Here is a 288,358-nt window from a genome sequence, read left to right as displayed (position 1 = left end):
CATTGGTCAAACAGGTAAGAGATTTGCAATTACGTGTTAAAACCAATTTTCTAGCTGTCTCCCTTTACCTGCAAATGGAAAGTTAAATAACCTTTTAAATATAGAAGTGGTGAGTATAAGAGAGGATTTAGAGACAAAGAGCTGAAAGTCAGAAGCAGTGTAAAATGCTAAACCACTGCCTCCTCTTCTTAAGCGGAGTCTCAAAGGAGAAATGCTGAGAAAGTAAGGGATACATGAGATGGCCCTACATGAAGTCTGGGGCTATCGCAAAAACAGAGACACTGCCTTAACATTTTCCAGTTTCTGTCTCACTAAGGCGATCTCCTAAACGTCTCTTATCAGACCGAAGTGCATTGGCAGATTTAGTCATGAATTTCCAAATTCAGTCTTCTCCTAAAACCTAAATTGTGCAAAGACCAAAGAGTGACATGGAAATAAATTCATGAGATGATCAGAACATGAGTAAACCCTATAACATAAAATAATGCCGGAAAAAAGGGAATATAAATTAAAAAGATGCTATTAAGTGGAAATAAGTCATTTCTCCATGGATTTATCTGTGATGATAAACTGTCTAGAAAATGAAGCCACATGTTAAGAGTCAGTATCAGACACCATTTTTGCATGAAGCATATGTCCTAGAAAGGTGATAAGCCACCCTACCACTGAAATGAGTGGATATTCATTAATAACATTTTATCTAGCAGGCAATCAGAAACTTGAAGTTTCAAAGTACTGACTCACGAGAGTAAGTAGTGGAAGAAAGTCAAAGAATTTTGAATTTGTAACTGTTTTAACAAATCTAAATCAATGAAATAGAAAGAGAGGAGTTAAAGAGGGCAATAAATTAAGTTACTTACAAAGGTAGAGAAGGGGCTAAAAGAAATGTTCCAACAACTGAGCCTTATATAATAAATTTCTATAATACAAATAGATATGTTTAATTACTCCTCCTTAAGAAAGAGAACATTTTTCAGAGATGTCAGATCAACCCTTGGGTTGTAAAACCTCTTAAAATTGGTAACTGAATTATTTATCCATATGTGTCTAATGGACAGCTCTCTGAAATGGGCAACACAGAGCGACGCAAAATGATTAGGTTTTGAAAGCAGGTGTTGAGGGGAGATTGGGAAGAAGATATCTTAGCTGCAAAAATGAGACAAACACACAGATAAAGACCAACAAGAATACAGAGTTCAGCAAACAGAGAGAGATCTAAAGATTGTTGGGAAATTCACTGAAGGAGTGAAACAAAGACAAAAATTTGAAAGTGTGAGGCAGAAACATGGCTTCACACTATCTAATAACAGGCAGGCAGAATGTTTCTAACCTACTGAGTAGAATACAAGGAACATTCCCTCCTTATTAAACTCACTAGCACTTAGGATTGAAGATGGATATTTGGATGTCTCCATTCTCTTCGTACTCAAAGGGCCCCACCTAGGAGCTGCTGCTCAGTAACTGTTTCTGAAAGACAGGGGACTTCCAAGTCATTGGTAAAAAAAGGTAATTCATCCTCAAATCTCAGTGATGGCTGGAAAGAAGCTTTATGCTGCCTTGTAATTTCCTCAGTGAATCCAGAACAGCAGCACGATTTATTAATAATTGGAAGGCCAAGTTTTAAATGTTAAACAATTACGCTAAGGTGGATTGAGAGTGATTCTAATGAAAAGTGTCCTCCATCTAAATTCACAAGTATTGCAACATAATTATATATCTATGTTGTTCATGATCTCTGATTAATATGGATTTATTGTCGCCAGATGGTGATTTATTAAAGTTTAATATATCATCATATTTTTCAAAATATGCATGCTCTGCCGTGTATGCCGTAGACCTTGTGAAGTCCTTAAATTAATCACCTAAAATATATTAAATTCTCACTCCGTAATACATAGGTAAATTCCAATGAAAATGGAAGTTTGGGGATGTCAGTATTTAGGAAAAGAGCTGGTTGTAACATCTGCATTCACTTATATTATTAGATTAACAATCATCAAATTGAGATGAAATATGAGTTTGGTAATATGGGGAAGAAAGTAAACTTAGAAAAATGCCTGACACATCCATGCAATCAACACTTATTTACAGAGAACCAAATAGTTGCCAGGCACTGTGCTAGGTATTGCAAATAAAATGGTGACTACAACAGAGCTTCAAATATGATCAATCTATGTTTAGGTCGATTCCAACACTTGTTTGATAAGTGAATGTGTTTAAATATCTAAGTTTTATTCATGCCTACATCACTAAATTGTTATGTTAATCCTGCTAGACTCATAATTTATCAGTATTTTCTACTATAAAATGGATTAATGGTATTTACCTTTCAGAGTGGATGTGAGGTTTATAGATAATGAGACTGTACACAAAGTGAAAAAGAGTGCTTTATAAATGTAATTAAACACTTAAAAAGTGACTTTTTCTCATTGTTTCTTGGAGTATTGGAAGAGTTGTGGCTAACTAATGGGCTTTTTGAAATCCTTCCAATAGTGACTGACTCACTTGACGAAGTTTTGTTCATTTTTAATTTATTGCCATGCTGTCTACCTGATTGTTTTATTTATTAATGATTGTGGTCTGAGTTTGAATACGCAGAGCTAAGGATAGGAAAAAGACAGAGCGACAATTTGAATATTGTATATTAACTACGATATAATTTATATCATTTCATCGCATATATTACTTTATTTGCCAATAAAGATCACAAATACAATAAAATGACATCATCTTTATTTAGTCATTTATTTCCAAATCCTGTCACATAGGATTCGACACAGAACGTGTAATATTATACTTAAAAACCATTAGAATAGCAGGGGCAGGTAGAAGAACGTGAAACAAATGCAGGATTATTTTCATATTCCAGGTATTTTCCAGTTTGTATATTATGCTTCCTCACAGACCTGTAACTCATTGAATCTAATCTGTAGGTTTATCTTTGTCTCCAGAACACATTTCACAATGGCTTTGGGGAAATTTTAAAAAATTTAACTTATCACCTTATGTTACCACTATGCAATTTTGTTACTACTCTAGTTTGGATTGTGTGCACTAGTTTGGATAACTGATTTTCTGCCTATGCCCTTGTGGCTGAGAGTTTATCGTGATATTTTGGCTCTTTTGTTAATTTATCTGAGTTAATGGCTATGCTTTGCAATTATTAATCTCCTTTGTAGTTTGTTACCTGTTTTCAAACTTTAAGGAGAAAATAACCTGACTATGAGCATTTCCTCATTGGCTATCCCATTTGAATCTTTTCAGAATCTGTCATCCAATTTAATATATCTTAGCAATTTCTCTGTTAGATTATATTTTCTGTAAATTGAACTTCCTCCTGGCATGTGAATCTGGGTCTGCTTTGATCTTACCATCATCATCACAGATTCTGTAAGACAACATCTAACTACATCTAATAACTCTCCAGCTGTCTTTTAAATGCTCACAACAAACTAGTTCTTGGTATTCCTACTCAAATTTATGTCTGTAGTCTGACACATTTCTTTCTGGTTCTCTGAAATCTTTGTATATGATTTTATTAGCTGGAGTTTTTCTATGATCTTTCTAGAACTTGAATTTTATTGCCTCTAATTTGCCTACTTCTTTGACTAACTCAAGCAAGAAATAGCAAATCCAGTCAAAACTTTCAAATCACAACCTCTTAAAAGTAGCAAGTTGACTAACATTGTGGTTCTCTCAATACCGGGGTCACTTAGATTTGAAGAATCAGACTTTTACAGTAAAATTATAATTTTATTCATCTTGCTAACTCATCTTGCTAAAGTTAATTAGTCCACTCTTGGCTTAATTGGTTCACTTCATTTAAGTTATAAAAATTTTTAACATAGAGTCACTTGTAGTATTTCTTTATTATTCATTTAATGTCCACATTTTCATTACTAATGAATCTGCTTTTATTTTTTATACTGGCAATCTGCTTCTTCCCTATTTTTCTCAATTAATGTATATATAGTTTTACTGGCTTTATTGATTTTTTCAGAAAACAAGCTTTTGAATTTATTCATTGATTTTTCTCTATTGTCTTATTTTAATTTCATTGATTTTTGCTCTAGTTTATGACTTCTTTTCTTCTGCCTACTTTAGACTTAGATTGTTCTTTTTTCTCTAGTTTACCATGATAAAAGCTTAAGTAATTGATTTAAGAAATTTATTCTTTTATAATGTGTGCACTTAATGCTATATATTTTATCTTAACAATGCTATCACAGGACACAACAAATTTGACTAAGTTTATGTAAATTTTTACTTAGTTCACAATATTTTGAATTCCACTTGGGCTTTTTCATAACTTAAATTGATTCTAAATAATGAATGTGTTATTTAGAAGTTTGTTGTTTAATCTTTGAATATCTGGTGATTCTCCAGCTATCCTTCTGTTATTGATTTTGTAGTTTAATTCCACTGTGATTTGAGAATATACTTTGCATAATTTCTATTCTTTTTAAGTTATGTTTTATATCTTAGAATATGGTTTAACTTAGTGAATACTCCATTTGGCCTTAAGAAGAACACGCATTCTGCTGTTTGGTGTTTTAGTATTTCTTACACGTCAAGTAGATCAAGTTAACTGGCAGCACTGTTCAGGTGAACTATATCCTTATTGCATTCTTCTCTCCCTGATTTGTCAATTTGAAAAAGGAATATTCATATCCCCAGTTATAACAGTAAACTTGTTTATTTTTCCTGCTGGTTCTAACACTCGGTCTTTGACTCAAGCTTTTTGGGGATCATTTGTTAGGTATATACATGTTTAGGACTTTTTATTGTTTTTTGAAAATTGATGTATTTATCTTCATATAATATACCTCTTTGTCCCTGATAATATTCCCTGTTCTGAAGTTGGCTTTGTCTGAAGTCAGTATAACTATTCTGGCTTTTTTTTTTTTTAATTAGCGCTAACATGGTATATATTTCTCATTCCTTTACTTTTAATATACCAGTATGTTTATATTCAAAGTGAGTTTCTTGTAAATAATATAGTTGGGTAGTTTTTACCCTTTTTGACGACTTATTTTTAGTTGGTTTATTTATTCCATTATCATTTAAAGAGGTGATTCATGTAGTTGGATTAGTACCCAGCATGTTTGAAACTATTTTCTGAAGATTCAATTTTTTTCTTCTCTACCCCTAATAATTTCCCGCCTTTTTGGTTTTAACTGATCTCTTTCTTTATAATTCTATTTATTTCTTCCATGAGAATATCAATTATGTTTCTCTAAAAAATAGTAATTTTCCTAGTGGTTCCAATATACATTTTGAACTATTCTAAAACCACATTCAAATAACACTATATTGGTTCATATATTGTACATATACATTATAATAAAGAACTCAAATTCTTCCTATCCATTCTTATGACATTTTGGTCATTCTTTTCAGTTATACATACAGTATAACCATTAAAAGCATTATTACCATCTTAGTTCAGGCTGCTACAATATGATACCATAGATTTGTTGGCTTAAACAACATACATTTATTTCTCTCTCTCAGCTCTAGAGGCTGGAAAGTCCAAGGTTAATGTACCAGCATAGTAGATGTCTGGTGAGAGCCCACTTACTGGTTTCCAGATAGTCACTTTCTTGCCATAGCCTCATGGCTGAGAGATTTTTTGTCTCTTTTTACAAGGGCATTTATGCCATCACGAGGTCCCCACTCCCATGACCTCATCTGATTACCTCTCAAAAGCCCCGCCTCAAAGCACCATCACACTGGGGATTAGGATTTCTACATAGTAATTTGAGGGGGTCATAAACATTCAGCAAATATCAATTACTGCTATTTATTCAAACAGTTACATATTAGACTAATTAAAAATAAGAATAAAATATTTTATTTTACTTTCATTTATTCCTTCTCAGACACTCTTTTTTCGTTTATGTAGTTAATGTTTCTAACCTAAACCTCCTTTGCCTGAAGAACTTCTTTCTTCTAGAGAACACCTGCATTTTTTGGCTCATAAATCATTTTCTCTATCTTCAATAACAGCAAATTCGATCTCTGTGCTCTTGCATAGTTAGATCTTTCTCTTGGGTTCTCACCACAGGGAAATTTCTCTGCTTTTAGGGACTCATGTGTTTAATGAAAACCTACATGGATTATTTTTCATCTCAATGTACTTAACCTTAATCATATCTTCAATGTTTTCTTTTTCCCTATAAGTTAACATAGTCACAAGTTCCAGTGAATTTGGACTTCTTTTGGGTTCTATTACTATAATACTTTGTAAAGTTTAACATAAATTCAAAAAGAAATTGTAGTTATATTTCTGTTGCCGAAAGTTTTATACTGAAAGAAATGTAACAATCACAAGGTATATAAAAATGATAAAAACTTTTTTTCATGAAATGTAAAATGCTGTTTATCTAAGACAACTGTAAAGGATTTTACACATATAAACTATTAAAAATTATTTTACAAACTATTTCTAAACTATGAGTTTGAATAAAGAACCCATTGACATTTTAAAGACATATTTTATCAACCTCAGTAATAATTGGTCAATATATATCATAGCATTGTAAAAAATGTACCTCATAGCAAACAAAATTTTAAAAATGCATTATTGTTTCTAGTTTTAGAGCAGCCACAGTGAAACAAAAATGAATAGAACAGAATAACAATTGTATATATAGAACATTTAGTATATTAATTATGTCAATTTTGGAAAAACTTTGGTGTAGATAGAATCCATACAATTTTGTTCAACATCCCTATGTAAAATTGATGTGGATGGGGGGTATGGGAAGAACCATACAGATGAATAACAAGAAATTAAATAAATAATGAAATTACAAAATCATCATTTTGCTGCCATCAAAGTTGAATTAGAAAAGAATCATTCATGAATGCTCAATGTATTCCATAAAGGCTTAATAACAAGATATTTTTATAGTTCAAAATATCTCTACAAAATTATTTATTATAGTTATAAATTTACAACCAAAAAACTGACATTGTATTGAACATAATTAATGTAATTGAAGACTACATCATCAATAATGGAACAAACAAATGTCATGTATCTTCTGATATAATGCACTGAGAATGACACACCATTACTTTTTTCGGGGAATGAGGAAAACCAAACCTACTATCTGCTCGTAAGGCAGAGTTCAGAGGTATTTAATACAAGTGTTAATGATAGCAAATAAGTCAAAGAATAATCTTTACTATGGTTTGTGATAATAAAGAGCGATGAGAGAATAGAAAATGATCTAGGCTAAATTTAAGAGATCTCTCTTAGAAATATTAGACGTCAAGGTTGTATAAGTTAGCTCACTAAAGGAGGTGAGGATTTAATGAGGTGGGTGGGGACTTAATGAGGTGATAGAAGGTTCATTATCTGATAGAATCATTTATTCCAAACTTCTAGATCAAGGAGAATTTAATTTCATGAGGGAATTTCAAACCCAGGTGGATATTAGCAATCGATATTTTAAAAACAAAAGCTCTTCAAAAATTGTGTCAAAAGAAGTTGCTTTTCATTACAAAGGAGGTAATAGATACTTGTTTGGCCCTTAGAGCTTGTACAAGAATGTTATAACCATTTTATATACCTTTGCAAAACAGATGAAGAATGTTGAATTAAAACATATATATGGCAACAGAATAAAATAGTAGCAGTGATGATTAAAATATATTTAATAGTGATTCTCTCAATTGTATAAAGACATGGTTTGTTTGCACCAGTATTAAAGACATGAATTATATCATTAGCTCATACAATACAATGGTTTCAGCCTCATCACTCTCTCACCAAGACCATATTGTGCAGATAAACAGGATTAGTCAGATAAACCAAATGTAAGTGGAATATCAACCATATTAATAGCTAGAGTGATATCAGAAAATGTTGAGTATAGCAGTGGAAATAAAACTGTGAACCATCCTGGATCATATCCCTTAGGAAAAAGAAAGGAAAATAACTTTGGTTAAAACTTTACGAAGTATGCCAGAGGGTGCCATGCACCAATTTGTGTGTGTTGTATGTGCATGTGCATGTGCGTGTACGTGTGTATGTGTGTGTGTGGGGGGGGGGGGGGAGGGGGTATATTCTCGACTATCCCTAGTGACCATATCATGAATTTAGACAGAAAGGGTGAATGGTTTCCCTTATCATTTATTTTACAAGATAGAATAAAAAAACATTTTTACTAAAGGAATATTTTAACAGATAATCTGTGATGAAGAATACATTATGAGTTCAAAATGTGGATGTGGAGCTTAAGTATATTTGTTCTCTCTCTCTCTCCCTCTCTCTCTCTCTTAGATATTGAAAATCTGCTCATAAGAGGAAGAAATAACAACAGCTTACCAAGTGTCCTTTAATATGTCTCTATAAATCTCCCCACTATTTTCTCCCTAATTGTTTATTTTAGAAACAATGTGTTATTTTTAATGTTTCCTGGTTTTAAGAAAAACTAAAGCATGAAATAAACGCATTACTACTAATTTCATTATGTGCACATTAAATATTTTGAACAGACATTTCTCCAAAGAAAACATATAAATGGCCAATGGGCCCATAAAAAGGTCTTTAACATCACAAATCATCACGGAAATGCAAATCAAAACCATTAAGCACTATCACCTCACAATGGTGAGCTTAGCTATTATCAAAACACAGAAGACAAGTGTTGATGAGGATATGGAGAAAGGGAACCCTCCTACACTGTAAGAGGGAAAGTAAATTGGTGCAGCCACAGTGGAAAACAGTATGACGATTTTCCAAGATATTTTTAAAAAGCAACTATCATATGACCCAGCCATTCCACATATGGGTATATAACCAAAAGAACTGAAATCAGGTGTTCAAAGGCATATTTACACTCCCGTGTTCACTGTAACATTATTCACAATAGGCAAGGAATGGAAATAACCTAAATGCCCACTGACAGATGAATGGATATAGAGATGTAATCTCTTTCAATCTCTCTCAATCTCTCTCTCTCTCTCTCTCTCTCTCTCACACACACACACACACACACACACACACACGCTCACGCACACGCACACGCACATGCTCGTACACAGTGACATACTATTCAGCCATAAAAAGGAAGGAAATCTGCCATTTGCAACAACATGCATGAACCTTGAGGACATTGTACTAAGTGAAGTTAGATGGAGAAAGACAAATACTGTAAGTTCTCATATATATGTGGAATCTATATAAAACAAAACCAAACAAAACAACTCATAGGAAAAGAATAGACTGCTGGTTGCCAGAGGATGGGTGAAGGCTGTCAAAGGTACGAGTTTCAGTTATAATTAAGTTCTGAGGATGTAATGTATAGCATGGTGACTGTAATGAACAATGCCATATTGTGTATCTGTAAGTTGCTAAGGAGTAAATCTTAAAAGTTGCCACCAGAAGAAAAAAGTTTTTACTATGTGATGTGATGGGTATAATCTTATTGTGGTGACCATTTCAGAATACATAGATCTATCAAATCATTAAGCTTAAAACAATGTTATATGCCAATTGTATCTCCGTAAACCTGGACAGAAAATAAAGAAAACGTGGTATATACATGCACTGGAATATAATTCATCCTTAAAAAAGAAGTCCTTCCATAAATGATAACATGGATTAACATAGAAGACATTATACAAAGCTAAATAAGCAAATCACAGAAGGACAAATACCATATAGTTTCACTTAGTGTCAAACTCATGGAGACAGGGAGTTAAATGGTGGTTGCCAGAGGTTGGGGAGAGTGGGAAATTGGAAACTGTTATTCAACTTAAAGTTTCACTTATGTGAGATGAATAAGTTACAGAGATCTGCTGTACAATAACGTGCCTTTATTTATTGCTGTATTGTGCACAGAAAGATTTGTGAAAAGGGCAAATCTCATGTTAAGTGTTCTTACTGCAATAGAAAACATCATTTAATAAGGTATATTTTAAGCATTTGTATTTTCCATGCTACTTTCTTTGGTCATTTGCCTTATTTCCAAGATATATTACCAGATGTAAATTAACATTTGAAAATTTGTTTGTAAAATTCTAGCTCTTTTTGGAAAATAGAATGAAGATGAGTAGTTTTCAACATTTAGTAATGCTTTGGACAACACTAAAGGAACAAAACACTTAAACTGACTAAGCCAAAGCTAAAGTGATATATATTTTTATCTGTTTAGTGTTCAGAGTTCTGAAAAAGAAAATTTAATTATCAAGATTTGTACCCAGAATAATTGTGAAAATATGAAAGAAGAGTTGATGGGATATTATGCTAAGCATTGTTGGTAGAGTCATATATATGTTATGAAATGGTGTTAGATTTTGTCAAATGATTTTTTCTGTATCCTTGCATTCTAGGGATAAATCTAACCTGATCAAAATGTATAATGCTTTTAATAATGCTGTTGGATTAGGTTTGATAGTATTTTGTTCAGGAGTTTTACATACATATCCATAAGATATTAGCCTGTAGTTTTTATTTCTCTGGTGTCTTTCTCTGGCTTTGATAAGGCAATATAAGCACATAGAACAAGTTAAGAAGTATTTTCCCTTCCGTCTGCCTGGAACTTGAAATACTCTATAAACCAGAGTTCTCTACTCAGTTTCAATCATTTTGGACTGTACTATGATTATAAAATAAAATTTCACCTCAATAAAATTATTTTATTTTGGGTTTTCTGTTAAGGTGGCTCAGCCTGTACCAGAAATAATGCAAGATTCATGAGATTTGTCAGTATATAATTATAATTAAAAATGTGGCAGAGTAAAGTCAAATAATGACTATGTTTAAATGGAGGAAACACAAATTAGAACATGGCCTTTAGTTTTTCTATTATTTAGAATTAGATGATAAGAGAAAGAATAAATATAATTTCCTAAAAGATAAAAAATACTGGTGAGATATCAAGAAATACAAAGAAAGAGAAGTAAAAAAAAAATCTAAATTGGTGGTCCTCAACTAAGGCCTCAATCCCCAGGGATTATTTGAATATATAAGAAGTTTCATTTTTTTGTTGTTCTTGTCCTAAAAACTAGAAGTGAAATTGACAAAATGCTCACAGTTATATAAGTGTTAAATATAGTTCTTTTCTCCTACCCTCTATTTTGAAATAGAGTCATCCATGATTTTTCTGTTTAATGAAGTTAAAAAAAAATCTTATGATGAATTTATACCAAAAAGGATTTCATACCAGTGACTGGACCAATTTATATAAAATATGATTTTATATCAATGATCAACTGTTTTCCCTCACAGCTATAAGTTAGATTTGAAATATATAGCAAATTTCCATCAATTTTGTGATTTGAAGTTATTAATTGTTCATTTTTGCTTGTGAACACTCAAAAAAAGGTACTGACTGAACAAGTATCTGTATTAATTCACATGTGGCCATATATAATTAGTTTAATTTCAAAGCATTTATTAATTTAAAGAGTCACTAAGAGACATTTACTTCTATGATACAATAAATATTTGCTGAGCTTTAACAATATCATCATCATTATCTTAATAATTATATTGCAAAATCTGTGGATTTAATCTATAATTATGATAATGAGCAGAATCAGGGACTAGGCTAGCGATCATGCTTAGCTATGGATCTTGTCTTGATAATGTCAATCACAACATGTAAAGGGTGTGATAAACTCATGTTCAATGTGGATAGCTTTAAAACCTTAAGGGAGTCTATGTAATCACATTGGAGATAAAAAGTAAAAGAAAAGATGTATCTAAAAAGTGCTGATGCCATAGGTTGTGTCCATTTCTTTTGAAACATGTCTTTTTATTAGTGACTATGTCATAGAACCCTAAATAAATACAGTGTATCCTCATTATTTGTGAATTGCATATTTATTTGCTTACTCACTATAATATTTATTTGTAACCTCAAAATCATTATTCACTGTGCTTTGGTAGTGATTTGCACAAAGAGCAAAAAATATGAATCATGTAATGCACATGTACCTGGCTGAGGTTAAACAAATCCAAGCTCTGCATTCTTGTTTTAGCTTTCACACAGAGGAGACAAAAAGTTGGAAGACTTATGGGGCAGTGAAGTTTAGTGCAAGAAGCTTTGTCTTTAGGGCGATTGGGCAAGGTTTAATTGACACCTGTTAAAAGAGTGGTCTCAAGCAAGTCACTTAACTTGTGAATCTCATTTCTGTTTAAAAAAAAAAAAAAAGAACAAAAAATAGACTCTAGAAAGATGAGTTGTTTTATGATTTAAGGTTATACTCTATGTGAGATACACATATATATATATATGTACATATTTCCTAGGAGCAATAGTTCAATATTCACTAATTCAGTGTTCATGATGATTTTATAGAACATAACTACTGGAAATAACATGAATCAATTGTCTTTTTTTAATGCATATTTAGTCAATGAATGAATGCTGCATACTAGGTTGATTTTCCTAGCAGAAGGGTTTGAGACTCAATACAACTTAAAGAAATATTTAACATTATTTAGGTGTTATATTTAGGTATTTAGGGTAGAGAACAAATGATATTTTTAAGAATATTAGGGAAAAACAAATATAAATCCTAGATTTGGAGAATAATGAATATATATTTTACCTTGCTTATGGTGATAATTTTAGTTGTATACATATGTCAACACACGCAAAAAATTGTACACTTACAGTTCAAAAATACTTCATAAAAAGTGATCATAAGTAAAAGAGAAAAGGAGAAAACAAGAGGCAAGACAGGAGACACATCAGAAGCAAAATCAAATTAATTTCTAGTGGCTGGTTGACAATAGCAATTCAAAGCTAAGACCATAAAAATGAATCGCACCACTCTATTCTTGTTTACATAAAGAGCTTCTACTTCAATACCAACCATGGAGCAATACCCTAGTAACGTTTTTTGGTTTCACTCACCAATCTGCTCATTAAGAGATACTTAACAAAACAGAAGCAACAAATCTGACTGATGAAACTGATGAGAATATGTTATCAATTTATCCACATTTCTACAAGTATTGGTTTTTTAATTGTTGTTGCTATTTGTTTATTTTAAGATAAACTATACTTCTCCATTGTTCTTTTTCTTAACACCACCAAATTCTCTTACCTGCTTGATCATTAATTGTACTTGTTGATAATGATGACAATAAAGTGGTTTTATTAGTCTTTTTCTGCCATCATATATTGAGGTGCTTGAATAGGTTCTCTGACGTTGTAAAAGACCTTTCAATTTCTAAACTTTTCAGATATGCATGGCTAGGAAGTGAATGTGCTTATGATTTCAATCCTAGGTTTAGTAAGGATTTAGGAGGTTATACCATTTACCGTAATCTAGAACTCAATAGGCATAAAGTTGACATAAAGAAAAATTGGCCAACAATATCACACTGCACCTCCATTAACTGTGACTGGAAAACGTCTCCTGACTGTAAAATGCAAGTTAACTGGGATAACTGCCAGACTGAGATAGATCACACATACCAAAATAGTGCCTCCTTTTTTTAAACACAGAATTTATTTTTTTAATGACCCAAAGTGGTTGCTTTCTTTTTCTATCCCTCCCTTCTCTCTTGCTTACATAGCTCCAAATTTCTTTGAAACTTCATCATCATTGTCCATGTTTTCAAGGAATGAGACCCTCTCTAGCTTCAAGGGCACAAAATAACTTTTCAGGACAACAGTGATTATCTCATTTCCTTGCTATTGTTTTGGCTGTTCCAGCAGAAGTAATCCAATTCTGGTTGATGAGAACTAAAAAAAAGTCCTCTAGGAAGGTTCTGGCAAATTACTTATTTCCTTGCTAATAAAAGGTAGTGTTTTTTTGCTTTTTCTTTTTTCCCTTCTTCTTTTTTTGAATATTTTCATATTTTTACTGTTTATGCCGAGAATACACATGCTACAATACTAAAAACAGAATATATGAATGTGCTGAGGATTGCACAGCAAAATGATGAAAATAATGAGTTGCAGAGATATTGATGTGCCTCTAAATTACTCTACCTTGATCTGACCCTATTTCCTTACAACTTGTTATTTGAGATAATGACCATTTTATTGGGTAAGCTACATTTCAGTTGGTTTTAAGTAATTTTCAATTTTTATAATTGCAATTGATATAACTATGTGTGGCTAAATGAGTCTACTGATGTAATGTTTAAGTATCTGCAGCTGAATAACTGACACAATCATCATTACCTAAAAAGCATTTGATCTGTATCCAGGCATGCATAGCTAATGCTAAGAAATAAAAAAGGGAAATAACTATAAATGATCAACGTGTAACTGAATCAGCATACAAAACATAGACAAATGTGTAAAAAGTATAGAAATAGAGAAGTTAAATATCTTTGAAACTTCAATAAATTATCTATAAAATATTATAGACTACTAGATAACAATTCATAAGTTAATTTCTTGAGAAATTATTCAAACCTATGAAGTAGAATTGGAGAAAGAATAATATGATCGTCTTTATTTGGGATGACTTTAATTGGCACGAATTATGTGAATTATTGAAGAAAAAAGGGTACTACTGAACATGTTATAGATATAGACCAATCATATTTTCCAAATCAAATCAAATATTTCTTCATTATTTTATTTATCCATTTGATACATATGTGTTAAATCCCTAATGTTGAAATCATTCTCTCCTTGGGGGCATGAGGTATAACACAATGAGAACACAGTTTGATTTTACACCTATCTTTTTGGATTGAAATTAGGAGGTCCTAGCAATAGTTAACTGTGCTGTAGGCAGAGTAAAATCTCAGAATATAAAGCTGAACCTGAATACATAAATCAAATCCCCAAATTTATATTCTAAAAAAGAACAAGGAAGAAATATGGGAGGAAAGATAGGAAAGAAAGACACGTTTTTGGCTAAATAAACAATTTTTAAATTATTTTTCTGGACATATTTAACTTTGAAATACATTTATCCTTTCCTTGATATGTTCTAATTCTTAATTCCTTTTAAAACTGAATGTCTTTCAGATTGAAAATTTATTTGTATTAAAAAGGCAAGCCAACCTTTTTTCCACTTTTTATTTTTATTATATAAGTTATACAAAGATAATAATTAATATTTATGACCCAAATCACATACTTACTGCGTAGGCTCATTTTGATATTAACATTTAACACATTATATAATTTGTTCTACGGTGATATTTCTTAATTAGTTAAGTGGCTTTCATGACCTCTAATCTTAATCTGTATGCCTTTTGAATCTGATTCATAAATATTTTATCAAGTTCATTAACATTTAAGCGTTTTTGCAATTATAGTCTTAATGATTAATTTCCCCTTTTTTCACTAGGATTTTTTTTGTTGTAATCTCTTTTTCTCAATTCATATAAGAAAAAAGATGGGCTGCTAGTTACCATTCTTTTTTAAATTTAATTAGAAAATTAAATTGATAGAACTTTTATTTTTACATTTTTCTAGTTCTATCACATTTGTTAGAGCCAAAGAGGTTAAATTAATAATTTGTCCAAACCTCCAGAAAATTACACACATATTCCATACAGCCAAACACACACACACACACAAACATGCTCTTTGCACTATTCTCTCACAGATATTTCTAGACAACCCTGCACCCCATGCCATATTCCTATTTTCATATTTCCAATTGATTACAATGCCTCTATTTAGAGGGTAAATACGGTACTCTCATAATGCACAGCATGTTCATTTTGGGACATCTTAAAATCCCAGTCTCCCAAATATAATACCCCAAATACAGGCAACAAAAGTAAAAATGAATGAGAACTACATCAAAGTAATAAAGCTTCTAAAGAGAATGATTAACGCAGTGTAAAGGTAACCTATGGAATGAGAGAAAATATTTACACACACTATATACATACATATATATGTGTGTATATATATATATATATAGTAGAAGCTAAAATACAAAACATATAAATAATTGTCACTTGCCACTCAAGAGCAAAGAAACAAATAACTATATTTTATAAAATGAGCAAAGGACTTGAATACACATTTCTCCAAAGAAGACATATGAATGGCCAATAAGCGTATGAAAAGATGCTTAACATCATTAATCATCAGGAAAATGAAAATCAAAGACACAACATCACTTCACACCTGTTAGGATGGCTATTATAAACAAACAAACAAATAAATAAAAGATAAGTGTCGGTGAAGATGGGGAAAAATTGGAATGTTGTATACTGCTGTTGGGAATAAAAAATGGTGCAGCTGGTATGGAAAACAGTTTGGAAGTTTTCCAAAAAATTGTTTTTCCAAAATTTAAAACGGAGCTTCCATGTAATCCAGTAATCAAACATCTGGGTATTTAGCCAAAAAAATTTAAGTCGGCATCTCAAAAAGGGATTTGCACTTTCATGTTCATTGCAGCATTGTTCACAATAGCCAAAATATGGAAACAAACTAAACATTCATCAATGAATGAATGCATAAACAAAGGTGGTATATACAGCCTTATAAAAGAAGGAAATCCTGCCATATACAACAACACAGATGAACGTTAAGGACATACTAAATTAAATAAACCCATCACAGGACAAATACTGTATAATTCTATTTACATAAAGTATCTAAAATAGCCAAACTTATAAAAGCAGAGAGTAGAATGGTGGTTGCTAGGGGCTGTGGCCAGATAGGGAATGGGGAGTTGCAACTCAAAAGGTATAAAGTTTCAGTTACGAACCATAGTTAAGTTCTAGAATACATTATATAATGTTGTGCCTATAGTTAAAAACCCTGTATTGTACGCTTGAAAACAAATGAACAAAACCCAGGCCTCCTGTTGCTACCTCTTATAACCAAGGTTTTCCAAAGCTATAACCAATGCTAGTATTGTGTAATTCCTAATCTAACCAGATCCCCCAATTCCTCTCAGCTCTGTATAATACCACTCTAACTGAGGCGGCTATATGTGATACAGTGTTTTCTTGAATAACTTGGTTAAAACTAAAGCAAAAACTGAAGGGACATTAGGGAAATGGTTTAAGATGTGAGAAATCCTGACACATAACTGGTAGCACAGATAGAACTATGCTTTATTTACAGAGAGAAGAAACAGCAAGATCAGCTTCATTACTGTGCATTGGTCCTTGGTGGCCTGTGGACCTTTTCCAGCTGCTTAAAGCAGGACAATCTTCTCAACACATCCTTCTTGTGTGGTAGTGGAAGGAACCAGCAGTGGAGTTGACCAGGTACTATATGATGCACACCCTTTAAGCAGAGACAAAAGAACACTCATGTCTGGAACAGGGAAAGATATTTCCACATAAGGCAATAGCCCGGCACAGGCTGTTTGGGCTCTTCATCTCTTGATAAGAATATGATGCAGGCTCAAGGTCCATTCTTATGTGGCCAAGTGAAGGCCAAAAGTCTGTGCACATAAAATGTGTGTATTTTCCAAAAAGCATGGAACTAACATTTACCTAGGAGTCATATTTAAATTTTTTCTCTTCCTCTTGAACTGGGTATGATGCCATGCTATTTAAATATCAAAATATTTTCCATTTCCTATTTCAGTTATGATTTCCATAACTAAGTGTGTTGTTCATGGTCAATTATTCACTATCATGCAACTATGCAATTATAATAGCCTTTTAATTAGTTGAATGTATCCCATTCACTTCTCCATAAATTTTACACATTTTAATCAGAATTATCCTTATGAAATAAAACTTTAATACCATTTTACTCAATTTTGTAGTTTATTCAAGAAACTAATACATATATACATACATAAATGTGTCTGTGTATACACATTACACACACACACACACACACACACATTTCTAGGCATTATTCAGTCAACCAACTCATTCCTCCACTGTTAATCCCTTCTACTCAACACTGGGATTGTTATTTAGTAGATCTGGGTTAGTGCCAGGGAATCTGTAATTCTAAATATTATCCTAAGTGATTTTGATAATCTCATTTTAGAAACATTTTCTAGACAAGATCAGTTACTAAAACCCTTTTTGAACTCTCCTGGCTCCCTCATTTGCAGTAACTTTCTTATATAAATATACCCATTTTTCAAAACAGCTCAAATCTTAACTTATTCCAAATGTCTTTTTAAATAAAACCCTTACTTAAAATCAGTTTTTAACTTTTACATCTTTCTATTATATTTTATTATTATATCTTAGAGCTTATTAATTTGTCAAATTGTTAGGTAGCCAGTCAGACATCGATGACAGGGGAACAAAGGAATAGGGGCCCAACCTAGAGACTGCCCAAAAAATACCCCAGAGGTAGTTAGAGAATCCCTCCTGCATCCCAAGAGACTAAGCACAGGAGGGTCATAGTCATAGCTGGTCTAATCTGGCCCCAAACACATGCACAGAAAATACTGCTCATAACTTCAGCCTCATTATACCATCATTATAATACCATGGCTATGCCTGGAAGGTCATGAATCTAATTATAACAGACCGAATGCTGGGTGAGCACATACACACTAGGCAAAGTTATATAGCAGCCAGGTGTCAATCAAAGTGACCTTACTTGCCAAATCACGTAGAATGTCTTTGGGACCAGCCCATCACAGCCTCCAAATATAATGCAGACCTCTCCTTCCCCCGGGATTACAAAATAATAAACTTATTGTTTATAGGTACATTATACTTCTGTACAAATTATTATCTATATGACAGAGTCCATGTTTTCTCATTGTCATTGAGAATGGGATACCTACATCTTTCCGCTGATTTTTTTCATAATGTTTTGTTTTATTTCACACTTAATATTAGTTTAACAGATATTAATCATACAACAAAAAATTTTTGTTGGTCTCGATATGGTTTTTTAATTTGTACCTCATATACAGTGTGCAACAAATATAAAAAGATTCAGAAATATTTTTGGCTTATTTTATTAATGGTTCTGTGGAATAATCACACTACCTTTATTGTTTTAATAATTTATTATATAAGTGACCAACCAAAGTGTTATCAATTTGCATTTGAGTATTTGAGGTAGATGGTCAAATCATTTCCTAGTCTATTCCTCTAGAAGATTCAAGAATTTTACTATTTCAAATGACAGAGATCAACAACAACAAAAGTATAATACCATTGTAAAATTAATTTCCTTTTTCCTATCATGTATATTTATGGAATGAGAGCATTTGGCTCTGGTAATAGTTGTATAATTAAGAATATGGACAGAACATCTAAATTAATAAAATTGTTACTCTGAAATAATAGCCTACTTATTATTTAAAGGTCAATATTATTTACTATATTAAACTACTGGTGGTTATTAATTGAACCCATGCTGTATTAGTAAAATGGAATTATGCTTTAAATATTTATATATTTACAGGCATTGAATAGAAAGTTGATTTAAATATTACATATTTTATATAAATTTTATATAAATTAAGATAGATTTGATTATCTGCAAAACCACATTTTGTCTTGTAGGCCAGATAAGCACTAAATATTTATCGTGTGCTTTCCATTTGCCTGATACTAATCTGCTATAATCTTATAACTAAAGCATACAGCTTTGCTTGCTTGTCAAATGCACTCCAGAGAACAATGCTATTTTATTCATTTTCTTAGGGAGAACTGTTTTTTCTTCACTTCTTAGTTAATTGTCATTTTACTTTTAGGGATGGTATTCAAGGAGAGAGGAGAAGATATCAATATGTCAATTCTAAATGTGGTATATTATTGGTTATATACACTGACAGTTTGTAATGAAAATAAAGCAAATAAAAAACTAAATAAAATATATTACTAATACCTTCAATGTTATACTATTTTACAACTAGATATTATGTCATACTGCATTTATTGATAGGTATATTCTAGTATTTGCTGAACATACATCCACAAACAAAAACCAGTATTTCCTAACCATAAAATCCATCATCCTACACCCCAAACACAACTTATTTACTAGCAGTGTCCAGGCAACTGGACTCAAAATTCAGTCATCTCTGAATTTTATTCAAGTCCCCTTTATACCAAGTCTCCTTCTTTTACCCACATTAAATGAGTACCCAAACACTATGAATTCTGCCCCATCTTTATTTCTTACATTTATCTCTTCTTCATTTCTTTTTCCACTGTCCTATTTCAACTCTTAACCAAGTCTCACTTGAATGATTCTGCATCTTTATCACTAGTTGTAGGTTCTTCAGGCCATTGCTCAAATGTGCTGTCTTTACTTAAGTTCTAATCATACAAATCAGTTGCACTGAACTATCACTGACTCCTGTTCACTTAATGAATGTAGGTTACACATGGATATAAAATTAAAGAAAGCCTCTCCTGATTCTAAGCATTTTTTATTGAAAATATCTGTAATTCTGTGTTCCATTTTGATTTTTATTTGTACCTTCCTCATTTCTAACATTTGAAATCCTAGACTTAATTCGGATGGTTTTTCATCCTGTAATATATTTCTAGACAAGAGAATTAAGATTAAAAATGTTTGATCTAATTGGTTCCAGTATCTCGCTTTACCAATGATTATTTTTTTTATCAATTGTGACTTTAGAAGGATAAAAAAGGTATTACAGGCTATAATTCTCTCTCCTCTCTATTTGCAAGCGATGATTTTATTATGTAAATACATGTGCTTACAGCAAAATAAAAAATATTTTGTATGGCTAAAATAGTTATGTAATTGACTCCTATGCCCTCCTAAGATTGGTATTAATAAGTTTTTTAAAATTTATTTTGAATTACAGTTGACATACAATATTATATTAGTTTTAGGTGCATAACATAGTAATTCAACATTTATATACCTTACCAAGTGATCACAAAGTCTAGTAACCATCTGCCATGGTACATAGTTTTTACAATATTACTGATTCTATTCTCTGTGTTGCACATTATATCTCATGACTTATTTTATAAATAGAAGTTTGTACCACTTAATCCCTTTCCCCTGTTTGTATCTTTTAATTCCCAAATTATCAGAGCTTTGTTATGCCTGTTCCTGGACACCAATTCATGTCTTCCTTTGCTACTTTGTTTATACAATATTTTCTGCTTTCTTGCTGGCTTTAGGCTTCATTTACTTTAAGCTCATTTGATTATTCTTTGGAATCATAAAGTTTATATGCTGAGTAGAGAAGACAACGACTTGCTGGAAATTATTTGAATTCAATCCTTAAAGTGCAGAGTGAATCATTTTTCACTCTTCCTAATCCAAGTATTGTACTTACACTGTTATGTTGCACATTTATGTTAAAAAAATAAATCTGTGTAAAGCAGAACTTCTTAGACTAAAGCCTCTACGGGCTTTCTTAGAAGGAGAAAAAATCAAATGCCCTTTACTTATGAAGGCCAAGATGTTATTTCTGTAGCTGTGAAGTAAAGTATTTCATAGGCCTCCATGGATTTAGAGATAAAAAGAATGTTTTCTAACCAGTGTTGCCTGAAAGATGGCCCCATTTCCCAAAAGCCCTACTTTGTGAAGTTGCTTTCTTTCTCTCACCTTCAAATGTCAACTCTCTGATGTGCAGTTGAGGGTAAGGAAAAAAAAATCACCCGTTTAAACAGTGCTGCTTCCCTGGAGTAGGTGAGTGACCGAGAAGCAATTCAACTAATCATATTTGTATCTGAATTCCATCCAAATCATATTTTTAAATCTCAGCAGATACCGTGGAGTAAAATATTTATTTTTACTCTTAAATAATTGTTAATGTCTAACCAGTTATTAGAAGGCCACTGACTTAATGGTGACCATTCTAGCTTAACTATTAATCACCCGGCGATGTGTTATTCAACTCACATCCAACCTTAAAGTCTACCTCAATACAACCATTAAGTTGCAACATTTAGTTTATCTAATGTTCACTATTTAAAATTTTAAAAAATTGTTATCTCAAATTACATTTTTTTTCTTTTGGTAGTTTATATATTCCTATCTAAATATTATAGATATAGGTGTCTTACAATCTGCTCCCTTTTAATTTTTTGTATTCTGCAATATTACTAAAACATCCCTAAAATTTACCCAAACTTCTCAAAGTATGGTGATACTCCATTCTGTAGAATAAATGAATCCCACATATACAATTTTGGTCATAAAATCAAATTTACTAGAATTCATTCATATTCTGGTAGAAACGTATGATGCTATGACTTGCATGGCACCATCAAGAAAGACTACAGATAGCTAGCTTTTTTTAACTGAATAGAAAATTAACAAATTAAACACACAGCATTTCATTATTTTATAAAGAAGTCATAAAATATATACATATTTTCAATATAAAGTGGAAAATGAATTAGTAGTGGAGTCACTAGATATGCAACTTGATTAATTTTGAAAGCAATTTTAAAAATCATGTAATTAGTGACCAAATTGGCTTTTATTAAACTTGTATATTTCTTCATTCAGTGTTTAGGCAATCCTTGGTACCAATAATTACAACAAAACACAAAATGAGAAATTTGTGTTTAAAAATGACCAATTTGAAATATTTTATTTTTACTTGATTTAAATAAAATGGAATAATTTCCTTGATTTAAGTCTTTAAATTTGTATTACTTTAATTAGTTGTAAAAACCTGAAATTTATCTATAGTTATTAAGCTCATTGTCAATATCAGTATTTCAGGCATTACTGTTTTTTTTCAGAATTTCATAGTACAATAGAGTTAATGTTAAATCAATAACTATAGTAGCACCTTATAAGTGATCTTGTATAGTTGTCCAAAGGAGCAAGAGAAATAAACTTTATCTAGAAGTAATATTTAAGCAATCCATCAGTCAAATTAGAATGATTGGGGAGTCTAAGTGAAGAAGGATAAGAGAGGATGGTGTCCTGATTCTGAAGACAAGTTTTAATTTTGCTATAGGTGGTATAATAACAAAATGGAAGGTAATATTCTGGTTTATTAAACTGATATATTCATATAGGTTTGGTATTTAAAATTCATACTCAAGAGATACCTCTTAGATATTACAAAATGCTAGATAAATTCAATATCAATGCACTTTCCAATAAAACTTGGAGTAATAATTTTGCAATATATTAGTTTCTAACAAACAAATGTTCGTATGTTATTCTTTAGAACTATTTTGCTAATACTTAAACTTCAATTAAAAGTAGAAATCTAGATAAATTGCACATGAAATTTCTCTTCTCTTTTCGACCTCATTTTTCTCTAGCTATATCACAAGACCAGGAACATATATTTCCAATTCTACTCTTGGAGCATGTCCTAGTAAGCTCTGGCTGCTGTAACAAAATACTCTGAACTAGTGTGAAGTCTGAGATCAGACGGCCTGCATGGTTCAGTTCTAATGAGGGCTTCCTGGCTTGTTTGACAGAGACTTCCTCACTGTATTCTCACAAGGGCCAGAGAGAACTCTGGTCTTTTCATCCACTTATATGAGCACCAGTCCCATCATGGAGGACCCACTCTTTTGATCTCATCTAAGTCAAATACCCTCCTCCTAAAGGCCCCATATGCAAACACCACATTAAGATTTATGGCCCCAAAAGATGAATTTTAGGGATACACGAACATTCAGTCCATAGAAGTATATGTAATTAGGAGTTGAAACACAATGATTTATTAAAATTTTCAATTTAAAATGACTACTTAGCAAGACAAAAAATTTAAAAATGTGTAAAGGAAAATAATAATTCCTTCTACTCTCCTTACTAGTTTTCTTTCGTAACTCATCAATTTGCTGTGCATTTTTTCATACAATTCTGTGATTTTACAAATAAAATCTTACATAAAATAAATTAATTCTGTACCCTTGTACATAGTATTATATACTGACATATTTTATATTGAGTTAAAATACATAAAAAGGCTGAGAAAACACTAGGTTAAATAGCATAAGCCAATCGTTCTTGTTATTTCTATTTACAACACATGATCATGTCTGTATTACAGTTTTTACTTCTCTTATGATCTTTATCTGATGCTCACTCTTTCCATAGCTGTCCTCCTTCCTTACTACAAAAAGGAAAGATTATTTGGTGACATTTAAATATATTTATGTTGAAGTCACACCAATCATTTAAAGTGTCAGTTGACCAGGCTCTAGTCACACTGGTCCTCTCTCCAGGCATCCACTATGTTATGTACCTTTATCTTTTTATAATGGCTTCCATTTTTTTTCCCCTATCTTTACATATGTCATGAGATTTTGGAGCTCATTTCATTTCTTTACTCTTGAATCTCTACAGCCTAGTCCACTGCCTGATTATTATAGGTTCTCACATTTATTTTTAAATAGATAGCATTTAAGTATCCATTAGAATAGACTGATTTGGCTTAACAGTCAAAATCCTTGCACTTCAAATACTATCCAAAATCTACTTTGGTGCTTAATTCTTAGGAATTGGTGTCTCATAGGAACTTAGTTTCCTGTTTACAGGGAAGTTAAACATTCAAGAAGGGACTATAATAAATAACCAAACAGCCTGTAGCTATTCTGTGTTCACTTTTTGTCTTTGATCAGACAATCATCCCATGTGACATATTTCTCTTCTGTCAAGCTCGTCTTGAATTATTATTTTTTTTATTTTTTAAACACTTATTATTGATTGTATCATTTTGCCAAAATGAAGTATGTATGTATTACTAGGTAGATGTTAATCAGATACCAAGTTCAGCTATTTTAAGCACAGAGTAGCAACAGGATGATTCCTACTCTAATAGTTGAGTCTTTAAAGTTGTACCTATCGTTTCCATCTTTGAAAAACTCTAACATTTGGGAAGGGGAAGAAAATACATAAATATTCAGTGTCTACTTATATTAAGTTCTTCAATATAAATTTTATTTATACACATAGAGACACACAATGATATGTGAATATATAGAGAGGCACATGTATGTGAATGGACAGTCATGTATGGATACAAGGGAAAGTGCATGCTTTCCATATTTATTATTTTTAAACAATAATTTATTTTATCTGGAACCTTTCTGGAATATTGGAACACAGAAGCTTGAGATTACTTGCTTAAAGCTATAGCAATATATTTCTTACAGATTACTCAAATATTGTTATTCATCCTAAAAGATATATCTGCAGGGAAAAATTTATCGTTTCAATTCCGTGTATCTTTAAGCTTCTAAATTTTGTTCTTGCCAAAAGAGATTTTTCTGTCAAACACATAATTTGATGTTTGATCTTACCCTGTTAATGACTTATAACACATTTAGGGTACATTAGGCAAACTGAGATCAATTTACTAAAATCTGGGACTTGTGCATTAAATGGATATTAAAAGAATGATGGTTATTATATTTTTAATAGTTATATTGAAGGTGCTAACAGTGTATTGGAACAAAGTTTAAATATAATACTTTTGGGAAAAAGTTGTCAAAATGATGTGTGGAGACACACACACACACCTACACACACACACACACACACACACACACACACACACACACGATTTGCCAGCAGAACTATGCCAAGTTTTACTTTAATTATTAGAAAATAAAAATATAACAAAAGTCTGTCAGAATTTGCCACATATGCAGAGACCACTAATGTTAAATTGGTCACGTACTGTTCTTGCACCCCTGACCAGTATGACCGACCTTCTCCTTGTAATGATCATATACAATAAAAAGAAATTACAAGAACAAAAGTAAATGATAATTGAAATGACGATCCCAACTCAATTTTGGGATAAACTGAGTTGGGATAAATCATCAGATGATATGTCTTATGCTTCAGACAAGGGAAGAGACTATACTGAAAATAATTTGAATTTATTTAAAAATCTTAAATTGAATCTATGTTTTAAAAAGTTTTGATGTTATGCTTTTCCCCACTGAATTTTGGTCACATCAGTGTAAATAATAAGGTATGAAGGGTATAGTAATGCTGCCTCACCTTGTAAGAATACTTATCTCCCCTGGCTGTATTTGAAAGTTGGCTTTGGTTCACAACAATTAGAAAATTCTGCTGCTTAAATTTGTTTAAAAGATGAAAAGGTAATATGAAAGATAGTTAATAACTTTACTGTTAACCCTAAAGCTAGAACTTGCCCTTTACATTTCACTGGGTGAGTGGGCACCTGTGTCCACGGCCACAACTATACAAAATCACATCCAGTAGTTCAGCTGCCCTGGATTTGTTAAAGGTATACCATATTCATTGTGATAATATGCTTGCATTTATTTCATAAAATTTATATTTTAAAGATAACATAGCGATATCATTTATATATATGTGTGTATATATATATATATATATGTATATGTGTGTATACACACATACACACACATATGCACATTATGCCTTATATGTAATTTGCTAAGCTAATATGGAAGCAATAATCTGGGAGAAAATATCTGTAATTCATGTCAGGCAACAAATTTGTATTCATAATATATTTCAAAAAGTTCTACATATCAAAAAGGAAAAAGATGAATTGTTACTAAAAAAACGAGCAATTTGTTAAGAAAAGCCAAGAGGCCAATGAAAATATATGAGAATTTCCTACTTTTAACCAAATAAATGTGGAAAAAAATTAAAATTCATATTTATTTCTGGAGTAGAAGAGAAAAATTAGAAACTTTTATATATTGCTCATTGATAAGTATTATAGTTCCTTTGAAACAAAGCCTGTAAATATCTAATGAAATTAAAATTTCAGCTATCAGGACTCAGTAACATGTTCATAGAGAAGCAGATTATGAATATGTTCACCTTGGCACAGTTTTTTCTTGTAATGTAAAATATGAGAAAACATTGCAATGTTCATCAATAAGAAACTACTTAAAGAGAATATGGTATGAATACTCTATTCAACAGTGTCACAAATCTAGGTATACAGAAACAGAGATAGATTTTTCTAGATACAAATATAAATATACCAAAATTATATCTCTAAAACAATGCTGAATTTTTAAAAACTTTTGACAAATTGTGTTAGTATCAATTTTATAAAATAAGTCTGTTTTAAGAGACAAAAATTATGTTCCTTTATATAAATGATTTTGAAGGATCCTCACCATTTTCATAGTAATGACTGCCACACAAGAAAAAAAATATAATTGGTCTAAAATGATGTTTAAAAGGTATTTTAATTATATTTGTAAAATGATAGGAAGGAAATGTAAAAAACATTAAGTTAATGAGGAATGTGTTTTTCCATTTAATTTTCATTTTTTACATGCCTAACAATAAAATTAAACAAAATTTGAGAAACAAAAATTAAAAATGAGCTTGTTATTGCAAACAACTCACTAATGCTCTCTTCAGTGGAATAATGAAGCACATTATAAGTACTTGTACACATGTCCTCCCACCTTTGTCTGTGTATTCATTAGTGGCATTGATGATGGCTGTGTATATCCAAATGTCTAGTCCATGACAATAATAATAGCTATCACCTAGCAACTCTTTGCTTTGTTCAAATGCTATACATCACATGTTATATATCACACAATTCCCATAAAATTCTTAAAATAGTTAGGGTTAGATAGATGATATGCTTCAACCAATACTTCTGAAAAATAAAATTTCCTTTAAGCTCTATAAGAATTGTGAAGGGGTTCAGAACAGGCCTCTCCAAGATGTGTTATTTTGGTATTTTGAGCTGAAGGCTATTGAGCTGCCTTTGCAGGTCCAAGGGAGACTTCTGCTCCTCCTTTAACTACCCAGAAGAATCCAAGTTGGAGACTTTCCTCATAATGAGAGTTATTACCAGAAATAATCTTTAATGACACAGAAGGGCGAACTTCAAATTAGTGAACATCTGCTCATTTTTTCATCCTATAAATAATCTCCTTCTCTCTGAAGCCAAGGTACCTTACTTCGTCTTTAGCTCAGGATGCCATATATACCTGATTTTACCTTTCTGTCTCTGGACCTTTCATGTATATGGGAATCCTATATGTACAGATGTAATTAAACTTGGTTATTTTCTCTTGTTAATCTGTCTCGTGTAAATTATTAAATCAGCTGAAAGAACCTAGAAGGGAAGACAGAAATTTCTTCTCCCACAGTTGAAATGAGTACTTATATATAATACTCAGCTAATGAATGGAGGCAGCAGAATTTCTCAAGTGATTATGGTGGTGGAGATGTAGGGAACAAGATTGCTGTATTATCCAACTACGAAATAAATAATATAACTATGTGTGTAATAAAAGTGGCAATTATTTATGACTTCTACCTTTTATTAACAAATTATATTAAAGAATTGTGAATAACATTAAAAATATATTTCTCAAATTATGTAAAAACTCAATTAATATAAAACATCAGTTTGACCTACTTATATGCATTTCATTTTGAACATGGGATTAATGCCCAATTCTGTAATCTTATAATAGGCATATTTCCTTTAGAAAATGAATTTAAATATTGTCCAGATTTTTAGATAAGATGCAATATCTTGTTACATTTAATTCAAGTCTGATAGAGAAGGAATGGGTATAAGAAGATAATTTTCTCCCATCAACAAGGAATTAATGCTATTCTGATTTAATTATTGTAAAATAATACAATATCAGGTCATGAAATTCCTCTAATTTTTTAAAGGGGTATTTTGACTAGTTTGTGACCTCTCTGTTTCATTTATATATACATACACACATATATATACACACACATACACATATGTACATACATATACATATATACATACATATACATATATACACACAACAAGCTTATCAATTACTATACAAGCTTTCTAGAATTATGATAATTGTACTCAATATATAGGTCAATTTAAGGAAAAACTGACATCTCATCAATAATGTGTCTACCCATTTACACAGGCTTTCTTTACTCATTCTCTGCAAAGATCTCTACTTGTATGAACTTTAAAAATATTTTAATATTTTTCCTAAGTATCATATTTATATTATAATTGGGATGTTAAATAAAATTTTCCAATTGTTCCGTGTTACTACTATATAAAAATGCAATGTTTTATATATTGACTATTTATTCTCCTTCTTTGTTAAATTCCATTTAATTAGGTCTTGTATTTGGGGGAGATTTCTTCAGATTTTTAACAGAAAAATAATATGTTTATAAACAGAGGTTTCATTTTGTTTTTATTTTATTATTTTATATTCTTTATTCCACTTGTTTCTTTTCTTTCTCTGTTGTACTTAGATTTCAACTACAACATTAAGAATGACAGACGAGAGCAGAAACTGTAAACTTGTTCTTGCATTTAAATTACATATTCTAAATTTAATAGATATAGGGTTATTCAAATTTTCTATTTCTCCTTGTCTTTATCTTTGTAAGTAGTACCTTTAATGGATCTGGCCATCTCATCTAACTTGTAGAATGCACTGGGCAATGAAATAGCACACAAATCACAATGACCAGCTTAAAACTGGTTCTGCTCTCTTAAAGCAGATCAGTGAGTAAAACAATCCTTGAGTCATCTTACAAAGACAATACCGTACTTGTAGCATCCCTGTCCTCCGTTTGAACCCGGAACCAAAGTCTAGCCCCTCCCCATGGACCAAAGGATGGGAACTTGAACAGGGGAACCCTTTCAGAAGCAAAGGGTCTGTTGTCCAGGAAAATCTGGTGCTGAAGCCTCTTACCACAAACTGCTAAGTTCCAAAACTTTCCAATCAAACTCGCCTTGCCAGCGTGTCTGCATACCTGTTCCCCCTAACTCCTTAAAACCCTCCGATTGTAAGCCATCGGGGAGTTCAAGCTTTTGAGCAATGGCTTTCCAGTTTTCCTTATGTAGCACTTGCAATAAAGTGACCCTAATTTCTCTACTGCAAATTCTCAATGTTTAGTGTTTGGTTCTGCTTGTGCCAGGTGGAGGAACTCTTTCTATTTGGTAACAACAATACATTGTGTATGGCATGGTTTTAATAAATTTTTAATGACTTTAAGATGTCTGTTTTCCCAACAAAGAATAAATGGTGTTTGCCAACTTGGTTATCATTTTCAAAAACAACAAACATTGGCATTGTTAATTTTCCATTTTTTCTTTCTTTTTTATTATACTTACATTATTTTCATTTTTTCTTATTTTGAATTAACTTTGCTTTTACTTCAAATTGATTAAAAAATAAACCTATATCATTGATTTTAAACCTTTCTTATTTTTAAATATAAGCAAACAAAGCTATACATTTCCCTCTAATAATGCTTTAGCAATTAGTATGTATTGGTCTTACTAATATTCTGTTTGGTATATTTTCTAATGCCCCTTGAAATTACTATTTAAATGCATGATTTATTTAAAGGTATGTAGCATATTTCATTATTTAGGAGTATTTCTGGGTAAATTTTATTGTTTTTCAATTTAATCAACTTTTGTTCAAAGAATAATATTCATAATAATTCCATTAAAAAATTTTTAAGTTTAGTTTATGGCCCAGAGTATTATTTATTTTCATCAATATTCTATGTGTACTGAAAATAACATATATTTTAGAGATATTTGATAAAGTTCTAGAAATATCATGAGATTAAGTTGATTTATAGACTCATTTGAGTCTTCTATATCCTTACCGATTTTTTTTTCACTGTTATTCTTTATCATTCATTGAGAAAGGAACATTCATTTCCTTGCCTATGATTCTGGATTTTTTCTCATCAGTTCTACCACTTGTAGTTTATGTACTTTGGAACTCTATTATGTTGTGCATAAAATTTATGTTTATTACACTCTCTTGATGGAATTTTTTTATTATGAGAAATTTTGTTTTTAGATGTTGATGCTCTGTATCCCAAGATCTGCACTGTCCGTTTTTGATATTGATATTGTAATGTCAGATTTCTTGTGTTAATGTCATTTTATATTTTTAAAAAAATCAAGCTGCCTTTATGGTTATAGCTCTTCTATCACAAAAAGAATGTAGCTGCTCCTCCCAGAGTACACAGGAGCGTGCCCTCATTTCTCCTCCAGTGCTTTTTTCAAATGTTATACATCCTCCAGTTTTTGGATGTTTTGGGTTGCTCACCAATGTCACCCTAGCAGAGTTTATAATTTTTATATGTAGGATGTTAAATCTAATGTAAGTGATTTTGCCATTAGTGAATGAAAAACTTTTTAGTTTCTATCTTTGAGAATTAATATACTATACTTAGAGCCTTGCTTATTACTCTTCCATAGGCATACACATAGAATATAGAGAATCTCTCAATACTTCAGGTATATGTTGAGTGCATCTGTAAACATTCTACTTTTTATATTCCTTTCAAATAGAGTTAATTATTAAAATATGATCAAGTAGCATGGTATCCTCAGATCAAGTTTTCTATATATAACATAATATTGGCAAAATACATCTTAGTTCTACAATGTTAGATGTGATATTTTCTCAAATAATTAGCAATTTATCACATTTCATTTTCTCAGGAACCGTTGCAAAAATGCACTTAAAGATAACATTAACATCATTAGTTTAACTCAAATAGACAAATATATAAATTATATTAGTGTGCAACTATAAGTTACTGGTCACCCTAAAAAACAGTTTGTAAGTTTTTCGAAAAGATAAAAATAATACAAATATATGACCCAATAATTCCAGTCATCAGTATGTATCCAAGAGGAATGAAAACATATATCCACACAAAGAAATGCATGTGAATGTTCACAGTAATTTAATTTATAATAGTCAAAAACTAGAAACAATCTAAATATCCATCAACTGGTAAACAGATGTACATAACATAACATATTAATAAAATGGAACATTATTTAGCATTGAAAAGGAGCAAACTGCTGACATGCTACATCCTGGAAGAATGTCAATATTATGTTAAATCAAAGAAGCCAGATGCAAGCGACAACATATTTTGTGATTCCATATATATCACAGTTAGGAAAGGCAACTTTATAGAAACAGAAAGCAAACTAGTGGATGCTGAGGGCTAGGGGTGAGATTGGAGAAGAAACAGCATACTGGTGGTTCTGCTTCCTTAAAACATATGGTGAGTAATATAATCCTTGAGTTGTTTTATAGGGACAGTACTGCATATGTGCCACCCCTGTCCTCAAGATGACCCCAGAACCAAGAATCTTCATCTATGGAACTCACATAACAGAAATGTGGCCACAGGAGACCTTTATGAAATAATAAGTCCTTTAATAAGGAGGATCCAGTCCCTAGATAAATACAGAACTGACTAGTCAAACCCTGTTACATTTGAATTCCTTTGTGCTTTCTCTTGCCCCTCAACCCTCTACCACAACTGACTAAATTCCAAAGCCCTCCAAAAAAAACTTGCCTGACCAGCACTACTGCATGCCTACATGTTTACCCTAAAGTAAGGTAGCTAGTCAGACATGAGTAACAGAGGAACAAAGAATAGAGGCCCCACCTAGAGACCACCCAAAGAAGAAGACCCTTTTAGTAGTTAGAGACTCTCTCCTGCATCTTCAGAGACAAAGGGCAGGAGGGCCATAAACCTATAGCTGGTTTAATCCGGCTACAGACACATTCGCTAAAGGTACTACTTTAACCTGCCCACAACCTTGGACTCATAATACCATCATTATAATACTATGTTTACATTGGAAAGTTCATGAATCTAACTATAACGGACTAGATTCTGTGTAAGTACATGCACACTAGGCAAAGAGTTATATAGCAACCAAGTGTCAACCAAAATGACCTCATGTGCCAATCACCTAGGAATGCCTTTGTAATCACCCTTCATGGCCCAAATATAATACAGAAGACCTTCCCACTTCTGAGTGGTTATGGCTCTCTTCGTTAAAAACCTGTGGAGCACACTCTGTCTTTCTAAAATAGACTTCTAATAAATCTTTTCTAAATCTCACTGACCTGTGATTCTTCACTGCGCCAGTGGGGAAGAACCGAGGAAAAATGCTAATTACACTTCTGTGTCGTTATCCACCCCTATGCTCCTGGGATGGCACCGAAGTTCAAATCACCCCCAACCATAATACTAATGCTTAAAACTTGTCCAGACCTCTGATCAGGAAGATAGATTTGAGCGGTGTCTCCTATCTCCTGTAGGTAGACTCAGCAATAAATAAATGGTTCTTTCTTTTTTTCAAAAGCCATTGTCATGGTTTCCGCTCCTATGCACATCAGGTAGTGGGCCCTCACTTGATAACAGAGACTTACAGTAAATGGGCGCATGGAATCTAATGGAGGAATGAGATTGCTTTTAAACTGATTTATGTTAAGAGTTATACCTCTCAGGAGGGTTACTAAAAATCAATTGAAATGATTCAATGGAAATGGGTGTACTTTATGATATGTGAAATAACTTTCAACAAAACTTTAATGAAACTGTGAAATCAAAACATAATGAAATAAAATACACTAAAATTAATTAGACAATCGATAAACTTAGTATATTATTGAAACTTGCAAACACTTCAAAAAGGTAGATTTTGTATTATCAAGTAAGTTCATTTGGATTTACACATTCTTATTTCCTGATGGGCAAAAGAATAATGCTAAATATAGTGTGACCTTTTGGATGAATAGGTGAGATAACCAAACTACATCCCACACCCCTAAAGGAAGATTTAAAAATTGCTAAGCCTATTGGGAAATTAAACAGCCTCATTTAGTTTTCATCTTTTTTTCTTTTTTCATGCCAAATCTCTAATGAAAGTGCCAAAGAGCAATGAAATGGCCAAAGGCAGGAAGCCAGAGAGAAGGGGAGAGAAGAAAGAGCCAAATAAGCAACCTTTAAATAACTAAGAGTTGATTGATCGATTCAACCCATTTAGACAATTATCTTAATAGCTCTGTTTGTTAAAATTTCCTGGTGGTTTTGCCAGATACTCCAGAATAGCTGCGATTCAGAAACAATGTGAGTAGTGTTTTGAGTGCAAAGATGGAAAGTCAGACAGCTTTGATTTAAAGAGAGGATCCATAAATTCTGATCTGTGCAACTTCTCCGAGATTCAGGTCCAATTCATACTTATGTGTGTATTTAATACAGCTGCATATGTAAAACACTTACCACAGTACCCAGTGCATTTTATTTGGTCCATAAACAATCACAGAATTAATCAATATATAATAGCTATCACTAATATTTTTGAAAGCCGTTCTGAAAGAGATCTGAAAGAGATCAGAGTAGAGCACATATACTGAAGGTCAATATAATGGTAGAAAAGCAGTTAACATCATCTATTTGAAAAAACTTTTCAATTTTGTGGGGAAAGGCTTAGTGATCGATTGACTGTTTGGTTCACATAACAGACCAATATGGCCAAAATAATTGATTAGATTATTCCTATTGCACAGTCTCAGTTTTTTCATGATGTTTTCTGTTTAATAAGATATTAAATAATATAGTATTATATGATTAATGAACACAGATAAAAACTGAGCAATAAACTCTTAGCAGGGAGAAGAATGTGTACATACTTTACATATATACCTTTATAATGATTCTCCCTATCTTAGAAATCAAAGTTACTCATTAAGCAATTGTATATCTTCCAAACAGGTAGCATGTATCAACTTTTATGCTAAGGAACACAAATAAATACTTAAGAGGATTTAGAGACAGTATGATGTCTTCTTTGATAAAGAAATGGATAGCAAAGGCAGGAATAAAGGAAGACTAAATAATAGCTTTACGTTGATAAACTTTATCAGATAATACTCTGACAGGAAATGTTTTAGGCTTTACAAACCAGAGAGTATCTATCAGAAATACTCAGTTCTGCTGTTGTAGCACCAAAGCAGTCATAGACAGTTATGTTAATAAAATAAATGAAATAAAAAAAAAATAAAATAAAATAAAAAGTAAAATAAAATAAAATAAATAGGAAGAAAAGCAAAGAAAAAGTCTTCAAATAAATTGATATTTTTAAAAAGTAGGCCTCATTTGGCCTGAATGCAATACTTAGCTGACCCTGCTCTACTGGAAGTTACTTGAAGGATAAACCAAATATGGAAGAATTAAAGTTGGAAAAATGATATAACTAAATAGTTTAAACTCTGTTCACAGATGTGTTTGAAGTTAAATATTATTATTTATATTATATTATATTATATTATATTTATATTTATATTATAAACATTGAATACATTTAAGTACAGAGGAAAATAATTTGATTACATTTCAGAAAGACTACTGTTAATTAATTTGGGGTCAGTTATCTTGCAACTAACTCTGCCTAGTAAAATCTTCTAGCTTTTCTTGCTTGCTATTAGCTTTTTTTTTTAAAGTTCTGTAAGCTACAAAATCTCCCTTATCAAATAGGTATTATCAAAAAAATAATATAAAAGGTATAATTATCTTAAAGTGCCAAAATTCTGATTCAGAATTTTAGGAGCTGAGTTGAATAGGTTAAAATATTCAGTAATCTCTGGTGCTCATATTTCCTTGGAAATTTAGAATTTTAAATACTCAATGTTCAGGTTTAGCAACTGCTTTTCTTAAAAGTTTCTGGATCCGTGATTTGTTTAAACTATGTAGTTTCAAAGTAAACAGTGATCCATGTACATAATCAATCAGTATTTACTTTTGCAGTTAGGCATTATCCAAAATTAAACTTATATATATATCACAATTTATAAATGTGTAGAGAATGAAATTTCAGAAACAAAATTAACTACCCTAATGTTAGTGAACATGTCCTGAGGAATCGAATGAAGTCTTTGTAACAGGCAGCAGCTTTAACAGATAAAATCAAAATAGACATGTGTCTGGATTTCTGTTTATATTTAGACACCTTTTCTCCATTCTGTAGTACAAAGATAATAGTCTTGGCCTATATTAGGCGATAATAAGTGAATCAAATTAATTATTCATATAATTGTATTTAAGTGATAATGAGCCACACCTTACAAATAAGAAGACATAATTGCAAGGAGGTAGTCCCCCTTGGAAAGGTTGAGTGTTCAGAGATTGCCCTGTCCAATAGAAATATAATGAAAGCCACACAACAATTCTAAAATTTCTAAAAAAAAAAAATAAAATAAAATTCTAGTAGCCACATTTAAGAACATCAGCAAAACCATGATAAATAGGAAAATGTAGCATGAAAGAAACAGTAAAATATCGCAATCATTTTCTATTAATTATATGTTGAAATCATTTTTGGATGTGCTAGGTAATTAGAATATATTATGAAATATCATATATTGTTCCTCTTTTAATATTTGAACTAGCTATATTTCATGTGCTCAACATCCATGCATAGCTAATGATTACTGCATTGAACAATAAAAGCTTAAAGTCCAGCTCTGCATCTTACTAGGCAAATTAACTACAGTAATTTGCATACATTCTCTATGACTTAATTTCTTTTGCTGAGACTGAGCATTAACTCAGTAACTATTTTGTTGAGTATATATGAAGACAAAGTATAACCTATATAAAATGCTTATACACAAAAATTTTAGCTAATATTCTAATTATTACTGATGGTAACGTTTACATACTATGATTCATACATGGAAGAAATATAACTTTCAAAACATTCCATCTCTGACCTTTACTTAATGGGATGGTTAACTGTATATATAAACTTTGCTATGTTATAACGCAGAGTTGTTTGGTAAAATACTAGGCTAGATGTTACTATAAAAGTACTTTTTAGATGTGATTAACATTTAAATCAGTAGACTTTGAGGAAAAGCAAATGACCACCAATAATGCAATTGGGCTTCATTTAAACAGTTGTCAGTCTTACGAGAAAAGACAGAGGTTTTCAAAAAAAAATAGTTCTGATTCCAGACTGCCTTCGGATTCAAGACTGCAACATCAGCTCTTGCTGGAATTTCCAGTCACCTGGCTGCTTGCCTATCTTGCAGATTTTAGATTTGCTAAGCTGACTTTTATGTCAGGTGACTGACTTTTGGACTTGTCATCTGAAATTCAGATCAAATATTAACAGAGATTATTTTAGGAAATCCAAGATTAATTGCCTTATTTTTATTAAGCACAGCATTCTTATAGTGAATATTCAGTATTTTAACATTTCTTTCACATCAATCTCTTCCATCCCCTAATCTTTTGTAACTTTGCAAGGAAAGCTACCAACCATCCTATGGCATTGAGGTAGGTTTCTGGTAAAAGGGCTCTCCTCACACTGAAGTGTTTGATTTACTTAACTCTGAATGTCAACTACTATTATTAATTACTCTGATCCTCTAGTGTCTACAGGTGATAAAATTCATGACCACTGCTCTGAGCATGAACAAAGCACGATAAATATTCCTGAGTCAAATGTCCATCTCCTCCTCATAATTATGTTCATTACCTCTACTCTATTTGTGGTATCACAAAAAAAAAAAAAAAGAAAAAAGAAAAAAGAAAAAAAAAGAAAAACAAACAAAAAACTGCACCTGATAAATTTAACCAAACAAGAAAGTCTTGCTCAAGGCTTTTTGTAATAGGGAAGAAGGAAGAGAACTCACCTGAACTCAATTCCATTAAGACAAAGGGCATGAGACTTTTTTTTTTTTTTTTCTCTCTGCTGGGATGAGCTACTAGCAAAGTATTGGAAAATGCTGGGGAGAGGTTAATCAACAGGATATGTCAATCACATCAATTCCTGAGCTTATAAATATTTTTCCCTATGCTTGTAAATTTGTGCTTAAGGAAATTAAACCCCTAACTTTCCACGAAGACTGTGAGATAGGGACACTACCTTCTTTGTTTATATTTTGAAAGGATGGCTCCCAAGTCCTATAGAAAAAATATGCCTGAGTTATAAAACTGGCAAGGGACTTTTTAAAAGATTTCTATTTTGAAGAGGCAGAAAAGAAGTTGCAATTACGCATTTTCTACATAAGTATTCTAAAAAAAAGTTCAGGGGCTTAGAGACTGGATGAAGCCTGTCTAAAGTTTAGTCAAGCTGAACAAGTATAAGCCTGCAAGAAAACCAAGAACCCAAACACATCCAGCTGCCACAATGAGAGTGTGAAAGGCAGACAACTGGAGAAGCTGTGGAAAATTGAGACTACTGTGTGATATGCAGCCAAGAATCTGTTTGTGGGCCAGGACTGTTATTTCGCCTTATTAAAAGACAGCAGTGGGATGAAGTGCAGAGAAGAGTGAAGATAAGCTTGAAACCACTGATCAATGTGGCATGTGCTTTTAACCACATATAACAGAGATGACCTTCCAAGACTAATGATTGCTGTTTCATTACTTTTCAAAAATTTTAGACTCTTTGTGATGTGGCAACCTGGACCATTCTATTAGATTTTTTGAAAGGAAGTCTCCAGTTTAACAAAGTTCACATAGTACAGTCTAAATATTGTTATCTTGGCATCCATACACACATATTTTAGACATTTTTCTCTTAGACATTGAAGGTAATGACAAAATCATTCTAAACGATGCAACAATCGTTTATATAATCAAAATTATGCTACTTCTTTCCCCAAAATTGGATATATAATATCACCTGCTATCCCTACTGGGTGATGGTCATTGCTTTCCTACCTTAGTCACATTCATCCTGTAGTAACATGTAACTTAAATACTGAGATATATGTTTAACCACTGTTACCCTATCTTATTGTAAGCAGTAGAAAAATGAGAGGAAAAAAGAAAGGAGGGACTGACATCCAAACAAATACGTGAATGCATACATACACACATATTCACATCGAAGCAAAAAGGAAAGCATGACAAATATTATTTCTACAACTGTTCATATGGTCATAGTTGATATATATAATCGTCTTTTTTCATATCCTGTTCTATGCCTTCAGTAAGCATCTCTAGTTATAGCTCTTTGCTAATGAGTGATATTCAATTTTATTCCTAAAGAATCTGTGCTATTAGAAGTTGCATGTACCTTGAGGTTTTGTAGTTTTCCATTAAGTTAGCAAAGTATATGCGAGTATTAAGGATCACAGACGTATGCCTCCTTGACCCAATGCTGTAGTAGCAACCAAATTTGCCCTTTATAATTAGCATCACTCATTCTCACCAGAACAGTAACTCACTTTTCTGGCTGTTGGTTGAATGGCATGAGATCAAAGTGATTTAGTGACCATCCCAGCTTTATTCTACTGGGTCCATTATCAAGGCTCCTGATAACAATATTCTTCACTTTAACATGAAGATCTCTAAAACAGCAGAACCCAAAATTGATGGGAGAAGGAAAGTTTTTGCTAATGGATCATTAGGTACAATAATGATAGGAGAAGCTGCCATTTCCACATCTTGATTCCTAGATGCATGGATTCTGGAATTTTGAGAAAAAAACATTTTACACCAGTCACTAATTCAGAGTATGTATTGTTTCCTGAAGATCAATATTCCAACACTGCAATGTGCCACCTGGCTTACAATGTAATTTACTGTTCAAAAGAACATTCCAACATTCTATCAGGCTAATTACTTTAGAATGGTTAGGTGAGAGGTTCAACTGTGAATTCCATGAGAATGAGCCGAATTCCATACTTTATTATTTAAAAGTTTTTCCCTTGTCAGAAGAAGTATTGTGTGAAATACTGTGAGGGTGAAGACATACTTATGCATATGGATGGTAATACTGGAGGAAACATTTCAAGCAGGTATGAAAAGGCATAAGCAGAATAAGCATCCATTCCAGAGAGAATAAAACATTTTTCCTTTCTTAAAGGAAGTTTTCAAATAGATTCACTCTGTCTCCAGATAGCAAGCAGAGTATTGAGGTATTGTACTATTTCAAGGACTCAATGTTTGTCTCTTTTTTTGGCAGGACTCAATGTTTGTCTCTTTTTTTGGCAGGCTGGGGAAACAGCAGTTGCTATAATCGATAAGCCTGTATGTTTCAAGGTCCATGCTCTATCATGCATGACTTCCTTAGCCATATCCCTGCTTCCACAGACACATTTTTACTGAGCTATTTGCAAAAGCTATTTGGGAAAGGAGAGTCCAACTGCTTATTAAAATCCTTCTCTTCTGAGGCTGTTTTTTATTATGCCTTTACAGGGTAAACAAATCCCTTAATTACTTAAACAAATTAATAAATATTTAAATTAATATCTAAATTACTTAAACAAATTAAGTAATTCTTTGAGGATGTTCAGAGATGTCAATCCACATTACCTTTTAGTCCTTTCTTGTCATTTTTCTAATCAAATTATTCTAAGATCCTGACCATACAGCAAAGCCATTAGCTATTATCTAACAGTGTAGATGCATATCTCAGTCTTCTCATCTTCCAGGCAAAATAAATAGCTAGATATTCAATCTCTAGAGGATTTCCCCTTATTCCTATTCTCAGGGGTACCTGCTGAGTGTGGATGTAGTGTTATAGCTGTCCATTTTATGCTAGTAAAATATACAGAACTATATTTATGTTTAAAGCAACTCTAAATTATTTTATTCCTCTAGTTATAATAATCTCAAGAGAGTACTGGGATAGAATGAGAAATAGGAATTAATGGAAAAGAAGAGGGAAATATGTATTCTTTACCTCTTGTTTGTGAAAATTACTTGTTCCTTCAGGAAATGCTTACAGCTTATTTGATATGAACGAGTTCCACGTGATGATGGCTACTGCTGTGTAAGTCCAACTTTACGGTGTGGAAGATAAGAGAAGTTCCAGTTCATGATGTCGCCCAGGGTCATACATTATGTTGCTATTATGGCTCACTAGCAAGCCTGAAGGTGTTTCTCAGAAGGCAACTTTTTATTTGCTAAGGGTGCCATATATGTAGTACAAAACCCTTAAGTTCTATACTGGATTAATTTTCAGTGATCTGCTAAAGACTCTATATTATTAACCTTATGACTCTACATTTCAAGAACCATTCTGTTTCCTTGGTCATATGGTCTAAGTGGTAAAATAGCTCGTATGACATCACCAATCTGATTCAGATTCTTCTCTTGCTCTGAACTCCATTCAAAACTGAAAGCCCTACAATAAGGTAGATGTGAACTCTGAAAACCAAAAAAGCCGACTAGGAGATCTGTCTTTTTCTAAGTGATAAAGAGTGCCAGAGACAGAAATTTGTCCCCTTATGATATGAGGTTTCAACATGCCATAGACCACTGCATGCACAAAAAGTTTATGGAGGTGGGGGAGAGGGTGGTTATGAATTTTTATGACATTTATTTTCCACCTTCTACCACATATGCGTCTCATCAATAAAATAATAGTTTCACTTCCTGCTCACCAGCTCCAATTAATTTCATGGACTAGCATCATGTCCATTGTGACCGAGAGGCCCTTGAGTTTCTACAGAACATACTATTGAGTCTGAGGACTAGAGAATAAATATCCCCCTGAGGTAAGAAGTTGAGGTTTATAGTTGGCCCTGACCATTAAGCACAAACTGTCTTTGGTGGTCTTTGCTATCAGGTTTAGATAAGTAGCTGCACATCAGGTACCATGGATTTTGTTTTGTATTCTTATTTTTATTCTTTTATTCTTATCCTTATTTATTGTTATTTGTTCCAAGTAAATAAGGCACAAACAATTTGGTTTCCTTACTTTATTAAATATATTAAAGACATCGCGATCATCCACTTTCTTTTTTTTTTTTTTTTTTTTTTTTTGCTCTTTTTCCATGAAAGAATGGGAGCAAGTAAAGGTTTGTTAAAGTTAAAGTCAGGTGTGATCAGTTTATATTCTGCTTTCCTCATTGTACTGGTTGAGTGCAGAAAAGGAGGAGGGTCAAGGGAGCCAAAGATGGACCTCTTATTCATATAGAAACAGAAGGCAACCTATAAAAAGGTCTTTAGATACTTTTGGTCTATATTTTGCATAAGAGTAGCTGATACACCTAGAGATTATCCTTTCCTCCTGACCATCATGCAGCATCAAATTACATAGACTAAGGAAACGGAACTGAAATGACACCACTCATGCAATTTTCCTTAACTTCTTCAACCACAGTTAAATTTAAAACTGTTATCACTACCACTAAGGTATGTGGCACAGTAAAGTGGACATTTTAAAATAAAGAAAAGAACATATTCCTTTAGAAATTCCAAATAATATAAATTTAATGGGAATACTGCACCTTTATGTAATCATTTATTTCTTCATATGACAAGTATTAGTGAGTTAGTACTATGTATCAGACCATACTCCAAAACCTGAGAATACAGATGCTAAAAAACCCAAAAAAGATATTATTCTCTCTCTTATGGAGTAAAATGAGTGCACACGCGCGCACACACACACACAGAGGTCATTTCATAAACCAGATAATTTCATGTTGTTTAAAGTGAAATGACAAATATTAGATACAATAACATGACAGAAAGGTGAGGGTTATGTGACTAGGTGAGGGTTATGTGACTAGGTGAGGATTATATGAAATGGGCATGTTGAGGAAGACTTCCAAGATGGGAATTTTTCAGCTGAGAGCAGAGATGTGAAAAGGGCCAATCATAAAGGAATGGCCTTAGAGTAAGTATTAATAATAGGAGTAGAAAATGAGTATAGAATGGTAGAAGCACACAGAGAAGACTGGTGTGCCTCAGCTTTACCTGGTGAGACTGAGCCTTGTATAAGATCAGAGAGCTAGGCATGGGCTAGAAATGCAGTACTGTATAGGTCATTTAAGAAAGTTTAGATTTTATTTTACATGTGAAGGGAAGCTGGTGTAGGGTTATAAACAAGGAAGAAACCAGATCTTATATTTGACATAAAACATTTTTTTTTTAATTTAAATAAAATCAATTTTATTAAATAAGCACTGAAATCCACTTGGAGCAGATAGGTGTGGAGATTTTCCTGTGACTTTTTAAATTTTTTTTTATCACAAGTTAGTTAATTGCATTTCTGTAACTTGTATGTCTTTAATTATTTATCTTAGACAGTATTATCATTATACATAGTCACCTATAATTTTCGATAATTGTCTCTTAAACTTGACAGCTAAATATAATAATTAAAGCTAAAGAATTTGTAATCTCTTTCTGCTCCATTGAAGAAAAGATAACACCATTTGGCTTTTTTTTACTTGATCATTCAGGAATCAAAAATGGAATCCAAACTCTTTAATGTTATAAAAAAAAGAACATTAGTATGAATTTAACATTGGTATGGCACACTGGAAGATGATTTCTATGATTTTCTTAGAATTACAGATAACTTTACCAATAAAAAATAATAAAAGCTAAAATAATTAATTCTAATAAAACTAGAATTTATAATACGCAACATATACTTAATATAAAGTATATTATATTTACTAATGAGAGGGCATCTGTACTTAAAGTTTACTCTGTTCACTAGCCAGTTAATACAGTGACAATATGCAATAATATTGTTGAAACACACCTCAATTTATATACAATCAATATAGCATAAGGTCATTCAAAGCAGAGATTCTTTTTCCAGGTAAAGGTTTGGAGATTTTCAAACTAAAAATATAACTCTGAAAGCAGAGTAGTTTATTAGGATAATTTGAAGAAAGTACATATGCTTATTCACATATTCCTTTCATCTGATTCTGTATTAATAAGAAATATCCAGGATATATATATATATATTTTTTATTAATCATGTAGATGTCAGAAAGGAGGAACCTTATACATACGACTGCTTTCAGATCTTGTATTAGGTACATATCCTACTTTCAATTGATGAATTGAATTTAATATATATATTCAATCTCATTTGAGTTTTAACAATGCAAGCAATTTTTTTTCAGTTGCTTGAGATGCAAAAAGATACATAAGCTAAGCATCTGGATAGTTAATGACTTTAGATAAAACCAGTGTTGCTTCAATATATATCTCTCTTGAGATCGCTATTAAGACAGTCTTCAAAATTATTTTTATTCTTTCAATTATCTAAATATGTTTTTTAAAGGTTTATTTAAAATGTGGGAAGTATAAAACTACTCAACTCTAATGGGTTTCAAATATCTGAAAAAACACAATACCTTGATTTACTTAAGTTATTGTTCTTTGGCATGTAGATACATGAAGGATAAAGAAATGGTTTAGCATATCTAAATGTTGTTTTTGGTTGTGGAAATTTTAATTTAAGAAAACTTTTAAATTAGTAGCAATAAACTAATGGGTAATTTTACTACATTTTAGATTTGTATGGTTTTAGAAGTGTTATTTTAATAGAGATATAACGATAGCTATTCTAGCCCTGTCAGAAGTATAGAGTTGAATTTTATAGAAAATATCATTCTATAATATCTATGAATTTGATATTGTATGTGTAGCTCTCAAGATAGTATGTGTATGCTTTTCTTTAAAATAAGCAAATACAGGTATAACTTAGCATTCAGTTTAATTATAAAATTAGATTAACCCTAACACTAGGAAATTCCATCATTCCAATGTACTAGATTTATCTAAACATAATTTTATATCAGTGCAGAACAGAGACATTTTCTTTGCTCATTTCTAGTAGAAGAGTATGTCAGTACCATCACCAATATATTACCTCCTACACATGACATACGTAAATGTCTTCCCATTCCATATCTGCATGCCATATAATCTCTCTACTATTGGTGATGCAGCAATGAACAAAACAGACAACTTATTCGTTTTTATAGTGTAAAGGCTAAGAGAATTTTATATTCCATTCTTAGAGATGAGTATTTAAAGATGAAATAATAAAGAGATATCACAACTTGCCTTAGAAAACGGGACCCCCAAAATTGTACTGATGTGGTAGTGTGTGATTATCATGTAGAGACAGAATGTTCTCCCACCTAAGATTGAGTTCAGATGTCTGAATTACACTGAGGATGCCACCATACACACACAAGAGGATATGAAAAGCATATCCCATCACCATTTCTACATAATGAGGCTTTCTGAGGAAACAAGGGATACTCCAAAGCAGGTCTCAAAATGGTTTGAGAGACCAAAAAGGGAAGACTTGCTTTGGGATTTCAGGGTGGTTGGAGGTAAGTCTCCAGTGAGAATCCATCATGTGGTTTAAAATTCTTACTGACAGCAAAAGAGGGAGAATGTGACTTTCTTCACAGTTTGTCTATATTTGCAGCAGAAGGGGAAGAGGATGGAATGAGGCTTTAAAGCTATCATCAGTCAAACATCAGAAAATGGAGACAAACTCCATCTATCACATGTAGTAAGTCACTGAATCTTCATAGATTCATTTTTATCTTACACAATCTGAAACACAATCTCCCCAATGCATTTGCCATTTCTTGCTCATTAAGTGGAGTTAGCAATATATCATCCAGACCAAGGAGATGTCCAGATGTCCATATAATGTCCATATGATCTATGTCCCTCCCAACTATAATTATAATAGAAAGTAGGAGATTTAACATAGCCCTAGGGTAAGACTGTAAATGTAGACTCTTATCTATTCCACTTAAAATTTTAAATCTCTGGTCCTCATTTCTGATGGGAAGAGGAAATAAAGCATTTGATATATCAAAGGCAGTGTGCATTATATCAGAGGTTCTGTTAATCTGCTTCTTCAAATATACCAAGTTGCACATTCGCACATGAGGTTTCTACTTAGTTGAATATGCGGTAGTCTACTGTCATCATCTAGTATATGTCTAGATTTTTGTGGTGGTTACAGTCATGAATTACACAGGAGAAATAAAGAGACCGCTAACTCTTGATGTTTTAGGTTATTAAGATAGGTACCAAAATCAGCCAGATTTCTGAAACGTGATCGTCTTTATTTTATATTTTCTTTTTTTTCTTATAATGGTTATGAAAAGGACTAGTTCAGAGTTTTACACCTAATTATTCCCACTATCACAGTCCTCAATCTATTATCTATGGAAACAGTGTATGTGTGCTTTGCAGGGGTGGGATGGGATGGGGCGGAGAATTTTGTCAACTAACAAGAATGTTCATTCTAATCATTTATTCAGGAGTTGAGAAATGAAAAGTCTTGGTCTAGAAATTTATTGCCTCATCTAATTATGTTCCTACTCTTACAGTGATTATGATCACATTTTGATAGTCATCCTTAAAATGTCTGGCTCTTCACCCATTCCAGTATATGGTTACTAAAATAAATAACCCTAGGTCTCTTTAAGATTGATGTGACTGCTCTTCTTGGAGTCCTGATTTTTTTTTTAGTCAGCAGGTTCCCAATCTGAATGTGGACTGAAATCCAGAAATAGGCAAAGCATTATTATATTCGATCTTAACTGATTTTGATTCTATAACAACATCTCCTACTGTCAGCCTTATTCTATAAAAGCCATCAAGTGACACTCTCAATTAGAATCACCCTCATCACATTTTTTATTGCTCTCATAAATAGTATCATTCAAGTCCTCCCGCATAACACATAGGTAGGGAGTTTTTTCCTACTCTACCATGTCCAATTTTTGAACCTTTTTGGTTCTTCTTTCTACAATCTTCCATAATCATTCTGGAATTTCTGTCATAGCCCATCACATTATCCAAGGTTCCAAGAGTTATTCTGGCAACAATTAACACCATCTCCTTAGTTTCTGGCCAGGATGTTAAATCTTGTATTCTGGAAATATGCTCATATGTGGATAAATTCTTTGCCATTGAATTTTGTTCTATATCTCTTGATCCAGTACCTCAAGATATAATCTCATAATACTGGCACATGCTAGGTATAGTTTCCTTCATTTCTTAGGAGGCATAACGCCTTTCCTGCTATTTTGTGACTAACCCCAGGTACGGTCTGGTGAGAAGGAAAGAAGATGAATAGAATCAATGTCACTTTGAAATTACTTTCAATAAAAATGGAACTAGATTTTAAAAGGGAAGCATGAGACACTTTCGAAGACTTAAGGGACTTAGGGAAATTCAGAAATCCAACGTTTTCCTGTGTATGACTCAAGTACCTGTTCCCCAAGTCTCTGTATCTCACTCCTTCCAAATCATTAATATTAAGAGACAGGTGCGAATTATATCAATTAAAAATCATCATTGATACAATAAATTTATTATTTATATATAAAATAGTAAATAGCAAATTAAAAATTAGTAGTATGAATATATTATTTAGTTGAACAGAAGAAATTACCATATCTTAAAACACGACGTTTAAAAAATATTACTTCTTGGAAATGAAACTAGAGATAGCAACACTGTTTTTGTGTAATAAGCTCTGTGTATTATATTATTTTTACAATGTTTATGCATTATTAAATACAAGGGAAAGGATTGTAATACCTATCAAAAATTATAAAAATTGCCACAAACTTTGATACGCAATTGAGAATTTGCCTTAAGGAAATTATTCAGCTTAATAAAAAAGCTATATGCATGAAAAATTTTATTGCAGAATATGTACAATATTGAAGTGTGGAAACAACCAATAATGAAAGGATTATATGGTCAAGTATTAAAATAAGAGTGAAGGAATTTGAATCCTACTATATATTATATTCAAGAAACAATATAATTCTATATATTCTACTATAACTAGGGGTTTAGAAATAATTAGCCTAAAAATATAGCTGCTAAGATGAGATGGTAGGTAATATGTTATTTTGTTGTTGTTGTTCATTTTTTTATTGTTTCTTGGCTTTCTAAAACATTCAAGGAATAAGGGCTCTAAACTGGGAGACTCTAGTGACAGAATCAGGTTGGAAAACATGAGAAAGAAACTGAAGGTCAAGGAGGTGGACCATGTTTGGAGTGGAGAATCAGAATTCCTGAGTGAAAAAGTAGAAAGACATAGCCCCAAAGATGTAACATTTGGTCATAATGAAGGACAACAAGCCATTACACTTCTTCAAGATTGTGTCAATCACCAATCTAAGAAACAGAGTAAACACCCTTAGTTCTGAGACAAGAAACAACCCTATACAAAAGTAGCTGTTCTACTAAGAGGTTTTCCTTGCTAGGCTTGGTCACAAATTCCTGAAACTGACAGTAATTTCTATTTCTACCTGAAAATTAGGCAGCATTGTTTCAGGGTCTTGCAGGGCAGGTGAAGCGCAAGTTGAGCTAACCTGCATCAATAGCGAAGGAAGCTCACCACTCAATAGTGATCTTATCCTTCCGTACTTGTTGTTGACCATGACTTGGGAAATATCCATTATTATTTTATTTTTACAATTGAATATGTAGGCGAATGACATTAAAAAATGAAATAAAAATAATAAACCCTACAGGTGCGTATAGGCATCTAACAGGAATAAGATATCAAATTACCAGAGAAGAGAGACAATGGTTGTGGTAGGATATAGTTAACCAAATTATGCACTTCCTTCCTTGAAACCTGAAATAAAGGCAGGAATCTGAACTTTCTCACATAGATAGCAGAATAGGACACATGACTGCATATTCCCTGGTGAAGTCAACTTTTCCTTCCACTGCTGCTATTTTATAAAAATAAACAATCCTCCCACCACCAAACCAAAACAAACAAAACACATGAGTGCATGCACACGCACATGCGTGCACACTCACACACACACTACACTTCAAAATTTTCTCTCATTTTTCTCATAATCATGATAATCTGTGATGAGTTAAGGACTTGATCTTTGAAGTATTTTCAAAATCCATCTTTATTTTGTTAAATTTAGCTTTTCTTAACACCCAGAAACCTGATCAAACTGAACATTTTGCCTGATTTTGAAGAAAGGAAAGAAATGATAGAATTTAGCTGAAAATAAGGTTGCATTTTAAGGCCAAAGGTTGATAATTATAACATCAATGGACAACACATTTAACTCATAAATACGAATAACCTTGAAGACAAGTAGAAAGGCATAATACTTCCATCTCTTGTAATGTCTGTCTGTGTTTCAGAGACAGCAATGGGAAGGCTAAAATTCTCAAATGCTTCACTCCACCACTGGTGACTGATACCTAGCTGGTGATAAAGGTGGTTTGCTTGATTTAAGCAGGGTTACAGTACCAATTTTTTTAATAAAATGAATTAACTCATTATAGTCAAAGCATAAAAGAGTAATTTTACTTGCTCTTTACAAAAAATAAAAACCTAACATTCATAACTAGTAGAGCAAATTTTCAAAGAAAAATTTTTATGGCTCATAATAATTTACTGTCATTTTAAAAGCCTCCATTTCTTTTCTCTAAATATTACTTTTATTAATCATCACCTACAAACTACTCCAGGCATGTTTCACAGATTCTGGCTCTCTATCTGTTTTGGTTTACTATCTATCTGCTGGATAGTTCATAGAAGCAAAACACCCTACTACACTTCTCCCAATTATCAAATTATTAAAATTTTCTAATTCTCTCAAACAATGAAAATCTTTCCCTATATATACCGACCGTTATCATACCATTCTTTTCCAAATACTTTTCCAAATACAGGTTCTGTTCTGCCTTTTTCTTTCTCATGACAAGATGTGATTTGAATGAGAGATCTCACATAATTTGCAATTTTACAGTCAGTGCTTACTGTGACATCTCTTAAACAATCTAAAAGCAAACAAAATAAAAACATCTTTTATCCTGCATAATATGACCAAAATAAGATGTGGACTTCAAGAGTTAAACAAATCTATTATTTATTTATTTATTTTTTAGATGAGGCATCCTTTGGTTGACTTCGCAGATTGCAAGGACCTTGTCAGTTTACAATCCCTTATTTTTTTTATTTTTTACACCTACAGCACCTGGTCTTCCTAGGTGGTCTGCCATCCAAATACTAACCAGGTCTGACCCTGCTTAGCTTCCAAGATCTGACAGGACTGGACTTGTTCAGGGTTGTATGGCTATAGACCAAATTTATTTTTGTAAAAAGCTCTAATATCCCTGAATATGATTATTTCACCATTTATAAGATCAAAAAGTACAAGGAGAACACAGAAAAAAATCACCCATACAGCATGAATCTATATGTTTATCAGAATCTTTCTATTTAGAAATACATAGTAAACTGTTCACCACAAGTTGCATGAAACATGTTACTGGTCCACATTCAAAGCTTTTAAAAAAAATAAATCTTACCAAAATAATCTCCCTTCTTCCTAAAACACAATGACAGACAGGACTGATTGAAAAATTACAGTAGACAAAATCTATCTCAACTTTAGAAGACTACTGATTCTGTCCTGCAAATTATGAGATTAAACAACTGAAAAAAAGTATGACTGACTACGAAATTATTGAGGAGGGTGAACAACTCGTTGTTGATGTTCACTGGATTATGTCATATGGGCTAGGGGGATAAAGAAAAGATGCCTTTAGTGATTGCTTTTTGACTCAGCGATATTTATTACTGCCATCCATAACCTAGAGCAATACTTGTTATCAGGAAAAAAACAACAACAAAAAAGGCCTTGTACTCACTTGGAGACCTGAGGACAGATAATCTGCCATTCAGCATTTCATCTTTGTACCCCATATCTCATTCAAACCACATATATATCATTCTATTTCCTTTATGGCCATTCTTATTTCCATTATTTACTGACTTTAATAAGAATCAAAGCAGGTATTATTATTATTCATTCATTAATGTCTTTAAAGTGCTACAATGTCACACTGTACTGTTTATAAATAATAAATAAAATAATGTGCCTGATTTCTAAAAATCTCTGTTCTTAAGGCTTGCATGGGTTCATATTTGCAATTCGGCTTTTGAGACATGCATCCCTTTGTCACTCCCAGGAATTAGTGATTCAGAGTCTGAGTCGCAACCCTGGATTCCACACTAGTACCTTTAACTAGGTGTGTTTGGGAAACACTGACTTAAGTAACATAACCTAACATGCCCTTCAAGTTTTCAAATCAAGAAGTAGTTGAAATTCAATTTACAACACGATCTGCATCTGGGTTATAACCAGTAAAACAGAACTTTTAAGGAATGTTTACGTATGAGTGTTACATTATCATTAAAAGTTACATATTTTTAAAAAATCTTAACATAACTTTCAAAGGGCTGGCACTAGCTACATTTTATTATAAAATGAGAGCCTCAGTCATAGACACTATCTATCCCAGAGTTTCTTTGGCAAATGATCTAAAGGCTGATTCAAGGTTACTAAGAAAGTATATAAAAAGAAAGAATAAATTTTAAGAATATTTCTGATTAGCATATTTGTTCTCTAGAGAATACTAAGAACCATGCTAAACAAAACATTAATATAAGCTCTCCCACTTTTGATCTGAAAATGTAATTCCTATGAAGTTAAAGAAATAGAAGAAAAATAGATAATATGTTGTCTAGTATATACTAGATATGAAGAGTTAGTAGAAAAGAGCACCCTGGACTGACCACATGCTGTGAGTGTCCAAGTTCCTGCTACAGCAAGAGTCTAAGAGGCTGACTTATGAGGATGATGCAACCTGTGCTCATTTTCAAGTTACACTTGGCTAGAATCATTCTCTTTATCAGAGGGCTATTCTTCCTTCCTATTTATCTTAGTCTCTTCCTTTACTTCCTACTGTTGATCTTTTCCTAGCAAGGACTGAAAGTGAGATATGTAATTATGTCTCTAACCTCCTCAAAATCTTCAATGGCTATATAATTCTAACACAATAAAAATTAAACTCTTTTTCACTGAATGTTCATAGCATGGCCTCTGCTCATGTTAAAATCCTTCTTGGCTCTTTCTTAACTCTTACTTTATGTTTGAATAACTCTAAGCTACTTGTAGTTCCCTGACATGCCAGACTTTAAAACCCTTATGCCTATGTAAATATCGTCTGTGATGCTTTGGCCTTGTTTGTCCTCAAGGCATATGTTTGATCATCATTCAAGTCTCATCTCTATTTTAATTCCTAAATTTTCTACAATGCACAGTTCAAACATAAATATTACCAACTACATTGCATGTTACATTATCACTATTTACTTGTATTTGTTCTAAAATCAGCTATAAATGCATCATGATTCTTCATTAAAACAATGTTATAATTGGTAATTAAGGCCTTGAATTCATCATAGATTGCTACTGCTGGACATGACCTTGGATTCATTTTGATACAGCTTCTTTCCATTATACACAATGAGTATAAACACATTTCCTGGGGTTGCTTCAGGGAGTTCAGATGTCTTGTTTCAGTTTTCCTCTAAGATCCTTGCAGCTTCCAAAATGTTAGGAAAACAGAATGATTAAATTTTAATTCGAAATCATATGTGAGAAACCTTAGTTTCACCCTCTGACTGAAAACAGACAAAAGTTAAATATTCTGCTCTTATGTTTTATCTGACTTTAATCAAAAGTCAATGAATGTTTTTTTTTAAACCAACCTGTTCTAAGACTTGTTTGTATCTCTTTTAAAAATCCATAGTTCTTCCAACTGTCCAAAAAAAAAAAAAAAGCCTGAAATTCAAATAGGGAATATAAGTCAGTGAGAGATGTAGGTAGAATCTAATGTCATAATTGTATGCACTATACAAATACCAGGTTGGTCAAGAGACTTGTAATAATGTGCAAAAAGCAATGTCTAAGTTCATGTGGCTGAGAGTCTACTCAATTATTTCATACTCTGTCAGGAATGGCGATGAGAGTTTTAGAGTTAAAATATGACAAACAAAAAACTTTCACCCCAAACCGAGCATTTCTGTATACATTTTTAATAAATTTAAAATTCCTTTTTGCATGCAATTTTTTAATAAAATCTGTGATGAATCACATCCACGTTGCAAGATCTCAATAAACAAAAGAATCTGACTCTGATCATCAAAGTTCTAATGATATCTGAAGACGTTATGTTCATTCTATATTACCCTTTATTAATTATGTTTCTGTGCATGTGATATTAGCATAATCTCTGGAATCTTTTTACATACATTTTTGTTAGACAAGATACATTCCTCCCACACATGTGTGCACACATACACTTATTATTTATTTGTTTGTTTAGAGGTTCCTTATGAAGATCTGTGAAGGATCTGATATTTTTACCTTATTTCATCATTTAGTTATTACTTCAGTAATAACTAAATGATGAAATAAGAATAGAGGGGAACTTCCTCAGCTTGATAATGAATATCTACATAAAAACTACAGAAGACATCATATTGCATGGTGATAAATTTAAAGCTTTCCCACTAATATCAGTACAACACAAGAAAAGCCCCTCTCATTACTCTTTTCAACATTGTACTCAAACTTCTAGCTAATGAAACAAGACAAGAAACAGAAACAAAGGTATACATATAGGGAAGGAACACATAAAACAGTCTTTGTTCACACATGACATGATCATCTATGTAGGAAACATGAAATTATCAAAAAATAAACTCTGCAACTACTAAACAATTATAACAAAGTTATAAAAAAAGGTTAATATATAAAAATCAATCGCTTCCTATATACCAATAATAAACAAGTGGAATTTGAAATTAAAACACAATCCCATTTATATTAGCATCCAAAAAATTAAATACTAGTATATAAATCTAACAAACCATGTACAAGATCTATAAGAGAAAAAACACAAAATTCTGATGAATAAAATCAAATAAATACATAAATGGAGTGATGTCAGGGGAAGGAACACTCAGTATTGTAAAGATGTCAGTTCTTCCCAACTTGACCTACAGATCCAATGCAATCCTAATTAAAATCCTGGCAAGTTATATGTGTATAGCGACTAACGGTTTATATAGTTTAAATGGAGAGGTGGAACGGCCAACGCTAAGGGGAACAAAGTTGGAGGGCAGACACTACCCAACTTCAAGACTTACTGTAGACTACAGTAATCAAGAAAGGGTGGTATTGGCAAAAGAATACATGAATAGGTCAATGGAACAGAAGGGAGAGCCCCAAAACAGATCCATATAAATATAGTCAACTGATCTTTGACAAAAGGTCAAAAGCAATACTATGGCACAAAGATAGTCTCTTCAAGAAATAATGCTAGAATAATTGGATATCCACATGCAAGAAAATATAATAGTGATGTACAGAACTTATACCCTTCACAGAAATTAGCAAAACAAATCACAGAACTACATGCAAAATGCAAAACTATAAAACTTCTAAAAGATAACAGACAAAAATGGATGACCTTGAATATGACAATGATGTTTTAGATATAGCATCAAAAGCATGATTCATGAAAGAAAAAACTGATAAGCTGAACATAATTAAAATTAAAAATTTCTGCTTTGTGATAGACGATATCAAGAAAATGAGAAGACAAGCTACAGAATCGAAAAAAAAATTGAATGCATTTAATAAAGGCTGTTATCCAAAATATAAACAAAAGAACCCTTAAAACTCCATAATAATAAAAAAAACTGATTAGGAAAATAGGCTAAGAAACTTTACAGATACTTTATTCAAGAAAATATTCAGATGGCAAGTAAGCATGTAAAAAAGGTGTTAAATCATATGTCGTCAGAGAAATGCAAATGATCACAACGCTGAAATACCACTATACACCAATTAGAGTAGCGAAAACCTAGAACCGTGATGACACTAAATGCAGATGAAGATGTGGAGCAATGGGAATTCTCATTCATTATTGGTGCAAACGCAAAATGGTACAAGCACTCTGGAAAATAGTTTGGCAGTTTATTACAAAACCAAACATACTTTTCCTATATGATCTAGCAATCATGCTCCTTGGTATCTACCCGAAAGACGTGAAAATTTATATCTACACAAATTCTGCACATGGATATTTACAACAGCTGTATTCATAGCTGTCAAAACCTGGACACAACAAACATGTGCTTCAGTAGGAGAACGGATAAGCAAACTGTGGCACAGTCCAAACAATGAAATATTATTCAGTACTAACTTGGAGGAATCTTAAATGCGTATTAGCAAGTGAAACAAGATAGTCTGAAAAGGCTACATATTGTGTGATTCTGGCAGAGGATGTTGATAAACATGGAGGCAGTGCATGTGCGGAGGGAGGGAGAATATGGGAAATCTCTGTATATTTATTTCCATTCTGTTGTGAAACTAAAACTGTTTTAAGCAAATACAATCTTAATAATAATAATAAAAGATAGTCCAGAACAAAAGTAGATTCAAGACATATAGAAATATGAGACATTTATGGGGAACGTTCTCTCAAGTTTTCTATAATCTTAAACTTCTGTAGGACCTTTTCAGACCATAAAGTTCATAACTAAACAAAACTGTACAAACACTGACTTCTCAAAACATTCAAATTTGGCTGTAATCTCATTGCACACAGTGGTAGCTTGATTTTGCTTCCAGGTTCAAGTTCCTTTTAAGCAAAGAATAAAGGAAGGATTATTGTGCAAATGATGTAGTGATGAATTCTCTCAGTAAAACATTTAAGGATGTGAGAGAAGCAGGATTAAGTAGAAAAAAAAAAGCTTGATAAAGATTTGATTTCAGTTGATCTACAGCTTTAGCCTAATCCAACAGGGAGCATGACCAGCAATACAAAGTTATCCAACCTTGAAAGAAGATGGCTAGCTTTCTGTACCTGCAGATCTGCCAGTCTTTGGTTTGATGCATGCTCATGGAAACAAAAAACTGTGAGATATTTCTGGTTGGTTTAGATGACTCAATTTAGCCATGCTCATTTCTCAGGATAAGAATGCAGTGTTGAGCTATGATCAACCAACATGCACAGTAGCTGAGAGATGGGCACTCCAGCTCCATAAATGAGATATGGTAGGGCACCAACATTATTTACTATATAATATATGGGTTTAAATAAAGTTTTCATAAGTTGCCTTAGAAATTTATTAAATAAGTAGCTTTAGCAAATATATATATGTCAAATGTATATATGTGTTCACCCATAAACACACATGTACACACAAACATGTCCATATAGTTCTACTATAATAGGTATGGAATATGAAACATATTTGATATAAATTTGTCTTTATATTTTATGAAGCATTTGGAATTAGAAAGGTGACTGATTTATCTTTATTATTGTTCTAGGGATATTAGAGCTAATGCCTGATTTTTTTTTTTCTTCACACATTCCCTGCAGCATGTTCTGGCAATAAAAACAATTTAAGATACATTAACACTATACCTAAGGTTGTGATAATTATTTCTCAGAAGACTCTTGTAGCATATAAATATTTAAATTTCATACTAAGTATTTTAGTTCTGTGGCTTTCAACAGTCTCTTTAAATTGGTGCTCAAATAGTCTTATTTGATTTGTCTTCCATTTCAAAAACAAAATAGCTAATAATAGCATCTATAAAATAATTCTGCTCTTTGAGTTTTCTTCAAGAGTCCAGAATCCTAACAGTTGTTGGTGAGTCTTTATAAAAGAAACAGAACTATAAATTAAGAAAAAACAACTGTCTCCATATTTAAGGTACACTAATTCTGTTTTAGTAAACAGCTACTTTTCTTTTTAAGAACTTAGGCTTCATTTTGTCAAAATTAGGTACTATTTTATATTTTTTTATACTGGAGCACCTGTCAACACGTAAATTTAGAATGTCAATATACATGTGCTATAACTATGTTGGTCATGGGAAAGAGTTCTCTGGTGATGTGTAGGATGCTGATGATCACAAGATGCAAAACATTCCATAGCCAAAAATTTAATGGATGCTCAGCAGACAAATTCTTTATACAGTGATGGTCACCAAAAATGCCCTCCACTTATGCTAAATTTGTCAGACTTCCTTTATATTAAATGATAATTATGTTTTTAATGTGGGATGCAAGCTTGAATTACTAAATTAAAAAAATGTGTGTTGTGACCTAAATGAGATTTTGAAGACTTTATCACTAGCTACCCTCTGGGGTCAACAGAACCTTACGTATCAATTCATGCTATTCTGATTTGTCTTCATTATGTCTAGTGACAGAAAGATATCAACTTCTGTTACCGCTTCAAGACAAGTCAGCTTTTACTCTTTACAAATGTAATTTTGTGTGATCCTCATAATAATCCCTTGAGAAAGGTTATTATTATAGCTATTATTCAGAAGAAGGTATTCTTTAACAGAAATAAATATTACACAATAGACAGAATAATCCTATGACTGGCATGAGAGGATGGAGATGATGAGCTAATAAGAGGATGAATTTTTCAAGCTAGGCAGTAAGGGAAAGTCACCTCTTCCCACTTTAAAATAAATTGTATAATACCACTGTAAGAGGTCCAAAAGCCATGCAAAAATAAAGTAAAGGTATAAGAAGAAACATAAGTTCTATTTCAAGTGCTGTAAACTGTAAAACATGGTAAAAGATGAGGGAAAAATGTTATAAGTATCTTAATGCAGTAAACTATTGTTCCACTGACATTCCAAAGTAGAATGCCAAATAACTATTTATACATAGAATTTCAAACACATACACATATTAATATTTATAGTAATGACCTGGAGATATTGTAAAATGTTAGGTGTCACCTACATAAATCAAATATAGAAAATGGTCAAGTATTTTTAATACTTAGCCTTTATTACATTTCATTTAATAAAAATTAATGATTCGTGAAGTTGTAATATGTGTAACGGGAGATGTATTTGAAAGGAAGATAAAATATCTGGCTATCTGTGAATTTTTCATGACCTTTCTGGATGTCAGTTTCTTCGTATGTTAAAAGAAGAGGCTACATCAAATTATCTGTAAGGTCTTTTTCAGATGAACATATGATTTTATGTATAACACTCTGTTAACCAAAATATTTATCTAAACAAGTATATCAAAATTCTTTGTAAGGATAAGGCCAGAATAGTTAAACAAATTTTCATTAATATTTAAAATTATATTTTCTATTTAAAAAATCTAAGTAATTTTATTTCATTAAAACATTTCTCAGATGCATAATTAAATATTAATCCCAAAATACAACTAATTTAGATAACTGTTTTACATCTAAAGGACTACTGAGATTCCACTCATACTAAATAAGAATAATTACTAAATAACTAATATTGATTTTTTTAAAGGAATTTAGCCAATGCTTATTTTAAAAAACTCTATGATATTTTTACAAACTAAAATTTTGTAGTGGAAACAGAAAATTAAGATTACATTACTTTAAATTATATTTACTGATGGTAATTTTTAAAGGTAATATATAGGTACTTAAGAAAAAAGTAAAAGTTTTGTTCATAATTCTAGATTATTATATTATTTTCTCTCCTATTCACGGTATATTGTAGCTGTTTGAAAGAGTGACTGAACAAGTATTTGTATGCTTCCTTCTTCACAATTTGAGTTTGTACTAAGAGATTGCAAAGAATTTTAAACTGTGTAACGATATTTAATGTTGCTGTAATTATGAGTTTAGTAATTCTATAGACTGAGCCTAAAACCAGAGTTTCACATTTCACATTTTCAAAATTCTAGAATTCTGTAATTAATAAAGATTAAAATATTAGTAAATTATTAACACATTAGCAATACCATTTTGCATCTCCTTGCCTATATTGTCAATCGAGGACATAAAGATGCACACAATTAATTTGATTAAATATCATAAAATATTGGAAACTAATATTTAATGGAAGGGGGGAATTCATAGCCATTATAAATATGGTAAATGTTATTAGATGTACATTTTTTAAAGGAAAATATTTTTTTTCTTAGTTGCCACTCTACCTTTGCATCTAGCTCCCACAAAATGGGTACTCAAAAATATTTGTTAAATAAATAACTGAATCAATCATTAGGATTATCATCAAGTATAAAAGAGACCACTATGCCCCTTGTAAAACACCAGACATTTCATAATTAGTGATAATGGAACTACCCAGGACTCCCACTCCAATTCAGCAGTAGTGTCTTAAAATCCATCTTTCAAAATGGTATTGTCCACATTCATTCAACAATTCTTAGCACTTAATTATTTGATGTTTTTTGAAGTCACAATATTTTACAATAATTTTCAGTTTTTAATGACTATATAACATTTCTTCAAGAATATACCGATTACATAAAACAAGGCATGTCAAGAAAGTCAAACAGGTAGTCAGATCTATTTATCTACGCTAAACTTTGAGAACCTTAATAGCCTAAGTTGCAAAATAAAAAGCAACACTTATTAATCATTTTTTATCTTGATTTCTTAGCTTAATTCTTGGAAAATCATTTTTTAATGCTACAGGATGGAAATATAGTTCTAAAAATTAATATTAAAATGATCAAATCATTACCTACTTAGGAATTTTTACTTGTCACTATTATCAAATAATTTATTATTCCTAAAAAGAGATTCTAAAATAAATCTGAAAACACTTGGTGAGAAACCTGCTACTCACTGAAATGTGACCTTAAGGACCTGTTATTTCTGCTTTCTCTAATAAAATAATAGATCTAAATTTTCATTTAAAGAAAGTAAAATAAGAAAGAAAACTAAGCTATAAGACCGTTAATAAAATCTATAAAGAAGTTATACAAAACTATTTTTAAATTGTCAAAGAAACTGACAAAAAATTTCAAATCATTAAAAAATAGTTGTAGAAAATTCATTTCCCTGTTTTGTACTTCTTGATTAGTTGGAGGTGTATAAATGAAAGATCTGTCTGGAATGTCATGAGAGTAACTTTGAAATTTTATCATCTTCCAGGTAGGAATACTTTATTCGAATGTATATATAACAGAATAGTGTTAAAATTGTTATTTTCACTCAAAAGCACAGCAATTATGAATATAAGCAACAGATTCACTCTTCTTGACATCACTTACTGTACACACAAAACAACTGACCACTTCCAGTTTTTAGTCCTTGATATCACCAACCTCCTTGCTTCTGAACTCAGGTCCGACTACTAACATCAGGGACCACCACGGCCATCAACATAATCAAGGTTCAAGCTTCTCAACAGAGCTGTCTCACTTCATACTGTATAATCTCTTTGATCATAAAATAGCCTTAATTTTATCAATCAAATATATTCCAATGTTCTGACAATGAAGATAATATCTACTAATGCTCTTTAATGAAAAGTAAATATTTACTTAATGACATATTTTTGGCTTGTCTACACAGTTCCCAATGTTCCTCTTTCACTGTTTAAAGTGCTGTCGTCCCCAAGGATAGACCCACACCAACTGGATTATATTTGCATGACTCTAACTCTCCTGCATATAAGAAATCAGAATGGAATGGTGATATGCCCACTGCTGAAGCCATGAATTTCTCTGGTACTTGGAATGAGCACTTAGAGAAAATAAACTCTTTCTCTGCTGGTATTTTGCATGGTGAAGACAGAAACTTCAAAGTTAAATAGCTATCCTTTAAGCTTACCAAATGTATTAAAAAGTATGCATGATGGGATACATAATAGAGACTGTGTTTTTATATTTTGCAGATTAAAATCTATTTTGGCTGTTTCAAATAATTTCTCTGCTTCGAATTTTTTAACTAAAATTACTGATTTTGTTGAACCAATGTAGAGTGGGAAAGTGATTTTCAAAAGTCAATTCCTTTGAGTAACAGAAAAATAACTGAATTAAAAATGCATGTTTTATATTGTCTAACATGTTTCAAATTACAAACTAGCTTATATGTATCAGAGAACAAAGATTGTTTGCTAAACCATTTCTATCCCTAAGTTATTTTTCTGTGTAGTCCCCTATCGATATCTTCACTCTCATATGCTATCTCAGCCAAGAGGAATGGTTATCTAGATACAATCAATTAATAGTTTTTCATTATAGATATATCTGACTGTATTATTGGAGTTGCTAACATATGGATGAAAACTGTGTATAAAACATATGCTATCCTAAATGTGGCGTTTTAGGAATTTATAAATTTCTAGCTCGAGTTGGTTATGCCCATAACCTGAGCTAATCAGCACTTTAAAGTTATTTCCAACTAAATTAAACACAGGCATTTGTGACAGCTTAACCAGTATGTGTGGAATTATTCCTGGATTACATTTCCTTGTGCATGGTTTAAATCTAAAAGCTGTTATACAAGTATTCTCTACACCAAAATGATTCTGATCAACTCTCAGCACTTATAAATCCCACTCATTTGGGAGAAAAAAATGGATGTTGTACAAAAGATTCAAATGACAACAGCTGCAGACAAGCTGTGCATCTGGCACATTCTGACTCTTGTTAGAACCACACAGTGCAAGTGACAATTGCTTTCCCTAATCCCGTGATTGTGTTCTGTACAATTTGAATAATTTTTCCATAACTTTTGGACCTCCTGTAGACATGTCCCAAATTTCATCTTTCATTGCATTATACTGTATTGTAGCAGTATGCCATGGCACTATAAATTGATATTTTATGTGCTACCTTTATATGCACTTAATATTGATAGAAAAAAATTACTTATAACAGTAATAGTGAAAGACAGGCCAATAAGAATTATTTGGAGGTATAACTGCCACACTCAATTTTATGTGGCAATATTTTTCCTTGTTAGTTTCAATTTAACAAATATATATCATGGACTACATTCAAGGAGACAAAAACTGCACATGAAACATTTAAATATAGTTCAGACAGTATTTGCAGGGTAAGGTATTTGGTGTAAATTTTAAGTTTCGCAGATGTTCTGAAATGATGTAACTAAGAGTATTTCTGAGGTAAATTCACCAGCCTTTATAATGGCATTATCTTAGCCAATCACAACAGCTACCATTATTATTTATCATTTACCAGATACTACACATGAACTCATTTAATTTTCCTGACTACTGTGTTTCATTCAGTATTTATTATTAGACCATCAGGTCATAGATGAAAACAGAATTTGGGAAGGTTAATATGTCTCATTATTTCTGCACTAAATGCAGATAGGACTCAAACGCATGGCTCTGTGATTCTAGAGTTCATTGTCTTAAGCTTTTCACCATCCTGCCTAATTAGGTACTACTATGTTTTTTCTAACTTTTTTATCATTGACATATAAAATTGTGTAAACTGTAGGGTGTGCAATGTGTTGATTTGGTACACTTCTATATTGCAATATGATTGTCACCACAGTGTTAGCTAATACCATCAGCATGTCACATAATTACTATTTCTTTTTTGTACTGAATACACTTAGGATTAACAATCTTAGCAATTTTCAAGTATATGCTGCAGTATTGTTATTTATACTCACAATACTGTGCATTATCCCCTGAACTTACAACTGAAAATCTGTACTCTTTGACCAATATCTCTATTTTCCCCATCCCTAGCTCTTTTACTTTGTGCCTACAAGTTAGGCTTTGTCAAACTATGTTTTTGTTTTTGTTTTTTTTAATTTCTCAACATTAAAAGACAAAATTTGAAGCTCAGGGGACATTTGCAATGTCTGAAGAAAGTCTTAGTTTTTATGACTGGAGAAGGAGATATTATTGGCATCTCAGGGGTAGAGGCTGATATGCTACTAATAATCCTACTCTGTATAGAAGAGTTCCCTACAACAAAGAATTACCCTTCCTACAATATCAAAAGTGATAAGGAGACCTAGGTAATTCTATGTTGTAGAGGGCTGTCTTGTGCACCATAGCTTGGCTAGCCACATCCTGGTCTCTACACATTAGGTTGCATTAGAATTCCCTCCAAAAATATCGTCCTATATTTTATTCTGAGTGTGACTGTGAGAGCGTTTCTGAGTAAGAATAACATTTGAATCAGTAGGTTGAGTAAAGCAGATTGCCCTCCCTAATGTGCGCAGGCCTCATCCAATCAGTCGAAGATGTGAATAGAACAAAAAGGCTAAATAAGAGGTAACTTTTACCTGATTGCTTGAGGTGAGACTTCACTCTAGTCTGAGCTTCAAATTCCTACTGAAACACTGGATTTTCTGTGTCTTAAACCTGCAGGCTTTCGAAATGGAGTTTATATCATTAGCCCTCCTGGTTCTCAGACATTGAGATTTAGACTATTAATACACATTGGCTGAGCCATAATGTGAGCCAATTCCTTATAATAATTTTTTTAAATATATATTTCTTTCTTTTCCTCCACCTGTCCCTCTCTCTCTCTCTCTCTCTCTCTCTCTCTCTCTCACACACACACACACACACACTTATATACATATGTAATATGTATATAATATGCATGTATGTAGTTGATCCTTGAAAAATACAGGGTTAGGGGTGACTCATCTAGTCGAAATTCTGCATATAACTTTTGACTCTCCAAAATCTTAACTACTAATAGCCTACTACTGCCCAGAAGCCTTACTGATAACATAAACAGTTAACATATATTTTTATGGTATATGTATATATTATGTATTATATTCTTATAATAAAGTAAGCTAGACAAAAGAAAATATTAAGAGAATCATATGAAAGAGAAAATACATTTATTTAATTTATTGAGATAAATCCACATATAAGTGGACCCATGTTGTTCAAGGGTCAATTGCATGAATAGATGGATAGATAGAAGATAAATAGATGGATAGATATAGATAGAGGGATGATAGATAGATAGATGGATAAAGAGATGATAGATAGATAGGATGGATGGATAGATAGATAGATAGATAGACAGACAGACAGACAGACAGGTATCTCTTTGTGTGTGCGCCTGTGTGATATATACACATACTACAGATTTTATTTCTCTAGAGAATCATGACTAATAAAGCCTGTAAATGGTGATGGAGGGTAAAGAAAAGGCTGGAGAGTGAGGCTGGTGTCAGTATACTAAAGGTCTTGTATAATAAGCTGAGACATTTTAACTTAAATCCCGAAGGAAAAATAAGCTAACATAGTTTTTTATTTATTTTTCATGTGCTGTTTGCCAAAATGAAAAATACCACTCTCAGATTATATATGCTTGTTCATGAGTTTACTGGTTTGAGAAAAAGGGTTTTCTTGACAGTGTGGGAGTACAGCCAGGTTGGAATAGTCTGGGGGCGGAATGAAAGATCCTACTGCTGTAGACTAGATAAGAGATACTAAGGATGGGTACATGTTTCCTTAGAATTAAGGAAAGATCGTTTAGGCAGAATGAACAGCACACAGTGGGATATGATAAAGATAAATAAACATAAATATTGTGGGTACAGAAACTCTTCTCTATTGAACAATGTATTATTTAATTTACTCTTTGTATTATAACTTGCCTTCTTTATTCGAAGAGGGCATATTTTAAATTTTTTTCAATTCCCCAAAAGCAAAGAAAATTCTTAAAGTTAATAGTACATCCATTGTATGCACTTATACCCTTCTAGACAGTTTCTGAACCATACAAGTAACAGATTATATAAATACATAAAATAATTCACCCCTCTCACTTTTTTGTGTTTATGTAATGCCAAATATGAGTTTAAAAGGTCTCCTACCCCAACTGAATGCACAGAGAAACCAGCTCCAGTTAATTTAAATATTCAGAAGAACACTTATTAGGAAGACAAATTTTTTCCCCTGAAAAAATAAATTATGTTATTTTGATAACTAGACAAATGATTAGGCTAATTTCATTTACATTTCTCTCCAAAAACTGCATAACAAGTGTCTAGGCAGAAAACAAACACAAAGAGTCAGCCAGTGAGCAATAAAGGTTTCTTTTTCTCTGTATTTTATCAGAATTAACTGAGTGAGTCCAATAAAATCTTTGAGGCAATCATTCATGAATTATTATATGCTTCTGACTACACCCTGGAGACACATACAATGACAGAAATACAGTTGGCTGTGGAGCACTTAACTTAATTGGACCAATGTTATGAGCCAATGTTAAGCTCTGGTATCACAGAGATTGTTTTGGCAATTCAGAAAATCTAAGATTTTCATTAACAGGTAAGTAACTGTTTGAATCACATTCTTCAAGATCTTTAGGATGGCTCTAGGAAAAACTGCACATTAAAAGTCTGTTTTACTAGTTCTCACCTAGCTACCTATCAAAATCCTCTTAGTAGAGAAGACTTGAAATGCTTTATTAACAAATGCGCATGACTGGAACTCGGTGTGTTACTTCTCTGAATATAATGTTTTTTAACCTTATTTGTAGTTATATAATAAAAGGTTCTGTTCAGTTGAAAAGACTCATGCTTTAAAAGGAGGTAGGTTAAACATTTAGTTTGCATGATGTCTTTCATCCTTCCCCATTACCCAGCTTCTGCCCGTCATTGGGCACATCGGAGAATAGCAGTTGATCACATAAGATAAAGGTGGAAAATGACAGAATGCTGCAAAGGTATTAAAGAAAAGATATAGAAAATAAGGAAAAGAGGTTAACTATACATTGCAGAGCTGTTAGTGCTTCTGGAAGTTAGGTAGAAACATAACTCCTTCTGGATCGATGCACTGACCCTACTTCATTTCAGAGCAGGTAAAGTATGTTACTAAAATATGTATTTTTCATTTTATACTTTCTTCTAATTATAAATTCTCATAAATCACATTTATAAAGGCAGATTGCTTATAAAAAAAACCAAAATGATATCTATACAGGTTTTTTTCCTGAAATCACGTGAGAGTATGTTTAATACAAATTTAACAATATAAATAACTTATTTTAATATACAATACAACCTGAAAAAAAGATGTCATCTGAGGCCAGATTTGAGAATCAAATATCAAAATATTTAAGGCTGATCCATAGCCTGTCTCTGACCAGGAAGAAGAAGATATTCTCTATAATGCATTGAAGTTCTATACTTATGCATGGTTTTTAAAAACTGAGACATCAACTAAAGTTCAATCAGAAAATGGAATTAATGAATTTCACTTTTATAGGGAATTTGAGACCTTCAACATTGCCCCATTTCCCAGGCTAAACTATTTTAAATGGTTAGCTAATTTAAAAGTTAACACTATTACCCAATGAAAGAAACCAGGGCTCCATTGAGAAAGAGCTCAAAGTATGACTGCACAGGAAATATAAACGGTGAGCAGTGAACATTATGTGGTACCAGGAGCAAAAAATGTGTTAAAAAAAGCAAATGTTGGGACTGTGTCGATGGGATAAACAGAGGTTAGCCAAAGAGCTTCAAATGTCCAAAGAAAAAAACAAAGGTTAGCAACAAAATAAATAACATATTATTCGGTTATAACCCACAGTATAAAATAAATGTCCATAGATCCATGCTGATAGAAATAAGACTGAATAAATATGTAAATTTGGGACAACAGACAAATCTACCAACAAGAAAAATTCCAAATAATTTCTGCAGGTAATTACCCACTTAAGGAGTTGGAATGTACATCTTAAGTTCTTAAATGAGTGTTGCACATAGTGACATCCTTCCAAAGAGAGCGGTATAGAAATGGGAAAAAAGAGTAACTTCACAGTGGAGAAATTTGACAAATACTACTTCAGCCAAGTGAACAAATTTAATATGAACAGTTTTATGTTATTTTGATGTATGTACCCTTGATATGATCAGAATAGTACTTTCTTCCCAAAATTCATAGTCCCAGTCAAACCAGTAAAACATCAGACAAATCCAATTGAAAAACATTCTACAAAATACTCTTCGAACTATCCAGGTTATCAAAACCCTAGAAAGAAAAGCCTGAAAAACTGACATAGTCACATGGAACCTAGAGTAACATATGATACAATGTGGTACCCTGCAGATACTGGACGTGGAAACGGATATTAGGTAAACGCCAAGGAAATTTTAATAAGTTGTGAACTTTATTTAAGAATAATGTATCGATATTAATTCATTGATTCTTAACAAATGTACCTTACTAATTAATATAAGAAAGGTACAGGTACATACTAGGGAAAACTGTGAAGAATTTGGGAACTCTAGGTTTTTTATGAAAATCTAAAATTATTCTAAAATAAAGTTTATTAAAAATTGAAATGCAACTAAAATTTCACTTTCTCCATCATAATAACCACAATCCGACTGCTCAGTATCCCTACATAGTTGTGGCTATTGAAGTGAACGACGTAGACATGGCACATGTTCTTTGTATAACTGCACAAAGTCCTTTGGTGATCTTGCCCAAGACCATTTTTCTGCTTATGTTTTCATTTTTTCACTAATCTAACCTCTATATTAGGGTTTAAAGTTCTAGATCTAGAAATGAAAGTAATAGAAGATACATGCTTAGTGTTCCTTTGCTCTCTCCACATTTCAAATATTCACAGTTTATCGTCTAATGTAAATTTTAAAGTGTTTTGTCTTATTGTCCCAACACTTTTTAAATGGTATTTGGTATCCAACAAATGCAATAAGCAGAAAAATCTCAAAATCCAATTAAATAACTTTCTATTGGTCTCTTAGGAATTTGCTAACTACTGTACTTTTTCAAACATTGGGAAGTCTCTGGAAATTTTACTTATTGGCAGAGAACTGCTGATCATCATTCAGCAGATTTTGTACAAAAATCTCATTTTTATTACAACATTGCTCATCATATTAATTACAGAAACATTTCCTGTATCATCTTGAAATAAAATCAGGAACCATATATGACACAAACACGAGTGGTCAGAAGCATCCCACAAACTGATGTCATATTCCCAGTGCAATTAAAACCCAGAGCACCTATCGTTTCTTACTATGTATTTTTGGAGGAAAATACATTTCATCCTTAAGACAGGAACAAACAAAAAAAAAGATTATAAAAAACATTGCAAAAGTTTATAGATTTATTTACTACATTTCAAAATCGGTGTAAATCAGAGGAAGAGTTTAATTTAGAATAAATTTAATGAAAAAATAAAACACTCTGCAGAAAATACAGCATTCTTCATTAAAATACTTTTGGTAGTGATAAGCTGCTCAGTGATACTATGACTTATTTTTAAGATAAAAATTTTTTTTCAAGAATAATTCTAAAATTTTCTTATTTTGTTTCACAGAAATTCACACTATCATACAACAGTTTCCGAATAATTCTGAGAGTACACACTGGTAGTATCCACAAAATTAGAGCAATTGAGTCTAAAATTAAGTAACCATCATTTCTATATATTTAAATAAACTTCTGAGTAAAATGCAGGTATTTTAATGATTTATTTGAATGTTTTGGCTCATAACATAAAATTTGGTACATCATCACAATATCACATGTGGTTATTTTATATTTATTTTATATTTGTTCTGAGCACCCAATACTTGGTGAAGAATATAAGATACTTGTGTATCCTAGGAATTAATGATTTAACCTTAACTGAGTCATTACTATGGCACAGACTAATGTCCCTTTCTGGTGAAACTGAAAGGTTTGCTTCTTAATGTATGTGGGATTTACTAAAGAGTTTCGTAGTAGAAAACAAACAAACAAACAAACTATGCTAAAGAAAAAAAAAATGAGCATATGTAATCTGATCCAGTAACAATATCTTAGACCTCACACAGAACACCGGTCTGCACATAAAATGTTATCTATCCCTCAGAAATATGCCTGGCTTACCTCCTGAGAAACATGAACAGATTCTAGAGAAAATATAAATTATATCAGAAATAAACATTTCAAGTCCATCAAAAATTGTTAGAATAACCAATTCAGTAAAGCTGCAGGATACAAAATCAGTATTCAAAAATCTGCTGTGTTTCTGTATACTAATAATGAACTAGCAGAAAAATAAATTAAGAAAACAACCTCATTTATGACTTCATCAAAAAGAATAAAATATCTAGAATAAATTTTGTGACAGACTAAAAGACCTATGCTCTGAAAACTGTAAGATATTGTAGAAAGTAACTAAAGACAACACAGTAGATGAAAAGATATTCTGTGCTTATGTACTGCAAGAATAAATATTGTTAAAATGTACATTAGCAAAAGCAATCTACAGGTTCAATGAAATCCCTATCAAAATTCTAATGGGCAATTTTCAAATAAAACAAATAATCCTAAAATTTGTATGGAACTCCAAAAATCCTTGGATATCTTAAGGAATCTTGAGAAAGAACAAAGCTGGAGGTATCATGAGCCCTGATTTTAAATTATATTACAAAGCTATAGTTGTTAAAACAGTATGGTACTGGCATAAAAACAGACACACAGATCAACAGAACAGAAAAGAGCTCAGAAATGAACCCACACATTTATGGTCAATCAATTTATGACAAAGGAGCCAGGGATATACAACAAGGAGAGGACAGTCTCTTCAATAAATAGTGCTGGGAAAACTTGTCAGCCACACATAAAAGAAATAAACTCAATCACTATTTTACATATACACAAAAATTCACTCAAAATGAATTAAAGACTTGACTATAAGACCTGAAAGTATAAAACTCCTAGAAGACATAGACAGGAAGTTCCTTGACATAGGACTTGGCAATTTTTTTTTTTTTTTGAATCTCACACCAAAGCAAAAGAAACAAAAGCAAAAATAAATAAGTGAGACTGTATCATACAAAAAAGCTTTAGCGTAGCAAAGGAAACCATTAACCAAATAAAAAGGTAACCTACAGATTGAGAGAAAAGATTTGAAAATCGTGTATCCAATAAGTAGTTAATAATATCCAAAATATATAAGAAAATTCATACAACTGAATAGCAATTCCACCCTCAAAACAAAACAAAGATACAATTTAAAAAGCTGGCATATCTGAATAGACATTTTCCCAAAGAAGATATACTAATGGCCAACAGGTATATAGAAAATGCTCAGCATGACATTGACAGACAATTGGATAAAGAAGTTATGGTTCATATATACAATGAGATATTAATCAGCCATTAAAAAAATGAAATTCTACCATTTGCAATGACATGGATGAATGTAGAAACTATTATGCTGAGAACAATATAAATGCCATATGATTTCATTTATATGCAGAAGCTAAGAAAGAAAAAAGAATAAAGTAATTAAAAACAGTCTCGCAAATACAGAGGACAATCTAGTGATGGCCAGAGGCAAGGAGTTTGGGGGGCTGGAAGAAAGGAGTGAAGGGTTAAGGAAGTACAAATTAGTAGCTGATAAATAATCACTGGGATGGGGTCATGGCATAGGGAATGAAGTCAGCATTAATGTAATGTGGAGAGCCAGAGGAGAGAGTGTAATTAGGGCGATTGTTTTATAAACTATATAAATGTCTAACTAATGTACTATATACTTGAAACTAAAAATGAAATAAAAGTTTAAAAAATGCTCAACATCATTACCAGGGAAATTCAATGAGATATCACAATGAGATATCACCTCACGCCTGTTAGAATGGCTATTATCAAATAGACCAGAAATAACAAGTGCTGGTAGGGATGTGGAGAAAAGGGAACACTTGTGCTCTGTTGGCGAGAATGTATAAATTGTACGGCCGCTATGAAAACATTATGGAGGTTTCTCAAAAAAATTTTAAAAAGATAAAGCTACCATATGATCCATTAATTCCACTTCTGGGTATTTATCTGAAGGAAATGAAAACACTAACTCAAATGCATATACTCACCCTCATGTTCACTGTAGTGTCATTTACAATAGCCAACATATGGAAACAACCTAAGTGTCCACTGATGGATTAATGGATAAAGAAATCATGATACACATAAATATATAATTCAGCTATATAAAAGAATGAAATCTCGCCATTTGGGACAACATGAACAGACCTCAAGGGTATTATGCTAAGTGAAAAAAGAAACATAAAGAAAAATACCATATGACCTCTTTTATATGTAGAATATAAAAAATATATACACGTTTTCTTTAGAAAAACTTATCTGAAGTAAAAATGGGAAAATATTAAGATTTTTATGGGAGCACAAAGGTAATGGTTATATTATTACCATTCCTTTTTGTATATTTGCAATGCAGGAAGAGAAGGAATGATGAACTGAATGCCGTCTTGACAGTTATTAGGAGAAGGCATAATTATCTGGACAGATGATCAAACATCCATCCGAGTGAGAAGAAAGAACTCTCAATAATGCAAAAACATACATAACAAGATATTTTATGTTCTTCGAGAGGTAAAGAAAACAGGTGACTGAGATGTACTGTAAAGAAGTCAGAAGAAAATTGGCATTTATTGAATGGTTATTATGTGGTTGATATTACCTCACACAATATCTTATTCAATCCTCAAAACAACCCAGTGAAGTATATAACATATAGTTTTGACATAAAAATACAAATTAGCAAATGAGAGCTCAGAGAGGTAGTCTAGAGTAAGTACATGAAGGAATCAGACAGTTAGTCCACGTTTTCTTGATCCAGACTAGATATCTTTGCACAGTGTGTGCTTCCCACTGAGGAGGGAACACAAAGTGAAGAGGCTGGAGGATACAGTATTTTTCTTTAATAACACACTTTATATTTACCGAAAGTAGTAACTGAGAGATTCAAAGAATTCTAGCACTAGCATGAATTAATTCTAACACATATAATTCTGACCATATATCAGAGACTTTAAGAAATAAAGTCACACGATGGTTAAGTAATTTCTCCTGGATGAGAACATTAACTATAATGTCTGAAATATAATACTGCTTTTTATTTTAGAACAAAAAAATTATACTGATCACGTCTGCCTTTCAAGAGAATCTTAATTTTTTTGAATTGTAATTTATTTCATTTTGAACAAATATTTTTTTTTTAAAGGAACAGCTATTTTACTAAAGCTAAGACATTGGTTAGATGAGGACTTGCTTTGATATTTATTTAAAGAATATTAGGCAGTGAATATAAGGAAAATGCCATTCTTCGTGGACATTAAAATTCACCTCCACTGATCATGGCAGTCAGGAGTGATAGAAAGCAGTGACACCGGCATATATGAGGGTGGAGGGCTCGGGAAGGTAAAAAATATATATGTAGCGAGGGTATCTCTGCTTCCACCCAGGATGATGAAAGCTGGGAAATGCTGTCCCACCATAACAATGAGGAAAAAAAATGATAAATTTTACATTTTTTTTTTAAACAAATGATCTGAGAGCTGAAGTTTCAGGGTAACTAAGAGACGTGAAATCCAAGATGGGACAAATATGCCAAAGCAGAGACTGAAAGTGGTAAAAGACTGGGGAAAAAAGTGGCTATCAAATAAGTGTGTTGTTTAAAAAGAAAAAAAAGTATGCATGATTAGATAAAAGATTTTGGCACAGATGGAAACTATAAAAAAGCCAAAAGAAAGACTACACATTAAATATATATATATATGTACATATGTATAAATATTAAGTATGAAGAATTCTTTCAATGGAGTCATCAATTGAAGAAATGCACATCCATGGAAAGAATCTGTGAATGATATGTCAGTAAAATATTACCCAAAAAAAATTAAAAAGGAAAAGGCAAGTCAAACAAAAACTGAATATCCAAGGATTGTAGAATAAAATCAAAAGTACTAATATATATGTAACCAAAGTTTAAAATAAAAGTAGAATAAGGGGAAAAAAACATATATATATACATATATACATATATATAACATTTGAAGAGATAGATGTTGGGTAGTCAATTATTTTCTGAAAGTATAGAAAGATTTTAACCACAGATAAAAAAATTAGAGAATCCCAAATAAGACTAAAAGAAATTCAAAAACAAAAGCAAAACCTGCAGGTGTCCACACACACATCTGAACACATTATGTTCAAATTATCATATTAAAACTAGTGAGAACTAAAGATAAACAACATTTTAAAGGTAGTCATGGAGAAAATAAAATGGCACATGTAGAGAAAAGACAAATTACAGCATAAACTATGCAAGCCAGGAGGCAATAGAGATATTTTTAAAGCACTAACAGAGAAAAGTCAACTAAGAAATCTATACCTAGAGACTTTATTTTTTCAAAAATATAAAGCATTTTTAGACAAATAATGTTGAACAAACTAATTACCTGAAGAATTGTGCATAAGAAATAGAAAAGGGAATTCTTTACAAAGAAGATATATATTGAACAGAAACTTGAATCTACACAAATTAACAACGAGATTTGAATAAAGTTAGTTAAATATAATAGCCACCTACTATACCCACTGATATTATTAACTGCATAAAATCTATTATTGGTAAATGAGATTAAAATGCTGACAAAATATCACAGTAAGATCTACTGGGTATGAGGAACTGAATCATGTAAATAGGATTTACTTTAGATTATACATTCAATTTTATTCCTGAGTTATCTATACTTTCTTTTATTATTGTAGGTTTAAATGTTTATGTGAATTTTCAAAAGTCTACATTGATAGATCTACATTAATGTTTCTGTACTGTAATTTAATTTCATAAAATCTAAAAACCAAGGTTTTACTCAAAGTAATGTGAGAAATATATCTGATCCAGTCTTGCATGCATGAGATAAATCTCACATAGTTGGGTATATAATTCTTTTTATACATTATTGGATTCAATTTGCTAAGATTTTGTTGAGGATTTTTGCACGTATTTTTGCATGAGAGACACTGGTCTATAGTTTTCTTGTAATATCTTTGTATCTTTGTCTGGTTTGGGTACTAGGGTAATACTGGGCTAAGAGAATAAGTTGGGAAGTGTTCTCCTGCTTCTATTACTTCGAAAGAGTTTCCAGAGAATCGATATAATCTTCCTTGGTAGAAGTTATCAGTGAACCCATCTAGGTCTGGTATATATTTTTATATGCAGTTTGAGTGTATAAGATGAGCTTCCAAAAGGTTTAAATGTTATTGAAGAAAATAGTGCAGAAAGAAGAATTCACCTTTTTAAGACTGACTCCCTGAGCCCTTCCTTCCTCTATTCACCACCCACATTCAAGTCTTAATACCCTCTTGTGTGGTTCAGTAACAATTACTTTATAGTTTATGTATTAATTCCATTTTTTTTTACTTTGAGTACATTTGTAACTTATGGAAATAGTTTTCATTTTTCAAATACTATGTTTTATTTTTCTGTGATAATTGGCATTTGGGGTAAAGGTGAAATACTTTTGGTTTTAAATTATTTACCGATATTCATATAGCTGCAATTTTTTCAGTATAAAATAAGATTCCAGTTGATACTCTCTCTACATATGTTTTATTTTGAAGACTGATCAATAACTGGAAAGGGTTTAATGATTTAAATAATCAAATATTGAAAAAAATAGCAAACATTTTCCTGTAGCTTCATATTTTCAACAAATGAAAAAGAATTACTTTCAAATTTATTCTCCAACTTTAAGAATTAAAAATGTGAAATAATACCTAAATTAAATGGAATATATATTCCATGAAATTATGAAGAGCCAAAACACTTAGCATCCACTTCTAAAAAAGTAGTGACACCATGGCCTCCACAGCGCATCTATTCTTACGCTCCTAAGAACAGTAATCTCCCAACATTTTTATTAAGTGTCTACAGTAAATTAATTGCAACACGCACCTCCAATATTTATGCATTTATGTATTTATTTATTCATTCATTTATTTATATTAATTTACTTCTTTATTAATATAATATTAAAAAGTAACAATTACTAAGAGGAGAGTCACAAGTGATATTTATACCTTGAGTATTTTTTTATACTCCCAATGATATAAATTGCATTGTATACCCTTAGCATGCCCTAAATCCACTTTAGAGACCACTTTCCCAAGAAACACTATTACTTATGAAACTATGGGAATCATCTGTGCTTAAAGGAAAAAGATAGATAGTAACCTCCTGCAACATTATTTACTTTGCAATAATGCACTGCATTTGTAAGCACTTTCATTTCTTTTAAATGAGTGAATATAATATTTGTAATTCGTCTATTGATAATGAAGAACTCGATTGCTTGCTTTTGATTCTAATTTTGCACAAATGGGAAAATAATAAAATTTTGAGGATTTTTAGTGTGAACCATGATCTCAATATAATGGAATGCTACAAATTTAAAACAAGACATACAAATCTTTTGAGCCATAAGAAATACTCTATTAAAATTTGTAGATTATTCTTTGACCTAGATCAATTTGGTATTTTAATCATTAATTTACTGACACCAAAAGCTCCATAATTTATAATTTTCTTTCTTTCTTTCAATAAAAAATCCAACATGCAGAATTTTATTTGAAATAAGAAAAATTCATTATTTTTTTGGTAGGGAAGAAAACTTGTTTTTTCCCTGAAGCACTGTTTCATTGTATTTTCAATAAATATGATACAGCTTTTAAAGGCTTTGGGAATCACTAAAGTACTCTTTAATTGTTTCATTTTCATATGCGTATTATAATAGTACCTAAAACAATAGATTTGTTCGGAGTATTGAGAAACAAATATATGTATTTTCATAAACAATTTCGATGCACATACTTATATAAGTACTGCACTGTGTTTTAAATTATTGAATTTGACTATGTTTGAAATTGCTTGACAATTCACAATTCTATTACAATTAACCAATCTTTTGTTTTTATCTGAGACAGTGTTGACTTGCCTCTATTCAATATCTCTTCCTTTCATTTCCATATATCAATGAATTTCAAAGCTACCTTCTCTTTTCTTAACTGGTATCTACCTCCAAAGTGTACCTACAGAGCACTATTCAATATTCTTCTTCATTAAGTCCTCAAACCCAAACATTTTTTCCTTTTTTAAAAATGAGGTCCTAATTTTAGGTAGTTAGGAAAATATTCTCATGATTCTATGAAGTTCAAGAGTAACGTAGATTCGGAATTCTGTAGAACTGCCTGTCTAAACAAGAAGATACATAGGAAGGAATGGTAACAGAGAGTAGAGATGGCCGAGCAAATTCTGTCAGCTTAGTGTTAGAAGCTAGATTCCATTGATTTTTAGTATGTCTGCTTTTTGCTTACCCTGAAATTGATTAAGAGAAAGTGGTGGCCTTCTGATTTTTTGTGTTGGAACACCAGAACTTGATTCATTAAGATATATTCCATGATAATTTGATATCAAGCAAAGGGAAAAAGAGTCTAGATATGAGACTATGTTAATATTTATGGGAAATCAGACCTGACCATTACATGATAATAAAACAATGATGTACACACATAAAGAACAGTAATGACCATACTACCCAAAGCAATACTAGATTTAATGTAATCCCCATTAAAATCCCAATGGCATTTTTTAAAGAAATAGAACAAAATCAGATTTGTACGAAATCAAAAGAGACTGTGAATAGCCAAAGCAATTCTAAGAAAGAAGAACAAGGCCAGGGGTATCACACTGTCAGACTTCAAATTATACTACAAAGCAGCAAAAATCAAAACAGCATGTTATTGGAAGAATAATGGACATGCAGTCCAATAAAACAGAATTGAGCACTCAGAAATAAACCCACATATATATGGATAAATAATTTTTGACAAAGGAACCAAAAACATACAATGAAGAAAAGGAAGCATCTTCATAAATGGCGCTGGAAAAATTGGAAAGCTACCTGCAAAAGAATGAAACTAGACTGTGATCTGCCATCATACACCCAAATTAACTCAGAATCGATCAAGACCTATTAAGATCTGAAACAATAAATTGCATAGAAGAAAACATAGATACAAAAGTCATAGATTTAGAATAGGATTTTATCAATTTGACTTTGTAGGCAAGGGAATTAAAAATGAAAAGAAATGAATGGGACTATATATTACCAACATTCTCTAAGATATTTTTCATATTATGTGTGATTGCTCCTTTTCTTTATTTCTAAGGTGAGGCTGATTGTAATCAGAATTCACACTCAGTGGGTCATATTTATAAATTGGTAATCTGAGAAGTATAAGGGGAGGTCTCCACCTCACTACAACTCTACCTCCATTCTTTTAGCCCCAAGTTTTTTCCTAAAGTAGCCCAAATCATTTTATCTCCATCTTTATTCCATAGCTGTTTCCTACTTATTTTCATTTCATTATTTGATTTCATTATTATAGACTAATACTATCTATGGCATGTATGGTGGGAGACAAAAACGCAAAGCAGTGGTTCTTTGTAACTGACTACTACGTGTATGTATTACAACAAAGTTACTAAACTTGGTATATTCTGAAGGTTATTATATTTTACTTGTTCTCAGGAAAGAGAAAACTGTAAATACTATTATAATATTTATGATAAACTACAGACTTCCATGTAAGAAGATCAAACACTGAGATCAAAGAACTCTACACAGATCTGCACAACTATAATAAATGTGTATTAGTAAAAATTCAAATTTAGATAAAGTTTGTATGTATCAATCTGTCCTACAGATTAGAGTTTAAAAGGAGATATTGATATTAAAAAGTTTGAAAATGTGAGGAAGCTATAACAATCTGTAGATGTGCACAAGACAAAATACATCTGTAATCATTCAAAATATATCAACAATCAAAATCAGCAGATGATGAAAAATGTATTTAACTTCAAAAAATGACAACTGAACATGTACGACACAAGACAAACAAGCTTTAAAAATCTCCACTATAAATTGAGATTTACATAGCAAACTGAACTTAGATAACACTTGTTCCCATTCTAAAGATAAGTTTAACAATTCAATGTAATTAAAAAAAAAATAAAACAGCAAAAAATTCATTTCTAACATCCACATTGCAGAGGCATTTGCCAGCCTCATGTCAGGTAATTTGAGGGGAAAATAAAAATTAAGATGGGTGCCAACGAAGATGAGAATATAAAACTAATAAAACAGAGAAAAAGAAAGATGAATGTAAAAAAAAAAAAAACCTGCTCAAATGGTAGCACATGAAAAACACTAGCATCCTCCCTAAAGATAAAGGGGCTAGAAGAAAAGATGGATTGTTTGTTAGTGGATAACATATCTCACTACTACTATTAGTGGAACAGAATAAGTAAAATGAGTGACTGACCATTGTTTGATGGTATTCTAGAGTAATAAATAATCTTAAAATCCTATGGCTTAGCATTACAAAAGTTTATTTCTCATTCACACTATGAGTTTACAATATTGGCAGCATGTTTAGCTCATTTTGGTTATTCTGGTGTCCCAGCTGATAGTAGCTTTATCTTAATATTTGCTTTCGAGATCATCTTGGCAGAAAAAAGAAAATGTGACAAATTATTCTCAGGCTTTGAAAAACTCCAGTTGAAATGATACATGCCACATCTGCTCACACTTCCCTGAACAAAGTAAGTTTTACTACTGTACTCTATTCTATATCCTATGCTATTCCATTTTTCTATATTCTACCTTAATTTGGAGTTATGTTTCCAAATAAACTTGTAGAGCAAACACTTTAACAATAGTGATAGTGTTTCTTGTACATAAACGTACTTAGTTTACGTGTTTTCTGATGACTGCATTTCTAAAAAGCATGGCAAATGGTGTCGATGTAGGTGGGCTGGATATTAAATTCTGAACAACAAAAAAAAGAGTGTCTAACCTTTAATGAGATTGCTAGCATCCCATCCTTTCTTTCTCCTCTCTTATTCTACTCTCAGGAAAAAGCCAGATACGAATCAAGGTAGAAAATTTCTACATGGTAACATAATTGAAGCTTTTGCAGGAAGGTGCTAAGAGGCAAAACGTTTTTGTCACTGAGACTCTTAAAACCTTTGTGTGTATTACTGGATGTCTTTCTCCCTTTCTCAAAATTTTCTTCTCCTTTTGCTCTGAAATGCTTTCAAGAAAATGGCTAAGCCATGAGATTTTAAGATTGTTTATTACTATAGAGTACCATGAGACAATGACAAGTTATTCATTTTTATTAACTCTTTTGCTCTAGTAGGATTGAGATGCATTATCAACTGCCAAACAAAAGTAGCTCCCTCTTCTACTAGTGAAGTCTGCATGCTAACAGGATGGAACATGGGATGAAGGAACTACTAGAAAGGCCATTTAGAATGATTCAAGTATAGGCAAAAGATGTTTTTAAAACTTCTTGATTTTCTACTTTATCTCAACGAGGTAAGATATTTTTAAGGGGTTAGGATCTAATTGCAAGTTTAGCATATATAGCATCCATTCCCTGACTTTTTTTTCTTAAACCAAATAATACAAACAACCTCAGAAGCCTAAACTGGTGTATTAGTCTTCTCAGGCTGCTACAAACAAAACACCATAGACTGGTTGCCTTATAGAGAACAGAAATGTATTTATCACAGTTATATATCACAGTTCTAGAGGTAGGGAAGTATATAAGGACAACGCACAGGCAGATTTATTGTCTGCTGAGAGCCTGCTTCCTGATTTGTAGACAGCTATCTTTTTGCTATGTCTTCACACTGAGCAAGCGGCAAGGGAGCTTTCTGGATTCTCTTCTTCATAAGGGCATTAATTCCATTTTTAAAGGGCTCTGCCTTCATGATCTATCACTTGCCAAAGGCCTTATCTTCTGACACTGTCTTACTGGAATTAGAAATTAACACATGAATTTTCAGAGAACAGAAACCTTCTGTCTATAGCAACTAGTAAGGCTATAGCCATACTAGTTTTGTGAATGGATATTTTAGACTTCAAAATTCTAGCCATATCCATTTTAACTAATATATCCTTTTATTGATCTTTAATTTAATGAGCTCTGCTATATTCTGCTTGTGTTTCTTCCCTTCTAAAAAAATCATTTATTTAAATTTTTCTGTAAGAGTGTTATTTCTGTTCATTCCTTAGCTACTTAGCTTTCTAATACATTATTAAATAAACTGTTTTTACAGATTTTCTTTCAATATCTTCCTACAGCAGCGATCTATGGTTCTATTTTTCTTAAGTTTATATCAATCTCTTTTTCCTCAGTTGGTTATTTTTTCTACTGAATTATTTGTTTCCTCTTTTTAAGGCATTTAAAACATTCTCATTGTACTATCATAATCAGTGCTTCTGAATTTTTGCATAGGCATATTTTACACTAAACATATAAAATTACATTTACATTAAAATCATTCTATATTGAATAAATCCATGATGCATATTTTACTCTGAAATATTGCAAGAAATTAGTCATCTCAAAATATCTATTGTTTTCATGCAAGTGAAAAGAAACTTGATCTATTTGTTCCTTCATCCATTCTTATTTAATCCACTTTATTTATACACTTATTTGTCTAATGATCATTCATTGATCGTTCATAATGCTAGGTGCTGAATACAGAGTAAAATGATTTATCATGCCAGTAGTTCAAAATTACTAAAGTTTAACTTTGGATACTATTTACAGTAATGTGTAAGTATGAACAGAACATAGGGTTTAGGAGATGAAACGATAAGTGACTGAAAAGTATTTACAGTCCAGAATAAAAATATTTTTAATTTCTCAGTAATGAGCTTAACTATTGTCCTAAAAGTATTTTAAAATTGAACTTTTTCAAACAGAGATATCATGATCATATCTGAATTTTAATAAAAATATTTCTGGTAATTATGAAAAATAGGTTTAAGAGGATAAAATCATTACTAGGAAGTCGTTTTAATTAACTATGACAGAAATTATGAGCTCTTGAACAAAGGAGAAGTTGAAATGATTCAAATACATTGATAAATATCAAGAGAGCTAGAAATAACTAGGCTTGGTAACAAATTCTATAGTGATGAAGAAAAAATAGTCATAGTGGTATATCTCCCAATTCTCCAGTTCTTTAGACTGGAAAGTTTGTTAAGTCCTAAATGCGAATTAAAAAAAAAAAAAAAAAAAAGGAGAGAGAAAGATGATTGAAATGCAGACACTTCAGCTGGTGTTAGAAAATATACTAGAGATTTTGTGTGTATGTGCATGTAGATATATGTATGGCATCTTATATATTACTTCTAGGGCTACAATAGCTACCTAAAGGGCACCTCTTCCCCAATGACCAAAGGCTAGGGGTGGGGGCATATTTGTGGCTCACTGTATGGTGGGAAATGTTACTGAGATGCTTCTGAAAATATACTCTCTATGGTTTTGTGAGAAGCTAGCCGCAGAGAAGGTTTTCTTCTTAAAATATGCTACAAAGTCACCTGAGAGAGAACCAGAAGAGGCCATTCTAATGTGAAGCCATTAGAGAAAGTCCTAGGGGTATTGCAGAAAACCAAGTGCTTCTAGAAGCAGGAGCTGGAGAGTCCACACTTTGTGGGAGCTAGGCTAGAAGAATCCACATTATATAGTAGGCTAGCAGATCAAGCACGGAATTAATGGTATGACGGATAATATTAGCAACGGAAGAAGCTTTGCCTTGAAGGAGACTTGTGATCCAGATAAAATGGGGAGAAGGGAAAAACCCTTTCTCCTCTAGTGTCCTTTCTGTTCTCTAGTGTCCTTCCCTTCCTTCTTTCATTTCCACAGAGTATCTTACCATGCATCCTTCTGAGATACTGTATTACAAATTTTAGTCTCCTCAATATAGGACTCCATGCATTTGGTTTTGCATACCTTATTTATTTGCATACTTTTCTTATTGATTTGCAAAGCGATTATTTCATGTGGAATCAACCATAAGTCAAATTTTTTGTTACATGTTAGGGAGCAATGATTGAACATTCCTATAGAGCCCAACTATTTGATGGCAAGAACACAAAAACTAGCATCACAGAAACATTAATTTTAAGGATAATCATAAAAAAAAAAATACAAGAGAATCGCGGGGTGGGCCTTGCTTTGATAGAGTAGGAGAAAGCATCAACCAAATACAAGTTACCAGAAGAGAACATTTCACACACACAAAACGTATGAGCAAAGATGCTAATTTGGAAAGAGCTGGGTCTATGGTCAGGTAATTGAAAACATCGGTGTGTTCAAACTGTGGCAAATAAAGAGTAGATGGTCATACTATAAAGTTGGTCAGCCGATCAGGGACAATGGCTAGCCACTGAAGATACTTAGTAAGGACTTCTGTCTGATAACTCTATTTTGGGCCATTTTCATTGACACAATCTGTTTAAGCTAGATTACCTACCATAAACCTGCTTAATAAGAGATTGTACAAGTTCTATTGACTTAGGAGAATTCTATATAGATAGTAACATTCATTAAGCTGAACTAGAATCCTAGAGAATTTAGAGATAACTAATTTGACCCACAGAAAAGTTTTACAATAGTAGTAGCCATCATTCAGAATTTTGGCTGCAACCCTGGTGTCTTTGATTTCAAGGTCTGTAGTTTTTACACTATTTTATTTAGGAATTGCCAGTAGAATAGTGGGTGAGAAATTTCTAAAATTTATTAATATTTTTTTCTAAGAAGCGGCAGAAAAGGGGAATAAGGGGATACAGATAAACTTGAAAATAGATGTATTTGGAGAGCATCCATCATGTGTACTCACAGAGTACAGTCAGTCAGTCCTTGAAAGCCCAAGACTGAGTCAGACAGATTTATACTAAACAAGATTGTCTAGCTATGGGACATAGAGAATGTTACTTCTTTAAACAAACTTCCTAAAATTCTTTCAGCTCAAATTAATTTTAAATGAGGAAAATAACAGTAACTACTTAATAAGGCCTTTATGAGAATTATATCACTGCTTCTAACTTTCAATTTACTGCACATAGAGAACATGATAATATATTTACATTCCAATGGGTAAACCTGCTCTGGCTTCTTCAGGTTCCAACCAGTAATTCTAAAAGCTGAATTAACATGAATAACATTAACATGAATACCTAGAACTTTCTGTAACATTGTTACTAAGAAAGTGTTCCTTAAAGAATGTATAAGATATATATTGAAGAACAGTAGGTTATCAGTGAACAGTAGCTATTATTATGGAAGATTTTTCTCTATGATTAAGTGGGTCAAAAAGTCTGCTTCAAATTAGTGTTTGTATATCCCAAAGAATACATAATATAGTAAAGAATCTCTCTCCCTTTGGAGCATCACATAGAACCCCATATTTACTGAGTTTAAGTTAAGACAAACATTCCCCAGGTACATTCATTTTTAGCGATAAATCTAAGTCCCAATAATGCAGGCATTGGCAATGATGCCTGAATTCATTTTGAGGACATGTGATCATAGCACACATTTTTTCTATATAAAATTTCTCATCTTATATGTTTATTTTGCGTCTTCTAATGATTTTTGATAATGTAACAAGCAGAACAGCAATATCTATCTTTTCTTCTCTTAAATAAACATTTTCAATATCTTTTTCCCACAAGATTTCAGGATTTATCCATGTTTTTAAAATTCTCATTTGCAACAGAATCCTGACACTCCCCCAAAATCTCACTGAAGCTGTGTGTATCTGTGTGTGTGTGTGTGTGTGTGCGTGTGTGTGTGTGTGTCCTCTTCAATTTCCCTTTTCTTTATAAAATGCTAAATGCATTAAGCAGACACCATGGTAACATAGTTCTCTGAAACTTCTTGTTCTGCCAATTTAAGGAGCTTCCCTTAGCGAATCTTCCCTTAGTAAATCATTACTTCTTCTTTACGTTCATCATTTATTCTAAAATGATATTTATTATGACTCTATGATTCTAGTTATTACACATGAGATGATTACGGTAGATAAAATTGGCATAGTAGATAAGGAAACTGAGTGTTATGTGGGTAATATGCTTTTTCTAAGATCATTAAATATTACACATGTTCAATCCTTGGATAAATAACCTCTGAATTTACACATCATCCTAAATTAAATGTTCCATTTAATTGAAGTTTGTCTCTATACTATATTATATTCATGTAATTTTCTTAAATACTTTTTATGATGTGGATTTATCTCAAATATTACTTTTCTATTTACTTGTCAACATATATTTAATGTTCTATTTCCTCCAAAAAAGACACTTAAATAATGATAGTCTAAAATGGCATCCTCAATTTATTACACCAATTATAATGAGTCACAGATAATTACTCATTTATCTTCAACAATAATGATTAATGAATTTGTAAATCTTTTTTCCTTCATTAATAAGAAATTCCTAATTATTGAGATTGCATTTGCTTCCTTTTTCAACAGTGGCAGGCTCCCTCCCGGGCATTTAAAAGATGTGTTTATAAAATCAAAACTGTTCATGGCATGAAAACAAATTAAAAAAAAAAATAGAATACAGTGCAGTAAATTAAAAAAAACTGTAAGGTAAATTCACATTTTGGAGAAATTAGTAAACACTTGTATTTATCTTAAAATTAAAGAAAATAAGAAAATGAAATGTTGGCATATAAGCGTAGACTTTTACCACAGGAAAATTATTTTTTCTCTCCTCTAACTTGTGTACCTTTAAAGCATCAGAAAACATAAAACTCTACATGTTAAGACTACTGACTAAATAATGCTTCTAGCTCTCTTTCTTAGAAAATACCAAAAACAGACATATTTCCTATGGGTTATGCTGTGATATATGAATAATTTCTATAAGGATATCTCTACAAAGGGATGCATTTTTAAAAAATTTCTTTCTTGCCTAATGTTTGCATATTTCAAAAAGTGTAGTTGCCTTAGTAAATTAAATAATTTGAAACTTAAAAGTCCAAAAGCACTAAATTTGTTTTCATAGTTGTAAATATATCAAATCCTTTTTTATTTATCGGTCTTTGTAGATATTAGCTGTTGTGAAAGCTGGAGAGACTGCTCCTTTTCCGGGGAATATCTGAAAAAAAGCTCTCTTTGTACCTGATGTGCACATTTGGTTTAACAGATGTTCTTTGTTGACTGAGCCACAAGTGACTATATCCTAGCATTGTTTAAAATTCTTGTTTCCTTCAGTTACTCTTTTCACAGCCTGGGTTAATCTAATTTACTAATAAATGCTTCAAAAGGAGTTAAAAAAAAGGAAGAAAAGTGATTAACATTTAAAAATAGAAATATTTGGTGTTCCTGTTATTTTATGTATAAAGTAAAATATTTGCAAATGTATTTAAAATAAAAGATATATCACAACCAGTTTAAGATTAAAGATTAAAATTTCAAAAAAAATTAATTCGAATCATTTTTGTTATTTAGCTGTTAGAGACTTTAGTTATATAATTTTTATGATATGAGCTCATAAGGAGGAATTAGCCATTTCCAGAGGACAGAGAAATATTTCAAATTTTCAAAATAAAGAATGAAAAGAACAGTATAACACCAAATGTAAACTATACATAGAATAAATATTCAGTAAGAGTCAACACATTACTATTTCAGTAGTTAACTGCTCAATAATGACTACTATTAACTGAATTGCATCCTTTCAAATTAATATGTTAAAGTTCTAACCCCCAATGTGACACTATCTGGAGATTAGGTGTTTAGGAGGTAATTAAGGTTAAATGAGGTCCTTAAGTGTCAGGCCCTAATCTGACAGAACTATGACCTTATAAAAAAAAGGGAAAGAGAGATCTTGCTCTCCCTTTCTCTCTGACATGGGAGGACACAGTGAGAAGTTAGCCATCTGCAAACAACAAAGCAGGCCCTTACCAGAACTTTGCTGACATCCTGGTCTCAGACTTACACCCTCCATAACTTAGAGAAAATACATTTCTGCTGTCTAAATCACCTAGATTATGTATTTTGTTATGGCGGTCTGAGCTAATAAAATCAATAAGTTATTTAAATAATCTCCAAATATTGTATATATTAAAATCTTATGTAATATAAATATCGCTTTAGTCCAATTAACATTTTAATATACTGTATCATGTAAAAATATATCACCCTTTTTATAATTTTTGCATGTTATCTTTAAAATTTTACTTACATGGTGATCATTCAGAAACATATACAAGCATTGTTATTAATCTATGGGTATCAAGAAAAAGTTGCTATTTGTGACAACACAGATGGTTTTTGTCATAAAATATGGGAAAGGAGTAAAGGAAGTTGAATTTCTCTACATAATAAAAAGAGAAAATTTGAATCCCTAGGAAGGAAATTAAAGGTTCATTACAAAACTAACTTGAGAAACGAGAGAGACCAAAATATTAGTGGGCTTTATGCCAAAATCATATGTATAGTTGGCTTCATAAAAATAATTTCAACTTTGTTCTATTGGTAACACCAATATTAATATATGCTTAAATAAAATAGTAAATCATTTATATGTATAATGTTAAGATTTATTTATAATTATGATTGTTTCCACAGACAAAATAATATCCATAGACATTCACAAGCAAATAACAATGAATTTTAAGAAATAATAAAATATATGGGTACTGATTCATAAGACCATTTGAAGGAATATAGCATAAAATATAAAAAAGTGCCAAGATGTTCTTTAATACAAAAATCTAAATGACAGTGATTTTCTCTTTTTTCAAAGTAAAGTCATTGTATCCAAGTATATAATTTGATTATTTAGGAAAAAATATTTTGATGCCTCTTTTTGATAAAGCCAAGTATTGCTTGGTAAACCTGACTGTCAAGAGTAACTAAATGGAGGTGGATTTCTCCACATAATGCTATCGAATGAAATTTGACTGGAACACAAGTGAATTCAGAAAGGAAATAAAGTATCTACAAATGTATAGAAGATAGGGGAAAAAAAAAAGCAAAATTCAGTGGAATTCTGAAAGCAAGTAAATGGAGAAAAATTAAATATCTTCCTGGTTCTGGAAGATTAAAGCCGTTGAAGACTTCAAGTTGAGATTGGTAAACCAATGAACGGAATAAATTATTTAGATGTGACAGAAGGAATGTAAACATTCTGAGATTTTATATGTAGGAGATATATATGTTCTAAGAAAAGTCAACTTTAGATTGAAGTAAAGATATTTAACTAGAAAAAGAAATGAGGTTATCTGTGTTACAGATTCAAATATTCATGACCATAAATTAAGTAACAATGCAGAGAAGCAGTAAGATGAAATGATAATTATGCTAGAATTTAAATACATGCATTCATAGTGAATAATTTCAACACATGTGGGGGAAAAAAACTACTATATATATGTATATGAGAAGGCACATCACTCATAAAATTCTTAATCTTTTAGCAGGAAATGAAATGGTACATCTCTTGCAGAGTTAATCTTTTTAGTAAACCTAGTTAAGCTTTCTTCCCTCTTTTCTTTGGAAAAAGGCCCTCTCCCTCAAATCCTGATAATTGCCCTGGCCCTCAGCTTCTCTGACTACTGATAAGGGTCATCAGCCCATTGTTAATCAGAAATAGTGTTAAACCAGGCAGGGCCTTAGGGTCTGGGGTGAAGGGAGGGAACTTTAAGCCAAAGGTCTTTCTTTTTACTCTTTAAGAAACATATTAAACAAGTCTGTTTCCCTTTACTCACTTAATAGGCAAATCAATAATAGAAATTAATAGACGTATCATTTAAATAATGAGTTTGTATTTTCTTTTCCTTGTCTAGGGACTGAGGTGGCACTTCGGCAGAAAATCCAAGACCCCACCCTGACTGAGGCAGAAAGGGAAAGAGCTCCATGAAACCGCTGTAGGCAGGGACTATGGTCATTCTCAGCAGGAAGCAGATACTGAAGAAGAGACCTCCTGTCCCTCAACATCCATACTAATAATTAAGGGGTTCATGGCTTTTGGAAAAGAGGTAGACAGGAAAGTTAGTTAGGGGGTTTCAGGTTATCCTATCTTAGAAGGGGTCCGTCCTAATCAGCCCACAATTAAATAAGCCAGAGGCATTTTTTTTACTCACACAAAGAAACCAGTAGGCAGAGATTCAGGTACCAGTTTAAGCCAGTCACTGGCACCTGGGCAATGAAGACCCCTCAACGACCTTCAACTCACCTGATTCTTATTTATACCATCATTATAATATGATGCATATGCCTGGAAGTTCATTAATATCATTATAACAGACTGAATTCTGGGAACAAACATGAGCAGAAAGCGAAATGATGAATCATTGAGTCCTGTCAATCTTAGTTGTCAATCAAGGAAGCCCACTCCTCTAAGAAAAGTAACCACCCACAAGAAAAAAAAAAGGGGGGGGGGGGATAAAAACCCTGAATTCTTTGTTACCAGGCCTTTTTTGAGCCACGGTTCTCTTGCTCAGGCCCACTTCCACTTCTAGAAGTGTTCTTTCCCATCTAATAAAACTTTTCTTTTTACTGTATTTTAGTGTCTTGCTCAATTCTTTGTTGGAGACATCAAGGACCTGAACAACATGCCAGGAGAGGACCCCACTCTCTGGTAACGTATATATACATATGTATGTATGCGTATGTACAAACACACACATACACATACATACATATATATATATATATAGAGAGAGAGAGAGAGAGAGAGAGACATCTCTTTCACACTTAGTATAGTACAATATGCCAAAAACAGCTTGATAATGGTCTATTTCTTCTATAAAATTTACTCGGATTACTTATGAACAATTGGTCTATGTACATTTAATTTTAAGGAGAACCATTTAGATTCATCAGCAAAACCTCTCTTTCTGAAAGACCATTAAGTATATTTTCAATATTTCTTATCAGTACTAGCCAAGAGAGATCTGGACACCAACTATTACTTAGCAAAGGCAAGAGAACAATTTAGATTATCCCTTAAATATTTGTTGTCTAAGTTATAGAGCCAACAATGTTACCAAACTGAGAAATAATGTTTCTATTGGTTCAGAATTGATTATAGTTCAAGTTTACGTCAACATTGAATTGAAAGAAGTTATATTAAAAGTCTATCCTATGAGTCTTTGTTCCTTTGTCGTTTTTCCATAAATGCTAACATTACTGTCATATTGACCTTATCTAGTATCTAAGAAGGTATTCTTCTAGAGGCATCTTGGAATAGCAGTTTCTGCTTGCAGTCTGAGTATTTAATGTTACACATTAAGTTTTAGAAAACTTTTCTTGCAAATATATTTACCTTTCATTTTTGGATAATAAATTAAATTTTTTTTTCCCTCTGCTCAGTCAGATATTAAGTTTAAGTGTGAAGTCCAAATATTGAGTGATGTAAATCAGAAATTAAAGTAAGCTTCAAAACCAACTTGCACATGTGAACTGAAAATATTTCTAATGAGTTCTAACAATAACCGAGCCCTGTGCCTATAACCTGCCTTAGATTATTTCTTTTCCAAAGTAGCTCTGGAAATTTTATTTGTGTGTCTAAGCTTTTCTGTCTTTATTGTAAATTGTCTTTTCTATTTTATTATTTATATTGGAAATACTTTTGAATTAGTTCATAACCTTCTTGCAAAAATACATTGTATATTTATGCTTCTTTATACATTATACATAACAATAAGCAAAATTTACAGCAGTGTAAGCAAAGGAATAGTTAGCTTTATTGCAATATACACAATTCAGCCAATTCAGCAAAAGCCTTGAAACTCTCGTGGAAACATTTTTACAGGCTGCGTATGTGTTAAAATAAGCTCTTCAAATATATGTATATATACATTTTTTTCTTCCTTCAGAGAAAACTGAATGGTTTAGTAAATTGAAAGTGGCAAGTAGAAACACAGTACTATCTGTTTTGCAGTAATGGTGTTTAGCATGGTGGCTCCAAGCCTAAACTTCTCCACAGAATTTGTTAAAAGAAAAACACTACTAATTTCAAGTGACCCTGTAAGGACTACAAGTGCTTCAATTTAGTGTATAATTGTCATGTAAGGAAAGTATTGAACAAAAGAGACTAAGACAGCCTTATGATCCCCTCAGATTGACTAAACTTTAGATAGGTTTCTTCCTGATATAGACCCTGAACTTGCTTTTCTTAGAGCATTTACTTTAGAAAACCTGTAATTGTAAATTCTTTCTCTGCTCTTTTGAGATGTGAAACTGCCTCTGGCCAGTTTTACAAACCCAGGGATGTCCTTCTCAGGGATCTGGAAGCCATCCCTTTGAAATGTAAGCAACAACAGAGAGCCTCTATCTTGTGTCTCTGAAGGAGGGTAGGAGCCAAACCTAGGTAAGTACAAATTAGCAAACCCAGATGGCCTAAGAACAGTAACCAACCTCCCTCACCCTTAATATCATCTAGTAATTTTCCTTTAGCTCATCCCAGTGTTTAAAAATCTTCCTGCCTTTTGTGCCAGTGGAGTTTTCAATCTCTCTCCTTTATTGGAATAGTGTTGACCCCTATCAAAATAGTCTTAATTTTCACCGCCTATTTTGTTATGCCCCGACTCGTATCTCCACGAACCACCTAGACGCCAACACCAATGCAAGAGCAAGAGGGAGTTTATTTCAGACTCGAGTCCGGACCGCAGTCCGCATACTGACACAGCAGTGAGTAGGAGGCGGTCCCGAACATAGAGCTTCAGGGGTATTTGAAGGGAAAAATTGTCAGCATGGGGAGTGATGTTTTGGCGTTACAGGATTGGTACAACGAGCTTGTCGCTTAGCAGGATTGGCTGGGTGATGGCGCCAAGGAACAAGGCGGGGAATTTGGAGAGTTACTTTCCATAGTTGCTCTGATTGGCTGAGTCTAGGGTGGGGTGATCGTCTCGCTATCTGCGGCTTTTCTGGGAACTGGCCTGTGCTTAAGATGGAGTCTTATGGCTAAGATGGAGTCACTTTGGTTGTTCAATTTAACTCTATTCACTGCATCTTTCTTTAACAAATCTTTGTCTGAAATCATTATGTGCATTAATTTCCGGGGAGTCCATTACTATAAAACCTTAACTTCAGGAATAGTTGTCACACTATATTTCACTGTGATAATAATGGAGCTTTCACGATTGCCAAAACAATTACTAATAATTAGGATTTTTTTTTTCATTTAAACATTTTATTTTCAACTGCTATTGCCAGTCATTCCTTGGTTTTTATTTTCTGACCCACAACAAGAACAACAAAAGACATCTATACAAGAGAGTCAGCACTTGTATAGTGAAACATCATCCCACATGTAAAAATTGTCCTGGGATTCTTCCTTGGCAAATATATGACAAAGGTTGTGCTTCTGTTAGTCCTTAGCACATAAGCCCCGTTCGCATGTTCTTGGTTCTCTTTGCTCTTCAAGGGAGAATTCTCTCAAAAAAGTAATTTAGTTTTAACAGGGTTTTAGATCTTAAACTTATTTTGGGTCATCTATTTCAATAAGAATCACATGCAAACCATAAAAATTATTCTGCAAAAACACACCTATACATAGACAAATAAAATTTTGTTTAAATTTCAGAAGGTTGATGGAAACCTTGGGTTGGGAGATACAAATTATCTAACACAATTCTCTTTCTAACAGCAACTCCTCTCTATCCTGAATGAATAGAATGGCGTAGCTGCTCTCTGCCCCAATACTGCCTCCTATTCCCTCTGCTGTCACTGCTTATGTAACTCAACTTCTCATGGAACAAAAGCTGATATTTCTACACTAATCTTGTTTTACGACTTACAACTTCTCCCATAAATTCAGAGATACTTTACTTATATTTCCCAAGCAATGAGATTTTCAATAAAAATTCAATTAAATTACACTTGAAATTATAACTTGCTTTTAATAAGATGTGATCACTTCAGTAAGATTTCCTGTTGCAACTATTGTTCTACAAAACCTTCTGCAGATTTTTATCTCTGCTTTAGCTGATTTCATTCTTAAATGGTTACTAAGTATTTTCTAATAGCTTTTTTATAATTATCTTTTCTATTGTGCCATTTTTGCTCATGTCTTTTAAAATTGACCCATATTTGTACATGCATATAATTTTCTTTACTCATTCACTCATTTATGGAGTCTGTGTTATTTACAGTTTTAACTAATATAAAGTTTCTTTAAACATTCGTTTATGTCTTTTGTTGGCATGTGTTATCATTACTCTTAGCACTGTATCTAGGAATAAAATAGATGACTTATAGGCTAAGGGTATGCTTAGCATTATAAAAAACTGACAAAGTCTTTTCCAAAGATGGTATATTTTACACAATAAAATAATAAAAGTTCCAGTTACAACTAACTGATCATTGTCAGAACCTGATATTGTTTGATTTGTTTTTAACCATTCTGGTGGGATATACAGATAGATTTCATTTTGACAGTCATATATAAACTTTTAGTAAATCTACATTGCATATCTTTCTAGGCCTCCTTCTACTAGTCAGATACATGCATTCATGGTCTAACCACACATTCCAAATATGATTTCAATGTTCTGTTTTATTTATGTCTTTGATTTATTTACTTTTATTTTACTTTCATATTAAAAGCTAAAACTATTTTTTTTCCATGTAATTGTCTAATTTCTCATCTTCCTGTCAAATTTGATGAATGAATTATCAAAAAAATTATTTGTGTCTCTTGGGAATTCTTCCTTTGTTGATCAAGTAAAAATAAATCTCTCTCTTTACCATAGTCTTAAGGCAGTAATTTTTAAAGTATCATTGCAAGATCAGCAGCATAGGCATAACTCGGATCCATATTAGAGATTCCAATTACCTGTCTCCACACTGTACCTACTAAATCCAAAACTCTGAGGACAGAAATAGTCAATCTATATTTTAACAATTCCTCCAGGTAATTCTGATGTCTGTTAAAGTTTCAGAGCCTTGCTCCTTTTTTATAAAATTACTATTTGATATTTTGTATGGCAGTTAATGAATGTTTTATTCAATAAACTATGAGCTTAGTGAAGCTAGGGACTGCAGGTTATTCATTTTTGTACCTCTCATAACACCAGAGACCAAACTTTGCGCAGAGTAGAAAATCAATGATAGCTTGCCAAATAAAATCATATTAAAAGCTGAAACTATTTTTTTATCTTTATCAACTACTGAATAAATGATATTTGTTTTAAAATATGTGCCCCAAGCTTCAATCTCATTCTTAATCACTCAAAATAAACAAATCAGCAACATCAAAAGACATGTGTTGACTTCAAATATTTAACTAGTTTATTTCAAATAGAGAGACACAAGAAATTTTCTCTTTGTCTCCTTTACACATTAAATCTTTCTCTCTTGGGAAGAAAGGCATTATATTCAGAAACGGTAGAGATTATTTTTAAAAAATGCTTTCTGAAAAATAATTTTATGTGCTTTACTTTTGGAAGCAATTGTTTACTCTTCCCACCTTAGAATTTTATGGTTAATTAGGGGTTTGCTGTTGTAATGGCCATCCTCTTCATTGCTGTTGATTAGCTGGTTGGTTTGCATAAAGAATCCATTTTATTTGATTATTTACAGAGTAGGTACAATTGGTATACCTTGACTCTAGTGAATACTCAAGTATATACTCTTTAACAACTCTCTTTTTTCCCTACTACTATTTGAAATGGCACTAAAATTTGGTGTGTATCAGAGGCACAGAGATGTACTGAGTCAAGACCTACCCAGATAATTCTGCTACAAATAAAATTTTATAACAAAGTCGATATGTTCTGTATTTAAAAAAAAAAAATCTGATCCAAATAAATCAATCAGCAAAGTGTTTGCACTGCATTTGGCACTGTTGCAATCAGACTATTTATGATATATCATAATTACTGTGGTGGACTAATTTTTTAAAGTTTGACACAACTACATTTCATACACACACACACTCTTTAGCTTAATCCTGATGTTAACAAGTCACTGATTAAATAAATCTGAAATAAGGTTCTTTGTAATTAGTACCTACCAAATATGAAAGGCAATATTTTAATAATATGTTCACATGTCAATAATTCAATAGTGTGCAAATCACTAAAAAATGTTTGGTCATTTTATTATTTTATTTTTAAAGTACTACATCCCATCCACTTCTTATGGGAGCCAGGTGCACTAGGGAAGCATTATTTGTTGTTCTAAACCTCAAACATTTATACCTTGACTTGGAGGTTCTAACAGAAACAGTAAAAGTAATAATGGTAAATATATTTTCAATTGCTAAAGCAATTGATTCAGAATTTAAAATGTAATGGGAATAAATATATTTGATTTATTTTCTAGTTTCAATAAAACTTTAAACATGTTTTAACTATTTTAATAAAGTACATAACTTTAATGTTTTAGAAAGAACCTGGAAGTTTTAATTTTTTAAAAAAGTACCTTTCAACTTCTGTTTGTATCAAGCTACCACTTTGACAAAGCATATAACAAGGTGGGTGAGCTTTTTGCATGTTCCTAATTCATATTTTCTAGAGTTCTGTTTAGAACATACACAGTGATAATTATAGCCAGTTGTGTGATTTTTTACTCTGGATCAGAGTAAGAGAAGCAAAAGCTCTCAAACTTGTAGGCTTCACATAATATAGTTACCAAATCAATGAATTCCTACAGATATGAATAAAAATTATTTTCCTTTGTTCATACTGTCAGCTCTGCCCAGGTTAATACTTAGTGACCACTCAAGCCCTGTGCTTTGAATCTCTTCATTATCAAACCATTCAGAAGTGGTTAAAGGCATAGCTTTTTAAAATTATCTTACTGAAGAACATCACTGTTTGGCATTACTCTTTTCTTTTTTATTGTTCATGCCATGAACCTTGGTTGGTTAGTTGTCTTTATTTTGTTGTTGATATTGTTTGTTTCGAACAAGAGTTCCTTTTAAAAATAAACATAATTATTTATCAAACTCCCTTAGTTTAATGTTTATATTTTATTATATCTAATATGCAATTATCAAAGTTTCAAGGCCCTTTCAGTGACCTTGGGAGGATAGATATTGGAACTTATGCTGAAACATGGTTAAAATGAGATGAAAGAAAAAGAGACTAATTAAATTTACCTATTTACATAGAGAAATCAATATTTCCTTTTAAGGAAAGTATTTTTAAATAGCTGGACTGTTTAAGTTTTTATGTCAATATATGTTATGTAGTTGCTAATGTTGGGTTTGTGAAAATCACTATTGTTATGATTTAAAAAATTATTTTAGTCCCATTATAAAATATGGTATCCTACATCTCAAGGAATTTGTATGTATTGATTATATAATGCAGAAATGTCATTTTTAATGTATTTTTATACTATTTAGTATGCTGTAAATATCTACTTTAAAAATTTTAACATATAGAATTTTTAGAAACAAAATATTTGTAGAGTTTATCAGTGTTATATATATAATTTGGATTCGTTACATAAACAAATATTTATTGAGTAGGTTCTTGTGCCAAACAGTTGTCTTGTGGACTTTAAATGTGGATATTGGGGTTTTGTGGCAGAGATACAGGCAGTAAATTTATGAATATATTTTCATTTAGGATAGTCATAAGTATTCGAAAGAAAATAAAGCAGAAGTGATAAAAATTGGAAGAATGTGTATTTATTCCAAATTCGACACTGAGACATGGACAAAAGAAAGTAGTTATACAGAGAACCTTGAGATCATCCAAATTAAAAGCCTTCAGTGGGGGGAGAGCTTGATGTGTTCAAGAAATTGAACATGGACTAAATGAGTAAGGAACACAGAGACCAGGTTGTAGTGCAAGCTGAGGTGGAAAGAGCTAAGCAATGAAAAAGAATCAAGTTTTCTTCTATATACAATGGGAACCCTTTTGAGGGCTTAAGTGATGATAATTTTTAATTTGAATTGTAAAAAGAAAACTTATTGTTCCCATATGGATAAATTTGGCCTGGTCAAATTTATAATTCAGGGGAGACCATTAGAGGTCCTTCAGGTCAAACAGTGTTAACAAACTCAGACAGGGGTGGAAGAGCTACTTCTACTGGCAAAGGAAATTCTGCACAATTTAGAGTTCAACGTCCCCAGTTTCATCAGAATCTGCCCATGTCCATATTCTGATTTTCAAGATCCTATTTCTTGCCAATAAATGCCTTCAAGTTAACAGAATATATATCCTATATGGTTGGGGATTCAATCAGATTGTATTTCAGTCACTTGCATGTGGTCCTGGATTTGGTTTTCAGAAACCTTAGCTCTGTGACTACAAGAAATAAAGGTTTCTTTTAGAACAGATACAGAAAATTTTAGGTCATATATGCAGAACTTGAGGTGGGAATTTAAATCTCTGAGGTCATTCTTTTCTTTCCCAACTTATTCCAGCACAGTTATGAGCGACCAGCCAATCTTATATTAGTTAGTCTGACAAACTTGTTCTAAATATTGTTAACCAAAGAAGAGGTCCAACATATAACAAAGTAACAAAAAGCAGAGATACAGAATCAAGTATCAACCCAAACTGCACCCAGGAGAGAACAAAGAAAGGCAGAGTTTATAAAAGCAAGAAACACAAAATGTAATTCTCTCATGAAAATGAAAAACTGCAGGGTAGGTTAACAGGGATTGGTCAGTTCCAATATGCAAATGTGAGACAAAAACTTCAAAGAGGAGGAAAAGTTCACAGGTGTCCATACAGCAGTACTTGTTTCATGATGTTTACGGCTCACACCTAAACAGTTTAGCAACGAGTTTAGCAACTTAATAGCAGCTCTGAGAACTGAGGCACAAATTGTGCACAGGCCCCACTTCTAGATGTTTAAAAAGTACATGCTACATTATTTCTTTTGTATATAATTCAAAACAGTTATCAGAGGTCGAGATAGTGATTATTTTCCGAGAAGAGGGAGGTAGTAGTGATCTGGAAGGGCATGGAAAGACATGTTTGAGACACTGTAATGTTATCAGCGTAGATAATATTTATATTTTTGGTAATTCAATGAGCTATACACATATATGCCTTTAATCTTTTATGTGTGGAGGTGTGCTGTACGATATAAAAGGTTAAATGAAAATACTCATACTAACTATGGAAAAAATAGGTCTTTTAAAGGATAGTTCATGTAAAAAAATAGATTTAAATTTGCATGTATTCAAAAGCAAAAATATTTTGAAGGATACCTCATTAAAACTGTAATAGAAAAAAAGGGTATTAAATAATGATATTTTGCCTGTCTTTACTGCTGCATCGCACCATGAACTTTCAGTGCCAATTTTACCACTGGAAAGAGTCATGAATGTCTTTAAATTTAACCAGAATAAGAAACCAATTCCAGAACTTTGAAACCAATTCAGAAAATTTATCCCAACATTCCATTTTCCAGAACCACTTTTAGTATCAAAATATTTGTCATTCAGTGTTGTCCAGAGAAACAGAACGAGCAGGGCGTGCGTATATGTGTATACGTATACGTACAATATATATTAATTATGTATTTTATACAAAATACAATTAATATAGAGATGTAAATTTATATATACGTAAATATTGTTGAGAAACGTACCCTTCAAGGATGACCCGCACACGCTGGTGAACTGTGGCTGGGCAACAGGGTTGGCGGTAGCTGCACAGCTGAATCCACGCTCAATCAGCGGAGTCCGTCTCTCAATCAGCAGAATCAATCGCTCAATTAAGTGGAAGCCATCGCTCTGTGAGCCAAAGCTGTCGTAAACGCTGCACGACGTGGAAGCCACGGTCCAGTGGCCGCTGCCGCACGAGGCCGAAGCCTTGGATGTGCCTGGAGCGGCTATGGCAGTGTTAAGTCCGGCCCGAGCTCCTGGCCCTCTGCCCGTGGCAGTTAGTCCCGGAGCCGCCCTCACCCCTCGCCAGATTCTGAGTGAGAAGCCAGCCGGACTGCAGGTAGGCCTCCCCCATCAGATGCCAGGGTCACGGGGTCCCACGCCGATAAGGGAACCATAGCACAAGGCGGGGCGTCGGAGTTTAGCCTGCACTTGCCCGGTTCGCTAAATTTGGTAACTGTTTCTAAGCATGTTTCTATTCATAATCAAAAAACTAAGTGAAATGCAAGAATAAAAAATACTTATTCAAAAAAAGGAAATACACACACACATGCACAAATATAAGCATATTTTTATATACGAATGTTTGCTTATACTTTCATTTTAGATAAAACGCATGATAAAATTTTATGTTATAGACATTGTACCAAGCACAGTGAAAAAGTTAGGCAAAGACTCTGCACTTTAAATGCTTGCCTAAGGGTTGAGAAAACAGTCATCCAGCATATGACTACATGAAGTGTTACCAGTTTATAAAATAGGGGAACAGTATTGCTGTACAAACTTTGAGTAGAGTCATATAAAACAGACCAAAAATGTCAGGATAGTGAGTAATAATACTTTCACCTCTGCTTTTTCTAAACCACTACAACTACTTTTACTTAAACATATCTATTACTTTGGCTGTTTATCTTGGAAACTGCTTCCTCTAAGTAATTGTGTAGTTCACTCCTTTAGTTCTTATAGGTCTCTGCTCAGATATCCATCTCATAAGAGTGGTTTTCCTGGCCACTTCATCTCCCCATGATACTTTATTCATCTTATCCTAATTTATTTTTCTTTGTAAATAGAATGCTTTTGTGTAAGACCTAGTAGAGCATGAAATGTATCTGTATTCACTGATGCATTTATTTTTAGTAGCTGCAATAAATTTGGGCACAGAGGTGGCGCTCAAAACTATTTTGTTGAACAGATTAGTAAATGTATATAATTTAACATTTGAAATATAAGGATAAATTAACCTGAGGTGGAAAAATGGGGGAAGTTAATTTTAGGTGGTTAAAAAGCTTCGTCCCATAGCCAGACATTTTAGAAAATGTGGTACATTCAAGCAATTGAACAATGTTGAGTAGCTAAAGTACCATATATGAAGCTAGGAGTGGGGGCAGTGAGGGCAAAAGTAGAAGCCAAATAATAATTGGTTGTTAGATCAGTCAGAATGAATCGGAAGGGAAGAATGGGTCAGATAAGCCAGTTGGAGAATGGAGAAGTTTAGTAAGGAGAGGAGCTTCTGTTAATTAATAATGGGTACACTATCCATCCTGTTACCATTATGAGTGTCTGGAATTCAGTTTCAAGGATGAAATTCTGGAAAATGGTATAAAACATGCCTCAAAGTTATCCTATCTTAGGGGGCTATTCTATGTACATAAAAACTCCAATTAGACAATAGCTGATGGATGCTTTTGGAGGTGTTAATTTCTTAATAGCACCACCAGTTTCCAGTACTTTTGGGCAGAGATTTAAAGCTTTGGAGAATGCCGTCAGGCAGAGATGCTGATGCTGACACAGCTCAAGCAAGTGACAAGATGGCAATCCTGAGGACAAACGATGGTAGCTTACAGTCAGGGAGATATGATAAAGTGGAAATCAAACATATAACAGTGTTAAGAAAATCAAATTACATACTTTTAAATTAACTTGACACAGATATAAGGTAAAGAATCAGATCAATAATAAAATTTAAGTTTCTTGTTTGGAAAATGGTGTTACACAGAAGAGAAGAAACAGGGCAGGTGATGTAGATCGTGAAAAAGTGGATATTTTGAGTTTGAGGTTCCCAAAGAATATGTAATTGGACAAGTCCAGTAAGAAATTAGCAGTATGGATTTGAAGATAGGGTGAGACTTAACTTGAGATAGACATCTGAAAACCTCCAAGTGATCATCGATGGCATAGAAATGAATGAGATAAATCAGACAGAATATATGGAATACAGTGGCCCTTAAAATAGGCTGTTCAGTATGAGTGAATATTGATCTTGTCTTACGATGAGGAATGCCACGATTGTCATAGGATTTGAGGATGTTTTTATCAGATGACTTCTTTTTTTTTTAAAATATTGGAACTATCGTATAAAGTTATATTGATGTATACTAGTCTCAACAAACTTTTCCTTTCATCATAATGCATTCATATACACCCCACAGATGTTTAAAATAGACTGATTATGAAAGTTATGTGATGAGAACAGGCATATTTATAGTGCTTGTGAGAAGGAAAATGCATGAAAGTGAGGGACACCAATATGAGAGTGGAGAAGTTAGTAAGGAGAGGAGCTTCTGTTGATAATAGGCACCTATCCATCTTGCTACCATTGTGAGTGTCTGGAACTCAGTTTCAAGGATGAAATTCTGGAAAATGGTATAAAACATGCCTCAAAGTTATCCTATCTTAGGGAGCTATTGTATGTACATAAAAACTCCCATTAGACAATAGCCCACCCATTTCCAGTACTTATGGGCAGAGACTTAAAGCTTTGGAGAATGCCTCCAGGCAGAGATGCTGATGCTGACACAGCCCAAGTAAGTGAGACTTGAACTGTCTGGATAGGGCACTAAAGGGCTACAGATTGTTTCAGACTGTTCTGGTATTGTCTGATTCATAAGCAAAACCACTCTATTGTTCTATCACAAATATTTGTATATATAATGGATTCGATTATTTAGAAATTAATTTTTATTTGGTATATTAAAGCCAACTTTATGCTTTTCTTACAGTCTTTAAGCATCCAGGAGTGACTGTATTGCATAAGCAAAACACTCTTCACAATGCATATAACTTTTAAAATATAGTTGAAATGTTAATTAAATAATTGTAATGCCAAAACTTAGACTAATTATTTAAAGAATACTGATTTTATAGTAATAACCATATTGAGTGACTTTTTTGAGTTGATCTGTTTATAAATTTCCTTATAATGAAAATGTTTTGACTATTTTTAAATGACTAAAATGGAATAGAATTTAAAAGAAAATTGCTGTTTCTACGGTTACTTTATTCAGAAGGTGCTCCATGAGCCTACTTTTCAGTCCCCAAACCTTCTACGGATTTGACTAATCACAAATATAATTATTAAATGCATTTTTACTTAATTACATAAACGAGATCTTATGCAATGCCTCATATTTTTATATCTGGATTATTCTGCTGTATTGATTTATTTCTATTTTTAGCATACATTTTTATCATAATTCATTATATTTAGTTTGTTTTCTATAATGCATTGTGCGACATGGTTCAGTTTGTTTATTTTGTTATATCTGATTTGATTGACCTCGTTTTCTGTATGAAATATAAAAACTTGGAAAAATGAAAATCTTTAAGTAGCAAGTTTATAATAACCAGTTTTTTCATCTACAATCAATATGGAACTAATCATTTTATATTTTACATACTTTAATGTATATTTCTATTTAATAAATACACATTTAAACATAGCCCTGAAAAAGATCTACCTCTGAAAATCTGGAGTTATTTTTGTTTATTATTTTACCTAATATACAATAAAATTTTGTAAAACATTTATTACAATGACGATCAAAATTTTTCTATTCATTTAGATGCCAAGTGCTAAAGATAATTGTCTTTAAATTATTTGTACTTGGAGTCTTTAGCTCTGTATGAGTCAGACAAAAAGATTATTATTTTAAGTTTATAAATTTTTCTGTTCACAACCAGTACTCTGGTAAGGGATCATTAAATTTTTTAAAAAGAATATTGAAGTATAATTGGTATAGCAAAAACTGCAAATATTTAATGCATAAAATTTGATGTGTTTGGACACACAGATATATTTGTGTGACTACCATCAAAATCAAAGCAATATATCTATCACCTCCAAATGTTTTCTGTTGCCCTTTGTTTATGGGCATGTGTGCACGTGTGTGCATGTGTGTTTATTGAGAACACCTACCATGAGATCTAGCCTATTGACAAAATCTTTAAATGTACAATGCAGTGCTGTTAACTATAGGCACTATGTTGCATGGCAGATGTCCAAAACGTGTTCATTGACATAACTGAAGCTTTATACCCATTGAATACCCATTGAACGCAACTCCTTGTTTCTCCCTTTCCCCAGTCCCTGGAAATCACCACTCTACTTTTTGCTTCTAATGTTTGACTACCTTAGATACCCCATATAAATGGAATTATGAAGCATTTGTGACTGGCTTATTTCATTTAACATAACATAGTCGCAAATGTCAGGGTTTTCTCTTTTAAGGCTAAATGATATACCATTGTATGTGTTTACCATATTTTCTTTATCCATTCACCCATCAATGGGTATTTAGGTTGTTTCATAAATTTGGCCATTGTGAATAATGCTGCAGTGAACATGGGAGTACAAATATCTCTTCGCGATTCTAATTTCTATTCTTTAGGCTAAACACTCAGAAATGGGATTTCTGGATCATATGGTAGTTCTATTTTTAATTTTTTGAGGAACCTCCATGCCATTTTCCATGCCAGCTGCACAAATTTACATTCCCACCAACAGTATACAAGAGTTCCAATTTCTTCACATCCTTGCCAATACTTGCTATCTTTTGTCCTTTTGATAATAGTCATCCTGATAGGTGCGAGGTGATATTTCATTGTGGTTTTTATTTGCATTTCCCTAATGATTACTGATGTTCAGTACCTTTTTACACACTTTTGTATCATTCTTTGTATCATTCTTTGGTGAAATATCTGTTCAAGTCCTTTTTCCAATTTTTCAATTAGGTTATATTTTTTTCTATTGAGTTGTCTGAGTCCTTTATATATTTTGAATATTAACTTCCCGTCAGATAATATGGTTTGCAAATATTGTCTCCCGTCCATAAATTTTCAATCTGATCGATTGTTTCCTTTGTGGTACAGAAGCTTTTTAGTTGATGTAGTCCAGCTTCTTAATTTTTGCTTTTGTTGCCTGTGCTTTTAATGTCATATCCAAAAAAATCATTGCCAAGAACAATGTCAAGAAGCTATTCCTCTATTTTCCTCTCATGAGTTTTATAGTTTTGGTTTTTACCTGAAAGTCTTTAATCTAAATTGAGTTGGTTTTGTGTATGGTGTAAAGTAAGGGTCCAGTGTAATTATTTTGCATGTAGATATCCGGTTTTCCCAACACATTTTTTTGGAGAGACTATCCTTTTCCCATTAGATACTCCTGGAGCTCTTACTGAAGATCCTTTGACTATATATATGTGTGGGTTTATATGTGGCATCTCATTTCTGTTCCATTGATCTATATGTCTGTCTTTATGACAGTAACATGCTTTTTAAGTTACTATAGAATTGTAATATATCTTGAAATCAGGGAGTGTGATGCCTCTAGCTTTGCTCTTTTTTCTCAACATCAATTTGGCTATTTGAAGTCTTTTGTGATTCCATATGAATTTTAAACTTGTTTTTCTATTTCTGTTAAAAATGCTATTGATATTTTGACAGTATAGCATTGACTGTGGATCAATCATCTTGGTTAATATGAACATTATAACAATATTGTCTTCTAGTCCATTAATATGGACATCTTTTCATTTTTTTGTGTCTTAATTTATTTCATCAATGTTTTATAGTGTTCAGTGTACAATTCTTTCACTTCTTTGTTTAAGTTTACTGGTAAGAATTATACTCTTTTTAATTCTATTGTAAAGGAAATTGTGAATAGACCAGTGAGTTAGAAAATTGAATCTGTAATCAAAATCCTGCCAACAAAGAAAAGCTACTGGATGGCTTCATTGCTGGATTCTATCAAACATTGAAAGAAGAATTAATATCAATTTTTCTATACTCTTCCATAATATTTGAAAGAAGGAAGTAGTTCCACAGTAATTTCTGGAGATCAGCATCACCCTCAAATCAAAGCCAGACAAACCCTACAAGGAAAAACATCATCAGTAACAACAAACTATTGACCAGTATCCTTGATTAATATGGATGCATAAATCCTCAGCAAAATATTTGCAAATCATATTTAATAGCACATTAGATGGACCATACACTGTGACTGAGTGGAAGTTATTCCTGAGATGCAAGGATGGTTTAATATATGCAAATAAATTTATGTGATATCTACATTAACAGAGCATGAAGGATAAAAATTACATGATCATAAAAGTGCAGAAAAAACATCTGACAAAAATCAATATCCATTCATGATGAAAACTCTCAAAAAATTGGGTATGGAAGGAATTTTTCTCAATATAATAAAAGCAATATTTGAGAAGTCCATAGCTAACAGAATATTGTGGAGGAACTCCTGGATACACACTCTCATAGCTTTCTAAAAAAAACCATTTCACAGGGCTAATACGTCACTTCAATTGTTTTTTGGTTGAATGTACATTACTGTAACTTTACAAATGTAATTGAGTACATCATCTAAAAAGAGTATTCTCACTAAAAAGAACAATGAAATCAGAGGACCCCATTGTAGCCACACTGGCAATTAGCTGTATGTGTGCCTTATTTGACTTTGTGCCTTCTCACAGGGCATTACCTGTCCAGGTGTTCAATAAAATGCTTCCTAAATTGATTTGCTGTTTGATATTCCAATTAAGTTGTCAACACTGCTCCTATTTCTTTATCCTAGCATCTCCAGATTCCTCAGAATGAAATAACAAACCCGATACTAATAGGAAGGGAGGTTACTCGCCTTGCTTTAAGTTGTTTCTTCTAATGTCACTTCATCTGTTCCTCATGAAACAGCTTGATGTTCCATGTTACTAGTATTCAACATCAGTGTCCTAAGAGAAGTAGAATTAAGTAAAAATACAGTTATTAAATAATGATAATTATAATGGGGATTACTGGAGGCACTTTGTATATGTTTGCATATTGTAAAATTTTTATTTTATTTATAATCTCACTGGTACTCTCCATTAATCTGCTTTTGACTGACTGATTCATTTATTCTACACAGTATTTACTCTTTATTCATTAGTAGGTAATCAGATTGGGTACTGGGGATTAGTGATGAACAGGAGAGACTTAGTCTTTGACTTTAAGAACCTGGGAGTCTCACAGACATTTTAAAATAAGGACTTATATTAAAATGTGTGTCATTCAATTGTAGCTATGGCAAGGAGACTTACCCTTGTGTGGAGTTTATGGAAGATTTTCTAGGAAAATTATTTTAAGGAGTAAAAATGAGGAGGAATTAGCTCATGAAAAGAAGAGGAGAAAGCATGCCCGGGCAGAGGAGGATTTGAAGTCCTGGAAATGTGGAGAAGCTTCTATTTGTTAGGAAATGAAAGCAGCTGGCTGTGGGAAGAGTGAAGTAAGTTTGGAGATGAAGTTCAGAGCCAGTTGTTAACCAAGAGAAAAAGAAAAAGAATAAAAAGCATTTTTTTTTTGTTTATTTGCACAAGAAAAAAATAAGGGGGGGGGGGGCGGGGCAGGAAGGATTACCAGTCAGGGAGACACAGATGCTGGTAGCAACCCAAATTGTGCTGTGGAAAGAACAAAGAAAAACAGTGTTTCTAAAGGCAAAACCACAGGAACGGTTCTCATTTAAGTCTTTTATTAAAATTAAGTACGCTGGCTAGGTTAACAGGGATTGAGTCTTTTTGAGGTGAAATATATAAATGGACTGGTTACCATGGTAAGGAGGAAGTAAAGTCCTTATATGTCCTTGTACACTCTTTGAGGCAGGATGTTTACATTTAGGCCTTCATTTGAGTTTAGCAAGAAGTTAGCAACTTAGTAGCTGTCTGAGAACATGAGATATGCATAGGCCCTGCTTTCTCAGTGGCCTCTTGGCTCCATTTTAAGTGACTGCCTTAGCAGTGCTTATTTAATTTCTATATTATTACAATTTATGCAAAGTTTTGTAGTCTAAAGAAAAAGCCATTATAAAGTTTTAAAAGGAGAGTGCCTTTATCCAAATCATATTTTAAAAGATTGCTCTGATATTTAGTGATGAATTATTGCAAGAGAATGAAAGATTGCAAGAAAGGAAGAAGAGAATATTGCAGTGCATTTTTTTTTCTTGTAGAAACATTTCATATATAACACTAAGTTCAAGATGTACAATATGTCGATTTAATGCATTTATATATTGCAGTATGATTGTCATTGTACTATTAGCTAGCACCTCTGTTGTTATATAATTATTTCTTTTTTTGCATGTGTGTGGTAAGAATAATTAAGATTTAGTGTCTTAGCAAGTTTGATGTTTATACAATTTTGTTGTCTTTAACCACTATGCTGTGCATTATATCTTAACTACTAGTTGCAAGATTGTTCCCTTACATCAGGGTCTCCAGCCCCTGGGCTGTGGACTGGTACTGGTCTATGACCAGTTAGTGACTGGGCTGCGCAGCAGGAGGAGATGAGGGGCTGGTGAAGCTTCATCTGTATTTGTAGCTGTTCCCCAGCGCCAGCATCGCTGCCTCCTCCTCAGATCAGGCTTTGGATTCTCATAGGAGCACCAGTCCCTGGTGCCAAACAGGTTGGGGACTGCTGCCTTAAATAACATCTCTCCTATTCCACCATGGCTCCCCACCCCTCCCAGCCCCTGGTAACCACTATTCTGTTCTGTTTTATGAGATTGTCTTTTTAAAGATTTCACGTGTAAGTGATATCATATAATATTTTCCTTTCTCTTCTTTGTCTGACTTATCTCACAGTGTAATGTTCTCAGTGCCCATCCATGTCATAAATGGCAGGAGTTTTTTTTTCTTTCTCATGGCTGAATAATATTTCACTGTGTATCTACACACACACACACACACACACCCCTATACGTATATATCACTATTCTTTATCCATTCATTCATTGATTGACACTTAGATTGTTTGCATGTCTTGGCTCTTCTGAACAATACTGCAGTAAACATGGGAGTACATATACTCTTTAATATTATTTTTATTTCCTTTGGGAATGTACTCAAAGGATTGTATGGTACCTCTATTTTTAATTTTTAAGAAACCTCCATATTGTTTACCATAGTAGCTGAGATTTAAGTGGGAGAGAATTGTCTCTCACTACTGTTTTTGCATTCTAGATGAATAGAATAGAAGATTTGGGAAGTACTTTAGAGATGTCAAATAATAGGCCATTGGTTTTGAGAAAAGAGGGGTAGGAGAGCCTGGTTTTTGGTATGAGCACCTGGGTGGAAAGTACTCTGCAGTATTTGGACTGTTTAGCAGATATATGTGTGTTTGTGTGTGGCGAGGGATGGGCAGGAGAAAAATCGAGGGTGCCCATGAATTAATTTAAACATTCTGCCTTTATATTTCATTGAAAACCAAAGGGCTTATAGTAAGTAAATAATCATATATATGAAAAAGACATTTAGAATATTAGGCAGGATAGATCACAATTTGAGAATTGTTGAAGAAAATCAGTCAATGTAAACTCCAGATAATCCGAAAATGTAAAGCACTTAATGTATTGCTATAAAGATATTGATGAATCTCAATCTATAGAAAATCTAATAAATTCATCCTTTTATATTTAATGTGTAGGATTCAAATGAAAGAAATTGTGTGGCCTTATTTCCGCTGCAAAGCCTTAATATATTCTGTGATATAGCTTATTGCTTTGAAATTGGTTATAAAAAGAAGTACCCAAGTTGTTTTTAAAAAGCCATTTTTACTCTATGTGCTCTTTTGACCAAAAAAAAAAAAAAAAAAAAAAGCAAAAGAAAGCAATTTAAACCTTTTAAATGATGCATCTATTGCAATATGTAGGTGGCATCATACTGTTAAGAGTAGCATCAAATCCCATATCAGGTCAGCTATTACCTTTTCATTTAGTTCAAAATGACCTTACAGAATGGGCTACCATACTGTGAAGAGTTACGTACAGTAATTTAGCTTTTAAAATACTGTCTATATATTGTATTATATTTTCATTTAGAAATGTCAATTGTGTACCACTAAGCTGACAAATAAATGTGATTGCTGCCAAGAATATTCATAACTTTATCTTTACACATTAATAATAAGAATATATTATAATTTAGGTCTGGGATAAGTTTTTTATTACCATGCAATATATGTCTCATGTCCTCACAGTACTTTATACACAGTGTTTTTATAAATATCATGCCATTTTTGGTTTCTAAAATTGACTTTTTTAAGTAACCATTTTAAATCTCTTTAAAGTCTTCAGCCTTTAGGCGATACTATGGAGTTCAATCATTAAATTTTCTCAAGGAAGAAAAATAAAACAGATTTTAAATGTTCTATGTAGTATAAATAAAGGGAAAATGGAGAATATAAAACCCTAAAAGAAGGTATCAATCCTGCTTGCCATTGTGCATCACAAACAGTTTTTAGAATTGTGCTATCACTTATGCAGGTGCTATATCCTGTATGTCACAAAGAAATTTTGTTTTAGTTTTAGATATTTTAATTTTGTTTGTTTAGAATTGCCTACAGTTTGTTACTAGCCTTTATATTTTATGTTATACTTTTATGGGTTGGCTGACATTAGTTATATACACAATCATATTTTGTTTCTTGAATAGTACTACAAAGAGGTCTTTGGAACCACTTCCCAGTAGAACAAATATTATTGAAGGACATTATATTAAAACAAGTAAAATTAATAGGAGAGGGTCAAGATGGCACTGGAGAACCATCCGAAGATTAGATAAACAGCAGCCACATAACTAAGGATATAAAGAAGAAGCCCCCTCGAGACTGGTAGGAGGGGTGGAGACGCGAAACAGGCTGGTCTTATATCCATATGTGGCAGTTAAGAATCGAGAGGGATATCTTGGCTACAGAGGTCCCCGCTGAACAGAGCAGTACCCAGCTCCACACCAGCATTTCCAGCTTAGAGCACCAGTGCTAGGAAGAGAAGCCCCCACAACATTTGGCTCTGAAAATCAGTGGGAATTCTGGCTAGCCAGGTCAGATGGAAAGTGGCTGGAAATCCTGGCGTCCTCCTAAAGAGCCTATACACAGATTTTCTCACTCCTAGGCACTCACCCTGGGCTCCAGGGGAGGGACTGAGGCTGGGTAGGTGCCAGAGACATACAGAGAGAGACTGAGTTGTGTGGCTTTAGGGTGAAGGCTGGAGGGAAACCTGTCATTGTTCTTGCGTTGAGTCCTCCGCCTGTGTAGCCAGCAGGTGGACATCATCTTTTCTGTGTTGACTCCTTCCACCACATAGCTTAATCTAAATTTTCACTGGCCTGGTGAATTGTGCTAACTCTACCCTGGTGACACCCTGGATCTCTGCGCTCTTCAACTTGCTCATCACCAGAGGCTTTTTTTGTAGACAGAAGGCAGGTGTTATTGGCCTGCATTGCAGATTTTCTTAGACAACTCTGGGGGTTCCTTGAGCCCAGGCAGGTGGCATCTGGCCTTTGTGGGCTCTGAGACTTTTGTAGAGCAGCCCAAGGCTCATCACTTGGCACTAAACCTGAATCTCCATTTACTTATTTAATACCAATAGTACTATGCTGATGATTTCTTGAGATCCCACCCCACTCAACTCTTGTAATCCCTGTACCACTGAAGGCTCTTTCAGCAGTTCAGCGTTATGGACAGCTGGCAAGTAGTGGCAGGCTTAGGAGTTTCCTGGGCCTTTTCCTGAGCTTCCCCAAGCCCAGTACTATTGACCGCAGGCCTCAATTTGCAGCATAGCCTCTACCACACACCTCCAGGTCCAGCACAGGCATTGAGTGACCAAGAACAGACTGCTTTGTAGCTCCTACCAGATAATTCCAAACCAGTTACAGGCAGAAGCTGACCTTGCCTGAACAGGAGCCCTGTCCAAGAGGCCTCAGGACAGGCACACACAGTAGCCAGCTTCATATCATCATAGAACATTGCCTGAGTAGCCCCATAAGTGCCACACCCAAAGGTGGTCTTCTGAGGCACCAGAGCCCTCTAGGGTGAATTCAGTCATGGGATTAACCCCCTCACAGCAGCTCAATGCTATGGTCATGGCCTGAAGGTCAGTCCTACCCACTGATGAGCCAAGAGCAATCGAGGCTCAATTAAAACAGGAGGGCACACAAAAGGGACACTACTACAGCTTAGGTGACCAAGGAAAATGTACCCCTGGGCTCCCAAGGACCCCTGTTATAGAAGGCCACCCTATCAATGTTGATAGAGAAAGTCTACCTCATACATAGAAACAAACAGGCAGTCATGAGGAAACATCAACAACAACAACAACAACAACAACAACAACAAAACAGGTATCAAATGAAAGAAAGGAGAAAACTCCAGAGAAAGAACTAAATGAAGTAGAGGCAAGCAATCTACCAGATACAGAGTTCAAAACAATGGTCATAAGGATACTTAAGGAACTTAGAAGTTCAATGAAGAGATAGCAAGCATAAAGAAAGGCATAGAAACCCTAAAAAGAACCAGTCAGAAATGGAGAAAACAATAACTGAAATGAAAAATACACCAAAAGGAATCAACAGCAAATTAGATTAAGAAGAGGATTAAAACCAATTTAGAAACCATTTTAGAAAACACAACTAAAAGGAAAAAAAAATGAGGATGGTTTATGGGACCTCTGGAAAAACATCAGGCAGAACAACATCTATATCATAGGGGTACCAGAAGGAGAAAAAACTAAGATTTGAGAACGTATTTGAAGAAATAATGACTGAAACTGTCCATAACCTGATGAAGGAAATATACAAATTCAGGAAGCACAGAAAGCCCCAAATAAGATGAACCCAAAGAGGCCCAAATCAAGGTACATCATAAGTAAAACGCCAAAGGTTAAAGACGAAGAGAGATTTTTCAAAGCAGTGAGAGAAGGCAGTTATCAACAAGGGAAGTCCCATAAGACAGTCAGCTTATTTCTCAACAGAAACTTTGCAAGCCAGAAGATATTGGCAGGAGAACTCAAAGTTATGAAAAGCAAGGAAATAAAACCAAGACTGCTTTACCAGCAAGGCTGCCATTTAAAATTGAAGGAGAGATAAAGAGCTTCCCAGATAAGAAAAAGCTAAAGAAATTGATCACCACCAAAAAGTATTATGAGAAATATTAAAGTGACTGCTTTAAGCAGACATAGGGAAAACAAAACAAAACAACAGTATGTTAATATGAATAATAAAACAGCAATAACTACATACCTATCAATAATCATTTTAAATGTAAATAGATTAAATGCTCCAATTGAAAGACATAGGGTGGCAGAATGGATAAGGAAACAAGAAACTTATACATGCTACCTTAAAGAAACTCACTTCAGATGAAAAGACACACAGGTTGAAGGTGAAGGGATGGAAAAAGATATTTCATGAAAATGGAAATAAATAAAAACCTTGCAGTAATAGTACTTATGCCAGATAAAACAGGCTTTAAAACAAAGACTATAGCAAGAGACAAAGAAGAACCCAGTAATTCTGCTTCCAAACATTTATCTGAAGAAACACAAAACACTAATTTGAAAGACATATGCATCTGTATGTTCATTGCAGCATTATTTACAATAGCCAAGACCTATACATATGCTGTCTATCAGAGACTCAGTTCATACTGAAAAATACATACAGCCTGAAAGTAAAGGGATGGAAAAGGTATTTCATGAAAATGGAAATGAAAAAAAAGCTAGGATTGAAACACTTATATCAGACCAAATAGGCTATATCAAGAGATAAAAAAGGGCACTACATAATGATACAGAGATCAACCCAACAAGAAGATATAACCCTAATAAACATTTATGCATTCAACATAGAAGCACCTAAATACATAAAGAAATAATATAACTAATATAATGGGAAAGATTGACAGCAATGCAATCATGGGGGATTTAATACTCCATTGACTTCAAATAGTAGATTTTCCAGAAAGAAAATTAAAAAAGGAAACAGTGACACATTAGTTCAGATGGAATTAATTGATATTTTTAGAGCATTTCACTCCAAAGCAGCAGAATATAGATTATTTTCAAATGCATATGGAACATTTCCCAAGATAGACTATGTGTTAGGCCACAAAACAAGTCTCAATAAGTTTAAGAAGGTTGAAATCATATTAAGCATTTTCTAAGACCACAATAGTATGAAACTAGAAATCAGTTTCAAGAAAAAAATCTGAAAAACACACAAACAAATGGAGGCTAAATAACATGCTACTGAACAGTGAATGGGTTAACAATAAGATCAAGGAAGAAATCAGAAGATACCTTGAGACAAATGAAAAAACACAACGGACCCTAATCTATGGGACGCAAAAAACAAGAAAAATGTCAAACAATCTAACCTTACTCAGAAAAGAATTAGAAAAAGAACAGCAAACAAAACCCAAAGTGAATAGAAATAAATAAAAATCAGAGAGGAAATAACGTCTAAAAAAAACCAAAAACAAAACGATGCAAAAGATCAATGGAACTAAGAGCTGGTTCTTTGAAAAGATAGACAATATTGATAATCCTTTAACCAGATTCATCAAGAAAAAAAAGAAAGAGGACCGAAATAAATAAAAAGTGAAAGAGGAGAAGTGACAACTCACTCCACAGAAACAAAAGAGATTATAAGAAAATGCTATGAACAATTACATGCCAACGAATTCCACAATCTGGAAGAAATGGAAGAAATTCCCAGAAATGTACAATCTTCCAAGACTGAATCAAGAACAGAAAATTTGAACTGACTAGTTACTGCTACCAAAATTAAATAAGTAATCAGAAAACTCCCCACAAAGAAAAATCCTGGACCACATGGCTGCACAGGTGAATTTTACCAAACATTCAAAGAGGAGTTAACACATGTCCTTCTCAAACTATTCCCCAAAATTAAAGAGGATAGAAGGCTCCCAACCTCATTTTGCAAGGCTACCATTACCCAGACTCCAAAGGTAGGCAAAGACATTACAACAAAATAAAATTATAGGCTGATATTTCTGATGAACATAGATGTAAAAATCCTCAACAAAATATTAGCAAACTCAATTCAGCGATACATTAAAATGATCATAAACCATGATCAAGTATTTTTTCCTGGATGCAAGGTTGATTCAATATCTGCAAATCAGTGTGATAAACCACATTAACAATTTAAAAGACAAAAATCATGATCATATCAATAGATGCAGAAAAATTGTTTGACAAAATCCAGCATCCATTTATGATAAAAACTCTCAGTAAAATGGAAATAGAGGAAACATTCCTCAACATAGTCAAGGCCATATACCACTGGTCCCCAACCTTTTTGGCACCAGGGACCGGTTTTGTGGGTGACAATTTTTCCATGGACCAGAGTAGGGGTTGGTTTTGGGATGACCCAAATGCATTGCATTTATTGTATATTTCATATATATATATATATATATATATATATATATATATATATATATAATGAAGTAATTATTCAACTTACCATAATGCAGAATCAGATGCTCCCAGGTGCAGTTGTACAATTGAAGTACATCGACTCACTTGCCTTTATAAAGCCTGCCACCAGATAGCTTAATTGTCTTTGCCACTCACTGATTCTGTTTTAATAGGAGTCTGCAAGCAGTTGATTTATGATCTCTGTGCAGTCGAACCTCTCTGCTAATGTTAATCATAATTTGCAGCCATTCCTCAGTGCTAGCATTACCATCTCAGCTTCACCTCAGATCATCAGGCATTTGTTTCTCATAAGGAGGATGCAACCTAGATCCCTGGCATGTATAGTTCAAAGTAGGGTTCATGCTCCTATGAAAATCTTATGCCTGATGATCTGAGGTGGAGCCAAGGTGGAATGCTAATGCTGGGGAGTGTCTGCAAATACAGATGAAGCTTTGTCACTAGCCAGCCACTCACCTCCTTCGGTGTAGCCTGGTTTCTGTACAGCAGGAGTTTATGGGTTGGGGACTCCCGCCATATACAACATACCCACAGCTAACATTATACTCAAAGAGGAAAAGCTAAAAGCATTTTCCATATAATCAGGAACAAGACAAGAATGATCACTTTCACCACTTTTATTCAACATAGTATTGGAAGTTCTAGCCACAGGAATCAGACAAGAAATATAAATAAAAGACATCGAAATTGTAAAGGAAGAAGTAAAACTCATAATTTGCAGATGACATGATACTGTATATAGAGAACCCTAAAGATTTCACCTAAAAACTATTAGAACTGATAAACAAATTCAATAAAGTAGTAGGATACAAAATTAATATTCAGAAATTGGTTGCATTTCTATATACCCATAATAAATTATCATAAAGAGAAATTAAGAAAACAATTTGATTTGCAATTGCATCAAAAAAATGCCTAGGAATGAATTTAACCAAAGAGGTAAAGACTTGTACTTGAAAAATTTAAAGACATTAAAGAAAGAAAGAAAGAAAGAAAGAAAGAAAGAAAGAAAGAAAGAAAGAAAGAAAAGAAGATACAACTAAATGGAAGCATATACCATATTCATGGATATGAAGAATTAATATTATTAAAATGTCCATACTACCCAAAGCAATCTGTGGCTTTAATGTGATTCCTATCAAAATATCAATGGCATTTTCACAAAACTCAAGCAAAAAACCCCTAAACTTTATATGAAACCACAAAAGACTCAATAGCTATAGCAGTCCTGAAAAGAACAGAGTTGGAGGTATCACAATACCTGATATCAACTGTATGTTGCGGAAAAGATCCAAAATCAGACTGGCAAGAAACAAGGCAGCTCCCAGAGAGTTGGAAAACTCAGTTGTATTGTGCCAGTGGTCCCAGAAGAGCTAGTGCTTTGAAGATCTGGACCTGGAGCTCAGTTGTAACATTCCTTATATAGACCCTTTTTAGCATGGCCTGATTGGGTAATTTGAACTCAGGCTACTACAAAGCAGCAGGAGTTGCTATGGTTGTAGTTACTTTGCATACAATGGGAGGAGTTGTTATGGGTTACCAGCACTTACAAAGTGTTAAAAAGCCCAGGAGTAGCTTAGATCAAACAAAAAGGGAGGGTGAGACTTTAGTCAATTTCGAGTTATAGTCCAAGCAGCAAGCATATTTACAGAAGCAGAACATAGAGCTGATTAGCCTTTTGAATGAAAATTCCTCTTCAGCTATAGTAATCAAAATAGCATGGTACCAACATTAAAATAGACATAGATCAGTAGAAAAAATAGAGAGCTCAGAAATAAAATCTCATTTATATGGTCAGTTAATTTATGACAAAGGAGGCAAGAATATACGATGGGGTAAAGACAGCCTCTTCAGTAAATGGTGTTGGGAAAACTAGACAGATACGTGCAAAAAATAAAACTAGACCACCTTCTTATACCATATATAAAAATAAGCTTAAAATGGATAAAAGACATATTTAAGACCCGAAACTATACAACTCCTAGAAGAAAACAGGCAGTAAACTCCCTGACATGGCTCTTAATAATATTTTTTCTGATATGTCACCTCGGGCAAGGGAAACAAAAGAAATAATAAACAAATGAGATTACATCAAACTAATTTTTTGCACAACAAAGGAAACCTTCAAGAAAATGGAAAGAAAACCTAATGACTAGGAGAAAATATTCGCCAATGATATATTATTCACTAAGAGGTTAATATAAAAAATATATAAAGAATTCATAGAACTTATCACCAAAAAAACAATTCAATTTAAAAATGGGCAGAGGACCTGAATATGCATATTGCCAAAGGGAATATACAGATGGCCAATAAACACATGAAAATACATTCAACGTCACTAATCATCAGAGACATACAAATTAAAACCACAGTGAGATATCACCTCACAACTGTCAGAATGGCTATCATCAATCGTCAAAAAACAAGTGTTGGCAAGGATGTGGAAAAAGAACCTTCATTTACTGTTGGTGGGATTGCAAATTGGTGTAGCTGCTATGGAAAACACTATGGAGATTTCTCAGAAAATTAAAAATAGAACTACCTTATGACCCAGGAGTTTCACTTCTGGGTGTTTATCTGAAGAAATCAAAACCACTAATTCAAAAAGATATGTACCCCTGTGTTCATTGCAGTATTATTTACAATAGCCCAGATATGGAAGCAATATAAGTGCCCATCAATAGCTGATTGGATAAAGAAGAGTAGTACATTTATACAATGTAATTTTACTCAGCTATAATAAAAAGTGAAATCTTAACCATTTACATCATCATGAATGGATCTGGAAGGTATTATGCTAAGTGAGTTAGATCAGACAGAGAAAGACATATACCGTGTGATCTCACATATATGTGGAATCTAAATAACAAAATAAACACAAAGAAAATAAACAGAAACCCATAGATGAAGAGAACAGCTGATGGTTGCCAGCTGGGTGTGGGGTTGGATGGTAGGGTGAAAATGGTGAAGGAATTAAGAAGTACAAATATGAATTGGTCATTGGGATGTAAAGTAATGTATAGGGAATATAGTCAATAATATGGTAACAACTATATATAGTGCCAGGTGGGTACTAGAACCGTCAGGGGAATCACTCTGTAAATTGTATAAATGTCTACTATTCTGTACACCTCAAACTAATATAATATAATGTTAAATGTTAACTGTAATTGAAAAATCAAAAAGAGGAGGGAAAGGTAAAGGAGAATAAGAAGTTCAAACTTCCAGGTATAAAAGAAATGTCATAAGGATGTGGTGTGCATTATAGGGAATGTAGTCAATAATATTGTGATAGCGTTGTTTGGTGTCAGATGTTTTTTGGACTTATGGTGATCACTTCTTTAGGTATATAAATGTTGAATAACTATGGTGCACACTTGAAACTAATATATTGTAAGTGATATATTTTTAATAATAATCTTTAAAAATATCAAGACTTATCCTAAAGGCATAAAGCAAATTAAGAAACATTTATTTAAAAAAGTCTACAGAAATATCAGGTAGAAAAAGGAGACTTTAGGTCTTGAGGCCAACCCTGCCATTCCAGTCTGCTTTCTGCCATTCTGCATGAGAGAAGATTCACTCTGAGCATCTGTAACCAAAAAAGAGGGTCTCTCTCTCCATCCAGCTCCCAGTTAAGGGCTGTAGTCTCTCCAGAAATAGGTTATCACAAGCATTTTTCATTATCTCAAGTTTCTTGTTGCCCATTCAGCTCTACCTGAGTGCAGAAACCTGCCACTGGACCGCAGGTGTGAGAAAGGCTGAGAGTACTTCTCCAATTGCCCTGACTTCAGCTTACTTACAGGGTGGAGGTGCCACACCAGGAAAGTCAAGCGGAAAAGACCAGAGGCTACTGCCTCTTTCCAGAATCCCATTAATATCCCAGATATGTTATTATCAGAGAAGTAAGCAAACATTTCTGACCCCCTTTCCAGAGCAGTGGCTCAAAAGTTTTCCCTAGTGAAATATTTAGACCATAAGAGCAGAGAGCATCAACATCCTCCTCAAAAGAACTGTCTTTATTCTGAAGAGATTGTAGCAAAGTATTAGCCTAGGATCTTCTCAAAATCAAGAGATATTTTAATGGTAAGCAACTAAGGAGAGGGTGATATCTTCATGACAATGAGCTAAGCTTTAGATCTACTTAGTTTACCAGAGACAACAAGGTAAAGGGACAGCTATATTGATCCTTCCTAGAGTCAAAAGAAGTTTCAAAGTTGGCCTTAAAACCTAGATCTTCAAAGGAATCCAAGTAGAATTGAATCAGACTTGGATAATTTGTGTTCCAGAGCATTGTCAATAACAATAGAACAATCTGCAGCAATTAGTGGAGCCTAACCTCTGGGTGTGATGCCAACAGAGGCAGATAGCTTAACAAAGATCAAGAAAAGAGACTTTGAAATAGAGCTCTGTCTTTGTAAATGTTCAGCGTTGTGTCCACTGAGGAGCAACAGTTGAGGCTTCATAAGGTAATTCTTTAAGCGAGTGAACAAATAAACGATAGCCAAATTGAGTAAGCATCATATAAGAATATTCAAGAAAACTTTTTAGGCTGAAATTAGTACACACGGGGAAATTTAAATCCACATCAAAGGATGAACACCAGTAAAGGTAATTATATAATCCAAAATACAATGTTAATGCATTTCTTCTTTCTTTTCCTAGCTTATTTAAAAACAGTTATGTACAATAATTTGTATATATTGTTGGACCAATAATATATAGAAAAATTTAATATATTTAACAATAATAGCACCAAGGCAATTCATAGAAACAAAGCTGTATTGGAATAATAAAGAAATGATACCAATGGTACCTCAAATTTGCAGACAGAAATTTAAAGTATTATGCATAAATAATTTAATATAATAAACTATAAATATGTACTTTCAATTTTCTACATAAGCATTTGTAAATGAAATACAATTATATAAAATAATAACTATTATATGGCAGAAAAATCTAATTATATCAATAATAACATTAAATTTTGAATGTGTTAAACATTTATTTAAGATACCCTACTGAATATCAGCCTGATGGAAGATCCACTCTGGGGGTGAGGGGGTGTCTCTTTTTCGACCCCACTAAGGGCTATACAATCTAATTAAAGACAGATTTTCAGACTGAATAGAAGACAGACAATATCCAACTATAAGCTCTCTATGGGAGATACAGTTTAGATTTAAATGCACAATTATGTTGGACGTTAAAGAATATAAGAAGATATCATACAAACAGAAACTATAAGAAAGCTAGAGTGTCTATACTACTATCAGGTAACAGAGACTTTAAAAATAAATATTCAGTCTGTGTAAAGTATTTACCTTTTAAAATTAAGTATGAAAGACTGCATTACATTAGAAAGAATACTGAAGCAAAAGTCTCATTGTGAGGATTATTTAAACCTCAGAGATTCAATACATGGAGTTTTTTTTTTTTTTTTACTGATTCACTGTAGGTGATCATTTAATTTCTTTCATTTATTTTTTACTCTCTTTATGTAACATGTTGGTAACATAAAAGATCAGGCTGACAAAAGAAGCAATCTGATACACTATGTAGAATGCAATATTCAATAGCATTTCCAACAAAACTTTTTTTTAAATCAAGAGCAAAAGATTTAAGCAATGTTTATAGTTGACATAAATCTTATACATTTCAAAAAGCAGTGTTTTTCAGATTACAGAGTATAAAATAGAAAATGTATATGCAGGCAAGTCTGTTTGTCCTTCCTCCCTCCCTCCCTCCTCCCTCCCTCCCTCTCTCCCTCCTCCCTCCCTCCCTCCCTTCCTTCCTTCCTTCCTTTTTTATTCCTTCTGCCTTAAATTTTCATACTTAAAACTATAAATCTAAAATTCAAAAATTTGGACCTCAGTTTTGCAAAATATATGTATTTTATCATGTGTATAAAGACTTTAATAAATTATTTATATATCTTTATTAATTATATTGATTTGGACATCAAATGTATATTTAACCACCTTTCATATCAAAGTCTAATTTAGTATTTTCTACATATATGTCGAACGTCAGTTAATTGATATATTCAACATATGTGGAAACCTTTAATGCATATATGTTAATTTGAAAAAAATCAAAAATAAGAACACTCAATACTGTATTTTAGTATTCTCACAATAATTTAATATTAACACATTTAATCTTTACAAAAATCTTATGTGTTAATATACTTTTACAAATGAGGAACCTGAGGTATAGTGAAGTTAAATATATATACTCATGGTCACAAAATTAGCAGCTGGTAGAACTGAAATTTGAACTCAGAAAGTTTGTTTTCAAAATCTGGGACCTAATTAAATAGTTTTCTCAATAAGTAGTCACAGTATTTTAGGAGTCATTATGTTTCTCTAGGCCTTCTTGATCTATTAGAGGAAAAGTATCAGACGGTTTAAATAATTTTTAGGTCAGAAGGCTTGTTTTTCACCATGTCAAACTAATCTATCTAAGTGGTTTCTCTTTTACAAGCATTAAATTACATTAAACTGCATCTTTTTTTTTAATTTAATTCTGCAATGTGATTTTGACAGATCATACTGTCATAGGGAATTAATGATAGTAAATGTGTGTTGAATACCTACTATCCTAAAGGCACGAATATTTTTTTGAAACAAGACACCAAATTTTGCCATGAAATCGAAGGCATCATATCCCAATAAAGCCATGGGTTCATTTAGATAAAAGAATTGGGAAGTATTACATGTCTATACCAAGGAGATTATTTTCGAATTAGTTATCACAGAATTTAAATTGTCACTCTTTTTACTTGTTAGAAATAAATACCTGATTTCAAAACATCAGTATTCTATGCTTCACAAAAAGACAGAAAAAATGTATTGTCATTTTTGGATGAGATGAGGTATGCAGTGACTATTGCATAAAAGCACTCAGTCATGAAATAGAAGTTTTGCTTCTTATTCTGGCATCAAATAACTTCTTTTGATGAATATCAAATTCAAGTTAGAAGAAAATATTACACTTCTTTTAGAAGATGAGATAGAATTAAATCAACTTAATGATTTTATAGTTTCTAATTTTTTTAATTTCCTTTTATAATTATATACATGCAAGGAGTGTTATAAAATATATAAGATGAATTTCACGTTAATAAAAATAAAAAAAAATTTAACTTCATATTTAAATTTTAAATGAATTTTTTTTTTAAACTATGCGTTTGACTAATTCATCGGAGGTCTTATTTTAAAAGTGATGTTTAAATTTTTGGATTACACTGTTGAAGAATTTTACAGAATGAATTTTACTCCACCAGAGAACATGTTTTACCAAACATGAACATTAGTTTATGTGAATCAATTTTTGAACAGGTTCATTTACCAGTTCTTAAGAAGGCTGATAAATTAACATATTTGCACTGTGGGGGAAAAAAGTTCCAAGGTAACTAAGAACAACAACAACAGCAGCAGCAGTAACAACAATAACGAAAAACAAAGAATACAAATGATGACAAACTACATATTTCAGTGGCTGAGAAAATATAAGTAATATATTAATCTCCTGTAAAAATGATCAAAATCAAGTCTTTGAGCAATCATAAATATTGAGGTGAAAGATGCTGGTGTATAATGGTATGAGTTTTACATTAAATCTAAGGGACTATAATATTGTTTAAAAGCAAATTGTGTTAAGTTAAAGTTATATATTGTAAATCCTAAGGACTAACATACACTCATGCATGCACACACATGCAAACATGCATGTGAACACACACACAAACAGGTTTAGCCAGTAAACACATTTAACCCAAAACAAAGCAGAGGAAGAATACAAGAACAAAGAAGTAATTGGATAAATAGAAAACAATTGGCAAGATGGCATGTTTAAAACCTAATATATAAATGAATCAATTAAAAACAAATTGTCTAAACATACCCATTTAAAAGTATGTATTGTCAACTATATGCTATATACAAGAAATTCATTTTAAAAGAAATACATATAGTTTTCAAAAAAGATGAAAAAAAAGATTTATCATCTAAATCCTAATCAAGAATATTCCAGAATGATTATATTTTTGAAAATAAACTTTAGGAAAAGAAATATTACTACAGAAAAGAAGGATATTTCATAATTATAAAAAGGTCATTTCTCCAAGAAGATATAAAAAGTCATAAATATATGTGTATCTAACACTACAGCTTCAAAAATATACAAAGCAAGAATTGACAAAATAGAAATTAATTTCAACTAGAATATCTCAATAATTCTTAGTATAAGTTTATATAATATAACTTAATATAATATAAGGTTATATTTAACCTTCCAAACAAGAAAACTCCTGACTCAAATGGCTTCTTTGGTAAACCTTTTAAAAGTTTAGGAAAAAAAGTAATTTCTTTTTTATCATTTATTTATTTATTATCAATTTTTATTATGGTGGCATCGGTTAACAAAATCCAGTAAGTTTCAGGTGTACGATTTAACAGTAAGGTGCATATATATACATATACATATACATATATTGCATTGTGTGTTCACTGCCCATTGTTAAATTTTTTTTCTGTCACCACATATTTGACCACTTTTACTCTATCTACCTTCCCCCTCTCTCCCATTCCCCTACCTTCTGGTAACCACTAGGCTATTGTCCATGTCCATGAGTCTCTGTTTGTTTGTCCTGTTTGTTTGTTGTTTTTAGGTTTATATCCCACATATAAGTGATATCATGTAGTTTTCAACTTTTTCTGTCTGGCTTATTTTGCTTAGCATGATTATCTCAAGGTCCATCCATGTTATCGCAAATGGCAGGAAATAAAGGATAGAAGAAGGCATGTTTTGAGGTCAACAACATCCTGATAACAGAACCAGACAAGAGCATTGTGGGAAAAGCAAAACAATATACTACTATTACCCATGGACCTAGACTCAAAATTAAATAACTATGTAAAAAACCACACGCGCACACACACACACACACACACACACACACACACACACGCACATTGTGTATACAAAGAGAATATAAAAAGTGTATTTAAAAGATGATTTAAAATATATTTAAAACATGTTTTATAACATGACTATATGGGAATCCAATAACATATCATTCAGCATTCAAAATTCTATCAATATAATTCAGAAATATATAGAATACAAGAGAAAAAATGATTATCAGAGCCAGAAAAGCATTTGAATAAATTTACCACCTGTTTATGATGAAAACTCTCACATAACCAGCAATTAAAGGAAATTTCTCAATCCAATAATATCACAAAAAAGAAAGAGAAAAGTGGAAGAGAGGAAGGGAGGGAGGAAGGAAGAAAAGGAGGGAGGGAGAGAAAGTTGGATACAAGGCAAGGATGCATTCTTTCACCGCTCCTGTTCAACATTGTATTGGAGGTCCTCCCTAGAGTGATAAGGCAATCAAATAAGTGAAATACACATTTTATAAAAAGTAAGACATAAACATCTCTTTATCTGCATATGGTAAATTCTGTATAAAGAAAATTCTGAGTAATCTGAAAAAGTTAACTAATAACTGATTAGGAAAGTCAGTTATAAATTATTTGTTTTTTTTTTATGTACTAGCAAATAGCTATTGGAAACAATTGGGAAATAAAATAAAGAATCATTGAAAATAGCATCTCAAAATACTAAATACCTAGGGATGGGTTTTAATAAAATGCATGCATGAACATTACACTGTTACCTATAAATCATAGACATTTAAAAAGTCCTAAATTAATATTTGAAATATATGAGTTATTCATAGGTTGGCCAGCTTGATATTAAGATACCAAGTTATGCCAAATTGCTAAATGAATTATGTATAACCCCAATTAAAATCCCGTTAGACTTTTGTGTGTGTATGTGGAAATATGCAAGCTGATTCTAAAATACATATGAAATTGCAAAACGACTTAGAATAGCCAAAACAATTTAGAAAAAGAACATGGTTGGAGGATTTACACCATGTGATTAAAACTTAACAATAAAGCTACAGTAATTAAGACATTGTGATATGGCTTGAGGATATACAAGTAGATCAATAGAACAGATTGGAATGTCCACAGATGAACTCAACATGTATTAATGAAATTTAGCCTTTTTGCCATGGTAATTCAATGAAGAGGATGGTTAATTTTTTTGCTGTACTTATGGAACAACTTGATATCCATATGGAGGGGGGGAAACTTTGTTACCTCACGTTATGAACAAAAATTTAATTGAAGTGGTTTACAGCCTGAAAATTTACAGTAAAATCTATGATATTTCTAGATTAGTATGGAGGAAAAATATTTTTGTGATTCTGGGATAGGCAAAACACATGACTGGTTAAGGAAAAAATGATAAATTGGGCTTTAACAAAATTAAAATTCTCTCCCTCTTTTTTTTTTTTTTTTTTTTTGGTAAATGAGAGAATTTTGCAGAACTAGTTGGTATCTGACAAATGACTTATATCCATAATATATAAGGAATTCTTATAACTTTATAATAAAAAGACAAACTACCCAATTAAAAATTGGCAACGAATTTGTACACCAAAGAGCATATGTTAATAACAAGTCAGCACTAGCATACTGCCTCCCATAATTAGTCATTAGGGAAATGCAAATTAAAATAACAATTAGACTGCTACTCACTGCCAGAAAAGCTAAAATGTAAAAGAAAACCAAGTATTGGTAAGCACGTAGATTAAACTCTCACACATTACTGATGGAAATCTAAAATTGTATAACCATTCTAAAAAATATTTTGGTGATTTTTTTAATAAAATTAAGTGTACTTATCATAAGTTTAGCAGTTCTCTCAAATATTTACCTAAAATAAATGAGTATGTATTCTTACAAATACAAAATGACGATCTATTTTTATAATACAAAAATGTTATTGCAGCTTTATAATAGACTCAAAATAGAGACAGAAATGTCTGTCAACGAGGATGGTCAAGAAAATTTTGATCTTTCTATATAATATAATAATACTAATAAAATGATTTATTGATGCATGACAAAAAATATGATTCTCATAACATGCAGACAAACACAAAAGGATATGTATTATGTCTTTCTATGGAACACTTTAAAAGGCAAATCTTATTTATTGTAACACAAAGCAACTTTTGTCATGGGTGGTATGGGAGAGATAATCACCAAAGGTAACAGATGACTATCATCTGTATCTTGGTTGTGGTAATAATTTGTGTGTGTGTGTGTGTGTGTGTGTGTGTGTGTGTGTGTGTATAAATTCATTGATCTATACTTTTAAAGGGATACATTTAATTGTATTCATAGTAATATTTCAATAAAAAGTGATTAGACAAATGACAAAAAATAGTGAAGTTTTTTAAGTCTGCTTATCTGAGCTTCATTAACAATGGTTTCTCCAGATGAACAAACCAACAAGCAAATTAAACAAAGGTAAGAACATTTAAGAGAAAAGAATTCACGATGCTCTGGCCTAAGTACAAGTATAACAGGTTTGTTGAAGGGACTCTATGTTGACACATAAAGAATAAAACTTTGCTTTAAACTCACTCCCTGAGGCATTTTTTTTTCCTTGCCACTAGATAGAATTCTAGAATCTCTTCCACTATCTCATAATCAATGGAATGACTTCTAGACATTTGAGTTCCAATCACGAGGTCATTTAAGCAATTACATTGACCACTCACTCCAGTGTCATAATCATAGACAAAGAGTAGCTTTTCCTCTCTCAGGTTAAACTGGAAAGTCTGCATTGAGTAATAGAGTGGGAGGAAAGGAAATGGACTTCAATAGTGAATTTAACTATTTTTCCCCAAGTTAATGCAGTTTTCTTTCCTTTCATGAGGCTACTCCTGGTCGCTCTAGATACGGAACATAAAGAACAGAGATGTAAGTATAGAAAATGTCTTTGTGCAAGGACACATGTGATGATTCCTTTTGAGTTCCATTTCAATTACCCCTACTCATATAGAAAACTTGTGGATTTCTCAAATGTCCCACATTAGGTCCTCCCAGCTCCAGATTTATATGGGCAATGCCTCTCCTTCATTCAACTTCTAGACATCTAGTGGTCTATTTTCTGCTGGAGTCACAAACACAATTTTGTCTGATGTTTTAATAAGACCCAAAGAAACTTCAGTTTTATTTTTTTGTAGACTCCTCAGTTTTACCCAGTTGGAAGTGAAGATATACTTTAAGTCTTACCTATTAAACCTTCATGGGTCACTTATCTGCCTTTCACCTATATGCTCACTAAAACTGTAAGGCTTATATGTGTTTTCCAGTTGTCTCCTAAAAGTCCTCTCATCCGGTTGACAATAAGGAGAAAAGAGCTATATTAACTATGGTCATACAGATATCGATATAGGATCAATATATCGATATAGACATAGAAAGAGATTTATTATGAGGGATCAAATCTTGCATTTACAGAGAACGAGAAGTGGCTTGATCTCTTGTCTTTTAGCTAGTGGCTCAGGAAAGCAAGTGATGTAGATGCAGTCCAAACTCTAAGGCCTAAGAACCAGGGTAGTCAATGATGTAAGTTCTGGACTGAGTCCAAAGGCCCAGGAATGCTGAAGTCTGAGGGCAGTGGAAAATGGATGTCCAGTGCAAGCAGAGAGCAAATTCTCCCTGCTTATGCCTATTTCTCTCTTGAGGCCCTGAACAGATTAGATGATACCTATCTGCATTGATAAGAGCAATCTTCATTCACTCTACCTGAATGACCAACAGGTTCATGAAGTTGCTCAACATCACTAATCATCAGGGCAAAGTAAATAAAAACCACAATGATATATCTCCTCACGGCTGTTAGAATGGTTGTCATAAAAAGATGAAATAACAAGTGTTGGCAAATATGTGGAAAGAGGGAACCCTTGTGTACTAATGGTAGGAATGTAAATTGGTACAGTCACTATGGAAAACAGTATGAAATGTCTCAAAAAAATAAAAATAGAACTAACGTGATCCAGCAATTCTACTTCGGGGTATATATATCCAAAGGAAATAAAATTACTATGTCAAAAAACTATCTGCACTCTCATGCTCATTGTAGCATTATTTCAATAGCCAAGACATGAAAACATCCTAAGTGTTCGTTGACAGATGATGAAGAAAATGTAGTGTTTATGTGTGGGTATATATATACATATATATGTATATATATACACATACATACATTCATATACACACGCACACATATATATACACAAACATACATACATACATACATGCATACATACATACACACACACACAACAATATTATTCAGCCATAAAATAGAAAATCCTGCTATTTGCAACAACGCAGACTAGACTTTGAGGGCATTATGCTAAATGAACTAAGTCAGACACAAAAGACAAATCTTGTATGATCTCACTTAAAAAAACATAGAAACAGAACAGATTGGAAGTCACTAAAGGTGGGAGATGGGGAAATGGGAGAAATGGGTGAAGGTAGTTTAAAGGTACAAACTTTTAGTTACAAGATAAGTCATCTAGATGTAATGTCCAGCCTGGTGACTATGCAGTCTGGTGACTATAGCTAACAATACTATATTGTATATTTGAAAACTGTTAAGAAAGTAAATCTTAACAGTTTCCATTATAAGAAAAAAAACATTTGTAACTGTGTGAGGTGATGGGTGTTAATTAACCATATCGTGGTAATCATTTTTCAGTATATACATATATAAAATTGTGTTGCATACCTTAAACTGCTACAATATTAAATGTTAATTATAGCTCAATAAAACTGGGATGAAAATGCCTCATAGGATTAAAAAAAACATTATAAAAAGAAAAAAATGATATTCACAGTTATACAGCATTTATAAAAGCCACAAAACAGGTTTTCCAGTTCTTCTTTGTAAGTCTTCAGCTGGTCATCAAACACCACACTTTGAAACTAAAGGTGTACTTACTTTTTTTTTCTTTGCAATTTTTGATATCACACATAAAATAGAATAAAAGTGCATTTCAGTAGCTCAGTTTTTGGAGAGAGAGCCTCATGAAGAGTTTATGCTACTACCACTCAAGTTATTCTGAATAAAGGACCTATTGCTATAAGACTAGTCATTGATGCATATCATGACCTGCTGTTATCATTTTAAAATGGTGACTGGTCTGAAAAGGCAAACTATTTAAGTCTGGGAAATATTAGGCGAAGAAGGAACTTATCCTAGAACATTTAACAACAAAATAATAAAAGTGATGCAAAACTCTTTATCATATCAATAGAATGTTTATTGTTCCTTTTAAATAATTAAAAATATTTTACTCACTCTCAAGTATAGACTTTATCAACTATCATCCAGTATATCTAGTGCCATTAAGTGTCCTTTGGGGACAGTTAGGGTATTTTCCAGATGAATAAAAGGCCTCAAAGATAGTAAATGACTTACTTGTTTCTAGCTATAAATCTCTTAAGTGTAAGGTGAGCATAAATCTCAACTCCAATGGCTATTTGTCCAATTTCTTATTCACTAGCTTATAGACATGTGTTTAATTAGTACAATTTCTTTAAAGGTGAACTTTTTAAATAGAAAACAAATTACAAATATTGAATACAATTTTTCAAAGGCCATTAAATTTTTCAGATACTAAAATGATAAAATTTATAATATGAAATTTTAATAAATGTTATATGACCTAGAAGTTAGTATCAATTTAACAATTTAGTGAGGAAGAAGAAAGGTATTAGGTCATTTAAGAAGATATGAATTTTATTAAGATATATGTAATTTAGAATTATGAAAGCCCTTTCAGTTTTGAGATTAAAAAATTGTTGTTACCATTGCAAATATTTTTTTCCTAGTTAATATTTTGAGAGATTATTCTCTCAATTTAAAATTGGTATGTACTTTTTTTTTATTTACAAAGTGCTCTTAATTTGTAAACCCTTAAAATCTAAATTCAACTGAGTTTATTCTCCATTTGGCAATTTTACAAAATAAATTTTATATAAATTTCTCCATAACTCAACATAAACTTAAGTAATGAGATTTTACATTAATAAGAAAAGCACTGTATTATATCTAATGTGGAATTAGAAAATGTTTCTCATGCCATTTTTAATTGACTTAAAATGATAGTAATTAAACAATATAGATTTTGTTATATATTTTTGTTAAAGAAAATAATATTAATGTTCACCCAAGCCAAATTGCAAAGAATATATTGTTTTGACAGTTGTATTAGTTTAACAGTTGTCTGATAATAAGTACCTCAGACTGAGTGAGTTAAAAACCAGAAATACATTTTCTCACAGTTTTATAGACCGGAAGTCCAGGATCAAGGTGCTGGCATGTTTGGTTTCTTCTGAGCCTTCTTTCCTGAGCTTACTGATGACAGTCTTCTTGTTATGTCCATGTGCAGCCTTTTGTCTGTTCTTGAGTATCCCTGGTAACTCTTCTTGTAACAATGCCAGTCCTATTGGTTAGGGCCCCATCCTTAGGGCTTCATTTAACCCAATGACTTCTGTAAAGGTCCCATCTCCAAATGTATTCTCATTTGAAGCGTTAGGCATTAGTACTTCAATATATGAGTTTTTTTGGGGGGGAGACAAATTTTGGACTATCACAATAGTAAACCTTACTATATATTTGACTGTCTTCACTTTTGATTGTGATATACTCAAATTAATAGGTTATTTTATCTTCTATTATAATCCCAACATGAATCACAAAAGGTGCTTGTTGTCAAATTGATTCATTTTTTAAAATTTATTCATCAGAATCTTTATTTAACATGTATTTGGTGCCTAACTCAATGTTATCATTATGACAATATAAATCGTAGATCACGTCCAGTGAAATAATTGCCTAAACAATGATAAAAAAATACAAATTGTTAAGAATGATTTGAGGAAAGATATGATGTATAGAATATTGATGATATCATTTTACTCTCTAAAGAATTCAAAGAATTTAAGGGCCATCCTGAAAAATAAATCATGTCAGATATGATCATTGAACTGTACTTCAAATCTAACATAGCGTTTGGCTTGACAAAGACTGGAATCCCATGAAATTTGCGAGATTTTCCACTTTCTGCTATCTTACACTGTTAAAAAGTTCATGTAAGAATAGATGATATTCTACTGAAGAAACGTAGAATCGAATTGTTGGAAAATTATTGGAAAGCAAAAGATTAGAAAAGGTTGGATTACACATATTAATTACTTGAAGTGCATCGAGGTTCAAATTTAGGACCAGTCATATTGGAAAGAAGAATCAAGATGAAATATCTATAGTAATTCTTAATTATAGCTTTGGGTTTGGCTGAAATGAATATCGGAATCTATAGGAGAGAGGACCAGAATAGAATATCATCTTAAGTAGACATATGTGGTTTTGTTTTTTCTTTTAACAAGTCTTAGGTATTGATACAATATTACTCAAAGAAATTTAAATTTATATATTTGTTCAAAATTTTGTAATGGAATTTTTTCCTAAAATTGTAAAAAAAATATTTTTGTATTCGGCTGAGATCTGCTATGCTGGTAGGTACATAGATATTTAAGGTGAAAATCTTTAAAATTAAACTGATTTTTTCTTTCAGAATATTGACAACCTGGATCCAACTTTAAACAGTAACTAGGATCTTATTCTTAACATGTTTGCATATAAATAATCGTGCAGAGCTTGTAGTATCACTGTGCACTTAGATATATGCAGTAAAAATATGCTGAGTATATGAATAACACAAAGTGGAAGAAAGTAATTCAACCTGATATTGTATGAGTAATCAGTAAATTTAATTTCATCAGTACAGATCCTTAAAGACAGTTGTTAAACAATTTATCACAATATTCAATAATAATTTAAAAATGATAAATAATATTTAGCAAATCTGTCAGGTTTTTGTCAGTTTTGGCTCAGTAGCATATGAAAAATATATCTAATAACACTGTTAGTAAATCTAAAAAGTAATGTAGTATAAACTAATGTAAAATTGACAGAATTACTGGTAAAATATACATACTAATTTAATAAAATTTAAATATGTTTTCTTTGGTAACATAGAAAACCCACAACCCTACTTTACATTCTCTTTAGGGTTATATTTGGGGAGAGATAATACAAGAACTGAAAGACACCTTTCAATCTTTGAAAAATTGTATTTGAACAATTTCATCATATATGTTATGGGCATCCTAATCATTAAATGTAGACTTGTGACAATTCTCCTGTAACCTTTAGTGGACCCCTTGCTATATTCTGAAAATATTCATATATGACACGGGAAAGTGCAAAAAGAGCAATGATAGAATTAGACAATTATTTTTTACCACTTACAGAAATAGTATGTGGTATATTGTATATTAGCATTTAAATATTTCCAATGTTGATATGCTGTTAAAAATGATATTTTATTAAATATATTAGAAGAGCTGGTTAATAGTTATATTTTCTTTTGTAGGATTAAAATAAATTTTGATAAATTACATTTTTTGTAATTCGTATCTGACTACAATGTATTATTATAGTACATAAAGAAGTATTTCATAAAAATACAGTAAAAAGCAAAATACGTAAAAAAATAAGAACCAAGATTTTTTAATTTCATGTGTCTTCAGATAAGTTGATAATAATAAGCATGATTTTCTATTAAAAGTACTAAACAAAATCAAAAATGTTTCAAACTGTATATTATTTGCACAATGAAGAGTTAAATCTCTAGTATTTTAAAGAAGACAATATGAATAAATCAATTATAGATAATTGTGTTATAACAGTAAGAAAAATAAAAAACAAACACTTCGCAGCCCTTAGAAAAATGCTGATCTTGGATAAATATTAGTATGATCAGTCACAGGACACCATGCCATAGCAAAATAAAATCGATAAAAGAATTTCAGATGAATGTTAGTAGAAAGTGATTTGTATTCAAGACTTTGAAATTTTAATATCATAGCTGTGTTGTGGGGGTGAGAAAGTATATTTTAATTCATTTTATGGAACTTGGTGATTTTTTTTTAAATTTATTTTTCTCAATGTAACCTTAAACTGGTTTTAATAATATGCCATTTAAAAATAGCTTTACCTTTTTAAGTTACAGTGATTATTAAAAATATATATTCTAAACAAATCAAATATTTTTCCACTTGTTTATAACTGTTGACCTTTCTATGTGTATCTATAAATTGATCTTTCAATAGCAGAATATTCATTGGTGCCTTTTGAACTTAATATTTTAATATACATGCATATAAAAATTGTTTTTATTGACCTAATTATGGGCAATTTAGAGTCAGAATTCACCACAGATCATGACATATGTCAAGTTAAAGAGAAGTATGTATTTCCAGTCTGACATTTAGTTAACCACTGTACACACTTAAGTAGTACACTGCATAGTCACAGCCATAAATTCAGAACTGTGAAGACATGTAAATAATTGAGATCATGTTAAACTTTTGTATGTAGAATAGATCTTTGTAAATACTATTATTAATGAGTGAACTTCTGTTTATAATTTAATAAAGACCATTTTAAGTATAATTAGGTATTATATAATGGTCAAAACAATCCCTAGTAGGATTGTGTTATTCATTTATTTATTTGTTTATTTGTTTATTTTTATGGAAGGAAAAGATGAGGCATGGAGATATTATACAACTTGCATAGAAATGTGTAACATGTTACATGTGCAACCCAGTTTAAGACCCAGATTTTAATTTTCTGATTTTTATACTGACCCCTAAACTGTAATGACACATGGCATCATGTGGTAATCAATGACAAGTAAGTATCAATATTACCATTTTAGAAAATTGTAGATGAGAGGAAAAAATATGGCATCCTAAAACCTTTATGCTGGAGTTAAGATTATTCTCAACTCTTGGACAAAGGAAATAAATAGTGCTCGATCAACTGGTGTAGACTATTTTAAGTGTAGAATGTTCCTTGAAGAAAGATTTGAAAATAATATCTATCAAAAAAAATACAGTAGAGTTCCCTAGGCCAAGTAGAGGTTATGGGTAAGGTGAAGGCAATAAGGAAATAAGCCACAGAGACATCCTCAAGGTAGAAAGTGAAAATAGTTTCTAATTATCAAAGTCTGGCACTATCCTAATATGAATTGTATTTGGGGTATCTTATGTGAGCCATGTGAACCATGATGGTGAAGTTCAGGTCACTTGAATAACAGGCTTGACAACAAGGTTAAAGCAAATGAGGAATTCCAAAATCATGGGTAGAATGGTTATTTTTAAAAGCATTTGGTTAAACTAAGAGAAAGTTGTTTTTAAATTTAAAAGGCTTTATCTTCATTAAATTGAAACTTAGGTATTTTATGTAACTATGTTTGACAAAATATATTTTAATGTCGGTGGAAATAGGGCTGTGATGGCTAAAACATTATTCCTTAGATAGATCTTTGATAGCCAAATAAGAATTATATGTGAATTCAGATTTTGCTCCAAATGAAGTGCTAGAGATGCATTAAATAATACATACTAGTACAATGCCATTAGTCTATGTATTAATTTTTGTTAGATTTATTCATTTATATGATATATATGTATGTATATTTAACATACAATGTGAATAAACATTGACATATATCAACACCTATAATTTATAATCAAACAAATATTTTCTTGGAACTCATAGATATGAAAATTAATGCTTAAAATGTCTAAATATGCACATATTACATGTATAATACATCTACTCACATATATTTCTGATTTTAAATGAATATTTATTTTCTCCTATTCTGTTAGAAAAATTTTTTTCAACTAAAATGAATTTTCTCTCTTACCACTTGGCAACAAAAGCAAATAGTTTGTCTGAAATTTAACAACAAACTATTATAGACAGCATTTGGATAATTGATTGAAATAATGTCAGATGAGTAATCGTTCCAGTGCTTAAAAATTATAGTGAAGATTCTGCCAGCACATCAGTGTTTGTTTCTCTTAAGAGATATAAATATAGGGAGGACAATGCCCATACAAAATGATTTGAGATATACCAAAGGTCTACATAGTAAATTTGACACTGAAATGTTTTAGATAGAAAACTGAAAAAGAGTGTGAAAATTATTAGTTACATTTGAACCTAGTGGGAAACCCAATTTCAAGTAGAGTTGTTACCAGATTTTATTTGTCTGATTTTTGATTTAAGAATTTAACTGAGTTTTCCTGAACTGGGTAGAAAGAGAGGTGCAGAGAGACAGACAGAGACAGAGAGACAAACAGAGATAAACAGACAGAGACAGACAACTATTTTATTATAATAGGTAAACCACTGAAATAAGAACAAGTGTCAGTGTTTTCAGGTTATTGCTATTTTGTTAGTTAAACAAATTCCAAAATATTTTGCAGTGGAATAAATGTTGTAAGATGTTCAGTCATGGTACATGAGAAACTTTGTTTTGGTTTAGGAGTTTTTCCCCCAAATATGTTTTTGCATTTTTATTTTTTTAATAATATTTTTCAATTACAGTTGGCATACAGTACTATATTAGTTTCAGGTGTACGGCATAGTGATTAGAAGTTTATATAATTTATGCAGTGATAACCTTGATAAATCTAGTACCCATTTGACACCATACATAGTTATTATAATATTATTTACTATATTTCTTATGCACTCTCATGACTACTTTGTAACTACCAATTTGTTCTTGTTAATTCCTTCCCTTTTTTCACTTACTCCCCTCCCGACAACCCACTCTCATCTAGCAATCATCAAAATGTTCTCTGTCTCTATGAGTTTGTTTCTGTTTTGATTCTTTATTTTGTTCTTTAGATTCCACATGTAAATGAAATCATATTATATTTGTCTGTCTCTGTTTAACTTACTCCACTCAGCCCAGTACCCTCTAGGTCCATCTATGTTGTTGCAGATGACAAGATTTCATTCTTTTGTGTGTGTGTGTGGATGAGAAATAGTTCATTGTATATATGTACCACCTCTTTATCCATTCACCTATTGATGGACGTCCAGGTCGCTTCTATATCTTGGCTATTCTACGTGATGCTGCAAAGAACATATAGATTCACATGTCCCTTTGAAGTGGTGTTTTGGGTCTTTTTGGATAAATACCCAAAAATGGGATTACTGGGTCTTTTTCTCCCCATGTTTTAAAATCTGTTTTGTCTGGTGTAATTATTGCTATTTCAGCTTTTTTCGTTTGTTTGTTTCCATTTTCACAAAATATCTTTTCCCATCTCTTTGGATCTGTGTTTGTCTTTTCATCTGAGGCAAATCTCAGGCAGTGTTTATAAGGGTTTTGTTTTCTTGTCCATTTAGCCAACCATATCTTTTGTTGGAGCATTTAATCCATTTACATTTAAATTAATTGATGCTAGCTATGTAGTTATTGCCATTTTATTATTCACATTTTTTTATTTTTTCTTTTTAAAGAAATTCTTTTAACATTTTCTTGATACCAATTTAATGGTGAAGAACTCTTTTAGCTTTCTCTTGTCTGGGAAGCTATCTGTTCTCTGATTTTACATGATAGTTTTGTAGGGTAATCTTAGCTGTAGGTCATCAGTTTTCATCACTCTAAGTATTTCATGCCAGTCCTTCGGGAATGCTAAGTTTCTGTCGAGATATCAGCTGACAATCTTATGAGTGCTTTCTTGTAGGTAACTAACTGCTTTTTGCTTGCTATTTTTAAGATTCTTTGTCTTTAATTGTTGTCATTTTAATTATGTTTTATCTTAATGTGGTATGTTTGGGTTCATCTTGTTTGGGACTCTGCTTCCTGGGCCATATGTCTATTTCCTTCACCAGGTTAGCGAATCTTGTGGTCATTATTTTTTCATGTAGGTTTTCAATTTCTTGCTTTCTCTCTTCTTCTGGTACCTCTATGATCAAAATGTTTTAATACTTGCTGTTGTCCCAGAGATGCCTTAAACTAGCCTCATTTTCTTTGAATTCTTTTTTCTTCTTGATGTTCCGACGGGATGTATTCTTCTACCTTATTTTCTAAATTACCAATTCAATCCTTTCCTTCATCTAACTTACTGTTGGTTCCTCATAAGGTAGTCTTCATTTTAGTTTTTGTATTCTTCATTTCTGGCTGGTTCTTTTTTTATGTTTTCTTTCTCTATTTTTAGGTTTTCTATCTCTTTGTTAAGGTTCTCTCTGAGTTCATCTACTCTTTCCCTAAGTTCATTGAACCTTCATATAACCAGTGTTTTGAACTCTGCATACATTGAGGGGACTTTTCTCCTGGCACTGGAACCCTGGGCTTGGGAACCTGGTGTAGGGCCATGACCCCTTGCTCTTTTGCAGGGTAGAAGGAACCTTCACAACTGAGATATTCCTTCCCATTCTAGACCACCATACATGGTTGTGGGACCAGCCCATTCAGCACATCCACCTCTCCTACCAGTCTCGAGGTGGTTTCTGATGTATGTCCTTAGTTGTAAGTCTTCTGTTCAGCTAGACTTAAAGCAGTTTTCAGTGGTAGTTGTTTTTGTAGTTTAGTTATAGTTTTGATATGGTTGCGAGAAAAGGTGAGCACAGAATTTACCTACTCCTCCATCTTGACTGACCCAAAACAAATTTTCTGATGAAATAATATGATAATTTTGATTAAAAAGTGAATTTGTTTGGGAAGTAATACATATTTGAGGAACCATTTAAGATTTTGTGATTTTACCTTCATTTTCTTTCTTTATTTCTTTGACATTTCTTTTTTATTATTATTTTGAATGTGTATTTTATTAATATTTTTGCGTTAAATCTTTCTTTGAATTAATCTCTTGGACTTTAAGACTGAGATCATAGTTTTAAGACATTTTTATTTCTGAAAAATGTCTTCCCAGGTAAATTTTTTTTTTAGCTATTTACTATGTGTTCTGTTACAGACATCCAGTTTTAAGTAATCCATAATTTTTTCTTAGTTTTTTTTTTTTCCTTTTGCCTGTGAAGTATTTATTACTGTCTTCACAAATAAGGTATTTTTAATATCTCCACTTGTTTGTAATTTCAATTTTATATTCTAGATAGGTATTATAATGGAAGTGGTGTTCACGGTTTAATAATTTGAGGAATTTTGTGGCCAAGGTGTATCAAAAATAATACATTCTTTACCTTCAAATCATGGTAAATGTTAATCTACTGATTTTTGTATCCAGTGTTGCTCTTAAGTAGGCCAATTCTTAATTTTTAATAAATTGCTTTTCATTTCTAGAAGTCTTTGGAATAGTCTCTTGACGCTTTAAAAATTTACTATACCAAGTCTCTATTTGGATTTTTTCTTATGTATTTTATTTGACATTCTTAGGTGCTATTTTAACCTGATGTTTTATACATTTTTTAAATTAAATTGGGGAGAGGGGAATCTGTTTTTACTTTTTAAGATATTTTTGCCAGAATACCAATCAAGTAAGAGGATGACATGAACATCTAGTTTTAGATTTGTAGAGATTTCCGTGAGTACCTTTGATTCCCCTAGGAGAAATCTCTTTAAGACTCTGGGACTTTTTTTTTTTTTTTTAATCAAAGTTGTGGAAAATCTGGCTTCTAGATAACAGGTGACCAAATCTAGGAAGGCAAGGAAATGAAATCTGAGAGAGTAAAATGTAACCTGCAGGCCTGGAAAGCAAATTAACAAAATGGAGCAGGAATCCATAAAATACAGACTAGAAAAATAATGTTTTCAAGAATAAAATGCATTATACATAGCTACTAGTATTATAAAGAATTTGAATTAGATTAGTTCAGGTAATAATTCTATTACTACTCTTATTCTATATTTTCCCCCATGCAATAAGTCTTTCCTTTACAGCATTCTCTTCCTCTCAGCAGGTTTAGAAAACAAAACTATCATAAAACCTACTTACTTACATCCTGCATCTCCCTTGGAGCCAACAGAGTCCCTTGTCCTTTACATGTGAATAAATATTTCAAAATTATTAGCAACCAACAATAAATTCCTCAAATATTTTAATGGTTAATTCAGGAAATGATTTATGTCAGTAGTTGTCAGTGTTTTCTATGTAGATCAATGATGCCCAATACTTATGTATGTTTTATATGTACATAATTATCAAAGGTTTTGCAAGGCACAGACATCAAGATATGATATGGCCTCAAAAATTTTTTTTCGTAATGTATAAATGTATGTGCATATGTGAATAAATATCATATGCTCATACTTGGGACATATACTCAACAATATCTAGTGTAAGCACTGGGCTTTTATTTCACAGAATCACAATCTCTGTAGCCTCAATTCTTCATAGGTCAAGAAAAAGTCATGAATGCGAATACTGACTTTTAGAAGCTAATACTTCCTCTAATATATATATAATTGAAAACAAGCCTTTTGGAAGTTGGTTGGCTTCTTTTTACTCTTAGTTTTGGGCTATTTTATAATTTTTTTTTTACACTCTATTCTTAAAACCATAAATGGGGTGAAAAGTTAAGATCTCAGAAAATTTCTGTTGGTGTTTTTTTCATTTCTGACATTTTGTAGTTAACTGAAATAAATGAAATAAAATTCAAAGGAAGAAGTCTTTGTCATGGTTCCAAGGCTTTGGAACTCTGTTACTGCATTTCTGACTAAGTCTTAATATAAGAGCATTTCAGAAGAAGTTCTTCATTGGTATTCTGTATCTGCCAAGCCAAGCTAATTCTTATTTTGGCTTAGACTTTGCCTATATAAATACACAGGATCAAAAAATCTAATTTATATGGAAGTAAAATGTACAGCCATTTATAATGATGTATATATATATACACGCACATATGTATATGTATGCATCATATATATATATATATTTACATATAATAAAGTCGGGTATGCTTAAATGTTTACACATTTCTACTATAACACATGCAAATTTATGACACATGCTCATTTAATGGGATTTATAGATTCTAGACTTTTAAAATTGAAGGCATATATTGTTTTCTTAGCTGTTTTTATTAATCTCAACTGAATCATTTATGGACCATACTGACTAACCAGCAAACCACACAGTTGGGAAAATAATCCTTAAATTTATTTTTTATTTCTCTTTCAATTTTAGATCAAACTGTAGTTTTCATTTTTTTCTTTTATTTGAGGGCCAAAAAATAGTAGAAAAAATGACTGTATTCATTTCTTTTTGCTTAAACTGGCAATGATCACAATAAACAAATACAAACAACAACAAAAAACAAATTTCTTATCCGGTGTTAATATGCAATATGGGACAATGGAATGGGTGTGGGTTCTGGAGATAGATGTCTATATGCAAATCCTAGCTTTACTACTAACCGGCTCTGACTGGGTCAAGTAACTAACTTTTCTATGCTTCAACATCCTCCAGAGTAAAGAAGATATGGATGAGGTTAGGTAAATAAGTTCATTTTTATAAAACATGTTACAGAGAACTTCTCACAAAATAAGCATTCAACACAGTTAACTGTTATTACATCATTCATCTTTAAGGAGGCAACTTATTTATTTATATAGTCCAAAAGTATTAATTAGGCTTCAATTATGTAAACATATTATTTGGTACTGAGTATATAAAGGCATTTCAATCGAGCTTCTTTTTTCTGGGTGAAACATAGCTAAATAAACTAAAGAGATAAATGAATGTATTTAAAGTAAATCAAAGTATTCGAAGGTGCACATAGCAGCAAATATTTTACAAGGAAAGTAAGAAGAGTTTAGATTTGAGAGTGTGGATGGAATGCATTGCACCTGAGCTTATCACTGTTCCCTGCTATCACAGCTACTACTTTAGAAGCCAGAGCTCCCGCAGTGTCATTACCACCACCTCTGGGGAACTTACAACAACATAATCCTTGAATAATTTCTTTTAAATATCCATTTTTTACTTCACCAAATTTTACAGTTTTAGAATGGAGCATATGATTTACTGAGATAATGAGCCTAAAATTTAACAACCTTGGTATTGGGAAAATACTAATATTTTCTGTTTAATTGGGTGAGGTAAGAAATAAAACTATTATTTGTGAGAAAGGGCTGGACATACAAATATAAAGGTTTTGATTCATTTCGAGAAAGATATAGGGATTTATTTAATATTTATTAAGTTAAATGCATGAAAATTGTCACAGATGCTTTGCTGGCAGTTGGATAGAAGCTGAAGCAGTGGCTATGTGCTGGGCGTTATTTGATATTAAACACATATAGATCATGATTTGAGTATTTTTTGTAATAGATTTGAAACCATAATTTGAGAGTAACAAGTGCAGAGAATGTGTTTCTTCTGTCCTTGCTATCTTCCAGAACTGCTTACTCAATTAGTCTTTCCTCTGGGCTTGCTGAGTATTTCATGCATTCTATCAGCTTACATTGTAAGTTCCTTGAACTAATGGGTATATATTTCATCTCTCCAGGAATCCTAATATAGAATTTCCTAAGTAATAAATTATAACCAATAAATAAGCTCATATTTGATGAAATCATATAGACATAGTTTACATTTATATCTGACAGGTGCCTTTCAGTGGCTAAATTACATTGAAAAATGAAGAGCCAAGAAAAAATGACCTAAATCACTTTACACTATGATTGAAACAGCTACTTTAAGGGTCTATTAATTTATGGTTTAAAAGGGAGTATGGGATTTCAAATGTAAAATGTAAAATGGAATAAGGTTAGGAATATAAAATGATGGAACATATTGCAGACAAAGATCAACAGAAAGTCTGTGATTTGTCCTCACTCCTCCCAAGGTGTATTTTCCCCATGTGTTCAGTATTTATGCTCAAGAAGATGCTTATGTTAGTTTTCCTCATTCAACCACAACAACTCTCCCAGGAGAGAGATGAAATTTCCTAAACTTGACGTATAGGTCTTCAGGATGAAGCAAATATATTTGTTTGATGTTTAATAATTAGGAATAGAATCAGTTCAAATCATTGATGAATGTATTATCAAATGATAAGAGTACATATTTTAATCCAGAAAATTTTGGAAAATATGTTCTTACAGAAGGAAGAAAATAAAAACTACTGATTATGAACAGCGATATTTGGAATGTGCATTACAGAGTATTGTAGATTATAAATTCAGATTAGGAAAATTGAGTAAGACTGCAAAGATTCATTACAAACAGATAATAGAAATGATCTGAACATTTATAGGATGTTCGGTAGAGCTGTCAATTGAAGGACTGAACAGTAGATTAATACTTTTGTCTTCTGTGGAGCAGAATATTCTCACACCAAATTCTCTTCTCATATCTCATTTTTATCTTGCAATAGAAGTTGCTTTCCAATTTATCTACTATGGAACAGTCTATTCCTTCTCAGGTAACTATTTTGAAAATCAAGTTGATATATATAGCTATTTCCTCTTATTTCTGATATAACTTTAGTACAGGGTCAGCCATCTCTTCCCATCTCTCTCTTGTGAAAATGGCACCCTCTCTGAGGCTAGGGACATGCAGAGACTTTGTATTCTTGGCCATCTTAGTGCTAAACCTGAGAAGCTGTGATCTCTTTCTTGGAGTTCATCTGATTCTATTCATCAACCATATTATCTTTATTCCAATTATTGTTCTTGTAGTAACTTATGTAAATATTCTCTGAGAGTCAAGGAAAAGGAGATAAGAAACAAAAATACTTGGATTTTCTGGCCTGAGACATTTCTCAATAAGGGTATAAGTCGATTTGATATTTTTTTTCATAATTTTTTTCTTTCCTTCCTTTTAATCTCTGTAAGTACATTGTTGACAAGAACTAGATTTAGGATGGAGAGCTGCTGAAATCTAGCTTTGGCCAAGGAACCTTGCACTGATATCATGGATACCACACTAACTTATAATAATGACATATTCTTTTTGTGTTTTCTTTACTCAGCACAGGACCCAAAAATGGAAGAGGAATTTGTAGTGCTACAAATACCTCTCAAATTAAAAAAAAAAAAAAAAAATTCAGATTTTATTAGATGTATTTTACTCATGAAAGATGACAGAGTATACCACCCCCAAATATGCTGTTCTGTCATGTTGACTATTTTGAGTTAAAGGCACTTGAGAAACAGGAAATGCAAGAAAAACCATTCACATTCCTTCTTTTTCTGAAAAAGCAGGAGATGAAATTCTCATATGAAAGATGTTCTCACTATACCAAAAAAAAAAAAAAAAAAGAAAAGCAACAAAAAACTATTATTTTATTAAGGACAAGAAGTTGAGACCGAATTATTTCTTTACAAACAAACCCTGTTAAAGTACTTCTTATTTTCCTTTAGTTTTCCTACATAATTTTGTTACTTTTCTACAATTGTCTCAACTTTGTTCAACCTAATATAAAAGCTTGTAGACTTCACCATTTCTTCATTCCTTATGAAGGTTCATGTGTTACATAAAATTTATATAACTTTGTAAGATTTTCTCCTGCAAATCTGTTTTATGTCAGTTTAATTTGAGGCCCATTAAAAAGTCCTAGTATGGTAGAGGTAAAAGTTTTGCCTCCCCTACTAAGCACTATCCTTCTCAGTGGAGAATACAAAGAGGAATAAGGTGTGATGCATTTCATTAAGATCTTTATATGATACTTGGGGGAGAAAAAGCAAAATGTGATATGGTACCAAATACAATGCATATTCGTATATTGTTAAATATAAAGAGCTATTAAATATAATAGGATATATCAATTATAATAAGAAATTATGATGTTTTTATACTTTGAAAACTATATCATATTAGAGTTACAGAAAATAAGAACAATGAGTGACTCCAGAAGAGGGGAACAGGGTTAAGAAAATTCCATAAGCATGAGTTGAAAACTCATGTGAAAGAAGCAGTTTTTTGCCTACTAAGAAACATCAGTGCTTGATTAATTGAGCAGCTGCCTAAAGAGAGCGTATATTCAAGAGACAGAGATAGTTTTTTGGTAAGGCCATATCATGAATCTACGAATGGCTTAAGAGAACTTGTTTGGTAGAAGTGAGAAAGTGTGAGAGCTGTTAGGAAGAGAGTTTGTACAAGGAAATCTTAAATATCTTCTTTAACTTTTATTATGCATGCCACTACCATGTCAGGTACTATGCTACACCATATTTAATCCCAATTTATCATTACACATACTGTGGGATTCATATTACTATTTAAATATTAATAGTAGACTATTAAGGCTCTGAGAAATTAAATTATCAATTGAAATAGTAAATAACAGACCTAGGATTCAATTTTACATTTTGACTCAAAAGCAGTAGCTGTTTCTACTAAGGTATGTTAGTAACTGTCTGTTATATCCCCTTAAAGTATTCATCATTTAATAGTTTGTGTAATCCTTAATAGTTTTATTATAAGAGTATTCAAACAAGTATTTTAACATAATGATTATTCAGTCACTCTGATCTTAGCAAAGCAGTATCTGAATCCCTAAAATCGTTAGGTTGTAGGAACCTTGTAAGCAACTGCACATTTAATGCATTTCATTTGTCTTCAACTATGATTAGTCAGCAGCATCCTTAACTTCCAGTCACAGGGTGGGTAATTGACTAAGTGAGTTTAGAAAACCATTTGTTTGACCTCTGTGGGAGGGAGTTCCATCAGTCTTCTGGCACCAGAAGGAATAAAGTTATGATTAAATAACCACAACCTCCAACAGCTCTGAACACATTTCTCTCACTTCACATGCTGCAGTTTTGTTCCAATACATCTGCTCCTGGCCAGGCACGTTCTGTTCTGCCCTCCAGCCATAACTCAATCCTGTAACAGAAGCCACCACCCTCACAGCCTGATCTGGCTCAGAACCCAATAACTGCTTTCCTTCTGGCACAAAAACCGCCTTTTCATTCCAATCTCATTCCCCTTCTATGCCTACTCTTTGCTTTTATCTTGGTACCTTTCCAAATGTCCATTCCAATCCTTTTTCCTATTTTGAGTTAAATTGTCCTCATTTCTCTTCTTATTCCAAGTCCATGATCCTTTCTTCCTCTTTCCCTTTTCTTCTTTTTTTCTCTTTCTTCTAATTATCTACTATTATCTATTTTGTGTTTATTTATTTTTGCCTAGATTCAAACATTTAAAGTTACTAAAGATTACTAAAGACTAAAACCCAGTGCAACATATATTGATAAAATATTTGCAGTTTTAACTGCTTTTGGGGGGTATTTTCACATAATGTATATTAACAGATTAAAGCTCCTCAGTACATAACCAAAAGAAAAATAAAACAACAGAAAAGCATTAGATTATATGAATGTTGCTATATAATATAATCAGTCACATCTTGAGTCAGAGTTTTCAAAATATATAGAATTTAAGTATGAAAATAATACCACATTTAAAATGGAGTCAGGCAACCCTGAAGGTGAAGCTCTCACATATTTACCACTCTGCAGCTTACATGACCAATAGGAAGAAGGACGATAAGGATTACAGTAGGCTCTTCATATCTACAGGTTCTATATTTGCATACTCAGATTCAAGGCAACCACCGGATCAAAAATATTTGAAATAAAAATAGTTACATTGTTGATAATATGTACTATGTAGTTAGGTCTACAATAGTTGCATATTCACTGAACATGTACAAACATATATCTTGTCATTTTTCCCTAAACAATACAATGTAACTCTGCCTAGCATTTGCACTGTATTTGATATTACTTATAAATTAGGGGATGTGTGTAGTTTATGCTCAATTTCTATGCCATTTTATATAGGGGATCTGAGCATCTACAGATTTTGGTATCCTGGAGATATTGAAACCAATCCCCCACAGATGCTAAGGAATGAGTGTATTTTGACAAGGGAAGACATTTTTTTTCCATAGGAATCTCATATCCTGTGTTTAAGAAAAGAAAGGAAGATCTTTTCTTGCCCTAACAACAATACATTAACCACAGCCTATAGTCAATGAGAAACTGCCAAAACGTTAAATTCTTATTCTCCAGTGAACTTTTGTTTAAAACAATCCTCCCCAGCTTCCTCCTAAAACATAATAAAGGCTAATCTTCCCTTTGTCTCTTTGGACTTGCCCATGGTTCATCATAGCTTGCTTGTTCCAAATTGCAATTGTCTACTATTCCTGAATAAACTGATTTTGCTGGTAAAAGCACTGGCTATTTTATTTTTAGGTTGACAAAGCCAATCTAAACAGTTTCACATTTACCTCCAATTAATACAGACTAATTAGAAATATAAATTAATTTAATGAAATTATTTTATGAAATATTGGATTAATGCTGGAATTTCAGCATTAATCTGAACTTCTGAGCTATAATTATATATTCTGACACTAAACCCTGATTATATTATCACAGACATGCACACACACATTCACACATGTACACACACACACAATCTAAAAAATCTAAAAGCTGTTTTTTTCTGATTATTTTTTTCCTGTTACTCTTAATCACCTCTCCACATGGGACTTAGACCTAGTGAATTAATAGACCCCAGTTCTCTGATTTCTTTTGCACTCTTGCAGCAGACTTCATCCTTTGGAAATTATATACATTTCAGTTCTTCTGTCTTTAAAATCTGTTCCTCAGAAAACTCTGAGCATAATTTTTCCTTTGTTCAATATTTTCTTGCTCTCAAAGATATAGACTTTTCTGGGCGTGGGTTTATTTTTAATATGAATATCAGTAAAGGATTGAAAATTATATTATTTTCAGATATAATATGGTTTATAAATCCCCTTAACGCCGTACATATTAAATGTGTCAATATGGGTAGGTTGATATGGTTATGTGGTGAAGGGAAATAAAATGAGAAAATGAGAAATGGACATTAAGTGGAAAGAAGTAATGAATATGGAGATTAAAAGAAAAATACAGATTTTTATTGTGGGGGAACAAGGTAATGTGGTAATGTGGTAATGCTAGATTTCAAAATGGCAAATATGGAGACATGTAGGGAGGCACAGCAAAAGAACAAAATTTAGCACAATGCTTCAATTTGGGTTTTCAGTTGCTGGTCTTCAACTTCTGTTTTGTAGTGCAGTACTCTCAATTGCACTATACCTGTGAATTATGTAATTAAACTGAATATTTCTATGGTTTAACCTCAGCTACCTTTGTGGTTCCTTTACTGCTTGATCACCCTCACTTTAAGTCAAGCACTCTCTGAAAGCTCTTATCTTCAAAGGGGTAATTAAAGCATAGTCAAAAATTAAAAGTATTTGTTATGTTAAATAATAGATATATTTCATGCCTTAAATATTATTTTAAGCAGAGAATAAGCTCAAGTATTTGATAATCTGTCAAAAACTAATATTTTTGGTTAGTTTCAGATAACAATCTAAAATATTTACATCAAAAATCAAGTCACATTATATTTCTTAGATATCTCAAAAGACATATTAGGGCAATAATAGACAAAATGTATTAATAGCATTTTTCTTGGTACGTATACTTCCTTAACACATAGTGAAATGACAGAATAATAGACTTAAGAGAATTATACTATAAACATGCTGACTGAAGTAAAATTGAGAGCTGTACTCCTGCTAAAAAAATGAATATTTTTACTCTTTTTTCATATGGTATTTTTTTTGCTTTTATTTACCTATTTTTAATTAAAGTATATAAGTATAGTCAGTGTACAATCTTAAATTGGTTATATTAATTTCAGGTGTACAATATAGTGATTTGACATTTTTATACCTTACAGTGTAATCACTCTGGTAGTTCTAGTAATCATCTGTCATTGTGCAAACTCATGATATTTTTGACTCTATTCCCCATGTAATTTAATGCGAAGTATACAATTAGTCATATGCAGCAACTAAAGGGTATGTTACTCTCAACCCACAGTATATCAACAAATACCATGTGAACTGGCTTTGCATGTACCAAATCTGACTGCTAAATTAAAACAAATATTCTGCACATGGGAATTCTCTACTACTTTTTAGTAAATCTAAAACTATCCTAAAATTACAAGTTTATTGAAAAGAAAAGGGAAAGCTGGAAATAGATGTTTCCAGATTTGGACCTATGATTCAGTGATGTCATCAAGATCAAGGCTCTTTCTAATTTTCCATAATACCATCCTTAAAGAATTGAGCTTTTTTTTTTTTTTAATTAAAAAGTATTCATCTTTTAGTTTGTTTCCTTGTGGTCTCAGGATAGTTGCTGCAGCTTCAAGCATCACATTCTCCACAGCTGCCTTCAAGACAGAAGGAAAAGGGACAGATGCAATGGGCATTTTCCTTTCATGAAGGAAAAACAAAATGTATATGTCCATTTTCCAGGTTGCGTTAAAAATCGTTTTAAAAAAATAAGTGACAGAAACTTTATTTAACACATAAACTGGATAGCCTCTATTCAGAGAACTTCAAATTGGTGTGGAAGGCAAGAAGCTTTTTATAGGATAAAGAATAAAGACCAAGGAAAAGAAAAATAGAAAATATCTGATTGGCTGAGGCCACGTTGTAAACCTTGTTTGGGGTGAGAAGGAACATGGTAATAAGTATGAAACCAGAGTGGGTTTGGCGTTTGGGGATTGGCTGACTGGATATACTGCATTTCTGATCAAGTGGAGCATTTACAGGGACAAGCAAGTTATCTAAGTTTTGGTTTGTTAATGTGGTACCCCAGGCAAAAGCACCTTCGTCTTGGTCCTAGAATGCTATTTCAACAATGAGAATTGACAAAGATTCTCTCCTTGACCGAACTGCAGCCAGGCTCTTCTGAGCCTTCTTTTCAGTTAGGCCTCAACCTTGCCTTATAAAATCTACACTCAGCACAAATGATTTTATTCACTCGCCTTCTCCCATATGCAATGACTTAAACACTTAGATAGCTTCTAATTTCTCAAGGCAGCGTTCGTTGGATGACTCTAGTACCCCTTTATGTGCTCAGGGGTGCCATTTGTTTTAGTCAACACCTGAGGATCAGCCATTTATTATCTTTTCTTAGAGAATTTACCAAGAAGGACAAAAATGTGGGCAGTGAAATTCTGAACTAAATCTTTTTTTGTTTTCATAGACTCTGCAGTTAAAAAAAAAAATTACAAAATACCTAGAGTTAACTGAAGAGATTAGAAACTATTAAAATCAAGATTCTAATGCTTAGAAAGCTCAATGTCTGATAAGTATAAATGCTTATTTTAATAGGCACATGGAACTGTGTACTTTTTTTTGGTTAAACAACAACAACAAAAAAGATAATAAGGTCTGAGAATCTAATGTATAATGTGGTTACTATAGTTGATAGCACTGTAGGGTATAATTGAAATTTACAAAGAGAATAGAATTTAAATGATCTCACCCAAAAAAATAAAGGATCAGTATGTGAGGTGTTGGATGTCTTAACTAGATGGAAGGAATACTTTCACAGGGTTTCAAATCACATGATATACACTTTAAATATCCTAAAATTTTATTTGTTAATTATACCTCAGAAAAGATGAAGAAATATAACAAGTTATCCATTATTAAGTTTCTGCAAATCTAGCTGCCAATCTCAATCCCTAGCCATCATGAATATTAAACAGATAGTATGTGCGGTGAAGTCTACAAACTAAAGGAAGGGAAAACGATTATGTCTGTGCCATGAAGGAGTTTTAATCCATTAACAGAACTAAAATGTATTCCAATTAAATTACTTGAGAAAATATTTTTTTTCATATAGAATTTAGGTTTAAATTGAGTTCAAAGGAATTACTGAGTGGACTTTAAGGTAGTCTGAGGAATAAACTATTGGTGACTCCTCTATGACAAATTTCCAGTGGATATTAAAGGAGAGAAATAAAGAATCAGTTTGAGAAAGAAAAATATGTCAGGTAGTAGGACTGTTGTACGTTAAGGCTTAAAATGAAATATACAACAATTTCATAAAATGGTTATAAAGAAAGTAACTCCATAATTTAATTTTGGTAGGGAGAATAGCATACACAGTTTTTAACCTTTTAAAATAAAGTTTATGAATTTTTGTTTATATTTACATAAGTCTTGGATATTCTAAAAATATAGACATAAATTTTAAATAATAAGTAATTATTAGACTTGGAGCTTTCTAGGCACTAGAATCTTAAATTTACTACTCGGTATGTAATCTGTTTAGTTAACTTGATATTTTATAACTTTTTTTAAAATTGAGAAGTCTATGAAAACAAACAAAAGATTTGGTTCCGAATTTCATCACCCACATTTTTGTATTGGTTTATTAATATTCAATTTTAAATTTCTTTACCCTGCATTATTTTTTTCATTCTACATAAAATATATATTGAACAATTGCTATTTATCAAACCTGTTGTAGGCATTTCATGATCCATTAGTTAACAAAATTGACAAAAGTCCCTGACTTTGTGGAACTTATGTCCTAGTAAGAAGAGACAACCAACAAATTCTATATGTAATAAACTAGTAAATCATAGGGACAAATACTGTTTTTAAAAAATGGAGGATCATTAGGGAGTCCCAGGGTCTTTTATTTATAACCAGGGTGTTCAATGTTGTCTCTGCTTCTGCAGTCTCTGTGGGGATGTTTGATTTGCTCGCACAGTGTTGAAAGTAAGTTATGTTTACATTAATTACTTCAGAGTGTTTTATTTCCCTCCAGTTTATTTTACAAAATATTGGCTTCTTGCTTATTTAGATCTGAAAATAGTATGTGATGTTATAGTTCTTTAGCAAATTGTTCTTTTCACGGTGCTCAGTAAACAGTTATAATTACATAAATTTTTCAAAGGATTTATTTTGAAAACTTAAATTATCTGTTTATTCTTAACTGTCTATTGTATCTATTCTAATGTCTGGAAAACTAAACATTATAGTATTTTAATTACATAATATTTCTTTTTATTCATTTCAACTCATCAATGACATGTTTATTTTCCTAAAAGAGAAATTTCGCATAGCATCAATCTATTAACTGTATTAAGCCTACAAAAATCTTAACGACTTAAAAATAACAGAGAACTTTTTTTATACCGTCCAGAATTATCAGTGCTTTTTTTTCCCATCTGTGTTTTTGCTTTATTTTTTTTTTTATTTTTATTTTTTTACCATGGGATCTAAGGCTGTCTATGGTCTGAGAATTCCCTCAGATTGTGCGTGCATGCTACTTTTGTTTGTTTGTTTGTTTGTTTGTTTTTACTAGAGAGTGATTCCATAGTTGCTTTTACTTTACTTTATTTGTGAGTTTTTGTTTGTTTTTATTTTTTATGTTAGCTTTCCATCAGAATCAATACATTGGATTTTTTTTTGCCCTGAGTTCTATTTAAAAAAAAAAAACAAGACTTACCTTCACTGATTTCAGTATTTTAAATCAATATATAACATAAATCGAAGATATTTTAGGAAAATTATTGTTGTCCCTAATTATAACCCACACATCCCAATATTCATAATTAGAACGTGATCTTACTTGAGTAAAAGCTTTAGGGCAAGTATTATGTCTCATTCTAATTACATACTGACTCGATTAATTTAAAATGGTTAGAAATGTTAGAATTGTTTTAAAAAATATTAGAATTGTTTCAATTGTTTTCTATCATGGCTGGAACAAAATGTCACAAATGTAGTGGCTTCAAACAACACAAATTTATTATCTTTCATTTGTTAGGCTTTTGAAATTTCAGTATAGGTTTTACTGCATAATATCAAGGTGTTGGCTAGGCAGCATGCTATCTGGATGCTCTAGGGGCGAATCTGTTTCCGTGCACTTTCTAATTTCTTGTGTCCCCTTCCTACATAGCCAAAGCCATCAGTGGAGCATCTTCTCATTTCTCTCTCTTACTTTGAACTTCTGAACTTTATTTTAGAAATCCTTTGTGATTAGATTTGGCCTACCTGCATAATCAAGCATATTCTCTCTATTTTAAAGTCAGTGTATTAGCAACCTTAGCCCCGTATGTAATCTAACTCTTCTCTAGGTAGAATCTCTTGCCTTCTTTTTAGTATCTAGAGCTGCCTTCATTCTTTGGTTTGACTCTTTTCCTCAATATTCAAAGCCAGCAAGGGTGGGTCAAATTCTTCTCATCTTCCCTCACTTTTACTCAGCTTCTGTCTTTGCATCTTCTTTGAGTCTTCTGTCCCCCTCTCCTACTTTTAAGGACTTTTCTGATTATATTGGACCCACACAGAATATTCAGGATAATCTCCCCATTTCAAGATCAGCTGATAAGCAGCATTAATTTTATCTGCAACTAATTCCTTTTTGATATGTTACCTGACATATCCAGAGGTTCTGAGGATTAGGACAGGAACTTTTTTTGTGGGGAGCGGGGTTAGTATTATTCTGCCTACCTCATTGTTGTTACCAAAACACGAAACCTATAATAGTTGTTCAGAACAGGAGTTTTCAGAATTGCAATGAAGAAAAATGATCTTTTAACTTTTTATATAGGATTTTCTTTCTGATGCATGTATCCTTTTACAGTATTCTTGAAATAGAATTATCTGAGGAAAATATTTTGAAAATATGCTTTTGCAGGATATTAATACTATTTAGATAAAATTTAAATTCACATACTAAATATTACAAAATCTCTCTCCTGCCTCTGTTGAATTTGTGTCTCCCTGCTTTATTTACTCTGGCATATTTCTTGTTCTTGTCAAAGTATTTAATAGAAATATATCTCTGTCATCATTAATCCATAGAAATTTGTAATGCAATTTTTCTTATTTGTAAAATTGTAAAATAGAGTGAATTATTTTTTCTAGTAGAAATCTGAAAGCCTTCAATATGCAGATATCTGTTCAGCAAGCAGCCAGAGGTGGTCCTGCTCCGAAAGATCTTGAGGCTCTATTGCATGTGATTCTGTCAACTTTGTCCAAGTTAATTAAACTAGAGGTGATGCACTCCTCATGGCATCCATATTTAGTCTGCTTAGTGTCACTTATTAGTAAAAACATTTTTAAAGAAGGTTTGCCCATGTATAGTAGTGATTACCCAGTCAAACAAATTCTGCTTCTTGGGATACCTGTACCTGAGAAACATAGATAGGGACAGAGACTAGGTTAATAAAAGAGATGGAAGAGACAAGCGGTGGAAAAACTATCAGAAGGGAGATAGAATTCATAGATTCTTACATAATATGTAAGAAATCTAAAGGAAGATCCAAGAAAATAGCATCCTTCAGTTAAAAGGATTTTAATTCTAATAGCACTAGAAAGAGACTAACATAAGTTTCATTTCTTATTCAGGGCATAAAGCAGAAATTCTCTCATTCATTCGTGACTGGAAAAAGTCTCTGTCTTACTGGGTGAACTTAAAAAACCAAGGCCCCTGTCTAGTGACAGCTAATTAGAAAAATTGAATAAATTCACAACATATAGTTACTTAACTAGTGTTTCAAATGTAACAGTTCCAATATGTGATTTATTCTATTGTGTTTTGAATCTGTTCTTTTTTCTGGCGTGTCTTATTTAGGTAACCTTATTCACCAATGAGCCAAGCTAGAAATCTCAATAGAAGTTAGTATAATGGTCTCTGTTACTTCAAGTAATCTACCCAAATCAATTTCATTAATATTTGTAAATATGTCACCTTAACTACATCTCTGCTAGTTCAAGTCTTTATCATTCCTATTTGTACCCTTTTATCTCTGCTTAAATATACAGTGCTAGTATTTATTTTAAATTATCTGTTTTAATATATTTCCCTTACAACAGACTTTTCAGGTCATATCAGAGTACAACTCATGCCTTATTTATCTTTTTTTTTTTTTTTATTTGATCCACACCTAACACAATACCTGGGATTTAGTAGATGGACAAAGTTTACCTGAATGACAAATGTTTTCTGTTCTAAAATGTTTTCACAATGAATGCACATAGCTTAGTTGGTGTTTTAGTCAGAGTTTCCTAAAGAAGAAAGAAAGAAAAAGAAAGAAAAAAGAAAGAAAAAAGAAAGAAAGAAAGAAAGAAAGAAAGAAAGAAAGAAAGAAAGAAAGAAAGAAAGAAAGAAAGAGAAAAGAAAGAAGGGAGGGAGGGAGGGAGGGAGGGAAGGAAGGAAGGAAGGAAGGAAGGAAGGAAGGAAGGAAGGAAGGAAGGAAGGAAGGAAGGAAGGAAGAAAGGAAGGAAGAAAGGAAGATTGATTTAAAGAAATTGGCTTATGTGATTATGCAGACTGGTAAGTCCAAAACTTGCAGGGTAGACTGCACAGGTTGGAGATCCAGGGAAGAGGCGATGTTGCAGTTAGAATCTGAGAGCAGACTTCTCACAGAATTCTTTCCTCCTAAGTGAAGGTCAGTCATATTCTTAATATATTCACTGTTTGGATGTGGCCCACCCAAATTGTGAAGGGTAAATCTGCTTAACTCAAAGCCTGTTGATTTAAATGTTAAACTCATGTAAAAAAAATACCTTCACAGCAACATTTTTTACATTTTGACCATATATCAATGTAGCATGGCCTAGCCATATTGTCATAAAATTAACATCTCAATTGGTTAGCACAGGGTACAATTACTAACAGAAAGTATAGACCAGAGCATTCCACGGACAATTTTTTTGTTCCACTCCCATAGATTAACTCACTACCCTATCATAACCCTGGTGGCAAGAACATGAAATTTGAATAGATAAATAAATCACTCTGGGGCCTGGAGATGATTATATATGTAGTATAGAACAGATAAATGAACATTACAGAATTACAAAGAAATCTGTGTAATTCATTCAGGATGAATCTGCAAGTTACCTTGATATAAAAATAGGTACTTATATAGCATTTTATAAATGTCTAAATCATTTGTTGTAGACAGTTTTATTTAAAGTCATTAAAAAACACAAGTTGCTAGGATTTGTGAAAACCTTATGAGGAAGGATTAAATATCACGAAATAATAAACAAAGCAACAAAGTCTTACAAAGGATAATTTCCTGAAGTTCACGTGACTCCAAAACCCATATGAATTATAATCAGTTATAAGATTAATGGACTTTCCAGTTATTCTTATTTCATTTAGAGGTAAATCAACATTTTTAGAAGTCTTAAGTAAGCCAGCATTAATTTTTTGTTAAAAATTTGTCAGAATTTATTTAATATACTACTAAATATTTAAAAACATTTGACATACTTTGAATAGTTTTAAAAAATGTAAATACTGTTACTTTGAGAATTTTTTTCACATCTATTTCATTTGATAAATTAGAAATAGAGTAAGCATTTATCATCACAAAATAATAGTTCCTCCTTTCCCGAAAAAGCCTTTAAGCTTTCAGTTGTCATGCCATTATTTCTATCCTATAATTTTGTCACAGAATGACAAAACAGGAAAACTGAAAAAAAAAAAAATAGCAGACACTAAATATGATGTTTTACATAATATAGATGCCATTTCATTACAGCAAAATGATTTAACTCTTGGTCTCTCTGTACATTTACCATGTGCTCGGTTACACATAAATATCATCATAATTTCTTATATCCATGTACACTTTTCATTACTGTTAATAGTCTTTTAGAAACATGAACTAAATGCACGTGGCTACTAATGTGTATACCATTTGTACAAACTCAAATAATCTTTAATGAATGCTGGCTAATTATAGTTTCTAGCTAATTAAAGTTTTCCAGTAATAATTATCTTTCTGCTGCAAATGTTGTTGCCTTAATTCATGTCAAAACTATGATTTAGAAGTTTCTATACAAACATGTTGCCTGGGAATAAAAGAGAATCATAATGTTTCATATTTTTTCATGATTATATTTCAACTGGATTTAAAATGGCTTACAAAAATACATGCTATAGCAAAATAAACAAAAATAAGATTTCTTAGGTCAGTAAATGAGGGTAAAAGGATAGAAAGGTGTGTAATTAGCTGAAGTTAGCAAAGAATTTAACACTCGAAATGCACTCTGGGTTTTCTCCAGGTGGTAGATGATTTAGGCCTTTTCAGAAGCCTTGTGTAGGAGAAACATAATTCATGCAGTGCTCAACATGTGGCAAATATTAGTAAGTGGAATTAACATGAGGTAATTATTTTTAATGTCTCTCTATTGGTTAAAATACTACTAACATAGGTAGAACTTTATATAGAAGAGGAAAGACAATGACAAGATTAGCAATAAACTATTTTAGATAGGGATAAATTATTATCATATAAGAACTTTCCCCAAACAGAATTAGCCATATTGCATCACAATTTCTATTCCAGATGGAACTAAAAAACATTCTCTACAAAACAATTAGCCGCATAATAGATGCAAACTCAATTTATTCCTGGCCTGTTAGTAGAAAAAGTAAATAGTTTAAATTCTTAGTTCATATGTATCACAAAGTATATGTTTTTCCTAGAACCATTGAAAAAGTGGGTAGTAATCATTTGACTGCAGATTTCAAATTCACGTGTTTTACTCTTTACTCTGGAGAAGTTTTCTGCTGGAAAAGGCAGTGAAGTGTGAAAGAGATTGAGCAATAGCAAATTGAATACTTTGGAAAGAACCTAAAACATGAGGACTGAGTTGTGGGGCATGAGATTCACCGAGAAGACAGAGCATGTGACACAGGTTTTGTCCTCCAGGGACTAATTGTAGAGCCTCATTTAATGTAATTAACTGTAATGGGTGTATGTGATTTTTTTTTCCCCTCAGGTGAACCAAGATATTTTACTTTTAAGGGAACTATATCTTCTTCCTCATATCCTCAATTAAAAAAACAAAAACAAAAAAACGAGATCCCTGTATAACTTTTATAATATTGGCATTGATTTCTTATAAGAAAAATTAGATTATAGCCCTAAATTTTCTTTAATCTTTTACCATATTCTGGTGAGAGTTTAAATGTAAATGTAAATGTGGGGTAACCTACAATTGTGGTTTTGATTTAAATATGGCAACCCTTACCAAGATTTTCCAGAAAGGTTGGTGAGTTTTTGCAGTGAGCATAGATACCTTGCTGAGGGATGAGCCAAATACAGCCAGGGTTCCCTTGGTCAAGGTCAGAAAGAAAGAGGGATCATTTATCAGTAACAAAAAATGCCTAGTATTTAATATTTAGTTTCACTTGGGCTATAATACCCAGGGACAGGGTAAATTCTATGTACCACCCTGGAGCTGGTGCCTTTCTCTAATTTGCAGAAAGACAAAGGTTAGCCTTGACGGAGGTTTAAACATAGGTAGCCTTAGGCATCTGGCAAAATGCACGTATTGTTCTCTTCCACATTCTTTATAAGACATTTTTCGAGCTCTTTGAGAAAAAAATCCATATGCTCCATTGTATACTCAAAGGGAATGCATTCTGTCCATAGATTTTATTTTTAAATGAAAAGAGGAGGATTTTTTTTTTTTAAAGGAAAGAGCTATGTGAAGTCAATTCTTCTAATGTACTAGAGGGGATTAGCAAATAGCCTGAGAACTGCTACAAATGGAAACACTCCAGGCACTTATTTACATCTAAACCTGCTCTGGAACTCTTGGGAACAAGCATTTATGCACTGACTGATCCTAAATGTTGCTTTTACCCTGTTGAATTTCATTTTGAATTTCAAATCTGTGTTATGGCTGTCATTGATTGTATGGGTAGGGATTTAAGGTAAGTGAAAGATGCAGAACTGGCTTTAGATGTATAAAATATTTTTAGAGTCCTGTTTATTGCTTTGTTGAAAAAGTAGTCTGATTATACCTGTGGCTACTGATAAAAACTGCCAAAGTTGCTAAACCTATTGATAATAGCTTCTTTTATGAGTTTGATCATTTAAATTTGAGCATAGCTTAAAAAGTAATGAAGTACATAAGTTTCTTCAATTAAATAAATAGACTGAATAAACTTAATTATATAATTATATGTGCATTGTATAATAATATATAATATATTAATTGTTTACTAAATATAAACCAATATTGCTAACTAGATGATTACAAGCAGATATTTATTTGTGTCTTAACAAACCAGTGAGGGCTAAAAAAATTTTGTAAATAACATAGCAAATAAATCGTGATGGATCTTTTTGGATAGGAAGTATACATTTAATTTGAATTCTATGTTTTATGATAATATACATCTATTCTTTAAATCACCATTTTTCTTATTTCATACTTTAGATATGCATTCCAAAAATCATGAAAAGTTTTAAAAGGTAAAATCTTATTACTTTTACTTAATTTAAGCATGCTTAATAGGAAATAACACTTAAAATTAAGTTCTTTTTCATTTAGAAGTCTCATATGCATAGAAAATATTGGTATAAATATAATAACATAGGATTTTCAAAGTCCTGAAATTTTGTTGTAGATAGGAAAATTGTTTGTTTTTTTAAAAAAAACTGGGGCATTCTTGCTAAGACAAAGTACCTGCTATAATTTACTAAGAAGCAATTTAGAATAAATGATCTCTCAGCACAATTGCTATAAAGTAACAATAAATAAACATGTCATAATCACATATTAATTAAAAGGGAAGAAGTAGAATTTTGGACAAAAATTATTAAAAATGGAAAATGAATTAAAGTTTAGAATAAAATAACAAATTAGTGGGTAATAATTATCCATCGTATCAATATTTAAGTATGGTATTTATGAGCACAAGCCTTTCAATATGTATGCTTCTGTGTAAAGCATTAAAATTATTAATGACAATATTTTATAAGGATGAAATTCTCAAATGCTTTTAATTATTTCTTTTTACATAATACCTACAGTATATGCTTTTGTCGGGAATATGCTTTTCTTTCACACACATATTTTGTACAAAGGCAACACTCAGAATTATTTATTTTTAATCTACTTTAGGTAGAGAAATGATTTTTTTTTTGTTTGCAATTGGAAGAAATACAAAGAAATGGCAGATGAGTTAATCGAATAAAGTGTGTTTAATCCTCGATAACTATTTCGAAATGCCTACCTATATTTTAAACATAAGGTAGCATTAAAGGAAAGAAAGAGAAGGAAGGAGATGTAAGAAGGAGGAGAAAAATTAGGAAAAAAAAAAGATGGCAAAGAACATATTCATTTTAGTTAGAGCCATAATCCCAGCCTCAATGAGATCCTCTAAAATATACAATCAGAGAACATTTTTCCATGTCAATAAGGCATCCTAGTATAAGGATGGAGCTAGAATAGTTTGAAAGGTTTCCTCACTTTCTCTTCAGAGCCAAACCAAGGTGAACTTCCATCTTGCCCTTCAGTTGAGGTAGAAACGTTAGTGCAGTGAAAAATGAACAAAATAGCACATCTACTAGTGACAGAAAACTCGCCCCAATCATAGAAAAGAGCAGGCCTAGTACTCTTTCCTAAATGAAAGTAGTCTCTAGACTGCACATGGATGAGTTGTAGTACAAGTGACAAATGGACCAAAAGAGGAAGTGTGGCTGGCGGCCTCTCTAACAGAAGCAATTTTGTGAGGCTTTGCTCATTCAGTTTCTTGGGGCAAGTTATGTTTCCCAGTATCCAAAAAGTTTAACTGCCAAGACCCAGATTTATTTATGCCAGTTGGCTGAGTCTTCAGTCTCAACTGCAATAGCGCTTTGAATTTCAGAGCAGTCTTCTTTAGCCGTGGAGTAGGAAAAAAATGTGATAAAAACATTTACCAAAGTGTGGAGATTGCTATCCCTGGAACTCATTGCAATAAGGGAATAATGAATAACATTACCTTGAGCGAGTCTTAGCAGTGTCTCAAAAAAGCAAAATCAGAGGAGGTTTTTAAGGGAGTTTGGAATCTAGGTTTAAATGGTATAACAGATCTTCAAACTCGAGGCTAGCCATAGTTGTGACAGTAGTTTAGGATTTGTGGGTTAGAGTGATGATAGTCTTGAAGCAAGTCTTGATAATTAAATTGTTATGCTAAGTGAATGCTTTGTCCAGCTGAGCAGACCACTGTTTCAAATAAATTTCTCTGTAAAAGATTCCTGAAACAAAATAAAGTTAGGTGTAGATTTACGGTTTTAATTTCCTGAGCAAAGAGTGTAGGAAACAAACTAACTCATATTGACACATATGATCTCAGAACAGAAAGACATTCCAGGTATGGCAAGGATTCATATGTTCTTTTGTTTTAGGATCTTTGTAAAAACCTCAATATATAAGTATTTTCTCAAATATAAGATGGTAACTCATACTTTCCTATATTTTCATAAATGAAGTGAGCCCCATTTGGTAGTTCGATGTCTTACATTGTTAATGTGCTTAAAAAAGGAAAATGTTTTTGATTTGTGGAAAATAATTTGATATTCAAAGTGTAGAAAATTTAGTTTTGAAAATAAATGATTTCATAGAGAAAAGGAAGTAGTATCTAAAATTGTGCTTTCTAATCACATTGTCGTCTATGTCAAACTTTAACAAAAATATTTGAAAAAATATTTTTTAAATATCTTTCATAAAGATTAACTCTTATTTTTTGTAACCCTTGTTATAACTTTTGTGAAATTTGTTTTTGCAAAAGAATAAATATTAAAAATCATAAAAAATCTATTTTCCTATAGCGTTCAGATTATATTTACTCATAGACATATATGTTCATGTATTTATATGGATTCGACATTGAATATGAATTTCTTGTGCCTTTGTTCTAAAGTATATGAATGCATTTACTAAAATGAAAAGCAAGCATAATAGTTTCTTTATTTTCACTGCTGAATAATGTCCCATACTGGATATACCACAGTTTGGCCATTCACCTAATGAAAGACACCTTGATTGCTTCAAATTTTTGGCAGTTATGAATAAAGCTACTATGAACATCTATGTGCAGGTTTTTGTGTGGACATAGATTTTAACTCATTTGAATAAATACCAAGGAGCACAGTTGTTGGATTTTATGGTAAGATTATATTTAGTTTTGTGAGAAACTGCCAAAGTGTCTTCCAAAGGGGCTATTAGATTTTGCATTTCCACTAGCAATGAATGAGAGTTCCTGCTGCTCCATATCCTCATCAGCATTTGGTGGGGTCACTGCTCTGAATTTTGGTCATTCTAATACATGTGTGGTGATATCTCATTGTTTTCATTTACATTTCCCTGATGACAAATATAATGGAGAGTGTTTTTATATGTTTATTTGCTATCTGTATATGTTTTTAGTGAAGGATCTTGCAAGGTGTTTGCCCTACTTTTTAATATGGTTGTTTGTTTTCTTATCACTGAGTTTTAAGTGCTATACACACGCACACACACACGTATATACATATATATATATAAGTATTACATATATATACATGTGTATATACATGTGTGTGTATATATATATATATACACATGTGTATATGTATTTCTTTTGGATAGCAATTATTTATCAGATATGTCTTTAGCAAAATGTGGGCTAATAAGCCATGAAAATACATGGAAGAAACTTAAATCCATAGTAAGTAAAAGAAGCCAATCTGAAAAAGGCTACATACTGTACAATTCCAAATATATGACATTGTGGTATAGGTAAAACTATTGAGAAGCAAAAAGATCAGTAATTTCCAGCAGTTAGAGAGGTAGGAAGAATGGATAAATTAAGCATACAGAATTTTTGGAGTAGTGAAAATACTGTATACTTTAATGGTGGATACGTGTATTTGTCCAAACCCATACAATATACAAAAGAGTGAACAATAGAAACCATGGACTTTGCGAGATGATGATGTGTCAGTGTAGGTTCATCAATTATAGCAAATGCATCACTGTAGTGAAGGATGTTGGTTATGGGGGAGGCTGTGCATATGTGGGGCCTAGGATATATGAAAATTTTCTGTACCTTCATCTCAATTTTACTGTGAACTTAAAACTTCTCTGAAAAAAAAATGAAATATTTTTAAAAATAAAGCAGAGACTGCCTAGTGCCAAACTGAAAACATAAAAATACAGTGGTTTATTTTGTTCTTACCATATAGTAGTAAGTACTGTTAAGGAGATTAAAAAAAGGCAAGAGTGAAATATTATTTGTGTGAGCCTGTTTATATATATGAATTAGTTTTTTCTTCAGTGTTAATGAAACCAATAATAGATTATTTATGCTATGTCTGATATAAAAGATGGCCCAATTTCAAACCCTAAATTAGTTGAAGCAGTGCCATCTTCTCGTTCATAATCCTTATAAGAAATGTTTATTCCAAATATACATGTAAAATAAATGTCTCAAAAAGTTTTTGACTATTTTAGGTATTGATGTATTACATATGATCTAACTTCAATAGTATGTGTTTTATGTTTTAGAAAAATGAACATAAAAGACAAAAATTACAATAAAAATAACAAATTAAAATGAGTAACAGTGTTCGAGCATAAGAGAAAAAAGTTGCAGGAAAAAAGAAAATGATATAGCAGTTCATTATGTAATTTCTTTAAAATGAAAGAAAAATATCACGATATTGAGAACAACAAAGGAAGACAAAAAAATTTAATTACACCACAATTGGAACTCTCTAGAATCCTTTGATTTTATATATCTATACCTTTATCTATATCTATCTATATATCTATATTTATATATGTTTTTTTTTAATCCAGGAATTCAAGCTTTCAACTGCAACTGTGATTTAGTTTTCTGTTCATTTTCTCTAAGCTTTGAAAATAACATTTATTGTTAGTAATAATTTAATGAGATTCTAAGACTATCCTGTTTTGTTTCTATGTGTTTAAATATGCCTTCTATTAAAGCACTATTTTCCCATTATTATATACAAACCAGTATTAAATTTTAGATTTAGTCAAGGGAAATAAACTCTTGTTTTTCTAAAGTTAATTTTTAGACAGTTACATATAAAAGGATGTTCAGCTTCTCTTTCATGAAGATTAACCCTTTTTATAATTTGCAATAGTTTTCAAGAAATGCAAGTCATAAAATATCATTTTATGTTGCAGTGATACTAGATAATTATTTCCAGGTTTAGATAAATGTTTGCATTGATATAATGTATCTAATAATAACATAAGGCAAAGTATAATTATTCTCCTGGTTGAGCTGAACTATAAAATTAACTCATTTTTTGACTTTATTTAAAACTCAATCTCTTTGATAGCGATGATTATGTAAGAATAGAGTACCATTAGAGTAAAGGACAACAACAAAATGTGTTTTCTTTCAAATTTGTTAACATTTTACTGTTTCTGGAAAACAAATTCTCCTTTACAAAATAAAGTATTGACTATAAAGCCATTAAGTTCCAAGTATCTGAAATGGGTTCTTCACTTATTAAGAATTGCATCTGTGAATCTCCAGTTTTTTAGTCAAGAAGCCTGCTGTGTGTTTTTTAAAAACTGATTTGAAAACAATTTGAAACATTTTATCAAGTGTATAAATACCTGACAAAATTTAAGATAAAAAAAAAAAAATCTGTTCACTTAATTTTGCTCCAAATTCTTTAAGTATACACAATGTGCTCCCATCTTCTACAGTGTAATGGGATAGGTACATAAATAGATGTCAGGCAAATTTAATGTAATTTTTGCTTTTATTTTTTAACTATTAATGTACTATTCACTGAAGCAATTCCATATTGTTTTAGTTCATGCATGTATAAAATAAAGGTTAAAAATTAGATGAGTAATATATTCTCAGCAAGAAATCTCAGAAAGAAATTTGTTATAACGCATTTTATCTCTCACTTCTTGGTGCCATATTATGAAGGAATTCACTCCATTGACTTGCATATTTTTTTGATTGAGCAAGGAGGGACTAGAGAACAAAATAAGATATGTAGCAGTTCCTTATATTATGCCAGAGGTTCCACAGATTTATCATTAACATCATTTTATTCATGATTCTTCATAAGAAAAGATACTTTTTGCAGGCTTTATATTTTATTTTTTACTATACATTTATTTTTTATTAAATGTATTTGGGTGACGTTGATTAATAAAATTATATTGGTTTCAAATGTACAATTCAGTTATACATCATATGTATATTGCACTGTGTGTTAACTACCCAAAGTCAAATTTTCTTCCCTCAGCTATGTTTGAACTCCCTTACTTTTTATCTACCTCCTCCCTTCACTCTCTTCCCTCTCCGATGACCACTAATCCTCTCTATATGTCCATTAGTCTCTGTTTGTCTTGTTTGTTTGTTACTTTCACTTTTATATCCCACATATGAATGAAATCTTATGGTTCTCAACTTTTTTGTCTGACTTATTTCACTTAGCATGTAATCTCAAGATCCATTCATGTTGTCACAAATGGCAATATTTCATCTTTTCTTATGGCTGAGCAATATCCCATTCTATATATGTACAACATCTTTAACTAATCATCTATCATAGGACACTTCAGTTGTTTCCATGTCTTGGCCACTGTGAATAATGCTGCTATGAACATGGGTGCAGATATCTTTAGAGATAAATGTTTTCAAAATTTGGGGGTAGATAGCCAGAAGAGGGATTTCTGAGTCATATGTTAATTCTATTCTTAATTTTTGAGGAACCTCCATACTTTTTTCTGTAGTGGCTGCCCCATTTTACATTATCACCAGCAATATATGAGGGTTCCTTTTCCCCCACACCTCTCTATTACTTATTGCTTGTCCTGTTGATGATAGCAATTCTAACTAGGTGTGAAGTTGTATCTCATTGTGGTTTGATATTAATTTCCCTAATACCTAGTGAAGTTGAGCATTTTTTTTATGTCTATTGGTCATTTGTATGCCTTCTTGAATTGATAGATATACAATATATTTTTATTCTGTTGAAGAAATGATATTTCCCTGAGGGAAAATTTGCATAGCATACCGGCTAGTATACTATTGTGTTTGAGAAATTAAGGTATTTAGTAATTTAGGAAATACAGCATTCTCCAGAGAGAAACTAATACAGACATTCAATATTGTATCATAAAGAGGAAACAAGTGAAACATCATTGTATGTATTCAGTCAGTGGTCATTTATTGAGATATTTGTTTGCAAGAATTATACTCCTCCTGATAATATTAAAATACATGTTAGAAGCCAGGCAAAGGAGATCATAACCTGTTGACTAGTTTATAGTATAGTGTCATGATTTAAAATTTACAAAATGGAAATATAAAAAGTCATATTTTAAAGTTTAAGCAAAATAAAATAACTGGTTATTTGTGGATTAATGAGTTATTCTGAACTATATCCGAAGCATTCCTAAAGAAAAACTCATCACCCTAAATAAGGTGACATACACTAATAAAAATTTTCTCAATTAATATATCAAACTATTAAAGGAAAGTGCTGCAACTACTCAAAATAAATGGCAATTGATCGCATTATTACATTTTTTATGTAAATGCTATTAAAAAGTGCTATTCTTTGGTATAAGATGAATGTAGCACTGTTTTAAACAGAATAAAGATATATGATATTTCTGCCTTAATTTTCTTATCTAAATGACATGTGTGCATTTACATAGGTGATTATAATATTTCTTCTGAAAAATATTTCTTGACCTGGGTGAAAACCTCCATGAGATTAGAAGTTATTTTATAGGTCGTATTAATTAATTAATTGATTGATTTGATGTTTATAATAAGGTATTTCTAAGGTACAAAAATATGTGCTGTTAACATTACCTTTTTCTGTATTTCACATAGCTTTAGAGAGTACCAATTTTAATAGTAGATAAACAATTTTCCTGGTAATTGATTATCAACTAAAAATAATAATGGACATATATTTTATTTTATTATGATGTTAGATATTTGCAGCAATTACCATATTTGAGAAGTTTTTTTAAAATCACCATTTATGCAGTGAAACTAAATAATGTTTATTGGAAATTTCTTGTTTAATATATTCAGAGTTGGAAATAAATGTTACTTATACAGTGTGAACTCTCATAGAACATTATATATTTTATTAATATATTTCATGCATATTAAATTTTTCTTAAATTGTTGATGTATCAAAATATTTTTCAATGCATAATAGAGGCCATTACTACTCCTGGTATGGTCCATGAACCATTGGCATCATGCAGGAGCCAAAGATAGAGATTCTCAGATCTTACCTCAGAAGTACTGAATCCGAATCTATATTTTAAATAATATCCCCTTAGTAATTTTTAGATAAATTAAATTTTGAGAAGCATTGATATTGGTTATTATAAGTAAAATAATGAACATATGTATTAATATAAAATTATATATTAGAATTTATGAAAGTATTTTTGGTTGACCTAATTATTACAATTATTGTCAGTAAGTAATTTGCATCTCTGAATTAAAATACTTTACTATTAAGCCTTTAGACTAATTTAAGATTCATTATTTAATCAGAATGCCAAGAAATATTATTGATAGGGAGGAAGGAAGGATAAAAGTAAAGGAAAGAAAGGAATAAAGATCAGCCTTACACTAGTCTCTCTCTCTCCTTTTTTTTTTTTTTTTTTTGTATATTATTGGGGATTTTAAAGGTAAATAGATTCTAAATTATTTCATAAGGAAAAAAGTTCTCAGATAATATGTCCTGATTTTACTTCCCAAAAGATAAACAATATTTTATGAAACTTGCATGCTAACGTTCAGAAAATAAGTAAACGTTACTTGTAAGCAATTTAATTTACTGATCTAAATTGAATGATTAATGACTATTTAGGAAAATCATTTCGATTAGATTTAATGTGAAATAATTTAGATGCAGTTGTCATGTCTGAGCTGACATAAAATACTTTTCCACATACGAACTTGCACTTGAAAAAGTCTACAAGAAACTGCTTAACATACCAGGCATATATTAGGGATTTTGCATTGATTTTACTCATTTTGGAAATTTTTTCTCCTTGATATCCCATAGTAAAAGCCTGACTTTTTTCCCAGTAATTTCAAATATCATCTGCCTATTTAAAAATTGGAAATGCCACCAGTCTTTTTTACTCCCTCCTGACACTTCATATCTTCCTTAACTTGTGCTATAAATTAACCTACTGCGATTGCACATTAACCTTCTGGTTGAATTATTCCTTTTGTTAATTAACTGTAGGTCTCCTGCAGGGACTCTCATCTTACATGCACCCTTATCCATACTATGTACTCAAAAATTATCTGGCACATAGTAAGCCTTCAATAAATGTATGGTGAATGAGCCTTCTGTTTATCAAAAACTTAATGGTACTAGGTCCTGTAGTATGTCAGTAGAGACATTATTCCCCTCATGACCTATATAAGTTGTTCGAAGTCTAATTAAAACAATAGTAAGATAGTTCGACCGTTTCTTATGTAACACATACTGTGCTAAGGAATTTGCAAATATATATTTTTTATCCTCACTACAACCCTTAAAAGTTTGTCATATGTGAGCCTTGAGTACAAGTAAGGAAAATATATAATTTATATAGGTTTATTACCTGTAAGCAAGTGAAATTGACGACTCCAGGTGACTTAATAGAAATTCTTATAGAATCCATTGAATAGAATTAATTGTGAAGTTCTCTGGAGAACCCTTCTCAGAAAATGGTACAGAATCAGAGGAGTTCAGATTGTGGGAATCAGTGCCAAATGATGCCAAAGAAAGAATCTGTTGAAGACATTCTACTGTTGCTGTTCCTACTACCCTGATCACCGCTCGTGGCAATACCATATTGTGGTTACTGGACTGAAACCCATTGCTCATCTTTGATTACTGCTATGGCTGAACATCAAATACTTGTGCTACAGAACAGATTCTGGCAGTACTACAGCAGTGCTATAACTGGCTATTTTGAGTCATTTTATCTTGAAAGTCTGTGAAGGCCTTTTTTAAATGCATTTACACATGATAAATTTTCCTTCTTCATTAGTAAATAGAGGAAGGTAAATTAAAACATAAAATAGTTTTCAGTTGTTAAATTGAGACAAAAAATTGGTAACATACTAATTAGTAACATACTGTTATCAAGTGAGTGTAGAAAAGGCATATTAAGGTAGAGATGAGAATGTATTTTTCTAGTCATTTTGGAGATCTATTTGTCTGGATACAGTAGTAACATCTAATTTTTCATCATTCCTCTTAAAGTAGAATTTATTCCACTTAAAGTAGAATTCTGTAGACTTAGAAAAAAACACATCCATATTTGACTAAAGATAGATGTATAGGGATATTTATTGTACCCTTGATTGTAAAAGAGGAAAAAAAAACCCTGGAAAACATAAAATATTATCAATGCAAAAATAATTAAATAATTTTTGTTTTGTCATTAATATGAAATAAATATTTTGGCAGCTTTATTTATTAACATAGAACATTATTCATCGTAGAATGTTAAGTAATGTTCAGAGGAGGGTATTTTTATAGACTTCTATTTAACAGATTTTGCAGATAATTAGACACTTACCTTTCTCTCTTTAAAACTTTCTCACTGAAGCTCAAAGCACACTAATCACTGAAGGTTTACAGTTTACCCTACTGAGCAGCACCTGGCTGTACTCTTTTTCTAAGATATGACATTAATATGGTAGACAGGTTAATGCCTCAAAATATATCCACATTCTAATCCCCAGAGTCTTTGAATATATTTACATTACATGACAAAAAGAACAGTGCAGATATGTTAAAGATTTTGATCCTATATTATCCAGGTGTGTGAACTCTAATCAGATTTATAAGGACCCTTATAAATTGGAGCTTAAGGGTCAAAGTGAGAGAGAAAAGAGATAAGAAACAAATATAAGAGGAGAAAGGATGCTGAGCTGCTGGTTTTAGCCATAGAGAAAGTCACCAAAAGTAATGCAAGTGGCCTTTAGGAGATATTCTCCCCTAGAGCATCCAGAAGGACTGCACCTCTGCTGACACCTTAAATTTAGCCCAATAAGACCTATTTTTACTTCTGACCTCTAAAACTGTAAGATAATTTCTGTTATTTAAGCCGTTTGTTGTAATTTGGAATACCAATAAGAGTTTACTTGATTCATAAACTTGTTAATATTAGTTTATTTTATAGCTTTAATTGTACTGTTACATTAAACACTGCATAAACCAGTAAAATGTATATGCAAAGAGTTGCATTTTTCATGCTTTCGATAGTCTTGAGAAATTTAAGGAAAATATATTAGGAATGGGCGGAGCAACTTTAGGCAAAATTTATAATCTGGAAGAATCCTGATTTCAGAAAGTTTTTTAAAATAGTTCATGGAGAAAGTTATTGAAAAAAGTTGAGTAAATTAAAAGACTGGAATAGGCAGTTGGAGAAGGTGGCTCAGAAAATGTCAAAAAAAAACACATGACTTTCTAGGTGGCAGAAAACAATGTGAACTGATAGAATTGAAATATGCCTGACTCTTTAAGGAAACTGAAAGATGAACTCATAGGTAACACATCTTGAACAGGGTTAGAAAGTTCACACAGGGCTCCAATTAATGAAATATTTTAAAAAGACGACTATATCAAATGATTCATGAATAAATTTACATAAATGATGAATAAAGGCCACCAAAGCAATTATTAACCATAATTATTTTCTATAACTAGCTATTGACAATCAAACAATTAGTAACATTAATGAATATTGTATAAATAATAAAGTAAATTGATGAGTATGTAAATGTTTACAATTCCAGTTAGTAGATAATTAATAATAGGGCTTCAGAATGAGAATGTAGGTGAGGTCTTAAAGTGCATATGTAGAAGGTATCTCAAATTTCTAAAGTATCTAGAATTTTTAATCAAACTTTAAGCAAAAAATTACTCAAATAAGGGTGGACTTAAGGGTGGAAAATATTCATTTAAACACTGACCGTGTTTCTAAGCTTAGGTTTTAGCTTTTAACTGTGGAGAGAATTTTTTTTTTTCTTTTGAAATATAATTACATTCGAAGCCACCATTTCCAGTCATGTGAACAGTAAAATGGAAAAGAACAAATGTTTCAAAAGTGGATGCAAAAACCCAATATTTTTTAAACAAATAAAAACCATCTTCCACTCTAGAAAATCAATCTGCCGAATTTTAAACACTGAATTTCTCCTGTGGAAGTAGATAACTTTGTACAAACTGAGAGCATTTAATAACCTAACTGGTTATTCCTGCCTTCATTATGAGGCAATTGTTCATCCACTGCTGCTGCTTTTATTGATGTATGTATTTCAGAAACCTTCCCCAGAGACAAGTCCCTCTCTACTTTGTTTCCTTTATTCTCATGGCCCTTAAATCTTACTACTGTCCACTCATCCCTGATTGACAGATCTCAGGGGCTCTTTCAAGGCTGCTAGTCCCCAAGACTATCAAACTGTCATTCAACATCCCAGTGTCATGACTAAATATAAAAATGTTCCTCATTAGCTCAGCTGGAAAGCACATTCTCTTTCTGTAACACTTGGATCTTTTACTCCATAAATAACTTTATCAAGAATAGATTAGGTATAGATTTTATTTTGAAATTTACATGTCTATTAAAGCTAAAATATAACAAAATAGAAAGTCTATTAGATAAATAAGTAGCATTGTAAGAATAATTGGTTTGCACTACAATTTTTTATCAAGTTGGTCTTTAATATTTCCCAGGATTGTAGAGTGTGCCTAGGGATAAAAACGAAAGCAAGAAAGCTAATGATTTTTTAAGATAAAATGTGTTATAAATAAATGCTTATGTTGAATGATGATGATTAATGCAGTATTTTCCCAAAATTGTTCTATAGAAATAAATATAATTTTGGGTGATCAGCAAAATTATAAAATGCATTAATAGATCGCAGTTGGATATTGGTTATCCCTGTGGTGTCTTCAGTGTGTGAACCAAAACTAAGACTTAGTGTTAGCTGTTCAGATAAGCTTTGATATCCAAGTCATAGCACTTACATGTGCTATAAATGCAAAGAAAGCAGGTTGTTTTTCTTTTAGAAATTAAGCTACAGTTTAGTTACCAACAGAGTAAAACCCTATGGCTGCTAATATATGACTTTTGCGATAAATGTTCACGGAGCATTAGGTTTAGGCATGAAAGTCTAAATTATTTAATTCAAAGAGTATTGATCAGATGTCTTCTCTGTGCAAGGCACTCTCCCAGTGCTTGGGAAATACCCAGAAACAAAACACAGATTCTGATATGAGGGAGTTTTTGTTGTTGTTGTCATTTGTTTTTTGTTTTGCGTTGTTACTAAATGAGCCTTCTTCTGCTCTCTTTTCTAAAACAAATTTTACCTTTGGCACAAACTTTTTATAAGTGCTAACAAATGAAGTAGAAAAATATTTATACGTGCATAAAGCAAAGAAATAGAACAAATACTCATCTCTATTTAATAAATAAAAATTAAAATTCCATCAACATATATTTTAGTAACTTGATTATTGGCTACACATATTTTATTTCTATTTTAAATATGTTTTGTAATTCTCTGCCATCTCAATTTTACAATCAATTCACGTTAGTAAATATTTATTGGAGAGTTACTACATATTATAATGAACTACATATGCAGTGAAGGTATAAATAAAATAAAATAAATAAAATAAAATAAAATAAAATAAAAAAGATAAGTCTATGCCCTGACAAAATTACACTTGGGAAGCAAAAGGAAAGCAAAGAAAGAACTAACATTTTATTATGTATTTGACGCTATGGACTCTAGGTTAACTCTTCGCCAGTATTAACCAAACAGCACTCACGACAGCCTTTTAAGTGAGGTTTCGAAAAAGTTAAATGATTTGTCTAAATTCATATAAATAATGGATTCTTTTGTGGTTTGACGAAGGAACAGAGATTCAGTTCATGTTTAGCTGATTTCTAAAACTTGGCTCTTTTCTCATAAGTAGTTCTTACCTTTTTGGTCTAACAATGAAGTATATTATGGAGCATTGAATGATTATAATTATATTTTAACATTTGTGTAATGCGAAATACTATTTATTAAATTGCACATTATGAGAGTATGTTAATAATAAAAGCATGTATATTTATTTGAAACTTAGTTCATATATGCAAGCTATTTTCTGTTTAGTTACACAGACAATATTTGATGCTCATTTGTATTTGTGGATAGTTTCAGTAACCCCATTGCCTGGAAATACCATGAATATGCTTCTCAGAACATTAGTTAATAATAATACTAATATATGTTAGTTGGGACAAGTTTATTTGTGCTAATTTAGAGTTAAACAAAGTTTAACTGCAGCTGGAGCTGTAGTTTGCTAAAATGCATATGGATCTCCAAAAGACCCTATAAAATAACATACTCTTTGATTTTATAGTACATAACATTTTCTTCTATGATCCATCAAAAAAGACCAACATTTAATTGAATATATTTTAGAAACTGTTTCTTTACACATTAATCCAATATTACTGTACAACCGATTGATTAAAAGGCAAATATTTGGGAGATAACTGCAATGATCCATGGAGAATTTATGAAGTTATTGCTAGAAATCAGCAGGAAGCATAATGTAGTGACATGCTGTAAAACAGAGGTTAGAGAGGCAACCAGTAGTATTTAGAGACAGACAAAAACATGTATTAATATAAAAATATTAATACCTATCATTTATCAATAATTTATATGCCTTCCACTGCTGTTAGTATTTTTCAGGGGTTGGTTTATTTAATCATTACCCTATAACCTCATTTATAGATGCAGTCTCTAAGCAGAGGGGTTCAATACCTTACCCAAGGTAACTCAGCTAGTAAGGATCAGGCCTGAATTATAACTGGAGTATAGGTTTGGGCCCATGTTCTTAAACCTTGTACTACATAGAAACTTATGTGATATGTCTTAAAGTTAATATCTGATTAAACATTTTTTTGCAACAATACCAATAGGAAAGAATATACATAAAGAGTACATTGAAAAATAATGTAAAAAGAAATAACATCATAAATGTAAGCCCTGATATAAAGAAATGACAAATTTCATTAATAAATTTTAGCATGAAAATAAAGACTAAGTTGAATTTCCATAAAACTAAATGTATAAGAAAAGAGAAATTTAGAATAAAACAAAGCATAAATAATTAATCTCTCCACTTTTTGCAACACAGATTGTCCTATTTAGAAATAAAAAATTTGGATGTTAAGATCAGAGCTTAATTGCCCTTTGAAGAAAATGTCAGGACTAGAGTAGATGATGACAACAAGAAGAAAATCGTCTACCTTAGAAATAGAAAGACTTCATTAAAGTATAATTTCAGACATCTATTCTAGTCCTGTCTCTACACTATACCCAAACAGGTGTCTTTGCCCAAGGAATACTGCCCCTTTCACTTCTATTCCTACTTGGTGGTCAGATATGAGCAGTTTCTTCTGTTAATTTATTTACAATTTTAGAATGTTGAAAACCAAAGGCAAATAATTCATTAGTCATTTGGCTTTAGCAAAATATGATTTTTGCCAGACATCGGGAGAGCTAAATTTTGTTAATAATTCTCCATAGAGATTTCTGATATCTGTCACAAATGCAGAATTAGCTTTTTCCATCTGTTGAGGTATTCTCTACTATAGTGAAATATTATTGTTTATAGTCTTTCCTTATTTTAGGCAAATGAAATCCACTCTGCCCTTCCTTCAGGTTAGCTCTAATAGTACTTTGGGTACTACAAGTCTTAACCTTAAAAATTAAATCATGTACTTTACAAAACAGAATATCGATAATGGAACAACTTCCCTGAAATGGACTATTTTATCCCCTAAGTGTTTACTTAGGGGATAAAATAGTCCATATATACTGAATGTCTCAAAGAAGTAAAAGTTGTGGGTATAAAGAGTAATAGCCATATTTTAAAACACTGTAATGTGTTCAACATAAATATAAAGTTATTTAAAGTCCTGATGTTACCTTAAAAAATCTTATTTATGTGATATATAGCATAATTATAATTCTATCTAGAATCAAAGGCTGTTAAAATACCAGTAAGTTATTTTAGCTATTGAATTGAAGCATTTGTGAAATCTTCAATTTGATATTATTATTTTAAAATAATTTTGGTATTATTTTGTTGCAGTAGATTAATTTTCATTTTAAATAAAAGTATAATTATATAAAAACTTTATCCATCAAAATATTAAATAATTTTATAGAATAAATCTTTTTAAGAAGTTTTAGCAAATCACAGAAAGTAATCATAAATAAATAGTGCAGACAAACAGAAATAATATATTCCTTCTTGTATATATATTACATACTCAGATCAAGAAATAGAACATATTTAGCACCCCTTATCACCCTTTTATGCTTCCTTCCAGTCATTCCCAGGCAAAAGCTCTGTTCTTCTAATAACATAGATTAGTTTTCCCCAGTTTTGTATATTACCAAGACAAAAAAAAAGTGAAATCACACATTTTGTACTTTGGCTTCTGAATTTTTCCCCTCAGTATTTGCAAGATACATTCCCATCATTTTGCTTAGTTTTAGGTCATTCATTGTCATTGCTATATAATTGTAGTCCATTGTACAAACATATCAAATTATCATTGCATTGGCAATGATGGGTATTTGAGGCTATCATGAATAGTGCTACTAAAAAGATTATTATACATGTGTTTCAGAGAAAATATGTTCATATTAGTGGGTCTGTAACCTAGGAGTACAATGCTAGGTCATGTCCTGGATTAGTACATGCAGCCAAGCATTCAGCAAAAGTGAATGTAACAATTCATATCCCCAGTATGAGAGTTTTCATTGTGCCACACTCACCAGAACTTACTGTTTGATGTTTTTAATCCATTATTTGGTATATGATGATCAAATGTTTGGGTTTAACTTGTATGTTGATAATGCCTAATTCTATTGCCTAACTTTTCAATGTTTATTGGTTTTTTAGATATGACTATTGTGAAGTGTTCGCTTATGTGTTCTTATTTTCTACTAGTTGTCTGCTTTTAATAATGGGTTCAAATGCATGTGATATTAATAAGGTAACCTAGAAAACAGACTTGATTATAACAAAGTTGTTGATACCTATGGAATTTTTTAGCAACTCCATATTGCATAATTTTGTTTAATGTTTAAAAAAATATATTGCAAACTGCTAATGAATAGGATTTATCCTTTTTAGGATAGATTTGGATTGAAAACGTGATGAAAATTGAAAAGAAACATACAGCAGTATATTTAATGTTACCAAGACTCTTTTAGCTATCTGCGATGAAATGAGTCTGCTGATAATTTACACAATATTTTACTATTAATTGAAAATAAAGTAAACTGGTTGATTTTTAAGAAATAATTCAATTTCTCACTTACTTGTAACATTTGCTTTGAATATCCACAAAACATAATAAATGTGTATTGGATTTAAATCAGGCATGATTTATTCATCTTTAATTTTTTAAAGACTTCTTCATTTTTAAAGCAGTTTTTGGTTCATAGAAGAATTTGGAGGAAAGTATAGAGATCCCCCTATAAACTCCTTGTCCAGACACATGCACAGCCTCTCCCATTATGAAAATCCTCAACCAGAGCGGTGCCTTTGTTACAGCTGATGAACCTACAGTGACACATCATTGTCCCCCAAAGTCCATAGTTTACATCGGATTAATGCTTGGTGATATACTGTGGGTTCAGCCAAATGTACAATAACATACATGTATCATGATAACATTATACAGAATATTTTACTGCCCTAAAAATCCTCTTTGTCCTTTTGTTAATTAAAGGAGAAATATTCTATTTAGAATATTTAGTAAACTATCTAACCTGATACCATCTGTAGCTTAAATATAACACACTTCTTTAAGCTCCTTATGTATAATAGAGTCTAGGTGGAGTTCAACTGCTGCATAACTTATAAATAAGTCATTTAAAGATGTTTTTGTGTAATTCATACAAATGTTACATTGGTGTATTGTGTTGTAAAAAGATATAGTAATTGATATTAAGTTTTAAAATTACCTTCCAAACGAAAATTTTTTGCCTTTGGAATTTAATAAATTGATAACCATATTATAGTTGGGCGGAAAGTATTCACTTATAATAATTTCAAGACACAATCCAGTGTTGATAAAATTAAAGAAATTGTAAAAGATACCAAGCAAATGTAAACTTGTATTTTTTTGTTTTTGGATATATTTATTTTGTAAGTGGAAGTTTGTAACTTTTGACCACCTTCAGCCACTTCTCCCGGGCCCCAGCCCTGACCCCTGGCAGCTACTAATCTATTCTGTTTCTGTGAGTTCAGAGCTATTTTAATGAGTGGAAGTGGGGAATGGAAATAGCATCAATTTTCAGATACTTTTTTGGGAGAAAAGTAACAGATTTGGGATTGCTAAATTTTTAATGGAGCATAATGTCAATATTAATTATTGTTTCTAATTTAAACATTGTCAATATAATTCCTCACATTGAAAACATACCTAAAATAATATTACATGTGATCAGATGCAGAATAATTAGTATAAATGTACTGTATAGAAAAACCAGTATTCTCATAGATAAGTTTGCCCAGAGGTATTTAGATGTGGTACCTTATAATGAAGTGTGTGTGTGTGTGTGTGTCTGTGTGTGTGTGTGTGTGTGTAGTTATAAAAGTTAAAGAGTTATGTTGGGAAAGATAGCATGCTTTTTGTGTGCAAGTACCTGTCAGTAACATGCCTTTTATTTTTATTTGTTTGTTTGTTTATTCATTTAAATTTTTGTAGCTACTGTTGTACACAGTTGTTCTCTATTGTGGTCTGTAGCTCAGTGACTGGGAACAAGTTACAAAGGTCTACATAAATTATTCACATTATAAGCAGTTGTGAGTAAATATTTCACATATCAAAATTGTACAATAACAAGGTAATGTTTGTATAATATGGTTGCAAATTCTTAATTCATACTATTGCACTGTTGGTATTTTGTATTGGGGATTTGTCTAAAATTTAAAAATTTCAAAATATGAAAATTATTTTATAAATAATATTTTGACTTAAGAAAAATTAAGATAAAATTACAGTTTTTTGTTTTGTCTTAGGGTCAGACAATATGAGAAATCTATGCTAAATTAGGGCCTGCCGTTTCTTAAATTAACAACAACTCATTTAACTTTCCTGCAGAGCCCATTTAAAAACTTGATCACTCCTAACACAACTTGGATGAATCAATCTTAGGACTGTGGCATTAGTACAAGCCTGGAACTAAGAGAATGTTGTGTAGGTGTAATTTCACTGTAACCCTTCTTTTTCTTTCTCACACACCTAAGAGGGAGATTTGACTGCCTGTGAGCACTGTTCATTGTGTACAATAAACTGGGGAGAAATGTTGGTGTCTGACAGTATAATTAGTCCTAATTGGGAAATTTGCTCAGTTCCTGATTTACTTATTATCTTATCAGATGAAAGCAAAGCACAATGTCATCTAATTATTCAGAATACCATGTTAAGCTGGTGACTTTGTTTAAGTGGGGAGAGGGGCCCTGGAGCTGATGGGTGACAGGGTGGAGTCAGAGCTGTACAGGCAGAGTTATGTGTTCTACCTCAGGTTGTGTGTGCATTGCAAGTATTCTGGAGTCTGACTATGAACTTCCTCCAACAACACTGTCTCAAAGACATTGTAGGTGCTGGGTAGCAGTACTGGTGTGAGTGCCCCTGAAGAAAGATCAGACAGTGATGTCTTCTCAGTCTTTCCAACACAACCACAGCGACGACAAATCACACTGTGCCTTAGAGCAAAAAGTGTTGAAGATTCATAAAAGTGTAGCAATAAGACTTTTTAAAAATTTCCTTAAATGTTTGTAGCTGCTGTGTGCACAGTGGTTCTCTAGTGTGGTCTTTAGCTGCTTATTTCTGTCAGGCATGAACACTGGACTTTCTATACGGCTTTGTTTTCTGCAGTGATGAGACATAGGGTCCCCACATTGTGCCTTCTCTTCTCATGGCATGAGTAGGTGGCTTCTCAACATCAAGAAAAGAAAACCGAAGTGGCTTAATATTCCTGTGTTTCAGCAATTGAATGGTTTAATTATTTATTTGTGTCCTTTTGCGGCTGATTTTTTTCTTTTTTGGTTATGATTTGATACCACGTAGTGTTCTCTCTTCTATCAGAAGGACTGTGTATATAACTTAAAAGAGAAAGGTGTTGTAAATAAGATGGTTTGTGAAGAGACAGTGAGACTGACCCCATTCTGTATTCAGGGCTAGGCCGCCCCTCTCTGCATGGTGAAGAGCGACACTATTTTTCTATTGCAATGCCGCGTAGAGCCAGGGTCTCCAATCAGCTGGGAATTGTGACCTAGATCCAATATTTTTATGATGAAATTTGTGCTTCAACATATCTGCTGATCGAAATGGATGTCTTAGTCTAGATTACTATTTTTGTCATATGGAATTGAATAAAGTGCAGGATGTAATATTTAAAAAAAGTTTAGAGTTATGAAAAATGTGCTGGTTTAATTAAATCTGGAATGATGAAAGATGCATGAATGCCAAGATTTTTTTTTTATGCTGTTATTATCAAAGAAATGGATTTTTCCCCCTGAAAGGTTTTAAGATGTTTGAGTAAGCACAGAGTAAAATATCAATATATTTTTAATTCCCATCTCCTCACCTTTTCCCCTTTGGCAGTCATCAGCTTGTTCTCTACATCTATGGGTCTGTTTCTATTTTTGTTTTGTTCATTTATTTATTTATTTTTGATTCCACATATGAGATAGTATCTGTCTTTCTCTTTGTTGTCACAAATGGCAAGATTTTATTCTTTTGTATTATTCGATACTATTTCTGTGTGTGTCTGCATGTATATCATATCTTTTTTATCCATTCATCTCATGATGGACTTTCTAGGTTGCTTTCATATCTTGGCTATTACTGGTAATGCTGCAGTGAACACAGGAGTACATGTGTCTTTTTAATTAGCGTTGTTTTCTTCTTATAAATTCTGAGAAGTGGAATTGCTACGTCTTATGGGAGCTTTATTTTTAATTCTTTGAGGAATCTCCATACTATTTTCCATAGTGGCTGTACTAATTTATAACTCCATTGGCAAAGTACAAGAGTTCCCTGTTCTCCACATCCTCACCAGCACTTGTTATTTGTTGATTTATTGATAATAGCCATTCAGAGGTGTGAGGCAATATCTCGTTGTGGTTTTAACTTGTATTTCCCTGATAATTAGGGATGTTGGGCATCTTTTCATATGTCTATTGGCCATCTGTATGTTCTTTTGGAGAAATGTTCATTCAGGTTCCCTGCTCATTTTTTTAATCTGATTTTTTTTGGTGTTTAGTTGTATGAGTTCTTTGTATATTTTGGATATTAATCTCTTATTGGATGTATCATTGGTAAATATCTTCTCCCATTCAGTAGGTTGTCTTTTCATTTTGATAATTGTTTCTTTAATTATGCAAAACCTTTTTAGTTTGATATAGTCTCATTTGTTTATTTTTTCATTTGTTTCTCTTGCCCAGTGAGATACTTTGAAAAAGATACTGCTAAGAGCAATGTAACAGAGTTTACTGCCCTTTTTTTTCTAGTAGATTTATGGTTTCAAGTCTAACATTTAAGTCTTTAATCCATTTTAAGTTTATTTTTCTATATGGTGCAAGTATCCGTCTGTCCAGTTTTACCAACATAACTTATTGAAAAGACTGTCTTTACTCCACTGGATATCCTTGCCTCCTATGTCGTAGATTAACTGACCATATAAGTGAGGTTATGTTTTGGGGCTTTCTATTCGGATTTGTTGATCTGTATATTTGTTGTTATGCCAGTTCTATACTGTTTTAATTGTTGTTGCTTTGTAGTATAATTTGATATCAGGGAGTGTGGTACCTCCCACTTCGTTCTTTCTCAAGATTTCTTTGGATTTTTAGATCTTTTGTAGTTCCGCATAAATTTTATGATTAGTTCTATATCTGAGAAGGGTGCTTTTGTTATTGTAATAGGGATTGCATTACATCTATACATTACTGTAGGTAGTAAGGACATTTTAACAATATTTATCCTAAACTTGTTTTTAAAATGTTAGACTTTTTCTTGCCTTATTTGTATGCTTGGATTAAAATTATAAATGGCACAATTTTTTCCCAGTGAAAGGAACACACATACACATATACATACTTTAATTGTATAATATGTTGACTTCTGTTAACATTGACATTTTTACCAAGGTCACTCTAACATTTATCTTAAGCTCACAAATGACTTCTGTGACTCTTGTTTGCTCATAAAAATGTTAAAATTAAACATAAAAGTGAAAGAACTTCCTGTGTTCTCATATTTTGTCTAAGAAAAATAACACCGAATGTATATTATAGCATGGAAGTATGAATATAAGTTTAATAATTCCAAAAGTATAATTCTAACACAACTTTGCAAAACATTTCAGGTTATCACACACTTGGACAAGAAGTTTAGTTTCTTCTGTATTTGAACACAAACTTTTTTTCTTTAAAATAATGGTGGAACATTTTAAATGCATCTTAATTTCCTCTGTAATTTGAATTTGTGTCTGGTTATCTTCAAAATTAAATAAGAACATATATAAAAATATAACAAGTACAAAAATTAGTTTCTTAGTCTTTAGTCAAGGTGGAAATGTGAATCTATTTGTAAATGACTAAATTTAGCAATATACAAATGTAAGATATAATTTCTTTCTAGCTATAGCAAAAAAAAAAAAGATGTATTAGCACTAGACGCCATAAAGCTGTTATCAGAGACATGATGATTAAGAAAATAAAAATAAATGTAATTAATATTTATGTAATGGTTCATAATGGAGGGCAGATATCTTTGAAACAATGGGAAATACTTTTCAGTTTTTTATATATAGTTCAAAGCCTATACAAATACAATTTTATTGTTATTTTTAAATCTTATAAATAGTGCAGTGCAATGCACTGGAATTACAAATTTTCATGCTACCATACTGATGTTCCTAGACAGCTTAATTTTGTATAGTTAGTCTATAATCTAGTCTGACGCAAGAGCACCTACGTATGGATGGAAAAGAAAAAGTAAGTTCTGTAAAATTAAAAAAATTATGATATATTATTTTTGATACTCCTTTTAAATAGTGTTTAGATACCTATTAGATACAATTGTGAATCTCTCAGCATCCCTCTCTATACTAGTACTACTGTAATTTCAGTGGCAAAGCCCTTCATGAGTATCAGCTATCTATGGTGGCATTTGATTTATTGTTCAAACCGCAACACTTTGACAGTAAAAATAATTGCTATTAATAATATTCACATCAAAACAACAAGAATAACTTGAGACACTCTCTGACATGCCTATCTCAGTCTCTCATTCATTTTTGATGAATGCGAACCCTAAATCCTCTTGGCTCTTCCATCTGATTTAACAATAGCCCAATAGTTTTCACTTAGTATTTTTACCAGTGTGGGCCCCATTGCTTGCATTCTAGTTCTCAATTCTAAACCCACAAGTTCTTAAAGACTCATGGCTTCTTATACCTCACTACACTGAACTGCCAAGGTCCACAGTGTATCTGATTATTATGTGAAAGCCTTCTAGGTATTCATTTCCGTGGTTTTCTCCTAGAGAACAGGTTCAGTCACTACTGTGTTGGCTCTTGTAGTATGTTGCCTGATATAACACAAATCCCTTTTTTTAAGCTAAAGTCTATGTACAGAGAAGATGGGACTCACATTCAAATCTCTCTCTCCCTCATTTTTACTTTTTTCCTTTAACTCAAATATCACCAGATCAGAAAAAACTTAATCTCACTCCACCAAAAACAGGTATAACATATGAAACATGTAGATGATGCCTACCCCTCCACCTCATGAAGGAATATTCTTATCTGTTTCCTTTAAGTTCCTTATTGACATACTAATGAGAATGATGGTAGAAAATAAGAAAATCCTGTATGATGACAACCTGATTAGCATGGTTATCCTCCCCTCAATATAATTTTTCAAATGAGAATGTCAGTATTTTCTCTCTATTCTATGTACATTCTCTATAATACAGCTTAATAGACACATTTTAAAACAATTTATTTTAATCTCTCACAAGGTGAAAATTTTATGCAGATTTGGTAAAAGGTAAAACAAATTTACAATAAATAATCTTTTATCAACAAGAATAAATAACTTGAATTTGTACAGAGTAAACAAGAAAACTAATTTAGCTTACAGATAAAATGCTATATTTGCCATATAGTACATGCTTTAAGGAATATAATTTACATATTTTCCATAATAATTTCTCAAAATTCTATTATGTATTTTTTTTTTTAATTTATATCTCTGATTATTCTATTTAAAATTTGACTAGAGGAATGTTCTAAAAGTCATAGAATTTTGTGAGATAAGAACAGAAACTTATTTGGAGACTCTAGCTGGTGATAGGTCCTCTTCTAGCTGAAGTGATCATGTCAAATTAAATATTTTACAAGAGAATCAAATGGAGTGGTGACTGCGGAAGAGACACTTAGCCAACCAGACCAGCTGATGCAGTATAACAGATGTCACAGCCAACTTGTCCCAGATCACATATGTCACTGGGTATCTCTATAATTTTTGCTGTTGAGCTAACCACTGCTTACACAAATTAAATCAAATGCTTTCACTTTCTCAGTGTATTCATTTTGAACCATTATAACAATTGGCAGAGATAACAGGGATTGATTCCACAGGGTCCCGTTATAGAAGTATCGGTAAATTAAAATAATTAAATATTTTCAGTATCATGCTGCTTACTCTCTCACTTGACTGTTTGCTGATATATTAGAAACTGAGTGCAAGGTAATTGTAATCATATTTCAAAGGAAATGATTTATTTGGAACCATGAACTAATATAATTTAAAAAATTTATTTCAAATATGTTTCTTTGCATGTGGCTCATTTGCCATCTTGCACTGTGATTTTTTAAAGGAGAGGTAACAAATATCTTGGACTTCAAGGCCCATTATGCTTGATTTACTTCCTCCTGCCTAAAAGTCTCAAGTGCATATCTTAAAATGTGAATTGTAATAAATAAATAAAATTATGTACAGTACCGATATCCAAAATAAACCAATGTTTTCCAAAATATCATTGCAAACAGGAAAGTAAATGAGAGCCTATCATTAAAAAACAAATGAGCATATGAATTTTTATATATATATATGTGCATACTCTATATGTAAATTATTAACACTTAGTACTTTTCTGGTTTAATGGGAGCTTGCTCAAATTTAAGTGTTCAATAAATCATGATATTGATATCAATGATCTTCACCATTGTTGTTACTTCATTGCAACTTTAAATAAGAAATGGAATTTAATATTTGTCTGCTGAACAGACAGGTAAGAAAAATCAAAGAGGAAAATTTTAATTAGGCTTTTTAAGAAGAAATAGCTAACTACAGTCATGTTCCACATAATGATGTTTAGGTCAACAATGAAACTCATAAGACGTTGGTCTCATAAGGTTTGATGATAATGGAGCTGAATTCCTTGTAAGAAAAGGAAGCATATGTGGTTCAGGAAGAATTTTTTCCTCTGACAGGAGTAATATCTGTAGGGCTTGTCGATCAATTCCCTCTCACTCACAACACCTCAGTTTTGAGTGTACAGAGTACATCCCAGTCAGTCAGCCACGGACCTGCTCCAGCATGGAAGAGCTCACCTTCTTGTGCTACATATTCAGGAGGCACTTCAGCCCGCCCAGATCTAGCTTGATGGTATTCAGAGAACAATACTAAAAATTCTTTGTTGAGTATCTAAGATCCTGTACAAGGAAATAGATCCACAGGAGTTTCTTTAATAAGTATCAAGTTCCACTGCCATTAGAGTAAAAGCTTTCTGTGGTAGTGTGGATCCAGCTTGTCCCTGTATTTTGGAAATATTTTCAGGTTGTAATGATGTAGCACATATATAAGTTTTACTTCTCCCATCAACTCAATGCCAGAGAGAGCCCTTTGTGCCATATACAGGGTCAGTGGAACTAAACACAAATATCCAAAGCCAAAATATTGAGTCCTATGTTCTACATCATCTCCGTGTTACATACCCTCTCAATTTAATGAATACTACAAAGTTCCTTAATCTGACCTCTGCTCCTGCATGCAGTAGCTAAACCCAAAACCACATTGCCATGACAATCCCCTTTCTTTCTTTATCTCTCCATCTTGATTTTTTATTCCTACTGATTCTTAGGCCACTTTTCACTCCTTGCTGATAGTCATTATTATGGTGATCAAACCTTAACCCAGGCAGTTTCTCCTCGATATTTCCAATCGGTCTGTCCGTGTCCCTATTCATGGAGCAGCATTGACAGTTGTAATGTTCTCTTTCTTACTCTGACAGAAGAAAGCAGGGAGGAGGATTGTGGGACAGTGTTTATAAAGTCTACAGTACTATACAGTGGTGGCCTAGGACTTCCCAGTCTCATGCTACTCACTCATTGACTAACCCAGAGCAACTGCCAGTTTTGCAAGCTTCATTCATGGTTAATGCCTTATATAGGTATGATTTTTTATCTTTTATACTATTTTTAATGTACATTAAAAATAATGTATTTTTAATGTACATTTCCTATGTTTACATATGGTTAGATACACAAATAACTGTCTACAGTATTCAGTATAGTAACATACTGTACGAGTTTGTGGTCTGGGAGAAATAGGCTATACTGTATAGCCTAGCGTGTAGTAGACTATACCATCGAGGTTTATGTAAGTGCATTTTATGATGTTCACACAATTACAAAATCACCTAATGACACATTACTCAGAACGTATCCCTGTTATTAAGTAATGCATGCCTCTAAGCATACTGCTTAGGTTAGAATGTAGTTTTTGTGAATTTGATTTCTGTGATTTTTTTTACTGTGTCGTACCATGTAAATTTTAAGTGCATCCTATAGATCAGAGGTCCTTACTCCCTGGGGTACAGACTGGTACTGGTCTGTGGCCTGTTAGGAACCAGGCCACACAGCAGGAGGTGAGCAGTGGGCAAGCGAGTGATGCTTCATCTGTATTTGCAGCTGCTCCCCAGCGCTAGCATCACCGCCTCAGCTCCACCTCAAATCATCAGACATTAGATTTCCATAAGAGCACCAATCCCTGGTGCCAGAAGGATTGGACACTGCTGCTATAGATTAATTATGAATTGTCTCACCAACATCATAGGTTTTATATAGTTGTAGTAAATGTATTGTGTGACCTTGAATTTCTCCTAATTATGGACTAGAGGATCAGATATGAATATGTGCTAGATTTACATCTGTAACAGACACTGCTATTTCTATGCTTCATTTTCATTTTGTTCTTTACGAAGAGAGCACCAATATTATGCTGGATGGCATTCAGCACAAATTTAAAAAGCCTGACATTTATTCCAGGGCTAGATTTTTTTTTTTTTTTTTTTTTTTTTTTTTTTTTTTTTTTTACACCTCTGTTGGGATGAGAGTATAACATCAGAAAGAGAAGAACATGAAGGATGAGTTGAAACATCAGGAGGAGAAAATGGACAGTGAGGACAATGAGAGCAATTTCACCTTATTCCCCAAGTGGACAGCTCCTTAGGCAATGATTTTATGATTTATCTCTGTGCCTGCCTTGGAGGTATAGACAACAACTAAGCACCGTATCACCCACAAAAATATAGGGAGAGGGGCAGAACTGAGACAGATGTCAAAAATAAATAGCCCACATTTCCATACTTTGTTATGTTCATGAAGACACTGTCAATATTTGCTGAACTTGAATTTCCCTACCCATATTCACTGAAAAGAATTGCTTGGTATCTGAAGGGATCAGAAGAGCAAGTGAGTTTAGGTCAGGGCCTCAAAAGAAGATGAGTAAAAGTGTAAAAAGACATGCAGAGAGTGCAGGAAACCAAGGAGAGTAACATAATGAGCTGTCTGAAGAATACATGGTTTTTTTCATGAGCGAATCAGTGTTTGAGCACCAACCATGCGAAGTACATTGATGATCTGTCACTCTTGGCCTGAGATCCAACAACACAAGAAAGGACATGATTAAATGACTAATTAGGAAATATGCCACATATTATTTTGTTGTTTAAATTCAGACAGCTAAGTTTTGGATGTGAGTGAAGAGGTGATAACTTGGAGCCAGACAATAGCAGTATGGTTCTCAACTCCAGCATTCAAAATCTCAAATATACCTGCCCCTCAATTTATATGGATTATCCATTCCATGCATCTTTTATTTTTTTACGCAGGAAAAAAACACATAAAATGAGCCCACCACTATGAAAAAAAAAAAAAAAAAACTAAAGAAATAGGCCAATGTTAAGTCATAAAAAATATTTCACATTTTCACAAGAAATGCTAATGAAGATTCAGAAAAAAACAAATTACATTCGTTGTCAGTGTCTGTACTGTAATCTAAAGCAGTCAACCTCTTTTTCATTGGTACAAAGTCACTCTTCATTGCTCAAAATATTTGGAAGTACTACTTTGGTTTCATTATTTATGTTTGCATTTTGGATGATCTTTTTCTAACTTCATCTTTTGCTGTTTTCATAAATTTTTAAATATTTGCTGCAATATTTAAAAAAAATCTTTTTGAAAATCTAAGGCTCTTCGGATGTTTGGATCAATATCTAGAATTAGTTTCAAGTTTTATAGTCAGTTGAAGAGCTTCGTAAATATTTTCTGCAGTGTGTGAAACTGATTCAAGGTCACCACTGTATTCATCAGCAGGATGGGGTTCAGATATTAAGTGGATTAATTCATTATCAGTTAATTCATAATCAACCAGTAATTTGTTAATATCTTCTACATTCAAATTGTCAGAGACTTCTACTTGAAATTTATTTAATAAATTACAAATGTCAGTTAATCTTTCTTCAGTTGTTGGAATCGTATTCCCTGGTACAACCATTTCTCGCCATATTGCTTTCCAGCAAGCATTTAAAGTTGATGGCTTTATATCACTCAAAGCTAAAGCAATATTCTTGATACAACTTAATATTGTGTATTTATTCCAGGCTTCTATAACTGTAAGTGATTTATTATATTCAAGTTTATTAAAAATACCATTAAAACTTTATTTAATATAATTAATCTTAAAGGTGGAAATAATACCTTGATTTAAATGTTGGATCAAGGAAGTTGTTTTTGGTGGCAAATATACAACGTTTATAATTGGATGTTCTAAATTGTGCTGATGACTGGGTGCATTATCTAAAAGTAAAAATATTTTAAAAGAAAAACATTTTTCTTTCACATAATTTTCAGCTTTTACAGCAAAACGTTTGTAAAATCAATCCTAAAACACATCAGTAGTCACCCATGCTTTTTATTTGCTATTCAACGAGCAGGTTGATCATTAATAATTGTGTGTTAGTATCAGTTCCTTATATGTTGCTGAGTTAAGCTATCGTTTTTTAGAAAGAGTAATCGCCAATAATGAAAATGAAAAAGAACCGTGTAAAACAAGACCACCTAAATGGAAACCACATATAAAAAGTTTGCATAAATGGGAGGAATTTTTACCGCATATAAAAAATTTGCATTAAAAAAAACATAAATCGAGGGACAGATATATATGGTGATGAAATGAGATTTGACTTTGAGTGGTGAACACATTACAGTATACAGATTATGTATTGTTGAGTTGTACACTTGAAACCTATATAATTTTATTAACCAATGTCACTCCAATAATTTAATAACAGTAAATACATACATGCATACATGCATGCATGCATACATACATACATACATATATAATAAGATCCCAGGTCACATCTTCATGGAGGAATGAAAAAAGGATCTGACCTTTAAATTGAATATCAGGCTGGACAGAGTTTGAAAAACCCAAAATGCCTGACAAGATATAGACTCTAGGTACTGTACAGGGAGATTCAGCATGGCATGTATAGAAGCAGTGATAAAAGAAAAATAAAATTTCCCTAAGTATTATTCACTTAGTTGAAACTACTAAAATAAAACAAAGGCATGGAACACCTGAAGTTAATTAAATGCTAGAAAAATGGTGTCATAACGTTATAGTTCCTCATAGAGACACTTAAGGAAATCCCATATAAGGAACATACTGCATGATTTATTTGATCCAAAGACCCTGAGAAATAACATTAAGTAAAAATCGAGGTAAAAAATAAAGAAGTATCTTAGATCAGAAGAGACATGACTACTAAATGCAATGTGGTATACTAGAGTGGATCTTTGAAACAAAAAAGGGCATTAATGGAAAATATGGTTGATTTTTTTTTCCCAAATAGTTTAAAAATCACCCCAGGAACATTTACTTAAATTAAATCTCTCCTTACATTATTCTGAAATATAATTTATGCAAATTACGGTTTTATGTGTAAAATATATGAAATCATTAAAGGAGATTATATTAAATATTTACTTAATTGGAGTAGAGTCTGAATGTTTAAATGATTCCATAAAGTTAAATATTAATAGAGATAAAACATGTTCAGAATTCTCCTGTTAAAAGGGCAAATAAAAAACATCAAGTGTCAATAACAAAAAATATAAAACTTCACAAATCAATAAAGCTAAAATGTCAAGAAAAAAAATTTGGTTGAAATCTGAATAAAGTTTGGAGTTTAGTTAATAGTAAAGCACTAATGTATGTTTCTTATTTTTAATTAATGCAGCCTGGTATATAAGATTTCAGTGGCATGAGGAAAAAAGTGAGAGAATGTCAAAAAAATCTCTGTATTACCTTTGCAACTTTTTTATAATCCTCAAATTATTTTAAAGGTTTTTTTTAAATGTTTATAACCACAAAAACAATATAAAGAAAAAGAAATGAAGTTCATCATCAGACAATATCATGCCAGAATTTAGGTAAAGCAAACAAAAATATATAAATTATTTATAATTAAAATAATAAAACAAAATAAAAGTTATTTCAAAAGGCGCCATTTCCTTTTGCTTGCATCAGACAAACCCAAACTTAGGGACACTACAAAACTCCATACTAGTACTTTTGAAAAGGATGAAGCTCATTTAAAACAAAGAAAGTCTGAATCAAGCAGCCTAAGAGACTTGCTGACTAACTAATGTGGTATTCCAGGTTAAGATATTGAAACAGTAAACAATACATTAGGTAAAAACTTAAGAAATGATAATGGACCCATTAATAATAATTTATCAATATTGCAATGTTCAGTAGTTCTGACAAATTATCATAGCGATGTATGATATTAACAATACAGGGAACTGGGTGCAACATATATGGGTACTCTCTCTGCAACTTTTCTGTCAATTTAAACATATTAAACATAATAGTTGGAAGGAACTAGAAGGAATAAACTAGAAGAAAATATAAACTTACCCTAATTATCTCTAGAGGATGGAATTATCAATTATTATTATTGTGTAATGTTTTCTAAGTGATCCGTAATGATCATATATTGTTATAATTAAACCATTAGTAATAAAATACAGGTTTCCCCTGCTATCTGAAAGTAGAATGCTCCTATGCAATCTTTCATTAACTGAAACAGCGTAAAGCGAAGAAGTAGTTACCTTAGGACACATCTTGCGAATGAATTCACAAAATAAATTGAGAAAAAGCACAGATGATCACAGACATAGTAAAAATATAGATCACAGATAAAACTATCGAGGGTTGATGCTGATTATAGTTCCAGAGGAAGGAGCTTGGTGGGGACGCTCTTGCTGCTTGGGGTGCATGCTGCCTGTATAATGGCTGGATGCAAAACAAAAACATGGAGCATTATTTTCACTTTTCTCCATTTTTTTTTTTGTAAAAGCAAAAAATCTCTTTGGATTTTTTTCAGTTAACAACAGTAGATTCTAATGTAGGTCTTTCATTAAAGGAAGTGGCATAATGTGAACTTTTCAAAAAGCGCGGAATACCTGTACTATAATATTAACAGGGACTAAATTAAAACACAGGAGAAATTCTGTTAGTCAAGTGGTGGGCATTATTAAATAGATTATTCTAACCTAGAACTTCATTTTTAATTTTTTTTTTTTTTTGGCAAGGCAACCCTCGGTTGACCTCATAGATTGCAAGGACCTTGTCAACTTGTAATTCCTTATTTTTTATTTTTTACGCCTATAGTACCTGGTCTTTCTAGGTGGTCTTCCATCCAAGTACTAACCAGGACCGACCCTGCTTAGCTTCTGAGATCAGATGGGATCGGGCTTGTTCAGGGTGCCATGGCTATAAACTAACCTAGAACTTCAGATGTAACTATGCCTGAATGAGAAAAAAGAGTCAGGAAGGAGAAACATCTTTTGCACAATAATCTATATCAGGCAAAGCCATGCAGATTTAGAAGGCACCCTTATCAGTATTTAGTCAATCTGAAATATATATCAGAGAGAACATATTTGATTCAATAGCTGGAGAATGAGGATTTTACACACACACACACACACACACACACGCACACATGCACACACACACACACACACACACACACACACACGGTTGACCCTTGAATGACATGGGTTTGAACTGTGTGGGTCAGTTGAAAACTATTCCCTTACAGGTGGACCCTCACAGTTCAAACCTTTGTTGTTCAAGAGTCAGTTGTGTATATATATATATGTGAATGATACTGTTTATATATATATATATATATATACATATTTATATATATATATATATATATAATATATGAGTGACACAAGGGGAATAAAAGGGGATTGAATTTGAAATAACAGAACCTAGTTGGAATGTCCTGCAATAAATTAGAGAAGATCCATTAGTTGGAGATGAAGGACTTCTAATAACAATTTGCTTATGTAAAGTCAATACTTCTTCAGGAAATACTAAAATGGTAGGATACTGGAAAACAAAGTATAATGTCTATTTTCAATGAAAGTTGAAGATATTTATCACTTTTCTTCCTTTCAGTGGGAGGGAGGTGGGAAAGAAGGAAAGAACGAAGGAAAGAAGGATAGAAGGAAGGAAATTTATGAACAGAAAGACTGCTTCTCTGACAGACTTCCGCCTCCTGCTACTCCATGCATACCTGTCAAATGTCTCCCAGTATAGCATGTGTGTTCCTGCCACCTCACGATGGAATCATTTTTCTTAATCAGCCTCCAAATCCCTGAAACTCTGTAGACAACACCTACGTTACTCAAAACATGTTTGTTCTCTTTAAGGTGTTTTCATTTTCTTCAGGTCAATAATAAAGTCTGTATACTTAGCTACTATGTAATGATGAAACTAAAAATACAAGTGTGGAAGAATCTCTTCTAGGCAATAGGTGTCAATACTGGATAGGAGAGAATTTATTGACAAGGGAACTTTTGGGGCTTAACATCAGGGTGCAGTATCGAACTGATCCTAACAGCTTATTGCATGACCATTTAGAGTTTAAATATGATGATTGCTTATAATCAGTGAGGTGGAGGTGTCATAAGTACTTTGGCATAGTATGGGGGAAGAATTGAGAAAGATCATAAATGTTGAAATGTTAAAATGAATTTATTTTGAGATCAGAGATCCCACTATATTTGTTGTCTGGAGGGCACAGAAAGACCATTATTTTATCAAGGCAATAAGAAATGTACTGGTGAAGGTGGCACCTGCTTTTCTGGAAAATTTATTGGTTTCCTTTATAGATTATGAGTAGAGATGCTGTCATGGAACTCTGCTCCCTAGTCTCAGTGGTTATGATGATTCCAGAATGGCAGATATTAGGTAGTGGTGCTTAAACATAGAGGAATAGTCAAAATTATTATAATGTGAAATAATATCAGAAGGGCAACCAAGTGACCTTGACCTTCAGTTATATGTAGAAATTACTAATGGATCATGATGTTCCTAGAGGAGGGATAGACGGATAGCTAAATGGAGTAAAATATTATTATTTGAATCGTGTCATGAGAAAAAGGGGGGAGAGGGAAATGAAGTTGGTGAAGAAAAGCTTGGCAAGAGACACCCAGTACAAAACACTTCTTAATCTAAGCCAATTTACAACCCCAAAGCATACCAATTAAAGTAAAGAATGGGACTCTTTAAAGATAGATCTAAAGGACCTGGCAAGTATATCAGTAAATATTTTTCCCTTATGGGGCCTACAATGATATGCCATAACAATTAATTTTGGGAGAAAAGAAATATCCAAAATTAAAGAGGTTTTAGCTTCAGGATGTGACTTGATACTGATGTTGGGGGACTTGAAATGCAATCACAATGACCGTCCCCTGGGTTAAATGGTGATTTATAGATACTAAGTGATGAATATAACCCAAGTGCATCCTGTGGTGAGTGTAGCATTCACAGACCCAACCTATTGCTATGGACTCAGTCTTCCAGTGTGTAATTAGGACATTGCATATATTTAACATCTAAAAAAGCCCTCACATTGGTTACCTGGCTTTGAGGTTAAGAGTCAGTTAGGAGGAAGAGCCAAGTAAAATTCCCTGAAATTCTAGGCCCAACCCAAAAGAGTAAATCAGAAGTACTGTTTTATCTCAGAGGACTTGCAAAGAGGAATAACATTTTCAACATTTAAAAAGGTAGGAGTGGATCCCGTTATTCTCTAATTAATTTACCTATTTGATCCTTAGGAGGAAAAACAGATCATGACACTTGTCTGTGGACTATCTAAACTTAACCAAGTGGTAGCCCCAGCATCAGATGTTCCGATGCATGAGGTATCTTAACTGTCCATCTCTCCCTCCCTCTGGCCCCTGGTAACCACCATTTCACTCTTCAGTTCCGTGTTCTCTGACTTAGTTGTAATAATTAGTCCATTAACAAATAATATATTTATAATTTGCACATTTATATCGACCAGTTTATAATCCATTGTTTGTTTTTCTTTCATCTGTTGTTATCACTGTTTACCTTTGCCTGTCTTCTTTTGGGTCATTTAAATAATTTTTAGATATCTGTTTTATTTACATGTTGGATTTTTTTCTATACCTGTTTGTGTTATTGTTTTAGTGTTTTCTCCAGGTATTACAGTAGGCTTAGTTAAGTTTTATAGTCTACTTAAAATTAATATTTGTCACTTAAAAGTAGACAGCTTGTAATCAAATAGGTCTATTTAATAACTTTCTCCCAAAGTAGTCATATGAAGTTTTCAAATGCAACAAGACAATATTATAATATTTGCTTCAATACTCATATTTTAAAGAAATTAGGAAAGTAAAATTTGTGTTTACCCAGATATTTATTATCAGGGAAAAATTCTCACTTTTCTGTCTTGTGAACTGTGCAACTGACCATTCTTTTTTTTCCCAGACTGTCATTTCAAGGTTTGTAGCATAGAGAAAACCTTAGAAGATAGAGATTAAAAAATATTATTTAAAAAAATATATTATTTAAAAAATCCCACAAGGTATTTCAAACAAATCTGTATATTTCCTAAATTTTTATTGCAGATAAAATTAAGGTTGAGATCAGAGTTGACTGATATTCTGTGGATTTTCTTATCAAGTAGCTATTAAGTAATATACAGAACATGATTATGTCATTTTGTTGATTAAACCATTTGTGAATACTGTTTCATTCAAATGCAGGCAAATTATATTCTTATCTCTGGTCAGTAACAAATATTTTAAAGTTTAACGAGCTCTAACTATATTTAAATATATTGAGTTCCTTATAGTATCTCAGCCAAAAAAGAAATGATAACATTTTAACAACCATATACACTTTATTTTTTTATCCCAAATCTTTTAATATTTTGTCAATTAATTCTTAAGAATCTCTACATTTCTAGCCATTTCTAATGAAGGCTATGTTCATCAAGTAAAGGACATCAGACTTTTCTGTTGCCATCTATGGCAAGTAGTGGGCCGAATCTGATAAAAGTTAGTAGTCCTATTTCTGTGAGCTCCTTGCAGCTTGTTCTCAGTATTGGATACTTATAGTGCTGACATTTCGAAAGAACAGATGGTGCAGAGGAAGTCCTCAGACGTCACCAGAGGGCGGTTTTCAAATCTTTGTCACAGGTTTAGAGAGTTACAACTTGAAAGAGACAAAACTTTTTCACTGAGCTTTCTATTTGCAACTTAAAATTAGTTACTTTCCAGCACACTTGAATCACAAAGATTCCACCCAAATTAGTATAATAGTTTCACCTTATTACACACTTTATTTTCTGTCATTTCAGTTTGTATCAATATTGTAGATATTTTCTGCAGGAAGGTTACTATTTCCTGCCATGGGAAAATATTGTTATAACTCCTTGTCATGAGCTTGGTACTACATTACTTTGTCTTATGGTACTAACATATTATATTTTATTATAATTATTATATTATGAATTTATTGTAAAGTTAAGAATTTTTAGTTTTTCTGGGTTTATTTTACAGGCCACTGTGCCATTTTATTGTTGGGCATAAGGATGGTGCAAAATATGTGTTCATGGAATGTTTGTTTGAATGAATGGTTATTTGATCAATTATGAGACTAAAATTATGTTTGAATGAGGAAGATAAAGTGTCATCTTTACAGGACACAGTTAAAATAAAAACAAACAAACAAAAAACACCTAGAAAGTGGAGGAATAATTAAAATGTTTTGTTTCTTTTATGTGATTAGTCTCTCATTTTAAAAAATTACGAACTTAGTTTATAATTAAAGAAAGGGAAAATACAAATAATAGAAAAAAGATTTTTATATCCTCTTACTACTTAGTTTCATATTAAACAGATATTTTTATGTTCTCAGAAGTTACACACATCTTTAATGAATGCCATTGCAAAATCAAGACTTTTGTTAAACATAAAGAAAATAGAGTTAACAGTGAAATTTTTCAGGCATTTCACAGTACTGTTCATATTTTTTCCATATATTTGGACACAATTGCCTGTACATCTATATGATTTATACGTATCCTTTAAAGAAATATGTTTTATGAATATTTATAAAATAATAGTAAATCACTAAATATCTTCTAATGCAAGAGGAAATACTTTTTCTCCAGAATCAAGAAAAAAACTTAAATTTCTTATAATAACTTTAAAGTTAATGAACTATGTATTTTAGATATTAGTGTTAAAACCATATGGTACTGTGCTGTTCTGATAATTCTATACTGATAAATGATAGTCAAATAAAAATACATTCTTAGCTCTTGACTAAAAGATATTTTTGAAAATGATGGATGCATTTAAATCATACAGTAAAGGACATGGAGCAATCATTAGGTGAAATTCAACCTTTCAGATGTAATCATGTTTGACATTTTGATGAGTATTACTCCAGATCTCACTAAATGCATATATTTACATAATATGTTTTTACATATACAGGTTTTTATAACTAGGATAATAAGAATGTTTTTACATGTGTGTATTTTTATATTTATATATACATAAACAATAATTTTAAAGCTTATCTAATAATGTTACAATATTTATTCACTGCGGGGTTGGTTGTATACATTATAATTTATATAACTAGTATTCTCTTGTTGGTTATTGAAGATGTCCTCAAATTTGTGCTATTATAATAAAACATTTGGAGGAATAATTTCCATGTAAGTATTTTTTCCTGTTGCAACTGTATTTGTAGGGAAAGTCCTTAGAAGGAGAATTGCTAAATCAAAGGTAATAGATATTTTATATTTGATAATAATTAAAACTAACATCCAAAAAGATTGTATAAAACTATGCTCTAACAACAGTAGTGAGATTCTGCTGGCTATTTATTTCTTTCTAAAAGGAAAAATATATAAAGTTTTATTTTTATCCTTTAGTAAGTTTTTACTCTATCAGAGTTTTTGGATATCTCTTGTTTCATTTACTCTAATGTATATATATATATTTTTATCTATCTTCAGAAGATATTTTCTACTTGTGTATTTTTGTTATAAAAATCCCTACTTTTGTACATTGATTATGCCATTTGCTCTGGGCTTTTAAGTATAAAATATAATTCGCAGACAGTCATAATTGTGTCTTTTTTCCCTCTTTTTCAGTATATATACTTATTTGATTCATTGTTTAATTGCACTGGCTAGAGCTGAGAGAATAGTGTTACAAATTATCAAAGAAATCTAATACTTTAATTTCATCAGAAAAGGCTCACTTTTTGCATTTAAAAAATATATGTTAGGACATAAATTACTCACTTATGTGTAAAGTTCTTTGCCCTAAAGCAAATTCTAGTCTAAATCTCAGAACTCTTGAGTCAGAAATTATTAAATAAAATTTGAATACATGAATATAGTGTGGTCAACAGGCTAGAATTTTAAGATAACACCAGATTGGTACACTAAAAATACCATAAACAAAAATTTGCAAGGAAAGAAAGGAAAAAAACATTCTTGTCATTAGAATAACTTCTCATCATATTTGTTATTATTAGAACATATTTAGTATGATGAACTAAAATGTCCTTTGCTTCCTGACTATACTTATAAGAACTATTTTACCTTTCTGTAACAGAACTTTTATGCTTATAAATTAGATATGTTGAAATATATTTAATTTGCTGTTTCACATACAATAGTAATGCATGTTGAAATATGCATGATGAGATAGTAGATGGAATATGAAAGGCTTAATACGGATGTTTAGATTAAATCATCAGTAAATTCTAGATATTTTGTAAGTTCTCTCTTGGCATAAGAAAGGTTAATAAACTCAGATTTAAAAGTACTAGAAGGGACAACCTACGTAATTATCTTGGGAGACATATTTCAGTCTCAAGTAATGGTCTAGAAAATATAATAAGGTAATTGATTTTTTGGAAGAAGGAACTGATGAATTGAATGAAAAGTTGTCAGCGCATGTTTTTGAGATACGATCTAATGTAATAAATCATTTTAATAGAATAAATAGTAAGGATGACAAGGACAATGTGCCATGTGTAGTGTAACAAGGTTAAAATCAAAATATACATAATATTATGTTGCCTACTTTCAACAAACACTGCATCATGAGCATCATTTACAATGGCTTACTATGAATAGAATTATGAGAAAGTTATCTTAATTACTGGAAATATACTAGTTCCATTGTAAATTTCCTTATCTATATATTTAGCCTTTGGATACTTCTAGTTATATATTTTTCTTATTTTATTGGCTTTCTGGAAGTTTAAACTCTTGGTCTATGTATTTTGAAATGCCCTTAATAAAATGTCCTTCTACCACATATAATAATTTTACACAACACAAGGTATTGGGTGTTTTATTATCTCATTAGGAAGAAATTTTGTTTGTGCGTTTGTTTTTTAATTTCTGTTTGTCTACAGGACCTCCATCAACATTTGCTATTATCAGAGAAGGAATTTTGGTTAACTGATAGGATTAGTAGGTTGTGGTTCATGCCCCAGTTTTTAGATTACATTAGCCCAGCTCTTTGTAAAACAAACAACCAAGCAAACAAGAACCCCTATTATAAATATTAAACAGCATAGTTGTACTAAAAATGAGCTCTTATAGCAAAATACGAAGATAGTGACGCTGAATTACAAATGAACTTTTGTCTTTCCAAATTTTAAGCATTACAATTATTATTTTGATGGAAGCTTTCTCCACCCCTCTCCCCCAGGCATTGTGTGCCACTGTCTCATAGCTCTTTAAATAGTTAGCTGTAAGCTTTTGGGTAAAATTGGTGTTAAGTACTCTAGAGAAGAATACCCTCAGCTCTACAATCCTGCATTCATTAATAAAATAATAATAATAATAAAATATCTTCTGTGTGCCAAGCAGTGTTCTTTGGGGATATAATAGGAACATTGATGAAATTCTTGCTGTTGTGGAGCTTATATTCTGGTTGGCAGAGATAGTCAATACACTAGCAAAGAAACATAATATAGTTTCTGGAAGTAGTAATATGACCAGGTAAGAGGATGGTAGATGATGGTAGATGATGGGGTCATTTTTATGAGAATAGTTCAGGAAAGCAATTCCATTTGAACAGATATTGAATGAAGTTAGACCAGTTAACGAATGAATCATTGTTGGCATAGAGATCAGCAAGAAAATATTTACTGCTATGGTACTTAATTTATTATTAATTGAAAAGAGCAAAGAAATCTTCCTAAAATAGAGTGAGTTAGGAGTAATATGACTTAGAGGAAAAGCCTTGGTCTAGTTAATACAGGTTTATTGTTGTCTTTTTGTTCTGTTTTCTTTTGTCCTTTTCCAATGAGAGCAAGAACTTGAATTTTGTTTTGATGTGACCAAAGGCTGATGTGGTAATGGTGTGTTTTGATATATGGTCTTAGAAGTACTACTCTAATACTAATAATATGTGGAAAATAGATAATATGGTAATTAATAGAGAATTATGATAACCAATTCAGATCTGTTACCATAGTCCAGGTGACATCGTTTTGGATACACTGTGAAGGTATGTCCCAAAAGGTATGCTGATGTACCAGGATAAAGTAGAAAGTCAAAAGTCCCAAGAAATTTTATTGGTATAGTAGTGTTGATTTAAGTAACATTTACTGAAGAGGGTATCACTTGGACAAGAGTCAGTGGGATGAAATAATCATCTGTTTATATAAGATTTTAAATTTGTTTTAGAACATCAATAGATGATTTGAAGTAGGCTTCTGAAGATAAATTTATAGATAGATGAATACACACACCCATATATAGATATAATTATGGACATCAGGGGAGTGGTAAGCCATGAAGATGGGCAATTAAATCCATATGCATATAGAAGTCAGGAAAGCACACTTTTGTATAAAATTCACTGCTAAATGCTAAACGATTATCTGTATATTTATGGAATGTAATATTTCTAATATTCCTAAATAGAAAATAACTGTATGTGCTCTGTTCTGTGTGAAATTCTATGATAGCCACATGTAAATAGGCTGAGATATTTTTAGACATGCCTAAACTGCTTTAGCAAACTGCACATTATCAGGGACTAGATTTCATGCTCTCCAATCTTCTTATAAACACAAAATCTGGCATATAAAGAATTCTGTCATTTGCTAGTGTTGCTGAAAGAATTTTTGCTCCCTTATCAGATTTCAACTGTCACTGGAATGAATTTAAACTACTGAAAAAAAGCTTCTGTGGACATTGAGCAGTCCTTTCCCTGCAATGTCCTCCACATTTCATTAGTCTACTTTTTGGTCTTCTGTAGTTTCTATTTTAAGTCCTAGGTTGTCCCTGGAAATGCACTGTAGACCTGTTAGATGGGGCATCAGATGCCTCATTTTTTGGCTCTCTACCATAATAGTCATAGTTTATGTTGTCTCTTATTAATGAAGTTATTTCCCTCTGTGATCTGCAAAGTAGCTTAAGCAACTCTCTTCAAATCTTCTCTTTCAGTATGGTGTTTTACTTGACTAAGGAATTAAATCGGGGGCAAGCTAATAAAAAATTAATGTACTTTATATTGATATTAGCTACTCCCCACTTATATACAAAATGTGTGTATCCGTCTTTTTATCTATATTGCATCTGCACAAAGTGAGATTTGTTTATAATTTAAGTTGTCTAGGAACCTTAAGGATAATGAGTTTGTGGGCATGTGGGATTTATTATAATCCCCCACCACTGTACCCTGAACATAAGTAAGACCTAAATTCTCAAAGAAGCCCTCTCCATATTTCTTTAGGTGTCAAATAAGTGTCATTATTCTAAACAGTCACTTCTACAAACAAGCATATCCCACTAGTAGAATAAATAAAATTGGTTACAAAGCTATGGAGAAAATCTTGGTTAGAATTTGGTTTTAAATAATTCATCAAATAAATGTTTTCAAAGTATCTAAATGTAGATACTGTATTTATTGGATTATGTGATATTTTTCAGGATTCAATTGGTCACATTTTGAAACTCTCATGATTACAAAATATTCTTTAAGGTGGCTCCCTGAAATCAAGGAAAAACATTTTAAGTTAAACAAACTCAGCATATATTATGACAATAACCCAATAACAATTTAAATTATTTTCTAGCATTTCATCTATTCATAAAATAATTGACTTAAATACTGTCATATAGGAAATAATTTTCTAATACATTTATTAAATTAAATACATTTATCATTTGTATAGGCCCCTTTTCAGTGTTGGAGAGGAAACTACATTTATTAGAGCACCTTTATTTTTCTCCATTTATTTTGTGATATAGAGCTTGATAAATTAACCTTCCTAATATATATAGAGATGGATATTTAGGCAACTTAAGTTTTTTTGTGACTTTCCACCTATTTTTATATCCTGTTAATATGGTATGTTAAATCTGAAAAAAAAGGTTTATTTTTCTAACATGGTTTCTAGGATATTCTATTTCCACATACTGTAATTCTAACCACATGGATTTGCCATGGCAAATCCTTTTAACATTTTCTAACAATATCTTAAGTTGTAGAGCATAACAAAATTTTGCTGCTAGGGAAATGCTAACTTTCTGGCATGAGTATATAATAAGGATTTTCTTTTCTGTGACTTCTTCCAGCATTTGTAAGTGTAATTATAATGGTTCAATTCATTTGAATGATGACAAACTTAAATTCCAGTGCAAACTTTTCCTTCCAAAAGAAACCCAGAAGGTTATCTTTCCAACCTCTTCTGCCTGTGGAATGCTGGCCTTTTAGGATTTTTTTTTTCCCCCAGTAAAAGCAATGCCAAAAATGGCATTCATTCGGTTCATACTGATAGTGGTTTAAACTCAATATTAGAGTACTAAACAGTGTTATAAGTAAAAGGATTGGCTGATGGGCAAATTAGAGAAGTATAAGAAATACCATTATTAGAGATTTATAAATATTTCTTATATAAATATTTTCTAATGGAATACGGTTTGTGACTGTCTTATGATGCAAATTTGTCCTATAGAGTGGAAATCTGTACTTGCCATATATTTGACTTCAATATAGGTACAGACTTTCAAACATATGTGAGCAATTAAGACAAATCCTACATAATCAATAGCCTGAGTGACTTAAAATCTTCATTGTACATTAAACCAAGTTACTTCTGTTTGGTTCTCATACCTTATATTAATATTATAAATTTAAATAATTAAATAAATACTCATTACTAGTAAACACTTTAAATAAATAAATAAAATTTAAAATGGTAAATAATATTCATTTGGATATTAATCATTATTAAAGCTTATAAAATATGTTTATCTAACTTCAAATAACCTTATTCCTTGGATATTAAGAAAGCAATTGATAGCACATTAATGCCTTTTACCTTAAATAATGAAAATCAAACTATTTGCATTTTCAGCTAGCTGACATTAGAAAGTGCTTTAATTTCTTAAGAGTAACTAACTTTCTCAATAAAACTATGAAATCCTTAAAAATAGTCATGATGTATTCAAATCTCTAATAATGGCAAGCTAAGTTGTTTAAGTCAGTAAAAACAAGAAAATAAAATGCTATATTAAACCTAAACTAGCAGATGCTTGAAATAATTAATAATTTGAAAAAGAAAATTTCAGGTCATTTTTTACCTAAAACCTATAATAAGAGAAGGAAGGGGAAAAAACGGTCGCTAAATCTGGATCTGTCCGATAGCCTTTACCTGTACTCTCAGCAACTCTACTTTGCTTCCCTGGTTGAGGCTGATCACAAAAGACACAGATTACAGCTCAGCGTTTTGCCACTTTCCCCTGCCTTCAGCTGGGATCCCAAGAACTAAATTTTTCAATTAAAAGTGAACAAGTGCTGAGAAATTAAGGAAGGCACAAAGTGGAAAAGAAGAAAAAGATGGAATTTTTAAAAGCTATCTTTGGGAGTTTGAGGTCACAGACTTGACATTCTATTATTTATATTTTGAGTATGCTCGGCCTTCACTGCAGAAAGGCAGTGAAGGGTATCTAGTATAGTGGCTTGGTCAGATATTTATATAGTTAAAGAAATATATATATTTAATATTGAAAACTATAAAGTGACAGATTTTCAAAAACTACTAGACAGGCAAATATAAACTTTTACGTGTTGGAGTACAAGTATATTCTTGTTGGAGTAAGTAGTACCAAACTTTTCATCTCAGTTTTCAAAAAAAAGGAAACTGAAAAACATATCAGAAATAAAAAATGTTTTTGATATCGGGAAGCCCACAGCATAGGACTCTAGTGAAGGAAAAGAAATGTGGCGAGCCCTAATACAACCTCAGGGGTCTCCATGAGGAGGCTTTCCAATCATGGCATGAAGATGGGAAATCCAAGCAAAGAACGTTGACAGTGGTGAGCTGAGAAACAAGAAATCAATGTTCGTGACAGCTGTGATTTTAGGGAAAAATAATATGTAGGGGGAGATACGCTGAGAAATATTTACAAATATATTCGTAATATCCTTTTTACACTGTTGTGGGATACCATATTCACATATATATTCTAAAAACATGAAGGGATGATGAAGAAATTTCAGAGGTACACAGGGCAGAGAGACATAAGAATTTCCACCACCTAGAGATATAGTTTAACATATTGTGTATTCAGTGGAGCTCTCTAAACAATCAGGACTTAATAGCAGGTCTTAAATTACTCTTAAGAAAAGGCTACTCTAGCTACACTAAACAAAACTTAAACCTCAAAGGTTCACATTCTATCTGTATGTAATTTAAATTTCTCCAAAAATATAATATTGTTAGAATTAATATATATGTAATATACAGACACATCTACATTGTTACCCTATAAAATACAAAATGTCAAACATTCAATAAAAAATACTAGACATTGGAAGAAACAAATAAAATATCAAGAACAACAAATAAATAATTCAGGTTCAAAAAATGAGAGACATGATAGATTGGTAGACAATTGTTATAAAACAACTACTAGAATAATCATGTTTTTAGGGAAAACATGATCATGATGAGTAGAGAAGTAGAGGCTGGACAGAAACTCTGAAATGAAATATTCACTGGATAGACATATGAGAAACAATGTATAAGAAAGTATCTGAACTTAAAACATAGCAACAGTTATCTAACAAGATTAAGAAAAATATAGAGGAGTAACATATTAAAACAATTAATCAAAATGGGACAGGGTTACAGATACTTTAGACAACAAATAATAAGATTATATTCTGATAAATCTGTTCAATAATTTTGAAAGCTTAACAAGACAGGAAAAAAATCTAGAAAAATAAAAATCACTGAAAACTACCTCAAGAAGTAGAAACTGTAAATATGTATTCCTTTTTAAATTAATTTGTTACAAATCATTTTATAACCCTATATTTCATATTATATAATTTTATTATAACTATTTTATAATTTTATGGTTTTTTCTAAACTGTAATGTACATGTTTTAATTTATTAATTTTATACATTATAAATTTATAGTTATTAAATTAGTACATTATATAAATATATGTATATAAATATATATGATGTAAAACACATTTTTAAAGCTTTATTCACAATGTATGATTGCATACCTAGAAAATTTATAAACATCTACATATATAAATGATTAGACTTAAGAGTATGACAAAGTCACTATATATGAAATTAATATACAAAATTTTGTTGCATTTTGATATTCTAGAAACCAACAAAAATATTTTAGATCAATACGATTTAGAATAACATCGAAATGTGAAATATTTATATGTAGATTTAACAGTGATGTAAACAATAGTTCTATGGAAAATACAAAATCCTACTAGGTATATTAAAGAACATTTAATTAATATATTTAGTATGGCATATTTATGTTTTAGCACTAAATATTGTCTTAGTTGCTATCAAATTATTTAATCAGTTCATTGATTTCAAGACAACATCCAAAACTTTTTGCAGTTATCAGCAACCTTCCTCTGATACACATCTTAAGATGTAAGGACCATCTATAGTGAACACTAAAATATACACCATTGCATATTTTGAGATATCCAGACATGGTATAAAGCTCTAAAGCTTCAATAATCATGAGCATAATATATTAATATCGGAATAGAAAAAAATATATGTATGTAATTTCTTATGAAACTATTGGATTACTGGAAATATATAAATTTCAAACCATCAATTCTTTTAAAAATATTTCTTACTTTGAAATCTCTATAGCAGTCTATCTTTACAAACCCTGTACCTTAAAGAGCTAGTTCAAGTGGAAGCCTGATTCTGGAATAGTTGCCAAAACCAAATTCAGGTTGAAGATCTGACTGCTGTATCTTTCATTTAGTTGTTTACTGACAAATTCATTTAAAATTATAAACACATTCTTTTGTAATTATAAATAATTATAAAGACAGTTCTTCTTTGATTTACATTAACTTATATCTGAAACAATACTCATCCTTATAAAATAAATACAACAATCCCATGTTAGTAGAGCAAGGCTTTTTACAAGTTAAAGTTTTTTTTTTTTTTTTTTTTAAGACAGATCACTCTGTTAACTGCTCTCTGTGTCTGGTTATTTCAAAATTAATGTTGTCTAAAAACACTATTGCTTTATATTTTATAATCATTTCCCCGATTAATCACAATCCACAATTTTGTGGTATAAAACTCTTATAAATGCAAATCATTGGACAATGTTATGTAAAAATCTAATTTGAAAATATAAGAGATGCAGATACTGACAAGAGAGCACATAATATTTAAGTCACTTGAATTTTTTTCTATTTGATGTAGATTTGAAGGAAAAAATAATAACGAAAATGAAAGTAGATAAAATGCATCAAGATAGGATGGCAGAAATCAGGATATCTATGAGAGACATGGATGTTTTACAAGAATGACATAAAGATTTTAGTAAAGGAGAAGAAAAGCCTCATAGTAATAGTAAAAGTTAAGGGAGAAGATCTCTTGGTCTTGGGTGTGGGGGTAGAGGCGAATGCATCAATATTTCTTGTAGTTCATTAAAATTAAGGGAACCGTGTATTTTCTCTCTCTTGGCAGCGTTTAAAGAAAGAAGGAGGTACAGGAAAGAATTGATGTTTACACATTATTTCTGCCTGTTTTTATATTTATTCAACTTGATCTGTAAATAAATTTCTTCAGGTAGTTTATAGCAGCATGTGGTTAGGAAAAAACTTTTTATGTTTGTCGAGTAGAGCAAGAATAGAGGTTTTCAGCTGGATACACTAAGACTATGTGCTATAATTAGCTTCTGCAACTTGCATTTTTATGGTAAAATGCCTTTCCTGTTATTTTTTTACTTTAGTTAACTATCTGTGTAACCAATTCAGTAACAAAGATTATCATTCAGCATGGATGACAAATTCAGCTTTTTGTTATCTGATAATACATAATCTTAGGTAAGTAAATATGACTGGGGCCTAAGTTATTATCTACCATTTTATACCAAAACTAATTTTTTGATGTTGTGAAGTACCTTTCTTTTCATAGACTGAGTAAAGTAAAAAGCATTTTAATTTTGTATCATCTTATAATTTTTTAATTATATAGACTTTTAGTAATATAGATATGATATGACATAAACCTCTTTAACTACAATCAAGTATAGATTTATTATGTATCTCGAATATATAGCACTGTAGAGTATTTAATAAGTTTTCTTAAACAAAGTTTTGTCAAATGTCCAAGTACAAAATACAGATGGTAATTTATAAGAAGGCAGTAGGTTCTATCCTATGTTTCAGTGTAGTCATTTTCCTTTCTTTCTTTCTTTAAATGGCTTCATAATTTTGTGATTATTACTCACAAAATAGAGGAAAAATGTGGACTTCAGATATCTGGGCTCAAAGCTTTATGTGTGATTGGACATGCCATTTCTCTCATTATTTTTTAACATTTGTGCCGAAATCTAACAGACATATAAAAAATTACAGATATACCACCATTTATCTATTTTCATGTTGATGGATATTTGAATATTTCCCAATTTTTACTATTTGATTAGGATTGCTATGAGCATATTTGTACATACTTTTGTTGAATATTTAAACAAAATAAGGACAGTAATTACTAGGTTATAGAGAACATATTATCTTCTATTACACAATTTCCCAAGGTGATTATACTAATTTACACTCCCACTGGTAGTACATAAAAGTTCTGGTTGGTCTACATTACTGGCAAACATTTGACATTTTCAAGCTTAATTTTTGTTCTGGGGGAAGGAGTAATATCACTTCATTGTGCTTAAATTTTGAACATATTTCCTAATGCTTGATGGCCAGAGGTATTATGTCTTTTGAAGTGTTTAATAATGTCTTATGATTGTTTTATTATGCTCCTGTGTGTATATGTGTGTGTGAGAGAAAGGATGTGTGTATGTATGTGTGATGTCATAGATATGATATTGTAGACATCTCTTACTATGCAGAATGACTTCCACTCTCGGTGTCATGTATTTTAATGAACAAGAGATTTTAATTATATAGTACAAAGTATCAACATTTTATGATGGTTTTTATAACCTGCTTCAGAAATCTTTGGGAATTTATCAAAGTTGTTATCAAACATTTTCCTCTAAAATCCTTATTTAAAAAGTTATTTTTGATTATAGTTGACATACATTAGTTTCAAGTGAACAACATAGTGACTTAACATTTATACACCTTACGAAGTGATCACAACAATCAATCTAGTAACTATCTGTCACTGTATGTAGTTATAATATTATTGGCACTATTCCCTATGCTGTACATTACATACCTGTGACTTGTAAAGGGAAGTTTGTACTTCTTAATCCTCTTTCCTTTTTCCACCCAAACCTCCTCCCTTCTGGTAACCATCAGTTTGTTCTCTGCATCTGTGAATTTGTTTCTATTTCATTTTGTTTGTTTTGTATTTGTGATTCCCCCATGTAAGTGAATAATACAACATTTATCTTTAACTATTTCACTTAGCATAATCCCCTCTAGATCTAAAATCTTTAGTTTTTATTTTTTATCTTTTTTATCTTTGACAGCGAGACCTGCAGTCCGTCTGGAATTTTATTATGTTATGGCTTGAGATAGGAATCATTTTTTTTTTTTTAATATTCAGATGTCCAATTAATTCAGAACCATATTTTGAAAAATACATTTTCTCCCACATAACTCTGATGTTGCCTTTGTCATGATTCAAATCATTGTAGATATCTAGGCTTGTTTTGGACACTGTTTTATTCTCTGATTATTTGCCAAAATCAGAATGCCTTAATTAACATAGTATTATAATAGGTTTTAGTACCTAGTATCCTCTAGCTTCGATCTTCATTAAAATTGCCTTCGCTATGCTGAAACTTTGTTTTTTCCATATGAATTTTAAAATTACTTTATCAGTTTCTATAAAACTGCTGAAATTTTGATTTAAATTGTTTTGAATGTATAGGTTAATTTAGAGAGAAATAACATCTCAACTACTTTCAGTGTTTTGCTTTAACATGGTACAGCTCTTTCTTTAGTATATATTCTTTTAAATTGTCTAGGTACATTATCATGTCATCTGTGAAAAATGATATTTTTATTCTGTCTCTCATAATTGTTATGCCTGTTATTTATTTTTCTTGCCTTGTCCTCTTGTAAAGACTTCCACTAAAATGCTTAATAGAAGTTATAGTAGCAAACGTACCTGTGTTATTCATAGTAAGAGGGAAAGTTTTGATGATTCAAAATTGGCTAGGATGTTTGCTAAAATTGTCACTTAGTATTCATAGTTTAAGTGTTTTTATCATGATTTTCTGTCTCTATTGAGATGATCTTATAATTTTTGGACTTAATTTTCAAATGTTAAACTGACTTAGAAACTAGCATAAAACTCACATTGGAATTATCTTTTTTTTCTATATCATTAGATTTGTTTTGTGAAAGTTTTGTTAAGCATTTTTGCACTTATTTTTTGAAATTTAAATTTTTTCTTTTAAGAATTGACATAAAAACAGTTACTTTAAAAAGAAATTTCTATAAAATCACTTTCTATACTATGCGATCATATAAAATTTATATTTTCTTAGGCTTGTGGTACTGTTTTGTATAACATAAGCCATACATGTTCATACAAATGTGCACACATTTTTAAATGCTTAAATATATGTCTGTGTCAGTCTGAACACTAGCAAGCAATACCATAGTTTTAATGCCATAAACAACAAAAATTTAATTTTTGCTCATTCTACTGTCCCCCTGCAGGTTGTTTGTGTCTCTATTCACTGATCCATACTGAAAGAGGGACTGCCCTCTGGAGCATTGCAAGACACTATGTCAACAGAAAATAGAACATAGCATATCATGCACTGGTTCTAAAGTATCTGCCCAACTATTACACCAGTCACTTCTACTGATATTTCCTTGGTCAAAAGATATCATGTGGTCATATTTATTCTATTCAGCAGGAAAATTCATACGTACTATCTACCCTGGAGAAGGAACACACACACATACAAACACACACAAACACACACACACATATACCACTTCTTTCCTTGATTTCTTGAGTATACAGTTGGGAAAAATAATTGGCATTCACATACTCCACAGCATAACCCCAGTTGTTCTCTGACTTCACACAAAATCTATTTCAATTATTCTATTAAAACTGTAATAAGATTTAACTGTTAAGTGGAATGCACACATTTTGATTCTAAATCACTTTTTAGAACTAGATAATATTGAGCAACCTTTCTTTTTGAAAAAAAAAATTATTATTTTTCTTAGTCTCTTCCTTTCACTGCATTTTTAACTTCCCTTTTTGGCCCTAAATGGTTTTGCTAACTCTTTCTTCTTCTGCTTATTTTCCTTCTCATGCTACATGTGGCCGCATTGATACAGACTCAAGTATAAGATAAATGCTGAGGCATACGTGCATGTTTTTAACCCAGACTACTCTTAAAAGATCCAGAATTTGTATCCAAATATCTCCTGAGTCATTCACTGTTATCTCCCTAGGTCTGACATTGTTTTCTTATATTATTTGTCAACTGATCCAAAAATCAGATTGTTATTTTTGTTTTATTATCTTACATCTTCAAAAATACGAGTAGAAAAATTATTTTATTTTTCCCTCTTAAACATCTAAAACTATTTTAATGCCAACATTACTGCTGTCTTTGGCATCATTCATGGTTTGTTATCTCTTATCATGTTTATTTCATTAAATATCTATTTTTTTTTCCTTTGAATTCAAGTCACTCCAGGCTCCCAACTTGTCTTGTCTTTTAACATACAGTTTGTTCATAGCATTATTTTGACACCATCTTTTTTTTATTACTTTCCTTCTTAAATTAAAAATGTTCCTTAGCTTTGCAAGCCTGGTGTTTTGTGCTTAGAGCTAAGTATTGCAGGCCCATTTCCATGAAGGCAGCATTGAATTATAGAAATAACAAGTGTTCCTTTCAGAGTTACCATAATTAAAACTTATTTGAAAAACAAGCAGGTCACTAATATCTGTGAATTTGTCACAAATGTCTGTGAATACTTTGTGAAAGATTTTTACATCTATCTCAGAATAAAGTTTTATAAAGGTTAAATTAAATGACGTGTCATGTGAAAAACCTAAATAGTCTATAATTCATAATAGGCTCTTAAAATACGCAGTTAGGCCCAGATACTTCAAGCATGTTCTTATCCCTTGCCATATCAAGATACTTTTAGAACAATGAGTTGATAATGTTTCTAACCTCTTCACATCTTTGCTAATGCTATCCCATCTTCCTTTTATGTACTTCTTAATTTGGGGAGGAGGCGGCTGGGAGTGAGAAGGCTAGTGAATTCTTATTGTAATAATAAATCGGGTTTCTAATGTTTAAATTATGGACTGTATTTCTGATTTAATATTGCAAATGATATGAAATTCATAAATACTGAATTGAATTTATGACAGCTAATTTTTTCATATCACTTATATGATGTGTATATCTAAAAATATTTTAAGGCAATCTTAACTTTGTCATTTTTTCTTGAAGCTTGGCCATAAACAGGTTTAATTATATTCAAGTATCCTCAGATTTGCTTTGTAGAAATTGATAAACAGATAGTTAAGCAAAGAATATTACTCATTTTAAAAATATTCATGAAGCAATGGGCCATATCTTGAGAACTGTGGATACGGGAGTTTTTAAAGTGAATACTTGCCAGGAGAATTTCAGTACATTTTTCAAACATCTGGTTTCTTATGACAGAAACTACCTTCAGGTTTAGCCAAAGGTATTTCTAAGCCAGAGATCTGAGTTTGACACCTAAGTTAAAGCTGCTATTCAAAATTCAGTTTTAGATCACATTTGAGGTTTGATAATCCTCAGGAACATCAGGTTCCTATGTGTTTTGTGTTTATCTGAATTCAACTGGAAAAAAAAAAAACTTTTTAATAGAAAAATGATAAGAAAAATGACATTAATCCACCTTGATCCTTTTGGAGAATATCAGTATTTTATTCTGGTTACTTTTAAACAAGCATCACTTTGAAGATAAATAATTTTGCTATTATTACATATACTTAAAATAATTATTTGTATCTTTCTCCTTATACATCTATTGATTTCTTTTATTTTTAAATAAATTATATTTAATATGAAATAAACTTTTTTTGAAGATTATTAATGAAATCCCATTCTTCAGCATCTTAGAATAATCACCAGTAAAACCTGCTTCGTTACTATAACCACAGTGCATGTTTGCACATTTTAATGTCCTGTTTGATCTCTACAGTGCAAAAAGTATTTTAATGTCTTTGTTTTATGCAACAAAAATGTTTTAAAATGGCAATCCTAAAATATTTTGATGAATGCTGTTATCATCACAAGGAATATGTATTGTCTTCAAAGTGATTAAAGGAGCATTTGAGCATGTTTTATAAAATGATTTGTGCCATAAACAGTATATGTTTGACAATAATACCAAATTTCAAAGCAGAAATAATCTATGTATATCAGGAAACCCAAAGAAATAACCAAAGCAGAAACTGTATATGAATTAACATTAGGTTTTATCAGAGACAAAATGTGGTATTAGGGCAAGGGACACAGTGATCATTCCTAGGAATTTCGTTGAAACTGGTCTTGTGATAAGACACACAATGAGAAGACATACAAATATAATGCCAATTTTAGGAGAATACAAATATTTGTCAGCAGGGAATTGAGAAAAATGAAAGAACCTGGGTACCATTTCTCAAGAGTCAGAGAGAGGAAAATTATCAAGGATATATTGTCAAATAAATCAAATGTACCTTCAGAACAAGTGGGAAGGATGGGGTTTCTCATTATACCTGTTTTATTCTCAAAAATAAAGGACCAATGTAACTAAGGAATAGCTGACCTTACACCTATCTCTCATTAAAGGAGTATACTTCTATTTGATAATAAAAATATATTTTCTACAAGTTTTTTTCTATGGGAAAATATGAGGATTTGCTGAAATTAACTTCTCACATTTTCCCAAATGTAATATTTGGTATTAAGCCATCCTATTAAAATTAATCTTAGAAATTCAAATAGTAGTTGTAGATTGCTTCAGTTTATTATTTTTTATTTATCTTTAATCATAATGGATTTTTTAGGAATGAGAAATTATCTGTATTGTTCTTATAATCTAGGATTAAATATTCTAAGATTATTACTCCTAATATTATAAAAGTTGTATTATATTAGACATTTATAATCTTTATTATTTATTTTAATCAGTTATTAATAAATATCAACATTTTATGCCATGTTCTATAAAACATTTTCAGGTGTTTTTGAGAGTGGTGAATGGTGTTTAGTCTGGAATAGTTTTCTAGTTTGAATATTTTTCTAGTCTGATTTTTCTTCTCCTTTCAATAGTCCTTTCCTTTGCAGGAATGAATGCTCACCGCATTAGTTAGAAAATTCTGGATCATCTGTTATTTTTCTTATTTTTTGCTACGTTAAAGACCACACCGAAATTTGTGGCTTAAGGCAAAATTTTTATTGTGTTTATCATTTTATGTGTCAGAAATTCAAGAAGAATTTCACTTGATACTTTGTATTCTATACAGCATTAGCTGGGGACATTGAGGGTGGATTATTACCTTTGAAGATGGCTCACTAACATCTGGCAACTTAGTACTGGCTGTCAGTTCAACATTCAGTTGAGAAACTTAAGGACCTCTTCACTGAAATGCATAGTTTCTCAGAGAATCAATACTGAGTTTCAACATATAGAAAGTGTAAATTGCCATTCTCTTAATTCCTGGGCCTGAAAACTGGCAATATATTTTTTTTCATGTTCTGTTGGTCAGAGCAGCCTTAGAACTCACTCAGATTCAGAGCAGCCTTAGAACTCACTCAGATTCAGAGCAGCCTTAGAACTCACTCAGATTCAGTTGTAGGCACAGACCCTACAACTAATGGAAAAATGTTAGTAATCTGTATATGGATCATACATGGATGAGAACCAAATGAATTCTCACACCAGTCTGATTTCAAACAAAAAAGTTTTGTGCTGTGGGACGTAAGATGTTTGATCAGCAGAAAAAAATATTGCTCACTGTACTTTTTAGTTTGAGTCATTGAGAGCAGTCATTGGCAGTGCCATTGATGAAGCTTTCCCCCCACCTCTTTGGTGATTCTTAGAGCACTTGGAAGACATTTTAAAGCAGGGAGCTGTAGACATAACAGACAGTAGAATCAGTGCCTGTGAAAAGAAAATGGTGAATATTAGAGACTATCTTCCTTTCTTCTTTATTACTTAGAATGGTAAGAACAAAATTCTGAGACAGATTAAACCAGACTTTTTGATCCAAGTCTGAGTGGAGCACTTAGCTAAATCTCGCATGGACTTCTTACACATGGGAGTAATAAATGCACATTGTGTTAAGCCCCTGGTAATGTGGTAATTTGTTACATAACATTAGAAAACTAATATAATGATATCTTTCAAAAACAGGAGCTCTTCTTTTTAATTTAGGCCAATAAATCTATATGTTTTTTATTGTTCTTGTTCTGTGTCCCCTTTAAGAAATTACTGGCTATTCCAAGATCCTAGATACTTTATCCTCTGCTATTTTCTGAAATATGTATTCTTTTGCCTTCTTCATTTGAATCTATAATCTATTTAGAATTCAGTGTATGGTAGATGATAGAATTCATAGTTTATTATGTTTCATATAACTGTTAACTCCAACATCTTGATTTTAAAATTCTACATTTTACCCTGCTCTGCAGAGCCACCTTTCCGATATATAAAGATGCATTTGTAGCTGAGTCTCCTTAGAATTCTGAATCAATTTCATTGATTTAGTTGTCTGTCCTTGTGCCTGTGACACCCTGGTTAATTATAGTAACTATATAATTTTAAATTAATATACAGTGAACTCAGTTTTTTCAAAATGGTTTGTTATTTCTCTATCTTTTATATCCATATAAATGATCATTTTGTTCATTTTGCCACTGATATACAATTGGTACACAAGAGTTTATATATATATATATATATATAAAATTGTTATGCATACTGACATATATATATATATATATATATATATATATATATATACACATTGATTGATTACAGCTGGGCTGCTGACACACCTGGAAGTTTGAAGAGTTCACTTCCAAGCTCATTTAAGGACTTGTCAAAAGTCCTTTCTTTATAACTGCATGACTGAGGGCTCTGGCATTTTGCTTGGTGTCTCCTGAAAGCTTTTCTCAAGCCTGAAGGCCACTTATAGTTTCTTGTCACGTGGCCTTTATTAACTTTGCAGGAATGATTTACTCCACATTGCTTAGACAGTGTGTTATGCAAGTTAACAAATCATGGACATTGCATCTCAACTCCATTGCCATGTAGTACAACCTAATCACAGAAGTAACTTCCCTTCTGCTCTGATATATTCAATCAATTAAAATCAAGTTATAGTCCTTAAATACAAAGATTAGGGTCACACAAAGCCATGGACTCCAGAAAGTGGAATATTCATTGTGCGTGGTGGGGGGGGGGGGGTTCACCTTAGAATCTGTCCACTGCATACCTTAAGGAAATAAGTGTGCAAACTCCAGAGAAGAAATTTGCAATTATTGTAATTAGGAGTTTATGTCCATGATATATAAAGAATCTCCCCCCCCCATAAATGCATAACAAAAAGAAAGAGGCTCTAAGAATATAATGGACAAAAGACTAGAACAGAGATATCACAAAAAGGAAAATTTAATAAAATATAAATATATAAAAGGTACTCAACATATCATTTATTATGGAAGTGAAATTAAAATCACATTGAAAATCCACTATACAAAAATGAGAGGGGCTAAAAAAATGGTTGCAAAGATATGAAATAATAAGAAGGCTCAAATTCTGATGGGAGTAAAGATTTATATAACTCTTTGAGTACAGGTAACTGATCATAACAGTGTTATATGCAAATGCATTAAAATAATGTGTAGATATGCTTTAGTCATATTATTATACCATATGCCTGGAAAACAATAAAATATTCTTCAATAGTAATTTAGATAAATGAATTGCATTATATTTATAAATATAATTTTAAATAACTTTGAAAACAAATGGAATATTGTTATATACAACAACATAGTATTAATTAAAACATACCAGAAGCAGAAAAGTAGCCACTAGATTATTTCAATCACAAGAAGTTCAAAACGAAAATTAATCCAGTGAAATACAGTTCAACATTAATTACTTTTCGAGGAGAAAGTAGTTATACTTCTGTAGCCTCATTATTATTATGTTTCTTAATTTGTGTGGTGATTATACAGTTGTATTAACTTTGATAATTCATTGAGCCTTTCACATAAGATGTGTACACCTTTATGTATATTATACTTAAAAGTTGTTTTAAAAAATTTAATTCAAAATTATGTCCTTGAAGTGTTTAAATTGTTTCAAGCTATGTGACTAAAGTGTATTTAAAAAAAAAGTTCCAGAAATCTAGTTATTTAATTGTTGACATTTTAAATGTGTTTATAGAGGCATCATCTGTTTTATTTGGGGTAAATATGTCCATAAGTTAATTTACAAAATATATTGGTGTTTTCTCAAAAACACTTTAAACTATCCCACTGTGTAAAAGCTATCCATATTCATTTTTTTCCCAGGATTCAATGCTATTATTTTATGTCTGCCTGTTTTAAGTAAATAAATTATACTTAAAGGAGGTTTTGAAGACAAAAGTAAACTAAAGTAGCTTTGGTAGCAGAGTTAAAAGGTGAAAGTCCCTAGAATTGATGTATAATGAATAAATATGTACAATTTATTTTGTATTAGAAATTAAGCTTAAATTAATAGTTACTTTAAAAATGAATATCCATAAAATTGACAGTTTAAATATTTTAAAAGTATTTTCCCATCAGATTGTAGGAGAAATTTTTTGATAGAAATACAAACATGTTTTTGTATAAATGTTGTCATAATTGCAAAGAGGCATTAATAAAATGTATTATTTTTAATAGAGTTTTAAATTAAGATATTTATGAATTTTAAGAAAAAAATATTCTCTTATTTCAGAAATTTTATAAAGACAAATAGAAAAGCTTGGTTAATGTATATTAAAATTAAATTTTAAAATTAAAATTATTAAATTTTGATTTACCTTGTATTTTATATATGCTGTCACAGTTAATTCTCATAGCAACTCCACGAATTAGATATTGTTGTTGTTCACATTAGATGTAGAAACTGAGGCTTAAAGGAATTTAATAACTTACCCCAGGTTACACAATTTTAGAATAAACTGTTCTCTGAATCAATGCTCTGACACTAAATCAGTATTTTAGTCATTCTACAACTTTCTCAGCTGGCAGATATCTGTGGTTATTTCCTTTTTTGCAACCTGTTCTTCTAGACTTGTGAGAGATTCTGAGATACACGAGAATATTCTTTTTTTTATTATTTGTTTTTGTTTTTCAATTACAGTTGACATTCAATAATATTTTGATTAGACATTTGGTTAGATAGCATAGTGATGAGACATTTATATAATTTATGAGGTGATCCCCCTCAAAAAACTCTAGTACTACTTGGAATCATACATAGTTGTTACAATGGTATTGACCATATTCCCTATGCTGTACTTCATATCTCCATGACTATTTTGCAACTACCAATTTGTACTTCTTAATCCCGTCATCTTTTTCACATGGTCCTCCAACCTCCGGACCTCCACCCCTCCACTTCAATCTGGCAACCATTAGTTTGCTCTCTGTATCTATGAGTCTGTTTCTGTTTGGTTTGTTTATTTTGTTCTTTAAATCCCATCATGTAAGTGAAATCACATGGTATTTGTCTTTCTTTGTCTGACTTTTAATATCCTCTGGGTCCATGGGTGTTGCAAATGGTAAGATTTCATCCGTTTTGTGGCCAAGAAATATTCCACTGTACATATGTACCACATCTTCTTTACCCAGTGTCTATTGTTGCACAAGAATATTCTTAAGATAATATTCTCTGTTCTTAAATATTGCAGATAAAATTAATGACTCTAATACAAGATAGAAATTATTACACATAAAATCAGTAAAACACATGGTTATTAAAAGTTTAATTTCAACTGGCTGGTTTATATGAATCCAAATCTGAAACCAAATTTCAAGCCTCCTAACTACTTTTTCCAACATTAGATGAGGTAAAGGGGACTGAAAGTATTTAAAGTTTGGTTTGGAAAGGTAGGTACCTAGAAAAAAAAAATACACATTTGTTATTATTTTTAACATAACGAGAACGTGGTAAAATTATTATTTAATCCATAATAGTATATGACAGGCAGACTAATGCCCTCTCCCATCACCACCAAAATGTCCATGTCCTAATTTCTGGAACCTATGAATATGTTATCTTACATGGCCAAAAGGACTGTAGATGTAATAAAGGTTATGGACTTTGAGATAAGGAGATTATCCTGGATTATCTGGGGTGAGTGGCCCATTATAATCACATGAGCCTTTACAAGTGGAGAATCTTTTCCCAGCCTCTAGCCTGGAGAGATGTAATGATGGAAAATGGTTCAGAGAGGTGGCAGCATGAGAAAGATTTGACACCTCATTGTTGACTTTGAATTGCAGGTACTTTGTAAAAGGACTACAGAGAGTTTTATATGGGGTAAGGGTAGTCTCCAGCTAACAGCAAGGAAAGAGGCCTAGTCCTACAAACACATAAAACTGAATTCTGTCAACACATGAATGAGCTTGAAATTTGTCTTTCTTCTAGAGCCTGCAGAAGATAAAACAGAATACAGATAACTGACCCTTGGGTTTAGCCTATTGGGATCCATGTCAGACATCTGATCTCCAGAACTGTAAGTTAATGAATTTGTATTACTTTATGGTGCTACTTTTTGGGTGATTTGTTACTGAAATGATAGAAATATAATACATTAGCAATATAGTATTCCAGGGATTAAGGACAGTGTATAAAATGGTACAAGTTCTATGGACATATACAGGATTGTGAGATGAAAATGTTGTATTGGGTATATGAAGGTAAATGACAGAATGATTGAAAATTCTCCTAAAGGGAAAGGTAAAAGGCATGGAAAGAACTACTATTCGCTCAAATATCAATCCCTGTTGTATTTCTTGAATGGATTTTAGCAGCAGTGCACAGTACGATGAGATACAATCCTCACAATAATAACACTTTCTATATTATTTACAACATGTTTAAAATAATAATAGTTATAAATTACTGACTGTTTTCTAAAAGCATATTGCTCCTAAATTATTTATTCCTTACAATGAATCAGTCATATAGATATTCTCCATTTAAAAATAAAATTTGGCAAAGGCATAGTGCTTTGCATAGACTGTGGGGAAATATGGATGGAATATGTTCATTAAAATATATTAAAACAAACACTACTTTTACTGCTTTACCTTCAAATTGTAACAAAATCTCCTCATTTGTGTATCATCTCAGCTAACAGCTTTTTTATATTGCCTCTTCTTCCTTTATCCAGTAAATAACCTGATTTTGACTAAAAATTATGTTATTTCATTGATATCGCCATGTATATTATTTGAGAATATTGTCATTATAATCGACAATATTAAAACATAAGGCTCATTTCAATTCCAGAATCTCTAGACACAATTATAAAGCAATGATTCTCAGATGAAATAGAGTTTGAAGTTTAAAAAGAAAATAATTATAGTCAGTTGAGTATATAATATTTGTGAAACCAGGTGGGCATTCATCATTAGAAAAGATCAATCAATTTGTTTGATAAGTGATGTAAAACACTAAATAAATTGATATAAGTAAGAAAAATCACTTAATTGGAAATAATACACAAAATATAAATATGTTGACCAAGAAGAATTTCTTGCTATATAGGATTATAGTAACGTAATCTTATAGTATTAGAACTGGAAACTTCTTTGTGATTTTTTAATCCAAACTACTACCCAGAAGCTACTCAATAGTAGATGTCATCTACCTTTGTTTGGACATTATATGTACACAAACCTAATTCAGAGACATTGATTTTGCATCTATAATTGTGGGAAAATCTTTCCTCATAAATTCTGCTGCCTTGTTATTCTACCTTGATTTATTGATTGTTCAATCATTTTTGAGTTTTTATTTTTTAACAGACTATATTATTGAGTCCTTATTTTGTACTGTGCTATATTATTATGCCTGAAATATAGTGGTGACCATGATATATATATATATATATATATATATATATATATATATATATATAATTTTTTCCTTACAGAGAATAAAGAAAAAATATATATATCAAGGAATTCAAAATACACCATAAGAAATATATGGTGACATGAGAATACTTAGTCACATAAATTTATCAAGAAATCCTCAAAATATAGGGAAGCAGGTTCATGAATGATGAACATGGGTTATCCAGGTGAGGATTTCTGCAAAGAGAACAGCATCCACAAAGGACCAGAGATCACACAAGTCAAAGATTTAAGTGAAAAGTAAAAGATACTCAGAAGAGCTAGAGTATTTACTTTTTATAACTATGTGGGACCACCATTAAGCATTTGTGTTTTAGAATAGTCTAGTGGCCAATATTAAACAATTTTGATTTTTTTCTAAGTGAATTATCAAGACTTTAAGAGACACTTGAAGGACACATTGATATAATGAAAAATAATATTTCAAAGTAGTGTAGCAGCAATGTGGAAAATGGAAAGGAAGGACACAAGATTGGAATCAGATAATGTGGTTAAAAAGAAAGACTACGGTGTCTGGGATGAGTGTTTTGGAAGAAAGGCTATGTAGATATGTAGTTTTTTGAGAAATATTTAGGAGAGTGACCCAAAGACGTGATGATTAGTTGCATGTAAGGAATGTATGAAATCAGAATCACAGAAAACATCCAAGGTTTTTTGATTTTTGTTTTTTGTTTTTTCTTTTTATTTTCTTTTGTCTGTGAAGTATCTCCTTGGTCTTAAGTAGAATTTTGTAAATATGCTAACTATATCTTATTTTTCTTTTATATTTCTTTTAACTTCTCTTCATATCTCTATCTCTATATAGCACAATCAGGTTTAGTTTCCAATGTTAATATTCCTCAGTTTTATTTTATTGTATGGTTTCAAGACCATTTACATCTCAATGAAACCTTAGTATGTTAATGGCCTTTTTTTTTACTTTATTTTTAAATTATTTTTTAAATTAATTTTTATTATGGTGACATTGGTTAACAAAATCTAGTAAGTTTCAGGTGTACAATTTAACAGTAAGGCACATATGGCTACAGCATTATGTGTTCATTGCCCATAGTTAGATTTCTTTCTGTCACCACATATTTGACCCCTTTTTATCCCATCTACCTCTCCGCACTCCCCTCCTCCCTTATGCTCTGGTAACCACTAGTCTATTGTCCATGTCCATGAGTCTCTGTTTGTTTGCCCTGTTTGTTTATTGTATTTAGATTTATATCCCACATATATTGTTTTTTTTTTTTTTTTTTTTTTGGCTAAATACCCAGGAGTGCAATTGCTAGTATTTTGAGGAAAAAATATTTGAAAGAAAGTTTAAGATAAGTTAATAGTTTTAAGAACTATATTATGCCCTTACCTCAAATATTCCTTCCAATGATTTGGTCCCAAGCTGGTATTCATAAGTCCTCAACAGTTGATTATTTTTTTTCTGTATATAATTTTAATAATTTAGTTAATGTTTACATCTAAATATTAATAATTAACAAGTGCATTTTGCTTTTTAGAATGTAAAAACATTAGAAGTAAGATTTTAATCCTGTTTTAACTACCAATCTTTATATTTTTGTATGTTTAAAGTGAAGATGTGAGTTCCTCTATGGATGTGTATGTATGTTTATATTCACACCCACACATATGTGTGTGTGTGTGTGTGTGTGTGTTAAATTTCCCAAAAGGAAAGAAAGCATCATTTTGAGTACACTTTACATGAGTAGTATCATGACTTGAAGATGATTTTGTAAATTGATTTATTTTCCAAATACGCCTAATAAGCTATACATATGAGCACACATATTTATCATCAATTATTTTTAATGATTTCTAGCATTTTATACTAAAAGTGCGTTATAGTGTCGTACAGTCTAATGATATATATTGAAGTTTAAAATTTACTTTTTAAAGCAAATGTAAATTTCAGCTTATATATATTGGCCAAGTAAATGAAGAAAAAATAACTTGGAGTATAGAAAAATGTTATAAATATTATTAACTTCTCATGTTACTCAGGACTCTTTAGGAATAACCTTATTTACCCAAAGCACCTTGGGAATTGATTTATTATTTACCTATTGTGCTAAACATTAACTAGAGATAGTAGACTGGAGTGATGTAGGTTGCGAAATTTGTCAAGGGTGTCCCAGTTCATAGTAATAGAAACTATGAGAAAAATACTTCTAAGATTTCGGTAATTATATTGTGTTCTTCAGTAGTCACTCTTTCTTCCTCAGTGACATAGGAAAACTTATGTGGAAAGAAATTGATATTACAAGATTGTCCCCCTCTCTTCAACCATTTATTCAACTCAACTCCACATTTCTATAATCTAAATTTTTCAGGATTAATTTTTCCCTCCACTCCATAAATCTGAATTAAAGAAGTCCTCCCTCAGGAGTAAAGACATGTGTCATAAAATCCAGCAGCAGCTGACTTTGGTGTTCTATTTGGAATGTGGCCTTTGAAATAACTGGTTAGAGATAAGAACTTATGATTGATTCGGGAAGAGTTACATGGTTATAATTGACTTATTGATTGAATAAGTACCTCTATGTATTTGCCATAAACAACATTCATTACCATTAATTTTTGGATTATTCTTGGGTTTATGTGAATTATTTAAGAGAGAAATCTGTGGTGTAGGGTTGAGAATACATAAAGCTCTATAATTTCAGATTTCATTTCCAATGTGGTTTATGAAAAGTAACATTCAATTTGTTACATAGAATAAAAATCCAAATGTAATCTAAAGATAATGTTGTATATCCCAGAAGATTTCCTCATTAAAAATAAAGAGTTGACTCTAAAATCAGAATAAGACAAACACATGTATTGTCTCCACAATATTCATACCATGGGATAGTACGAAGATAATTTTTAGACTTATATTTAATAGTGGTGTCACCGAGTATCAATTAATAGATGCTGAAGATAATTCTATGTGTTCACAATTTGGTCCCAGATTTATATAAGGAGATTTTTGCAGAAAGGAATTTAGTAATACAAATACGAAGTATGTTTATACGAGAATGGCTTAGAAGTATGTATAAAGGGATAAAGAGACGGTAGAGCCAAAAGTATTAACCAATCAACTTGAATATATAGAATCATGAAAACTATTGATTCAAAGATTACTTTATATTTCCTTGGTCAGAACATCAGAGAAAGTATATGATTACCATTCATATGAAAATGTTGTGTATAAATAAAATATTGAGAACATTAAGGCCTTTGTCAAGAACCAATTCAGTAAAGTGTAACTGAGACATAGTATAGATTTTGAGAAAAAAAAATCTTTTCAGTAGATAAATAAGCTGTAATATATTGAAGCTATTTCTCCTGTGTAGTTTCACTTTGTCTTAGCTAATTATATAATTGTGATTAAGGAACTAAGATTAATTTAATTCCACTTCTCCAGAATGGCTTGATCTGCATAAGTCTGTTCCCTTATGAAATTACTTTAGATTGAATTTTGGTCTATTATTTTGAAAGCTGAGGAAAAATCACTAATTCTGTTTTTCTTATAAATTCCCTCAATAAGTAAATTAGAGGACACATTTTTGTTTCCTTTGTAATGTGTTACTAGCACTTCAAAGATTTCTTTATTTAGATATATTCATCATTTAATGAGGTAAACTTTCTTAGTATGATGAGAGAACTTTGTTTATAATTTATAAAGTTCAGATTCAATTTATCTTGCTGAACAATGGACAGAGAAATGAATGAAATGTATATTCAAAATAAATAATTTCTTCAACTATATAAATGTGCCAAGATAACTTGGTGATTTTTATAACACAGTGACTGCTAAAATGATGCTTCTACATTCTTTTTATCCTGCTCATATAACTATGTTCAGTTTATTCTGTAAGCACATTAAGAAAAATCAAATGGACAAGAACCTGATGTTCTAAAGAATGCATTTAGAAAGAGACTAGAGGTTTTGCTACCTCAGCTGTGCGGTATTGCATTTACCCTTTTCCAGTGATCTGTGACTACGTTTGGACTGTCAAGATAGTAGTAGAAGCCAGGAACATCTTTACCATCTGTGCTTGGCACACGTTTTATAGAGTGACTGCCAAAGGAGAAACAGCTTCTTTTAGTATATACCTCAGAGCCATTTTTTCTTTCTTTTAACACTGTATGAGGTTACATTACAGAGGACTTTGCAGAAGAGTAGTGGGCTAGTTGAAAATGTGAAGATTGTACAAAATTTAGTAAATCTCCAAGTTAGAGGAAGTATTTGCTATCTGGATATTTCTAGGTATAATCCGTCTGCTAAACGTATACATTTACCTAAATCCTATACTGTGGTTTGACAGAAATTCTCTCTTCTGAAATGCCAGGAGGAGGAGATTTAAAGCCTAAGTCAGAACAAAAATAACCTCATATCTTGAATTCAACAGTTTTCATAAATAGAGTAATGAATGGGAGGGGCTAATTTTATTATATTGTTTTGCTTTATTGGATGATTTTGCATTGTTCTACAATATAGATACTGTATATGAAAAAAGTGAACAAAAAAATGATGAGATACACACTGAAGTAAGGAAGAACATAAAGGTATGTAAATGAAAAAACCTCAGAAGCTAAACAGGGTCAGGCCTGGTTAGTACTAGGATGGGAGACCACCCAGAAAGACCAGGTGCTGTAGGTGTAAAAGATTAAAAAAATAAGGGATTGTAAGCTGACAAGGTCTTTGCAATCTGTGAAGTCAATCTGCCTCACTCAAAAAATAAAAAAATAATAATAAAATAAATAAATAAATTTTAACCTACTATCAAAATTATTTTTCAGTTAGAATGTATATATTCAAACCAAAACATATTTAATTATATATTAACATATTAATATATTAATACTCACTGTGCTCATGGCATTGTGTCTGATGTCACAGGTGATTCAAACACTCATTGTACGCTCCTGAACTAGTCCATAAACTCTGTGATGAGAGGAGCCTTATGTATGTAATTATTACTGAAACATGATTTATAGTTTTTTGCACCCATTGAGTTCTGGATAAATATTTTTGAATGAATACACATCAGTTCATAACCCTTTTCAAATAGCTTATAACCTTTTAACAGAAATACTTATATAAATAAGCTTAACACAAGCAAGTTGTGAAAGCTGTTATCAAAATCACAAAAACTTTCTATTATGTTTTCAAAAGATAACATTCGTGTATATTAGAAGTAATCATGAAATATTATATTAAATAGAATTAAAGAATGTATAGGAAAATGGCCCTAAGGAATGTAGGAGAGTATATTGTGTACTGAAGGAATTAAAAACCTAAGTAATAGTAACTAGCTGTTTTGACTCCTGCATTACATATGGGTTGGGGAATAACAGGAAATAATACAGGGAAGCCGTTGTCATTTTATACATTGTCATTAGTATCTGGCTTAAGAAATGTGTATAATTAGATAAGAAAAGAAGAGAGGTAATGAATCAATACATTAAGCAGAGAAGTATTTTAGAAACACTTTAAGAAGATTAAGCCATATATATGTGTGTATGTAAGGTAAATTGTGAAAAGGTACTGGATGCAGGGGAGCTGATTACTAGAGAAGAACACAGTGATAATGAGGGCTTGAATTAAAGTGGTGATTCTTGGAATAAGGTAGACTCAAGAGAAGTTCAGTTTTGTAACTGGAATAATACTGAGTCCTCTTGAGGTCTGCCTTTGCCTACCAACATCTCTAAACACTCATACAATACCAAAATTCTGAATGTTTTTTTGCATTAACAAAAGCAAAAAAATAAAACTTGTAAATTCCTTTTTTAAGCATCTCGTTGTCTCTCCTGTGTTTCAGAGCACATACTTTTTTTTTTTTTTTTTTATCTCTCTTAACTTTCTTTACTATTGCCAGGTCACCTTTCTTTTTTAAAAAATTTTGTTCTGAAATATAACGCAAACTGTTTTAAAGATACATAACTTTTAGGAAATATTGCTTTTACAATTCTGTTTTTTGTCTCAAGAAAAGAAAATTCCACCTCCAATTCCTGACACTGAAATTTAGGTGAATTAATTTTTATATTAACAAATATATAAAGGCAAGTCAAAGTTGATGACTATATAAAGGAAATCTGTGACAGGTATTAACAAATTGATTGTTTATATTACTGCAGTCCGATATCTAAAAGATGATCTACCTAACTTATTAATTGTGATCCCAGGTTTTCTAATTAATTGTATCTTATGATTCATATAAAATTATTGACAGAGTTCAGGGTGCATACTAAGTACTTAATTATTGGCTACTGCAGACATTTGAATTCCATGTGCTGTTGGTAGGATCAATCCTCTTACTAAGTTTTTGCAAATATGAAAGTAGGTAAATTCATGCTGTTGTATCTTCAATTTATTTGGTTTAATAATTATTAAGCTATTTCCCTGAGAATATCAAACAATGCTAGTTAAATATTCAAATCGAAATACACATAAATCAATTATATAAGAAAACTCAAGAGAATTGTATAAGGGAAACTAAGAGATATTTGCTTTGAAAGTATTTACACAGACAATGGCAAAAGCAGAAGAGATTACCAGGGAAAGTATAGCTATATGCTTTAAAAAACAGGATGAGAGAAAAAAAAAAAAGAGAGATGTAGAAAAAAGAGCGAATCTTAGAAAATGCCTAGGTCAGAGTAAAAAGAATGAAGCAAATAAGAATGAGTACTGTAATCAAATGATAGCCCGAAAAGCACAATCATTAAAGGACCTGGAATAAAAAGAGGTGGTTGTTATGACATATGCCACAAGAGTAGACTGGAAAATGGATCTATTGAGGGAGATTTCATTGACTTTTTCACTGTTATGGGGAGATGCAAAACATGATTTCTACGAATAAGTTAAGACGTGATCACCATTGCTATTTATTATTTAAAAATGTTTATTATGGTGACATTGATTAATGAAATCCAGTAAGTTTCAAGTGTAAATTCAACAGTAAGGCATGTATGTATATATTACATTGTGCGTCACAATGTGTAGATTTCTGATACACCACATAAACAAATTAAAAATAAGAATCATAATCATATCAATAGATGCAGAAAAAGCCTTTGACAAGATACAGCATCCATTTATGATCAAAATATTTAACAAAATCGATATAGAAGAAAAATATCTTTATATAATAAAGGCCATTTATGACAAACTCTCAGCCAACACTAAAAACCTTTCCTCTAAGATCAGGAACAAGACAAGGCTGTCCGCTATCGCCACTGTTATTTAGTGTAACGTTGGAGGTCCTAATGAGTGCAGTCAGGCAAGAGAAAGATATAAAAGTCATGCAAATAGGAAATGAAGAAGTCATACTGTCACTATTTGCAGATGAAATTATTCTCTATATAGAAAACCACTGCTATTTAAAGAGGTTTGGAAACAAAAGGAACACTTCCACAAAGGTGTGAGTTCCTGGTCACATGATTTAACCACACAGAACCTGCATGACTACTCATAAGGAGGTAATAGAGGGGGCCGAGCTGAACATAGATGGGCTCTGTATGACCTTTCAATACGTTCTTACCTTAATACCATATAATTCTGTATAACAAGGAGATAAGCTAAAAGTGTGAAGATGTAGTAAGTTCAAAAATGCTGATGTTTTCCTGAGAAAAGAAATTTGCTTCCACTCTCAGACCTTCTTCCAGAACCTGAAGGTATTACCAGCACCCCAAACCCTAGGGTGGGAGGGAAGCTGGGCTTGGAATCAGGTTTCCTGTGAGGGAGGGCGGGTATGTCTGGCTTTGCCTGTCCAGCCCAGGGTGCCATAGCAGCAGGAGGGTGCTAGGGAAGAGTGTATGTGGAAGCTCAATCTACCCACCCAGGCTTACGTCTTCTCAAGTGTGAGAGTGGGGTGCATCCAGGCTTGCTGGCACCCACATACCTCTGGAGGCCTGTCACCTCCTCTGACAGTGGTCCTATGGTATCCTTGGCTCTTTGGGTAGCTGAGGATAGAAGAGACTGTGTACACGAAACACCTGGGCCACACCAGCTCATCCTCAGAGCTTCAGGGCCTGTGCTGGGCTCAAAACAGACAAACAGACAAACGAACAAACAAACAAACAAATTCTGTTTATTATAGAAATACTTACTATAGACTACTTGAGTCAGACCATATTCAAGAAACTGTGGTTGTCAAATAACATGAAAAATACATGTGCATTAATGGAATTTACATCACAGTCGGGAGAGGGTTCCAGAAAGTGATGTAGTAAAATTACAAACTAACAAAATAGTTTGGATATTAATATATATGAAGCATATGAAAACAATATGACAATAGAAAAGAGACTTAGATGCATGGAATCCTTTTACATAGGCGGTCGAAAAATACCTCTGGAATAGTGGTACTGCCTAGAGACTTGAAGCTCAGAAACCAGCTATAATTTGAAGCCTAGGGGGAGAGTTTCTAGCCGTGTAATCTGTTGTACATGCAATGAATGAGCTTGGCGTTTTAAGAAATAGATGAAAAGCCAATGCACTAGATAGTCCTAAGTAAAGGACAAAGTTGTAGAAAATTGGTGTAGTAATAATTGAACTATTAAAGGAAGATAGAAAATGTCTGCATGGATGGAAATAATTGATGAGAAAGATGCTGGAAAAGTCAAGTAGAGATTGGATCAGACTAACCTTTAACTTACAAAGATATGAGGAGTATTTCGTTGTCTGATGCAGGCGAGTGTTTTTGAAGCAGAGATCAGAGATTTAAAGATCAGTGTTTATTTTGTAAGTCCTTATCCCTAGCAATATAGTAAGCAATCTTCTGAGAAGAAAGGGAATAAACATAGATTGGTTATACAGAATGGATAAGTAATGCAAATTTGGATCAGTTTTTCAGGAAATGCAATAGGAAGTAAAAAGTTATCTATACCCAATCACCAATTAGCATGAATTAATACATTAAACAATTTGAAAAATTAAATTTATTGGAGTAACATTGGTTAATAACATGTTTCAAATGTACAATTTTATATTACATCATCTGTATACTGCACAAACATTTATTAAGCATTTACATCTGTGAGATAAAGGATGAGGCATTGAGAATATAAAAATTAAAACAATGTGATCCCTGTCACTGGTAGTTCATACGTGGGTAACAGCACAATGAGGACTCTCATGAGTTTGTACTAGATCCCATCAACATAAACTTCAAAATTTATCCAATAAGTCATAAACACCTAAATAACAATAAATATATTATTTCATTCTCTTCCATTAATAGCAAAATATTTAGTGTGTGCACTCTGTGAATTTGCATTAATAACAGTTTAGAGAGTAATGCATAACCATGGATCGGCCTCAGGCCTATAATTTGCTCTGTTGACAGACGTAGAAACTGGTAATGCAGAGTGAATCATAAACGTTATCTTGAATTAATGCAGCTGCTTGCTGTTACATGCAATTATTTATATTCAGTTTCTTCACTCAGACCTATTAAAATATGTATAAACATATGGAGTTTACTTTGATCCTTAGTATCTATATATGCAATGCCAGTGAACACTAATTTATGTGTAGATATATAGTTCTGATTCTTAGTTCTGAAGTCTTAAAAAATTGAGCAGTACTTTTTGTCAACTGAGATGAAATGATAGTAAATGTCAAATGTTTTGTGCAAAGATACATAACTGTTTATCCTCGGCTGGGTCAATAATAAATTGTTAGCCAACACCATCTAAGGTCTCCTAATTAAATTGGTGAATTAATTAGTGTGCAATAAAGATATTGATATTTCTGTATCAGTTCATAATTATAATGTTGGCTTCCAAAATATGTTTTATTAAAGTATTAAAATCTTTTTAAATTTTACAAATGGACCGACATAGTAAACACATTTCCAACTAATTTTGTCCCAGATAATCTTTTTCTAATTACTTTTCCTGTTTCCAGATCCTTCCTCACCATCTGTTTATCTAAAACTGTAAAAGTATAACAGATAAAAACATATTTTGAACTCACTGAAAGACAATCAGTTTGTTGCCAAAGTCCCAAATCTTTAACTCCAGAATTTTTTTCTATGGTTCAATAGTTCCAGTTTTAGTTGGACACTAAAATATTTGTTTCAAAGGGCTCAAAGTTGTCATGTACAGAGCCTGATTAAATTATCCATTGATCCAATGAATGTAAAATATATAAAAATCTTGATTTCTCTTTTGCAATTTTTTTCTTTCAGAGCTCTCATTAGCTATACCCACCCCCTCCACACACACACACACACACACACAATGCAGCCACAATTGTAAAAGTTGTTTCTATATATCTTTTGTTACATCTCATTCAACCAATCATTTGTCAAAAGGGTTGAATAAAATTTCAAAATATTTTCTCAAATGACCTTTTTTACAAGTTATACTTGTAAAATTGTTCTCTTTACTAACGATAATTATATTTTCTTCATTTTTTTGTTTCTATTATCTGGAACTGTAACCTTTCCAGAGTTAGTGATTTAAAAATATTTCTCGAATCAATAAACATAATAAGAAGGGAGAAAAAAAAATGAAGCAAAGTGCAATTTCAGTTTATTCATTCAGCAGATTACCTACTGAGTACTTACTAAATATCAGGCATGGGCAACCTACAATATATATGATGAAACAAAGGACAGAGGCTCTGTCTTTCAGAATTTTTATATGGTAGAGAAGGCAAACTTGTAATAGCATTAGTATGTATTCTAATGTGGTAAATTTTAAATATTAAATGATAAATATTAATGTGGTAAATTTTAAATATTAAATTAAGTAAAAACCTTAATGAAATCTTGTGTGGAAAAGGATTAGGAATTTGAAAAGATGTCAGAGAGGAAATATTCAGAAAGAGACAACTCCTATGACAAAGGATAAGAGATGGAGAATGTGACCCATCATGGGAAACTACGAGTAACTTATTGTGGTTGGAGCAAAGATTGAAAAAGTGACTATCAGAAGTTGGTACTTGAGAGGTATGAGTAGAAAAACAAAAATTACTAATGGCAATTAAAAGGTTGTTATATTCCAGGTTCTGTGAACTGCCACGTGTCTATCTTTGATCATTTAAGTCTCACAGTAACCGTATAGGATAGAAAAACTTGGGGGAAAATCTTACATAATAAAAAGAGGTGAAATACAGATATTTTGCAAAGGAGATGCTAAAAGGAATATAAAGACAGTAAGATTATAAATAAGAAAACTACTTAAGAATTATTAAAGAATTTTTATGCATAGTTGGAAAACTTGATCATTTTCAAAATACTATACTACTGCGCATTAGACTGCTCAGGCTTCCAAATAGACTGGGTAACTTAAACAACCAAAATGTATTTTCTCACAGTTCGAGAGACTGAAAGGTGGATTTAGCTAGCAGGGTTGATGACTTCTGAAGGTGCTCCTCCTGGCTTGCAGACAATTGCAGTCTCACTGTCTTCTCACATGATCTTTCCTGGGTGTGTGCTGTGGAAGGAGAAAGATCTTTCTTCCTCTTATAAAATCACCAATCCTATGAGTAACCTTATGGCCTCATTTATCCCCAATTTTTTCCTCCAACCCCTATCTGCAAATATGGTCACATTGAAGGGCTTCAACTTAACTTATGAATTTTGAGGAGACATAATTCAATTTATAGCATTTGCTCCCCATCCTTAAAAATTCATGTATTTCTTACATGCAAAATAGAGTCATTCCATCTCAACAGCTTCAACAGTCTTAACTCATTCCACCATCATCTCTGAAGTGGAAAGTTCAAAGCCTCATCTAAATATGTAAGTCCAGTATGGGTAATATTTGAGATAAAATTCTTAAGGCAAAATTTATTTTCAGCTGTGAACCTGTGAAACCAGACAAGTTACTTTCTGCCAAAATACAATAATGAAATGTCACAGGCGAAGATAGACATTTCTACTCTAAAAGGGAGAAAAAGGGAAGAAAGGAGTATGGGTCCCAAGCGAGTCCACAACTTAGCAAGGCAAATTCCATTAGATCTTAAGTTTTGAGAATAACCCCCTTTGGTCTGATGATCTGTTCTTCAGGCCCCCTGGTGTGGCAGTATCACCTCTACATCTCTAGGCAGGTGCCCTGGTCCTACCTCACAGGACTTCAGCCTCTGAAACTCTGCCTGGCCAGAGCCCCTCACCTAAGGTTTTGGCAGCCCCACACCCTTACTCTGCAGGGCAGTCCTGTCACCAAGGCTTGGGGCAGAGACCATCTATCCTGTTGAAATCAAATTGGTGGCCCTGATGGTCTCTGAATCACCTTTGGAGCATTCTTTCATCTTCTTGAGGAACAGTACTCATTCATAGCTGAATACAGCTGAATAGCCCTGTCATCCTGTTTGCCAAATCCAAGAAGTCTGACAACCCTCCTTTATCTCATCCCATTTCAGTCCCCTGCTGTGCAAACTGCAAGTATTTCTGTTTATATAATCTTACAAGAACTTTATCCATTGATAGTCCGGATACACCTCTGATATTCTCTTCAAAACATCCTAATTCTTTACAATATTGATCAGCTGAGAATTTTATACATCTTCAAGTTCTGGTTCCATTTTACTTAATAATTCCTTTTTTAAATTTATTTATTTTCACATTTTACTATGAGCAGTCTGGAGGAACAAAGCTGCTCCTTCAATACTTTGCTTAGAAATCTCATAAATATGCATTTTTATTGTTCACAAGTTCTACATTCCACAAAACAGTAAAACATCAATACAATTTAGTAGTCAAGTTTTTTGCCACTTTATAATAAGTATCCCTTTTCCTCCAGTTTCCAATAACATCTTTCTCATTTCTATCTGAGCCCTCACCAGGATGGCCTTTACTGTTATTTTTACCAACATTCTGTTCATGATTATTAATGTATTCTTTAAGAAGATGGATGTTTTCTCTCTAGCTCTCCTCTTTGTGAGTACTCACCAGAATTGCCTTTAATGTCCATATATTCAGCATGTCCCTCAAAACTCTTTCAGCCTATTCTCTGTCCTAAAGCCAAGTCCACATTTTTAAGCATTTACTATGGTAGCACCTAGATCTTGGTACTAAAATCTATATTAATCTGTGAGGGTTGCCATAACAAAATATAGACAAAATAGACTGAGTCGGTTAAACCATTAAAACATATCCTCTCATAGTGTAATGGCTGAAAAATGACCACTAGAAATTTATCACTTGCAGGAAAATTACTGTTTGGCTATGCTCATGGGAACATGGCTATGTCCATGGGAACATAGGCTGTCACCCATAAGAACATAACATTCTAACAATAAGCTTTCTGCTTCTGTACCCCCGCTTACACACCTGACCTGTGAGTTGACAGGTAGTGAATAGAAGAAAGATAGACCTTTGTGTTTAGACAGAATAAAGAATGGGATTTGGGGCTTTAAAACCCTGTACTTCTACACTTTGGGGCTGCTCAGTTTGGGGTCTGCGTACCCCTGGCAGACCCAGCTGGCTGAATAAAGAGCAAGTTTCCTATAACTCACTGAGTTCTGGTGGTCTGTGTGTCTTTCGGAGGCTGGTGGCTACAACAATAGTCCTGAAGACAGAACATTCAAGGTCAAGCAAGGTCAGTGTGTAATGAGAATTCTCTTCCTAGCTTGTAGCCAGCCACCTCTGGTTGTGTCCTCCAATGACCTCCCCTCACAGTATGCAGAGAAGGGGGAGAGGGAGAGACATTTCTTCTTATAAGTCCAAAAATCTTGTGACTTCATTTAACATTTATTACATTTATTACCTCTTAAAAGACCTGTCTCTAAATATAATCACATTGGGTTTCAGGGACATAATTCAGTTCATAAGATAATATAGAGTTCTCTTATGCCATATTACATTTATTTACATAATTAATTAAACTTGGACCTATCCTGGATTATATGCTAAGAATTTTATTTATCTTAATTGGTCTTTGCAAGTTATCTCATTTGTGAAAATCCTCATTTTGGAATCACTTAAATGATCCCATTTAATTCTAAGAGTCATGTATTATCACCTCCATTTGGTAGCTTTACATATTAAGACTTAGAAAAATTAAATAGTTTTCTGATATTCACAGAGAAGATATATGACCTAGCAAGATACTAACTCATATGTGTCTGACATCAAAGCCCAGCCCTTCAAATCTATATCATACTTGAATACAGAATGAGTATTAGTTACATGACATATGAATATGTTTTATCTTCGACCACTTTTAAATCCATGAGTCAAACATTCAAAGAATATTAACAAAGTAAACTGCATTATTGAAATAGTGTTAAAATGAAATTCTTTAAATGCATACTATAAACAGAAGTCTCCTACTTTAAGAATCGGATATCAATGACAAAGGATCCGAGCTAATTCTATGTATATATCCACCAAATAGTCTACAAAATAATTCTTCAAAATGCTTAATGAGTCAAAAAATGCCATTGGCGTTATACTATCGTGTATGAAACCTATTTTGTTACCAAAACTCTTTGTCTTTTTTTATGTAATTACCAACAAGGGGCACCACATTTGCTACTTCATGAGTTATAAATAATTTCATAAAATATCTCCTTGTACTTGTTTATATACTTCATTGTTGAGGCAGTAATTTATTGAGTGATACATTCGTCATCCTGATATTTCATTCAATGTTGGTTAAATTAAGTGTAGGTAAAACAATTATTACTGAAGCAGAATAATGTGGTTAAGATCATGGACCCCAAATCAGGCTAACTGGGCCTGAAATTTGGCTCTGCTTCTTTCGAGCTTTGTGAGCTTGTCCTTGATGCTTGATATATCTATGTCTCTTGTCTCCTCATCCGTTAAATGGGGTCATGACTGAACCTATTTTAAAGGCAACTGGTAAGTATTAAATGTTCTAAGTAGATGTAAAGCTTATAACAGTGCCTAGCAAATACTGAGAGCTTTTAAAATGTCTTCAATAATTATCATTTGTGAACACAGTTTTATTCTTTTTTAGTTTCCGGATCAAATTGAGTAATAGAATAAAATTTTATTTTACATAATATCTTGCAAGTAAAATGGAATATTAACTAGCTCTAATCCACAATGCAGTGTACCAAAACTTTGGTAGAGATGGTTTTCTGTACATTATTTAGTAAACGTTAGGGGATTATTTTACTTTAATGTACTCTTTCTCTGAGGAACTAAATTTCTTTGAAAGGACATTGAGTTATTTTAACTAAAAGAGTTATTTCAAGTAGAAAAAATTATTCTACAGAGCCACAAGTTAGAGATTTACATGTTTAAACAATAAAAAAATAATAAGCTAGCTGAATTACCCATTGGAGAGAACTCTTTCAAAATTTACGAACATACCATCTGTAAAGCGCAAAGTTACCTTTAAAATACTGATGTCCCCTCATTGTGCTCAATGAGTTACAATAAAAAAACTATTGAACTCTGTCAGTCAGTTGATACCACATTGCTGAGTAAGTGAATCATGGATTATTCCCTGCAAGCTAATAAAAGATTATTCCAATTTCTACATAGGGAAGCATTTCTTAAAAGATGTAGCCTTTTATAACTGCCATGATTAATTGCTTGAAGAATTTATGTTTAATGAAATTTCAAATTTACTTATAATGTTTATCAATATTAATTTATTTGGGGGAATTGAAGAGATATTTAAAGATATTATAAATTAGATATTACTTCACTTACCTATCATTGCATAATCATTCCAAAATTTAATAACTTAAAGGAGCGACATTTGTTTGACTCATGAATATGCAAATTAAGAAAAACAGAGCAGGGATGACTCATCATTTCTCCATTCTGCAAAAGCTGGATTGCCCGAAAGACCAGGTCTGGAATCAGCTGAAATCTTGGTTATAGAATTGATGGTGACTGACAGTAGGGACGTTGGCTCAGACAGACTGTCAGCCAGAACTATGTGGCTTCCCAGTGTCGCCTGAACTTCCTTATATGTGTTGACTGAATTTCAAAGTCAACCATCCCTGAAAATAAAGATAAGTTAGTGATAGAACTAGTAAGTATAAAGGAGGCAGAAATTGCTAGGATAGAAAATTAAACTCGTACTGATTTCCAGCCTCTCCAAAAGGCAAATGAGGCTAAAATTAAGACACGACTTCTGACAAAATTAAATCCACAATGTTGTCCCCTTCCCTTGATTTGGGTGGTATAAATATGAAGCCTAGGTTATCACTCTAAACCTTTTAGCCAAGAACTCAGAAAAACTTAAGGCAGTGCTTTATAGACTATTCCAAATAGAGAAAAGCTCTTTAAGAATCCTAAGCTTGTGCTTTGTAGATCCTCTCTTTTAAATAACAGCTCATTTGAATTGTAAGGACATTGTCCTGCACAGCAGCTTAACGGGGACTTAAGCAAAAAGAGGCTCATTTCAAAGAAATTGGTAGAAGTGTGTTTTTTTTTTTTTTATCCATTTTATACAATGGGCGTGGGGGTTGGAAGGATACGTTCTCAGTCAGAAAACTAGTCCTAAACTCCAAATCAAGCCCACTGAATATTTTTGTGAATAAAGATTTGTAATCACTTTGCCACACACATTCAATTGTGGATTGGCTTATAGCCGTTTTTATGATACAACCACAAAGTTAAGTAGTGACAGAGAACCGAAAGATTGCAAAAACAAAAATATTTAGTTTTGTCCCTTTACAGAAAAAGTTTGCTAACCCTTAGTGCAGATTATTTATTAATTCATAATAGTTTTCAAAGCATCTGGATCAGCTTAGATTTAAAAGGACAGCACAAAATGGAGAAAGGCTTTTGGACCCTCATACTTCTGTGGACAGTAAGGCTAAAGAGACTACCAAACTATAAACAAGATATGTTTTATATACAGGAAAGGGTTATTCAGAGGATGAATGAAAGGTTCAGAGGGTTGAGCCAAGAACTATGAAAGATCTTTCATTAGTATATTCCCAGTGGGCTATGCTCTAATTAAATGAAGATCAACATGTGTCTAACTAAATTTCAGAATTGATATGGGTCACTGATGTCCTCTCTCTATGTGTCTGTCTGTCTGTCTGTGTCTCTTTTATTAGGGGGAGGGGGTGAGGAGTTATAGCTATTCCACCAGTATATGTTGAGTGTATGCGTGTTTGGGGAAGAGGGGGTTATAAAATACATGATTCTTTAGGTAACAGATCTTCCAAGAGAGAAGGAAGATGTTACTCAAGCTGCCATGCTGAGAAACTCATCCACACCTGGATCTGACTTAGATAACAAGGTCCTCAAACCTCTAAGATAGGTTTAAGGATTTCATAGGATAAGACTTTAATGAATTTGAGGAGAGTATATTTTGCATGTCAGCAGACTGTGATTTTTTTTGTTTTGTTTTGTTTTGTGACGAGAGAGGGGACTGTGACAAATTCAAATTTCAGAAATAACTACAAGAATATTTCCAATAGCATGTGTTCTTCCAGACCCTGCAACTTTTCTATGAGGAGATGGAATTTATGTCCTCTCCTTTGGAACTCAGTTGGGCCTTTGTAACTTCTTTGATGAATAGAATGTGAGTAGAAATAACACGATGTGATTTTCTATGCAAGGCCGTAAAAAGTGATACAGGTCTGCACCACTTCCCTTTTTTTATATGAACCTGGACAGCCCTAACAATACTTCATACTGCCCCATGAATGTAAAGTGCCAGCTGTCACCAGTTCCTCTTCCACAGACTTAGGAGAGACTGCTCTGTTCACCCTCTAACCAAACTGAACTCAAGGAGGCTCTGGCTTCCCCAGGGACTGCCTGGATGGTCTAAGTGAGACTAGATAAAAGGCCAAGGAGTTGATTTTGACTAATGGGAGGCAGCAAATTATTTGATATTTCCTTCTCTCATGATGGATTATTCTGGCAGGGAGGAAAAAAAAAAAAAAAAGAGTTTTCAGGCATTTTCTCTGGAGACATCTCAAGTGACCAGACTGAGAGCTTTGAGTTCTTGCAAAGCTATATCCAGCTCAGTAAAATTTCTTATTTTCATCTGTTCTATCTTGTTTCTTGCTTTATTTACACTTTCCACTCATATTCTCTGTGTTTGTACCACTCCCAAGAAATTTTAGCATATACATTTTGTTTCAGTATTTATTTCCTTGGGAATCTAGGGTAAGAAAATACTTTTATCTTTAAAACGCTGAAATTTAATTGAATATGTGTGTGTATATATGTAATATAAAGTAGCAGTTAAATCAGGAAATACCGACCTGAAATCAAAATTACTTTAGTCGAATTTCTACACTATCAAATATATTTGACCTGATTCAGTTTTCCTTTTATGAAATGGTAATAACTCCAATTTTTTATCATTTGCCCTTAAAGAATATTAGGTGGGATAATCCATTTGAGACACATAGAAAATTGACTGCAATATAAGATTTTAGCACATTTTATATTTATTATTTTACTATCACTATAGCATCATTAATATTATGGAAGGATTATATTGTATATGAAGTTCTCCTGCACAGCAGTAAAACTGATGAGGTTATTTTTAGAACACTTTATATAAGTAATGGCTTTATCTTGATAATAAGTGCTTTCACTATTAAATTAATCACAAGCTTAAATACATTCATGTATATGTTCACCTACTTGAAATCACATAATATACAAGTTGAGTTAATTAATATTTTTAATACTTTGCTTCTGTGTATTATAGTATTCATGGGTTTATTAAACTACATGAATAATAACTTAAGATAATCATATATTTAGTTATATATTTAACCAATGCTGATTTGGGCTTCGAAAACATATTTCCTTTATAATAGTCTCAAATAAAATTTTCTAAATGCAATCTGCAAATCAAACACTATATTATTTTTAATTTACTGATTAGATTCTTTATTGAGATGCTTTTCTTCTATGACCTTTGTTTTTTAAAAAATCAGTTTTTACATTTTTTTTCATACATTTAGTACATCTTCTTACTCATTTTAGATCCCCATTTTATTCAGTTAAATTATGCTGGTTTATGAAACAAAGATTTATTTCTTACTCAAGTCACATGCCCATTGAGGCTCCAGAGTGTCTGTTCCAAGTGCGTTCACTCAGAATTAGTTTGCCAGAGTATTCCTAATTTGGTCAAAGCTGATCTTGTCACACAGAGCAAGTGGCTTGGCAAAACCACAAGTTGAACATATTGAATTAACCAAAGCGAGTTATATTGCCATTTCTGAGTAAATAAGAAAGGAATGCACACTCTTCCAAAGTCTCCACAATTCACATGATATGCCTAATTTCGATGAAGCATGCATAGAGGATGGTATAGTAAAATTTTTCACAATTATAAAGTTTACCACTTCTTTACCTACTATGCACAAAATACCTGTAATCCTTTCTCAAGGGTCACAACAAAAGTTCCATTAAAATTCAGCATAGGATCAAAGTCCATGGTCTTATGATAAGATATATATGTCTCTTCATCTGTAGCCTATAAAATTAAAGAACAAAGTAACCATACATTGGGGGAAAGAATTGGAATCATGCAATTAAGATTACTGACTACTTACTTTACCCCTTCCTTCAGTTTCAGATGCCTATTTTGAAGTTTTTCTTGCTGTATATATAGCCCTGGCAGTGATAAGAGAATAAGGATGTAGCTAAATAAATCCACGATCTAGCTATGCTGAGTAGTATTCAGTGGCTTATTTTAGGAAAGATTTCTAAATAGAATCTTACATGAATAGAGTTCACTGTGCTTCTAGCCCCCAGCTCTTACTTATCAGCTCTGAGTTTTCAGTTTACTGCCTTGGATGTCATAGGTGGAGTTAGAGACAAATTGTTGAATGTTATAAGACTCCTGTTTGCATCATATCTAGGAATAGGAATAACTCACATTTTATTTCCTAAGTACTTTGTATTTATTTTCACATTAAAACAGGTACTTCCTGGTCTTTCCCTTTTGTACACTACTTGTACTTTTGTTTTCCACAAAGGAGGGAACAATACCTTATTCAAACAATAAACATTCCAGAGTCCACCTCTCATCCCAAACTGGTCTTAGAGTCTTAAGGAGTTGTGTAGCATCTGCTACTTTGTATTTGTTGAAATTCTAGGTTTCAAGCACAGGACTATATTAGGATGACATTTCACGAAAATAAAGCAATGGGGTTTCATAGAGATTTAGAGTCAGAGAGCCCCAAGTTTAAATTGTGGTTCTGGTATTTTTGTGAACTGTGACTTTCTTGCTAAACCACCCTGCTCTCCATTTAAGAATAGTTATTGTCCAATCTAAGTTCATGTGGTTTGAGTAAACAAAGTAATGATTCCAATCATCTGCAACATATAGAAATATAGCAGAATGAGGTATGGTTAAACAAGAAACACTGTACTTTAATTTTCAAAAATACTCCAGCTCTTTGTCTATGATAATACTGCCTCCCCTGTAACATTCATATTTTTTTCTGTAACTGTGGAGTTGCTTTGAGCCCCAATATTTCTATCCTGATATCTCAGATGAAGTTTCACTAATTGACACTCCTGTTTTGGAGAATTCATTCATCTGAGTCTCCTAATCAGGAGATTTAGAAAAGTTTTCTAAATCTCAATTTGTGGTTCTTATGGAAGTTTTCACTAATTCTCGAGGTGGTTGCAAGCTCCTTTATTGGGTAGAAAGTAGGTCTTGCTGATACACCTCATCGCTAACAAGTGGGGAAAAGATGAAGATGCCATCTACTTAATGGGTGTTAGGGATTAACAATGATATAGAGAGTCTGGAATTTGTGCTGCTGAAGTCTTGACAGCAAGAGATTTGAAGAAATTAACATACATAGCACACAGCTGCACCTAATGACCAGTTTCAGGTGTTACTATCTGAATTTATCTACAGCTAATCAAAGAAACAATTCATTACTTAAGCCACAGAAGAGTTTGTAAAAATTATTCATTTCAATTTTTATGTATTTTGCTTAAGAAAGTCACTCAGTTATCTCTGATGCTTCTTCTGTTCTAAGGCCATTTTGCCATGGAAGCAAGCTTTCCTACTTGGGTAATAGGGCAGAAAATGTGATCTGGTGGTCATTTATTGGTTAAAACCAACCATTTCTTGGGTGAGAGGGAGAACTAAAATTATTCCTGATAAGGATATCAATAAAGCATCAAATAGGCCCCCTGTACACCATCATTTTTTAAATCTCTTCACTGGTTCTTTAAAACCCTTTTCTGACCATTCTTCCAGTGTTATAGGGCTATAAGTTGCTTTTTCAAGGGGTAAAATAATCAGAGAAGGATGAGAAAACAAATTATTCATTATTTTGGCAATATTTTGAAACAACCAAAAACAAGTTTTAATTCAGAGAGAACAGAGATATCTGTATTGGGTGACTAAGTTAATTTACCACTGGCAAACTCATCCAAAGTTCTCCTTTATAGCTAAGTGATGAACAGATGATTTCCTGACTTATTAAACATTGAACAGAGACTCTGGAAGTACCTCAGATTTATCACAAAAGAAGAAGCTTGTATCATAAAAATAGAAAGACTGAACAGGAAATATTTCTGTGTATGCCAGCATAGAGGATGACCGTATGAAAGGATATATTGTAGTGTTCATCTTCGAGATGTCAGTTTCAGACAACACAGCGTGGCAAGCAAGACCACTCCCACCCCCACCTTCACATAACCAACTTGGTCTGCAAGATGGCCTAATCTTGTATAGAAAAACACATAAATAAGAAAATAAATAAAAGCCAGAAGCATACTTATGGATTAAAGGACTGCATGGTCAAGAAAAGAACAATGAAAAAAAGATATTGGTAAAAAAATTCACAGTCCAAATTCATTCATAATATTTAGAGTTGAGTAAGTGTTTTCATACTGACACCTGGTTGCTAAAACAAAAAAGGAACTATGTTCAAGTGGTAACATTTGTAATATTTATATTAGAACTAACAAAAAAACTCAATAAAGAATCATAAATTTTTCAGTAGGCAAAAAATGCCATTCTTACTCTCTCCCTTGACAAAAAAAAAAAAAAAAGTACATTCTCTAAAACTCAGATGATTTTGTGATAGACCCAAAATCCATGTAGTCTATTAAATGAAATGAAAATGAGAAATCCCAGGCAATTTTGACATAGTGTTTAAAAATGATTTAAAACACCAAGTTTGTAGAAGTGGGTTGAAGGGTCAATTTATTACATTCTCATCTTTTCAAAGTGTGCAGTCTCATAAAAAACCCTATGGCAAAATGGCTCTAAAAGGACATTAGTGCTTAGCAATAATGTATAACCATGTATTAATTCTTTCATTCAGCATTTAACTGTGGGTGTGTAATATGCAGAGAGTGATGCTGGAAATAAAAATATATAACCATAAGTTAGAAATGTGCTATCTTTTAAAGAAGTTTCCATGGAATCCAAGGAGACAAGTAGAAAAAAAATATAATATTTTGACATATGAATTAGGATGAAAATATGAAGATTTTTATAAGACCTGAGAGTAGGTAGTCTGGGGCTTGGGGAAAGGTATTTGACAGAGTGATCACTACATTACTGTGTTCTATATGTTTAATTTAAGAGTTTTTGCAGTTTAGGTCATTCATTATTACATCAATCGTTTGTGTTGCTTTTATTAGGTGTTAGTGTTTTTCTCATATTCATTTTGCTTGTTCCTATTTTTAAAAATTTGCTTTTAGAATTTGCTTTTAAATTTGCTTTTGTTATTTATAATAACAAAATATCTTAAAGCAACACAAATATCATCCTATTACTTCTTTCAATGACTCATAAATGCTTTCATTCGGTACATGTTTACCTTGAGATAATGAGGTGCGTGGGACAGATCTTGAGTTGTATAGCAAAGGAAGAATGGAAAGAGCCGCTCGGTATAATCAGGAAGCTTTACAGTGTTTGTGATACATGTGTTGAGTCTTTAAGATGAGTAAAAATTTGCCATATGAGAAATATGGAAAGATCATTCCAGGAAAGTACAGTAACATGAAAATTTATGTTTTCACCATAATCTCATGTTTCTTACTTATGACAATGTTTTGACAAAGCTTTTTATTCAATATTTCATGATACTGTGGGACACAGACATATCCTTAGCAAACCTATCATTCACATCTGTCTACACTGAGGTAGTGTTAAAACGTTTCTATTTTTAAAGATTTAATTAAGTTTAATACATCTCAAAAATAAGATTTTTAAAAATTATAATCTTTCAAAGCAATATATCCATTTTATTGTTACAGGGTGAATTGGTGGTTTTCTGTAATAATAACAAAATAAAGCAAATCTAGTCTGTTGAATGCATGACATTAAAGGAGGTTATATTTATAGACCCATGGACTGGTATTACTTATAGGAGTTGAGTAGATGTCAGCAAAATAACACACCTGGGTTCCATTATTTTAAATACATCATGGAATAGAAAATCATGCATAACGAAAGCTAATGGAATCCATGTTTAAAAAAATGAAATATAATAAAATGAAATACAATGATAAATACATGATGATAGATGAAGGAAGGCACTGAATACATACTCATTAGCATAGGGAACTGTTTAAAAAAGGACAAGTTAGAGAAATGTTTCTTAGCTGACTTATTGATTCAGTTGGACAGAGAATATTTCAAGACCAATTATTAGACATAATAAAGACTATTTTCTACATTTTTGCCTGGATTCAGCATGAACTAAGTATTATTGAAATATTGGGTGACATATTTTCAAACAGAAAAAAATGCTGCACATCCTGAAATAATAATAGCTTCATATTAAGTATCTTTCAATATTCCCCATTATGGAAAATATTTTTCCTCTACTTTATTGTTTAAAATCAATACTTTGTCATTCAATAACACATTTTTCTCCAGAAAAAAAAAATTCAATTTTGTAAAGGAAGTAGAAAAAGGGTTTTGGTTCTATTTATTGAATATTTTGTGGCATCAATATCTTTAATTTACTCTCCTTTCCTCTTTAAATTGCCAGTCCGATCATTTTACCAAAAGAGGTTTGCAATAAACTTTTCCTTAAATTAATGATTGAAATTAAGAGATATACTATGTGTCTTTATTGTTTGTTACATGTTTCCATTGACTCAATAGGTCAGCCCCAGTATTTCCTAATGTACTACAGCTCTTTCACTTTTTTTATACTGTTTTTAAGCCATCCACTATTTTATATGTTAATTGATTCTCCAGAGCAATAAGGAAAAAAAAATATTGTACTAAAGAAACAACGCCTTATTCTTTTTTATGAATATAGATTTAATTTGATTGCATAGAACATCTCTAGATATGCTATATTTTGTTTGGTTTGTAATTTGTGAAGCCTACACTTTCAGGACTACTTAAATTTTTCAGTGATTGAGATTGACAATTGCAGATTCCTTGTCTCTTCTATATCCTCTTTCATTTATCTCTCTTAGTGCAAGTAGGTCTTCTTTGCTGCACTTATCATACAATCCACCCCATCTGGCTTTCTCTAGGTAGAATATGTTTGTTTAACATTTTTATCCTTTTACCAAATTGTAAAATCTGTCCTGTGTTAATAGCCATGCATTATACTATGCAACTAATTAGTGTTCTGTGATAGATCAATTACTATTTACAAACTAATGGCCAGTAAGGATCTTTTAAATCTCCATCCTTCTCTTCCTCCTTATTATGTTTGAATTATCCTGCAAGTCGTCTAAAAGCTTTACGTCTAGTCCAGATATAAGTTTTGGTAATTAAGTAAATCTTGTAAATGTTTGAGTTTCCTTCAGAGTCAGGCACATAGTAGGACTAAAGAATCATTTGTGATTAAATGAACGAGCAAATATTAAGAGCATTGTATAAATGTATGTATAACACAGGCACACTTGAAAATCCCAAATTTAACATTTCTGATTCTCAGCATTTGGGAACAAATTTTAAAATAATATGTTACAATTTGTATTTTTACTATAACGCAAATATGTTTCCTCTACATTAACTGTTGTTAGCCAACCAGTCTGATGATCTCTCTCTCTCTCTGAGATGCTGCATATTTTATCTTCTTTTTATTTTCATACTCAATTGTTGTATTAACTTTTAAAGAAAATAAGATCCTAAAAAAGCCATTCGTAAATGATTTCATTAATACTTAAGTGAATACGTCTAATAAAGTCATGACTTTTTAAATCAGAAAATAAGAGTAAAACAGTTCTTTGCTAACATAATCTCTATGTCATATATGACCTACATACCACCTTGCCTGATTACTACAAATAGTTAACATCATGGAAAAATAGTGTAAGAATCTATTAGCTTACTAGAAACTAAAGAGAGAAATAATCTTGTCTACACTTTGATTTTAAAAAAATTAAAAAAAAATATAAAAGATATTTTGGATGAAAAATGGTGTTATATCTAATAACATTTTATAAAATATGTTATTAAGAATGGTTTCCTGTGTGTGCTAGTTGTGGTGAGTTCTGTCACAATGTTTTTTTCTTTTTAAATTATGACATGTTGACATGCTTAGATTTGATTTTTGCAATTTTCTTTTAAATAGTTCAGAAATATCTGTATACTCCAGTGTAGATGTATACATTTACACATATGTGCATGCATGAACATCTATCTGAATATTTATAGATATATAAATATATTTAGCAAATATGATAAAATTTAGCAAGTGAATTTATGTTGTGGGTGTGTTCATGTTCATATTAGTACTCTTTCAACTTTTCTATAAATTTAAATTTTTTCATAACAACCAAATTCAATGTTCTACTTCTATCGATCCATCACTACTGCCTGTTAATATTTTTCGTGTATCTCTCATAATTTTTTTTTCGATTCTCTTTAATGACTGCTTCTGAATTTACCCAAATGACTCAAGAAACCTAATCAGCTGTGATTCATTCTATTTCAGAGGTACTTCAAATTCATGGAGCATGTTTAGGTTGCAGGCATAATGTTCCATAACTTTCACTTCCAGGAAAGAACAGGGCCCTGCCCATATTTCTAGCCTTCTCTAACCATTCCTTTTATTCCCTCAAAAATATGATCAAAGTATAAATAAAGAGACTAATTATTTCCATTTATTTTTAAGCATTTTTTATTAAATTTATTGGGGTGATATTTGTTCATAAAATTATGTAGATCTCCATTGTACATTTTAATACCTCATCTCCTTATTTCATTGTGTGTTCACCACCCAAAGTCAAATCTCCTTCCACCACTATTTATTTGACCCCCTTTGCCCTTACCTACTTCCTCCCTCCCCGCCTTTTCCTCTGGTAACCACTAAACTGTTGTTTTTGTTTATGAGTTTTTGTTTGTCTTGTTCATTTGTTGCTTTCAGCTTTATATCCTACCTATGAGTGAAATCATGTAGTTCTCCACGTTTTCAGACTTATTTCACTTATCATTATTATCTCAAGATCAATCCATGTTGTCACAAATGGCAGTATTTCATCCTACTTATGGCTGAGTAGTATTTCATTCTATGTATGTGCTATATCTTCTTTTTCCAACCATCTGTTGAAGGACATTTCAGTTGTTTTCATGCTTTGGCCACCATGAATAATGCTGCAATAAACATATGGATGCATATACTATAAGTAAATGTTTTCAGTTTGGGGGTAGATATCCAGAAGAGGGATTGCTGGGTCATGTGATAATTCTATTCTTAATATTTTGAGGAACTGCCATACTGTTTTCTATAGTGACTGTACCAATCTACATTTCCATTACCAGTGTATGAGGGTTCCTTTTCCCCCTACAACCGCTCTGACTTTTGTTGTTACTTGCCCTGTTGATAATTGCCATTCTTATAGATATGAGGTGTGAGCTCACATGTCTGTAGGCCATTTGCACGTCTTGGGAAAAGCATGTGTTCAGTTCCTTTACCTATTTTTTTTTTTAATTGAATTGTTTCTATCTGTTTTCCTCTTCTCTTGGCCTAGAATGTTTATGCCTATTTTTCATCTTATTAAAGATCACTTTTATTTTAAAAATTAAATTTTAGTAACCTCTTCCAGAGTAGCTTTCCAAAGATCAAAGTTTCAGGTGTTTTCAGATAACTCATAAATGATTTTCATTCTTTTACATTTGTCGAGGTTTGCTTTGTGACCCATGTTATGCTCTATCATAATAAATGTTCCATGAGTATGGATTTGTTTTTCTGTTTATTCTTTCAAGTTAAGTTTAAGGATCTTAAATCTGACATCCCAGCTTATCTGTACTTATCTGAGCAGCATCTTACTATATAGATACCTCAATTTAAAATTGTTTCTCAGTGTTGTCTATTGTGAGTAAAGCTGCTATAAACCTGCATATAGAAATCATTACAAGGATATGTTTTTATGTTTCTTGGGTAAATTATCTTTAATTTTATAGCAAATTCCCAAAATTTTTCCAAGAATGTTTTCACCAGTTTACACTCCCATTTGAAATGTATGAAATTTGTTCCACAGTCTCATCAACACTTAGTGCTTCCAGTCTTTTTAAACTTAGCCAATTCATGGTATTTCATTTTGGTTTTATTTGCATAACCCTGGTTACTAATAATATTATCTGTTTGCTTTGTGCCATTTGACATATCTTCTAAAATTGCTTTATCAATTAATATTTTAAAATATTAAATCTAAAATGTTAACTTTTATGAACTATAAAGGCTATTTGGACATTAACTTTCATATAACTAGAAACAGAATTTCATCATATGTATGGAATTTATGGAAATGAAATTACATGTGTGTGCATGTGTGTACACATGTGTGTGTGTATATACAGATATGTATGCATATCCCTCTGACTTTCTGCAAAGCAGTTTTATGATCCATGGGAATCATTTGTGTTGTCAGAAAATTTTCTCTGGATTCCTCAGTCTTCTGTATAGTTTATATATTCTGAATAAAGAAAACTGACAAGCTATAATAAAGATAATGAAATCTGTGTATTTCCAGGTTGTCAAAACTTATAGGATATGTTTACATCATAGAAATAAAGATATGGTCTTTCTTTTTGTATCTCCAAGGAGTAGGATGGGCACATATGTTAGCAGCCAATATAAATTTGTCTCACAAGTTTAAATTTTCTCTCCTGTAGTCCAGACTAAGTGCACATGCACACAGAAGTCTGGCCCTCAGGAGGCCTATTGGAAATCGGGGTGTGATGAACCAATGCAAAATACTATTCTCGTGGTTTTGTTTTGCTTTGTTTTTTCTCTAATACATGATTTATTCTCTGATCCAGAGTTATGGTATTTTCTCAATATATGTTATAAAACTAGCAAGCTAACTTCAAATTCCAGACTCTCAACAGTACAGACAAAGGTTTAGGCAACGGTGATCAAATACTGTAAGGAACATGTTTGAAAAGAAAATTGAGGGGCGCATTAGTCATTAATTAATGTTGTATAAGACAGGATGAACACATGTGGTACCAGGCACTGTGGATTATATTAATCAGAATGTAAACAGAGTGGTATATACTTGAGAAATTTTGCCAGGAGCCAGAACCATTCACACCAAAAAGTAAATATTTTGAGAAAAAACTATTCTTGGATTTCTTGGTGTTCTCAAATATTCTTCACATTCTGGGCAAAAGAAATTGTCAAAGCTATAATAAACATAGAAAACATCACCCCACTTGACCCCTGGAACCATTGCTTACACTTCAGCTTATGAAAAACTAGAGACTTCTCCTTACACTCTCTAAAGAGAACTTGTTTACATTTTAGAAATAAAGATTTGATTTTCCTTTATATATTTGCAGAAGTGAGAGGGACAGATATGCCAGCAGACCCTGTGTATATCTGAATCTCATAATTTTGAGACCATTCTTTTGTGTAGAAACTTATCACATTTACAGGTAGACCTCTGCCTCTCATTGTGCTACTCTATGGGAAATTGTTCATTCTGCATTCTGGGTTTTTTTTTTTTTTTTTTTTTTGGCTCTATGTAGTAAATGCCTGCATTTTGACAGAAACACCAGACTTCCATATGAAGAAGAGACCATTTATTACTCAAAGTAGCTAAAATGTGTGTAGTGTTTATGTGTGTGCATGAAAAAATATGTGTATACATATAATTATTAATGTTAATAGAATTCTATTAATATTAATAGGCCAATCTCAAGGTAAATACTAAGCATTACATAAAGCATTCACAGATAAATATGTTTATATTCCTTGGAAATATTTTTTTTTTAAAACTTTTCACGAATATAATATTACTATATATCATTGATATCATTTACTTATCATTTATTTAGTTAGTCTTCCATTTTAAATTCCAATAAACTTAGCTACATTGATTATTTATTATAGACTGGAAAAATATATAGTAAAAATTAGGAACATTGTTAAGTAACCTACAAAGAAAATCAAATTAATAATTATTGCAGATTAAGCCTAATTCCTTGATTGCTTTTTATTTAATAATTATAATACTTTTATACTTAAAGTTATATTTTTAGATTCTTCCTAATGTGCCATTAGCTGTACAGAACCCGTAAGATTCTTGTAAAAATTGAGTGTACCATTATTTTCTTGAACCAATCCTAGTAATAATTGAAGTTTTAATATATTATTTGCATACAACCACTTTTTGCATCTTTCTAAATTACTTTACCTCTATTCATTGGTCAGGGTCAACCTGATTATTGCAGGGACTTTTTTGTTATTTCTTTTTAATCAAAAGCATTAAAAATAGGGAAATAATGATAATAGTTATTGAGCTTCAAGAACCCATCTTGCTTAGCATACAAAAACTTTATTATATGGGATAATTATTTAAGATGTCTTAGGAAAATATTTTATACAATAAAATAATGCAATGACAAAGCTATTTAATAAGTCCAAAGATCTTTACAAATTCTCATTACATTTATCTACAAACTCAATTATTGTCATACAAAAAATGTCAGTTGCCACATCCAGTTTGTCAAAAATAGTTTAATTTAAAACCTATTCCTGAAAACAGTTTAGCAGTTTCTTAAAAAAGAATCATGCAACCGCCACATGGTGTAGCCATAGCACTTGGGTTTATACCAGAAACATAAAAACAAATGTCCGCAAAATACCTGTACATGAATATCCATAGCAGTTTTTTTTTTTTTCATCAAAGCCCAAAACTGATAACTTTCAACAGGTGAATGGCTGAACAAACGCTGGTACATCCATGTAATGGAATACTACTCAGCAATAGAGAAGGAACTATTAATATGCACACCAACATGTATGTCTCTCGAGAATTATGCTACATGAAAAAAGTCAATCCCCAAAAGATTTCTACTGTATAATTTTATTCATATGAAAAATTTGAAGTTATAGAATAAATAGAGGCCTGAAAAATTAATGTGAACTTTTTAGAAAAGGGTAATTTATTGTTAAGAATTTTCCAAACCTGCTAATGTTCTCTTGTAAATCTAAAGCAGTATAGGTATAGCAGTGATATAGTAAGTAGTTCTGAGAGTAATAACATCAAAAGAGTCTTCGATATTAATAGCACTAGAGTGATCATCATAACCTATATTCAAGAGATTAATGTCTTAGAATACTTATATTCATTAATAATCACTCATGTTTCCTAAAGTTAATTTTTATTTAATAACAAAATTTTCTATTCCAAGAGGTCAATATCAGAAAATATTCTCAATTATGACTTTGAAATTAAATTATTACTCTCCTTTTCCAGTTTTGTCCAGCTTAGGACTTCTTTATGAAAGAGACCTTTCCTGAATGTTTCCAAAGGACACATGGTAAACATGTTGCTCTTCTTACTTAAATAATTTCCCACTGAGTATGAACTTAGTAGGGACAGCCCAAATTATTATGCATGGTTGTCAGTGGAACTTCATAGACAGTGTTTCATGATGATAGCAATTACCAGTTTGGGGAAGTTCCAGAATATCTATAACTCTTCTAATTTAAGTTTTACAGGATAGATTCCTGTTCTCAAAGGTGTAGTCCTGATTTTAATTGAATTCATTTGATAATATGTTTGAAGTTGAAATAGACTCATTTTATTACTCTTACATTTCGATATAAACACACTGAATTAAAAACTTAGAATTTCTCAAAAAAAGGATTGGAACAAGAAACAGTGCCGGGTGTTCACTATCAGGTTAGGTTTGGAGATGGTCCTGAGTGATTCAGCATCCTTGGGATTAGGTTTAATGAAGGATTTGGAAATTAAAGAAGGAAAAAACAGATATTTGCCATTTTCTCTCTTCAAGAGGTAGAGTATGTTCTCACTCCCCTTGAATCTGGGCTGGCCCTGTGATACGCTTTGACTAACAGAATTTGGCAAAACTGATACTGCTTAACCTCTGAGTCTGGGCCTTGAGAAAACAGCAACTGTGTGGAGAGGCCACAGGGAAAACAAGGATTTGTGGTCAACAGCTCTCAGTTCTAAGCCAATGGCTAATATCACTTGCCAGCCAAGTAGAGAAGTCATTTTGAACATTCCAGCACAGTTGAGCCTTCAGATGACTGCAGCCTCATTAGACATCTTATGAAGCAGAAGAATTTCCCAACTGTGCCTAATTAACCTACAGAGTTGTTTAGAAATATAAAATGGTTCTTGTTTTAGCCTAGTAAATTTTAGGATGGACTGTTATGTAGCAATAGATAAATAAAAGTGAGAAAAATAGATTTTCTAAATTTCAAAAGCCCCTTTTACATAGTTACAGATATACTTACTCAATATGGATCACAGAGTTTCATAGTACACAAAAGGTAGGAAAAACCTAAAATAGAAATAAGCAGTGTATTCTCTCATAAGTAGTCAATGAACCACTTCTTATGGTGATAGGAGAAGGCAAGAAAAAGGGCATATTTTGAAACACCCAGATAGGTTTACCTGCTGATACTCCTCTTCCCCTAGCCTCCTGCCTAAGGCAGGTATTTCCAGGCAACATGGAAAGTATTTCTGCATGCCCCCAAGGAGTATGAGAGAAGATGAGGGCAGATGAACAAGCCTGGGGTCAAATAAAGGGGACCGTAGGAAGTGGAATCTCATCATCAAGAATTCTGGCGGAGGGAAAGGCAGATGCCAGTACATATACAGAAGCTGGATATAGCCTGTAATTATCACCAACAGATTCAGGTAGGATATAGATGAAAATTTAGAGAAGCTTAGATTTGCCTAATTTCATTGTTTTTTTTTTCCTTTCATGACCGTACTTTTTGAGTCAATAAATCAAATGTTATGTTCTAATACAATATTTTCTGCAATAATAAAAATCAGAAAAGCTAAACATCTAATATTATGCAAATGATAAATTTTAAAATATTTTAGAATTAGTGATAACATTAAACCTTATGTATACAATATAGAAACATTAAAATTGGTTATGCTATAATAAAAGTTAAAATGGAAATATTAGCTTAATTTGCAAATTACACTGAAACATAAAATAGTTTAAAAATTCACAAATGAAAATCTGCGAACAGTTTATACTACAGAAGATTTTAAAACCAGTATTGTGAGAGAAAGGACTCATTTTTTAAGACCAATAACCTGGAAGCTGGCCTGTGCAAAGCTCCATGGAAACCAGCTAGAGTTAACTACTTAAAGCGATGAAATATGATAAAGATTTGAGGTAGAGAATCGGCTCACCCACCCACCATGTCATAGAAGATATAATCACATGTATAATTCTTTTCAGGATTATGTTACAGGAGGGGACACGCCTTCCCACAACCATGAATGCCAATCTACAGATTATGCCACTAACATGACATATCACATAGCAGCAATCACAAGATTTAGATCATTGCTCTCCCAACCTGTTATGGGAGGAGCTAGTGCTACCCCATCCATAAAGAAAGTGATGGAACCAATCACGATTTACTCATCTTCCTGCTACTTTTGGATTCTAACCTTTGACGAAGCCAGCAGAGGCTCTGGTGGTCTTCCAGTTATGCATCTTAATAGTCACTTGGTCCAAAATTTGAACTACTGCTCCAGGAATCTGATAGTTATCCCGGCTAGATTTCTGTGCCCTCCTTAGAATGTAATGGGGGATGGTAAACTGTTAGGAGACCTGCTAGTGATCATGTTCTAATGCCTTGGGAGAGCTGTGTGTCTGTGTGTGTGTAAATACATATATAGTTATTATTTTTACTTAAACATTTTTCTCACAAAAGGATTAATGATTGAATAATACAACAGATGATAAACTGAGGATAGTCATAGTTGCTTTACAAAAAATAAAAATTCTTTTCCACTGTGAACACATGCAAATAGACAAAATAAGATTTGGATTATATATTAAAGTTAAAATTATATTTCAGTCTAAACTTTTTAAATGTAATTATTTTAGAACTGGAATTATTTTAGAACTGATTGCATATTAATATATTACAGTTCATATGTTAAATCTAAAAAATTGATTTAAATTTTATAGATTTCACATGCTAAGCCCTGATATTATTTAAACTTAATACTAAAATAATTTTTGTAAAATATGCATCCTGGTAGAAAGACATGCAGATGGCTTTGTTTAAAAATCTATGTCATTAGAGACGTGTTCCAGATTGGCAGTAAAATGTGTTAAAAGAGTCATAACTAACTTCTGTGAACAAACAGGAAAATGATGGTAGCTTTGTCAAGGACTGAAAAGAACTTTTATTATTTATTAACTTTTTTTGCATAGGATATCAATGAGTGAGGACAGTGTGTGTGCATGAATGTGCATATACACACATAAGCATGTATATTTTGCCACAGTTGAAAAAAGACTGCTCTCCTAATTATAAATGCTTTATTTAACTTGTCCTTGCTTCTTGCACATGGACGTTTTCCCTAATATCCGATAAAAACAAATCGCTATCTATAGATTGCAGTTTATCATGTTTAAAAGCGTAATAATAGCTCCAAGTGTACTTGAGGATTAAAAGTTGTATGACTGACAAATATATGTTAAGAACTCTGAAAGCCCCAAATGTAAGATAACTTAAGGTGTAAATCGTGGCATCACTTGTCCCTCTAATACAGTTGATGTTTGTCACTATTTTTAGTCTAGAATATTTAGAAATTAAACATAGTGTTTTTTTATTAATATTGCTCATAAATATGAGAGTTTTTGTCTGGGAAAAGATATAAGGACCCTTGAACAACTAAATTTGGGTATGAGAAATACTTTTTGCTTCTAGCCGTTATAGAGTTGTGAAGCCTAGACTCTGTCTTACCACAATGTACAGCAACAACAGTAGTAAAAACTGGACAAAATATGTGAAATACCTCTTTTCACACATTAGGAAAAGGCCAGCTATGTACTTAGATCAATGAGGGTGGTAATCAAACATGGTAAATGCTGATTACCCTGTCTTTCTTGCTTGAGTTCTTCTCAAAATTGCAATGCCAGATGGAGAATTGAGTAGAATAGGAAAGTTTTGTTGAGTAGATACAGAAGTCAGAATTCACGGAAACTGAAGTCGTTGGAATATGAAGGCAGAATGCTGGAAGTTTTCTACTCATAGAAAACCAGGATCTTCATAGAGGATCACTTGATTCTTTGGCTGAATACTAACCTGCACCTGTGTAAGATGAGATTCTAGGAGGGCTGTCGAAAAGAGCTGCTGGGGAAAAGCAAATTAACGAATGGGAGAAAATATTTTGCCAACCATGTATGTATAAGCAATTAATATCCAATATATGTAAGAAAGCCTTAAAACTCAATAACAACAACAAAAAACAAATAATTTGATTAAAAATGAACAAAGAACTTGATAGACAGTTCTCTGAAGACATACAAATGGCCAAAATTTGTGTGAAAAGTTGTTCAACATCAGTAATTATTAGGTAAATACAAATCAAAACCATAATGAGATCATCTTATTCTTTAGGATAGTTATTATATTATTATTTGTTAAGCATTGGTGAGAATGTAGAGAAATTATAACCCTTATTACTATAGGTGGGAATGTAAAATGTTATTGAAATAGGTGGGGTTACTTTTGCTTTTTTAATTTTTGTTTTTGGTATATATCATGTCTTTTTTTCTCTCTGTTCTTCTATTACAGCTTTATTTTTCTTTAAGAGAATGAGGACTAGTGTAACATTTTAATTCCTTGAAATTATTTTTCCTATATTTATTTGAATCTTTTTTTTATAATGGTTGATCTTTGGCTTAAAATATATTTCTTAATTTTTTCAGATTATATTTCAGATTTATACTAACATATATCCAGTAAATATAGAAATGTTATTCCTGTATAGCTCAATCCCCTTTTTCTTTTATTATACTAATATTATTATACAAATTACTTGTAAATTTGTTACAAACATAAAACCATACTGCTTTAATTATTTATATAATTTTATGCCAGCAGAGATGCTCAGATTAGAGAAAATATTTAATCAAATTAACTATCTCATTTACTTTCTGTTACTCTTAATTGTAATTTTTGTCATTTTCTTACTCTACCAGCTTTATTCAAACATACCTTCTTTGTGCTTTATTTTTTGACAACAACAACTTATTATTGTTGAATATATCACATGTCTATATGATATAGTCCCAACAATATAAATTATATACATACTGTTTTATACAATTTTTTTTAATTTCTAATTAATTGGTATAATAATAATGCTGCAGTAAACATCATTGAACATACATCTTTGCATATAATCATTATTTCCATAGGATAAATTTTTACAAGTTGATTTCTAGGTAAAAAGTTATACAGATATTTACAGTTTTAATTAATTTTTTCAGATTGTTCTAATAAGTGTCATACCACTTTATTATTATTATTTTTTTAATTAATTTATTTTTTGATGACATTGGTTAATGAAACCCAGTAAGTTCCAGGTGTATGGTTTAACAGTAAGGCATATATATATATATATATATATATATATATATATATTGCATTGTGTGTTCACCACTCATAGTTAGATTTTTTTTCTGTCACAACATATTTGACCCCTTTTCCCCCATCTACCTCCCCCCATCATACCCGCCCCCACCCTCTGGCAACCAGTAGTCTACCGTCCATGTCCATGAGTCTCTGTTTGTTTGTCCTGTTCATTTGTTGCTTTTAGGTTTATATCTCACATATAAGTGATATGAAGAGGTTTTCAACTGTTTCTGTCTGGCTTATTTTTCTTAGCATGATTATCTCAAGGTCCATCCATGTTGTCACAAATGGCAATACTTCATCTCTTCTAATGGCAGAGTAATATTTCATTGTATATATTATTTAATCATCTATCGTAGGACACTTTGGTTGCTTCCATGTCTTGGCCACTGTAAGTAATGCTGCTATGAACATCGGTGTAAAAATATCTTTTCGGATATGAGTTTTCAAGTCTTTGGGGTAAATACCCAGTCAAGGGATTGCTGGATCACAATTGCTTTTTAAATCAAGTAAAGAAAAAAGTACACATTTACACTGTATTTTATAATTATATAATTGCATTTACCAATGCTGTTATTTTTTTGTTCATATTGGAATTTATTTATAGTTTTACATCACTTTCTTCTGAAGAATATTTAATTATTAGGTTTTTTTTTTTTCGTAACTTAGATCAATTGGCTTCAAATTTTGAGGATGTCTTTATTTTGACTTTATTTTCAAAATATGGTTTTCTGGATATAATATTTTCAGTTCACAGTGTTTATTTTTCACACTTTATAAATGTGAACTCACACCTTCTAGTCTCTATTGTTTCTGGTGAGAAGTCATTTTTGAATTTGATGCTTTCAAGATGTTCTCTTTGCCTTGCTCTTTCAACAATTTCTTTTTTCTATGATGTATCTGGATGTGGATCTTTTTGCCTTACTTGGAGATGATTGAGCGTCTTAACTCTTACATAAATGTTCTTAATCGGATTTACAGAGTTTTCGCCATTAGATTTTTTAATATTTTTTGGTTCATTTCACTCTCTTCTTTTCTCCTAGAATTCCAATTACACTTATTTAATGGCTTAATGAAATCCCATATTTCTCTAAGGATCTGTTGGTTTCTTGTAATTCATTCTCAGGTGCATAGTTTCTGTTGACCTATCTTCAGGTTTACTGATTAGCTCAATTCTGCTATTTATCATCCCTAATATTTTATTTGTTTTTTCATATTTTTTTAGCTCAGTTTTAGGATGCTTTTTAAAAAAATTCTTTGTCTTTATTAATCTACTTTATTTGATTACACATTATTGTTGGAACTGTCTTTACAAAGTATGGCTTCTTTTAGTTATTTTACATAATTATAATAGCTTCTTTGAGGTGTTCATTCATCTGCTAAATTTGACATGCAGGCTCTCTCAGTGGCAGCTATTACTGCTTTTTTTCTTGTGTATGGTTTATGCTTTCCACTTTTGCTTCATTTGTCTTACAATTATATTGACATTGGGATATTTTAGATACTTCTTTGTAAGAAGTCTGGATTATTGTTGCTGATTATTTATTTTATTACTTTTTTTTTTTTTCAGTTTCTTTGTTGGACTATTTCAGTTAATCCTCCAGAACGTCCACCCTTGATATTCTTCCTCAGAATACACAGCCTTGGGCATGCAAGGTTATCCTGGGATTAACAGTGGTTTTAGCATAGCTCTTTTCTATTGTCTCTTTCTCTCATATCACTGCTAAGACGTCCTTTCTGATACTATTAAATCCAGATAATAGCCTCAACTAATTTCCATTTGATTGCTCTATTTTCAATAATGTCCTGGGTTATAAATAGCTCTGCACTCTGTTAGAGTTAAATTCAGGCCCCTTTGCAGGGGTAAACTTTAGGTTTATTCTTGAGCCTTTTTCTGACCCCAGGAAAACTCTTCTTTTAGCTGTCTCCTGTGCTTTTTTCTGATCTGTGGTTTAACTTGTTGCTCTTCTGTAGATATAGCCCCCTTTTAATTACTTATCAACAAACTCTCCATTGTTTTCAACAGCATCCTTAGTTTTGAATTTCTCCATAATCTGTTCTGAATAAACTCAGTTCCCTTAAAAAGAATTTAGAAGCTCATGGTGCTTATACCTGCCTCTCTCTTTGGGCAAAACCTCTGCACCACTGCTGCAGGGTAGAACATGAGGACAGTGGCTCACTTTTCTTAGAGCGACACTCTTGCTTTATAAGAAGAGTACTGGATGGGAGGTAGCCCCTGATCTTCTTGGCTTTTCTATCCAGGCGTGAGACCTCCACCCCTACAACTGAGATGAGATGAGAAGGCCATTTGCACTTCTTTATTAATGGCATAGAATATTTTGGGTAGAGCTTCCCATTGGAAACTGGGGACTGGGTGGAAGAAGTGAGCCCCAGAACTCTCAATAGTTCTTACCTGCAATAGAGGTTCAGAAAGCTAGACATGGATGAGAAATTTTGGTGGCCTGGTTCTCTCAAGAAGATAGTGCAGCCCTAGAATGAGACCTACATGGAGAATGAGACTTTCTTCTTGTCTGCAGTGACTTCAAGCAGAGATTTATCATGCTGAGCATTGAAGGGAGGGGACAGGTCTTGGCTCAAAGGATACAGACACTGGCTAATTTTATTCAGATTTAGTAGATTTTCCTAATTAAATATTTATTAATTTGCTCTATGACCATAGGGCATTTTTCAGATACTTTAATTTGTTTTTAATACATAAACATGTAGTTATGGTTGTTTCGATGCATGAGGTGCCATGTAACTATCATGACAATAGCTAGAGGTTATGCTGCATGATAAAATATTTTTAAGATGTCAATACCATCCACCCCGAATCAGAATTTTTTTGTGTGTGCGGAGATTGACAAATTAATTCTAAAATGTATGTGTAATATCATAAGAAATACAACTGCAGTAGCAAAAAAATTAAATACATAAATAAGCCTTTTATAAATAACAAAAAAGAAAAAGTTAGAATAATGATATTACTCAATTTCAAAACTTGCAATAAAGTTCCAGTACTCTAGGCAGTGTGTTTTTGGCATAAGCATAAATATAAATCAACAGAAGTGGATAAAGTATTCAGAAACAGACTCACAATGTATGGTCAATTGAGAATTTGTAGACATGCCAAGGTAAGTATTTTCAACAAAGTCACTAGAACAAATTAATATCCATATGAAAAAATATCAATTATTGTCTCACATACAATACAAAAATTAATTTGAAATTTTTTATATCTCTAAATGTAAATGCTAAAATTATATACCTTCTAGAATACTACACAGGAGAAGGTTTTAGGTACCTTGATATAAGCAAAGATCCATGACAGCTCAGGCTCTCTCTCCCTCTCTTTCTCTCTCTCTCACACACACACACAAGAAACTTCTTTTATTCAAAAGGCACTTAAGAAAATTTAAAGGTACATTGTGTATTTGGCTTGTCATCTCCTCATAATTGAGTTGTAAGGATTTCCTGTTGCGAGGAAGGAAGAAACTTTTCTCTAACCTCAAGATTCTTTTGGCTGGTCTAATAACCAAATAAACATGAGAAATAAGCAAGACAAAAATAATCAAAATTTAATAAATATATGTGTATGGGAACTTTGCACACATGAGAGAGTCAGAGACCCTACATGTGTGAGAGAGTCAAGACAGACAGGGGAAGCGGATATATATGACATTCTGAACTAAGCATGAGGTAAGGCACCTCGAGACTTCGGAAGGTCATTGCAGAGAGGGCACATGTTTAGCAATTAGTAATTTGCCCTGCCCTATAGATAGGTCAAAAAAGAAAAAGATTATCTCTGCTAATCTTCTGTTATGGGAAAGGACCCTAATTAAAAATTTTTTAGGTTATTAAGTAGGAGAGGGCATGGAAGTTTCTCTTGAGCCCACAGCTAAAGTTGCCTTTAACTCAAAACAATTTTTACCACAGAGACACATTTTGTGGTGACTCGTTCTGAACCCCCACACTATATATTTTGAAACCAAGTATTTTTTTTAAGATATATGTATTATCAATCTTCTCACAGTCTGTGTGATAAATTATTCAAAATGATACTTTCTCAAAATTAGAATCTGTTCTTTAAAAGGTGTTCTTAAATGTATTTGTATCAAGAATTCTTAAACTTGGCGCAGACAAAAGAAAATACCAAAATAGGCACTCTACATCATGAATATAGATGTTTATAATTAATAGCCCCAACACTGGGAAAGTAAAACCAACTGTTCATGAATTAATGCATAAAGAAACAAATTTCCATATATGTACAATAGGTAATACTACTAAGCAATGAAGAGAAAAAATAAACAATATATTCAACAATGTGGATTAATCATAACTGCATTATGCTGAGTCAAAGAATCCTTAAAGTAGTACTTTCTGCTTTATTCTATTTATATGAAACAGTGCTTTCAGTGCTATTCAGAAAGCACTGTTTCAGGCAGATACCCAAATATTGTTCCAATTAAGAGGTAAGGCAAGAGATACTTATATGAAAGGGAAGGAAAATAATTACATGAATAAGAGGAAGGAATTGGTGCTAATAAACCAAGGAAATAATTTCTATAGATGCAAATAAGCTGTTATTCTTTAGTTATACTTGGTGGTGCGAATTATAAATAATGTTCATAATTGTTAGGCCTTGTGATCAGGAGGTCTGCTTTCCTGTTAGCTTTACGAACAGTTTGCAATACAATGTTGGTTTGGCCTAGTTGAAAGGTTAGTTTGCCCAGCTCAAATATTCCAAAGATTTGAGGAGTAACAATTAAGACATTTCTTTTGGCATGGCCACCCAAGCTCTATTGTAAAATGGCTCCACTTATGTCAAATTTTCACAATGGTTAAATGGTATTTATCAAATGTTATTTGTCAAAATACATGACTCTACAATTAAAATGAGTGGACTTCATGTTTTTTAAATTATAGCTCAGTGATGATTTACAAAATGAAATAACAACAAAAAAAAGTTGCTTAAAGAATCAGTGAGAAAATATCAGTTATTGAATGCCTAACTAACCATGTCCATATCTGATCACTATGATTAAAAATTGTAATGAGAGAAATAAAAGTAAAGGACCATATAATTCATTTTCAGGGATTGAGTATGCACATAGGAATGAAAATGTTTAAGAATACTTACATAAACATTTTAAAAAAATTAAATACTGAACTTGTATCAAGTAAAGTAGTCATGTGATCACTGATGTGTTACAGACTCTTTCAATTTCTTCTCTTCCTTTCTCCAAATACATAATCTGAATATGAATAAACACAATGGGCTCTGTAATTTCAATGTTTTTAAAAATGCTAAAAACTGAATTAAAAAAGTGTTAATCTAGACAACTTTCAGGACATAGTTATTCACACACGTTTTTATGGTATTCAAAATGTTACCCTAAAATATTTGTCAGTTCTAATAAATATAGTGACTTAAACATAAATAATTACTTCAAAAATAAATTAAAGTATAGTAAACTATTGTGATGAAACGTCTTTCTGAAAGGAAAATCAAAATGATTAGTTTACATTTCAAATAGAATATTTCCCAGTTATTTTACTTATAAATCCTAAGAATGAAGTTTTTTGTTTTTAGTTTGGTTTCTAGAATTCAAAAACAAAGAGAGGAGTATTTTTTGAAAATCAAGTGTTTTAAGAACAAAAAGTTGTTCTTGCATTGAAGGAGTTAACAATATTAAAGAACAAAATCCAACAGAGTAAATTTGCAGATCCAGTTGGTTTATTGAACCTATCAAGAAGAAAGGCCCTTGAGGTGCTGTACAAAATGGAAGTTTTTTTATAGGCAGGAGGATGTGGCAAGGGAGTTCCTTAATAAAAGAAAGGAAGTCATCTTCTTTTTGGGGGAAAGGGAATAGCAAGGGTTTTATCATGCAGATTATCTCACTAATATGGACCAGTAATTTCCATACTGATTGGTTTAAAATTACACTCGGGAGAAAGACCGAAACTATACTTAGTAATGTTAGTTAAGTTTTGGTTTCATGATGTGTTTTAGCAAAAGTGACTCCATTTTGGCCCATTTTTGGTTGGTTGTTTAAACAGAAAATATAGTATTCGAATTGAACTTAAACAAAAAAGAAAATATAGTATCCAAATTAAATCACAATTATTACAGTTATTGTTGATTTTAACAATCTTCTATTTTTGAAACTCATTATTTTAAAGCTTCTGGTAGTTTAGCCAATCAAATGCCCTCATTATAAAAATATATAAAATATATATTGATTTTTTAAAATATAAAAACAAGTAAAGTAACAAGGGTACATTTGCTTTTGCATTCAAAATAATAACTGTTTCCTTAAAAAGTATATTTTAAAGATACCTAAGCTTTGAGAATAATTAATTTGCCTTAAATGGAAACACTGGTTTCAAGAGGATTCTTTCAGCAATCTCTACAGCTGTCTTCCCAACACTGAATACATAAATATCATCCTGGCACTATGGCATACATACAACAACATTAACATACTGCTTTCTGACTAACAGTATTATTCATTATCTTTTGCAATTAGCCGTGCTTAAAATGAAGACAGCTGTTAAAGTAGAATCTTTTATCACATACATATATTATTAAGTTTGCTTTAAAATGGCAATAAATCTGTGAGTGATTTCCGAAATAGATGAGCATCTTAAGAAAACAAATATACAAAAAATAAGCATTTTATTGAATGCTTTCTCTTACTTTGCATTTTGCTAAGTATATTATAACAAATTACCTCTAATCCTCGCAACAATACTTCAAGTCAGATGTTTTCTGCATTTTGGAGAGGAGAATACTGAGGTGCTAAAATTAAGTGGTTTTCCGTGTTTTAAATAGCTACTAGGAGGCAAGACAAAGATGGGTCATCAGATCAGTCTGACTCCAAATATATAAAATGCCCATCCCTTTATCCTCACTTCTTCTTTCTTCATGAATGGCCTGAGTGCTTAAAATGAGAAACTGGGAAAAGGAAAACAAGAATTCAAGTAAATTAAGAATTCTGCCTTATTGATAAAAAATGAAATTTATGAGTTTTTGAAGTCTTCCAAAACCTGTTAATATCTTCTGATATTCTTTTAGGAAACAAAGAAAAACATAAGATTTAAAATTTTGAGTTGAGTATTGATGAAGACATTAATGTGTCTACTAGGTAAGTGAAGAGCAAGTTAATGTTTTTGTCAAATGTCTAAGAAGTCAGAATTAGAGGCAAGTAATGAACCAAACAGTGGAGACAGCAAACACAATTAAGAAAACTAAGAGTAACATTGGAATAAAGAGCTGGACAATAAAATAGTGGTGTAAGCAAATAACCTTGTGTAATAAACATTTCACTTCATGTTAAAGTTATATAATAGAAGTAAAAAATAGGAATGTAATTATTCATTTTTAAGTTATTAAGAATTAGAGTACAATAAAATACAATTTGAAACTTAGAGATTAATACCAAAATTAAACATTGAGTTTAATATTAGTGTGTTTTGAAGATAAAATTTGTACCACAACTTGAAACCTTTTAGTTTAACTGCTATGTCTGTTAGTTATAACCTTCTTAATTCAATTGTCAGATATCTGGGAAATAGTTCATATTATAATCAGTAAAATGAAATATACTTTAAAGTATTTTAGAAATTTAGAAACCTTTCTAATATTGATTTCTGGAAACTTCACAAATCTTAAATTTGATACAAACGTGGCATAATAAAAAAAATTCAAATACATTCAGTTACAAATTCAAAGCTATTTCATTCTGTTAATAGTCAATGTATATATGTATACCATTCCTCCTATTTTCTAACTCAGCAAAAAATAGTACTGGGTTTTCTATGTGACATATGAAAATCCCCAGAATACCTTTGATCCTACATTAATTTCTATGAATTTTACTGTTCTAAAGTAGGAAATGCTCAGCTGCTTTTTCAGTTTCAAAGAATATTACCTTTAAACCATCATTAAAATGTCAGATTTCAAGACTACATCACAAGTAAGGAAAGCAGCTATGGAAATAACATCTTTGGACACTTTGGTGTCTTTCCACAATGTCAATTTATTGAGTGGAACCTTCTCAGATAAACCAATCAGGTACTCACAGAGGTTAACACACAACATACAGAGAGGGGAAGTACAGAGTCTTGTGTGACAGAAGGAAGAGATGAAAGTCCCTGGTTTCTCCAAAATGAGCTTTCTTGACTGGTGGTGCAGTTGGTTCCGTGATGGATGCAAGCCAGCGGCTACAGTGGAGAGAAGGTCAGAGTCTTCCGCTCTCCGTGTACCCGTTTGTGACGCTCTCAGGTCAGGCTTGAGCATCACCTGTCTGAGATATTCAGTTTATATGGTCTTTACAGGGTGGAATCCTTATGCTTATTGGAGGCAGTCATGGCTGATGTTTCTGTGGTTTGGGGTGTTCTGGTCACACCCGAGAGCATTCCAGGTGATACCCTAAAGGAATTCTCCTTATGTACCACTTGGCATTACTGTCATGGCATCCACAGAATCCATTTTGTAAAATCCAAAACATCCTCAGTTTCTATGCTCTATATAGACCATGCAAAGGTAAGGGCCAAATTATATTAAAATGTAAACATTTATAATGTTTTCTGGCCTGACAAAACAGTAATATTTGTCCTTTATATTAATGACTTCCTGTATATATAATAGAAAATAATAGTATCACAATTTGAATGATGTTTTAAGTTTTCAAGGTTTTTTCCATCAGATATTAGTCTTAAGTGTATTAATTCATGAACTCATTTAATGTAGTTGTGGGTTTTAGCACCATCTTTAATAATGTGAAAATTATGAAAATCCATTAAATCTTACTCTGAAGTTATCCCCTTATATTTATAATATGTGAATTGTTAAGTCATTCTTTTTTAAATAACTCAAAACTCCTTTAGTAAAACATATGAAAAAGAGGGGAACTCTCTTGCGGTTTGATATGGCAACATATAGGATTAATTGGTTCAAATAGTCAGACCTTCAAATGACTGTAGTTAATTTTTTAAATACCCTTAGGCTACTTCCTGTCCTAGTATAGTTTAGGCATTATTATTAGAACATATATTTGAAATGATAGGTCCCCTTCATTTATATTTGTGCCATGACCCACCGAATTCTAGATTCAAGGAAGATTATTTTCATGTTTCTTTCCAACTCTGCTTTTTTTGGCCAATAGTAATGTTTAATAGATTTTAAATGAAAACTAAAGTAACATTAAATTCACTGCAATGAACACTGACTAATGGCCAAGAGTTTGACACACAAAGCTAAAAGAAAAATTAAAATACCAGGAAACAAACATCACGATGGAGCACAAACCTTTAAATTAGTTGATCGATATGGAGATGACTAAGGGAAAATAATTAGAAGAGAAAGAGCAGTGATTTATTCACTCCTAAATAATGGAATTAAGGGTAATGAGAAGTAATTCTTCATCAATGATCTTGCCAACCACACAGTCTATGCCAGCTGAGCTTCAAGGTAACCTTTCAAATCCAGCCATTCCTCAACATAACCAAAAACACCCTCTCCCAGTTCCAAGCTATTGTCATTTCTCAGTTAGATATAGCAAGTAGCCCCTATCTTATCCACCTGCATCCATTTAGTCTTCCTCTCTCCAACACATTCTCTAGATTGTCTAGAGGGTTAGTTATCTTTCCCATTTATCTAGATTGAAACATACACATCCTCATTATTTGATATGTAGCCTTAGCTTTTCAGGGAAGTCTAGGTTAAATGTTCTAACTCTTACAGAAAGAAATCCAAAAGAAAAAAAAAAAGTAGTTGAAAACCATAAGCTTTTACATATTAGTCTGAGATGTGGTCACAAGTCCTACTGTAAAAATTCCTGTAGCCACAATATGAAGAAGTAAATAAATTACCAGCTGGCAAGTGGCAGTGAATGTACAGTTTGTCAAAAATACTACTTATTCTAAGAAATGTGTAGAAAAATCTGCTTTAGGAATAACAGTGGTGACCGAATAGTGATATGGCTGTGGAAGAAACAGGAGCAAAATTATCAAGGAAAGAAGGTACTGGCATATGTGTCAATGTTGCCCATGTCAAACCATTCCTTAGTTTTATGACAGCTAAGAGTGTTTGTCTGCAATGAAATACTCTTTGTAAATCCCATTCTTAAATCTATAAATGACCAGCAATAACCAGAATTTACCAAGATGACAGGACTCGGCAGTTCCTTTAGAAGGAGCAAGGAGGAAAAATTGAACTAGTATCAAATCCCATGAGTGTATGGGGAAGTAACAGTGGAAGAATGGTTTGTTCACACCTTCTTAATGGCATTTCTTCAAGTTTAATGGTCTCAAACAGTAAGAGCTAAAGTCTTTCTTATGGAGGTGAAATTTACATATATGTACATCTAAATTTCTAAATATATGTTTAAATATATAATTTCTCCCACAAAAACTTCACAGACTCATTAAACATCACACTACATTTATTTTCTCAACATTAGTCATTATTGAAACTCTCTACACCTAAACCGTGCACTTGACTGAGAAACATAGCAGAGTGAATGCAAAAGAAAAAATATAAGCACCATTAAAAAAGAGAAACTTATTTGGTAAAATGTGGCTAATAATTTGCATAGAGGCCAATGGAAGTAAAATTTAAAGATGGCCCTCAGATTTCTCCCCATATTACAAGAGAATAGGACTGAATTAAATAATATCAAACAGATTATCATAGATTTGGGAATGCATAACTAGAATTTAGGAGACATCCTCAGGATTATGATTAATAATAGTAAATGAGATGAGAATCAACAATGGATATATGTAATATCGACATAAGATATAGTAATAAAATGGTCATAGGACACAACACTATACAGAAATCAAATAATTGTTTGAAGAAGAAAAAAGGCAGAAAGGACCGAGAGGTTTTGTTAGCCAACTAATAGAAAGATAAGGAAAGGAGGGGAAAGAGAAAGGGAAAGGGAAATTTATTAGTTGGAAGTGAAAATTAGTAGCTAGATGGAATTTTATACAGAATTCAGAAAGGTTAGCACAGAGGAAAGCTCAATGGATTCCTTACCTAGAAAAGAAGAAGCAAATGTCTACCATGTGTTTAAGTAGAAACTTTATGAAGACAGTGTTATTTTCTGACAAAAATGGCTGTCATGGTAAATATGGTAGACATTTGGAGATAATATTAAATAATATGGATATGGAAGATGAACACAAGATAAGTGGCTTATTCTTCATGTATGTATTGGACAGACCCTTGATGCCTTTTGGTTTTATATTCTAGCACAGAAATGTATTAATCAATGAAGGGTTATCCCAGCCGATATCCGCAAGCCTATTATGTAAACAGATCTGGATTTGGATTAATAAATGCATATTTTCGATGTTCTTCTGAACTAGTGACAGCTATCTTAAAGTAACGGCTTAAGGAGTTGCAGGCCTCAGTTATCTTCATTAATAGTGTTGCTCCCAGAAGCGATAACATTTTCAAGTATTATATAGGCAGTTATACCCATACAATTAGGAAAAAAAAAAAACACTAAAAACAAAATACATAGAATGATTTCATCCTGTATAGTTTGTTTAGCTGCTTGAATTCCTAATATAAACTGCTTTACAAAATAATTGGTTCATTTCGGGCATAGTTCACATGTTTCTTTGACAAAGATTTGTATATTTAAGCCATATTAATTGTGATCGAGTTGTCAGGAAAATGTATGTGTATTTTATGCTGAGACTCATTAGCTTTCTCTTTAATCCAGTAAACCAGATGAGTTGCCCATTTACTATTTGGAGAGTATTATAAATTTGTTCATAGGGGACATGTGGAATGAAGAGGGAAAAGAGATAAGGCAAAGGTTTAAACAGATGTGAAAAAATGTTAAAAGTTTAATACTATATTGTACAAAGTAATAAAAATATTGAAAATAGACAGAAAAATTAGATGAGCATAATGTTCCAGGAAAATAATGTGATAATGCTTCATATTCTCTAGGGATCTAATTATGAGCTACTCTAAATAGTGCACCTCAAATATTTACAGGCAGGCTGCTTATATTTGGTTCTTAATTAAAGACTCTCTCCTTACACTCCTTAGAAGGTTTATCAAAGACATATTTCTACACTAACAAGCATACTGTGAAGCCACATGGAGGGAGGTAAAATAAATGAATAAAGAAAATTGAGTTTAAATATCTTCATAGACTGGGAAAGAGAAAATTTTATATAACTTTTAAGGAAAAAAAAATTTTCATTTATCTGTCTAGGTTTCCAGTCATTTTTTAAAATATATTTTCCATATTGCACAATCAAATATTTTTAAACTCCCAGAACTGTATCTATGGAGGTTAATTTTTATCAAAAATTGCAATCTTGGAATAAACCTTATGAAAACTGTTTCACCCTTTAGTTTCTGTAATGAATGCTTTTAATTTAATTTTCATGTAGAAATTCCTAAATATTTTTAATTTATATGGTACATGAAAATAAACAGAAATAGACAGTTTTCTAATTGTATCAGGTTTATTCTAGCAATAATATGATGCTCAAAAGCATTTTATCAACGAAAGGGAACAACACTAACAGCCTGTGTGGAAATATCATATAGTACCTGAACTATATGATCAATGGCAAGGAATGGGAATATCAGCAATGGAGAAAAATGCAGTATATTTGAGTCTCAAAAGTAAGTCGTTACTTTCTGTCAATAGCTTTGCTATGGGTTTTTTTGGTGTATCATTTAACTTTCATATGAGTAACAATTAATATATTTATATCCTTATTTATCAATAGACCAGAATTTGAACAATCTGTTCCACAATTCTAATATGTTGAGCTACTCCTTAATGGAGAAAGCTCTCTCACAAAAGTATGATTTAGCAAAATAGTCATTCTTCTTGGGTTCTTCTAAATGTACTAAGCATTATTTGATTGGTTTGGAAGAACTCCAGATGTTTCCATGGCTGCGATTCAATTATACCATTCTAACTAGGGTTTGATTTTTAGCAAAATTTTTTTTAGCTTTGCATATTATTTATATTCTATTGCTTTTCCTTGTATCTCTCTTGTTTTCTAGTATTTAATTGCTTAATTAGTCATAAGAATTTGCATCACTCCAAAACATCTTTTTCTTGTCTGACTATATCTTGTTCTTTTAAACATCACAAAATATTGTAAACATTATGAAAATGTAGTAATATTTAATACCTGTAAAACCCTAGTGGTTTCCTAGAATATGGGCTAAATATTGATAAGGATTCTCAATATATATATTATTCTGACCTAGAAGAATATATAGATTTTCTTAGAGGTATTATGTCTATTTATTACCAGTGTTAAAGTATATATTTCAGGTGATTCAAAAATTTTCACCAAATTATTACATGTTCTAAAGGAAAGACAAAATCCAGAGCTATGTACCTAGAAGAATAAAATCATTTGAAATAGCAAAGCTCTTTGCTCTTCACTGTAAATGTCTTTCCAGGGTAGTCTTACAATGGTGACATTTGGCTGAAATGAGAACGTAGGGATACAAACGCTGCCAAATGTGAGTAAAATTTTTCTTTTTAATGTTAATGTGTTTTCTAGCTCTTTCTTATTATTTCGTACTGAAAATAAAAGACTGCATTTTCTTGATTTTTCTGCCAAGAGGACCTAATTATAAATGTCTAATTCTCCGAATGTATGTTACTCTCCTAGTGTAAAGGTAGAATTAGAGTCGTTGAAGCAAAATGGTAAAAGGCCTTTGAGAGGTCACTAAACATATCTGCCTATTCAAATAAGTTGGCCTCTTTACTAATTTGGGCACTTATCTACATTCTGTTAAAGAAAAGATCTCCAGAGCAAACAAAATCCCAGAACAATCCCTTAGAAATTTCTGTTCTCTTTTTAGGCCACCCCATGCCATTGGCTGGAAAAATATTTTCACCAAGATTCACATTAAAAAACAAAATAAAAATAAAACAAAAAGCAAAAAAATAAAATCACAAACTAGTTCTCCTCCCTCCCTCCCATACTCCTTCTCTCCTTCCATCCCACCCACACACCCCTTCACACCCTCCTTTTTTAAGATGTATTCTGATATTTTTCCTTCCTTTCTCTTTCACGATCCTCTTCTCTTCTTACATTAATTAGATATAGTAACAATATAGTTCGAAAATTACCTCTTTAACTCATGAATGGTAATATGGTAATTTTGGAGGGTATATATAGCGAACCTAATAGCTCTATACCAATCTCAGTTTTTATAGCTACCATAATTATGTTTAATGCAAAATGCTCATGTATAAGGGGCGGGACATCAAGAAATAAAAAGGACTTCCCTTTATCCATTTCTTCTGTACATGTTAGTAGCTGGCATTTTTTCAAGTTGGCTTTGAAGAGTATCACTGGACAAGGGCAATGTTCAGTGTGTCTTTAACCACAAAATACATGTATTGTCTTTTCTTTAATTATCTGTCATCATTCTTGGTTAATTCAGAATCAATTACTCTAAAATCGATAAAATAAGTGAATGAAGTCTGACTCATACTTTAAGTTGTGTGTCTGTATATATATTTGCTTTAAATTGATAATTTTGTTAAGAGATATAAATAAGATGAATGCATGAATGTTTTGATTGAACATTTATCATATGATAGCACAATTAAATTATGTCCTTAAAAGTGATATGTTCTTTTGGAAGCGATACAATAGTGAAATAATAATTCAAACACTTGAAAAATATTTATATACCAGACAGTAAAGTCACTTACTTTTCATACTTCTTTTTATTCCTTTCTTTGTTTTTTGTTTAATCTTAAAGAATGATTTGTATTGTGCTGATATTATAATACCTTTTTTAAGAGTACCAATTACAAATTCTCGTCCTCTATTTCCTAGAAGAATGTTAATATTATTAGAAAAATGTAATGCATTTGATTTTACTTGAATATAATTAACTGTAGCCCATTTTTTCCCTTTAAACAAAATCTTACAAAAGGAAAAATAGGTGACAGGAAAAAGAGTATGATTATATCTGTGCCATGTTGTCTGAAATGTGATTTGCAGGTCCAGAGTCAATTTGTTCAATCTAAGGAAAAATTATTAATGATTCAGGAGATGGATTATTTAGCTTATTTATGTCATTGCACAAATATTACTTATTTAACTAATAAATTCATCAAAACTATGTTTAGAACTGATCATCTTTGTTCATTTCCTCAAACAATGTGAATGTAGAAGAAAAGATTTTCAATTTCTTGTAAAATAAAAACTTACTTACTACTTACAAAGTTTGAGTTTTCTGTTAAGATGATTATCTTAATAATTTTTCTCATGAACAATAACTGTAAAGAGAATATGACGTAATTTGACCATTTCACATTTTTAAAGTATGTGAACTTTTAATTTTTGACTACATTTTTCTTTGGATGTAGTATTCTGTTTTCTATGAAATAAAAAATACTTGGCACACGCACACACACATATATACACACATATATATTTAATGAATCATTTTCTTAGCTTAATTACATTGTATGCCAGATAAAATTGATTCAAATATATTTATTAAAAAATTAAACGAATTAAAGATAGAATTAAACTACTTTTGAAAAAAGTCACACAGTACATACAGCAGTGACAGATCTGCCCCAGTGCCATCGGCAAATGGACCCGGGATAGCAGCACTTTCTATTTAGTATTGCTCTTCTGGGTTTTTATTACAAACATGTTGATGAATGACAGGAGGATGGTTGCAAGAAAGTCAGAGCCACCAATAGCCTGAATCCTTTCACTAAAGTAATGTACTGAGTATCACTCTTGTTCTCACTCACTCTGCTCTTTCCCCAGTTCTGCCTCCAGTGTCTATTGATAGCCTCAGCTAACGCGCTTGGCTCCATGGATTGTCTTGGGTAGTAAGTAGCTTTATTCAGTGACACCTGCCCAGCTCCCCATGAACATGCTCAAGGATAGAAATATGACTATGTTATTCTCAGAGGAAGCTCTTTGAGACACTCTCCCTAAGCTTTTTATCTGTACCAAGTTTTGCCATGAGTTGGGTGAAAGAGCCCTGTCACTGCCTTTCGAGGAGCAAGCTGGGGCGATGGGGACTTTTACCCCTCTGTCCCACCAAGTCCTGAGAAGCTGTGCTTGTGTCCTGGCAATTCCTTATACCTCCTCCCCTTTTTTTGTACCAAACTCTAGAGACTTCATCTGTGGTCCTTTTTTCTAAATCTTTACCTCACCTGTATGTCTAATATTTATTCTATGAGCTCTTGTATTTAGTATTGCATATGGACTATTTATTGGAGGAAATGAAAATAAATCTATATTTTCAAAATAAGACAAAAAATTAATAAATTTTGCCACTTGTTTTGTGGTGATAAAAACTCAGTTATGAAAAATTATAAAACTTTCTTCATGTAATTTTTATAATTATCTCCCAGGGTCATTCTGATATTATATTCATCCATTTGCCATTTTCATTCACAAAGACTTGCTGTATTTTTTGCCTTTTTTTAATCTTTTAATGCCTCGTTGAAGCTCTACTGTTTTCATGCTGCTTCAGCCTACATTGATCTCCCTTTTTCTAGCCTTTTGTAGCCCTTGCTGATTAATACTGTGTTACTGTCTTTCAACATATGTTGTAATTAGCTAAGCTAAGAATCATTAAAAATAACTAACTCTGAAATGTAGTCGAACTTTATTTTACATTTTTTTTAATTTTGCATGATTTTTTTCTCTTCTATTTCTATTATTGTTGCTAAATGTTAAGACTTACTGTCATGAGCTTTTAATTAGGAAACTTCCCCCAAAGCTAATATTAGTCAACATTAGAACACATGGTGTTTCTTGAACTTTGGCATTAAAGGAAATTAATACTTTACCCTGAATGACATCTCTAATCATCATCAGACAGGAAATTTCTAGTTATATTGCTCTCTGTGTGAAATGCGGCAACAAATTACTAAATCATGGTCACCTCAAGTTATATGTCTTCTTTCTTTTTTTTTTTTTTTTAGAGCAACACTTTAAACAATTTAGATTAAATTATGTGTCATTCTAATTGGAACTGGAGAGCAATTAACTTTTGTGCGGCAAAGGTCAAGTTCTTTTTTTTTTAACTCATCAAAAGGAATTTGTCAAGAGAAGTCTATAGTGTCATATAAATTACAATTGTTGCTATTAATTGGTCTCTGTTTCAATTAGCTTATGAACTACTTTAACTATATCTCAGTATAACAACTAGAAAATTTAAGAAGTAAGAACTGTGTTTTGCCACTTGACAGGACATCACTTCTTAAAGGTCAAAATCAATGCAAGTTCCAATTTAAATAAATAGATTTTTCTCATTTTATAAAAAATGTTCAAAATGTATCTTTCTCACTTTAGCATTAATTCTCCTAAATTTATATTAATGAAAACTATTATATTTATAAATATAAATATTGTTTAAAAATTCAAATTGAGAAAATTCAAAGATCTTATTAGCTTTATTCACTGATTTATGAATTGGGCAGTATCTCATCCAGTAGATCGATCGGAACTACAAGGAGCTGTACAGAATGGAAAATGTTCATAGGCAGAACAGAATAAGACAAGGAAGTTACTAGCAAAGAATGGATTGTTTCAGGCAGGGTCACTTTCTTCTGGAGGAGATAGGGGTCTTTCAGGCAGATTTCCTCACTGGTGCCTACCAGGTAATTCCGGTTTGGTTAAAATTCACATTCCTAGTAGAGGCCAAAACTGCAATTAGGTTAGGTATTCAGTCTCGGTTTGCTGATGTAGGGCTTAGCACAAGAGACTTCATTTGGGATCTATTGATTTTTAAAAATAAATACTAATATTTATTTAAATATTATAATTATATCATAAATATTATAGTTCATAAAACAGCCCTATATGACTAATAGCAGAGAACTAAATGATAATCAAGAAATTGCTTAAGCAGGATGTATATTATGTTCCTTCCTGTGCATAATTGGATAATTCCCTAGCTCCATGTAAAGTATAATTCAAAGTAATTTTTTAGAAAACTATAGATCTCCCCTTTCTTTCTTTCCTTCCTTTCTTCCTCTTTCCCTTCCTTGTTTCCTGTCTTTGTATTTTCCTCTCATAATATAATATTAAAAATGTCTAAATTGTTGAATTTTGGTGAGATTTTAGAGAAATACCCAGGAGTTAAAGTTTTCTAAAACAAAGCATGAAATCAGATAACACAGAAATTTAATAGAAAAGGACTAACAGGAAAATTTCAGGCATATTTGATAATCTTAAGAGAAGTTTGATTTAAAATTAAATATGCACATATGAAAAACAGTGTATGACTTTGTTATACTGGTATATAAATAAATAGGCACAACTGTGGATGACTTATTATAGAGTAACACCATAACCATATTATAGAGAGGCCAATGTTAGAAAAGGTTTCAATTCTGTTATATACTCTTTCATATTTCTAATAAAACCCCTTACATTATTATTTTAATAAGTTGTTACATTAGGAAATGTTTTATAGTTATTAGTTGATTTAACTTATATTTATCATTACAACTACTGTCATCCAGTAAATAATTAAACATTTTAAGGCATATAATTCAATCCATTTACTTCAAAAATATATGGAAAATCTTTATGTCATTCATTCAATGAATATATATTGATCAACATCTTTGGACAAATTATCCTGTAAGGGTTAACAGTTAAACCAAAAGTTTAGGCTTCTCACCCCTAGCACAATAGATAGATATTTAACAATGAACAGTTTATACATTGATTACAAGTGTGATGTGGTATTTAATAGAGAAGTTTAGGTTTATAAAACAGTGTATAATAGGGATCTGAAGTTGTCCTACAGGTCAGTGAAAATTTACCTGAAAAAGAGTTGTTTTAATAGAGATCTCAAAAATGTGTAAGAGTTAATTTTTAAATGATTTGGGGCAGAAGGTAGGTTACATACAAAACAATCCAGGAAGAAGAAACATGAGGAGCAAAATCCTCAATGGGTGAAAATACTCCATTCATTACGATAATTGGTAGAAAGTCAATATGGTGGTTGAATGTTTCCAAGTTACTGATAGATTGATGCCGGAATACACTAGAGAGGCAGAAGCCAATTATTCTGGGTGTTGTAGTCTAGGCTAATAATTTATCTCTCTATGTTAAAACAATGGATGGACAATAGCTAAAGATTTTATATTCATCAGAATTCTTGAGGCAACTTACACCTCAAACTAAACTAAGCATAAAGAAGACTATTGATTCACATTACTGAAAAATTTATGATTTATAGATGAATGTGAAAGTCTGTATATACAAATGGACAACAGCCAGACCATATATAAAAATAAAACTGACCCACATGCTGCAACAACCTTGCTAGGAAACCAACCCATTATCTGCAGTAACCAGCCCAGGAAGCTGTCCTGCTATAAATCAGAATCACAGGAATCTAGATTGCTATTTCTACCAACAATCAAAGAAGTCAAGTAATAACTCCTATAATAATCCACACAAAATGACCAGAATTTGATGAATCACTGACGGCTTCCCTAATTTTTCCCCAGTTGCAATTTAGAACCAACCAAAGAAAGCTGAATGTATATGCCTAATCAATCATATGGGATACCTCACTTGTAGATAGACTGTCTACAGCTTCCCCATGCCAAAAACCTCCACCTGGGACATACCAGAAGCCTTCCCTTTTTTTCATTGTAAATCCTTCCCAATCTTCTGCCTGCCTTTGAGTCTCTGTTTAAGCTCAAATTTAAAAGCTTCTGCAGAGCAGAAAAAAAATCTCAAAAAGACAAAGTTACAAACAACTTAATGGGAGAAGATATTTGCAAACAATGCCTCAGATAAGGGGCTAATATCCAAAGTATACAAAGAGTTCATACAATTCAACAATAAAAAAAATTCGATTAAAAAATGGGCAGAGGACCTGAACAGACATTTCTCCCAAGAAAACATACAAGTGGCCAACAGGCATGAAAAGATTCTCCAGTACACTTGCTATTAGAGAAATGCAAAACAAAACCACAGATATCACTTCACACCTGTTAGAATGGCTGTCATCAACAGGACAACTAATAACAAGTGTTGGTGGATATAAAGGAACCCTAATACACTGCTGGCAAGAATGTAAATTGGTCCAGCCACTATAGAAAACAGTATGGAGGTTTCTTAAAAAATTAAAAATAGAGCTGTCATATAATTCAGCAATCCCTCTTCTGGGTAGCTAACTGACAATTTAAAAACATTTACCTGTAAATATATATGCACCCCAGTGATCTTTGCCTGCTCTTATTTGGTTGTTCTTTGTTTATTTCCACAACTGGATTCAGGGACTCACAGAAGCAGTTAGTGAGTTCTTTTCTTTTTCTCGCCATATTTCCATGTCTTGGGTCAGCTTTCTTCTGTTTTATTTTCTTTCACAAACAAAGATATCCACAAGCAAGTTAAGGTGAATATTGTCCTACAGATAGAAATCACAGATAAAAACTAACTTCTATATAGACAGGCCCAAGAAAATATCAAGGGTGATCACAGTCCCAGCATAGGGCGAAAGTCCATTTCTAAACCAACAATAGCTTCCAAGAGGGTGATTTGTTTCTGGGTTTCATAAGATTTTTTTATGTCATATTACTGTATCTAGAGGGGAAGATGCCTAATTTCATTTTAATTTTAAGGAAACAACAAGTTTTGTGTGTGTGTGTGTGTGTATAAATTTTGTAAAATTTGTATTTCATACAAAATTTTGTATATTCATAGAAGGTATGTGTGTATCCATGTATTTCCTTATATACAGTCAAAAAGAAGAAAGAACTAAACACACACACACACACACACAGAGAGAGATCTCATAGCTATACTGAGTGAAATAAATCATACCCACAAACATTTGTAAAATTCAGTTACTTAAAGGTAAATAACAGGACAGATTAAGCTATGATGCTAGAATTCAGGATAGTGAGAAATAAAGACCAACTAGTATTCCAGTTATTTAGTGTCTATTCCAGTCATCTCTTGCTACATAGTAAACGTGGAGGTTCAAAGAGGCTTCTTATTTTTCTCCTAATTTAGGGGATCAGAAGCTTAGGAACAACTTGACTAGGTGGTCATCTCCATACTATGTGGATTCAGCAGGGTTGGCTGGGATTTGGAAAATCTACTTTCCAGATGTTTCCTTCACTAAGTTTTCCTTGCCCATCCCCACTCTCATTACGTCTCAATGTTCAGGGTCCTCTTACATGGATTTGACTTTTCATAGTATGCTTGTTTCAGGGTAGTCAAACTTATTGCATGGTAGCTGACTTCCAAGAGTAAGTCTTCCAAAAGATAAGACACATAAGTTGCAGCTCTCTTATGTCCCAGGATCAGAAGCAGACACCAGCTTTATTTCTCCCATATTATATTGGTCAAAGTTATGGTTGAGATCTCCTAATTCTTTTTTTTTTTAAAGAGAGTTTTAATGGAAGAAGAAAAATAAAGAAGTTATATATCTCTTCAATCTACCTCACACAAGAGCAATTTGGAAGAGATGTGAAAGATGTTTTTAGCTGTAATTTATTTTTTCATTGGAGTAATATTACATAAGTTTGTTCAATTTGTTAGAAATTATTAAACTGTAGACTTAAAATATGTGTTGTGTGTATGTATATATATATGTGTGTGTATATATACACACATACATGTGTGTGTGTGTGTGTGTGTGTGTGTGTGTGTGTATGCTCTATATTTAAGTTTAAAAAGTTAAAAAGGAGATCGGGCGCTAGAAGTTAATTTTAATAAAAAAAATTCGATGGAAAATTTGATCAAGTTAAAACCTAACTTTAGATATGAAGAGATAAAAAAAATTAAATGATTCACTGACTATTTAATGCCTTTAATATTTCAGGCATGTTGCAAAGACCTAGACATTTTATATAGATAGGAGAGAGGGAGAAGGAGAGGGAGAAGGAGAGGGAGAGGAGGAGGAGAGGGGAAGAAAGGAGAGAGAGAGAGAGAGAGAGAGGAGGTAATACGTAATGTAAAAACTCCAAGAAATCTAGAGAACATGAACTCAGAGGAAATAAGATTTGATTCCAGTTTCAGGGATGGTGGCAAGAAGCTGAATGAATTATAACACTATTTCCTCTATGAATTCAGTAACAAGATTTGAAATAATGGCTAAAATCACAAAATTTGGTAAAATATATAATTGGAAAGATTTGAGATGATCAGTGACCTACAAATAGGGAAAATTCAGTGAGAATTAAATCTAGATACCTCATAGGGGGAAAAAAAAAATGGAAAACGGTGATAAAAAGAAAATCTTGAAAGCAGTAAGAAAAAACATGGCATCATCTCAGAGGAATAATCTAATGACAACGACTTCTAATCTGAACTCACACAGCCTAGAAAACAATACAAAAATGTTTTCAAAGTACACAAAGAAGCAATCTCATCCCAGAATTCTACATTCAGTAAAATATCTTTTCAAGAATGAAAATGAAATAAATATATTTTCTGATAAAGTAAATCTAAGAATATTTTGTTTTGCCACCATATACACATTCATGGTGAAGAAAATTCTTTAATTTTAGGAGAAATGGCATCAGAGATAAACTAATTTCTTTGTTGTTGTTTTTTAATAAATAAGAAGCATCACAAAGGTAAATAGCAAGATACATATGAAAGGCTAGGTTTACTTTTCTTTAAAATCTGCATAACTAATGAAAGAAAAAATTCTAATATTGTCATATGGAATATGAAGTTCATAATGTTTGTAGGTTTAATATGTATGATAACTACAGTATAAAAGAACCATGAAAGATGGAAAAGGATTTATATGATTGAAAATTTTCTGTGTATTCTGTTCAGTGGTACAATATTACCAATTGTACTATTACAATAGTACATATCATTATATGTAGAAAACCAAAAAAACATGTAGGAGATATATATAGATATATAGACATCTATATCTATATATCTATACATCTATATGGATATATAGATATCTAAGGATATGTAGTTAAAAGTTTGCAAGATATAGTAAAATTGAATTCCAAAAAATTCAAAATATTTAGAAAATAGATAAGTAGAACAGGAGAGCAAAAAAATTAAGGAAGTTAATCGAAATTTACTAGAATGACTAAAGTTTAAAACAGAACAAAACTGTGAGTAATGTATTGGAAAATATGTTAGATTACAAGTATAATGGCGCTGAGAGTATCATAGGCACTTTGGGAACCCATTTGGTAGTGACCGTTAAAGACCAACATATGTATACTTTTTGGCTCAAAAAATTCTCTCATATATCTCTGAGAAATACTTAAATATGTGCTGAGCACCAAAATACCTGTACAAGAATGTTTGTAGCAATATTCATAGTTTCAAAGTGGAAACATTTAAACCCATACTGTCAAAAATTCAGTAATAGCAAAATTAAAACCACTAGATCAATAAGTATTTAGTAAGAGTTTTTCATGCATGTAAGAACAGTTTGTGAACTGGGAGCTTTCAAACAAAACCTGATAGGCAGCTCAGAGACATGACAAACATGATGTCTTACAAACTGAAAATGAGGAAGTTGTTTAACCTTTACAGTGATTGTTTATTGCAGTGGGGGTTTCCAGACAACAGGGGATTAGTTAAAAGTCATTATCTTTTACTAATTTTTATGAAGGTGATTTGTTTCTTTTACGATTATCAGAGGCACTTACAAGAAATAACTTAAGCTAAATTTTACTTATGTTCATGAAATAAGCTGGATTTAGTTTTGCTTATGTGGTTTAAATGGTTTTGTCTGCTCGGGGAATCCTCAAATCTGCTCTTCATTTTGTATTTAATTTTAATACTATCAGCAGTAGAATAGATTAAAACAATAACCGAGGTTTATTCCTATAATTAAATGTGCTTTGAAATATAAAAGAACATCACAGATGAATTTCACAACATAATGTTGCCTGAATAAAACCAGACACAAAAGAGAACATATTGAGATTACTACATTTATAAACTGTCCAAAATAGGATAGTAATATTGAGAGAAAGTAATGACAGGGAAAAGACAAGTAAACATGGATAGGGTGAATAAAAGTGTTTTAATTTTGTAAAAAGATCTTTGAACTGTATACTTAATATATCTGCACCTTATAACCTTTATGCTAGATATATTTAAATAAGAACTTTTGAAAATATATCTCTACTAAGTATCTAAGTATCTTGTAATATAATTTCTCATTATTCTTGATACAACAATAGAACAGATTTTGTGAGGTGTTTTTCAGGGACACTATTGTATAGAAGAGAGAAGTATGAAGGTTTAGTTAATACTAAATAATGTTATAGAATAAAAACAGCAAAAAGTGATCAGTTTAGCTGACTTGCTATAATTATGTAATAAAGAGTAAAATTATGCAAATTGAATACATAGCCAATAAAGAGACGCCATACATAATTTAGTAAACTACACATTTAAGGAATTATAGGCAGAAAAATAACAGGCTTTTTTGTCCCATTTATGCTTCAAATACAAGTACTTGTTAAGAGCCACATATTTTTCAGGTATTCTAGATGCTAGAGAGACAATGATTTTTAAAATGGCTTTATTCTATCTCTCAGTCCCTGGTTATACCATAGGCATAACTTACAGATGTTACCTCTTTTTCAGTGCCTTATTTCTTTAGTCTTTATCATCATGCACATTATTATGGTCATATCTGGTTAAGATTTGTTTCCTCTGATGAAAATCTTTTCTTCTCTACTAATTTGGTACCTCTTCTATATATCTCCTTGAGGGGAAAAAAAAATACCTCTTGCATTTCTAAAGCACCTCTGCAATAAGTTAATAATGCATGGATCTGGGTGTCGAATCTCTAAGTTTTTAAATGACATCTCAGGTAAGCGTGCTGGACTCTAACAGATCCTTCTATATCAGCATCAGGTGGTTTTCAAAGTCTGTAGATCCTGGATCAACATCTGTACAGTGTTCGAAGCTGTTGTTTGTCTATTTAGACTTCTTCTGTGAGTAGAGCCAGTCCTTCAAAGTAAAGGAAAGAGCAGGGAGGACCTTCTGAATGAAGGCTACTTAAATTACTCTGAACTCCATTTAGAGTATTGGGAGAGGAACATCCATGTCTGCCTGACTTCATATTTCTAATACCTAAGGTTTTATGAAAAATGATATTAGAGCATAAATAAGAAAATCTGGTCACATGATGAATGGATTTAAAATTATTCTGACTAAAGCCTTTCCATGCAGAAGGAGCAAGAGAACAAGACTTGGAAGATCTCCCTCGGTCCACAGGTTCCATCCTCCTCTGTAGGATGACATCTAACAACTAACTAGGTCGTATATAGCCTTGCTCAAATTATCATTTTTTTTTTTTAATTTTCATGAAGTTTTCCTCATTGTAATTTCATTACCACCAAGTGGGCTTCCTCTTACCAAGACAAAAAGGACTGGGATATATTAGTCAGCCTTGGCCCAGTCTCTGTCAGATAGAAATGACACAGGTCTTGGGAGCCAACATCTGTGTAGTTAAACTGTATCAAACTACCCCACACCTCGACCTGTTCTCTCCCTTCAAAGTCTCATTCTCATTCTCTTTCTTTCATCTCCCTCCACGCTTGTCTCTTTGTCTTGTCGATCTCCAGAAAGTGTTTCTTTAAATCTTTCTGTTTCCAATAGGTAAACATGATGCCTTTTCATATTCCTGTTGTCTGTATCAGTTCTCTTTAAGCAACAACAATTTTATATTATACTTTATTCTTATATTACACTTCTATTTAATAGGAAGCTTAGATCTTATAACAGAACCTATAAAAAGCAAATGTGTTTTTTAAAATGAGTAATTATTTTTAGTCATTCAGTGATTAAGAGAACATATTCAAATGCAATAAAAATATATTGTTTAATAAAACAAATTCAGTCAAACTAGACATAGCTTCTGGCTCACATTCACCTTGGGTTTATGTTTGTCTGTAATTGAGATTCATTGTATACATTTAGATGTCATCCAGTAGGGATACCCAGTGGCCCCGACATTCTCGGGCACTGCTGTTCACTTCCACAACAGTGATTTTCCATATTTCTACCATAATTAAGTACAATATTTCATGTAAATTTAAAGGAAATTTTTTTTTCATTCAAGCTCAGATTAAGTTGGAGGCCACCATTCTAAAAAATGAAGAATTAACTGTGGCTTTCATAACTACTTAGATTTTTTTTCTAGAAATTACTATAGCAGAAAGTACTATTGGGACTATTTCACAATAAACAAGTAGGGCCAAAGCTAAATATTTCAACACATGAATGAAAATTCAAAAACTGTATAAATAGTCTGCGATTTTTTTCCTCTCCTTATGGATTTTATAAAAAATATTGTTATTCAACAGGTCAAGAATAATAGTGTTATTTTAAAAAGATTCCAATAACTACATCCTATAATCACATGTATGTTCCTATAATCTAAATGTACTTCATTTAGCTTGTAATCTGGTCAAAAAATTCAAATCAATTTGTTAAAACATTCCTAAGTAATAAAGAACTGTGTAGGTAAAGCTATTACATTTACAAATTTTAAACAGATATTTTATTTTTAATCTTAGAGTGAATTTGACACTAGATTTCAGTGTCAAATGCTAAAGAAAAAATAGAGAAAAATAGAATAAATATTAAAATTTTTATGTTCTTTTGATGCTCTTTATAAGATAGCCCAATAAGTTTTGAAATCTATTAACAACTAAATAAATATGTCTAGAAATTTTGTTTATTTCTAATATATCCTGTGTTTTTTTTTGCAAAAAAAATCTCAGACTATTTATACAAAAATGCAAACTCAATGGACATTTTTATCTGGCATTCATAGGAAAATATTTCTTTAGTATTAAAAGTATTTAGAGATTTTCATTATCATAACAAGGAATATAAAATAATGAAATCATATGAAAATGAAGAAATTAAGTCTTTTAATCCAATTGCATAAATTCCAGAATTACTATGGAACTATTGAGTTAGTTGTTTAAGAACCTAGGAAGGAAAAAATATAAATTGCAGGAACAAAATTTATGTTACATGGCACCGTTTAACAATTTTTCATATACCCGACAAAATTTAAGATTGTTTAAAAAGTGTTTTCCATTTCCTTGGTAGGTAGTAAGATCTTATAGTTAATTCTGAATGATTTCCAAACCTGGATTCTATTTCACCCCACTCTACATCCCCAAATTTTATAGTTTAGAGGGCTCTGCAGACAAAGTTTAATCACTAAATGAAAAATGAAATTTTGTTTGCACTTAGGCAAACGACTGCTCCCCATTCTGCAGCAGGAGTTTTAGTAATTTGCTTTCAAGCATCTAAACAAAAAGAATGAAGGTGGAAATACTGGATTCAAGCCAGTTTCAAATCTACCTATTTTTAGCTATCTTTTTGTTATTCATTTTCTAATTCAATTCTGTAGTGGTCAGAGAATAGCCTATGTGTGTTTTCAATACTTTAGAATGTATTGATATTTGTTTTATGGTGTATTTTGTTTTATGTTCAATGTGTACTTGAAGAGAATGTATATGTCACAGTTGTTGGGCATAGTATTTCATATTGTGAATTAGGTTGTTTTTTGATAGTGTTCAAATATTTTACATCTTAATTGTATACATATAATGTGTATGTATTTTATATGTATATGCACATACATACGCACAAATGTGTGTGACTGTGTGAGAATTGATGTGCTCTGTCAATTACTGAGAATGTTAAAATTTTCAACTGTGATCGTAAATTTATATTTTTATTCTTTAGGTTTCTTAAAAATTGCTTTAAGTATTTTGATACATACATACATAGATATATACATATTAAGGATTGTTGTAACTTATTGGTGAATTAAACTGGTTATCATCACGGAAAATCTACTTTATTTCTTATAGTGTACCCTACCTTTAATTATACTATTTCTAATATTCATATAACTACTCCAGCTTTTTTATTATTAACATTTATCTATATATTTTCTCATTGCACTTTTAAGACATCTATGCTTTTATATTTGAATTTCACTTGTTAGAAATAGATACTTAGTACTTCATTTATTTTTAATGTCTAATCAAGATAATATAAGATTTTAATTTAAATGTTTAATTCAGTTATATTTAACATGATAATTGATATGACTTGGTTTTAGAGTACTAGTTTAATATTTACGTTTATATATCTCATCTCTTTTGTTTCTCTTTGCCTGCCTGCATTTAGATGAACTGAATATCTATGTTGCCTTCTACATCATCTATTGTTTTTTAGCTAATCTCTTTATTATTATCATTGTTATGTTATTTTAATTGTTAGTTGTTGCTCTAGGGATTACAGTACAAAGTCTTAATTTATTACTATCTGTCTCGAATAAATTTACCTGCTTTTCAGGATTGAGTAATTCCAAATATTTTATGGCTAATACTTTTCCAGTTGACTTCAGTATCACTATATATTGACTAACCTATATCAGGTGAATGTATTCAATAACTTAAATATGGAAATTCAGTTGAAAGGAATGTCATCTGAAGAAGTTAGTTGTGCCCTTACTGATTTTTTTCTGGGCTGTGGGAAAACCCAAGAGGCTTTGCTTTTTTCCCAAGGCTGTGCCTTTTACAACACAATGAGAAACAATAATCTATGTTCATAAAATATTTATTAAAAATATTTTTTTTCAGCTTTTAATTTTTGAACTCTGGTTGTTACTACAGCATTCGAGTGATAGTGCATAGCTTTGTATTCAACAGCTGATTTAATTTTCTGCCAAATCAGACAGACAAAGAATAGAGATTTTGTTAAATATCATACAGTATTAAGAGTTTCTGTTAAATCTTCCTGACTTGTAGGTATGTTTCAGAAGATTTCTGTTTTGAGGTGAGTCTTCTATGGCTCCAAAAAGTTTATTTTTCTTTAAGTGTGCAAGAGAAGGAGGCTTGTCTTTATTGTCTTCAGTCCATAAGGACTTTTTAACTGAAGGAAAGAAATTTCTATTTATACTAATTTTATGCTTTCTGTGAAATGCATTGTGACATTGAAATGTGATCCTTTTCTTAATACAAAATCTTTCGTGTCCGTGAATCTAAATAAGCTACCATTTTTTTTTGTGTGTGCAAGATTTGTAGTCCTCTCATCCCCGAAGCAGTTCTTGTACTTGGTTACTAGTCAACTGTTCTTAAAACAAATCTCAAGATGGTAAGAATTTTATACAGACCCATAATTATTTCTCTCTAAAAATCAGATTTTTCAGGACTTAATGCTGCATTGAAAATATGTGTTTATCAAAGACAAACTCACCAGTGTCAGAGAAAAAAGAACTCAGCAATTAACAGGAATGAGCAGATGTGATTCTGTTACTCCTCTTTTAGTTATCGATAGCTGTCTAGCATTTATCCATGCATATAACAGGGAACATGCTAGAAAAAGGTAGAGTACAGAAGTGATAGCTAACCTACCTCTCAAACAAAATCAAAAGAAAATTTTTTAAAAATTCTATCTTCACTTGCCAGTAGTATGGAATAAAAACAAATAAATAAAAAATGGAGAGGATACATAAGCCCTTCTGATGGGTTAGATTCCATAGAGGTCTGCTTATAACAATTAACTCAGATGTATTCTGTCTCTCAAATGTATCACTATATATGGAGCCAAGCTGAATTAATTACCTGGTTTCCTCATATGTTTAATAATTGGGAAAGATAGGTGATATTGATGGAAGGAAAGGGGACAAAAAGAAAAAAAAGCTTTTTCAAAGCTCACTACTATTTTTTTTCAAAATATTAGTTTGAAAATAGTTGCCAATTATAGAATTCTCTTAACAGAAAAATTCATAATCAGTTGTCATAAGTTATTGTCTAAGAAAACAAAATGTAGTGTTAACAAGTGACAAGTACAAAAGATATTTTCTCCTAATGGGATTTATCTTAGAAGTGATATGTGTACAAGAAGATTTATTCTTTGGATACCTTAACTGTGGTTTCTAGGTCAGAGATTTTAATATGTGTATATAACAGAATTTCCTGGCCAGATACTGGAGTGAAAAGAAAATATCATAGAACCTAAGTGTATATAATAAAACCTATCATACTATAATACTGTCATTTTGTTTGAATTAATCATTTACATATTTAAATGTATATACTGTGTAGTGGTTTTTAAAGATAGTTTATTCAACACCAAGGAGATTGTTGGAATGGAAAAAAAGTGGTATAGATTGAAATGACTCAAATGTGAGAAATGTAGATGCCTAAATTCTTGTGCTGTAATAAGAATGTTTTTATCTCTGTGATGTCTGAGATTTTGGGAGAGAAGATTACAAACTTATATGTAGGCTTAACAATGTATTCTAGGCAGTGTTAAAATATATATAAACATAAATATAAATAGTAAATTATCTTGTTATAGACACATTGTCTTTAATGAGAAACGGTTTTCTATTTCCAGATTTTTCTGTAAAATACATAAATGGGTATGTGCAAGATTTTCTATTTTGGCATGTGAAAAATAGTTGCATTTCAGATTGTCAAGTTCCCTTTCAACGACCTTTCTTATATTCTATTTTCCATTTAGCTTTTGTGTATTTGGCAAAGATAAAAGCTAAAGTGTTGCTGGTGGGAAGAAGGCTTTAAATTCTTATCCTGGGTCTTTTAAGCTATATGACCTTGAAAAATTACTTCAACTCTGAGGCATGGAATCATCTGTTCAAGTAACATTAAATAGAATATAGTATGGTGGACTAGCTGTGATAAATGAGCACATACCCACACATGCACATACACACAGCACAAGTTCAGTAATATCTACTCATTAAATTTAGGTTTGTGCGGTCTCTGAAGCCAATGCTAATTATGTGTGTATTTACCAAACCTTGATTTTCAGACGCTTATAGACATTCAAATATAGTTTCAACATATGTGATATATAAAAGCATTTATATTTAGTAGAAATATATATCTGTGTATTGAAAGCTAAACATGAGGATACATTTTCAATTTTCATTCCCAGGAGTCTATTTATCTCAATTTAATTTAATGTGGAGAATTTACGTGGGAGATGACTTTCATAACATAATGTGTTGATCTGATTAAATTCTGTTTTCATGGTATTAAACGTGACTGGCACTGGTATTAGGCATTTTCACTATCCTTCAATGGAACTGTTCCCAGAGTGACACATAGGTCCTCTACTTTGTCCAGAGAGCTGAGAAAAACTTTTTTGGGGTATGAAATATTCTATTTTATATTTTTAAAATAAAAGGCTCTGGTTTTGTGGAAAACTAGGATAATTTTTCAAATTATACCTATTCTTGATATAATAAACTCCTAGAATAGCTAATTATGAAGCAGGTTAAGTTTCTACTCTTATAGCTTTTAACTAATTAGAAGATTATTGGACATAATATTTATATTATACATTTTCTGAAAATGAATATGCCTTAAAGCTTTATAATCCAATTATCAGTCATTTATTATGAATTTCCTCAGTTAAAGATTTATTTTAAATTTTAAATGTTCAGATATCTGAATGTATTTCCATTATTTTAGAGTTTTCAATAAGAATTACTTTTAAAATAAGAAGCTGTAAAATAATTCAGTAATTTTAATTCATATGAATTAATTTTCATTACTAATCTGTTAGGTTAGAAATAAAATTACCATACTTTAGAATAATGTCATATGCTCATGCCTAAAAGTAATTCTTGGGTAACTTTATGCCTTTTATTAATATTAGCACATTAATGTAACTTGATAAATGATTACTTTAAATCTTAGAATACTCTTGTTTACATTTAATTTTTACTTCTTTTTCTGAAATTAACACATTTTAAGCAATACAATTATATATATGTAACATTATGTATAATATCTAATGTATGCTATATCAATACATAAGTATAATATATGTAATATATAACATGTTTGTATATATTTTGTATATACACATTAAAAACATTCTTACTTTCTCTTCACAATAGTGCTTTTACCTTGAATATGGCAAATTATAGATCATGTTTATATTTTCTTTACAGCATAAGATTTTATATTTATAATTTCCTTGGAGTTCAATATTTCCAAATCTAATTAACATTTTATAATACGTTTCAGTTTATATTGGGGCACAGTGTGTGAGAAGATAAATTTTTCATGCATAGTTCTATCTTAAACATAGCATCAAACACGTGGTAGGGTGCATTGATACATTATATGTTTTTACATTGTGCCTGTGTTTATTGAAACACAACTATGTACTGTTAGGTGTATTTGGCCAAATAATCTGAAATGATTTATGAAAACCAACTGTATAACTTTGAATTTTATTATACAACTACAGAAAATTAGTAACTAAATGCTATTAAAATGGACCTTTCTGTAAGAAGTGATATCATGTGTATTTTATCAAATTTATGTTTGTAGAGACAGAAAAAGTAATTTAAACACAGTCTCAAAAGTTTTATGTTAATTGATCTTCTCTGAATACATTTGTATCATCTTTGAGATCACTCAACTGACATTTTGAAAATGAAAAAGCAGATTGAGACCAGAATTGCATGTGCCAATATGAAACTCTTAGAGCTATTCCCTAGACTGAATATAGAGTAATATCAGATGCCAAGACATTTTTTTGTGATTGATGGCAGGAACAGTAATCAGGGGCACATTTAAAAAATCATTTCTCTTATCTCTGATGCAGAAAATGACTTAATATATCTAATGACAAGTTCAATTAGAGTCAACATCTGTTTGACCTTCAGATATATTTCTAAAGTCAACCTCTTAGAATATATGGCATGTTTTATACCTTGGTGTGAAATGATCTTGAAAAAGGAGATGTTTTCTCTATCATTTTCAAAATATGTGAAAAGAGTAGGAGAAAGAATAAAGGAGTCATTATATTAGTTAACTAGGATAACTATAAATAAGAAATATATGTAATTTAGAACAGTGTATACATAAAAATTCAAGAGATAAATGTTAAATTTTTATTGTAATAGATGAGACAAAGTTTTGGCATTTATACTATGTAGAGAACACTTAAATATTAACTAGAAAATAACTAAATCCAAAAGAGAATTGTACAAGATATACGCAGAGTAATTTTACTGTAAAGCAAACTCAAGTTGTCAACACAACCATGAAATCATAGTCAAGTTTACTGAAAATAGAGCAACAATGACATATTACTTAATAGTAATGGAGCTAATATATTATAATATACCTCTATATAATACCTATTTTTTGGCAAAAGTAATGAGGGGAAAAGGGTGCACTTATATATTGCCAAGTGGTGTGGTGTTAGTAGCTCTTTTAGAAAGAAATGTGGAAAATGTATTACATTTAAAAATACAACTCATCAATCTTATTTTAGAGAGTGTGATATATAGCAGTTGTCTTTTTTTTTTTTAGCAGAATACATGCATAGAATTTATCAAAACCTTTTTTTCATGAAAGCAAAAAATATAATCATTATGGGAAAAGCTGATAGTGTGCTACTTATAGTCTGTGTACTATTATGTAATCACTAAGCAGACTGATTTAGTGTTAGTCATTATTAATAGAGCATAGGAGTATTTTCATAATGTATAATGATGAGAAAAGGCAGGCTGTAGAAAAATGTGTGTTACAACTTACCGTTGGAAAACTTAAGGGAATGTTTCAGAAATGTGACTTGTGTTTACCTCTGAACACAGCAAAACTTGGTGTATGAACACAGAATGATACCGAGTATACAGCTAAGCTTGCAGTATTATTCTTGTCCTGATTAGATGAAAGAGAACGCAGAGAGAAAAATTTGTTGTGGAGCTATTCTAGTCTATGTCGTGTGCCCCCCCCACACACACTTTTAACTTTACCTTGCAATTCTTATTCCTTCTGTATTACTATTTTTCAGAAATAACATTAGCTCTTTTGAAAGCTTAACATTTATATATTCCCGAGTGGTTAATAGAGGAAACTATGGTGATCCCAAAATGTTCTTAAGTCACAAGTTTTATGTAATGAGAAATTAAATTAGCTTTGACTCTCCTTGTTTGGATTTTCAGAGTACATATTCAAGTATTTTAGTTTAAATCATTATGTATTCTAGCTTGGGCTCTCTAAAGGTACTATGTCAATACAAAAATTAATTGCATTATTTTGAACTAAGTGGCCAGTAAGAAAATAGTTAGTAACTAATTGTTAGATTGGTCTTATTAAGTTGACTTGTCAGTTGACTTTAGCAAGTGACGAATACATGTTCATGGTAGAAATAATATAAATTTGGACTGAAAGTGATAGAGAGAAAAAGATAGTATTCCATGGCAGCAAAGGAAAAGTGAAGTGTGTAGAGAGTGAAATTTCCTTGACCTGATGTATTGTGTTAAAACTATTTCAATGTAGGGTATATTATAAACAAACATCAATTATTAAAAATTAATCCTTAATATTATATACTAATCTTCCTATGATTAGGCATTCCCAAAGAACTGGTCATATTTATGTCTTAGTTATGGAATGGAAATAATAGTTTTGAACCTCACTTATCTATTTGACAATAAATATTACTATAATTATACATTTATAATCCTAATTCTTTATATGAATATATACTAAAATATAGAATATTTTACATATTATAATGTGAGACTTTTATTTTTATTCAGAAATTATGAACAGAAACGTAACTATAAACATGATAAAAGATAAACCTAAAAAGGTGCTACATGTTACAGAAAGTATATGATTTTACTTGAAATTAGTATTTTTTGATTTCACGAAATAGTAAGAATACAAAACATCATGAGTATGTGATTGCAAAAGTGATAAGTATTTATTAAAATAATATGTTAAAATGTTATTTAATAAAATGAATTTTTGCCTGTACAATATCAGACTGTGGAAAGAAATGGAGTATTTTTCTATCGTAATTCATTTTTACCACACTCTTATTTGATATATACGTTAATTTAAAATCTGTATAGCTAAGGTCAGACTTTAATAAACCATAGGTTAAACCAGTACGAAGCTACAACCAGAGACATGAGCATGCCAGCGACATGCCATTAGGCTTTATATTCATCAAGAATGTATCATCTCAAGTCTGTGGCCATGCTACACTGAACAAGCCTGATCCCATCTGATCTCAGAAGCTAAGCAGGGTTGGGCCTGGTTAATACTTGGATGGGAGACCACCTAGCAAGACCACGTGTTGTAGGCATAAAAAAATAAAATAAGAGATTGTAAACTTACAAGGTCCTTGCAGTCTGTGAGGTTAACCAAGGGTTGCCTCACCTAAAGAAAAAAAATCCCAATGAGAAAAACACTATTCCTTAAACTATCCAATTAACTGAAATCACATTTCCAATTGTGCTAGAAAATACAACTTTGCTTTTAGAAATCTTATTTCTTATTTAATATTGAAGATGTGATTCTTGCCAGTAAAAATTTTATAATAGTCTTTAAACTAGTTTGAGTACATACATCCATTGTACCATGATGTTGCCATAAACAATTTAATAGTAAGATTATAAGATATAAAACATTATTAGAATATGACTTCAGAAATTATATTCTAGCATATTTGTAGCTTCCCATGATACTAGACATAGTGAGGAAACTGAATGCATATTTATTATTTATTTTGATAATATAACAGTTCCAATCTGAAAATGGATATGTGACCTAATATGAAGTTTTAGCTATACATATTTTTTAAACTGGGCTATTTTGGGACTCTATGCCTTTAATTCTACATCTTTCTTTGGAAAACATTATACTACTCAGTAGTAAAAAAACATTTGAAAAAAACAAAAATATATGTCAACTGTAATTGAAAAATAAAATATTTTAAAAAGAAGAATATAATGATAAAAATTACATCATTTTCAATTAGTTTTGAATATATACTGAGTTTAATTTTCACTCATATCTTTTTTTGTTTCTTCATGGGTTAAGTTGAACAATATTTTTAATTCAGTAGTTCTATGTAGTATTCTTAGAAAGAAAATAGGAGAAAGAAAATAACCACGGGACAGAAAGAGAAAAAGTATCAATTTAATTTTTATTTCCATTGAAGTGGCACATTTTTGGTGACTGAAAAAGTAACTGGAGAAACCATTCTTCATGAAGATTTTGTTTCAAATACATTTAAACATAGACAGAATCATTAAAAATGTTCATTGACTATTATCTATTAATATTCCCCTGACATTTAAATCTTATCCAAACCTCTGTCTCTTAAAATATTGCACAAATGTTAAGGTATTTATTCTAGCTCGAAGGGTTGTTTTAGTGAAGTAAAACCCATCTTTTAGAAATGTAATTTTGTGAAGCAGATATGGAGTCTACATATAGAATGATGCATGTCAGAAAATAAGAAAGGCAGCGTTTGTGGAAAGACCATAGCTGCTATAGGAGAGATAGATTGAATTAATCACAGAAAAAAAGACAAGAGTAGGACACCAAAGTGAAGTACTTAGATTCTGAACGCATGCAGGATGACAGAGATACAAATACATCCTACTAAAACTGTGGATGTAATTGTGATACTAAGACATCTAATATAGGATACTAATGGAAATAATGCAATGGTAGTTTAGTACAGTGGATAGACATTATATTGATAGTCCAGAAACTTACATTCTTTCATGAGCAAGGGTATTAAATAACTATGTGATTTTGTAGATTATTTGTAACTTGGTCACATATTTCCCATAGAACAGAATGACTTAATCATTTATGTTTTAGAAATACATATGGGCTCTCTCTCCTTCCAGCTATACGATTTAATACATTTTTCAAAATATACTCAAATTTTAATTAAGATGTAGAAAAGAAGGTTGATTTTTTTTCTATTATAAAATTTTTATTTTAATGCTGACTAAGGATTAAATGCATTCAGTGACTTGGAAGCAATTAATCATACAAAGATTAGAATAGAATAATGTGAATTAATTTTTGACAGTTATTACTCACTCGTCTTTGATTGATCAAGCAAGAGAAAAAAGCCCTTAGCATTTATTTTGCTTTTCTGTGTGTAAAGATCATTACGTGCAGGTACATTTAAAGTCAAGAGACTTTGTAACTCCTAAATTGTGTGACAGAAACTTGAAAAATTGAGCCTTGAAAAAGCGAGATTGTCAAAATACCCTTTAATTCTCTATAAATTATCTTGAGAATACTGTACCTTGAAGGTACTAAAAGTTCATGATTTTTTTGGTCTAGTTTGAATGTTTGACATTTTAATGTTATATTCAAAAGTAAACTATATTATACATAAAATGTCAACATTTAACTCCCTATAAAAAAAATCTGTCAAACGCTTCCATATATACCATTTTTTATGTCTATATCTCATTTTCTTTATATCAACCATAAAGTATTATTTGAAATATTTTCATAATAATACAGTAGACAAAAGGGAATACCAGTGTTTAGAAGACATGATTAAGGAGAGTCATTTTCTCTTTCTTCCTCCCTCCTTCTTTTTCTCCTTCCCTCCTTCCTTTCTTTCCTTTCTTTATTTTTTTAAATCTCCATCTCTTTTTGCAAATAAAAACCAAAAAATACTAAGACGAAAATGAGGAGGGTAAATTTTATTATTCCTGTTTCTGCATTTTCTGTTTAATAACGATGTGATGGAGAGAAATGGCATATTCAGACATCTAAGAACATTCTGAGACATGGAATTTAAATAGAAAATAAATGTATATTTACATAATTCAATCTTCATACTACATTTAAAGCAAATATATTGTTTTAAATCATCAGATAATTTTTTACTGACTGAAGAAATGGAAAGCCATGTGTAAATTCAGATAAAACAAGAAGATTCATATATTGTGAGGAATTTCCTTCATTCTTTA

The 288,358-nt window shown here is 31.9% G+C and overlaps 3 pseudogenes; 1 reads left to right on the top strand and 2 right to left on the bottom strand.

Annotated features, from left to right (window-relative positions):
• Window positions 1–49,372: 49,372 nt before the first annotated feature.
• Window positions 49,373–49,491, bottom strand: LOC118609774 (annotated as a pseudogene).
• Window positions 49,492–186,432: 136,941 nt separating this feature from the next.
• On the bottom strand, window positions 186,433–186,551 carry LOC118609698 (annotated as a pseudogene).
• A 99,041-nt stretch (window positions 186,552–285,592) lies between these two features.
• LOC118609689 lies at window positions 285,593–285,711 on the top strand (annotated as a pseudogene).
• Window positions 285,712–288,358: the final 2,647 nt, after the last annotated feature.

This window comes from Rousettus aegyptiacus, unplaced genomic scaffold (genome assembly GCF_014176215.1).
Source record: "Rousettus aegyptiacus isolate mRouAeg1 unplaced genomic scaffold, mRouAeg1.p scaffold_m13_p_11, whole genome shotgun sequence".
In the NCBI taxonomy this organism is placed as follows: domain Eukaryota; kingdom Metazoa; phylum Chordata; class Mammalia; order Chiroptera; family Pteropodidae; genus Rousettus; species Rousettus aegyptiacus.
This window is presented reverse-complemented; position numbering and strand designations above follow the sequence as displayed.